The 288,358-nt window shown below is 43.3% G+C and overlaps 3 protein-coding genes, 1 non-coding gene and 1 pseudogene across 17 annotated transcripts; 3 read left to right on the top strand and 2 right to left on the bottom strand.

Moving 5' to 3' along the window:
• Positions 1–72,808: 72,808 nt before the first annotated feature.
• On the bottom strand, positions 72,809–85,812 carry KPNA2 (karyopherin subunit alpha 2). 2 transcript variants are annotated; one of them, XM_032177833.2, is made up of 11 exons: positions 85,669–85,812; positions 84,308–84,405; positions 84,021–84,158; positions 80,082–80,170; positions 78,490–78,758; positions 78,139–78,233; positions 77,777–78,040; positions 76,753–76,986; positions 76,322–76,504; positions 73,744–73,893; positions 72,809–73,155 (listed from the first exon to the last, which is right to left on the bottom strand). In XM_032177833.2, exons 2-11 carry the CDS (start codon positions 84,380–84,382, stop codon positions 73,063–73,065), a joined length of 1,590 nt encoding a protein of 529 aa, XP_032033724.1. In that variant the 5' UTR covers positions 84,383–84,405; positions 85,669–85,812; the 3' UTR covers positions 72,809–73,062. The 2 variants fall into 2 exon arrangements, with proteins under 2 accessions (XP_032033724.1, XP_058284981.1); XM_058428998.1 differs by lacking the exon at positions 85,669–85,812 and adding an exon at positions 84,950–85,546.
• Positions 85,813–100,046: 14,234 nt separating this feature from the next.
• On the top strand, positions 100,047–100,119 carry TRNAR-CCG (transfer RNA arginine (anticodon CCG)). Its single transcript has one exon. It is a non-coding gene; the product is annotated as a tRNA-Arg (tRNA).
• Positions 100,120–115,641: 15,522 nt separating this feature from the next.
• CUNH17orf58 (chromosome unknown C17orf58 homolog) lies at positions 115,642–121,855 on the top strand. The gene is made up of 4 exons (XM_032177832.2): positions 115,642–116,010; positions 118,128–118,607; positions 118,789–118,980; positions 119,929–121,855. Exons 1-4 carry the CDS (start codon positions 115,935–115,937, stop codon positions 120,114–120,116), a joined length of 936 nt encoding a protein of 311 aa, XP_032033723.2. The 5' UTR covers positions 115,642–115,934; the 3' UTR covers positions 120,117–121,855.
• A 6,972-nt stretch (positions 121,856–128,827) lies between these two features.
• BPTF (bromodomain PHD finger transcription factor) lies at positions 128,828–286,344 on the bottom strand. 13 transcript variants are annotated; one of them, XM_032177817.2, is made up of 32 exons: positions 285,696–286,340; positions 257,579–258,401; positions 245,172–245,395; positions 235,105–235,308; positions 234,397–234,585; positions 223,744–223,932; positions 217,558–217,745; positions 215,872–216,227; positions 215,436–215,567; positions 205,829–205,958; positions 204,902–205,040; positions 199,704–199,883; positions 196,054–198,358; positions 190,364–190,488; positions 188,729–188,857; positions 185,909–186,059; positions 184,313–184,355; positions 180,332–180,578; positions 179,813–179,974; positions 179,445–179,596; positions 176,899–177,007; positions 169,466–169,683; positions 165,765–165,987; positions 163,809–164,725; positions 162,301–162,383; positions 161,803–162,028; positions 152,497–152,831; positions 148,892–149,065; positions 147,997–148,189; positions 145,826–145,910; positions 136,338–136,524; positions 128,828–129,731 (listed from the first exon to the last, which is right to left on the bottom strand). In XM_032177817.2, exons 1-32 carry the CDS (start codon positions 286,303–286,305, stop codon positions 129,695–129,697), a joined length of 9,465 nt encoding a protein of 3,154 aa, XP_032033708.1. In that variant the 5' UTR covers positions 286,306–286,340; the 3' UTR covers positions 128,828–129,694. The 13 variants fall into 13 exon arrangements, with proteins under 13 accessions (XP_032033708.1, XP_058284980.1, XP_032033715.1 ...); XM_058428997.1 differs by having other exon boundaries at positions 223,744–223,929; XM_032177824.2 differs by having other exon boundaries at positions 164,238–164,725; positions 285,696–286,339.
• Positions 236,329–238,008, top strand: LOC116483623 (elongation factor 1-alpha 1-like; annotated as a pseudogene).
• Positions 286,345–288,358: the final 2,014 nt, after the last annotated feature.

The following is a 288,358-nucleotide window of genomic DNA, read 5'->3' as shown; positions in this document are numbered from 1 at the left end:
CATCCACAATCTTAACAATTACCCTCTCCTGCCCCTTGGGCCCCCTGTCCCCAGGAGCCTGGCCAGCCAAGACTCACATCGAAGCTGCTGTGTGTATTTTCTTGTTGGTTTGTATGTGGATGTGTTTTCACACCAGTTGGGTAGATGTGTAGGGGCACGGTTGCTGCATACTATGTGATGCTGCAGTTTCCTTTGCAATAACATGCCATGCTGTCTTGTGAAGTGGCTATGCCATTATGCAGCCTCCCCAGTAATGAAGGAGAGTTCCTGTTCTGTATTCTCACCAAGGATTGGTAGTGCTGGCTTTTGCTTGTTTATGTAACTGTCCTAATCGATGTATAGGCTATCTCATTGCTGTTTTAATTTGCTTTCCTCAGTGTACAGTGCATTACTTTTTTCTCCTAATTCCCTAGTGTTCACCATGTCTTTATATGCTTATTTTCCATCAGAATATCTACTATTGGGAGGTATTGCTACATATATTTGTCCATTTATTAAATGTAGTTTATTTTCTTACTTTTGAATTTCGCAAGTTCTTGGTATATTTTGCATGCAAGTTCTTCAGATATGTGTTTTGTAAATGCTTTCTTTAAAGATAAGTCTAGCAAGGATGCCCTTTCTCACTACTCCTATTTAACATAGTATTGGAAGTTCTGGCCAGGGCAATCAGGCAAAAGAAAGAAAGAAAGGGTATTCAAATAGGAAGAGAGGAAGTTAGATTGTCTCTGTTTGCAGATGACATGATTCTGTATTTAGAAAACTCCATCATCTCAGCCCCCAAACTCCTTAAGCTGATAAGCAACGTCAGCACAGTCTCGGGATACAAAATCAATGTGCAGCAATCACAGGCATTCCTATACACCAACAATAGACAAGCAGAGAGCCAAATCATGAACTCCCATTCACAATTGCTACAAAGAGAATAAAATACCCAGGAATACAACTTACAAGGGACTTGAAGGACCTTCTCAACGAGAACTACAAACCACTGCTCGAGGAAATAAGAGAAGACACAAACAAATGGAAAAACATTCCATCCTCATAGATAGGAAGAATCAATATCGTGAAACTGGTCATACATTGGACATAAATCCAAAGAGAAAAACTACTTTAAATTTCATATGGAACCAAAAAAGAGCCTGTATAGCCAAGACAATCCTAAGCAAAAAGAACAAAGCCGGAGGCATCATGCTACCTGACTTCAAACTACACTACCAGCCTACAGTAGCCAAAACGACATGATACTGGTACCAAAACAGAGATAGATACAGACCAATGGAACAGAACAGAGACCTCAAAAATAACAAGACACATCTATAACCATCTGATCTTCAACAAACCTGGCAAAAACAAGCAATGAGGAAAGGATTCCCTCTTTAATAAATGGTGCTGGGAAAACTGGCTAGCCACATGCAGGAAACCGAAACTGCACCGCTTCCTTACACCTTATAAAAAAATTAAGATGGATTAAAGACTTAAACGTAAAACCCCAAACCACAAAAACCCTAGAAGAAAACCTAGGCAATACCATTCAGGACATAGGCATGGGCAAAGACTTCATGACTAAAACACCAAAAGCAATTTCCACAAAAGCCAAAATTGACAAATGGGATCCAATTAAACTAAAGAGCTTCTGCACAGCAAAAGAAACTACCATCAGGGTGAACAGGCAACCTACAGAATGGGAGAAAATTTTTGCAATCCATTCATCTGACAAAGGTCTAATTTCCAGACTCTACAGGGAACTTAAACAAATTTACAAGACAAAACAACCCCATCAAAAAGTGGGCAAAGGATATGAACAGACACTTCTCAAAAGAAGACATTTATGTGGCCAAAAAACATATGAGAGAAAGCTCAACATCACTATGCACATCAAAACCACAGTGAGATAACATCTCACACCAGTTAGAATGACAATTACTAAAAAGTCAAGAAACAATAGATGCTGATGAGGCTGTGGAGAAATAGGAATGCTTTTACACTGTTGGTGGGAATGTAAATTAGTTCAACCATTGTGGAAGACAGTGTGGCGATTCCTCAAGGATCTAGAACCAGAAACACCATTTGACCCAGCAATCTCATTACTGGGTATATACCCAAAGGAATATAAATCATTCTACTATAGAGACACATGTACACGTATGTTTATTACAGCACTATTTACAATAGCAAAGACATAGAACCAACCCAAATGCCCAGCAATGATAGACTCACTGCAGCCTTGATTTCCCAGGCTCAAGTGATCCTACTGCCTCAGCCTCCTAAGTAGATGGGACTACAGGTGCATGCCATCACACCGGCTACTTTTTAGTTTTTGTAGAGATAGGGTCTCGCCATGTTGCCCAGGCTGATCTTGAACTCCTGGGCTCTCATGATCCTCCCACCTCGGCCTCCCAAAGTGTTGGGATTACAGGTGTGAGCCACCACGCCTGGCTGAGAAAAGTATTTTTAAGAAGAGGGAGTGATCGGCCAGGTCAAATGCTGCAGAAAGACTGAATAAAATTAAGAACTGAACATTGACCATTGGATGTGGCAGTGCAGAGGTCATTTCATGGAGTGACTGGGGCGACAGTCTGTGGGAAGGACTCAGCAGAGAACGGGAGAAGATAAATGGAGTCAGCACATAGACACAATGCTTTGAGAAGTTTTGCAGAGAATGGAAAGAAACAAATAGGATAGTAGCTGGGGAAGGAGTGAGGCTAAGTGACTTTACCACATGGGAGAAACGTCACTAAATTTATATATTGTTGGGAGTGACCCAGTGAGGGGAGGGACTGATGGTGCAAGGGAGCAGGGGAGCTGCTGGGGCCCTGCCTGAGAAGCTGCGGGTGGTGGATCCAGAGTTCCAGGGAAGGCCTGGCTTTGGCTCAGAGCTTGGACCGTCCATCCATGGTGAGAGGAGAGGACACAGAATTGGGACACAAACATAGGGAGGTGGGTGGTTTTGCCCATGTGGGGAGGCGGAGGTTCACTCTTAAATGCTTCTCCTGGTTTCTCAATGATGAGAAGTGAGGTCAGAAGCTGAGGCTAAGTATGGAGGAGGAAGGGTTGGAGGTTTGAGGAAAGAGGAGAAAGTCTGAATAGCTTTTCTGGAGAGAAAGCAAGAGAGAGAAAGAGGGAGAATGGTCAACAGCAACATAGTAGGATTTTTAGGAAGCATAAAGGGCTGCGTGATCATGAATTTTGAAGCAAGATTGTTTTTTCTACAGACACACTAAGCTGAATGGGTGCAGGCTCCAGCTTGTAAACGTTTGCTCTTTTTATTGACCTTTTGCACAGAACCAATATTTTGCTTTAGGCCAGGCGCGGTGGCGCCTGCCTGTAATCCCAGCACTTTGGGAGGCCGAGGTGGGTGGATCACCTGAGATTAGGAGTTTGAGACCAACCTAACCAATATGGTGAAACCCCGTCTCTAATAAAAATACAAAAATTAGCTGGGCCAGGTGGCACGCACCTGTATTACCAGCTACTCAGGAGGCTGAGGCAGGAGAATTGCTTGAACCCGGGAGGCAGAGGTTGCAATGAGCTGAGATCACATCACATTGCACTCCAGCCTGGGCGACAGAGCAAGACTCCATCTCAAAAAAAGAAACAACAAAAAAAATTGCTTTATTGACCAGGTCAAACATCCTCCCTTTAACTTCTGCCTTTATTATTTCTTTAAAGTCTCCCAGCTTTGAGAGTTGAACATTTGGTTTCTTTATTATCAGGGGTTTCTTTTTTTTTTTTTCTTTTTTTTGAGATGGAGTCTTGCTCTGTCGCCCAGGCTGGAGTGCAGTGGTGCGATCTCGGCTCACTGCAAGCTCTGCTGCCTGGGTTCAAGCGATTCTCCTGCTTAAGCCTCCCAAGTAGCTGGGACTACAGGCGCAGGCCACCACACCCAGCTAATTTTTTTTTTTTTTTTTGAGATGGAGTTTCACCGTGTCACCCAGGCTGTTGCCCAGGCTGGAGTGCAGTGGTGCGATCTCGGCTCACCGCAACCTCTGCCTCCCAGGTTCAAGCGATTCTCCTGCCTCAGCCTCTGAGTACCTGGGATTACAGGCGCCCACCACCAAAAATTAGCCCAGCTAATTTTTGTATTTGTAGAAGAGACGAGGTTTCACCATGTAGGCCAGGCTGGTCTTGAACCCCTGACCTCAGGTGATCCATCCGCCTCAGCCTCCCAAAGTGCTGGGATTACAGGCATGAGCCACTGTGCCTAGCCAATTTTTTGTATTTTTAGTAGAGACAGGGTTTCACCATGTTAGCCAGGATGGTCTCGATCTTCTGACCTCGTAATCCACTTGCTTCGGACTCCCAAAGTGTCGGGATTACAGGTGTGAGCCACCACACCCGGCCTCTTTCTTATTTTCAAGTAAATTGACATACAGTAATACATTTTCCTTTGAGTCACTTTTTGCCAACATCTCGAAGGGTTTGAGAGATACTTTTCATGTTGAAATTTCTTTTTTTTTTTTTTTAAATAGAGACAAGGTCTGTCTCTGTCACCCATGCTGGTCCCGAACTCCTGGGCCCAAGTGATCCTCCCACGCCTCAGCCTCCTGAAGTGCTGAGATTATAGGCATGAGCCATTGTGCCCGGCCTCATGTTGAAATTTCTATCTAGGTGGGATGCGGTGGCTCACGCCTGTAATCTGAGCACTTTGGGAGGCCGAGGCAGATGGATCCCCTGAGGTCAGGAGTTTGAGACCAGCCTGGCCAACATGGTGAAACATCATCTCTACTAAAAATATAAAAACTAGCTGGGTCTGGTGGTGGGCGCCTGTAATCCTAGCTACTTGGGAGGCTGAGGCAGGAGAATTGCTTGAATCCAGGAGACGGAGGTTGCAGTGAGCCGACACAGTCCCACTGCACTCCAGCCTTGGCGACAGAGTGAGACTCCATCTCAAAAAAAAACCACGAAATTTCTATCTAAAGAGTTTGTAATTTTTTTTTTTTTTTAAATGGAGTCTCGCTTTGTCACCCAGGCTGAAGTGCAGTGGCATGATTTTGGCTCACTGCAATCTTCGTCTCCCTGGGTTAAGCAATTCTCCTGCCTCAGCCTCCCAAGTGGCTGGATTACAGGCAAACGTCACCATGCCTGGCTATTTTTTGTATTTTTAGTGGAAACGGGGGTTCATCATATTGGCCAGGCTGGTCTCGAACTCCTGACCTTGTGATCCGCCCGCCTTGGCCTCCCAAAGTGCTGGGATTACAGGCGTGAACCACCGCCTAGACGTTGTAATTTCGGTGTTTATTTCCTCTTTCCTCTCTGTCTTGAGTACTTTATTTTGTTAAGTTGTGGTTAATTTCTAATTTTATTTTATTGGGGGTCAGTGAGTATGGTCTGTGAGATTGTTACTTTTTGGTATTTTTTTAGATTTTTTGGATTTCCTTTCTAATTTTTTGGAGATTTTTTGGTCTAATATTTGGGAATGCATATTGCATTGTAAACTTATCCTCTAAACATATAGCAATGAAATATAAAAAGAGCAAAATTCCCTGGGCACAGTGGCTCATGCCTGTAATCTCAGCACTTTGGGAGGCCGAGGTGGGCAGATCACGAGGTCAGGAGTTCGAGACCAGCCTGGCCAACATGGTGAAACCCTGTCTCTACTAAAAGATACAAAAAATTAGCTGGGCGTGGTGGTGCCTGTCTGTAATCCCAGCTACTTGGGAGGCTGAGGCAGATGAATCGCTTGAACCTAGGAGGCGGAGGTTGCAGTGAGCCAAGATGGCATCATTGCACTACAGCCTGGGTGACAGGGCAAGACTCCATCTCAAAAAAAAAAATTAAAAAATAAAAAAAATTTAAAAAGAGCAAAATTTACTTTGTAAGTAGACTCAAAGACATGAAATGTATCTCCATGGACTAAGATACAGGGACAGAAACGCAAAGTGGGGAGTTGGCCTGAAGAGGTTAAAGCTCTGGACTCCAAGTCTGGAATCAAGTAGGGAATGCTGGGAGTTTGACTATGGGTAATAGGAACTAAAACAGCCCACAGAAGACGGCAGTAGACCTGAGGCAGGATTCCTGGTTAGGCTTTTAAGGAGTGGGAGGGTGGGGAACTGAGCTAAGTATAGTGACTGAAGGGGTCCCAGAGACCTGGTGGAGAGAACGGTAGCATTGCTGGGCAGGGTGGGTCAAGGCTGCCCAGTTGAAATAAGCCTGCAAATAGAAACTCCAAATTCAACAATCCAAAGATAAGCACACTATAAGTAGGGTGACCATATCTCCTGCTTTCTCAGAAATAATCTCAGTGCACAATGCTAGTCCCAGCATCACACTACTGTCAGCCTCTTTCATTCTTACAGTATCCTGGTTTGGATGATCCATTACATGGTCACCTAACATATGAAATTAAAATAGTAGAACAAGGCTGGGCATGGTGGCTCATGCTTATAATCCTAGTACTTTTGGGAGGCTGAGGTGGGAGGATTACTTGAGGCCAGGAGTAGGAGGCCAGCCTGGGCAACATATGGAGACCCTGTCTCTACAAAAAAATTAAAATTAACCGGGCATGGTGGCATGTGCCTGTAGTCCCAGCTACTCAGGGGGCTGAGGCAGGAGGATCACTTGAGCCCAGGAGTTGGAGGCTATAGTCAGCCATGGTTGCACCACTGCACTCCAGCCTGGTCAACAAAGGGAGACTCTGTCTCTAAAAAAATTAAAAAGTGGCAGGTGCCTGTAATCCCAGCTACTCGGGAGGCTGAGGCAGGAGAATTGCTTGAACCCAGGAGATGGAGGTTGCAGTGACCTGAGATCACGCCACTGCACTCCAGCCTCCAGAAGTGACACAGCGAGACTCCATCTCAAACATAAAAATAAAATAAAATAGCCTGAAGAAAAGAATTGAAAATGGACTTCTTGTGTAGATGTGGGGCTCTTACAAATTACCCAAGAGTACCAAGAAATACAAGAAACATAAACATAAGCACTATCTTTATTAAAAACTACAGATTAAAATTCCAAGCCATGCCAGGCACGGTAGCTCACGCCTGTAATCCCAGCACTTTGGGAGGCTGAGGCAGGTGGATTACCTGAGGTCAGGAGTTCGAGACCACCCTGGCCAACATGGTGAAACCCCATCTCTACTAAAAATACAAAAATTAGCCAGGTGTGGTGGCACGTGCCTGTAATCCCAGCTACTCAGTAGGCTGAGGCAGGAGAATCGCTTGAACCTGGGAGACAGAGGTTGCAGTGAGCCGAGTTATGCCACTGCACTCCAGCCTGGGTGACAGAGCAAGACTCTGTCAAAAACAAAAAACCAAAAAAAAACTCCAAATCATAAACCAGGCGGAGGCTGACAGAGGCACTTGAGATTAAGCAGGAGAAAAACAGAGCTCTTGTGAAGAGCCAGCTGAGCTCACTAGCAAGGTGGGGGCCAACCTGGGAATAGGGTGCTTTATGCATCTTAGAAGAACACTGAAATAACATATTAGAACAAATGTTTTTAACTTAAGAAAAATCACCAGATAGAGGAATTGAGGCTGGGCATGGTGGCTCACGCCTGTAATCCCAGCACTTTGGGAGGCCAAGGCGGGCGGATCACGAGGTCAGGAGATCGAGACCATCCTGGCCAACATGGTGAAACCCATCTCTACTAAAAATAAATAAATAAATAAATAAATAAATAAATAAATAAATAAATAAAAAATAAATAAATAAATAAATAAATAAATAAATAAATAAATAAATAAATAAAAATTAGCCGGGCGTGGTGGCAAACGCCTGTAGTCCCAGCTACTCAAGAGGTTGAGGCAGGAGAATCACTTGAACCTGGGAGGTGGAGGCTGCAGTGAGCTGAGATTGTGCCACTGCACTCCAGCCTGGGTGACAGAGCAAGACTCTGTCTCAAAAAAAAAAAAAAACGAAGACAAAAAAAAAAAAGAAACAAGTAGATCTTTTCCTGTAGGCCACGGGAAATTTACCAGATGGAACGCTTTGGGCTGAAAATACCAGATGACCTAACTAACAGTGGCTAAAACAGTAGGGACCAGAGTTGTTTGGGCTGTTCAGTGATATCACAGTGTTTTGTTCATGTCAGTTTTCGTGGCTAATTAGCAACGGCTCCAAACATCATGGTCTCACTGACAATATCTGAAGGCGGAAAGGGTGGCTTTTCTTTACATGTTTCTTTTAGTTAGGGAGAAGACTCAGAAGCGTGCAGTTGACTTCCTGTAACATTTTATTGGCTGGGTCCTACCACAAGCTAATTCCTAAACCAGGCACTGGGAAAGCAAATGTAATTACTGTGATGAGCTTAGAATAATCTTTTCTTCTTTTGGAGTTGGGAGGGCTATTGGCATGATAAATATCCAAATAGACGTGTGTTCCTCCACCAAGACAGAACAGGGAATCACTATTGGGTAGGGAGACAGCAATGTTTACTGTAGGGATTCACTGGAGTGGGGAGTCACATGATTAGATTTGAGTATTAGGACATTCTGGTTATGGTATAAAGCAGGGATTGGCAAGCATCTTCTGTACAGGGCTTTTTCATGTGGTCTGTCATTCCTACTCAACCCTGCCATTGAAGTATGAAAACAGTCATAGATAAGAGGTAAGCAAATACACATGACTGAGCTCCAGTAGAACTTTATTTACAAAACCATAAGGCTGATTGGATTTGCCCCACAGTCTATAGTTTGCTTGACCCCTCATATGGAGGGTAGCTGGAAGATAACCACATAAAGAGACAGGGAAACAAAGGAAACATTTGCAGTTATCAGAGCTATAGTTTCCTTGTCCTGTCCTCACACTAGTATCAGTCTGTTGTGAGGTTTTCACCCATCCATGGTGAAATCATTAAGATTAAGGAGCGCAGTTATTCATTTAAAAATGTTGGTCTTTTTCTTGGCATGATGCCTTTTTTATTTATTTTACTTAAGCTTTTTTTTTAAGAAATAACATTAATAGTTTTTTCCCTATAAAAGCCACTACTTAAAAGCCCATGTTTAACTAGGAAATATAAACATAAAATAAATGTGTGGCAGTGGAAATATAAAGCAGATGCAGAAAAGAGGTACAGTTAATATGATTTAGTGATTGTTGAATGTAAAAACATAGGGGATAGGGAGAAATCTCAGATGATTCTCAGGTTTCTGGCTTGTGCCCTAGCATTTAACCTGGACATGAGGGAGTAGGCAGTTTTTAGGTGTATAGAGGAGAGCGCGGGTCAGCAGTCACGACTGACAGTTTTCCTGCATTGCTGAGTTTACTGGAATGTCCATGTAGGATATTTTCAGTAGGTAATTGGATAAAATTTTTATGGCTGGAGATGGAACTTGGAGGTTGGAGTTGCAAACTTGGAATAATGGAGGCAAAGTTGTAGATCTGAGTGAGCTTGTCCATGATGGGAAAGGTATAGAGTGAGCAGAGGGCCAGTGACAGAACCCTGGGAATATCAGCATTTCCCAGAGGAGTTAGGAAAGAAGCCTGAGCAGTGGCTAAAGAAAAAGGAGAGGAATCAGAAAATGATGCTGCAAAAATTTAAGAAGGTGAGAATTTCAAGGAGGGAGTATCAATTCTAACCAGTAAGATTACTAAAAAGTAAAGCGAGTTAACTTTTTAAAAGCTCTTTGGTGGCACTCTCTTCTAAAGAGCAATCATAGAGTTGTGGGGTTCGCTGTTGATGTGATCAGTACTTCTGGTGTTCCAATGTGGAAGAATACACCTACCAAGATCCTGCCTAACTTTTTGTAACTGCAGCAGCTCCCTATACAGGATCAGGGAAAATGGTCAAGACTGGTGAGTTAATGTACCGCCATTTTCCTAGAATTGTCTAAACCTAAGGTCATTTGTGAGGAAAAGTGTAGTCTTTCTTACCTGCTTTTTTGTGGAAATGCTTGTTTTGTACTCAAGTCCTTGATAAGCTCTTCTGAATGCATTCCCAAACAAACATCTGACGGCAACAACTGGAAGCCACTACCAGATGCATGTATATATCCTTCCTCTGACATGGAATCGTAATACAGCCATGTTGTGACACAGTTTCAGGTTTTGATTAGAAATAGTTTACAGGCTAGCAGTTTAGACAAACCGACATTGTAAAAATATTTTATTGCAGGAAACTAATATAATGTCCTGGAGAAAAAGATAAAGTGCAATATGCTGAATATAGCAGCTCTCAGTACTTGGAGAATACTGGTCACATTGGTAGAAAAGTCAGTGCCTGACTTTATTAGTGCAGTTCCCTTTTCATTTACCCCCTTGTCATATTTCTGCTCTTACTGCTTCCTTTTGAATTTCATCCCTAAAGAAAATACTATTAGAACACATTTCAAATGCACTTCTTTATATCTGCACCACAATGACACAATGATGATGGTCTGCCAAGATTGTAAGTGTCTTCTGGGTTGTCAAATACAAATTGTTTTATCTGACATAGTTTAAATGTGAGGTGCTTTTCTGGTATTATATTTCTTCAGAAATTGGTAATCTGTGATTTAACTAGAATATGTGGTCAATTGGATTACCACACTTTTAACCATCTATATATAAGATAAGATTCTTCTCCCTGCCAGATAAGTTAAAAGTCCTATTGACCCTTACTGATCAGTTCCACTATTTGCAGGGTTCTTTTGGACTTTTTTTTGAACAGGTGTAATTATAGCACACTGCAGCTTTAGTTCCTGGCCTCAAGCAATCCTTCTGCCTCAGCCTCCTGAGTAGGTGGAGCTACAGATGTGTGCCACTGCACGTGGCCTGCTGCACAATTATTATAAAAATGAATTAAACCTTACCGAGTGGGAGAAAACTATGATCTTTTAATTTTTTGTTCCAGAAACTTTTATACTGTAGAACATATTGTCAATCATCAAGATTTTCTGTTTTTTAATTGGGTTAAAATAGGATTGTTGATTTTTAAAATTACTTTCTGACATCATTGTTTCATGCATTTTTAATGCTGTTAGTCCAGTGGATATAGAAGTACAGGAATCTCCAAGGCAAATGTCAAAAAATAAATAATAAGCAGATTAGGGAAAGGTATTCTGTCAAATAACCTTCTGATTGTAGTCACATATAACACTTAAACAATAAAAAAACTGTGTAATGCAATTGTACCAGGGGTTCCCAAGACCACTCGAGGTTTGGTAATTCACTGAGAAGGACTCACAGGACTCAGCGGACAGTCATACTCGGGGCTTTGATTTATTACATTTAATACAGTGCAAAGACACAAAGCAAAATTCGAGAAGGGAAAAGCTGCACGTGTCAAAGCCTGGAGGAAGCCAGGCACAAGCTACAGGAGTCATCTCCTGTGTAGTTAGCAGGATGCGCTTAATTCCCCCAGCCTCAAATTTTGACGACACATGTGCAATGTTGTCTACCTTACCAGAGTTTCGTTAGAGACTCAGCACCCATGTTTTCAATGGAGGCTAGTCACATAGGCCACCTCTTCTCTCCCTCACATGTAACAAAATTCTAGACACCCAGGAGGAAATTAACTGTTCATAGTAAACCACATTTGCACAAACAGTTTAGGCACAGTGAGCCATTCCCTTCTTCTAAGTTAGGGAATGGTGGGAACCCTCTCAAATTCAAGGTCCCAAACAGCAGCCAAGGACTAGCCTTGCAAGCAAGCCTTTCTAAGGATGGATGTCTTGTCCCTGCTATATGAAATGTTTGCTGCCCAGCAGCTATGGCTCTGACTAAATTTTTGATGTTATCTTAAAATTTTATGTAATAGCAAATAATATGATAGACCATAACATGGTACTGGTTTCAGTTGCATCATTCATATTAAGTAGCAAGGCTGCTTACAGTTTTGACATTTGGTGAATACTTAACAGGTATTTATACATAAGTTACTATGGCAATATTAAGTAATTATAATCTGTCCTTCTTACCTGATTAACTTTTCAGTAAAATTGTGGGATAAAATAGGCATAATAAGTTCTGATTTAAAATTAGAATAAAAATTGTCTTTCATTTTATTTACATGGATGGGCCATTTTTGATTCATATTGTATTAAATCCCTGTTTATAATTATGAAATAAGATTAGATATTCAATCATTTTTATCAATTTTTTTGCCTAAGTATGCAATTAAAATTAATTGCTTTATGTGTTTTTATATGCTTCAATTTGGGAGATAGTACTCATATTCTGTTACCTTGATCTTTAGTGATTTGCAGTTTTCAAGGTGACTCTGTCTTTTTATAATTTAGGGTAATAGCAAGTTCAGTGAGTAATTTTTTAAAATTAATAACATTATTTTCCGAGCAGTCTTAGATTCACAGCAAAATTGAGAAGGTACAGAGATTTTTCATATTCCCCATGACCCCTGACATATGAATAGCCTCCCTCATTATCAGTACCCCCCATCAGAGTTCATCAGGGTTACAGTTGAGGAATCTACCTTGACAGGCACGTCACTCCCAAGGTCCACAGTTTACGTTAGGGTTCACTCTTGGTGTTGTATATTCTATGATGTTGGACAAATGTGTAATGGCATGTATATACCCTTGTAGTATCATAGACAAAATAGTTTCACTGCCCTAAATATCCTCTGTCCTCTGCCATTCTGTTTCTTCCTCTCCACTGGCCTCTGGCAACCATTGTTCTTTTTGGCATCTCCATAGTTTTGCTTTTTCCAGACTAGTCATATAGTTGGAATAAAACAGTGGATATCTTTTTGAATATTTAAACAATAAAGTTCCATAGTAATTGGATTCTGTCATTTTAGATGTTCTTAGTCCTTGCCTTTGTTTTCCTCGTGTTTTGTTCATCAGAATAGGATCTGACGACATGACCTGACATGCTGAGAAAGCGTGATTTCTGTAGACATTTGCCACGTAATGGGGAGGGTGGGGGAAAATGGCACCTTGCAGTACTCTCCAGCACTAACTGGACCATCGTGCTCTAGGAGATGGGTCCAGATAGACTCTAGCGATGGGACAGGATAATCTCAAGAGCTGGACTTTATAAAACTGGAATCACAAAGTCTTGCATGCTTACCTTGCACTTAAAAAGAAGATCAGGCAGGAATATTACAGGTGAATACATATGTTCCTCACTGGTTCTCTTCTTTTTAGGGATGAGCTTGAAAACAGTCTATGTTATTATAACATGGCTCATCTACAACTAGATGCTCTGTCATAAGAAATACCAGTGTTTTGCTTTACAAGAAATGAAAAATAATTCTGTTTTCACTGGAGAGAGTTAACAACTGTTGGCACATTCTGGCAGCTTGATTGAGCTGATAGTTCTGTTCATATATATTTTTCATATAAGGTAGTACACTCCCTGGCAACCTGCCACCACTGTGGCAGTGATCTTCTTAAGCTTCTCTCTGAATGAATGGTATGGCTCAGAGTGAATAAGCTCTTTATGGGAGTGACCTTTCCAGTGGTTCTTTCCATGGGAGGTAAAATGGGAGGTGAATTTGAGCCTTGTTTGTGTTAGAGAAAATAGCTAGAACTAAGTAAATATAATCAGCATCTGCCTCGGAAGAGGATTAGTGAGAGTGAGTACATTGATCTCCCTTGAGCTCTTCTCCACTGGCAGCTCAAAAGTCTTTGCAAAGATCCTTGTCCCTGGTCCCTTCTCTATGTTTTGCCATATAACATAGCATAGCACCCATAGACCTACACAACAAAATGTACCGTTTACCCCATTATCCATGGGAATATGTTCCAAGACCCCCAGTGAATGCCTGGAACTGTGGATAGTACTGAACCCTAGATACGCAGTGTCAGGATAGAAGGAAGAGGATAAGAGCAAAAGGGGAAATAAAGAATGTGGAAGGCAGAGAGTATAGGGAGTAAACGAAGGGAAAAGAAGCAGGTGGATATGATGGAGGGTGGTAAAATGAGATAATACTTCAGAAAAAGGAAGAGTGGGGTATTAGGAAGGTGGAAAGAATATAAGGTCAACATGGAGCACCAAAACTTACAAGACAAACTTTACTTGCCAACATGTGAGTTGTGCTTTAAGTCTAATTATTTCATCATAGTGTGGCTATACTGATGATTTTAAGCCAGTCAGATATTCTGGTTAGCAGATCATGTGTGTGTGTATTGCGGGGGTATCTTTGATTATCAAAAACGAGGAAAGCAATTAATCACTCCTTAATAACTATATGGTGGACACAGTCTTTTAAAACACTGATTCTGAAACTTTTTGGCCTGGGGCTCCTTTTATATGATTAAATAGTATTGCCTAGAGGTAACCGACACCCTGAATTAATCATTTATCATGCCCATTCCCTTATAAAACATTTTATTACATATACGTATGGTCATAAATAATAAGTAGAATTTGTTTTCATGTCCTTAAAGTGTATATACATTGTACACTCTACATATTTTTCAACTTTCTTTTGTCTGGACACACTACATTTTTGAGGTCAGTCCTTATTGATACAGGAAGCTCTGGTTTTCTATCAAATGACTAGATCTCAGTTAAACTCTCTTCATAATGATAAATAAATAAATAAAATAAAAATGATTGCAGATTCCAAAGAGCTTTTAAGTCGGTTGTATCTATTGATATTTACTATTTTTTTATTATACTTTAAGTTCTAGGATACATGTGCACAATGTGCAGGTTTGTTACATATGTATACATGTGCCATGTTGGTGTGCTGCACCCGTTAACTCATCATTTACATTAGGTGTATCTCCTAATGCTATCCCTCCCCCTTCCCCCACCCCACAACAGGCCCCGGTGTGTGATGTTTCCCCTTCCTGTGTTCAAGTGTTCTCATTGTTCAATTCCCACCTATGAGTGAGAACATGCAGTCAGTGTTTGATTTTTTGTCCCTGCCATAGTTTGCTGAGAATGATGGTTTCCAGCTTCATCCATGTCCCTACAAAGGACATGAACTCATCCTTTTTATGGCTGCATAGTATTCCATGGTGTATATGTGCCACATTTTCTTAATCCAGTCTATCATTGATGGACATTTGGGTTGGTTCCAAGTCTTTGCTATTGTGAATAGTGCTGCAGTAAACATACGTGTGCATGTGTCTTTATAGTAGCATGATTTATAATCCTTTGGGTATATACCCAGTAATGGGATGGCTGGGTCAAATGGTATTTCTAGTTCTAGATCCTTGAGGAATCGCCACACTTTCTTCCACCATGGTTGACCCAGTTTACAGTCCCACCAACAGTGTAAAAGTGTTCCTATCTCTCCACGTCCTTTACAGCACCTGTTGTTTCCTGACTTTTTAATGATCACCATTCTAACTGGTGTGAGATGGTATCTCACTGTGGTTTTGATTTGCATTTCTCTGATGGCCAGTGATGATGAGCATTTTTCCATGTGTCTGTTGGCTGCATAAATGTCTTCTTTGGAGAAGTGTCTGTTCATATCCTTCACCCACTTTTTGATGGGGTTGTTTGATTTTTTTCTTGTAAATTTGTTTAAGTTCTTTGTAGATTCCGGATATTAGCCCTTTGTCAGATGCAGTTTCTCTGTTTAAATAAACCAATGAGCCATGCCTCAATTCCCCCTCCCACCAGCTGCATAAAAACTCCCACGTGTAAACTGCTCACTTCTCCTTTCCTCCTTACTGAGTGAGGTGAAGTCCTTTCTCTCAGAGAATTCCTGAGATGAGTGTCAGTAAACCTTCCAAGAGCACATCCAAGTGTCCACAGCATCATCAACCCAGCCATCCCATAAACCTCTGGGCAGGTTGCCATGGAAACCCCGAGGAAAAGGGAATCTCCTTTCCATGGCTAAAGCCCCCGCTTAACCCAGTTCTCCCCTCACCTCCTCAGATCCAACTCCAGTCAAAATTGTCTCCTTTTCACCCCCAACTTATGACTCAATGACGAGACAGGAGCAGCTTTCGTATCCGTGCTGAGTGGAAGTGAAATCTTAGCCACAGGGAAACACGGATGGGAAGGCGGGAAGGGGCGACCTCGGTGTAAGTGACCCCTGGGGGGGTCACAGCGGGTGCCCAACTAAACACTTGAAAAAAATAAGAAAATGTGTTTCTTATAAGGAGTCAAATTCATTAAACCAGCAGATAAAGACATAAAGTCCCTCCCCCAGACGCGTGGAAGTGTGAGTCTTGGCAGGTCCTGCTGACGCATGTGAAAAAGACACCTATGGAGGCAGTAGCCTCTGTGCACACAACTCACAAATGTGGACGCATGCACGCACACATGTGCACATGTACAAACTCATACATCTAGTTACACATGTGCACACACCCCATGCACACAGCCCACACACACCACCATCCACACACTCATACACCTGGGCACACACACACTCACATGTGCAGACACTCCATGCACACATTCCACACATGCACCTATCCACACACACTCATATACCTGGGCACACATACACACACACTCACACATGTGCACACACCCCATGCACACCTCCCACACGTGCACCCATCCACACACTCATATACCTGGGCACACATACACACACACACGTGCACACAGCCCATGCACACCTCCCACACACACCCATCCACACACTCATACACCTGGGCACACACACGTGCACACGCCCGACACGTGCACCCATCCACACACTCATATACCTGGGCACACATGCACACACACACGCATACACCCCATGGACACATCCCACACATTTATCAACACATACACCTGGGCACACATGTGCACACATTTCATGTACACATTCCCATACACCCATCAACACATTCATACACCTGGGCACACATTCACACATGTGCACACATCCCACACGTGTACCTATCCACACATACACCTGGGCACACACACACTCACAAATGTGCACACACCCCCCACACAGCCATCCACACACTCATATACCTGCCACACATGCACACACACACACGCACACCCATGCACACATCCCACACACACCCATCCACACATACACCTGGACACACATACACACACACGTGGACACATTTCATTTACACATTCTATACGTGCACCCATCCACACGCTCATACACCTGGGCACACACACACCCCATGCACACACCCCACATGTACACCCATCCACACGCTCATACACCTAGGCACATATGCACACACATACACACACACTGACACGTGCACACACCCCATGCATACCTCCCACACACACCCATCCACACACTCATACACCTGGGCACACACACGTGCACACACCCCACATGTGCACTCATCCACACACTCATATACCTGGGCACACATACGTGCACATATCCCATGAACGCATGCCACACATTTATCCACACACACACCTGGGCACACATGCGCACACACACGTGTACACATGCACACACACGTGCACACATTTCATGTACACATTCCCATACACCCATCAACACATTCATACACCTAGGCGCACACATCCACACATGCATACATCCCACACGTGTACCTATCCACACACTCATACACCTGGGCACACACACACGTGCACACACCCCATGTACACACCCCACACACACCAATGCACACACTCATATACCTGGTCACACATGCACACACAGATGTGCACACACCCCACACACCCATCCACACACTTGTACACCTAGGCGCACACACACACACACACACGCACACATTTCACATACACATTCCATACGTGCACCCATCCACACGCTGATACACCTGGGCACACACACGTGCACACACCCCACACGTGCACCCATCCACACATTCCCACACCTGGGCACACATGCACACACACCCTCACACTCACCCCAGATTCCAAGAGCAGACCTGGGCAGTGTGCAGTCAGCTCCATCCAGGAGGAAGGGGCTGACACTCAGAGACCAGAGCCACCTCCTCTAGTCTCGAATCCCACGCTCACCAGGCAACAGCCCAGATCATCAAGTGGCCCCCTGGATGCCTTGAAACCAGGACACAGGTGCCTCAGCCAGAGGCTCCCGGCAGTACCCCCTTGAAGAAAGGAGGCTGGAAAGAGACATCAACATCTGATGGGCGCACCCCTCCCCTCCTGTGCTCCTCCAGAGCCATCTGTCATCAGAGAGCCTAGGCATCTCCAATTCTGATGAGTCAGCACCTCCAAGACCAATTCCCAGACCCTAGAGAATGACAGTCACCAGAGTGAGGTCTCTGACCCTTCTGGAGCTCTCCCACCCCATCCTGTCACCCCTGCCTCTCAGCCCGACCACCTTGTAACCCTGGGGGTGCTGAGAAGACAGGGGAAGGAGAGGGGAAGGGATGAGGGTGGCCCTGCATGTCTGGGGTCATCAGTCCTCACAAGACACCATGACTACAGACACCACAGAAATCATTTGGGCTGAACCGTGTGAGGTCCAGATGGTCCAGATCCAAACCCATCATGCCCTGGCCATGGCCTTGGAGCTGGTACTGAGCAGTTGAAGAGACCAGTGTCCAGTGTCTGTACTCACCTTACAGATCATTCTGACGGCTAAGTACTGATAAAGACCTCTGCCTGGGAGAATACATGCATGACCTCCACCTTGTCAAGGTGAGAATCAATACTTTATAGATGATGAAGCTGGGGGCGGGGGCACTGATTCACCCAAAGGAACACTGAGGGCGGCAGCACCAGGATTTCCACGCCAGGGTGGAGGCCAAGCCCGGCTGCTTCTCCCAAAGGAGACAGTGACAAGTGCTCACAGGTACCACCGTGGCCGACCACAGACACAGCCCTGGTGCAGCCTCACCACAAAACTTAGTTCTCACCATACCCCAAGACCCCCAGCTAGCCCAAAACCAGGCGAGCAATTCAACATACTCATTGTTACAGGCTCCAAAAACGCAGAGCCACAAGAAATGACAAAGGACTATTCACTCAAAACCTCAAACCCAAACTAGGAAATATCTTTCCAAGCATGAAAGAAATTGTTCTAGGACCAAGACAAGGAAAATGCACTTTCATAGGTATCCATGAGCCCATACTGATATAAATGAGTGAGTGAGTGAGTGAGTGAATGAATGAATAAACGAGGGAGAACGGACAAAACGTCCTGAGAGAAGAACTCCAAATAGTGTGTTTGGACACTTCCCCCTCCAGGAAATTGAGCTTATGTCCCCTCCTATTGATGTAAAGGGGCTGGACTTGGTGACCCTCTTCTAATGAAGGGTACAGAAAGAGAAAAACAGCAAACGGACAGTGAAGAAAACTGGCGGACACCACCTTATGCGAGTGATCAAGGTCAAGATCACCAGTGATGAACGCTGTTGACGTCACGTACCTGCTGATTTGATGCAATGAGAACACTTCACTGCTGTATTCTCCCTGAAACCCCAGTTTATTATGAGAAAACTTCAGACAAAACCAAATGGAAGAACATCCTTCAAAATACATGACTAGCATTCTCCAAAATTGTCAACGTCACTAAAAAAAATAAAAGACTGAGAGAAACATCACAGAGCAGAAAAGACTAAATACAATGTGGAATCCAAACTGGATCCTTGAACAGAAAAAGGATATTAGTGGAAAAACTAATCAACAGAGACCAACGCTATAGTTAACAGCATGGTTCCAATGTTAATTTCTTAGTATTGATAAACGCACTATGATGATGTTGACATGCTTGTTGTATGCATACAACATAGTATGAAGATGTTAATACCAAGAGAAATTGGGTGAGAGGTATGTCAGAACTCTTATTATTATTATTATTTTGAGACGGAGTCTTGCTCTGTTGTCCAGGCTGGAGTGCAGTGGCACGATCTCGGCTCACTGCAACCTCTGCCTCCTGGGTTCAAGCAATTCTCTGCCTCATTCTCCTGAGTAGCCGGGATTACAGGCATCCACCACCATGCCCGGCTAATTTTTGTATTTTTAGTAGAGACGGGGGTTTCACCATGTTGGCCAGGCTGGTCTCGAACTCCTGACCTCGTGATCCACCCACCTCGGCCTCTCAAAGTGCTGGGATTACAGGCGTGAGCCACCGCGCCCAGCCCAGGAACTCATTTTCTGTAAACATATTTTCTGTAAACTTTTCCGTAAATCCAAAAGTATTCCAGAAAGTGGATAACGTGTGGAAATCTTCAATAACGCAAGTGTCTCATACAATGGGATGATGTCACAAAGCTGTATACAGTTTCACGGGTGATAGGCAGCTGGGTCCTGCCCCTAATTTTTAGAATTAGAGCAGCTACCCGGTGCCAAGTGCTTTACTGTCGCTAATTCACAAAACGCCATGAACAGGAGCCTCCCTGTGAATGGAAAACCGGCAATGAGAGCGCTTCAGTCGCTTGACAGTCACATTCATGTGTGCACCTGATCTGGCGCTGGCTCCAAAGCCCATGTTCTTTCCCACAGTGCCCCTCAGAGACTGGAACCTTGGAGAACGACCACCTCTTCCCGTCAGGCCCCAGTGCCCTGCAAGACACAAGACCCTCCGGGAGGGGGCCTCTGTCCATGGTCCCAGATGCTGGAGTGAGAGGTTCATTTGAAAGCCGATAGGCCGGGCGCGGTGGCTCACGCTTGTAATCCCAGCACTTTGGGAGGCCGAGGCGGGCGGATCACGAGGTCAGGAGATCGAGACCACGGTGAAACCCTGCCTCTACTAAAAATACAAAAAAATTAGCCGGGCGTGGTGGCGGGCGCCTGTAGTCCCAGCTACTCGGAGAGGCTGAGGCAGGAGAATGGCGTGAACCCGGGAGGCGGAGCTTGCAGTGAGCCGAGATCGCGCCACTGCACTCCAGCCTGGGCGACAGCGCGAGACTCCCTCTCAAAAAAAAACACAAAAAAACAGACAAAACAAAAAAAACAGGATGACACCTGATCATTTCACCAGGTTGAAAGTACTATCAGATGGGATATGGGCACAAAAGCAATTGGAAAACTCCAGTTCAAAGAATCGGCCTAAGGAACGTGCTAGGTCATCAAACCTTTTCATTTAGAAAGAATACTTGTGGCAGATTCAGAGCTGGGCGCCACCCCCACCAACTCAGCTGCTCCTCACTTTCCCGGGCACTTCACTCTTCGTGAAGATGGCTTTCTTAAAGCAAAAAGCACTTCACACACATTAGGATGGCTATTCTCAAAAAAATAAATAAATAGTAATAAAAGAATAAGAAAATAAGTCTTGGCAAGAAAATGGAAACTTTGTGCACCATTGGTGGGGATGTGAAATGGTATAGATGCTATAGAAGACGGTATGGCAGGCTGGGTGCAGTGGCTCATGCCTGTAATCCCAGCACCTTGGGAGGCTGAGACAGATGGATCACCTAAGGTCAGGAGTTCCAGACCAGCCTGACCAACATGATGAAACCTCATCTCTACTAAAAATACAAAAATTAGGCCGGGAGCAGTGGCTCATGCCTATAATCCCAGCACTTTGGGAGGCCGAGGCGGGCGGATCACGAGGTCAGGAGATGGAGACCATCCTGGCTAACACAGTGAAACCCCGTCTCTACTAAAAATACAAAAAATTAGCCAAGTGTGGTGGCGGGCACCTGTAGTCCCAGCTACTCGGGAGGCTGAGGCAGGAGAATGGCGTGAACCCAGGAGGCAGAGCTTGCAGTGAGCCGAGATCGCACCACTGCACTCCAGCCTGGGTGACAAAGCGAGACTCCATCTCAAAAATAAATAAATAAATAAATATAAAAATAAAAATACAAAAATTAGCCGGGCATGGTGGCAGACACCGGTAATCCCAGCTACTCGGGAGGCTGAGGCAGGAGAATCACTTGAACCCAGGAGGTGGAGGTTGCAGTGAGCTGAGACCACGTCATTGCACTCCAGCCTGGGCAACAAGAGTGAAAGTTGATCTCAAAAAATAAAAAAAAAAAAGTTAAAATTAAAAAAAAGAGACAGTATGGTTTTTCTTCAAAATATGAAAAATAGAATTGCCATATGGTCCGACAATTCCACTTCTAGGTATATCCTTAAAAGCACTGAAAGCAGAGACCCAAACATTGCACATCCGTGTTCCTAGCAACATTATTCACAATGGCCAAAGGTAGAAGCTACCCAAGTATCCACAGACAAATGAGTGGATAAACAAAATGCAACATAAACATACAATGGGATATTACTCAGCCTTAAAAAGGAAATTCTGACACATACTATAACATGGATGAGCCTTGAAGAAAGTAGGCTAAAGAAATAAACCAGACACAAAAGGACAAATACTGTATGATCCACTTCTATCAGATACCCAGAGTAGCCAAATTCATAGAGACAGAAAGTAGAACAGTGGTTGCCAGGGGCTGGGAGAATTGGGGAATGGGGAGTTCGTGTTTAATGGGTACAGAGTTTTAGTTTGGGAAGAAAAACTTTCTGAAAATAGGTGGTGACGGTTGCACAACAATGTGAATATACTGAATACCACAGAACTGTGTACATTAAAGTGGTTAAGATGGTAAATTTTATGTTGTGTATATTTTATCACAATAAAAATGGTGGGCCAGGTGCAGTGGCTCATGCCTGTAATCCGAGCACTTTGGGAGGCTGAGGCCAGTGGATCGCTTGAGCTCAGGAGTTCAAGACCGGCCTAGGAAACATGGCGAAACTTCATCTCTACAAAAAATACAAAAATTGGCTGGACATGGTGGTGGGTGCCTGTAGTCCCAGCTACTCAGGAGGCTGAAGTGGGAGGATGGCTTAAACCCAGGAGACGGAGGTTGCAGTGAACTGAGATTGCACCACTGCACTGGGCAACCTAGCAAGACCCTATCTCAAAGAAAAAAAGAGAAAAGTAAAAATGGTTTAAAAGTGTTCAAATAGTTAAGTGAAGAAGGCATAACTGTAGAAACCATCTTGTCATTTAAAGCTCAGTAAAGGTTTTACTCACATACTGAAATTGTCCCCAAAGGCCAGTACCTCAGACACCTTCCTTTCACTTTGTAAAGCGCAACAGAACCCCCGCTTCCACACAGGCTGCTAAATCTTCGAGTCAGCTTCCTGTGGGCCCGGAAGACCACCAGAGCCCACAAGCTGAAGAACCAAAGAGGTTGCACGAATGCCTAAAAAAGCATCCGGCAGGCACTCAATATTTGTAGAATTAAGGTAAGAGGAAGTCTACAGGCAAATGACTGGAAATACATCTATCATTAGAGAAGGAATACTCCATGGCTAGCTCAAAAAGCACACCCTAAAATCCCCAATCATCAGAAGGGACTGCTGGGTGGGCGGGTGGGCATGGTCTTTCCTGGCCTGTCCTACTGGGACTTCCCAGTCCAGTAAACACCAAAAAGAAGTAAATTGCTAAAGTAAAATGACCACTTTTGAAGCAAAGGGGGTTAGTCTGTAAATCATTAAAATTGGACCCTAACAATCAGCATCTTCCAAACCTTGGGGGAGCCTCACAGACCTGGGAGTCGGAAGGTCTGGTTGATTTCTGCAGCTCCAGAACTGCAGTCCCTTGGTCACACCCCTAAACGAAGCCACATCTGTTTATCACATACAAAGGCACCTGGTTTCCAGACGTCCATGCAAAAACCTGTACCAACAGACCAAATATGGGAGGAGGTGAGGATGATTCACATTACAAAAAGAATTCTTGGGCAGAAACTTGCCACTTCTGCATTCTTCTAGATTGCACGATTCCTCCGGGCCTTTTGAATATCATGTGATCAACCAAGATTGGTTTTGTATAGATGTTTTTCCAGGCACAGACCTCGTCTGTAAAGCAGGAACACCCAGCTGACTTTGAACAGGGGGTCTTTCGCCAATGGCATAGTTGAAAAGAATTCATCCAGGATCATTCCTGTCCTCTTGTGAAGTTGAGCTGGGTGCATCAATCACGTGAACAGGGGATGCTAACTTGGTGTGGAGGACCCCAGCCAGCTCCATGATGACAGTGACATTGTCTAGAACAATGGTGGCCACAGACAGAAGCAGCAGTGGTCTGTGTGGGTACACAAACAAATGTGCCAGGATGCTGCCCGGTCAGGGACACGTTCTAAGCTCCCAAAGACCTTGCCTACCTGAGGGGAGAAAATGCCCAGAGCTGTAGTTCCTTTATCATTCACCCAAATGCAGCCACTCCTGTCTTAGCCAAGTATAAAGGGCATCTGACTTCAAGGCTCCTATGTAAAAACCTGTACCAACAAACCAAATAAGTATATGCGGGGGCCCAGACCAGTGGAGGTAAACCAGAAAGGCTTTCTGGAGGAAGAGAAAGAAAAATACACTGTGGTTGGGTAAGCTTCAGTGGGAAAAGGTTCAATTAAGGCTTTATCTGGCCAAGAAGTCAGTCAACTTCCTGTTTCTTAAAGTGCCTGTGTCAGAATGGCCTGGGTGGCTTGTTGAAAATGCAGACCCCAAAGCACTAAAGGTGAGGGGCCGGACAGGGGTGGGTGCTAAGAATATTCATTTTTAATGCATTCTGCAAGCAATTCATTCTTATGCAAACCACAATTTGAACACCAGGGGACGGGTGGGGCAGTCCCAAAGTGAACAGTCTGCACTGCACTGGAGTAGCTTCTAGAAAAGCTGCAGCGTCTGAGTAGGGAGGACCCACCAGGAGACACTGAGGACAGGGACAGGCAGGTGTAGACAGAGGTGCCTTCCAGAACTGTTTAGTCACAACACCCGCAACCCCTCTCCCCGTGAGACTTCCTGTTATGATCCCCACTGGAGCTGGCTAGTTACAGAAAACGTCTGTACCAGTTCACAAGGAGAGAGAAAGACATGAATATCCTTCAGTTTACAAGCTACAGTAGGAAGGTTGGGAGTATTTCAAAAAGGAAAAGAAAAATCAAGTCTAGGCAACCAGACCCTAACATTAACACAGAAACTCTGTCTGGACAACAGAAATCTGTTTTGTTGAGATTTAAGTAACATCCAAATTTCCTTATCCCAAACAAACATCGCCTTCGCTCAATGCGGGCAACCACTCCAAGTCAGAAAAGACACAGTGATACTCAAAGCAGACAGCCTCAATTCACGTGTGCGTTACTGGCTGACCATGCGGTCTCTTTATTATAGGGACAGGAGAAGGGCCCCTTGCCTGGGTTTCTTCAAATTCACACAAGTGGACTCTTACGCAAAGAACCTGGGCTAGCCTCCATCCATACCAGCCACCTCCAAAAATCCCTTCGGGCTAGCTCTCCTCACCCCAAAACTTCTCCTGGAAGAAAGTCCCCTAAAGAAAAGGAGAATCACTTCCTGGCCCAAAATTGCTTAACGATATCCTAAATCCATTCTGAGTTCAGAGCAGAAATCCGTGTTCCTTCCAATCTGCTCAGATAACCAGGAAATGCTGTACCTGCTGGGTCTGCACGTTTAGCTCCCGACACACCTGCTACTCCAGCCGGCATGAGTCACCCACGCAGGCATTGCACGGCGTACTTGTCAACGACGGATTCAGCGGCTCAGCAGCTTGCTCTCACGCACACCGGATGGCAAACGTCTACCCCCACAAAGATGTGTCAGGGCAGACTGGGTAATAACCCAATTTCACTCAATGACACATTTCCACCGTAGGTTTGGGGAGAGGAAAGGAGGGAGGGGGTACACAGAGATGCTTTCCCCACTTATGGGCAGGCTCCCATAGGCCCTGGAAGCCTGATACGGCTCTGCTACCATCAGTAGAGGAAGGGCAATTCACCTGGGGAGGAAAATGGAAATGATGTCCCCGTTTCAAACCTCTTCCTGAACAAAGACTGTCTTCTGTACCCCTCTAGGTTCCCACTTTTTACAAGGTCCCATTACAGGATCCCAAATTGGACCCTGGACCAGAAAAAGGACATGAGTGGGACAAATGGATAAATTTGAATGAGGCCTGTAGATTAGTTAAAAGTGTTGTGTCAATGTCAGTGTCCCAGGTCTGATCATTGCACCACGGATATAGCAGATGTTAGCATTTGGGGAAGCAGGGTAAAGGATATAGTGGAACCCTTGGCATTATTTTTGCAACTCCTGTAAATCTAGATTTATATCAAAGTCAAAAGTTAAGTTTTTAAAAAAGACAGCATGTTAAATCTAGCTGCCTGACATATCTTACTTTATGGTATTGCTAAAAAAAATTTACATCGGCTGGGTGTGGTGGCTCACGCCTGTAATCTCAGTACTTTGGGAGGATGAGGCGGGTGGATCACGAGGTCAGGAGATCGAGGCCATCCTGGCTAACACGGTGAAACCCCGTCTCTACTAAAAATACAAAAAATTAGTCGGGCGAGGTGGTGGGCGCCTGTAGTCCCAGCTACTCGGGAGGCTGAGAAAGGAGAATGGCGTGAACCCCCGGGGGCGGAGCCTGCAGTGAGCCAAGATCACACCACTGCACTCCAGCCTGGGCGACAGCGAGACTCCGTCTCAAAAAAAAAAAAAAATTTACTTCATAATCCTGATGGCAAATTTTAAGTTATTCTCATACCAATGCTGATCAACTCTTTGATACAAAAAGAAACAAAACAAAACACTTCATTCGCTCAGCAGCCATTCACTCTGTGCACCTTCTGTGTTTCTGTGTCCCGGCTCCAAGATGCAGTATTATCTGATGGGTAAGTGGTATCTTTTCCTCTAACTCCATCTCAACAATGTCCAGAAATAGAGTTATTCCTTTGCTTTAGACATAACTCTAACTTAAAGCGAATACAGCAATTTCTGGGAATTTTCCAAAGAAAACAATATAAAATGTGGACAAATCTTTAGGTACAAAGGATGCTCACTGTATTACTTCTAAGGGTAAAACTTTGGAAACAACTTAGTGTCCAACAATAGGGAAATTGCCAAGCAAATTATGAGTCAATGCAGCAGAATACAGTTACCATGCCGTCACGACATAGGGGAAACGTACAAATAAAATTACACACAAAAAAAAAGAGGAGGAGAAAAAGTTGTATATATTGCAGGATTTCACCAGTGAGGAAATATATCAAATTGCCAGCATGACTGTGTGAATTGGATGTTTTTCCTGCTTTGGGCACTTTTGTGTAGTTTTCTATAAAAGAAAGAGAAAGAGCATGGACTATTTTTTAAAATCAGACAGGGAGGAGGGGTGGTGGGGTTGGTTATCAGTTTGCCTGACGGTTTCGACCTTTCCTCTCCCGGAGTCAGTCTCAGCACAGAACTGGGGTGGGGGCAGAGGGTGGGGAAGGGCCGCAGGGAAGGTGCTGCGTCAACCTGGGCAGACCTGCATGGGACCAGAGGCACCGAGGGCCCCAGCTCCCGGGGTACAGGGTCGTGCCACTATGCACTGCCTTTTCTTCTTCCAGTGCTGCTTTACCTTCTCTTGCTCCTGGAGCAGTGCTCACTGAAGACACTGGGACCCTGAGCACTGACCAAGAGTGATCCCTGACAGCGTCTCGATTTCTATGCAGAAGGGACTGCTGGGTGGGAAATGGATCACCGACAGGTTCTAAATGAGAACCCACAGGCTGCAGGAGAGGGGTGAGGGGCGGAGGAGGGAATCCCTCCTCTGGGAAAGCATCCTCAGGAAACCTAGATAGGTCCTGGAGGTGAGGACAATTGCCAAGGAGGGAGAAGGAAAAGGAGGACCCTGGTTAATCTGCACGCCAAGGGCGGAGTCGCTCAGTCATTCATTCAACAAACATCTATTCAGTGCCTACTCAGTGACAGACATCGCGCTGCCCCCAAACCGGGCAGACACAAAAGAACAAGGGGAGGAGGAAGCTATGGATACAGAAGCGGTGTACTTTCAGTTCCGGACTCAAGAGGTAAGCCCTCTCCCCACATTGGCCAAGAAACTACTTCCATTAGCAAGTTGCGCCGGAAAGGGGAGGTGGCGGGTGGGCTCACTGGACTGAATTCCTGCCACCTCCCACCTATTCAGAAAGCCCGTCCACACCCTGGCCAAACGCATACCAGCGTCCGCCTGACGGGTGGCCCAGTCCTCGCCGGAAAGCTGCTCGCCAAACGCCCCCGCTCACCCCCCAGCCCCAACGGTGAGAGGGGCTCGGCGGCGTCGCGTTCTCCAAGCGCTGCGCCCAGCAGCGTCCCCGGTCGCCAGTGGGCGGACGCCAGGAGCTCACGGAGGCGGCACCGCTCCCGAAGTAACAGAGCCCGGAGGGCGCCCAGGCGTTAAGGCAAGTGCAAGGAGCCGAGCAGGTGCGCCGAGGACGCGGGGGCGTCTCCCCCAGCTGAGTGAGTTTCGGTCCCTCCAGGCAGCCAAGGCTTGGCAGCGCTAGAGGCTGAAGGACGACGGCCAAGAACGCCCAGGATGGGGTGGTCGCTGACCACCGTGTCCCAGGCGAATCAGCTCCGCTTGGAGGCAGGGGGATGACTAAAATGACCTCCAAGAAGACGTCAATTACAAGAACAAAAATTTCAAACCAGAATCTCGAGACCTTCTGAAAACGACGCAGAGGAAAAAAGGAAAGAAAGAAAAGAAAGTAAATCAGATCCCTTCCCCGAACCGCAGGGAAACTTACCTCCAGCTTGGCGACCCAGCTGTTAAGCAGAACGAATCAATCCACTGATGGAGAAGAGGTCGTGGATCTTCTAAGCCCAGCTGATACACACCAAGTAATCCACGTTAACGGGTCCGCAGCCCCCCATCCAATTCCCCACTTTCCATCCAAGGCCAAAGAGCAGCCAGACCCTGTCCTCTGCGCTCCAGACTGGCGGAGGTCGCGGGCGGGGGCGTCCCCAGGCGGCCGCATTCTCGTCCCCAGGAGTGGGCGCGCGACGCGGGCGGGGATCGGGCGCCCCACGGACCATGCGAGCGCATCCCGCCTCCTCGTGCTGGGACAGCACCCAGCCTGGACGCCGCTCCTCGCCTTTCTTCCCCGCGCATCGCCAGCGCGAACCAAAGATCCCCGCCAGGAAAGCCTCTCTGCCAAGCCGGAAAGCGCCGAAGGCGGATCGTCTCTCGGACTTGGGTTTGCAGGTTCACAAGACCCGGGAGGCTTACGGTGGGCGCCTGCCTAGCAGAGGGTCCTTGCGGAGAAGCGCAGAACGGCAAATGCCAGCAGCAGTGGCCGCATCCTCTGGATACCCGCGCCGCCTGCGCGCTCTGCAGTCGGCTGGGCCATTCGGCCCTTATATACCGGGCGGACCCGCGACGGGACGGGGCGGAGTCGGGTGGGCGGGAAGGTGGCGGGGGAGGCCGAACGGCTTCCTGGGAGTCGTAGTTCGGCTACGTAGTCCTGTCGTAGTCAGGACAAAAGCTAAACAAAGATGGAAATGGTTGGGGTTTGCCCATCACAGCTGTCCTCCCTTGCGCCCTTCCTTCACAGACAAAGTTGGCATTCCAGTCCTATTGTCAATGCCGCTAGGTCTATTCTGGCCTTTGTGCATAAGGTGGGTCACGCCAGCCCCGAATGCCGCCCAGGATGACAAACCTTGGTAGCCCTAGAGTCAGGTTATCCCAGCTGGGCCCCAGTTCTGGAGACTAGAGGTCCGAAATTAAGGGGTTAGCAGGGTTGCTTGCTTCTGGGGGCCGTGAGGGAGAATCTGTCCCGGGCCTCTCTGAGACCTGGTGGTCACTGGCTATGTTAGGCGTTCCCTGGCTTGCAGCTGCCTTACCTTCATCCTCCACCTTTTACACGGTCTTCTCCGTGTATCTTTTCACATAGTTTTCCCTCTGTGTGAATCTCTGTCTCTTCACACTGTGGTGTTTCCACAAGGATGCCAGTCATATCGGATAAGGGGCCCAACCTGATCCAGTATGACCTCATCTTAACCAATGACATCTGCAACGACCCTATTTCCAAATAAAGTTACATTCTTGGAGGTCCTGAAGATTAGGACTGCAATATATTAATATTTTGGAGTTGTGGGGGGAACAGTTCAACCCTAACAGGTCTTCTATGCCTTGTTGCACCTGTTAACAGCTATTGTGACTAACCAGCCCTTTTGATAAAAGCAAGCCCTGAGAAGAAAGATGAAATCACAGAATCACTGAGGCTGTGACAGGAGGGGAAGCCAAGAACACTGGAATCCCCTGGGCCAGGTTTTCCTGTGGCCACCATGAGATTGCTGGAGAGGAAATGGTCAGAAAAACAAGGCACAAGGTTGGGCGTGGTGGCTCATGCCTGTAATCCCACCACTGAGGTCAGGAGTTTGAGACCAGCCTGGCCAACATAACAAAACCCCATCTCTACTAAAAATACAAAAAAATTAGGTGGGCGTGGTGGTGCATGCCTGTAGTCCCAACTACTCAGGAGGCTGAGGCATGAGAATCGCTTGGACCCAGGAGGCGGAGGTTGCAGTGAGCCGAGATCACGTCACTGTACTCCAGCCTGGGCAACAGAGTGAGACTCTGTCTCAAAAACAAAAGAAGGCATTAGTATTGAAAGTAACAGGAGGCACCTGGGTAAATGGGGTTGGGGAGGGGAGAAGATAGGGCATTCCTAGATGCCCCTGAAGCAGAGACTTGATTTTCCACCTGCCACTGTGCCCAAGTTTCCCCCCATTCAAGTCCCAGGCTAAGGGCAAGCTCAGGTCTGGCCCTGGAATCCTGGCTCTCACCTGGCACTGACATTCCCAGAGAGTCAGTGGCTGTGCAGGGTCTGGATTGGCCACCATTTCCACTCTGAACTCAGAATCAACTCCTCTCTTGCTTCCAGGTAAGAGAAAAACTGAGGCCAAGGTGAATGTCAAAGGCAGGGATATCCGACCTCCCTAAACCCTCCCCTACAGGATATGGAGGATAAAGCAGCTTTGCTGCTAGGAGCTGCCTGACCTTCTCCCCACTTTCCAGAACACGGGCTGCATGTTCCTAGCATACGAAAGGGCATCCAGCCGTCTCAAAATGGTATCAGTGCCTGTTGCTGACTATGCATGGTTATTGTTTTCTCCTGCATTGTACTTCATTCTAGTCCTCAGTCTTCTTAAATTTCTGCACAGCAAACACTAGCCGCTTGAATAATTAGAAAAATATAGAAATTAATTTTAACTAGTCATTTATTTCTTCTCATTGCTGTGAGATTGATTTTCCCCAGGTAAAGCTGGAATCATGTCTCTTCCTTGCTCCTAAAACATCCAGAGAGGTATAAACCCATGTTTAGCATAACATAGAGATGACAGATACGAACATACATACATACATAGCTAGATGGAGGTAAAAATAAGAAATGTATATGTACATACATTAGCATACACAGATATATTTCCTTTCTCTCTCTGCTGAGAGGGTCCAGAAGCAATGGCAGCCCAGTAGCAATGAGCACTAGATCTAAGTGATCATTTAGCACCTAGGTTTGTTTATTATACTATTGTCCAACAGAAGGAACCAGAGCTCATTGGAGAAACAGCTGATTCTAGGACTGGGGCAGGAAATATGCAAGATGAGCCTGGAGCACCTTGTAGTGTCAGAAAGTAAGAAAGTGCTAAAACACTGACACGTAAGCATACACACCATACAATGGTGGGGCCACGACAGAGGGACACAGAAACCAACTGAAGGAGCTCTTAATCGCCAAAGTGGGGGAACCATTTGAACAACAACTTAAGTAAAGTGGTATTAGATTATAACCAAAGTACTAAAAAAATTCATGAGTTCATATTGATATAATTAGGTGACTGGAAAAATAAATACACAGAGGAAAAGAAATCTGTGCAGAAGAATTTCAAAAAATGTATATAAATACTCTGCCCTCCAGGAAGTGGAGTATAACTCCCCACTTCTTAAGCGTTGGCTGCAAACAGTGACTCCAATTGAGAGACGGTCCACAAAACACCTCATCAATAACACTCAAAACTGTCAAGTTCACCAAAACCCAGGAGAGTCTGAGAAACTGTCACAGCTCAGAGAAGGCTGAGGAGGCTTGATGACTGAACGTGGTCTTCTGGATGGAATCCTGGACCAGAAAAGGGACATTAGGTTAAACTAAGGAAATCTGATAAAGTGTGGACTTTAGTCAATAGTAGTGTACCAATATTGATTCATAATTGTTACAAATGTGCCATGTTAATGTAAGATGTAATAATAAGGGAAATTGAGTGTGGTTGTATCAGTTTGTTCTCATGCTGCTAATAAAGACATACCCAAGACTGGGTAATTTATAAAGAAAACGGGGGCCGGGTGCGGTGGCTCACGCTTGTAATTCCAGCACTTTGGGAGGCCGAGGCAGGCAGATCACGAGGTCAGGAGATCGAGACCACGGTTAAACCCCGTCTCTAATAAAAATACAAAAAAAATTAGCCGGGCATGGTGGCGGGTGCCTGTAGTCCCAGCTACTCGGAGAGGCTGAGGCAGGAGAATGGCGTGAACCCAGAAGGCGGAGCTTGCAGTGAGCCGAGATCACGCCACTGCACTCCAGCCTGGGTGACAGAGCGAGACTCTGTCTCAAAAAAAAAAAAAAAAAAGAAAAGAAAACGAGGTTTAATGGACTCACAGTTCCATGTGGCTAGGGAGGCCTCACAATCATGGTGGAAGGGAAAGGAGGAGCAAGGTCACATCTTACATGGCGGCAGGCAAGAAAAAATGAGAGCCCAGCAGAAGAGGAAACCCCTTACAAAACCATCAGAGACTTATTCACTACCGGGAGGACAGTATGGGGGAAACCACCCCCATGATTCAATTATCTCCCACTGGGTGTCTCCCAAAATGTGGGAATTAGGGGAGCTACAGTTCAAGATGAGATTTCGGTGGGGACACAGCCAAACCATATCAGTGGGTATATGGGAACTCTCTGTACTATTTTTGCAATGGTTCTGTAAATCTATTCTAAAATTGAGATGTTATTTTAAAAGTTACATATGTATTTAATATAAATATGCATATATATGGTGATAAAAACAATTGCAATATCAACCCTCTCTCGTGTATCAAATTTTCTCCTTTTTTGAGTAGATTTATGGCTCTCTATTCTGTTCCACTGGTCAGTTTTTCTAACTCTGTACCATTATCATGGTGTCTTAATTCTAATACTTTTTTTTTTTTAAGATAGAATCTCGCTCTGTCCCCCAGGCTGGAGTGCAGTGCCGCGATCTTGGCTCACTGAAACCTCTGCCTCCCAGGCTCAAGGGATTCTCCTGCCTCAGCCTCCCGAGTAGCTGGGACTACAGACACGTGCCACTGTGCCTGGCTAATATTTATATTTTTAGTAGAGATGGGGTTTTGCTGTGGTGGCCAGGCTGGTCTGGAACTCCTGACCTCAGGTGATCTGCCCACCTTGGCCTCCCAAAGTGCTGGGATTACAGGCGTGAGCTGCCGCACAAAGCCCATTCATTTCTTACACCTTATTTGGAACTTCTCTCACTTTGTCTTCTTCAAGAGTTTTTAACCATTCTTAGACCTCTGCATTTACAATTAAATTTAGAATGAGCATATTACATTTCAGGTGAAAATAAATGAAAATTGCGGAGGAAAAATAACTTCAGAAGCCCCTCGTTGCCCACAAATTCACATATAAACTCAACAGCCTGGCATCAATGCCTTCTACAGCCTAACCTTAATCTACTTTTTCAATCTTTTCTCCTGTGCTCCCCAACAACCCCTGTCCTGTGCTCCAGGAAAACTGGAATATTTAATATTTCCAAAAAGACCTCAACTTCTCTAGTCCTCACTGTGGCTTCTAGAGCCTCCTCTACCCAGAAGGCCCTTTGCCTCTGCTTATGGAGTTTTGTACTCTTCTTCTGCCTGCTTTTTGGGGGCAGCTCACACACCACCTCTTCCATGAAGTCTTCCCAGATCCCCAGTGGTTCAGTTGAGAGAACTCCATTAAACCACCAAGCACTCTGAGTCCCTTTCTAAACTAAGTTTCTTGAGGTCTTGCATTTTATTCCCCTTTGTCATGATCCTCCTGTCTCCGCCATTTAAAGTATTGCACATAGTTGAGGCTTATTAGGTATTTCGAAATTAACTGTGGCACTTGGATCAGAGTTCTTGGTGCCAGCATACACTTGTCTTCACGGGTAGGACCAACACCATCGTAGGTGCTGGTCTTTTCAGAGAGCTTGCTGGGTGCCAGACACTGTCCTGAACCTTTACAATGTATCCCGTCATATAATCTCCCAAGAAGCCAACAGTAGGTACTACGATTAACTCTATTTTAGAAACAAAGAAATCGAAACTGAGAGCAATGAAAAACCTTGCTTAATGTTGCAGAGAAAATAGAAAGGCCAGGGTTCAAATGCGGACTCCTCTCTCAGAAACTTCATCCTACTCCACAGTTTCAGATAACGAGTCTATAAATTTCCCAGCAGCAAGGACTGGATCTTTTTACATTGTTGTACCCGCTGCACCGAGGATCGTTCCAGGAAGAGTAAATGCTCTGCAAAAGCTGATGTAAGAATGTGGCCGAACAGGTGTAAAGAACTCAGCACACTGCCTTGCCCATTACAGGCACTAAATAAATGTCAGGGATCTTAGTGAGCCTACCTGTTCTGCTGTCCTTCCTTCTGCCCCCTCCCTACCCTGCCTGGGCTCTTCCATTGCCCATCCCACTCCCCCTTGTGTGAAAGGTGTGGCTTAGGTATTGGACAGAGCAGATAGAGAATCTTTCCACCATCACAGAACATGCTATTGGACCAGACTGCAACATCAGCATCGCCTGAGACTTCATTAAAAATGGAAGACTTCATACTGTCCACCGAGCATCAGAAACTGCACCTGCTGATGCACATTATTTTTATCCTTAATTTTGCAAGTGGATATAAATATACATAGTCAGCCTCCTGTGTCCATGGTTCTGCATCTGTGGATTCAACCAACTGCAGATCAAAAACATTCCAGAAAAAAAAATCCACAAAGTTCCAAAAAGCAAAACTTAAATTTTCTTCACACCAAGTACTACATTGAACCCACATGAATGAAGTGATGCACAGGCATTGTGTTAGGTATTATAAGTAATCTAGAGATCATTTAAAGTATATAGGAAGAGGTGAGTAGGTTATATGCAAACACTAAGCCATTTATGTCAGGGACTTGAGCATCCTTGGATTCTGGTATCCGCAGGGCATCCTGGAACCAATCCCCCATGGATACTAAGGGTCAACTGTAACTAATTTTAGAATTATTTTTAAATTAGCAAGTCAAAACCCCTTGGACAGAGTGTTTTAAACAAATCAAATGATATCCTATATCTGGTCTTGCAACACTCTTTATTTTTTTTTTCTGTGAGCTATGTGTTGTGCAGAGTTTTCATAAATCTAGCAGTTCAAGGGAGCTATAGCATTAGGGAATCATTTGACACAAAGTAAATTTTAAAGGAAGTTCACGGCTGGCCTGATGCCCCACATTGAGCGAATGCCTCAGATCACAGGATATGCATATCAGTTGGTTAAAATATGCAAATACACTTGGTATCGATATCCAAAAATATCAAAGGGAGGTTTGCACAAGGAGAGAGCCAAAGCACTGTGGCATGTTTGAGAGGTGAGAGGGCATGCCAGTGGGATCTAATTATAAATCCCAGGCTGCTGAGGTTTTCATGCTTGACACAGAGATTAAAATAACTCAAAAACAAGCAGTCACAGATTTCAGCCAAAAACATGCTGTTCTTTAGTGGAATGGTTCCTCCAGAGCTTCCAAGAAATTTCAGAAGGTGTGAGCCAGTCCATTCAATTTTCAAACAATTCAAAGAGTGAGTCCTCATACCTATAATCACATGAGGGGATCGTCAGAGCTCAGACCTTTCTTTCCATGTCACGAGATGATCCAGTTTTTTTCTCCATCCTCTTCTTCTCCCCTCAATAATCAATGATAAAAAGTATTCATTGAGCACTTACTAAATGTTCAGCTCTGTGCTAAGCACTTATAAACCTTTAATGCTCACTGAAACCCTAAGAGATAGGAAAGATGATTATTGTCGTGTTACAGATGAGACAGCAGAGGCTCAGAGTAACTTGCACAGGGTCACGCAGCCCTTTCCGCCATCTTCCTCCTTCCTTCCTCCTGGCTTCATCAAATGGACTCATCCTTCTTTGCCTCCAGGGGACATCTCATCTCTCGAGTCCCTACATTCTGACTCTTACTTACCTCTACCATGCCATTAAAAGTGTCCTCTCGGCTGGGCACAGTGGCTCACGCCTGTAATCCCAGCACTTTGGGAGGCCAGGAAGGGTGGATCACTTGAGGGCAGGAGTTCGAGACCAGCCTGGCCAACATGATGAAACCCTGTCTCTACTAAAAATACAAAAAGTAGCCAGACATGGTGGTACATGTCTGTAGTCCCAGCTACTTGGGAGGCTGAGGCAGGAGAATCGCTTAAACCTGGGAGGCGGAGGTTGCAGTGAGCCAGTGAGCCGAGATCGCACCATTGCACTCCAACCTGGGCGACAGAGTGAGCCTCCATGTCGAAAAAACAAAAACAAAAACAAAAACAAACAAACAAAAACAGTGTCTTTTCCAGGGCCCCAGGAACCTGCTAACCACTAACCACTGAATCCAGGGTGCTGGTTCTAGCCTTCTTAGTTTTGTTCTCTCTGCAGTTTCTTTTCCCCAAATCCCCTTTTCCCGTGGCTTTTGCCATCATGTGCCAGGCACGAGGTCTCTGCCCACTGACTATGCTCCCTTCCCGCCCCCTACCTGTAGGACGCATCCCAGGCTCCAGTCCTGAGTTGCCCCCTGGTCTCCTTTCTTCAGTACCTTGCTCCCTCTCATACCCAATCCTGCCAAACAAGTGGTTGGCTCGATTCCTGGTCTGCCTTCCTGCTTGCCCATTAGACGTGTCTACATCAGCTGAACCCCAGGCTGTCTAAGAATAAGCATCTATAACTACCCACTGATGATGCCCCACCCAATGGCCCCTTGCTACCAAATTGCCCTGCAGCCACAGTGGACAATTCCATCAAGTGGCCACCTCCTGCCTCAGCCACCTGTGACTCTTGTTTTTTTCTTTCTTTTATTTTTCTTGCTGTTCTTTGGGCTTGTTTAGTTCTTTGCAGAAGCATCTCAGAAGTGCCAGGGGTTTACCCTAAGGACAACCCTCAAGGAAGGGAGTCATTAGATAAATATTCCATCTTTTTCATCCTTTGATTGGGCAATTTTGTTTTTTTTGTTTTTGTTTTTGTTTTTGTTTTGAGACAGGGTCTCTGTCACCCGTCACCCAGGCTGGAGTGCAATGGTGCAATCTTAGCTCACTGAAACCTTGAATTTCTGGGCTCAAGTGATCCTCCCACCTCAGCCTCCCAAGTAGTGGGACTAGGGACTACAGGCACATGCCACCACACTTAGCTAACTTTAAAATTTGTCTTGTAGAGATGAGGTCTTGCTATGTTGCCCAGGTTGGTCTCTAACTTCTGGCTTCAGGGTATCCCCCCGGCTCAGACTCCCAAAGTGCTGAGATTACAGGTGTGAGCCACTGCACCTGGCCTGATTTGGCCCTTCTGAAGTTTATTTTATTGAGTTGCTTGGAGGGTCCCCAGTGAGATTCAGCCCTGTATGCCCACAGCATAACCTCTCATTCGCCACCCTTTATTGAGTTTTCTCCCTCCCAATTCACTCTCTTTGTGCCTCCCAAGGTAAACTCACAAATCCAGTTATACACAAACACTTTTCTGCCTCGAGAAGAATCCAAAATAAGATACCAAGCACAAATCATTTTTTTCCTGCTGGATTCTTTGCTGAGGCCTGTGATTTTTCTAAGTCTCCCAGACATCAGGGTTCCAAACTTAGACACATTCTGTATTCTTTTGCTCCGTCCCCTTCACCCCTCTGAGTGTTTGTGACTCATGGCTTTCAAATGTCTAATATTTCCATTATTCCATTCTTCCCAGCCTGGTGCAGGTCCTTACAACCTCACACTGTGATGACCCCACCACCACCACCGTTGCTCACACCATCCCATCTGCCAGAAATGCTTTTCGGACTTTGCTGGGCTTGTCCTTGCAGAGTGCCTCTTGTGTGCCCTGCCTTGTGCCAGGCAGGTACTTCTGACTCCTGGGATGACCTGCCTTCCCACCCCACCCCCACGGTGGCTGTCTTCTCAGAACTTCCCTTACATTATCAGTAACTCCATTAATCTGACATTGAGATATACTGTCTTTCACCAGTGGTTGTTAAGATGTGTACATTTCTGGCTCCTCCCATTAATTTTAAGTGTTCTGGGATCAACAAATATATCACATATGCTTTCTTGCTTGCTTTTTTTTTGTTTTTAATCCTCTCAACAGGGGCTCAGTCAACACTGGCTGGTTTAATTTGATTGATGATGTTAAATTGCCAACAAAGCAAATGCAGGTAAATAGTGCTCTTGAATGTGGACAAACGGATTCCTTCCCCAGACTGTGCTGAATCAATTTCCAGACGGCTCACCCGCAAAGCCCTAACCAAAAGCTTGGTATTACAGCAAGCCACCCAAGCCGGTGGAATTAATTAGCCTGCACCTACGTGCCAACATCATTCTACCAGTCAATACTCTTGATGGTCTGTGATATAAAAAGGATAGTGTCTGTCCTAGAGGCGCTATGAAGAATGTGAATTGGTAGCTTTCTGTCTCTAGATTGAACAGTGGTGACTACTCATTCATTTGTTCAACAAACATCTATTTAGCATCTGGTAAGCTCCAGGTACTGTGCTAGGCACTGGGGATATAATAACAAAGGTGAGAGTCAAAGTCTCTTTTTTGTGGGGAGATGGAATAAATAAGTAAACAACTAAATTAAATTATTGCAGAGTGTGGTAAGAACAAGGGAAGACATAAACCTATGCTATATTAGAGGGAAAAGAGGTTTCTTGAAGAAGGGATAACTTGTGAAACTGATCAAAACTAGATCATCCGACATTGGTACATACACACCCATCACAGCCATATAAGTGACGGAGAGGCAGGTGATGTTAAAGGAAAATCTGGCCAGATGTGGTGGCTCACACCTGTAATCCCAGCACTTTGGGAGGCTGCGGTGGGCAGATCACCAGGTCAGGAGTTTGACACCATCGTGGCCAACATGGTGAAACCTGTTTCTACTAAAAATACAAAAAATTAGCCAGGCATGGTGGTGGGTGCATGCCTGTAGTCCCAGCTACTCAGGAAGCTGAGGCAGGAGAATCCCTTGAACCCAGGAGGCGGAAGTTGCAGTGAGCCCAGATCATGCCACCGCACTCCAGCCTGGGCGAAAGAGTGAGACTCTGTCTCAAAAATAAATAAATAAATAAATAAATAAATAAATAAATAAATAAATGGCTTCATTGGGCTGAATTCACTGATACACTCACCCAGGTTTGGGCTTTGGAGTTGGCATGAATAATCCACAATGGCTAAGTCAGACTTGACTTAATAGAGACCTAAAGTTAAAGTTCCACCACCCAGAAGCAGCTGGCTTAGAAGGCGGTGAAATGGTTGCTTAAGATTCATTTACAGGGTTAGCCTGGAGACGACACTCCGCGGGCTTCAAGTGTTGGCCTACAGGATTCAGTTATGTCTTTTAAAAGCTGCTAACATTTGGAGTTGTCTCCTTCAAAACTAGAAAGTGTACATCTAGAGGCCAGCTGCAGTGGCTCACGCCTGTAATCTCAGCACTTTGGGAGGCCAAGGCAGATGGATCAGGTGGTCAGAAGTTTGAGACCAACATGGCCAAAATGGTGAAACTCCATCTCTACTAAAAATACAAAAATTAGCCAGGCAAGGTGGTGGGCGCCTGTAATCCCAGCTACTTGGGAGGCTGAGGCAGGAGAATCACCTGAACCTGAGAGGTAGAGGTTGCAGTAAGCTGAGATCATGCCACCGCACTCTAACCTGTGTGACAGAGCAAGACTCTGTCTCATAAAGAAAAAAAAAAAGAAAGTGTACATCTAGAAAACAGAGGATGAAGGAGTAGCTACTCTCACTCTTACACCTAAGAACACACTTGAAGAACTCTTGCTGCCCATCCCTATTGTGTCTGAAATTGGTGGGTTCTTGGTCTCCCTGACTTCAAGAATGAATCCATGGACCCTCGCAATGAGTGTTACAGTTCTTAAAGGCAGCGTGTCCAGAGTTTGTTCCTTCTGATGTTCAGATGCGTTTGGAGTTTCTACCTTCTGGTGGGTTCGTGGTCTCGCTGGCTCAGGAGTGAAGCTACAGACCTTTGCAGTGAGTGTTACAGCTCTTAAGGCGGGGCGTCTGGAGTTGTTTGCTCCTTACAGAGGGTTCGTGGTCTCGCTGGCTTCAGGAGTGAAGCCGCAAACCTTTGTGGTGAGCGTTACAACTCATAAAGGCACTGGGGACCCAAAGAGTGAACAGTAGCAAGATTTACTGCAAAGAACAAAAGAACAAACCTTCCACACTATGGAACACGCCCGCCGGTTCTCACTATTGGTTTGGGCAGCCCGCTTTTATTCTCTTATCTGGCCCCACCCACATGCTGCTGATTGGTCCATTTTACAGAGAGCCAATTGGTCTGTTTTACAGAGAGCTGACTGGTCCATTTTGACAGGGTTGCTGATTGGTGCATTTACAATCCCTTAGCTAGACACAAAAGTTCTCCATGTCCCCACTAGATTAGCTACATACAGAGTGTCGACTGGTGTATTTACAAACCCTGAGCTAGACACAGTGCTGATTGGTGCATTTACTAACCTTGAGCTAGATACAGAGTGCTGATTGGTGTATTCACAATCGCTTAGCTAGACATAAAGATTCTCCAAGTCCCCACCAGCCTAACTAGTTACAGAGTGCCCATTGGTGCATTCACAAACCCTGAGCTAGACACAGGGTGCTGATTGGTGTGTTTACAAGCCTTGAGCTAGATACAGAGTGCTGATTGGTGTATTTACAATCCCTTAGCTAGACATAAAGATTCTCCAAGCCCCACCAGACTCAGGAATCCAGCTGGCTTCACCCAGTGGATCCCAGATGGGAGCCACGGGTGGAGTTGCCTGCCAGTCCCGCACTGTGTGCCCGCACTCCTCAGCCCTTGGGTGGTCGATGGGACTGGGTGCAGTGGAGCAGGGGATGGTGCTCGTCAGGGAGGCTCGGGCCGCACAGAAGCCCACGGCGGTGGGGAGAGGTTCAGGCATGGCGGGTTGCAGGTCCCAAGCCCTGCCCCATGGTGAGGCAGCTAAGGCCCCGCGGGAAGTGGAGCACAGCAGCTGCTGGCCCAGGTGCTAAGCCCCTCGCTGCCCAGGGCTTGCAGGCCAGGGGCCGCTCCTAGTGCAGGGCCCTCCGAGCCTGCGCCCACCCGGAACTGGCACTGGCCCGCAAGCGCAGCGCGCAGCCCCGGTTCCCGCCCGCGCCTATCCCTCCACACCTCCGCGCAAGCTGAGGGAGCCGGCTCCGGCCTTGGCCAGCCCAGGAAGGGGCTTCCACAGTGCAGCGGTGGGATGAAGGGTTCCGCAAGCGTGGCCAGAGTGGGCGCCAAGGCCGAGGAGGCGCCGAGAGCGAGCAAGGGCTGCAAGGGCTGCTAGCACGCTTGTCATCTCTCACTATGACCTTGGATTTGGGAGTTTGAATATTCTAGTGCCTAAGGTGGGGACTGTTTCTACCAGGGAATTGTACTACCATGGTCATGGTTCTGATAAATTGGAAGCTAAGGCTTCCCTCAGGCCATCTGGGGATACTTATGTCACTGATCCAGCAGGCACAGAAGGAAAGACAAACATCTTTCCTTTTGGCCACGCAACACCTGAACCTTCTTCCTGTATCTCTAGGGTACAAGCAGATGACCTGGGCTCAGCCATATAAAAACACTCAGCCCCTTGCCAGGCATGGTGGCTCATGCCTGTAATTCCAGCACTTTGGGAGGCTGAGGCAGGAGAATCGCTTGAACCCGGGAGGCGGAGGTTGCAGTGAGCCGAGACGGCACCACTGCACTCCAGCCTGGGCAATAGAGCAAGACTCAGCCTCAAAAATGAAAAAATAAAAACTAAAAACACTCAGTCCTAATTCGAATGGAACATGAGTTGCCCCACCTCCAGTGGCATAGGATAGAGTTCCTGGAGCAGGTGCAGCAGTGCTACTGGCAGTCTGAAGGATTCAGTGCTGGAGAGGTGGGAGGAGCAGCAGTAGCACCTACAGTTCAGAGAACCAGTCTTCCCTGTAATTCAGAGAGATGCCACTCTCCTCCTCATAAATCATTTTACCGCTAGAGTTGATTCCTACGGCCGGCGACTGACAACTCTTACTGAAGCTGTTGTACTGTTCTCTATTTCTCTATTTTTGAAGTATTTCATAATAAAGAATCATTTTACTGCTAGAGTTGATTCCTATGGCCTGCGACTGACAACTCTTACTGAAGCTGTTGTACTGTTCTCTATTTCTCTGTTTTTGAAGTATTTCATAATAAAGAAAATGAATAAGGAGGAAAGATGCAGGATCATCTTAATAAAAGCAGAAAAAGCATGCAATAACATTCAACATTCATAAATAACAGTAACAGGTTGGGCGCGGTGGCTCACGCATGTAATCTCAGCACTTTGGGAGACCGAGGCGGGCGGATCACAAGGTCAGGAGTTCGAGACCAGCCTGGCCAATATGGTGAAACCCCGACTTTACTAAAAATACAAAAGGGTGGCTGGGCACGGTGTCTCATGCCTGTAATCTCAGCACTTTGGGAGGCCGAGGTGGGCAGATCACGAGGTCAGGGGTTCAAGACCAGGCTGACCAACACAGTGAAACCCCGTCTCTACTAAAATACAAAAAACTAGCCGGGCATGGTGGCAGGTGCCTTTAATCCCAGCTGCTCAGGAGGCTGAGGCAGGAGAATCGCTTGAACCCGGGATGCGGAGGTTGCAGTGAGCTGAGATTGCACCACTGCACTCCAGCCTGGGCGACAGAGGGAGGAGACTACGTCTCAAAAAAAAAACAAATAAACAAAAAACAACAGTAATAACAAATTCATAGGAAACTAGACTAGCTGCCAACTTCCTTAACATGATGAACATTTTCTATCAAAACACACAGGAGAAATAATAATGGAAATGTGGAAGCCTTCTCTTTAAGAGCAGAAACAAAGAATGAAAGCCCATTGTCACCATTTCTATTTAACATTGGAGGGCCAGGCTGGGCGCGGTGGCTCATGCCTGTAATCCCAGCATTTTGGGAGGCCAAGCTGGGTAGATCAGTTGACGTCAGGAGTTTGAGACCAGCCTGGCCAGCATGGTGAAATCCTGTCTCTACTAAAAATACAAAAATTAGCCAGGTGTGGTGGCAGGTGCCTGTAATCCCAGCTACTCAGGAGGGTGAGGCAGGAGAATCGCTTGAACCCGGGAGGCAGAGGTTGCAGTGAGCTGAGATCGCACCACTGAACTCCAGCCTGGGCAACAGAGCAAGACTCCATCTCAAACAAAAACAAAAACAAAAAATCCCATTTACAATAGCAACAAAAGTTATAAAAGGCTTAAGAATAAATCCAGCTGGGTGCAGTGGCTCACACCTGTAATCCTAGCACTTTGGGAGGCCGAGGCGGGCAAATCACTTGAGGCCAGGAGTTTGAGACCAGCCTGGCCAACATGATGAAACCTCTACTAAACCAAAAAATTAGCCAGGCGTGGTGGTGTGCACCTGTAATCCCAGCTACTTGGGAGGCTGAGGCTGAGGCTGAGGCGGAAGGATTGCTTAAGCCAGGAGGTCCATAGAGGCTGCAGTGAGCCATGATGGTGCCATTGCACTCCAGCCTGGGCAACAGAGCCAGACCCTGTGTAAAGAAAAAAAAAGTATAGTATTTGTTCAGGGAGAAACAAAGAACCCAGTGGAACAAAATATAACCAGAAAATGACCCATGCCATATGAAAATAATATATGGCAGAGAAGACATTACAGATCAGTGAAAAGAAGTTAGTGGTGCTGGCCTAATTAGGTACCCAAATGGGAGAAAATAGTTTGATCCTTTCTTCATAGCATACACAAAAATAAATTATAGGTGAATTGAAGACCTAAATGTGGAGGCAAAACTCCAAAACGGGTTTTGGAGAACTATATAGGGGAAAATTTATAGGGGATTTTCTTTATGGCAGAATAGAAAAGAGTTTCTCAAATAAGACACAAAAAGGACACACTATGAAATTATTTTAGAAACTTCTTACCAAAAGAAAGAAAGGAAACAAGAAGGAAAATTTAAAAGCCATAACAACAGTGAAAATAAAGCCACAGACTTTAAGATTCATTTTCAGAAAAATTTTTTTAAACTCCTATAAAATCAAGAAGAAAATAACAAACAACCCAAGTGGAAAACGGGCAAAGGATATTAAAAGGAAACTCACAGAATGGTCAAGGGCATGTGAGAAGAGCCTCCAAACTCATTAACAGGGAAATGAAACTTAAAACAACCCGGAAAGACCACTTTGTATCCCTCAGCTTGGCAGGAGCTTGAAGGACTGACAATGGCAAGTGTTGGCAAGGACACGCAGAAATGGGAACTCACACACACTGCTGGCCGGAGTGTAAATTACTACAGTCACTTCGAAGAACGATTTGGCCACAGCTAGTAAAATCCGTGGTGAACAAATCCTTCAGTCCACCAGTTCTGCTTCCGGATATACACCATAAGCTCACACACTTGCCCAAAACAGCGTAAACAACAATGCCCATTGTAACTCTGTGTGTAATAGCAAAAAACTGCAAACAACTCAAATATTCATCAACAGAAGGCCAGAGAAACAAGTTGCATGCAGTTGGAAAAAAAAAAAAAAGAATGAGAGCCACATATATCACTATGGATAAATTTCAAAAACAAATTTGAAAGCATGCTGAAGTTTTTGTTTTGTTTTGTTTTGTTTTGAGACTGAGTCTCGCTCTGCCGCCCAGGCTGGAGTGTAGTGGCGCGATCCCGGCTGACCGAAATCGTTGCCTCCCAGGCGCAAGCAATCCTCCCACCTCAGCCTCCTGCATAGCTGGGACTACAGGCACGCACCACCATACCTTGTTGCTACTTTTTTGGTTTTTGTTTTTTTGTTTTGTTTTGTTTTGAAATGGAATTTCACTCTTGTTGCCCAGGCTGAAGAGCAATGGCGCAATCTCGGCTCACCACAATCTCCACCTCCTGGGTTCAAGCAATTCTCCTGCCTCAGCCTTCTGAGTAGCTGGGATTACAGGCACCCACCACCATGCCCAGCTAATTTTTGTATTTTTAGTAGAGATGGGGTTTATCCAGGTTGGTCAGGCTAGTCTCGAACTCCCAACCTCAGGTGATCCACCCGCCTCGGCCTCCCAAAGTATTGGGATTACAGGCATACGCCACCATGCCTGGCCAAGTTTGTTTTTTGTTTTTTTTTTTTTTGGTGGAGACTGGGTTTCACCATGTTGATGGCTTTCTCAAAATCTTAAACACAGAGTTGCCCTATATCACCTTATGACCCAGCAATTCCACTCCTGGCTATACATCTAAGAGAACTGCAAACATACATTTACATAAAAAATTGTACACAAATGTTCATGGGAGCATTATTCATAAAAGCCAAAAAGTGGATATAACCCAAACGCTCTTCAATTGACAAATGGATAAACAGAATGTGGTATCTCCATACATTGGAATGTTGCTTGGCAATAAAAAGGAATGAAGTACTGATCCATGCTACAACAGGGATAAACCTTGAAAACACACTCAGTGAAATAAGCCAGACACAAAGGACAACAGAGTGTATGATTCCATGTACATAAAATGTGCAGAGTAGGCAAGTCCATAGACACAGAGAGTAGATGAGTGGTTGCCTAGGGCTGGGGAAGAAGGGATCAATGGGGAGTGACTGCTAATAGATGCACAGTTTCTTTTAGGGAATGAAGAAATCTTCTGAAATTAGATAGTGGTGATAGTTGCATAACTCTGTGAATACAGTAAAAGTACTGAAATGTACACTGTACAAGGGTCAATTTTATGGCACATCAATTATACCTCAATTAAAAACACACAAACACATTGAGAATCTTATGTTAAAGTGTGTGACCTGCTCTGCCCATTTCTATGTCACCTCCACCATTTGCCCCTAGGAGGAGGTTCAGGACCGCACAATGGGAGGGTGAGCTCGCCCTCCTACAAAGTTCAAATGCTCGCCCTGTTCAAATGCTCACCCTGTTCAAATGCTCGCCCTCCTACAAAGGCCCTGAGGAAATGAAGCTGGAGCCCAGTGTCAGAAATCCAGTTTTATAGGCTGCAGTGTGGTCATCAAGAATGTTTGCCCCTGTCTCCTATAGCCAAGCAAATGTTTAATTGTAGGAAACAAGTGAGCTTTGGAGTGGCATATGATGGTTTAAAATGTTATTCCATATTTTATTTTATTATTTTATTTTATTTTATTTTTTGAGACAGAGTCTTGCTCTGTCGCCCAGGCTGGAGTGCAGTGGCATGATCTCGGCTCACTGCAGCCTCTGCCTGCCGGGTTCAAGCGATTCTCATGACTCAGCCTCCGGAGTAGTTGGGACTGCAGGCATGCACCACCACGACTGGCTAATTTTTTTTTTTGCATTTTTAGTAGAGACAGGGTTTCACCATGTTGGCCAGCCTGGTCTTGAACTCCTGGCCTCAAGTGATGCACCCACCTCGGCCTCTGCAAGTGCTGGGATTACAGTTGTGAGCCAACATGCCTAGCGTAAATGTTACTCCATAGTTTAGATCTGCTTACCTACTCTGAATTTACTTATAAGACTGCTATAGTCATGTCACAAAATGATGGTAGTCTCTTGATAAGCAGTCATTTCATTCATTTTGTAAGCAGATCTGAATGCTGTAGTATTTCAAATGTCTAAAATATTTGTAAATAAAAATATGAGGCCGGGTGCAGTGGCTCATACCTGTAATCCCCGCACTTTGGGAGGCTGAAGTGGGAGGATAACTTGAGCCTGGGAAATCAAAGCTGCAGTGAGCCCTTATCATGCCAGTGCACTCCAACCTGGGCAACAGAGTAAGACCCTGAGAGAGAAAGAGAGAGAGAGAAACAGAGGGAAGGAAGGAAGGAGGGAGGGAAGGAAGGAAGGAAGGAAGGGAGGGAAAGGAAAGGAAGGAAGGGAGGGAAAGGAAAGGAAGGAAGGAAAGAAAGGGAGAGAGGGAGACAGACAGATGGGTGGCTGGGCGAGGTGGCTCACACCTGTAATCCCAGCACTTTGGGAGGCCAAGGCGGGTGGATCATCTGAGGTCAGGAGTTCAAGACCAACCTGGCCAACATGGTGAAACCCCATCTCTACTAAAAATACAAAAAGTACCTGGGTGTGGTGGCAGGTGCCTGTAATCCCAGCTACTCAGAAGGCTGAGGCAGGAGAATCACTTGAACCCAGGAGGCGAAGATTGCAGTGAGCCGACATCAGGCCATTGCACTCCAGCCTAGGCAACAAGAGTGAAACTCTGAATCAAAAAAAAAAAAAAAAAGATGGGATTATTCATTTTTATAAAATATTTAACCCAACAACTCTAAAATATCATTTCAGCATGTAAACAATACAGATGGTCCCCAATTTAACCATGGTTCCATTAAAGGATTTTTTGACTTTAATAATGGATTTATCAGAACATAACCTCATCATAAGTTGAGGAACATCTGTATAAAAATATATTAATGAGATACTCTACATTCATTATCCTTTGCATACCAAGTCTTCAACATACCATGTGGATTTTGCACTTCCCACACATCTCAATATGGACCAGTCACATCACATGCCCCCTGCCAGATGCAGCTAATGGCTTCCACATCGGACAGCTCCACACTAGAATGACAGTAAGGCACAGAACCAGACTCAGTCCCCCGGCTTCCAGCTCACAATCAGCCACTTATAGCCATGAGAGCTTTGGAGAGTGCCTTAATAGTTATGAATCTAGGCTAGGAGTCGTGGCTCATGCCTGTAATCCCAACTCTTTAGGAGGCCAAGATGGGCAATAGCTTGAGGCTTTTTTTTTCTTTTAAGACGGAGTCTCGCTCTGTTGCCAGGCTGGAGTGCAGTGGCAGGATCTCAGCTCACTGCAACCTCCACCTCCCGGGTTCAAGGGATTCTCCTGCCTCAGCCTCCCGAGTAGCTGGGACTACAGGCACGCACCACCACGCTCAGCTAATTTTTGTGTTTTTAGTAGAAACAGGGTTTCACCATGTTGGCCAGGATGGTCTCGATCTCTTGACCTCGTGATTCACCCACCTCAGCATTTCAAAGTGTTGGGATTACAGGCGTGAGCCACCACGCTCAGCCAGCTTGATGCTTGATTCCAAGAATTCAAGACCAGCCTGGGCAACATGGCCCAAACCCTGTCTCTACTGGAAAAAAAAAATTAGCCAGGCGTGGTGACATATGCCTGCAGTCCCAGCTACCCCAGAGGCTGAGGTGGGAGGATCATTGAACCCCCAAAAGTCAAGGCTGCAGTGATCCAAGATTGCATCACCGCACTCCAGTCTGGGCGACTGGATCTATAGGTTCTGAATCTATAGGTTCTAGCCCTGGGAAATTCTGGATTAAATGGAGTTAACAGTTCACTTGCCTCAGGAGAGATAATGTAAAACTAGAAAGGCCCGTGCCATTGTGATGTTTAATTGAATCTACTTATCAAAACAGTGCCCAAATGCAGTATGTTCAAAAACCTTATAGCGTTAGGTAATAATAACCATAGACAAGATAAAAAATATGGGCTGGGTATGGTGGCTCGCACCTATTATCCTAGCATTTTGAGAGGCCAAGGTAGGAGGATTACTTGAGGCCGGGAGTTTGAGACCAACCTGGGCAACATAGCAAGACCCCATCTCTATAAAAAAATATATATAAATATGATATAAAGATATATATATTATATATATACATATATTTCTACATGTTAACTTGGGGTGAGGGGTGCAGGGAGGGTGGAAAGGAGAAAGTCATAATATTAAGCATGAGTAGGCCAGGCACGGTGGCTCACGCCTGTAATCCCAACACTTTGGGAGGCCGAAGCAGGCAGATCACGAGGTCAGGAGATCGAGACCATCCTGGCTAACACGGTGAAACCCCGTCTCTACTAAAAATACAAAAAATTAGCCGGGCGTGTGGCGGGCGCCTGTGGTCCGAGCTACTCGGGAGGCCGAGGCAGGAGAACGGTGTGAACTCTGGAGGCAGAGCTTGCAGTGAGCCAACATCGTGCCACTGCACTCCAGCCTGGGCAACAGAGCAAGACTCTGTCTCAAAAAAATAACTAAATAAAATAAGCGTGGTGTGGTGGCTCACACCTGTAATCCCAGCACTTTGGGAGGCCGAGGTGGATGGATCATGAGGTCAGGAGTTCAAGACCAGCCTGGCCAGCATGGTGAAACCTCGTCTCTACTAAAAATATAAAAAGTTAGCCAGGCATAGTGGCGCGCGCCTGTAGTCCCAGCTACTCAGGAGGCCAAGGCAGGAGAATCACTTGAACCCGGGAGGCAGAGGTGGCGGAGGTTGCAGTGAGCCGAGATCACACTACTGCACTCCAGCCTGGGTGACAGAGCGAGACTCCATCTCAAAAAATAATAATAATAATAATTAAGCATCAGTAAACAACTCTAGAGCCAGGCACCGTGACTCACTCCTCTGATCCCAGCTTTTCAAGAGGCCAAGGCAAGAGGATCACTTGAGGCCAGGAGTTCAAGACCAGCCTTGGCAACATAGTGAGACTCTCCCATCTCTAAAACAACAACAACAAAAAGTTAATTAAAAATTAAAAGAAAAGAAAACTCCATAGCCATCTTCTCCAGGAAAACAAGTCCCAAAGCCACTTGCCACTGATGCAGAGGTACGCAGAACCCGAGGAACACGGAGTCATAGTAGCTCTGCAAATTGATTTTATTCCAGGCTAAAAGATGCTATTTCTCAAAGAAAGGAGCTTGGAGTGTCTCTGTTCATGAATTCATTTTTCAGGGGTGGGGTGATTTCAAGAGCCCAGGCTGTTTCCTGACCGTGCACACTGAGCCAGCCTGGAAGCCTCAGGCCCAGCCAGGCTGACCACAAGCCAGACCCGGAGTAAGCTTCATCCCACACTTCCTGTCGGTCCAGTCTGCCTGAGTTTCCTGGTGACCCTTCCCTGCACCCAGCCAATTCAAAGGCCTGGCAAGGCCTGGTGCCAGCCAAGAAAATCTGAGGCGGCCAGATTTATTATTTCAAATCCCTAAACCTTCAGACCTCTATGCTTGACTTACATATGTGAAAGTTAAAACAAGGATATATGTCGCGGTGGTGATTATAATTCAAGTAAGCAAAGATCCCTGCATGACCAGCCTTCGAATGTCAGCCCATGCTGAAGTTAACACATTTAACTCATAGAACAAAATAGTTAAAATGAGGAGTGGATGCAAAATGGTACTGCCATTCTAGAAAACAGTTTGGCAGTTTCTTATAAAGTTAAACGTATGCTTACCACAAGACCCAGGAATCACCCTCCTGGGTATTTATCCCAGAGAAATGAAAATTTATGTTCGTATAAAATATTGTACACAAATAATTATAACAGCTTTATTTGTAATAGTTCATATATCAATCAGGATTCTCCAAAGAAATAGGACCAATAGAAGAGAGATACATACATAATAAATCATATATATAAATGATATATATAAGAAGCTATATATATATATACACAAACACATACATATATTGTGATAACTTACCTTGTTTTAAACTGAGTGACTCTCCTAGCAGAGAGAGTCAGACAGACGCCATTTTAGTTTCTTCATTCACAGCCCCCTTTATTCCCCTTAAGGGAATAACTAGTGCAAGCTGACTCTAAGCACATCCAGTAATGCACCTGCTGCTAAGATATTGAGGCAGGCTGTACCAGCAGCTCCTGGGAATGTGCTTGGTGGAAGGTACCTAAAAGCCCCTGCATTTATCTCTTAGTGATAGTTTAAGCCCCTGGACCTGGAACTGTTTATCTTTTGTAACTGCTTCTATAACCAATTAATTTTTTAACTTTTTGCCTGTTCTGCTTCTGTAAAACTGCTTCAGGTAAACTCCCCCTCCGCTATTTAGACCATAGCGTAAAAGAGAATCTAGCCCCTTCTTCGGGGCCGAGAGAATTTTGAGTGCTAGCTGTCTCTCGGTTGCCGGCTAATAAAGGACTCCATAATTTGTCTCAAACTGTGGCCTTTCTCTATAACTCGCTTGGTTACAACACTATCTCTCAGGGATCTCCAAAGAAATAGAACCTATAGGATATATCTATCTATAATAAATCATTGCCAGGCATGGTGGCTCCCCCAGTACTTTGGGAGGCCAAGGCAGGAGGATCACTTGAGTCCAGGAGTTTGAGGCCGCCTGAGCAACATAGTGAGACCCTGTCTGTACAAAAAAAAAATTTTTTTTAATTAGTCAGGTTGAGCCAGGCACGGTGGCTCATGCCTGTAATCCTAGCACTTTGGGTGGCCGAGGCAGCAGATCGCTTTGAGCTCAGGAGATCAAGACTATCCTGGGCAACATGGTGAAACTCTGTCTCTACAAAAAACACAAAAATTAGCCAAGCATGGTGCCACATACCTGTGGTCTCAGCTACTCAGGAGGCTAAGGCTGGAGAATTTCTTGAACTGGGAGGTGAAGGTTGCAGTGAGCCAAGATCAAGCCACTGCACTCCAGCCTGGGTGGCAAAGTGAGACCCTAGCTCAAAAAAAAAAAAAAAAAAAAAATTGTCCAGGTGTGCCGGCGCACACCTGTGGTCCCAGCTACTCAGGAGACTGAGGTGGGAGCATTGCTTGAGCCCAGGAGGTTGAGGCTGCAGTGAGCCATGATCACACCATTGTACTCAAGCCTTGGTGACAGAGCAAGAACCTGCCTCAAAAAAAAAACAGACATAGGGATAAGAAATGATATATATTGATCTATATAGATAAATGATATGTATATAATAAATCATACATATATAAAATATATACATTTATTACAAAGAATTGGCTCACATGATTATGGAGGTTGACAAATCCTAAGATGTGCAGTCAGCCAAGCTGAAGACCAAGGGGGATCGATGGTGTTGTTCCAGTGCCAAGTCCAGCAGGCTGGATACCCAGGAAGAGCCGATGTTTCAGTTCCAGTCCAAAGGCAGGAAAAAAACTGATGTCTCAGCTCAAACGCAGTCAGGCAGGAGGAATTCTCTGTTATTCAGGAAAGATAGTCTGTTTGTTCTATTCAGGCCTTCAACTGATTGGATGAGGCCCACCCACCTTAGGGAGGGCAGTGGGCTTTATTCAGCCTATTGACTTAGATGTTAAACTCACCCAAAATCACCCTTACAGAAACATCCAGAATATTGTTTGATCAACTATCAGGGCACCCCATAGCCCAGTGAAGTTGACACATAAAATTAACCATCACAAGCCAAAAATTAGAAACAAGCCAAATGTCCCTCAACAAGTAAACAGATAAACACATGATGGTCTATCCATTCAACCAAGTAACTCAGCAATAAAAGGTAATGAACAATTGATCCAGGCAACGATGTGGCTGGGTCTCAGGGCTTTTTGCTGAGTAAAAAAAGCGAATCTCAAAAGGCCACATACCATCTGATTCCATTTATATATATAATATTCTTTTTTTTTTCTTTTTCTTTTTTTTTGAGACGGAGTCTCGCTCTGTCACCCAGGCTGGAGTGCAGTGGCATGATCTCGGCTCACTGCAACCTCCGCCTCCTGGGTTCAAGCAATTCTTATGCTTCAGCCTCCCGAGTAGCTGGGACTACAACTGCCTGCCACCACGCCCAGTTAATTTTTGTATTTTTAGTAGAGACGGGGTTTCACCGTGTTGGCCAGGATGGTCTAGATCTCTTGACCTCGTGATCTGCCCGCCTCAGCCTCCCAAAGTGCTAGTATTACAGGCATGAGCCAATGTGCACAGCCAACATTTTGTTTTGTTTTGTTTTGTTATGTTTTGAGATGGAGTCTTGCTCTGTAGCCCAGGCTGGAGTACAGCGGCACGATCTCAGCTCGCTGCAACCTCTGCCTCCCTGGTTCAATTGATTCTAGGACCCCGGCCTCCTGCGTAGCTGGTATTACAGGCATGCATCAGCATGCCTGGCTAATTTTTGTATTTTTAGTAGAGACAGGGTTTCAACACGTTAGCCAGGCTGGTCTTGAACTCTTGACCTCAAGTGATCTGCCTGCCTTGGCCTCCCAAAGTGCTGGGATTACAGGCATGAGCCACTGTACCTGGCCTTATATACATTCTTGAAGTGACAAAACTATAGAATTGGAGAATAGATCAGCGGTTCCAGGGGTTACAGTTGGAGGAAGAATGTGACTGAGGGGTAACAGGAATAAATTTCTTCTTTTTTTTTTTTTTTTTGAGACAGAGTCTTGCTCTGTCGCCCAGGCTGGAATGCAGTGGCATGATCTCAGCTCACTGAGACCTCTGTCTCCCAGGCTCGAGCAGTCCTCCCACATCAGCCGCCCTCATAGCTGGGATTGCAGGAGGAGTGTGCCACCTGAACGCTCAGCTAATTTTTGTATTTTTTGTAGAGATCTGGAGTGCAGTGGCGCAATCTCGGCTCACTGCAAGCTCCGCCTCCCGGGTTCACGCCATTCTCCTGCCTCAGCCTCTCCGAGTAGCTGGGACTACAGGCGCCCGCCACCACGCCCGGCTAATTTTTTTTTTGTATTTTTAGTAGAGACGGGGTTTCACCGTGGTCTCGATCTCCTGACCTCGTGATCCACCCGCCTCGGCCTCCCAAAGTGCTGGGATTACAAGCTTGAGCCACCGCGCCCGGCCTAATTTTTGTATTTTTTGTAGAGATGGAGTTTCATCATGTTGCCCAGGCTGGTCTCAAACTTCGGAGCTCAAGTGATCCACCTGCTTCAGCCTCCCAAAGTGCTAGGATTACAGGCATGAGGCACCATGCCCAGCCCCAGGAAGAAATTTCTTAGTGGTGATGGAATACTTCTGTATTCTTATTGTGGGGATGGTTTCTTGAATCTATGCATGTGATAAAATTTCATAAAACTTGTCCAGGCTCAGTGGCGTGTAATCCCAGCACTTTAAGAGGCCAAAGTGAAAGGATCACTTGAGACCATGAGTTTGAGGTTATAGTGAGCTATGATTGTGCCACTTCTCTCCAGCCTGTCTCAAAACAATTTTTTTCATAGAATTACATACCAAAAGAAAAAGATGAGTGTCTCTTTGGTATATATCTATTATGTTCCCAACACTGCTTTTGGGACTTTACACATATATTACACACAACATTGACAGTAACTGGCCAAGTGCGGTGGCTCACACCTATAATCCGAGCACTTTGGGAGGCCAAGGCAGGCAGATTGCTTGAGTACAGGGGTTCGAGAGCAGACTGGGCCATATTGAGACCTTGTTTCTACAGGAAAAAAAAAAAAAAGATGGTGTGTGCCTGTAGTCCCAGCTACTCGGGAAGCTGAGGTGGGAGGATTGCTTGAGCCTGGGAGGTCAAGGCTGCAGTGAGCCAGCATCGCGTCACTGCACTCCAGCCTCGGCAACAGAGTAAGATTCTGCCTCAAAAAATAAAAATAAAAACAAAAACAAACCAGTCACCTTAGGAATAAATACTATATCCCCACTTTATAATCAAGGAAACACTGAGAGAGTGTAATCACCACCCAGTCACATAGCTGGTAAGTGGCAAAACCAGGATTTAAACCAAGTCTACCTGACTCCAAGGCTTTGGCCCTTTCTCATGTTGCCTGCTAACATACACACAAGCTCCAAAGAATGGGGCCTCCATCCTGCCTGTGATAGATCTTTCCAGCCCTGATGTTGCCTCACACCACAGCGGAGTGTCCTGCACTGTGTTTTCCGCACTCCCTGGATAAACACAGAAAGTCCTGCTCTGTGAAGAGGTCATCGAAATTAGCACAGAGATGAGGCATTGGAGAGCAAACTCCAGGTCATGTCCAGAGGGAGACAGATGGCTCAGCCCAAGGACAGGGTCCTCTTTATACCTCACTTGAATTTAGACAGCAGGCCAGGCATGATGACTCACGCCTGTAATCCCAGCACTTTGGGAAACCGAGGCAGGTGGATCACCTGAGGTTAGGAATTTGAGACCAGCCTGGCCAATATGGCAAAACCCCGTCTCTACCAAAAAAACTAGCCAGGTGTGGTGGCACCCATCTGTAGTCCCAGCTACTCAGGAGACTGAGGCAGGAGAATCCCTTGAACCCGGGAGACGGAGTTTGCAGTAAGCCAAGATCGCTCCATTGCACCCCAGCCTGGGCGACAGAGAGAGTCTCTGTCTCAAGAAAAAAAAAAAAGAATTTAAATGGCAACTAACTTCCCAAGAGTATGTGTCTCTGGGATGCCTCCCCTGACTCCCTCCAGGCTGAGCTGCAGACCCATCTTCCATGCTCCCACATCAGCAAGATTTACCTTAATCAAGGACCTAGTGTATGGCTCTAGAATCACCAATGTATCATTTATTGATGCAGGAGCCTCTCACAGAACTTAGCCTGGGTAGAAGCACAGTAAGCGTTTGCTGAGTGAATGAATGAACTGCAAGAATCTCATGCAAGGGCTGTGGACTCAAACACCTTCAGCGGCCAGGCAGACACCACCAATGAATGAGGTTGGGGATGGTGATTCGTGGGGAGTGGAGAGGACAGGGGTGGAGTGGGGACATGAGCCGGAGCCACGGGGGTAGCTGCCACTCTGCTTGCCCTCATGCTGCCAGGCAGGAATGTGGGCCATCTATTACCACATCTAATTTTTCAAAAGAAGCCAAAAGCCAGTCTTTTATGATGAGCTCCTGATTTTTTCATGTTGTGGACTAATTTTAAGCTTTTTAAATTAAGTGAGGGCCAAATGAAACACATATGCTAGTTGAATATTGCATATGTGAAACTTCAGGATGTTCCAGCGTTTCTGATGCAGTGACAGTGATTTTCCTGATGACTACGAGACAAAGGTGTCCACAGCAGGCAAAGGAAAGCCAGTTTCACCAGCAGCCGTAAGCCAATTCTATGTGGACGGCCTCCTCTGCTGGCATCCCACTGGGAGGGGCTCCAAGAGCCGGTAAGAGCTCTGAAGGCGGGGTTGCAGGGAGGGCAAGGAGGAGGGTACAGATGACCTATGACTGCTGGCTGGCATAGTACGACTCTTGTATAACTTGAATTCTCATGAAACATGCATTTCTGATGGATTATTAGATTATTTTCATCTTTGCACTACTAGCACAAAGACCGGACAATCCCATGTAATGGACATAAGATAGTGCCACTTGCACCAGACAGAGGGAAGCTAAGACAAGGCTGGACAAGGTCCTGGGAAAGAGGCCATAGGTGGCAAATCCACCCCGCCTGAAGGACCTCATCTGGGTGCAGACTTCTACCTCCCACTCTTTGCTTCAATACCAGAGGTCTTTCCTTGTTTTCCTCACCAGACAGTTGTTTTTCTCAAACTAAGGAAATGAGCGCACATCCCAGAGTGGCCCCAGGTCAGATCCATCCTCTACCATTCGCTGACTGTGATGAACAGCTTTGGAAGCCTCGTTTGTCTATCTTTCCAACATGACTCATATATGTTGATATCACACATCCTGGATGTGATAGGATGAGGGCACTTCATCTCTTAGGTATTCTTCCCCAAATTCTGCAATCCCAGTCTAATCATGAGAAGACCAGAAACTCTCACCAGTCAGCGGAGACTAAGGAGACATGGACACTCAACGCAACACGGTGTCCTGGATTAGGTCCAGGAAGGGAAAGAGGCCATTAGTAAGACAACTGCTGAGACCTAAAGAAAGTGTGTAGTCCAGTTGAAAAATCATGGATCAGCCGGGCGCGGTGGCTCACGCTTGTAATCCCAGCACTTTGGGAGGCCGAGGCGGGCGGATCACGAGGTCAGGAGATCAAGACCACGATGAAACCCCGTCTCTACTAAAAATACAAAAAATTAGCCGGGCGCGGTGGCGGGCGCCTGTAGTCCCAGCTACTCAGAGAGGCTGAGGCAGGAGAATGGCGTGAACCCGGGAGGCGGAGCTTGCAGTGAGCTGAGACTGCGCCACTGCACTCCAGCCTCCAGCCTGCCCGACAACAAAAAAAAAAAAAAAAAAAAAAGAAAAATCATGGATCTAGGCCAGGCAAGGTGGGAGGTGTGTGCCTATAGTCCCAGCTACTTGGGAGGCTGAGGTGGGAGAATTGCTTCAGCCTGGGAGATGGAGGTTGCCATGAGCTGAGATTGCACCACTGCACTCCAGCCTGGGTGACAGAGTGAGACTCTGTCTCAAAAAATAAAAATAAAAGTTAAATAAAAATAAAAATAGTTAAGATGGCAAATTTTATGTTATATATATTTTACCACAATTTCTTTTCTCTCTCTCTCTTTTTTTTTTTTTTAAGACGGAGTCTCGCTCTGTTGCTCAGGCTGGAGTGCAATGGTGCAATCTTGGCTCACTGCAACCTCCATCTCCCAAGTTGAAGCGATTCTCCCGCCTCAGTCTGCCGAGCGGCTGGGATTACAGGCACCCACCATCATATCCGGCTAATTTTTGTATTTTTAGTAGAGACAGGGTTTCACCATGTTGGCCAGGCTGGTCTCGAACTCCTCACTTCAGGTGATCTGCCCAACTCGGCCTCCCAAAGTGCTGGGATTACAGCTGTGAGCCACTGCACCCAACCCACAATTTCTTAAAATAATAAAGAAATCAATACAGATGTGACTGATTATATATGTGCGTGTGCATGTGTGTGTACACATCTACATTCCCCAGCTGTATCCACTGAGAGGGACAAGGAACAGCCTCATCCTTGTGGCAGTGAGCACATGTAGCATCCAGATCTTGACTTCTAAATACCATTTTCAAAAAGGAGAACCAGGATCTTTGGAGAACAGACTGATTCCAGGGCTGAGACAAAAAAAATACAGATGCGACCAGGCACGGGGGCTCATGCCTGTAATCCCAGCACTTTGGGAGGCCGAGGCGGGTGGATCACGAGATCAGGAGATCGAGACCATCCTGGCTAACACAGTGAAACCCCGTCTCTACTAAAAATACAAAAAAAATTAGCCAGGCGAGGTGGCGGGCGCCTGTACTCCCAGCTACTCGGGAGGCTGAGGCAGGAGAATGGCGTGAACCCCGGGGGGCGGAGCCTGCAGTGAGCTGAGATCGCGCCATTGCACTCCAGCCTGGGCGACAGCGAGACTCTGTCTCAAAAAAAAAAAAAGAAATACAGATGCTTCTGTAACAGCTTGTACTAAAAAGCTCAAAGAATGATGGGTCACAGCAAAAGGGCATGGCTGCAAGCTTGAGTGGGTTCCCACTGGCCAAACTGGGAATTATTATGATTATGATTATGATTATTTTTTTTTTTTTTAGATGGAGTCTCACTCTGTCGCCCAGGCTGGAGTGCAGTGGTGCAATCTCAGCTCACTGCAACCTCTGCCTCCCAGGTTCAATCAATTCTCCTGCCTCAGCCTCCAAAGTAGCTGGGACTACAGGTGTGTGCCACCACATCTGGCTAATTTTTGTATTTTTAATAGAGATGGGGTCTCACCACGTTGGCCAGGCTGGTCTCGAACTCCTGACCTCAGGTGATCCACCCGCCTCAGCCTCCCAAAGTGCTGGAATTACATGCATGAGCCACTGTGCCTGGCCTGGGAATAACTTAATTATTACAGTGAATAGTGAGAGTCGTGGATTATAACGTATTGCATTCACAAGTCTGTGCAGACATAAAGAAATCACTTGCCCAAGATCACAATGGGATAAGATAGCACTGGGGATGAAGGATGCTCAGTCTCATTTTCCTTCAGCACTTCTTTCCCCCCAGATACTGTGAGTGGGAAGGACATGACACAGAGCAAGCTGGAGGCCCAGGAAGTTCCTAGAGAGAGTGCCCAGGACATACGGACTTTTGAGATCTGTCCAGTGTCATTTCCTGTTTCAAATCGTGCTGGGGGAAGGGAAGGTGCAGGAGGTGCAGTGAGGGAGGGGGCGTGGGGGTGAGAGAGGCCAGAGAGCAGGGAGGAGGCTGGTCCATCAGCTGCGGCTGCCAATGATGCCTGGTAGTGGGGGTACGGGCGAGGGACCTCCTGGAGAACAAGGTGCCCACATCTGGTTCACATTGAAGGGTAAAAACAACAGGTTCGTGAGCTGGAAGAAGCCCAGTGGACTGAACCAAGCTGTGCTGCTCAGACACTAGGGCACAGCATCCCCTCTTCCATGGGTCACTGGGCCTGGCCAGCTCCCAAGGGCTTGCAGAGGGGACGCAATTGGAATAAGTCTATCTTCTCTGCTTGGAACCACATTATCTGGGTCCAGCTCCTCCTAATGTACAAACCAGCTTCATCATGTGTCGGGAGAGGCTTGTTCTTTGATTTGTAGATGGCTCATTTCAGGCCCTTGAACGAGACTGAGACTGCACACGTGCCAAACGTCATCATGTCCACCCAGAGGGCTTGTTTGTGCTTCATGTAATGTCTCCCTTGGCTGGGAAGAGACAACGGCTTGCTGTAGGATCTGGAACAACTTTCTTAACTTCTATGAGCCTCAGTTTCCCCTGCCATAAAATGGAAACAACAGTTCCTCCTTAAGGGGTCATGGTTGGCCTATTAGAGTTACTGAGCATCAGGCCTAGCCACAGTGCCAAAAAGCTCTCAATCAACATCCACCATTCCTACTCGTCATTTGGACTCCAGCCTTCTCTCTTCTATTGGGTATTTAAAGTTAGCCTGTAGTCCCAGCTACTTGGGAGGCTGAGGTAGGAGGATCACTTGAACTCGGGAGGCAGAGGTTGCAGTGAGTCAAAATCGTGCCACTGCACTCCAGCCTGGGTGACAGAGCGAGACTCTGTCTCAAAAAAAAAAAAAAAAGTTTTAGGAAAAAAAGACTTTCCTCTAGGCCAGGCATTAGTGGTTCACGCCTGTAATCCCAGCACTTTGGGAGGCCGAGGCAGGTGGATCACCTGAGGTCAGGAGTTCAAGACCATCCTGGCCAACATGGTGAAACCTTGTCTGTACTAAAAACACAAAAATTAACTGGGCGTGGTGGTGTGTGCCTGTAGTCCCAGCTACTTAGGAGGCTGAGGCAGGAGGATCACTTGAACCTGGGAGGCAGAGGTTACAGTGATCCAAGATCATGCCACTGCACTCCAGCCTGGGTGACAGAGCAAGACTCTGTCTCAAACAAAACAAAACAAAAAACAAAACAAAAGTTTTAGGAAAAAAAGACTTTCCTCTAGGATTTGTATTCCAGCAATTAGTACCATCCCTGGCAATTCGAGGCAAGTGGGAGGCAGGCCACAGATGACTTTCCAGTTTTGCTATTTGGTGGCTGTGTGACACTAAAAAGCTTCCTTAACTTCTCTTAGCCTCAGCTCCTTCTTCTGTAAAGGCAGAATTCTTGCCCTACCTCTCAGGTATTTGTGAGAATTCAGAGGGGTAATACATATCAGAGAAGGGTATGGTTTGTGGTAAATACTATTTTCCTTCCCAGACCCATATTAAAGGCTCAAAGAATAGTCATTGGGTGGAGGAGAAACACATGAGGGAAGCACCTGTCAAAACCACCTGGGTAAGTCCCTTTCTCTGCTGAGCGTTAGTCCTTCCCTCTTCAATAAGTGGCACCATGGCCAGGCACAAGAGCTCACACCTGTTATCCCAGCACTTTGGGAGGCCAAGGCAGGGGGATCACTTGAGCCCAGGAGTTTGAGACCAGCCTGGACAATATAGTGAAACCCAATCTCTACAAAAAAAATTTGAAAATTAGCTGAGCATGGTGGCGCACGCCTGTAGTCTCAGCTATTTGGGAGGCTGAGGCAGGAGGATCACTTGAGCCCAGGAGGCAGAGGTTGCAGTGAGCCATGATCGCACCACTGCACTCCAGCCTGGGTGACAGAGTGAGACCCTGACTCAAAAATAAATAAATAAGTCCAGGTGCAGTGGCTCATGCCTGTAATCCCAGCACTTTGGGAGGCCGAAGCGGGCAGATCACTTGAGGTCAGGAGTTTGAGACCAGCCTGGTCAACATGGCGTGACCCTATCTCTACTAAAAATACAACAATTAGCCTGCAATGGTGGCTCATGCCCGTAATCCCAGCTACTCAGAGGCTGAGGCAGGAGAATTGCTTGAATCCGGGAAGTGGAGGTTGCAGTGAGCCAAGACTGTGCCACTGCACTCCAGCCTGGGCGACAGAGCGAGACTCTGCCTCATAAATAAATAAATCGGCAGTGGACAGCAGGGAGCTGATTGATTCTGGAGGGAGCCCCGAGGCCCGCATCCTGGCCAGCACCTTGTAGAGACCTCAGCTTCCTACCCTGAATTCACCTCTTGCTGTCCCCAAACTTACAGAAAATGATGTTGCCCCTTTGCCAGATGCAACCAGCGTGCTCTCCTCCAGCGCCCTCCGGGGTGTTATTGGGGAGTCCGCTTCCGTGGGCCCACTTGTCCACTGTCAAAAGCCCTTGGCCGGGCGGGTTTGGTGGCTCACGCCTGTAATCCCAGCACTTTGGAAGGTCAAGGTGGGCAGATCACAAGGTCAGGAGTTCAAAACCAGCCTGGCCAATATGGTGAAACCCCGTGTCTACTGAAAATACAAAAATTGGCCCCGTATGGTGGTGCATGCCTGTAGTCCCAGCTATTTGAGAGGCTGAGGCAGGAGAATTGCCTGAACCCAGGAGGTTGCAGTGAGCCGAGATCGTGCCACTGCACTCCAGCCTGGGAGACAGAGGGAGACTCTGTCTCAAAAAAAAAAAAAAAAAAAGCCCTTGTCCAGGAGCCCCTACAAAGCAAAAGTCCAGGACACCATCCGCCTTGGTCCTTCGGAGAAGGTGAAATTAGACAAACTGGTTACACCTTGGCAAATCATTTGACCTCATTGTGCCTCAGTTTTCTCATCTGTAAAAAGGACTATTTTTGTTTTTTGAGACCCAGTTTTGCTCTTGTTGCCCAGGCTGGAGTGCAGTGGCACAATCTCGGCTCACTGCAACCTCCGCCTTCCAGGTTCAAGCAATTCTGCTGCCTCAGCCTCCCTAGGAGCTGGGACTACAGGCGCCCGCCACGACGCCTGACTAATTTTTTGTATTTTTAGTAGAGATGGGGTTTTACTACGTTGGTCAGGCTGGTCTCAAACTCCCGATCTCAGGCGATCTGCCTGTCTTGGCCTCCCAAAGTGCTGGGATTACAGGCATGACCCACCACGCCCGACCCCTTCATGCAGTTTCTCTCACTCCTTTCAGAAGCGAGGAGTCTGATAGTCCATCAACATGGAATCCACTCCTATAAACCAGCCTGCAATCCCAGCTGGAGAACTACAATCCAATCAGGGATTAAATCTAAATTCCTCCCATCTGATCACTGAGATCCCTACCCATCCAACTCACCCCCTCCTCCTCCAGAAATGTTATCAATCCCCTAAATGCCTTCAATCACCTGTTTAACCACCAGCCAAGAGCTTACTATTCCCCCTCTCCCAAGCTTAGTCACTCAGTGTAATTAATGGACACGCAACATTGGGAGCTTTCACATTAAGCTCTTACTTTGAAACTTTGAATAAGAAAAAGAGCTGAAAAAAGCAGATCTCCCAATCTCAGTGAAATTGTAGGTAAAACTCCAAGTAGAATACCCAAAATAAATTGTATAAGTAATGATAATATATCATAATGTGTTTAGTATATGCATATATATTATATATATTTGGAATATATAGGTATTAAGTATTCTAAATTTCTATCACCCATCTATCTCCATCTGTCTATCTATAGTCACCCCAAAGGCTAAAAGAAAGTTTTCCACACTCAAGAGTGAAATGGGGCTGGGCTCAGTGGCTCATGCCTGTAATCCCAACACTTTGGGAGGCTGAGGCAGGAGGATTGCTTGAGGCCAGAAGTTCAAGACCAAGACCAGCCTGGGCAACAAAATGAGACACTGTCTCTACAAAAAAATATAAAAATTAGCCAGCTATGGTGGTGCACACCTGTAGTCCCAGCTGCTTGGGAGGCTGAGGTGGGAGGATTGCTGAGGACAGGAGGTGCAGGCTGTAGTAAACCATGATTGCTCCACTGCACTCCAGCCTGGGTAACAAACTGAGACCCTGTCTCAAAAAAAAAAAAAAAAAAAAATGGGTAACAAACTGAGACCCTGTCTCAAATAAAAAAAAAAAAAAAAAAGAAAGAGAGAGAGAGAGAGAAATGGAACAAATTATACATCCTTTGCATGACAAGAAAGAGCTAGAAGAATAACATCGTGGAGGGTCCTGGTTTCTCTGAAGGAGCTGTTGAAATCTGCTGTATGATCAGAAGGGAACATGATTGTAGGTGGAGGCTGGAAAAAGGCTCTTTGAGCAACTGTTTAGATTTTGGGTTAAACCATTTTGCACAGCTTGAAAAATAGTATGCTCTCAAAAAAATCTATTTATCCAACAGCTATCTATCTATCTATCTATCTATCTATCTATCTATCTATCTATCATCTATCATCTATCTATCTGAAATGAAATTAGTTGCCCCCTTAAACCCCTGCTTTGTAAACTAACACTGACTGAGAGCTTAGTTGTTGAGCCGGGTATTCAAATCACCTTTAAAGCACCTCTAGGAGTTAGATACTAGTTTTGTCTTCATTTTGCTGAGTTGAAAAGTGAGGCACAGAGCAGTTAAGCAACTTGCTGGAGGTCACACAGCTATTAGGTGTCAGAGCTGGATTGAAATTCAAATCTGATTCCAGAGCCAACGCTATTTGCCACTAAGCTCTACTGCCTCCCTGTGGCAGTTTTCCAGTCAGGAGGGAGTCTTCAGCAGCTTTCACAAATACTATACCTCCCTCGCCCACAACACACGGAAATCAGTCTCCCCCTGTTGCTTTTCATAGCAAACCCTATGCCCTGTGTTCATATTTTTGACATGCATAAAATCTTGGCTCACCATAGAAAAAAATACTCTGTTGATGTGTGTGTGTGTGTGTGTTAACCAATAACTTCCACTTTCTGTCTTTCTAAACTATTAGAAGGAAAAACATTTGTTCTCACCCTTCCCATTTTTTGTTTGTTTTTTGAGACGGAGTTTCTCTCTTGTTGCCCAGGCTGGAGTGTAATGGCATGGTCTCAGCTCACTGCAATCTTTGCCTCACAGGTTCAAGTGATTCTCCTGCCTCAGCCTCCCAAGTAGCTGGGATTACAGGCCCCTGCCACCATGTCTGGCTACTTTTTGTATTTTCAGTAGAGATAGGGTTTCGCCATGTTGATCGGGCTGGTCTCGAACTCCTGACCTCAGGTGATCTTCCCACCTTGGCCCCCCAAAGTGCTGGGATTACAGGCATGAGTCACCGCACCTGGCCCTCACCCTTCCTATGTAAAACCAAAAGCATTCACTCACTGTCCATCCACAGCACAGGTTGGAAGCCACTTAGGAGCCCTGGGGGTTGAATCTAGTGAAGAGAATCTGATGATGCTTGGTGCACTCTGGGGTGAATTCATTTTGACACCTAGCTCTGAAGTTTTAGAAATATCGTTGTTCTTAATATTGGTGTTTTAGATAAAGGAGGCACGTTAGTTTTCTTTTTCTTTTTCTTCAGAAAGAGTCTCACTGTATCACCCAGGCTGGAGTCCAGTGGTGCAACCTCAGCTCACTGCAGCCTTGACCTCCCTGGCTCAAGCAATCCTCCCACCTCAGCCTCCCAAGTAGCTGGGACTACAGGTGCACACCACCACGCCTGGCTAATTTTTGTATTTTGTAGAGACGGGGTTTTGTCATGTTGCTCAGGCTGGTCTTGAACTCCTAGACTCAAGCAATCCTCCTGCTTTGGCCTCCCAAAGTGCTGGGATTACAGGAGTGAGCCACTGCACTCGGCTGAAATGTTCCATGTCTTTATCTGGATGGTGGTTACCTGGGTAACCATGTAGGTAAAAATGCATTGAGTGGCTGGGCACAGTGGCTCACTCCTGTAATCCCAGCACTTTGGGAGACTGAGGCAGGAGGGTCACTTGAGTCCAGGAGTTTGAGACCAGCCTGAGCAATATGGCGAAACCCCATCTCTACTAAAAATACAAAAATTAGCTGGGCATTGTGACTTGGGCCTGTAATCCCACATACTCAGGAGGCTGAGGCACAATTATCACTTGAAGCCGGGAGGCAGAGGTTGCAGTGAGCCAAGATTGCACCATTGAACTCCAGCCTGGATGACAAAGTGAGACCTTGTCTGAAAAAAAAAAAAAAAAAAATTACTGAATACAAATTGCACCATAAGGCCAGGTGTGGTGTCTCACGCCTGTAATCTCAACACTGGGAAGCCGAGATGGGCGGATCACCTGAGGTCAGGAGTTCAAGTCCAGCCTGGCCAACATGGTGAAATCCCGTCTCCACTAAAAATGCAAAAATTAGTCAGGCATGGTGGCAGGCGCCTGTAGTCCCAGCTACTTGGGAGGCTGAGGCAGGAGAATCCCTTGAACCTGGGAGGGGGAGGTTGCCGCATGCTGATATCACGCCACTGCACTCCAACGTGGTCGACAGAGCGAGACTCGTCTCAAAAAAAAATTGAATTAAAAAGTTGTACCTTAATAAAATAAAGACAATAAAAAGGGAGGAATACAGGAGAATAAGATGTTGTAAGGGCAAACAAGGTTCATAAAACACACACACACACACCCTGTGGTGGTTGTGAGGACTGGCATTCGGGAATGCCTCACTGTATTCACTGCGAGAAACACAGGACCTCAAAGCTCTGGGGCCCAACCGGGAACTACACAAGTGGTTCCTTTTCCAGAAAGCCCACTCATAAGACACAGAGACGTCCAATTTCCCAGGAACATATGGCACAGTGAGAGCGTGTCTTCATCACCCAGAAGCTCAGGACAATGTCATCACTCACAGAGGCATCGATGGGAGGGCTGAGCTCAGGAACCCACGAGAGGCTCAGTGTGCTGCCATGAGCTTAGATCCTAGACTTGAGTGGACTGAAAGGCCACAAGGCTAAGATTTAAGGCTAACACAGAGGAGACAAGCCAACGCTGACTCACTTTGAAGCTTGAAATCAGGGTTTTTAATCCCCACGCTATTGACATCTTAGACCAGAAAATTATTTATTGTGGGGCTGTTCTGTGCATTACGGGGTGTTTAGCAGCATCCCTGGTCACTATCCACTAGATGACAGTAGCATCGCCCTCCCCCAGAAGTGACAACCAAAAATGTCTCCAGGCCGGGTGCAGTGGCTCACACCTGTAATCCCAGCACTTTGGGAAGCCAAGGAGTTCAAGAACAGCCTGGCCAACATGACAAAACCCCATCTCTACCAAAAATACAAAAATTATCCAGATGTGGTGGCAGGCGCCTGTAATCCCAGCTACTCAGGAGGCTGAGGCAGGAGAATCACTTGAACCCGTGAGGCAGAGGTTGCAGTGAGCTGAGACCATGCCCTTGCACTCCAGCCTGGGCGACAAGAGCGAAACTCCGTCTCAAAAAAAAAAAAAAGTCTCCAGAATTCGTCAAATGTCATCTTGGGGAGCAATATCTCCCTTGATTGAGAACCACTGCTTTAGATAAAAGCAAAATCTTAGGCCAGGCTTGGTGGCTCACGCCTGTAATCCCAGCGCTTTGGGAGGCAGAGGTGGGTGGATCATTTGGGGTCAGGAGTTCGAGACCAGCCTGACCAACATGGTGAAACCCTGACTCTACTAAAAATACAAAATTAGCTGGATGTGGTGGCACATGCCTGTAATCCCAGCTACTCGGGAGGCTGAGGCAGGAGAATAACTTGAACCTGGGAAGTGGAGGTTGCAATGAGCTGAGATGGCGCCATTGCACCCAGCCTGGGCAACAAAGGCAAAACTCCACCTCAATAAAAAAAAAAAAAAAAAAAAAAGCAAAATCTTAGACTTGTCCATTTTTGGGCCATTGCCTGAAATCTTGGACAAAGGCCTAACTGACCCAGTTAAAATGCCAGTATCTGAGCCCCACTGTTAGGCTGAAGCAAACCAAGGAGGCAATTAATTACGTGTTGCCTAACTTTCTTCTCCCTTGCAGTTTCAGCTGCGTTAGGCAGCCAGCTTCCCTTCCTCTCCACTGTTTGAATTGTTGCTGTGCCGGGGAAAAACTGCAGCTGGTCCACCTAAGAGCTGGCCTCATTTCAACAATACCCGGGAGGACTGGCATGGGGCTTTCCAAGCTTAATTAGCTCATGTTTGTAAAGTTCCTTAGGAAGCTCAGGCCAGCATGCTATGGGAAGTCCAAGTTACGAGGATTCTCGCCACACTTAAAAAAAGAACATTCCCACATAAAAAGGCTGGTAGAGGCAGAAAAGAGCGCCTCGGAGCGTGTGTGTGAATAGCAAAGGGTCCTTGTGAACCACATTTGAGACCGTAAAGAGAGTAATGCATTCCAACTTTCAGGCCCTCCTCCTGTTCTCTAGAGCAGGAAATTATTTAAAGTATTTCCTGAACAGCTGAAGTACGTTAGAAACCTACTAGCATCCTCCACAGTATCTCCAGGAAATGGACACCCAAGAATTTCTTCATAATGAGAAACTATTTGAGCTCTACTGGCCATTTCTACCTGAACAGGTTGGATACGCTCAGCCTGGGACCTGGAGAATACAATCTTCTTAGATCATTTTTGTGTCCAACTTAGCATCCTACAGCAAGAACACACACTGGAAGAGAATTCCTCTTGTGTATGCACATATATATGAAGAATTCTCTTTTATATATAGTATACATACACATATATTAGTATATATCAACAGAGACGGAGACAGAAAGAATGAAGAACTTTCTTTGTTAGGTAATTTAGCAATGTCAGTAATAGCTTGCTAGTTAGTTATTCCCGCTCAATCTTCGGGTGGGGCAAGAATGAGGTCAGACTCTTCTGTTTTAGGCAGAATTCTAGAACATGCAACAAAAGGAAAATGCTTGGCCCCATCCCACCTCTAGAGATTTGTTCTCTCCAAGGCCTGCCTATAAATCTCCCAGGGTGGGGTTCCAGAAGCATGGTGCCCCGGCAAGCCAAGTTTGAACCTCCCAAGCAAATCAGCATTGGAATGTTGGTGGGGTCACAGGAGCAAGAGCCATCTGGGAGCCAGCTGTGACTTGGGCTGATTCCCATGGTTTCCTATGAGAAGAGCAAGTATGATCACTACAGCAGAAATACCAAAGAAAAATAGCAATTGTTACCTCCAGAGCAAAGAACAAGGCCTAGAGCAGAGCCGGCTCCTAAAGAGAATGACAGATCTGATTACGCTGGTGAAGGCCAGGCCAGTTCTGTGCTTCCTAACCACAGTCAGAAGCCTTTCCTCCTGCGGCAGCGAAGCTCGGATCCAGAGCCTGGAAGTGTGGGACTTGCCTGTCTTGAGACCTGGCTGTCAGCAGGAGGATGAGGAGCCAAACACGTCCCATTGTTACCACCCACCCTCTGGGGCTTGCAGGGAAACTGAACTCCTGGCCAAACAAGAGATATAAACCTTTGCCACCTTCCCTTTCCTGGGACAAAGGCACCACAGATTTTTAGTGTGTTTCATCATGCTTTTGGAACGAATGTCAACCAAATGCCATCTTTTAGGGACAGCAGCTAAAACGCCTCTTCAACTGGAGTTCTTTAGTCAAATGGCAGTTACATTCATTGATCTGAGGTCGTAAACTTAGGCTCAGGGAGTGACATTAAAAAAAAAACAAAAGCGGCTGGGTGCAGTGGCTCATGCCTGTAATCCCAGCACTTTGGGAGGCCGCGGTGGGCGGATCACAAGGTCAGGAGTTCGAGACCAGCCTGGTCAACATGGTGAAACCCCGTCTCTAAAAATATAAAAATTAGCTGGACACGGAGGTGCATGCCTGTAATCCTAGCTACTCAGGAGGCTGAGGCAGGAGAATCACTTGAACCCGGGAGGTGGAGGTTCCAATGAGCCGAGATTGCGCCATTGCACTCCAGTCTGGACAACAAGAACGAGACTCCGTCAAAAAAGCCGGGCCCGGTGGCTCACGCCTGTAATCCTAGCACTTTGGGAGGCCTAGACGGGTGGATTGCCTGAGCTCAGGAGTTCGAGACCAGCCTGGTCAACGACGGTGAAACCCCGTCTCTACTAAAATACAAAAAATTAGCCGGGAACGGCAGCATGCGCCTGTAGTCCCAGCTACTCGGGAGACTGAGGCAGGAGAATCGCTTGAACCTGGGAGGCAGAGGTTGCAGTGAGCCGAGATCATGCCACTGCACTCCAGCCTAGGCAACAGAGCGAGACTCCATCTCCAAAAAAAAAAAAAAAAGCACATTTACAAATGTGTAGAAAATAGGCCGGGTGCATTGGCTCACATCTGTAATCCCAGCACTTTGGGAGGCCGAGGTAGGTGGATCACCTGAGGTCAGGAGTTCAAGACCAGCCTGGCCAACATGGTGAAACTCCGTCTCCTACTAAAAATACAAAAATTACCGGGCATGGTGGCTCATGCCTGTAATCCCAGCTATTCGGGAGGCTGAGGTGGGAGAGTTGCTTGAACCTGGGAGATAGAGGTTGCAGTGAGCCAAGATTTTGCCACTGCATTCCAGCCTGGGCAACAGAGTGAGACTTCGTCTCAAAAGAAACAAAAAAAAAAAGAAAAAAAAAAAAGAAAGAAAAGAAATGGAAAGGAACTACACTTGAAACTTGTAATATTTTGAAGTAGCTCTACCTTTAAGGGCCTAATTTTCCCCAGGCTATGATCCCCTTTCTTTGAAAAGCACCCACATGTATTTAACAGTAAACTGTGCATACAATTTCAGAGGTTCAGGAGCCCCATAACCTATCTTGGATCTCAGGTTACACAGGTTAAGAATTCTTATTAATGCCAAAATATACAATCCAAAGGTAGAATTTTAGGTTATTATTTTAACCTTTGTGGTATTCCGTTTTTCAAACTTTCTAAAATTAGTATTATTTCTGTAACTAGGAAAATACATTTTAAAGAGTTACCAGGAAGAAAAGGAAGAAAGAAAGAGGAAGGAAGGAAGGAAGGAGGGAGGGAGGGAGGGGAGAGAGGGAGAGAAAAAGGAAAGAGAGTGAGAGAGAGAAAGAGAAGAAGGGAAGGAAGGAAGGAAGGAAGGAAGGAAGGAAGGAAGGAAGGAAGGAAGGAAGGAAGGAAGGAAGGAAGGAAGGAAGGAAGGAAGGAAGGGAGAGAGAAAGGAAGGGAAGGGAAAGGGATGGAAAAGGGAAGGGAAAGGGAGAGAAAGTAAGGAAAACAAATTAGCTTTGTGTTCCTTAAGTTAATCTTTGCTGAGTGGCTGAGATGTTGGTTGAAAGGATGGGCAAGAACAGAGTAGGGTGACAGTCATTGGTCACCTACAACTTTAGTCTAAGCCAAAGGGTTGAAAGAGACCATCTTGGCCGAGCGTGGTGTCTCATGTCTGTAATCCCAGCACTTTGGGAGGCCCAGGCAGGCGGATCACCTGAGGTCGGGAGTTTGAGACCAGCCTGACCAACATGGAGAAACCCCGTCTCTACTAAAAATACAAAATTAGCCCGGTGTGGTGGCACATGCCTGTAATCCTGGCTACTCGGGAAGCTGAGGCAGGAGAATCTCCTAAACCTGGGAGGCGGAGGTTGCAGTGAGCCGAGATCATGCCATTGCACTCTAGCCTGGGCAACAAGAGCAAAACTCTTATCTCAAAAAAAAAAGAAAAAGACCATCTCATTCATACATGTTTTTCTACATTTGTCCTGTATTTCAACAGTTTTGCTCTTAAAATATGTATTTTTTGCAGCCACAATCAGGAGATGCCTTCTGGATATCATACTTTGACCATTAATTTTAATTTTGAATTGATTCAAAGTTTTCTTATTCATCCAATCTTTCCTCATATTCCCTTGTTTTTATGGATAAGCTTCCAATATTTCTGCCTAAACTTGTTCAAGTTCTAAACATGAGTTTCTTCATAGTAGAAAATATGGCTTTGTGGTTGCTGTCTCAACAGTCAAGTGTTTGCTCATTCAAGAAACTTCATTAACACTAGTATTACGGGCCTGTCAGGTATTGATACTGACAAGCTTCCATCACCAAGTTGGACTTTGGTGGTTCAGCCCTGTTCTCATGGCCAATGAGAAGTTAGGTGAGGAGGTGCTCCAATTATTCTGTCCAACAGAATTAAGAGAAAGGGAACCAGTGGGCACAGGAAGACAGCTAGACCTCTCACTGGGATACTGCAAAGGCTAACAGCCAGTCTAGGAACTTAGTCACAGTGGGCCCTCCTTGAGCCAGTTCCACTGTTCAGAGAGCTATGCCAAGCCCCTAAAAGACCTAAAGGCTGACACAATATCTGACTTTTCAGTAGAATCCGATCATTAAGTATATAAACAATCCAGTATGGTGATCTTATGTTGATTTGTATCTGATTGATAAGGGGAAAAAAAGAAGAGTAATAACTTAGCCTAGAAGGTAAAATATATCAAAACAAGGGTCTATGTAAGAACAGAAATCTTTGGTGTTAAAAGGTTACAGGCAGCTGGGTGCAGTGGCTCATGCCTGTAATCCCAGCACTTTGGGAAGCTGAGGCAGGAGGATAGCTTGAGGCCAGGAATTTGAGACTAGCCTGGGCAACACAGCGAGACTTTGTTTCTTCAGTTATTACAACTATTCCTGACAACAAAAAGTTTGGAATAGCCGTAATACTTATCTGGGATATTTCTATTATGTAGGAATTAGTATCTATACTTTTCTTATTCCAGGCACTTAGCTGCCCCACCAAAATGTCTTTCACTGACATAATAAAGAGGCAGGATTTGAATTCAGACAGATCTGGCTGTTAAATACTAGTCCATTTCACTGCGCCATGCTACCTCCCACAACTAGGATGGGAAGACATTTACGATTGTGAAAAGCCTGGAACGCACGAACTGATCAGTTTAAGAGGGTTCAATGCATACACCTCCTACACAGTGTTATGAAACTGTCCCAAATATTTAGGAGGAACTGAACGTTTACAGACACTAGAATTAGCTTTCAAACTATGCCAACATGTCATTTAACATACAAATGCTCAAAATTAAATTGCACTTCTGCCCTCAAAAAACCCTAGTTGATAGCTTGGGTGTTTCTTATCATCTTTATTAGCTGGGGTTATGAAACTTAAATGGGTGATGTTGCTAAAACACTTTTAACACTTTCCCATGGGGAGTTAGAGGGAGGCTGCATGATTTGGCTGGGTTTTGTTCATCACAATTAGGTCAACAGCCCAATCCCAAAAGAAAGCACCATTAGTGAAATGACATGTTTCAAGGGCTTTCCAAAATCAGTCCACCGGGTTTTGGCAAGCTCCAGCAAGGGTGGAGAGGGGTAAGGTGCAGCCAGGCCTTAATGGCCTTCTAAACTTGGGTCCTGTATCTGACAAGGTTTCCAATGGCTCGTATGAACAAAACTGACTTTGCTCTTACTGCTGTTATGCAATTAAAGAGGCCAAATGCTAAAATAAAAATCTTACTTCACAATGAGGATTTACAGTAACAAGAAAATTATCCCAAGGTTTTTCTTCAATGATGAAGTAGCTTGATTTTTAGCCAAAATGCAATATAGCAATGAAAGAATACTTTGTGAAATGTTTAACACTGATATCTTTTAATGTTACTCTTTTAAGATTATTTCAACAAGCAAAATAAGTGTTAGCAGTTTTTACTATAGTTGCCAAACGGTATTAGGAATATTAACTTTCCTCCCTTGCTTACAGCAAAAACAAATACAAAAATTAAAGTTATAGGTAAAGATATATTTACCAAGGTGGTTTTGAGACAGTCTCGCTCTTGTCACCAAGGTTGGAGTGCAGTGGTGCAATCTCGGCTTACTGCAACCTCCGCCGAGTTCAAGCGATTCTCCTGCCTCAGCTTCCTGAGTAACTGGGATTATAGGCTCCCACCACCATGCCTGTAATCCCAGCTAATTTTTTGTATTTTTAGTAGAGACAGGGTTTCACCTGGGCAACAGAGCGAGACTCCATCTCAAAAAGAGTAGTGGCTATCAACCTACACTGTACAGGAGCCCATGGGAATTATATTTTTAAAAAAGACAAGGTGGACCCTCACGCCCCTCATCAATGAAACAGAACTGGGCACTTTCCCAGATGAGGCCCATGTGCAGCCATGATTTACCTTGGAACCCCATTTGGCCTTGAAGTTTGGGAGGAATGAATTCCACTTGTAGCTCCAGGAGAGATTTATGATTAAATTTAGGTGTTTAGCCCAACTCCCTGGCCAAGGAGACAAAGAGACACTGGCTGAGGGTTTCTAAAAAATTTTATTCGTTCTTCTGTAAAAACTGCAGCCAGGACTACCTCTGGTTAATCCCATCAGTTTGGATGGGTTACCTTTCACTAGCAACATTAAAGGCCCCAAATTAGAAAGCAACACATAGGCACGGTGAAGTCAAGAAAAGGGTGGATTTTAATTTTAGTTTATTTACAGGATGCTGCAAGATATGAAATTCCACATAGAAATAAGAAACCTAGTCAGAGGACAAACTTCATACAGTATGTACAGTTGGAACTGTTCAAGTATAGTTTTGGTGTAAAAAGTGCTACAGTAACAAACCACATTTAAAAAAGTTCTTAGTAGAGAAACAATAAGACAAAATACCAAACATAGTACACAACAAATTTGTCTCAGCCACATGATCTAAAAGTTAAAGGTCCCAGGAGCCCCATCCTGAACTTGGAAGGTGTAGCCTTCAGAGGTAGTTTCTGGCACAACGTTTTGATCTTCCTCTTCCTGGAAATATATTAAAAAATAAATATAAAAATAATATAAGTATTCCAAGCAGCAGCCCACCTAGAAGTCTGTATTTAATCCCTAGGTCTTGATCTGCATATTACACCTTTAATCCTGTATGATATTCTAGTATCTGACATAGGGGAGGGAGAGTCTCAGAAACTTGGCCAATTCTTGAATGCTACTACAGTAACAGAAACAGGCTGAGATTTTTTTCTTCCCCAACTGTCACTTTTCAATAGGAAAAGACTGTATTAGGCCCAGAGCATGGTGGTGGGTTTGGCCTACTTCTCTATCACCTCCTACAATGACACCCATTAACTTACTCTCAAGATATTCTAAGATTCTCAAGGCTGTTCATTTAAAACTAATCTGGTGGCTTTTAAAATCTCAAGTTTAAAAAGATTTTATTACCATCAAGCCAAACTAGAGGGGCAAATAAGTACATTATGTCCTATGCACACTGATATTTTACTGTATTTAACAAAGATAGGAGACTTATTTTTAAAAGTATAAGGGAAAAAAAGGCTCATGGCCTTGACTTTATATGTTTCCAAGTTGTTATTAACATTAGCATCCATTACTCACCTCTACAGAGAAATACTTCTCAATTAAGCTTAATGAAGCCTTATACACAGACTCATTTTCATGGTTTTGTAGAGCTTCAATTTTGTCTAAGCCTCCACATTCTTCAATCATTATACTAAGTTTCTCAGTTTCACCTAGTTTCTCAGCAGCCTGAAAAAAAAAAAATTCCAAGTTTACTGGCATATACTCTGGTTTTATTTTAATGAAGAAAACATCGATAATTTGAATATTGATACATCAGGCAGAAATAAGCACCTAACAGTTCCTTTATCAAGCCTATCATAGTTTTATGTCCATTTTATATTTTGTTGAAACTCAATGTGATTGGATCTATATCTGCTTTTAGCACTACTTCAACTGGAGCCAAAGATCTTACAATCAGTAGCTCTCAACCTTTTCTATGTATCAAAATCATGTGGGCAACTTTTAAAACAACACTACATTCCAGTTCAACTGGTCTGCTATAGGAACAGGGGCGTATTGTCTTGTAAAGCATCCTAGGTAATCACAAGGTGTAGTCAAGGTGTCTAAGGGCAAAGATGGCCTATGGAGTGCTAAACTAAATGTACCCAAACAGAACGTGTGTTGGTATTAAGGATTTACTGGACATATGGAATAGTATGTAGGTTAGTTTTCCTTTAAATTTTCAACTTTAAAGAGATACATAAATATCTATAGATGAAAAAAACAGATTTGCTTTAAAGTAACTTAGGGGATTAGATGAGGGGAATAAATACTGGCCACATACTGACAAATTATTTATACACAGTAACAGATAGGCCAGCATCCATTATTGAAGGCTCAACTTTTTTTTTTTTTTTTTTAATTATACTTTAGGTTTTAGGGTACATGTGCACAATGTGCAGGTTTGTTACATATGTATCCATGTGCCATGTTGATTTCCTGCACCCATTAACTCGTCATTTAGCATTAGGTATATCTCCTAATGCTGTCCCTTCCCCCTCCCCCCACCCCACAACAGTCCCCGGAGTGTGATGTTCCCCTTCCTGTGTCCATGTGTTCTCATTGTTCAATTCCCACCTATGAGTGAGAACATGCGGTGTTTGGTTTTTTGTCCTTGCGATAGTTTACTGAGAATGATGTTTTCCAGTTTCATCCATGTCCCTACAAAGGACATGAACTCATTTTTTATGGCTGCATAGTATTCCATGGTGTATATGTGCCACATTTTCTTAATCCAGTCTATCGTTGTTGGACATTTGGGTTGGTAAAGGCTCAACTTTTTTAAGACAGTTTCACTCTCATTGCCCAGGCTGGAGTGCAATGACACCAACTTGGCTCACTGCAACTTCCGCTTCCTGGGTTCAAGCAGTTCTCCTGCCTCAGCCTCCTGAGCAGCTGGAATTACAGGCGCCCGCCACCATGCCCGGCTAATTTTTTGTATTGTTAGTAGAGACGGGCTTTCACTACGTTGGCCAGGCTGGTCTCAAACTCCTGACCTTGGCTGGGTGCGGTGGCTCACGCTTGTAATCCCAGCACTTTGGGAGGCCGAGGCAGGCAGATCACGAGGTCAGGAGATCGAGACCACGGTGAAACCCCGTCTCTACTAAAAATACAAAAAAAATTAGCCAGGCGTGGTGGCGGGCGCCTGTAGTCCCAGCTACTCGGAGAGGCTGAGGCAGGAGAATGGCGTGAACCCAGGAGGCGGAGCTTGCAGTGAGCCGAGATCGCGCCACTGCACTCCAGCCTGGGCGACAGAGCGAGACTCCGTCTCAAAAAAAACAAACTCCTGACCTCGTGATCTGCCCGCCTCGGCCACCCAAAGTGCTGGGATTACAGGTGTGAACTACCGCGCCCAGCCTGTAGGCTCAACTTCTATATGTAAAAATCTCTATAATCCAAACTCGATGAGTAGGACTTACCTACCACCAATCACTATGACAAAGTGCCATATGCTGGTATGCTTGAATCAATTAGGGATAGAAGCAGAAGAAAAATGAAAGTTGTTCAATTTTTCTTTTTTTTTCAGAGACAGTTTCACTCTTCCACCCAGGCTGGAGTGAAGTGACACGATCTCAGCTCACTGCAACCTCTGCCCCCCGCCCAGGGTTCAAGCGTTTCTCCTGCCTCAGCCTTCCGAGTAGCTGGGATTATAGGTGCCCACCACCACACATGGCTAATTTTTGCATTTTTAGCAGAGACAGGGTTTCACCATGTTGGCCAGGCTGGTCTCGAACTCTTGACCTCAGGTGATCCACCCACCTCGGACTTCCAAAGTGCTGTGATTACAGGAATGAGCCACAGTGCCTGGCCAAGTCATTCAAATTTAATTTCACCAAAATTCGGTATGAAATTGGGAAATCAAATCAACCCAGTAAACAGGTGTGATGAGTCCACATAAGCGCCTGACTTCGATTCAGGTCACATCATCCACTTGTCATCTCTTTTATAATGCCTGCCACATTTTTAATCAAAGGTGTGGCCCACATAAACAGGCTTTCTGATTCTGTGGCTTACTAGTGAGTAAACTTACAACAGCTGCCCTCCCCCAGGTCTAAATAGTAAACTGATTATTATCAAGTCCAAATTCAAACAAAGCCACCTTGATAGGACTTACCTGAAAGATATTTGAAATGGCATCCAGGATAACCAGAATAATCTTGGTATCTTTTGCAGTTAAGAGGTTCATCAACGGTTCTATTATGCCACAATGAACAAGGTACACAATCTGTTCAACTGTTCCACCACTGGTATAGTTGGTCACGGCCCATACAGCTTCCTTTTGAGTCTTAAAATCTGCCTATTAAACATAAGGAAATGGTTTTATTTCAGCAAATTGCAAGAATAAGATTCCAAGAGTACTTTTTCACAAAAACAATGACTGAAAGTACCAAGATTCTATCCAACCTTAAGTGAAAGGGGTTACTGGGTATTTTTCAGCAAAGGACTCCTAGTAGAACCCATGATTCCTACACATGAAGAAGCTTATCAAGCACAGCTTTCTATAAATACTAAAAATGACTTGATTAAATCCTAAGACTTCATTACCTTAGAGAGAACACTGACAAGGAATGGGACTAATCCATGATTCACAACTTGCTGTATCTGGTCCTGACGGCCAGCTGTGATGTTTGACATTGTCCATGTAGCTTCCTTCTGAATGTTAGTTTTGGGGTTGGTGAGCAGGCTGGGAAAGACAGCGAGTGCTCCTGCATCAATCACAACCTGAGTCTGTTCATCTGTACCAGTGACAATATTCCCTATGGCTCTTAGTGCAGGAGTCTGGAAAAAAAAAAAAATGTTGGTGCTGGTTATTTTTTTCCCAGCACTTCAGAAATTCTATACCCTAAAAGTTTTAACAAGAGGCCCATCATGGCCTGAAATAGGCAATATTTCAATATTACTATCAACTGATTATGCTTTTTTTTTTTTTTGAGAGACAGGAGTCTTGCTCTTGTCACCCAGGCTGGAGTGCAATGGCACGATCTCCGCTCACTGCAGCCTCTGCCTCCTGGATTCAAGCAATTTTCCTGCCTTAGCCTCCCGAGTAGTTGGCATTACAGACGCGTGCCACCACATCCAGATAATTTCTTTGTATTTTTAGTAGAGATGGGCTTTCACCATGTTGGCCAGCCTGGTCTCGAACTCCTGAACTCAAGTGATCCACCCGCCTCGGCCTCCCAAAGTGCTGGGATTATACAGGTGTGAGCCACCGCGCCCAGCCCTGATCATGCTTCTTACACTTTTTTTTTTTTTTGAGACAAGAGTCTCGCTGTCGCCCAGGCTGGAGTGCAGTGGCGCCATCTTGGCTCACTGCAGGCTCCGCCCCCCAGGTTCACGCCATTCTCCTGCCTCAGCCTCCCGAGTAGCTGGGACTACAGGTGCCCGCCATCTCGCTTGGCTAATTTTTTTGTATTTTTAGTAGAGACGGGGTTTCACTTTATTAGCCAGGATGGTCTCGATCTCCTGACCTCGTGATCCGCCCGCCTCGGCCTCCCAAAGTGCTGGGATTACAGCCGTGAGCCACTGCGCCCGGCCTACTTACGTCTTAATCTACAAGTAAATAACTTACCACAATTGGCAATTCAGAAGCTCCTAGAAGCTTCACAAGTTGGGGCACAACTCCTGTTTTCACGACCATGTCAATTCGTTCATTTGGACCATCGGTAAGGTAGGAAATAGCCCAGCAGGTATCTGCTAATACTTCTGGATCATCATGATGCAGGAGCCGAACTAAGGTAGGAAGAATCTGCTCAACAGCATCTATCGGGGGTACAGGATTCTTGTTGCGGCAAAGATTTGACAGTGTCCAGGTAAGATTACGTAAGTAGCCACACTGGGGGAAAAAATAGGCAATGAGAGGTTCTGTCTTTTGAGAAGATGGGGGAAATTAGAATGAAGAAGTGAGTAACTTTACTCATGTTAGTAACTTACTGCTAAAGATGACATATCAGGAACTGCAAGGAGAGCCAACAGTGGGTCAACTGCACCGTACTTAATAACCAAGTCTCGGAACACTGAGCCATCACCTGAAAAAAAAGGCAAGATTAATTTTATTACCTTGTCCAACACCATCAATGTTCAGTGACTGAATGCACCAGCAAAAACTCCCAAACTTACTTAGATGCCCCTCTGCTGCCTTTGTAAAGACAACACTTTCATTCCTAGTAAGGGCTTGAAAGCAAGCTCAAAACTTGACAAAGTTGCTATTACTTATAACAAGGCCTTTCTTCCAACTCATTACGCTTAGATACATTCAGTCAAAAGAACTTCAAGTCCAAGTACCTGCAATGTTTCCTAGAGCCCAGACAGCTTGTTCACTGATGTGAGCATGGGGAGATGCCAACAGAGAAATGAATGCTGGGATGGCACCTCCATCTACCACAGCCTTGGTTTGTTCTGATGTCCCAGAAGCAATGTTAGTGAGTGCCCAAGCAGATTCAAACTGAATGGGACTACAATCAGTTCTGCCCAAGAAGGACACAAATTTCGGAATCAAACCAGCCCGGATTATGTTGTCTATGGGGGGCTGTTTTTCTCTGGAAAGTAGTTTCCTAAAGAGGAACAAAAAGAGAAATAAAAGTTGACAGTGATTAACAAAAGGAGTTTGTATAAAAACCAATTTAAAATGCAATTCAAGAGTTTAGAACTTCAGACAGCCTTTTTAGTAAATGATTAAATGCTGAGACATTCTGGAACCTAAGAGAAGCTGAACAGATTACTTGTATGGTGCCACATATGCGGTATAATTAACTACCATTTTTCCAGAAATTAATGTAGATTACCCTCCTCTCCATCCCTGCAGAAATCTACTACAGACTTTGTCACTTTTTAAAAAAACTTTTCACATTCTGACAGGGTTATACTCTCACTGAATTTGTTCTCCCTGATAGTTGTGGTTAAGCACATTTTGTTTTTTTGAGATAGGATCTCACTCCACCCAGGCTAGAGTGCAGTGCCATGATCACAGCTCACTGCAGCCTCGACCTCCTGGGCTCAAGTGATCCTCCCACCTCAGCCTCCTTAGTAGCTGGGACAACAAGTGCGCACCACCACACCCAGGTAATTTTAGTATTTTTTGAGACAGAGTCTTGCTCTGTCACCATGCTGGAGTGCAGTGGCAAGATCTCAGCTCACTACAACCTCCGCCTCCTGGGTTCAAGCGATTATTGTGCCTGAGCCTCCCGAACACCTGAGATTACAGGCATGTGCCACCACATCCAGCTAATACTTTATTTTGTAGAAACTGGGTCTCACCATGTTGCCCAGGCTGATCTCAAACTCTTGGGCTCAAGTAACCGACCCCTTGGCCTCCCAAAGTGCTGGGATTATCGGCATGAGCCACAATGCCCAGCCTAGAACTTTTTAATGATAATTTACCATTGAAATTTGTTCTTCTGCACACTGTCAAGCTATAGAACTTATTAATCCTTTCTATTACATCATAAATATCCATGTATGGTGGGAGGTAAAGGTCAAATTATACTTATCTCCTAAATGGATCTATCATTCTAAATGCATATCTCAATCCCACTTACTATTTATTTCTTCCTTCCCCTGCCAGCGACTTGAAACATTACTTTGGTAAAAACTTTATGGGCAGGTGCAATGGCACACCCCTGCAATCCCAGCACTTCAGGAGGCTGAGGTCAGAGGACTGCTTGAACTCAGGCATTCAAGGCCAGCCTGGGCAAAATAGCAAGACCTCCCCTCTCAAAAAAATTAATAAATAAAAAATACTATTTGGCTTATGGCTGGCTGGCCTAATCTTTCCTTGCACTATCTGTCTGTCCCTTCCTGCCCCCACCCCACCCCCCAAAAAAAATCTAAAAACACAAATTTCTTAGGCTACCCTCGCTATCACAGACAAGACTTACCTGGCAGCTTGAGTAGCTTGGAGCTGATTTTCCACATTGCTGCTATTTATGCCTTTGACAATGTCATCAACAGACCAATTTACAGTGCCCTAGAAGAAAAGTGAAACTTTGCACATTATCATTAAGATTAAATACAAACAATAAAATCCACACTTACTTGTGAAGGCAAGTGTAAACATCGTTAGGCTTATGGCCAGCTACTAAATATTTAGCCCTACATTTAATTTTGCCTGTTAAATATTCATTATTTTATATGTAGAACAGTTTCCAAACTTGGTGTCATGACTCACTGGACTCTCAAGTTATGGAGTATCCAAGTGTTTTGTCGCTAAAAAAGGCAGCTTTGAACAATTTGAAAAAACGAACGAGAAGGACAGGCATGGTGGCTCACACCTGTAAGCCTAGCACTTTGGGAGGCTCAGGAGGGAGGATGGCTTGAGCTCAAGTGAGACCAGCGTGAGCAACACAGTCAGACCTCCCAACAAAAAATTAAAAAAAAAAAAAAAAATTATCCAGGCAAGGTGGTGTTTGCCTGTCGCCATACAAGTCCTTGTCTCAAAACTCAAGAATCAGAGCAGACTGAAGATTATTTCTACGTCAGTCTCAATCACTTGCATTCTCATATACTTTGAGGGAGAAAGACATGAAGTCATAGGCAACATTCTGAGGATTTTTTCTTTTTTTTTTTTCTGAGACAGAGTTTCACTCGATCCCCAGGCTGGAGTGCAGTGGCATGATCTTGGCTCACCACAACCTCCACCTCCTGGGTTCAAGCGATTCTCCTGCCTCAGCCTCCCAAGTACCTGAGATTATAGGCATGCGCCACCACGCCTGGCTAATTTTTTTTTTGTATTTTTAGTAGAGACGGGGTTTCTCCATGTTTGTCAGGCTGGTCTCCAACTGCCAACACCTCAGGTGATCCACCCGCCTCAGCCTCCCAAAGTGCTGGAATTACAGGCATGAGCCACCATGCCCGACTTTTTTTTTTTTTTGAGACGGAGTTTTGCTCTTCTTGCCCAGGCTGGAGTGCAGTGGTGGGATCTCGGCTCGTCACCACCTCTGCCTCCCGGGTTCAAGCGATTCTCCTGCCTCAGCCTCCTGAGTAGCTGGGATTACAGGTATGTGCCACGATGCCCAGCTAATTTTGTATTTTTAGTAGAGATGGAGTTTCTCCATGTTGGTCAGGCTGGTCTCAAACTCCCGATCACAGGTGATCCACCTGCCTCAGCCTCCCAAAGTGCTGGGATTACAGGCGTGAGCCAAAATGTCCGGCTGAGGATTTTCGTATCTAATTTTATAATCTATGTATTTCCATGGTTAAGTGTTGTTGCAAATATAAATGTTTTACGTTTGGCTGGGCAAAGTGGCTCACGCCTGTAATCTCAGCACTTTGGGAGGCCAAGGCAGGTGGATCCACTGAGGTCAGGAGTTCAAGACCAGACTGGGAAACATAGTGAATCCCCATGTCTACTAAAAATGCAAAAATTAGCTGGACGTGGTGGTGATCCCCTATGATCCCAGCTACTTGGGAGGCTGAGGCAGGAGAGTCACTTGAACCCAGGAGATGGAGGCTGCAGTCAGCCGAGATCGCACCACTGCACTCCAGCCTGGGCAACAGATCAAGATCCGTTTCCCCACCCCCGCAAAAAAAAAAAGTTTTATGTTGTGAATCATAGTAGAAAGGAGGTTTGAGAACCAATGCTACCCATAATTCAAAAAGCCAGTATCCCTCTCTCCAGGAGCTTGACACCTAACAGAGAAAATGTGACAAGTAGACGAACAGCATAAAACAAGTGGTAAATAAATGGGTTACACAGCATTTACTCCCCATTTTGGGTGCAGAATCAGGGCGCTAGAGAATCCTGAGAAAGGAGTGTCTTTCCTACTAGGCTAAGGAGTGCTATAAGGAGAAGATGAGCTTTAAGTATTAGTACCCTAGAAATAGAACATAGGTAGTATTCAATGAAAAAAAAAAAAAAAAGATAAACGTGGAGTGCTAAAGGAAGCATAACGTGGCTGGGCGCGGTGGCTCACACCTATAATCCCAGAACTTTGGAAGGCCAAGGCAGGCAGATCACCTGAGGTCAGGAGTTCAAGACCGGCCTGACCAACATGGCAAAACCCCATCTCTACTAAAAAAAAAAAAAAACAAAAATTAGCTGGGCATGGTGGCACGTGCCTGTAATCCCAACTACTCCAGAGGCTGAGGCACAAGTATCGCTTGAACGCAGGAAGCGAATGTTATGGTGAGCCAAGATGGCACCTTGCACTCCAGCCTGGGCAACAAAGCAAGGCTTTGTCTCAAAACAAAAAAAAAGGAAGCATATTGTGAGAAAAAGATGTAGGAAAGGGCCCAGATGAAAGATAAATTTGAAAATCTAAGTTAAGTCTACTTTATGGAAGGCCTTCATAGAGTAGGGATTTTTTAGAGACAGGGTCTCACTGTCACCCAGCATGGAGTGCAGTGGTGCAGTCACAGCTCACTGCAGCCTCAAAATCCTGGGCTCAAGTGATTCTTCTGTCTCAGCTCCCTGAATACCTAGGACTAAAAGCCGGCGCCACTACGTCCAGCTAACTTTACTTTTTATAGAGACAAGGTCCTGCTATGTTGCCTAGACTGGGCTCAAACTCCTGGCCTCCAGTGATCCTCCCATTTCGGCTTCCCAAAGTGTTGGAATTACAGGCATGAACCACCATGCCCAGGTGGAGTATGGATTTATTTTTATTTTTTTTTCCTGAGACGGAGTTTCCCTCTTGTTGCCCAGGCTGGAGTGCAATGGCATGATCTTGGCTCACTGCAACCTCTGCCTCCCAGGTTCAAGCAATTTGGAGTATGGATTTTAAGGAGAGAAAACACATGTCTAAAGCAGTACTTTAGGAAAAATTTCAGAAAAATAGTATATGGCACAAAGAAGGATCTGATAAATTAGGAGGCTACTGTAAATATTTCAGAAGTCCTGAACAAAGCTGGTGACAAATACAAAAAAAACAGAGAATACCAAAAAAGGCAGAAATAAACCAAAAACGGGAAAGGCCTGGTGGCTCACACCTGTAATCCCAGCACTTTTGGAGGCCAAGGCAGGCATATCACGAGGTCGTGAGTTCAAGACTAGCCTGGCCAACATGGTGAAACCCCACCACTACTAAAAATACAAAAACAGGCCGGGCAGTGGCTCACGCCTGTAATCCCAGCACTTTGGGAGGCTGAGGCGGGTGGACCACAAGGTCAGGAAATCGAGACCATCCTGGCTAACATGTTGAAACCCCGTCTCTACTAAAAATACAAAAAAATTAGCCGGACGGGGTGCGGGCGCCTGTAGTCCCAGCTACTTAGGAGGCTGAGGCAGGAGAATGGCGTGAACCCGGGAGATGGAGCTTGCAGTGAGCGGACATTGCCCCACTGCACGCTAGCCTGGGCGACAGAGCAAAACTCTGTCTCAAAAAAACAAAAACAAAAAAATACAAAAACTAGCCAAGCGTGGTGACGCGTGCCCGTAATCCCAGCTACTCAGGAGGCTGTGGCAGGAGAATTGCTTGAACCCATGAGGCGGAGGTTGCAGTGAGCTGAGATTGTGCCACTGCACTCCAGCCTGAGCAACAGAGCAAGACTCCATCTCCGGGGAAAAAAAAAAAAGAGAAGAGATAAACCAGAAACTGGTTGCCTCTGGACACACTGGTCAGGTCAAGGTACCCTGCTAGTAGCTAGAAATGCAGGGAAGTCTGAAGGAAGGTCAGAACTAAAGGAAAACCCTAAATCAGCTTCAGTGGATTACAGAAGGCAAGAAAGAAGACAATTACTAATTGGGAACAGAGAAAAAAATCTTCACAGATAGTTAAAACCGTAAGACTAGAAATGTTAAGTTTACTTGAATTTCTAAGAAAAGTCCCTACTGATTTTCTGGATTTCACGTAACTCATAAACTAAAACACATTTTTTACCTGGTTGTTGCGGTTTTCCTGCAGCGGAGAAGTAGCATCATCAGGAAATGAGCTTACATTTCTCCTCTTCAGCATCTGGTCATCCTTCTTAGCTTTCCTCAGCTCCACATTGACCTCTATTCTGCGACGCCTCATTTCCTTGAGAAAAGATAACATGCCGTTTCACCTATCACACCAGTTTTTGTTGCTAAGTGAGGGCATTTTTTAAAAAATCCCTAAGTTTTCACCCCTTTCCAAATGTCTTCCCATTTAAATACCACCACAGGAAAGCAACAGAAGGTACTCACCGTACTGTCTTTTCCCTTGTTCTTGAATCTGTGAAGACGGGCAGCTGGTGTATTAGCATTCTCATTGGTGGACATGGTTATGAGACAAAGGGAGAAAGCTAAAAGATGGGGAAGAGAAAAATATTTCCTTTATCATTTTCCTTTGTCAATAATAGTACCAAATAAGAATTGAATTATCAAGCATCTACACATCTGTACACTAGAGGGGGGATCATCATGTTTTCCGCACTATGAAATAGCTTTACCCAAAGGGGAACTGTCCCCCTTCCCTCTGAAGGGCTGAGACTTCCTGGAGAGGGCTGTCCATCAGAAATAGAATGCAAGCTATATAAATTGAAACTTCCTAGTAGCCATATTTTTAAAAAGGCGAAAAGAAACAAGTGAAACTAATTTTAATAATGTATTTTACTTAACCCAACATATCCAAATAGGATTTCAACATGTTATCAATATATAAAATAACTGACATCTTTTACATTCTTTTTCCATACTCCATCTTTGAAATCTTTTGTGTACTTTAAGCTTACAGCGTATTTCAATTTGGACTAGCCAATGTGTCCACCGTTTCTGACAGCCTGATTCAATACTCCAGAGTCCCTAATAGTTAATTTAAGACAAAGTAGGGGAACCAAGTTAACTTACAGCTAAAAATTATGTGCCAGGGCAATAAATTCAGATCCTCAGGAGGCTCTCCCTATTTTACTGTCTTTACTTGGCCAAAATAGGTGCAGACTCGAAAATTAAATAAAAATGTGCTTCATCATTACATTATGGTCAACATTAAAAATGCAGTGCCGCATCTCGCATATTTGATTTGCATTTCCAGAGACTAGGAGTGAATGCACTTAATTAGGATGACATCAGCTGTGCGTCATTCAGAAGATGACAAAAGTCAAAGCCCTCCTTACAATTTGCTATCTTTGCTTTCGTTACGCTCGCCTACGACTTGGTGGCACAGCCACCCCGGGGCCTAGTTGTCAGAGACGGTGCTCCCAACTCCCACCCCCAGCCCCTGCCCCTACGCCGGGGAAGATGCAACGAGAGAGGGGGAGGCGAGGCCAGGGCCGCCACGAGCCCTCCCGGGACGTTAGCCCTCAGGCCTGGCTCGCTCCGATTCTCCCGGCCGCGACGCGTTAAGGCCTCCGCTGCCGTTTGCAGAGCGTCGGCGCCCTAAACCCGCAGACCCCGCGAAACTCAGCCGCCTGGTTAATGAACGTCGCCCCCGAGGCCTAGTCAACGCGGGAGGCAGAGCCAGGCTCGGCGTGGACCCGGGCCTCCCTCCCCCCACCCAAAAGGCGAACGCCGCCTGCGGGCAAGCCGTTAGCGCTCGGGCCGGGCCGGGCCGCCGTCTGAGTCTGTACCTGCGAAGCGGGCCTGGGCTTCCACGGGAGGCGATGCGGGGGGAATCAGCGGCTGTTGGTCGACTGCACTCAAACCGTCCACCTCGACTCAGCTCAAAGACCGTGTGGCTCGTGCAGCCGGCCGGCGCGATTTAAATTTCCCGGTGACTCCGCATTCCGATTGGCTGGTTCGAGCCTAAGCTGTGTGCCCATTGGTGGATTTGAAAAACACGTTGGGAGGGGAGGGAGTCATAGGGCTTAGGGGCGAGTGGCGGTGGGGGGGGAAAAGGAGGATGGCATCGCGAGATGAGGGAGCGGTCGGGCGGTGAGGGAGCGGCTGGGCGGTCCCTGAGCGCCTGGCGGGGCGGAGAGGGATGACTCCAGATCCCGTCAAGCAGCGCGAAGGGGCGGTTCCCTGGACCGTTCGTGTTTCCATAGGGTTGAAGCGTGCATGGTCCCTGGGCGTTTTACTGGGCGACAGCCTTAAACGAATACCACAAAATGATTCTCAAAGTCATTATTTAAAAAAAAAACTTTGTTGTTGATCTTCATGAAAATAAAAAAATTCTAATTAGTAAATAAGTAATCTTTATAGAAAAACATTGCTTTGCATTTTTTTCCTATTATGACTCCCAAAGTACTCGGCGGGGATTTCTGGCCACTATGGGAGGGAAGATTTGTGTTACATTTTTTAGTTTAGTTTTTTTTTTTAATTGCGTCATAAAAGACTGTATAGAAGCCGCAAATATGGTAACAAAAGGTTTCTTACGCCTGTTTCTCCAAAAACTCAAGTTTTTTATTTTTAAATAATTTCAAATGCAGCGGAATTGCAAATCCTTATCCAGATTTGCCAAATCTTAATATTTTGCCACATTTGCTATTGCTTTCTCTATACATATATATGTATACATATGCACACGTGTACATATGTGTGATTTTAATGTTACTTTTTGAAACATTTAAGAGTAAGTTTCAGAATCATGTCCTTTTCCCTGTTTCACGGTGTCTGTCCTAAGAAAAGACATTCTCTTATATAACCACACTGCAATCATCAAATTCAGAAAAACTGAAATTTCATGCTGTTGTTTAGTATGTAGTCTGTGTTCAAGTTTTTTCAATTGTTCCAGTAACATGCTATGCTCATTACACATTTCTGAATTTTGCATTTTTTGCCATATGCTCAAATGAACAAACAAAACAAAGATGGTCAACAGAGCATCAGGATTATGGGCCATTTTTGTTTCTGCAATTTTTTTGTGTTCTAAAAGATTACATTTTAGAAAAGATTTCATGGTTTATTTCTTACTATAAATAAATTCAAACAGCAACTTTGTCCATTCTTGCAGGCATTAATGCCAGCCTCATTCATCGTATAGCAGCCAGAGTTCATAAAGCGTTGTACCTACTCTTAATCAGCATAATCCCATCCCCCTAAATGCAAGAATGTGGAAGGAATTCACCCCTAAACCAATCACTGTGGGGCATTCTCTCAGCTACTGAGAATGGTTCAGGGGCAGGCACATGACCTAAATTCATCCAGTTGGACAGCCAGTGCCTTTTGTTTACTGGTTGGAGGTAGGAAAGCAGCCTCTGTTCTTCTGAACTGAGGGATGTGAGTCCTAGAAATCTGAATAAGAAAACTGTATGGAAACCTTGAGAGGTCTGACCTGCTCTATCTCTGAAGGTTTGCAGTTATGAGATCCGATACACATTTCTTTTGTATTGTCAAGTTGAATTTCTTCTGTTTTTTTTTTTTTTCTTTTCTTTGAGACAGGTTCTGGCTCTGTCGCCCAGGCTGGAGTGGAGTGGCACGATCTCAGCTCACTGCGACCTCTGCCTCCTGGGCTGAAGCCATCCTCCCACCTCAGCCTCCCAAATAGCTGGGACTACAGGTACACACCACCACGTCCAGCTAATTTTTGTATTTTTTGTAAAGACAGGGTTTCACTATTTTGCCCAAGCTGGTCTCGAAGTCCTGAGCTCAAGCAATCCACCCACCTCGGCCTCCCAAAGTGCTGGAATTATAGGCCTGAGCCACCATACCAAGCCAAGTTGAGTTTCTTTTGCTTGAAAATACTGACTACTATGTGCCCAGAAGTGTTCTGAGTGTTTGCCATATATTAATACACTTGATCTTCACAACTGTGAGGTAGTACTGTTATTTGCTCTATTTCACAAAAGAGAGCACTGAATCACAAGTGTTTATGTAACTTGTCCAGGGTCACACAGCCAGTAAATGGCAAAGACAGGATTCAGCCATAAGCAGTAAGCAGTTGGTTCTAGGATCTGTGTTCTGAACCACTATTCTGTACTTGCACCTAAAAACAACCTGAAACAGAAGTATAATGCCCAAAATTGCCTTTGAAAGATATGATACAGTCGGGCACAGTGGCTCACACCTGTAATCCTAGCACTTTGGGAGGCTGAGGTGGGCAGATCACCTGAGGTCAGGAGTTCAAGACCAGCCTGGCCAACATAGGGAAACCCTGTCTCTACTAAAAAATACAAAAAATTAGCTGGGCATGGTGGCAAGCACCTGTAACCCCAGCTACTTGGGAGGCTGAGGCAGGAGAATTGCTTGAATCTGGGAGGCAGAGGTTGCAGTGAGCCGAGATCACACCATTGCACTCCAGCCTGGACAACAAGAGCGAAACTCCATTTCAAAAAAAAAAAGACTAGCCCGTCCAACATGGCAAAACCCTGTCTCTACTAAAAATACAAAAAATTAGGCAGGTGTGGTAGCACACACCTGTGGTCCCGGCTACTCAGGAGGCTAAGATACAAGCATCACTTAAACCTGGGAGGTAGAGGTTGCAGTAAGCTGAGATGGCGCCACTGCACTGCAGCCCAGGCGACAATGCAAGACGCCATCTCAAAAAAAAAAAAAAGGTCCTATCATTTACGACCAAGTTTTAGCTGATGTATTAGTCCACTAGCATAGTCTGCTTAGGTTACCATAACAAAGTACTACAGGCTGGGAGGCTTAAATAACAAACATTTATTTTTCTCACATTTCTGGATCACGAAATCTGAAATAAGGGTGCCAGAGTGGTCAGTTTCCAGGAAGGGCCCCCCTCTTTGGCATCCAGATGACCATCGCCTAATTGTGTGCTAGCATGATCTCTTCATTTTAGCACAGAGGAGGGAGAGTGAAAGCTCTCTGGTGTCTCTTCTTTTTTTTTTTTTAGATGGAGTCTTGCCCTGTTGCCCAGGCTGGAGTGCAATGGCGTGATCTCGGCTCACTGCAGCCTCCACCTCCCAGGCTCAAGCCATCCTCCCACCTCAGCCTCCCAAGTAGTGGGGACTACAGGCATACACCACCATGCTTTGGGAGGCTGGGGTAGGCAGATCTCTTGAGCTGGCTTTCTTACCCTCTGCGTCAGGCCTACTGTGGCAGGCTTGGCTAAATGAAAGCCATTGGTGCTCCCTTCCCCACAAAAACAGTAACTCAGAAGCAAAACTGCATCCTTGGGGAAACTGCAGAGATTAGTGCCACATACGGAGACTCTTCAGTAAGGAACTATCCTCGTTTTGAGAAAGAGCTCTTGATCACCTACTGAACTCCAAATAAAAATGTAACCTGCCAGGTGGGGTGGCTCATGCCTGTAATCCCAGTACTTTGGGAGGCCAAGAGGGGTGGATTGCTTGAGCCCAAGAGTTCGAGACCAGCCTGGGCAACATGGCAAAATCCCATCTCTACAAAACATAGCTGGGTGTGGTGGCATGCACCTGCAGCCCCAGCTACTCAAGAGGCTGAGACGGGACAATTGCTTGAACCCAGGAGGTGGAGGTTGCAGTGAGCAGAGATCACACCACCACACTCCAGCCTGGGTGACAGAACGAGACCCTGTCTCAAAAAAAAAAAAAAAAAAAACTAGCCAGGCTTGGTGTGTAGCCAGCCCTGGTGGTGGCACGTGTCTGTAGTCCCAGCCACTCATGAGGCTAAAGTGGGAGAATCACCTGAGCCCAGGAGGTAGAGGTTGCAGTGAACCATGTGATCATGCCACTGCGCCATAGCCTGGGTAACAGATCAAGACCCTGTCTCAAAAACAAACAAAATAAAACCAATGTAATGTGAGCTACTCATGATGAATTGGGGGTTATCTGATCCCACAAAGTTGGGTGGGCACAGCAGCACTCCATAACGAAGTAGAAGTGGGATGGGAGGGACCTGGACCAAGAGGACCCAGAAGGTAGAAGAAAACTGCATGAACAAGTGACTTATGTTCCCAGCTGCTGACTCCTGCCAGCAGATTACATCTGTGGCCTCATGGGACAATCAATGACCAGCAAGATGAAGGTCAAGCTAGGCGCTCTGCATCCTATATTGACATTAGCTGAAGTGGATTGCTCCCGACCGATGGCCTCACATGTAGGCAACCTAATATAGTTCGCCTATTTGTTTCCTCCAAATCTCACGTTGAAATTTGACTCCCAGTACTGGAGGTGGGGCCTAGTGGGAGGCGTTTGGGTCATGAGACAGATCCCTTACTAATGGCTTGGTGCCCTCCCCATGGTAACAAGGGAGTTCTGACTGTCGGTTACTGTGAGATCTGACTCTTTTTCTTTCTAAAATGGAGATGGGATCTCACTATGTTGCCCAGGCTAGTCTCAAACTCTTGGGCTCAAGCAATCTCCCCACCTCGGCCTCCCAGAGTGCTCACAGGTGTGAGCCACTGTGCCTGGCTGAAGTCTGACTGTTAAAAAGAGCCTGGGCCGGGCATAGTGATTCATGCCTGTTAATCAGCACTTTGGGAGGCCAAGGTGGGTGGATCACTTGAGATAGGGAGTTAGAGACCAGCCTGGCCAACGCGGTGAAACCCCGCCTCTACTAAAAATACAAAAATTAGCTGGGAATGGTGGCGTATGATTGTAATCCCAGCTACCCAGGAGGCTGAGGCAGGAGAATCGCTTGAACCTGGGAGGGAGAGGTTGCAGTGAGCCGAAATCATGCCATTGCACTCTAGCCTGGGTGACAGAGTGAGACTCCATCTCGAAGCTTCCTGAAGCCCTCACCAGAAACAGATACTGGCACCATACCTCTTGTACAGCCTGCAGAACCGTGAGCCACTAAACCTCCTCTTTTTAAAAAAATGTAAATTACCTAGCCTCAGGTATTCTTTTATAACAATACAAAATGGACTAACACACAGCTCTGAAGGAAAGTAAGTAGTCAAACTCCCTAGTGGGTAGAACCTTGAAGCATGCAGCTGGTACACATTTTTCTGAAAGGGCAGATATCCCGAGGTGAGATCCACACTGATTCCCAAACAGTGAAAACCAGTTTGGCTGGCTGGTTGGTATAAGGGTCATTAATTTTGTTTATGTTGCCCAGCAGATATGCACACTTCTATTAAAAGAGTAATTCCTAACTTTCCTGCAGGAACCAGAGCTCACCCACACCAGTCCATGTGGTTGGATGAGGTTGACTTCATACCCTGGGTGGACTCTAACTGGCATATGCCAAGGAGGAAACCCTTCCCCTAGGTCACAGGGATGGTTTCATGGAGAGCATATGACTCAATAGGGACCGGTAAGAATCAGGCCTGGGACTTTGACTAATAGGGGTGAGATGTACTTCCTCTACACTTGGAATTACGATAATGGATGTAGAGTCTGGAGCTGTTGTAAATATTTTACCACTGTAAGGAAAGAGCCTGGAGCCTGTCTGAAAATAGAGTGACAACAGAACACAGTAGAACAGGTTCAAGAGAGACACCAGATTCTGATTTATTTTATTTATTTATTTATTTTTGAGATGGAGTCTCACTCTGTTGCCCAGGCTGGAGTGCAGTGGCACGATCTCGGCTCACTGCAAGATCCGTCTCCCAGGTTCACGCTATTCTCCTGCCTCAGCCTCCCGAGTAGCTGGGATTACAGGCACCCGCCACCATGCCTGGCTAATTTTTTTTTTTTTTTTTTTTTGTATTTTGAGTAGAGACAGGGTTTCACTGTTAACCAGGATGGTCTTGATCTCCTGATCTTGTGATCTGCCTACCTTGGCCTCCCAAAGGGCTGGGATTACAGCCATGAGCCACCACGCCTGGCTGATTTCTTTTAAACCCCTAATCGAGACACATCTGAAAGCAGACCTATCTCTGGACTTTTTTTTTTTGAGACAGAGTTTTACTCTGTCGCCCCAGGCTGGAGTGCAGTGGCGTGATCTTGACTCATTGCAACCGCCACTTCCTGGGTTCAAGCGATTTTCCTGCCTCAGCCTCCCGAGTAGCTGGGATTACAGGCACCTGCCACCATGCCTAGCTAATTTTTGTATTTTTAGTAGAGACAGAGTTTTGCCATCTCTACTGGAGTTGGCCAGGCTGGTCTTGAACTCCTGACCTCAGGTGACCCACTGGCCTTGGCCTCCCAAAGCACTGGGATTACAGGCACGACCCACTGCGCCCAGTCTGGACTTTTGTTATTATTTTTTTTTTAGAGACAGGGTCTTGCTCAGTCACCCAGGCTGGAGTGCAGTGGCTCAATCATAGCTCACTGCAGCCCCAAACTCCTGTGTTCAAGCAATTGTCCTGCTGCAGCATCCCAAGTACCTGATACTACAGGTGCACACCACCACATCTGGATAATTTTTTTTTTTGTAGAAAAAGGGGGTCTCCCTCTGTTGGTCACACAAACCCCTGGCTTCAAGTGATCCTCCTACCTCAGCCTACCAAAGTGCAGGGATTACATGCATGAGCCACTGCACTCAGCCTTCTTATTTGAGGTGGCAAATTCCTTTACTCATAAGCCAGCTTAGGATTGGGTCTTCTGCCTCTTGCAACCAAAAGAGTCATAAACAATACAGTCAGGAATTTGTGAGAGGAAGATAGGATTGACAACAAAGGTGGTTTGGAGAAGGGGTAGATGTATGGATCTTTTGGAATGAACTTAGAAGGTGTGGATTTGAGTTATACAGATGTTCACCCAAAGGCCTCCACTGTGGAATAGGCTATTAATATTCAGGTGGCCATGATGGCCTGCTCTGTAGATGTCCATCATCCTCCTTCCCCTGCCAGGCTAGTGCTTGCTTGATGGGATCATTAACCACATGGCCAAGGCAGCAGAGACAGAGGCTATGCATACGCTCAGTATCATCCACTTCCTACTACTGAGTCTGGTCTGGCTACTATTCCTGCTGGGGGCCCAACCAGCCCTGATGTTGACTTCACACCCTGAAGGGACAATTCAATTACCTGGTGATCATGACAATAACATTGGACCCTTTCCATAATAGATCAGGAGGAAGAGACATTTTATCTGGATTGGGCCATATTTACTTTCCAATGTGTCACTCTGCTACCAGCACCACCATCCATTCACTTTCTTTTTTTTTAAGATGGAGTCTTGCCCTGTCGCCCAGGCTGGGGTACAGTGGCATGATCTCGGCTCACTGCAACCTGCACCTTCCAGGTTCAGGCGATTCTCCTGCCCCAGCCTCCCAAGTAGCCGGGATTACAGTTGCGTGCCACTACGCCCAGCTAAATTTTTGTATCTTTAGTAGAAACGGGGCCACCATGTTGACCAGCCTGGTCTTGAACTCCTGATCTCATGATCTGCCTGCCTCGGCCTCCCAAAGTGGTGGGATTACAGACATGAGCCACCGCGGCCGGCCCCTCCTTTCACTTTCTGCAAGCCTTTTTTTTTTTTTTTTTTTTGAGACGGAGTCTCACTCTGTCGCCCAGGCTGGAGTGCAGTGGCGCAATCTTGGCTCACTGCAAGCTCCGCCTCCCGGGTTCACGCCATTCTCCTGCCTCAGCCACTCCGAGTAGCTGGGACTACAGGCGCCCGCCACCACGCCCGGCTAATTTTTTTGTATTTTTAGTAGAGACGGGGTTTCACCGTGGTCTCGATCTCCTGACCTCGTGATCCGCCCGCCTCGGCCTCCCAAAGTGCTGGGATTACAAGCGTGAGCCACCGCGCCCGGCCCACTTTCTGCAAGTCTTTTATGCTGTCATGGATTCCCAGAGAGACAACACTGCTCCAACCAAGAAACTCACAGCGAAATTATGGAATTGCAAATCAAAATAATGAGATACCGCCACACATCTATTGTAATGGCTAAAATGCAAAACACTGACAACACCAAATTCTGGTGAGGATGTGGAAGAGGAACTCTCATTCATTGCTAGTGGGAATGCAAAATGGTACACCAACTTCAAAAGATAGTTTGACAGTTTCTTACAAAGGTAAACACAGTCTTACCATACCATCCAGCAATCGCAATCCATGGTATTTATCCAAGTGAGTTGAAAACGTACGTCTACACAAAAACCTCCACCTGCACACAACTGTTTATAGCAGCTTTATTCATAATTGCCAAAATTTGAACCAACCAAGATGTGCTTCCTAGGTGAATGGATAAACTGTGGTACATCCATATAACGGAATTTCTTTTTCAGACTTTTTTTCTTTTTTCTTTTTTTTTTTTTTTGAGGCAGGATCTTGCCTTGTTGCCCAGACTGGAGTGCAGTGGTGTGATCACTGCTAACAACCTCAAACTCCTGGGCTCCCAGTGATCCTCTGCCTCAATCTCCCAGGTAGCTGTGTACAGGAATGCACCATCATGCCCAGCTAATATATTTTTTTATTTTTTGTAGAGATGGGAGTCTTGTCATTTTGCCCACGCTAGTCTCGAAACTCCTGGGCTCAAGCGATCCTCCTACCTTGGTATACAAACATACAATGGAGTATTATTCAATGATAAAAAAGAAGGCTGGGCCAGGCACGATGGCTCACGCCTGTAATACCAGCACTTTGAGAGCCCAAGGCGGGCGGATCACCTGATGTCAGGAGTTTAGGACCAGCCCAGTGAAACCCCGTCTCTACAAAAAAATACAAAAATTAGCCAGACGTGGTGGTATGAACCTGCAATCCCAGCTACTAGGGAGGCTGAGGCAGGAGACTCACTTGAACTTGGGAAGCAGAAGTTGCAGTGAGCTGAGATTGAGCCACTGCACTCCTGCCTGGAAAATAGAGCAAGACTGTCTCAAAAAATAAATAAATAAATGAAAAGAAAAGAAAAGAAGGCTGGGCAGGGTGGCTCATGCCTAGAATCCCAGCAGTCTGGGAGGCTGAGGTGGGCAGATTGCTTGAGTCCAGGAGTTTGAGACCAGCCTGGGCAACATGGTGAAACCTGGCCTCTACAAAAAATATAAAAATTAGCCAGGCATGGTGGTGCACGCCTGTCATCCCAGCTACTTGGGAGGCTGAGGCAGAAGGATCATCTGAGCCTGGGAATTAGAGGCTGCAGTAAGACGTGATTGCATCACTGCACTCCAGCCTGGGAAACAGAGTGAGAACCAGTCTCAAAAAAACAAGCAGACTGGGCATGGTAGCTCACACCTGTAATCCCAGCACTTTGGGAGGCTGAGGCAGATAGATCACTTGAGGTAAGGAGTTTGAGTTTGAGACCAGCCTGGCCAAAACAGTGAAACCCTGTCTCTACTGAAAATACAAAATACAGGCCGGGTGCAGTGGCTCACACCTGTAATCCCAGCACTTTGGGAGGCCGAGGTGGGTGGATCACCTGAGGTCAGGAGTTTGAGACCAGCCTGGCCAACATGGAGAAACCCCATCTCTACTAAAAATACAAAAATTAGCCGGGTGTGGTGGCATGTGCCTGTAATCCCAGCTACTCCAGAGGTTGAGACAGGAGAATTGCTTGAACCCAGGAGTGGAGGTTGCAGTGAGCCAAGCTCATAGCCACTGCACTCCAGCTTGGGTGACAGAGTGAGACTCCATCTCAAAAAAAAAAAAAAAAAAAAATTTAGCCAGGCATGGTGGCACACACCTATAGTCCCTGCTACTCAGGAGTCTGAGGCAGGAGAGAGAATTGCTTGAACCCAGAAGGTGGAGGTTGCAGTGAGCCAAGATCGTGCCACTGCACTCCAGCCTAGATGACACAGCAAGACTCCATCTCAAAAACAAACTTACAAAGAAACAAACAAGCAAGCAAAATTTGAGCTATCAATCCATGAGAAAAACATGCAGAAACCTTAAATGCATATTGCCAAATGAAGGAAGCCAGTCTGAAAAGGCTACACATTGTATGATTCCAACTACAGTAAATGACATTCTAGAAAAGATAAAACTATGGAGACTAAAAAGAGTAGTGGTTGGGGCCGGGTGCGGTGGTTCACACCTGTAATACTAGCGCTTTGGGAGGCCAAGGCGGGCAGATCACGAGGTCAGGAGTTCGAGACCAGCCTGTCCAATATGGTAAAACCCCGTCTCTACTAAAAAAAATACAAAAATTAGCCGGCCGTAGTGGCTTGTGCCTGTAGTCCCAGCTACTTCGGAGGCTGAGGCAGGAGAATCACTTGAACCCGAAAGGCAGAGGTTGCAGTGAGCCGCGATTGCGCCACTGCACTCTAGCAAGGGTGACAGAGTGAGACTCCATTTCAAAAAAAAAAAAAAAAAAGATTAGTGGTTGGAAAGGGTTTTGGGGAGGAAGGGGAGAATGAACAGGTGGAATAAGGCATTTTAAAGGCAGTGAAACTATTATTCTGTGTGATACTGTAACAGTGGATATTTGACATTATACCTTTGTCAAAAGCCATAGAATGCACAATACAAAGAGTGAACCCTATAGTGTCAACTATGGACTTTAATAATAATGTATATTATTAAATATTAAATATTATTATATTATTAATATTAATTATTATATTTTAATAAAGTTAATTATAATGTATCAGTATTGGTTTATCAATTGTAACAAATATACCATACTAACGCAAGCTGTTAATAATGGGAAATTGGTGAGGGAAAGTGAAGAAATGTACAGGTACCCTCTGTACTTTCCACTCAATATTTCTACAAACCTAAAACTGCTAAAAAATGGCCGGGCGCAGTGGCTCACGCCTGTAATCCCAGCACTTTGGGAGGCCGAGGCGGGCGGATCACGAGGTCAGGAGATCGAGACCATCCTGGCTAACACAGTGAAACCCCGTCTCTACTAAAAATACAAAAAATTAGCCGGGCGAGGTGGCGGGCGCCTGTAGTTGCAGCTACTCGGGAGGCTGAGGCAGGAGAATGGCGTGAACCCCGCAGGGCGGAGCCTGCGGTGAGCCGAGATCGCGCCATTGCACTCCAGCCTGGGCGACAGCGAGACTCTGTCTCAAAAAAAAAAAAAAAAAAACTGCTAAAAAATAATAAAGTCAATTAATTAAGAAAACATGCTGCAATGTGAAAACTAGAGCATATCACCAAACTTTCTGTATTCTGTTACATTAAAATCCATTAGTCTGGCGGTGCGGTGGTTGCTCATTAGTCTGTACTCCACTTGGATGCATATTTTACCTTTACCCATGCAGGAATATCCAACATTATGCATTGGTCATTTGAAACATACTAGACTATGAGGTATGCAGATCTTCCAAGTGTTGACACATTGAATTGTACAACATCAAAACATTGCACTCATTAAACAGAAATGTCTTTAAGTATTTGAAAGCTATCAAGCTTACAGTGGTGGATACAAGGTTTAGGGCTTTTAAATGTTCCCTTGACAGTTTTTTGCTTTTTTTTTTTTTTGGCCGGAGTCTCACTCTGTCGCCAGGCTGGAGTGCACTGGCGCTATCTAGGCTCATTGCAACCCCCGCCTCCCGGGTTCAAGCGGTTCTCCTGCCTCAGCCTCCCGTGTAGCTGGGGCTACAGGCACGTGCCACCACGCCCAGCTAATTTTTTTGTTTTTAGTAGAGATGGGGTTTCACCATGTTGGCCAGGATGGTCTTGATCTCTTGACCTTGTGATCCGCCCTCCTCAGCCTCCCAAAGTGCTGGGATTACAGACCTGAGCCACCGCGCCCGGCCTTCCCTTTAAAGTGTAAGTTATTTCAAAAAAAAAAAAAAGTGTAAGTTATTTCATTAGCCACAAACAGTGTAAATTGTTTTCCTTGAAGCAACATGCTCACTTTGTTCATTTTCTAAAAAATATCTGCAAAATGCCCAACTCTGAATCTAGTTTGTCGGTCAGTTGTTCCTTCAATGAAAATTCGGTACGATTGAAAAGCAGCTAGTTCAGAGTGCAACTCCAACATCCCACGAGTGCTTTACTCAAGCAAAAACCTTTGCATTTTGGTATGCGTAGAGGTGATTTATTCATACTTCCCATTGTCAAAGAAAATATTAAAAAGCTGTGCACTCAAGCGTTGAAACTTAATACACTTAATTATTCTTACAGCGTCACCAAGGATATGCTTCAGTAAACCAGGCTTTTTTCCTCTGACAGTGGACGAAGGTAAAGAACATGACCCTTATTAGTTTAGTTCAAATGCCTTAAATTTGCTATTTCACCCGCTATTGCTTCTGCATCATCGGTGCAAATGTCAACGCAATAAATAACCTGTTTTCATGAAAAGCATTTCCTGAATGCCTCAGAGTTCATAGGCCAAGGGTAACAAAAGAGTTAAGTGACATATCACAGACTAGATTAGAAAGATATGCACCAAAATGTTAATACATCTTGTAGGAGGGGTTAACTCCGACTTACAGAATTTCGATTTTCTTTTTTTTTTTTTTTTTTTTCCGCCTAGACGGAGTCTTGCTCTATCGCCCAGGCTGGAGTGCAGTGGTGCAATCTCGCCTCGCTGCAACCTCTGCCTCCCAGGTTCAAGCGATTCTCCTGCCTCAGCCTCCCCAGTACCTGGGATTACAGGCACGCGCCACCACGGCCGGCTAATTTTTGTATTCTTGGTAGAGACGGGGTTTTACCATGTTGGCCGGGCTGGTCTCGAACTCTTGACCTCGTAATCCACCCGCCTCGGCTTCCCAAAGTGCTGGGATTACAGGCGTGAGTCACCGCGCACGGCCCTTTTTTTTTTTTTTTGAAACAGAGTCTTGCTCTATCACCCAGGCTGCAGTGCAGTGGCGAGATCTTGGCTCACTGAAGCCTCCGCCTCCCCGGTTCAAGCGATTCTCCGAAGCATCTGGGACTACAGGCGCTCGCCACCACGCCCTGTAATTTCTGCATTTTTAGTAGAGATTAGGTTTCACCTTGTTGGCCAGGCTGGTCTCGAACTTCTGACCTAAAGTGAACCGCCCACTTCGGCATCCCAAAATGGTGAGATTACAGGCGTGAGCCACCGAGCCCGGCCCAATTTCGATATTCTTTACTTGGCTTATCCTTTTTTTTTTTTTTGAGACCGTCTTGCTCTGTCGCCCAGGCTGGAGTGCAGTGGCACAATCTCGGTTTACAGCAACCTCCGCCTCCCGGGTTCAAGTGATTCTCCTGCCTCAGCTTCCCTGGCAGCTGGAATTACAGGCGCACGCCACCAAACGCCCGGCTAATTTTTTTGTATTTTTAGTAGAGACGGTGTTTCACCATGTTGGCCAGGCTGGTCTCTAACTCCTGACCTCAAGTGATCCGCCAGCCTCAGCCTCCCAAAGTGCTGGGATTACAGGCATAGAGCCACCACGCCCAGCTGGCTTAGCCATATTTTATACAGACTTGTGAAGAACAAGTGTTACGTGTCTAAGAAGAAAACGAAATTGTGTATTTGTAAAAATCACAAATGCAGCATCTTTACATGCAACAAGCATACAGATAGTGCGCATGGCACCAGAAAGTCTCCAAATCTTTACTCAAAACTTAACTTCAGGATGTTGGTTGGGGGAGGGGGGGAGCCAAACCCGTACTATTTTGCACTTAGGGACCTTGTTATGTTCATTTTCCCTTTACTCCAGAGGGAAAGAAGAGTCAGGGGGAGGAAAACGGCTTAAGGTGAATGGCAGTAGGGACACAGGTCAGATTTGAAGTTCTCATGGGGTGGAAAAGCCTGTTCACCCAGGAGCCCAACAGTTCCCAGCACATAACAGGTTATCACATTAATCTCTGCTGAATAAACGCGGGAAAGAAAGAGAAAACAAGGACAAGAAGGTTGGCGGGAAAGGGAAGCTGCGGGAGGATTTCGCGATCTGCAGTGGCTCCCAACGCCGCCTGCCCTGCATAGGGTCCCGGGGAACTTTGTAAAATGAAAGCGCCCAGGTCCGCCCAAGTCAACTGAACTAGAATGGGATGGGGCAGGCACTGGAACCTTGTTTAAAGTTCCCCAGATGAGCACAGTGGACAACTAGAGTTAAGAACTCTTGAAGAACCCGACAGTAAGGATAGCACCCAAACCCGGCGGAGTGGACATCATGCAGTCACCCGGCAGGAAAGCTCGGAAGGTCACGCGCAGGCGCTCCAGAGCCCTCGCGGCCGCTCCGGGCCCACGGCGCAGGCGCGCGGGAGGTCCAGGCGGCCGACAAGGACCGCGACGCAGAAAAGCGCAGGCGCGCGCCGCCGCCGCAGCGGCGGCTGCAAAATCATTTGCCGCTCTGCGCGAGACCGCGATGCGCGGGGGCGAGAGCGTGATGATGGCATCGCGTAAGGAGAGGGTGTGAGAAGCCGGAGCCTGTGGTGACCCAGTGGCCTAATGGATAAGGCATCAGCCTCCGGAGCTGGGGATTGTGGGTTCGAGTCCCATCTGGGTCGCGTGAGATTAGTTTTGGTGGAATAGAAGGCGATCATTGGAAGTAGATTAAGAGATGGTTCTTTCGGTTCTTGGCAGCTATCGTTATCACAAATGAAGACGTGCTTTTGAGAGTTTTAAAAACACTGTCAGCGAATGGGTACTAAAATACGATCAGACCTAGTGTTCGGAAGCACAGTAGGGTAATTATAGCTAACGGCAATTTACTGTATATTTCAAAGTAGCTAGAAGAAAATATTTGAAATGCTCCTAACACAAAGAAATGATCAGTGCTTGAGGTGACAGCTATCCCAGTTACCCTGATTTGATCATTACACATTATACGAATGTAACACAATATCACTTGTTATTCGGGGTGGGGTGGCTTACGCCTGTAATTCCAGCTCTTTAGGAGGCCAAGGCGAGAGAATCACTTGAGTCCGGGAGTTTGAGACCAGCCTGGGCGACATAAGGAGACGACACCACCCTCAACCCCCCCAGAAAAAAAAATTTTAAATTAGCAGTAAGTTATAATATGATTGGGCCACTGCACTCCAGCCTGGGTAACGGAGCAAGACCCTGTCTCAAAAAACAAAAACAAAAAAATTCAAAATCGATATGAAGTATCAATCTTTAAAAAGGATTTAAAAACCAGGCCATGGCTCATTTCTGTAATCCCAGCACTTCGGGAGGCCGAGGCGTCACCTGAGGTCAGGAGTTCGAGAACAGACTGACCAACTGTTGAAATACTAAATACAAAAAATTAGCCGGGCGTGGTGGCGCATGCCTGTAGTCCCAGCTACTTGAGAGGCTGAAGCAGGAGAATCGCTTGAACCTGCGAGATGGAGGTTGCAGTGAGCCGAGATTGCGCCATTGCACTCAAGGCTGGGCAACAAGAGCGAAACTCTGTCTCAAAAAGAAAAAACAAAAAAATTTAAAAACCAAAATGGCCAGGCACAGTGGCTCACGCCTGTAATCCCAACACTCTGGAAGGCCGAGGCGGGCGGATCACCTGAGGTCAGAAGTTCAAGACCAGCCTGGCCATGGTGAAACCCCGTCTCTACTAAAAATACAAAAAATTAGCCAGGCGTGGTGGTGCACGCCTGTAATCCCAGCTACTCGGGAGGCTGAGGCAAGAGAATCACTTGAACCTCGGAGGCGGAGGTTGCAGTGAGCTGAGATTGCGCCATTGTGCTCCAGCCTGGGCAACAAGAGTGAAACTCCGTCTCAAAAAAAAAAAAAAAAAAAAAAGGCCGGGCGTGGTGGCTCACGCTTGTAATCCCAGCACTTTGGGAGGCCGAGGCGGGCGGATCATGAGGTCGGGAGATCGAGACCACGGTGAAACCCCGTCTTATTACCAAAAACAAAAAATTAGCCGGGCGTGGTGGCGCGCCGCTGTGGTCCCAGCTACCTGGAGAGGCTGAGGCAGGAGAATGGCGTGAACCCGGGAGGCGGAGCTTGCAGTGAGCCGAGATTGCGCCACTGCACTCCAGCCTGGGCGATAGAGTGAGACTCCGTCTCAAAAAAAAAAAAAAAAAAAAAATTATTTTAGGCCAGCCGCGATGGCTCACAACTGCAATCCCAGCCCTTTGGCAGGCCAAGGCGGGTGGATCACCTGAGGTCAGGAGTTCAAGACCAACCTAGCCAACATGGTGAAATCCTGTCTCTACTAAAAATACAAAAATTAGCCGGGCGCACGCCTGTAATCCTAGCTACTCTGGAAGCTGAGGCAAGAGAATCGCTTGAACCCGGAAGCTGGAAGTTGCAGTGAGCCGAGAGCCGAGATGGTGCCATTGCACTCCAGCCTGGATGACAGAGCCAGACTCCCTCTTAAAAAAAATAAAGGCCGGGCGCGGTGGCTCACGCTTGTAATCCCAGCACTTTGGGAGGCCGAGGCGGGCGGATCACGAGGTCAGGAGATCGAGACCACAGTGAAACCCCGTCTCTACTAAAAATACAAAAAATTAGCCGGGCGTGGTGGCGGGCGCCTGTAGTCCCAGCTACTTGGAGAGGCTGAGGCAGGAGAATGGTGTGAACCCAGGAGGTGGAGCTTGCAGTGAGCCGAGATGGAGCCACTGCACTCCAGCCTGGGCGACAGAGCGAGACCCTGTCTCAAAAAAAAAATAATAAAATAAAATAAAAATAAAAATTTTAAAAAGTGTTTTCCCCAGCATTATTGAGATATAATGGACAAATAAAAATTGCACACATTAACGAAGGATTTATTCTTGCTTAACTTATACTGATTCTTAAAAGAAAAAGACCTTAGCAAACACAAACTGGCGACTGGACATATGGCATCATCTCTTTTTCTTTTTTTCTTTTTTTTTGGGGGGGGACGGAGTCTCACTCTGTCGCCCAGGCTGGAGTGCAGTGGTGCGATCTCGGCTCACTGCGAGCTCCGCCTCCCGGGTTCACGCCATTCTCCTGCCTCAGCCTCTCTGAGTAGCTGGGACTACAGGCGCCCGCCACCACGCCTGGCTAATTTTTTGTATTTTTAGTAGAGACAGGGTTTCACCGTGTTAGCCAGGATGGTCTCGATCTCCTGACCTCGTGATCCGCCCGCCTCAGCCTCCCAAAGTTCTGGGATTACAGGCATGAGCCACCGCGCCCGGCCTCTTTCTTTCTTTTTTTTTTGAGACAGAGTCTCACTCTGTCACCCAGGCTGGAGTGCAGTGGCGCGATCTCGGCTCACTGCAAGCTCCGCCTCCCGGGTTCACGCCATTCTCCTGCCTCAGCCTCTCCGAGTAGCTGGAACTACAGGCGCCCGCCACCACGCCCGGCTAATTTTTTGTATTTTTAGTAGAGACAGGGTTTCACCGTGGTCTCGATCTCCTGACCTCGTGATCCGCCCGCCTCGGCCTCCCAAAGTGCTGGGATTACAAGCGTGTAAAAGAGGCCCGGCCCCGGCCTCTTTCAACCTTATATTAAGAGCACTGGCAGAAGCTATCGATTTTGGTATCATGTAATTACTAGCTATATAACCTTGGCCAAATTACTCAACCTTTCTGTGCCCCAGTTACTCATCTGTAAAATAGAGTAATAAAAGTCTCAAGCTTGTAATTATGTTGTTATAAAGATTTAATACTAGGCCAGATATGGTGGCTTACGCCTGTAATCCCAGCACTTTGGGAGGCCGAGGCTGGTGGATCACCTGAGGTCAGGAGTTCAAGACCAGCCTGGCCAACATGGTAAAACCCTGTCTCTACTAAAAATACAAAAAATTAGCCAGGTGTGGTGGCATGCGCTTGTAATCCCAGTTACTCAGGAGGCTGAGGCAGGAGAATCGCTTGAAACTGGGAGGTAGAGGATGCAGTGAGCTGAGATTGTGCCGCTGCACTCCAGCCTGGGCAACAGAGCGAGACTCCGTCTCAAAAAAAAAAAAAAAAAATGACAACAGTTTGAACAAAAGAAAAAAATGATAATAAAAATAAAATTAAAAAAAGATTTAACAGTTGGGCCAGGCATGGTGGCTCATGCCTGTAATGCCAGCACTTTGGGAGGCTGAAGAGGGAGGATTACTTGAGCCCAGGAACTCCAGACCAGCCTGGGCAACATAGCAAGACTTTGTTTCTACTTTAAAAAAAAAAAAAAGGCCAGGCGCGGTGGCTCACGCCTGTAATCCCAGCACTTTGGGAGGCCGAGATGGGTGGATCATGAGGTCAGGAGATTGAGACCATCCTGGCCAACATGATGAAACCCCATCTCTACTAAAAATACAAAAAAATTTAGCCGGGCATGGTGGCAGGTGCCTGTAGTCCCAGCTACTCAGGAGGCTGAGGCCAGAAAATGGCATGAACCCAGGAGGCGGAGCTTGCAGTGAGCCGAGATCACACCATTGCACTCTAGCCTGGGCAACTGAGAGAGACTCCGTCTCCAAAAAAAAAAAAAAGTCAGGTGTGGTGGTACACACCTGTGATCCCAGCTACTTGGGAGGCTGAGACGGAGGGTCCCATGAGCCTGGGAGGTTGAGGCTGCAATAAGCCATGATCATACCACTGCATTCCAGCCTGGGCAACACAGTGAGACCCATCTCAAAAAAAAAAAATATTCCCAACATTTAGCAGCTTAAAACAAAAAAATTTATTACTATTATTATTATTATTATTATTATTTGAGATGAAGTCTTGCTCTTGTCCCCCAGGCTGGAGTGCAAATGGCACAATCTCGGCTCACTGCAACCTCCACCTCCCAGGTTCAAGTGATTCTCCTGCCTCAGCCTCCTGATTAGCTGGGATTACAGGCACCTGCCACCACGCCTGGCTAATTTTTGTATTTTTAGTAGAGACGGGGTTTCACCATGTTGGCCAGGCTGGTCTTGAACCCTTGACCTCAGGCGATCTGCCTGCCTTGGCTTCCCAAAGTGCTGGGATTACAGGCGTGAGCCACCATGCCCGGCCAAAAACCATTTATTGTATCACACTTTCTGTGGGCCAGGAATCTGGGAAGGACTTAGCTGGGTGGTTCTGCTCAGGTCTCTCGGGATGTTTCAGTCAAGCAGTGGCCTGGAGCTGCACTCTCATCTGAAGACTCAACTGGCAGAAAATATGCATGCAATTTCACTCATTGGTTGTTGGCAGGCGGCAGTTTCTTACGGAATGTTAGCTGAAGACGTCACTGGCTTGCTACGTGGACGTCTCTATAGACTGCTTGAATGTCCTCCCCACAAAGACAGAGTGAATGAGGTAAAAGAGAGACAGCGAGAACACATACACCCCAGTCTTTCTAAGTCATATGAAAAAGATACTTGGACATGCATGTTTATAGCAGCACAATTCACAATTGCAAAAATGTGGAACCAGCCCACATGCCCATCAATCAATGAGTGGATAAAGAAACTGTGGTATGTATGTGTATATATATATACACACACACACACAGAGAATGGAATACTATTCAGCCGTAAAAAGAAATGAATTAATGGCATTTGCAGCAACCTGGATGGGATTGGAGACTATCATTCCAAGTGAAGTAACTCACGAATGGAAAACCAAACATCCTACGTTCTCACTCATAAGTGGGAGCTAAGCTATGAGGATGCAAAGGCATAAGAATGACACAATGGAATTTGGGGACTCAGAGGGAAAGGGTGGGAAGGGGGTGACAGATAAAAGGCTATTAATTAGGTGCAATGTATACTGCTTGGGTGATGGGTGCACCACAATTTCACACATCACCACTAAAGAACTGACTCATGTAACCAAACACCAATTGTTCTTCAATAACCTATGGAAATAAAAAATTAAAGAACAAAGAGTTCAGTCTTTCTGTAATCTAATCTTGGAAGTGTATATTATCCTATCCTATCAGTCTCCCAGACCAACCCTGCTACAGGGTAGGTGGGGACTATATGGGATGTGAATACCAAAAAGTGGGCACACTGGGGGCTGGCTACTTAGAGGATGGTTGCTACAAACCATATTTGTAATTTTTTTTTCTCAAGATGGAGTCTCGCTCTGTCGCCCAGGCTGGAGTGCAATGGCATGATCTCGGCTCACTGCAACCTCCACCTCCCGGGTTCAAGTGATTCTCCTGCCTCAGCTTCCCTAGTAGCTGGGATTACAGGCACGCACCACCACATCCAGCTAATTTTTTGTATTTTTAGTAGAGATAGGGTTTCACCATGTTGGCCAGGCTGGTCTTGAACTCCTAACCTTGCTCGTGATCTGCCTGCCCTGGCCTCCCAAAGTGCTGGAATTACAGGCGTGAGCCACTGTACCTGGCCTTATTTATTTATTTATTTAGAGACAGAGTTTCCTGCCGGGTGTGGTGGCTCATGCCTGTAATCCCAGCACTTTGGGAGGCCGAGGTGGGCCAGTCACCTGAGGTCTCAAATCAACAACAACAACAACAACAAAAGATAGAGACAGAGTTTCCCTCTTGTTGCCCAGCCTGGAGTGCAATGGTGCGATCTCGGCTCACCACAATCTCTGCCTCCTGGGTTCAAGCAATTCTCCTGCCTCAGCCTCCAAAGCAGCTGGGATTATAGGCATACGCCAGCACGCCTGGCTAATTTTGTATTTTTAGTAGAGACAGGGTTTCTCCATGTTGGTCAGGCTGGTCTCGAACTCCTGACCTCAAGTGATCCCCCTGCCTTGGCCTCCCAAAGTGCTGGGATTACAGGCCTGAGCCACCGTGCCCGACTATGTAATTTTTTAACCACTAAAAAAAAAAAATAAAAAATAAATAAACAAGTATGGGAAAATACTAAGATCTGATAAAACTCGGTTATACTTGTGCAGCTGTTCATTACACTATTCTCTATAACTTTTTGAATTTTTTATAATAAAAACAAAAATATTTTCTCCTTAAAAATGTGCAGAGCATACCTCACATAATGTTAACAAATAATCCTAAAGACAATTATTATTATTTTTTTTTGAGACACGGTCTCACTCTGTCGCCCTGGCTGGAGTGCAGTGGCACCATCTCAGCTAACTGCAACCTCTGTCTCCCAAGTTCAAGCAATTCTCCTGCCTCAGCCTCCTGAGCAGCTGGGACTACAGGCAAGCACCATCGTGTCCGGCTAATTTTTGTATTTTCAGTAGAGATGGAGTTTCATCATGTTGCCCAGCTGGTCTCAAACTCCTGGCCGCAAGTGATCCACCCACCTTGGCCTCCCAAAGTGCTAGGATTATAGGCGTGAGCCACTGTGCCAGGCCAAATACATACATACATATATATAGATAGATAGACAGATTTTTTTTTTTTTTTGAGACAGAGTCTTGCTCTGTCGCCCAGGCTGGAGTGCAGTAGTGCAATCTCGGCTCACTGCAGCCTCTGCTTTGTGGGCTCAAGTGATTTTCATGCCTCAGCACCCGGAGTAGCTAGGACTACAGGTGCCCACCATCAGGCCCAGCTAATTTTTTTTTTTTTTTTTTTTTTTTTTTTTTGACAGAGTCTCGCTCTGTCGCCCAGGCTGGAGTGCAGTGGCGCGATCTCGGCTCACTGCAAGCTCCGCATCCCGGGTTCACGCCATTCTCCTGCCTCAGCCTCTCCGAGTAGCTGGGACTACAGGCGCCCGCCACCACGCCCGGCTAATTTTTTGTATTTTTAGTAGAGACGGGGTTTCACTGTGGTCTCGATCTCCTGACCTCGTGATCCGCCCGCCTCGGCCTCCCAAAGTGCTGGGATTACAAGCGTGAGCCACCGCGCCCGGCAGGCCCAGCTAATTTTTGTATTTTGAGTAGAGACAGATTTCACCATGTTGGCCAGGGTGGTCTCAAACTCCTGACCTCAAGTGATCCACCTGCCTCGGCCTCTCAAAGTGAAGGGATTACCGGTGTGAGCCACTGTACCTAGCCAAGACAATTTTAAGAAACAGGCACTCTTGGCTGGGCACGGTGGCTCATGCCTGTAATCCCATCACTTTAGGAGGCTGAGGAGGGTGGACCACAAGGTCAAGAGATCAAGACCATTTTGGCCAATATGGTGAAACCCCATCTCTACTAAAAATACAAAAAATTAGCTGGGTGTAGTGGCACGCACTTGTAGTCCTAGCTACTTGGGCAGCTAAGGCAAGAGAATCGCTTGAACCCAGGAGGTGGAGGTTGCAGTGAGAGATCACGCCATTGCACTCCAGCCTGGGTGACAGAGCGAGACTCCGTCTCAAAAAAAAAAAAAAAAAAAAAAAAAACAAGGACAAATAGTCCTTGTAAAGAAGGAAATTGTAAGAAGGGAATAGACTGAAATGAACAAACAACAGGATGAAAAAAAAGGAAGCTGACTAATAATTCTTGAGCTTTCAAACCCTTACTGGGGTCAGGTGCAGTGGCTTACTCCCTAATCCCTGGGCTTTGGGAGCCCCAGGTGGGCAGATAGCTTGAGCCCAGGAGTTTGAGACCAGCCTGGGCAACAGAGTGAAATCCCATCTCTATTAATAAAGAAAAAAAAAAAAAAGCGGGGGCGGGGGGAGGGGAGGGGAGAAAGGAAAGAAGATCCTTATTGGAAAGAGCAAAAGGCAGAACTGATGCTACTGAAAATGAAATCAGTGACTGATGTACAAATTCCAGAATGTCTCCTAGAATAACAAGAAAGCTGGGTGTGGTAGGTTATGCCTGTAATCCCAGCACTTTGGGAGGCCAAGGAGGTTGGATAGCTTGAGCCCAGGAGTTGGAGACCAGCCTGGCCAACATGATGAAACCCCATCTCTACAAAAAATACAAAAATTAGCTGTGTGTGGTGGTGCGTGCTTGTAGTCCCAGCTACTCTGGAGGCAAAGGTAGGAGAATCACCTGAGCCCTGAGAGGTCAAGGCCACAGTGAACCTTGATGGAGTTTTGCCACTGTACTCCAGCCTAAGCAACAGTGAGACCCTGTCTCAAAAAATAAATAAATAAATAAACAAGCAAATAAATAATAGTAGAAATACAAGATAAAATAGAAGGCCAAAAGTAGAATATCAACATTAATAACATAACAAGAAAATAGGAATATTTGTCAGATTCCTAAGGCAAAAACAACAGCCCAGGAGTGTAGATAAAAACAGCTCCATATAGGCCGGGCGCGGTGGCTCACGCCTATAATCCCAGCACTTTGGGAGGCCGAGGCAGGCGGATCATGAGGTCAGGAGATCAAGACCATCCTGGCTAACACGGCGAAACCCCGTCTCTACTAAAAAAAAAAAAAATACAAAAAAATTAACTGGGTGTGGTGGTGAGCGCCTGTAGTCCCAGCAACCCGGGAGGCTGAGGCAGGAGAATGGCGTGAACCCAGGAGGCAGAGCTGGCAGTGAGCCGAGATCGTGCCACTGCACTCCAGCCTGGGCAACAGAGCAACACTCTGTCTAAAAAAAAAAAGAAAAAAGAAAGCTCTTATTAATGCATGGCCGGGCATGGTGGCTCACGCCTGTGATCCCAGCACTTTGGGAGACCGAGGCAGGCAGATCACCTGAGGTCGGGACTTTGAGACCAGCCTGACCAACATGGAGAAACCCCGTCTCTACTAAAAATACAAAATTAGCTGGGTGTGGTGGAGGTCTGTAATCCCAGCTATTAGGGAGGCTGAGGCAAGAGAATCGCTGGAACCTGGGAGGCAGAGGTTGCGGTGAGCCGAGATCGCGCCATTGCACTCCAGCCTGAGCAACAAGAGCGAAACTCCATCTAAAAAAAAAAAAGCTCATATTAATGCAATAAAAAGGCTAAATACATATTTGAGCTGGGCGCGGTGGCTCATGCCTGTAATCTCAGCACTTTGGTAGGCCGAAGCAGGTGGATCACGAGGTCAGGAGTTTGAGACCAGCCTGGCCAATATGGGGAAACCCCCCATCTTTACAAAAAATACAAAAATTAGCCAGGTGTGGTGGCATAAGCCTGTAGTCCCAGCTACTCGGGAGGCTGAGGCAGGAGAATGGCATGAACCCGGGAGGCGGAGCTTGTGGTGAGCTGAGACCACTCTACTGCACTCCAGCCTGGGCGACAGAGCAAGACGCTGTCTCAAAAAAAAAAAAAAAAAAAAAAAGGCCAGGCGCGGTGGCTCATGCATGTGATCCGAGCACTTTGGGAGGCCGAGGCGGGCAGATCACGAGGTCAGGAGATCAAGACCATCGTGGCTAACACGGTGAAACCCCGTCTCTACTAAAAAATACAAAAAATTAGCCGGGCATGGTGGTGGGCTTCTGTAGTCCCAGCTACTCAGGAGGCTGAGGCAGGAGAATGGCGTGAACCCGGGAGGCGGAGCTTGCAGTGAGCCAAGATTGCGCCACTGCACTCCAGCCTGGGCGACAGAGCGAGACTCCGTCTCAAAAAAAAAAAAGAAAAAAGAAAAAAAATTGGTAGTTCTTCTAGACACCTACTAAAACCAGTTAGAAAATATAAAAGAAAATGCCGGGAGCAGTGGCTCACGCCTGTAATCCCAGCACTTTGGGAGGCCGAGGTGGATGGATCACGAGGTCAGGAGATCGAGATCATCCTGGCTAATATGGTGAAACCCCGTCTCTACTAAAAATACAAAATAATAGCCAGGCGTGGTGGTGGGTGCCTGTAGTCCCAGCTAGTCGGGAGACTGAGGCAGGAGAATGGCGTGAACCCGGGAGGCAGAGCTTGCAGTGAGCCGAGATCGCGCCACTGCACTCCAGCCTGGGTGACAGAGCAAGACTCTGTCTCAAAAAAAAAAAAAAAAAGAAAGAAAGAAAGAAAATATAAAAGAAAAAATATGCTATCCACATTACATCAAAAATATAAAATACCCAGGAATTAAATCTAAGAAGAAATGTTTAGAGCTTAGACGAAGAAAATGATAAAACCCTAGCCAGGCGCAGTGGCTCACACCTGTAATCCCAGCATTTTGGGAGGCCAAGGCTGGGGGATCACTTTCGACCAGGAATTTGAGACCAGCCTGTCCAACATGGCGAAACCGCGTTTCTACTAAAAATATAGAAATTAGCCAGGCATGGTGGTGTGTGCCTATGATCCCAGCTACTCAGGAGGCTGAGACAGGAGAGTCGATTGAACCTGGGAGGTGGAGGTTGCAGTGAGCCGAGGCTGCAGTGAGCTGAGATCGCACTACTGCACTCCAGCCTGGGCTACAGAGCCAGACTCCGTCTCAAAAAAAATAAATAAATAAATAAAAAATAAATACTGTCTATGTTAAAGATGATAGCTCAGATTTCAGATTTAGGAAAGGATGGATTTATTTGTCAATTGGATTAGACAACTTTCTGTTACTCAAGAAAAAAAATAAAATTAGATTCTTACATCAGACTACAATACCAAAATAAATTCCAGATGGAATCAAGATTTAACTATAAGCATTATAAAAATATAGGGAGATTTTATATATGTGTGTGTGTGTGTGTGTGTGTGTGTGTATATGTAAATTTTTTTTTTTTTTTTGAGATGGTGTCTCGCGCTGTTGCCCAGGCTGGAGTGCAGTGGCACAATCTCAGCTCACTGCAAGCTCCGCCTCCCAGGTTCACGCCATTCTCCTTCCTCAGCCTCCCGAGTAGTTGGGACTACAGGTGCCCGCCATCACACCCGGCTAATTTTTTGTATTTTTAGTAGAGACGGGGTTTCACTGTATTAGCCAGGGTGGTCTCGATCTCCTGACCTCGTGATCCACCTGCCTTGGCCTCCCAAAGCCCTGGGATTACAGGCTTGAGCCACCGCATCCGGCCATATATGTAAAATTTTGATTTCAAGAAAGTCTTTCTCGGCCAGGCGCAGTGTCTCACACCTGTAATCCCACCACTTTGGGAGGCCGAGTCGGGTGGATCACAAGGTCAGGAGTTCAAGACCAGCCTGGCCAACATGGTGAAATCCCATCTCTACTAAAAATACAAAATTAGCAGGGCATGGTGGAGCATGCCTGTAATCCCAACTACTGGGGAGGCTGAGGCAGGAGAATGGCTTGAACCCGGGAGGCGGAGGTTGCAGTGAGCCGAGATGGTGCCATTGCACTACAGCCTGGGCAACAAGAGTGAAACTCCTCCAAAAAAAAAAAAAAAAAAAAAAGAAAAAAGATTGATGGATTTTATGATACATAATTTTAAAGCTCTATGGCAAAAATCAATAAAAGGTTTTAACGAACAAAATTTTGCCAGGAAATATTTGGAACACATATAGACAAACCATATGAACAGGCAATTAACAAAAGAAGAAATGCAAATGGCCAATAAATCTATGAAAAAAATGTAAAATTTCACCTGCCATTAAAGAAATATGCATTAAAATGAAGAGATTTTTTTTTTTTTTTTGAGATGGAGTCTCGCTCTGTCACCCAGGCTGGAGTGCAGTGGCATGATCTCGGCTCACTGCAACCTCTGCCTCCCAGGTTCAAGTGAGTCTCCTGCCTCAGCCTCTTGAATAGCTGGGATTACAGGTGCATACCACCACACCCAACTAATTCTTGTATTTTCAGTAAGAGATGGGGTTTCACCATGTTGGCCAGGCTGGTCTTGGACTCCTGACCTCAAATGATCTGCCTGCCTCAGCCTCCCAAAGTGTTAGGATTACAGGCGTGAGCCACTGCACCTGGCCCCCACCCCCATCTCTATTAAAATAAGATAAAATAAACACAAAATAATGAACCAACAAAATAATAATACAACTCATTGTAAGTAAAATGCTATCCCGAGTTCTGCGAGTCATTCAAATTCTCTAGAATTACCACTTCAGCCGGCTATTTTATTTTTATTTTTTTTATTTTTTTTGTAGAGACAGAATTTCACCATGTTGCCCAGGCTGGTCTGGAATTCCTGAGCTCAAGTGATCTGCATGCCTCAGCCTTCCAAAGTGCCGGGATTACATGTGTGAGCCACTGCGCCTGGACTTCAAATTCTTTATCATACAACACAGAGTAGATGCTCAATAAATATCTGCTAAGCAGAAATACACACTCAAAATACCAGAAACAATCAAGGAAGGGAATGCCTATTGGTCTCTTGGGTTCTTCCTCCTGACAGGTATACACACCTATTGCAGCAACAAACACTTAGGCTGTGAGAAACCAATACTGTTAAACATTCGAATCAGGTGACAAACTCCTCAGGCTCTGGTTTATATTACCAAGCACCCTGAGGATAACTTGGCCTCCTCTGTGGCTTGTTTATGGAAAGAGAATGCTACCCAGGCTAACATGACTTTGCATTTCTGAGTTGATTTCTCATTGCAAATTAATAAACTGGCATTGTGGCTACATAGATCAGTCTCTTTGAACTCTTTGTACCTTCCACCATTAGTGTGATTTCTTTCTTTTTCTTTTCTTTTTTTTTGAGACGAAGTCTCGCTCTTGTCCCCCAGGCTGGAGTGCGATGGCGCAATCTCGGCTCACTGCAACCTCCGCCTCCTGGGTTCAAGTGATTCTCCTGCCTCAGCCTTCCAAGTAGCTGGGATTACAGGCGCCTGCCACCACGCCTGGCTAATTTTTGTATTTTTTGTAGAGACAGGGTTTCACCATGTTGGCCAGGCTGGTCTCGAACTCCTGACCTCAGGTGATCCGCCCACCTTGGCCTCCCAAAGTGCTGGGATTACAGGCGTGAGCCACCGCGCCCGGCCCATTAGTGTGATTTCTAAGGCTGAAGCCAGACACTCCCCAAGACCCAGGACTGGACTCTGGCAAGTTCTTCCAGCTGGTGCCACCCCAGGAGCCTCTGGGAGCCCCTGGGAGCCATCCAGCCTGCTCCCTGTCTCTACATTTCAGGGTGTGGGTTTCAGGGCATTCAAAACATTCCTGCAACAGAAGAGTTTCGGGAACACCCCCAATAGGTTCTGGGTGATTTGAATGTAATGGTAAGAAGGTATGTCAGAGATGTGGCTGTAACTGAGAAATCTTAAGCCTAGTGAATTTTATTCCACTTGACTTAAAGAAAGAGCACGTGAAAGAAGGGGATCTGAGGACATCTATAAATAGGGCTCCGAGGGCATGAATTGACTAGTGTTTATCTGGTCTTGTCTAGGGTCTGGAGACCCTGACTCTGGTGTACCCAAGCTTTGCAGTGGCTGTAGAGGTTTACTCTTTTGGATGGAGATATAATTCACTCCTCTAACACCTGAATGAGGGACTATGAGCTCATCTCCTTAGCTGCAATTTGATTTAATGCTCAACAGGCAAATTTCTTTTCTTTTTCTTCTTTTTCTTTTCTTTTTTTTGAGACAGAGTCCTGTGCTGTTGCCCAGGCTGGAGTGTAGTGGCGCAGTCTTGGCTCACTGCAACATCTGCCTCCTGGGTTCAAGCGATTCTCCTCCCTCAGCCTCCCAAGTAGCTGGGATTACAGGCGCCCACCATCATGACCGGCTAATTTTTGTATTTTTAGTAGACACGGGGTTTTACTATGTTGGCCAGGCTGGTCTCGAACTCCTGACCTTGTGATCTGCCCACCTTGGCCTCCCAAAGTGTTGGGATTACAGGTTGAGCCACCGCACCCAGCCAGCAAATTTCTTTTCTTTGATTTAATGCTCAACAGGCAAACTTCTTTCCTCCTCCTCCTCCTCTTCCTCCTCTCCCTCTTTTTTTTTTTTTTGAGACAGAGTCTCACTCTGTCACCCAGGCTGGAGGGCAGTGGCACCACACTGCAAGTTCCGCCTCCCAGGTTCACGCCATTCTCCTGCCTCAGCCTCCCGAGTAGCTGGGACTACAGGCACTCGCCACCACGCCCGGCTAATTTTTTGTATTTTCAGTAGAGATGGGGTTTCACTGTGTCAGCCAGGATGGTCTGGATCTCCTGGCCTCGTGATCGACCCACCTCGGCCTCCCAAAGTGCTGGGATTACAGGCGTGAGCCACCGTGCCCGGCTCTCCTTCTTCTTTTTCCTCCTCCTCCTCTTTCTTTTTTTTTTTTTCTTTTTGAGACAAAAGTCTCACTCTGTCGCCCAGGCTAGAGTGCAATGGCATAGTCTCGGCTCACTGCAACCTTTGCCTCCCAGGTTCAAGCGATTCTCCTGCCTCAGCCTCCTGAGTAGCTGGGACTACAGGAGTGTGCCAGCACACCCTGCTAATTTTTTTGTAATTTTAGTAGAGACAGGGTTTCACTATTTTGGCCAGGCTGGTCTTGAACTCTTGACCTCGTGATCCGCCCGCCTCGGCCTCCCAAAATGCTGGGATTACAGGCGTGAGCCACCATGCCTGGCTCCTCCTTCTTCTTCTTCTTCTTCTTCTTCCTTCTTCTTCTTCTTCTTCTTCTTCTTCTTCTTCTTCTTCTTCTTCTTCTTCTTCTTCTTCTTCTTCCTCTTCCTCTTCCTCCTCCTCCTCCTCTTCCTCCTCCTCCTCCTCCTCCTCTTCTTTTTTGGGACAGGGCCTCTCTGTCACTCAGGCTGGAGTGCAGTGGCACAGTCTCGGCTCCCTGCAACCTCCCCCTCCTAGGCTCAAGTGATCCTCCCACCTCAGCCTCCCAAGTGGCTGGGACCACAGACGTGAGCCACCATGCCTGGCTAATTTTTGTATTTTTTGTGGAGACAGGTTCTCTCCATGTTGCTCAGGCTGGTCTTGAACTCCTGAGCTCAAGAGATCTGTCTCGGGCTCCCAAAGTACTGGGATTACAGGCATGAACCACCCTGCCTGGCCTCAACAGGCAACCTTCTGATTAATAATTAGACCTCTGGGCCACGCGTGGTGGCTCACGCTGTAGTCTAGCACTTTGGGAGGCCAAGGTGGGTGGATCACTTGAGGTCAGCAGTTTGACACCAGCCTGGCCAACACGTTGAAATCCCGTCTCTGCTAAAAATACAAAAATTAGCCTGGCATGGTGGCATATGCCTGTAATCCCAGCTACTTGAGAGGCTGAGGCACGAGAATCGCTTTAGTCCGGGAGGCAGAGGTTACAATGAGCTGTGATATATAATGAAACAGTTTTACTAAACGTAGGAAGCAGTGACTTGGTTTCTCCAGAAATTGCCTAACACACACATTCCAGGATACATTCTCTGTCATCTGGAATCTCCCTTCCACAAACCCAAGCTGTCTTAAGCACTATTTTCCTATTTGTTGTTGACCTAATCTAGAAAAAAGCTCCCGTCACTCGTTCTCCCCCACCCAGTCCCTCAGTCCCGAAACACGCTTATTCCCTGCACTTGTCACCCCACCCTTTGCTGCCCCCACCCCAGTGCGCAAACGCACACAGGTTTAAAGTTTAGGCTGTGATGCTATCCTCGCCCGCAGATCACAGGACAGACATTCCCGGGGACAACTTTGCGAGGCCATGTGCTCGTCCCCCTTAGGAAGGAAGAGGGAGAAATCCCTGCGGCTCGGTTTTGTTCCAATGGTCTGCTCAGCGAGTGATTCCCGTTTCCCCAAAGGCTGCCCCTCATTAGCATGAACGGGGGTGGGGGTGTGGAGAAGGGGTTGGGGGAGAGAAAGCAAGCAAAAGCCCAGGCTCACTTTTAGAGCCTGGGAACCCTGTCTGCAAAAATGACAGCTAGAGCTTTCTGGCTCCTCTGTTTGATCGTCGGATCATCCCCCGAAGCACCGGTGGCGGAGAGAAAAAGTAAGATCGGTGTAGTGCGGGGCCCTGGGAGCGGAGCGGGGATCTGAGGGGGAGCTGGGAAGGAGGCTCAGTGAAACGCGGGACGAGGAGGGGGGTCAGAGCTCGCAAGAGAGGACACCCCGGGTCTGCGTTCGTCTCATAAAGGAGCAAAGTGTGTCCCCAAGCTTTCGTGTCTCTTGGCAGCCTTTTCGGAAAGAAGCCAATTCAGCTACTGAAATGATCCCGAGCAAGCCGGGCAGGCTGGGGAAAACTTTGCATGTTAAGTAGTTGCTCCATCACAGAGGAGGGAAAGTGTCAAAAGGGGTCGTGGCGCGCCTTTCGGGAGCCGTGCCTGGGCCGGGCTCGCAGGACGCCGCGGGGTCCGCCCCTCTAGGCTGGGTGAGCAGTGGCTGCGGGGGGCGCTGGAGAAGGCTGGGGGGAAGCCGGGCCGAAATCCGGCAGCCCCGGGCACTTTGCTCTCCCCGCAGCCCCAGCGCACAACCTTGGGACACCTGAGCCGGGGTTTAACTAACACGCACACACTCTTATACTTCATGCACGAAATGAAATTAAGTTACTCAGCCCGTGAAGAAATGAGGGGTTCTCTGGGGGATCGTATTTTTGTTTTGCTTTTATTTGGATGTTCTGTCGGCTTCGCTATCTCTGGGAAAAACAGTTTCCGTACCTCACAGGGCAATTTACTCTGGGTTATTTTTCCACATGGAAATTGAATGACTTCAGTGGCATTTAACCCAAATATCAGACAATCTTTCCCATGACAACAGATGGTGATATCAATGGGGAAGCAGTTGTGAGGTCAACAGTTGACAGTCAGGAATTGGATATCCACCAGAACTTTATTCAGCTGTGCATGGCACAACCGTTTAACAACATAATGAGTCAGAATCAACCTCTTTGCAAAAACATGAACTCTAACCAGCTATTATTGCTGGGTGAAAGCTGATTTTAAAGCAGATTATCGATTTGGCAAGACCAATCACTTTAAATGAAGTGTTGCCAGAGCTGCAAATGGGCAGATCCATCTCTTTAATGCAAGGGGAGAGAAAAATAAAGGCGAGTTCTTGCCTGTTTGGAGGGCACTGGGACCCAGGCAAGCAAGGAGATGAAATTGTGTAACTGGTATGGAAAGGCGCTCAGCTCCCAAGCTGGCTGAGGTTTACTCACCAACCTGTCTGCAGAACTAGGGAAAATCATTAATAATTTTAAAAATTTGTTTTCATGCCATACCATTTAAGAGTCTTTCCTCCACCAACTAATGGGGAAAAAAATGTAAGCGATGTGTGCTTTTATACTTAACCAGGGGCCTCTGCCTCCCAGCCAAGCTTTTAAAACCTTCCTTAGCTGTGGTTTACCAGTAAGTGGTGTCCAAGAAGCCAGATAAAAATCCACTTACAAATGCTCGATTCTGCAGAGACAGGGATGACAGTGTAAACACGGATGGGAAAACCAAATAGTTCTGTTGTCAGGGGCGCTTAAACAATTAGGAGAACCTGTAATATGAGACCTTTCCCCTGGGGTTTGCTTTTGGTACTTTCTCAACAAACCGTAAATAGCAAAGAGGCGGATGTTTATATATGTATTTTATATATATATATATATATATACACACACACACATGCACACATACACACATATACGTATATATTAAAGGAAGGACAAAAAAGTTTCTTATCTAACCAGTGTTGTCAGACATATTTAGTCTTAGAGTAAATACGGGGTTGTAATTTTAAAAGCTATAATCTTAGAGGGCAAGACCCTCGTATCCTTCTTCCTTTGGGGCCTGGGAAGCGCGTGCCCCGCTTGGCCGCGACGCTGCGTCCGGGTTCTCCCTGCTTCACTTCCAGGCCTCCGGGCCTCCCTCCCATCGCTCCTCTTGCAGGTGCCTGCGAAGCCTCCCTTGTTCCCTATCTCCTCTCCCCCACCCAGAGCCCTTCTGCAGCGCCCCTGCCCCACTAGCGGCCTCCTTCCCTTCTGGCCTCCCTTCCCCTCTCGGCCTCCCGTCTCAGCCTCCCCTTCCCTCTTCTCCCTTCTCGGCTTCCCCGGCTTTCCCCGACGTCCTCTCCTTACTGCTTCTCCTCCCCCACCGCCTTCCCGCCTCTCCTCTTCTCTCCCCACAGCCTCGCCGCCGCACAGCAGAAAGCCGGACTCCCGCGGCTGCCAGAACACGGAGGAGACACCGGGGCCCCGCGCGCAGCCGTTCCTTGAGGCCCCGCAGCGGCCGCGCGCAGCCGAGGCCGCCCCCGCCTGGCCTGACCCGCGGCGCCGGAAGCCCCCGCCGCCGGCCGACAACCAGGCCAGCTTCCGGGAGGCCGCACGCGCGCCCGCTGGCCCACCGGGCCCGCGCCTGGCGCAAGCCGAGAACCGCGCGTCAGGAGCCCGGAGGGGTCAGGCCTGGGCCCCCCGCCGCCCCCGCCGCCAGCGTGCCCACCCGGCCGGCCGCCCGTCACCCGCGCCCGCGCCCGCGCCGCCACTGCGCTTCAGCCTCAGCTTCGGCCTCAGCCCGCCGCAGAGGGACGCGGAGCCCGGCGCTGAGCCCTGCACGCGCGCCTGCCGGTCCGACCTGGACGAACGCGAGGCGTTCTGCGAGAGCGAATTCGGTGAGCCCGGCCGCCGCGCCGCCGCCCCGCGAGCCTTTCCGACCCCCGGAGAAGCCCGCCCGCGAGATCCCAGAGCGTCCGACCCGTGCGGGCCGTTTCGCGGTTGCTAAAAACCACCGCCCGGGGGACTGGGAGAGGAACTTGGGGTAATGCTCTTTTCCAAACTGTTTTTCGGAAGCAGCGGTGAACGGGATCGTGCACGATGTGGACGTGCTGGGCGCGGGCATCCGGCTGGTGACCCTGCTGGTGGATCGGGACGGGCTGTACAAGATGAACCGCCTGTACCTCACCCCCGACGGCTTCTTCTTCCGAGTCCACATGTTAGCCCTGGACTCCTCCAGCTGCAATAAGCCGTGTCCAGAGTTTAAACCTGGTATTGAAACTGACCTGAATGACGCTGCATATGTACCTTATACCATCGTTTGTAACGTGGGTGCCACAGCCCGGGCTGTAGGTCGCCCAGCCTTTTTTTGGGAGGGTTGGGGGACAGTGACATGAATGGGATTTAGACGACAGGTATTATTTCGGCCACTCTATGATTTAAGCCCTGTCAGCCCCCACCCTCAAGGGTGAGAACAGCAGGGGTTGGCACAAAGCGGGCTGTCAATAAATAGATGTTGACAAATGGGGTGGACGACCAAACACCATTGCCAGAAGGGACTGTACAGAACTGAGTTTAGAAAAGCTGCTTTTTTGGGTGTGTATGTGGGGTTGGTAGGGGGGAATACCCACACCCACATCTTTCTAGACATGTGCTCTGGGAAATCCTGATAGATTGTGATAAGGACCTTTGTTCTGTAATGTGGTCCGGTTACATACTGCTTTTTTTTTTTTTTTTTTTTTTTTTGTAGACTGAGTCTCGCCCTGTCGCCCAGGCTGGCCAGGCTGGAGTGCAGTGGTGCAATCTCGGCTCACTGCAACCTCCATCTCCCGGGTTCAAGCGATTATCCTGCCTCAGCCTCCCAAGTAGCTGGGATTACAGGCATGCACCACCACGCCCTGCCAATTTTTGTATTTTTAGTAGAGACGGGGTTTCACCATGTTGGCTAGGCTGGTCTCAAACTCCTGACCTCAAGTGAGCTGCCCGCCTCGGCCTCCCAAAGTGCTGGGATTAAAGGCGTGAGCCACCACACCAGCCTGGTTGGTTATCTTCTAAAGGTCACTAGGCTGTTTCCACCAGATGCCTGTAGACTGAATATCAGTTTCAACTTGTGCAGCAAGATAATAGATTGCAGCTTAGGCATTTCTTAAAGGCCTTACGTTTTCTGTTTCATGGCATTTAAAAGACACTATGAATTAATGTTCTGGTTATTTTGTCCAGGCAGCAGGTATATTGTGATGGGCCACATCTACCATAAGAGACGGCAGCTCCCTACAGCTCTGCTCCAGGTCCTGAGAGGCTGCCTCCGTCCAGGGGATGGACTGCTAAGGAGCAGCAGCTATGTGAAAAGGTTTAACCGAAAAAGGGAAGGGCAAATTCAAGGTGCAATTCATACCCAATGCATTTGAAACAACCATCCTGGCATTTCTGGACCACAAGAGACATCGGCAACAAGACATGAGAGGTCTATCTTCATGTAATGGGTCCTCCTTTAGAAGAGAGCCCACAGCTACTCTCTGAATGACTTGCATAGTTGCAACTGTAATCTCGAAGGTGTCACTTTGTTATTTACAAGATGCTTCTTAAATTTACAAGATGCTCCTGAGCTCAGTGTCAAGGTGATTCAACTGTAGTGCCAGACAATGATTTACACAGCTCAGATAATTGACCTATCCAGTTAACAGATCACTGCTTCATAAGTTTTTAAATTATTTTAATTTAATATTCTTTAGTAGAAATAGTCCATACAAACATTTTCTTGAATTTAAATATACAACTTTTATATCATGTATCAAACCAGATTTTATATTCAAACTATCACATTTTAAATTCTGTACATAACAGTAAGCGCACTAGTCAAAAGACATTTATGTTTGAAATGTCATTTAGATCAAACACAAGGGTCAAAGCCCAGGACAAGTATTAAAGTTTTACACTTAAAGAGTACTAAAGGGCCAGTGTGCAGATGGATGGATTAAAAAAATAAAATAAAAAATAGTACTAAAGGCAAAAATGTTCCTGATGTACCAAAAAGCAAGATATAGTTTATTTTCGTGCTTCCCTGCACCTAATAATGTATGATTTGTGCTGAACTGGCAGCTATCCCAATGTGAAATGTGTTCTGGATGTATCTGATGTCACTTTTCTATTAAGACCAAGTATAATGTTTGTTTGTAAAGCAATAAATCTTGCCTTGAAATCAGATCTTGGATGCACCTGTTTGTTTTTGTTTTAGCCTTACTGAGCCCTAAAGGTTTGAGAAAAAGGCTTTCTCAAATTCATTCCCCAAACCTTGGAACCAATATTCACCAATGACAGCTCACAAGCAAGTGAATTTTAAACATTTTTCGGTTGGTTTTAAAAAGGTTTAATTGGCCGGGTGCAGTGGCTCATGCCGGTAATCCCAGCACTTTGGGAGGCTGAGACTGCCGGATCACCTGAGGTTGGGAGTTCGAGACCAGCCTGACCAACATGGAGAAACCCTGTATCACTAAGAATACAAAATTAGCTGGTGTGGTGGTGGGCACCTGTAATCCCAGTTACTTGGGAGGCTGAGACAGGAGAATCGCTTGAACCCGGGAGGTGGAGGTTGCGGTGAGCCGAGATCACACCACTGCACGCCAGCCTGGGCAACAAGAGAGAATCTCTGTCTCAAACAACAAACAACAACAACAACAACAAAAATGGTTTAATCACTATCTAAATTAAATATTGATTTTATACCTGAGTCCACAAAAGAGTATTTTTTTGGAAGATTAGGCTGTACTTTAGTTTATATGAAGCATGGTGAACAGAGACAACCACTAACGCATAGATGAAGATGACTGCCTAAAGACAGAAAGGAATCTCACTGGAGAGAGAACAGCCTATTTGGCCTCACGGTGATGCACTCAGGAAGCTCAGGATGTGTCCTGACACTGTCCATGGCACACAGTAGTAGCACTGTGCACCTAAAGGACATCCAGGATGGGAAGCTAGGGAATCACAGGAGCCAAGAAGCAATAGCCTAACATTACAATATCTGATACTATTATTTGTTCCAATTATGGGGCATACAGGTAATAAAGGGTTGAGAGGTTCTGAGTGTTCTATGGTAAAGCACTACTCAGGGATTTTTCAAGTATTTTCCAAAAATGAGTTTTGTCCAAACATAAATTTTACTAGAATTGCTTTTTGGGAGTCAGCGGCATTATTACATGAACTATTGGTAATAGAGTATATAGCTAATGAAGACCTCCTGAGTTAGTTTTCTTTAAGATAAAAAACATTAACTCGGGCATAACTCAGGCCAGTCAAATCAAAGTTGAATTTTTAAATGTCAAAAGGCTAGGCCAGGTGCGGTGGCTCACACCTGTAATCCCAGCACTTTGGGAGGCTGAGGTGGGTGGATCTCAAGGTCAGGAGTTCGAGACCAGCCTGGACAACATGGTGAAACCCCATCTCTACTAAAAATATAAAAATTAGCCGGGCATGGTGGCGGATGCCTGTAATCCCAGCTACTAGGGAGGCTGAGGCAGGAGAATCGCTTGAATCCGGGAGGCAGAGGTAGCAGTGAGTCCAGATTGTGCCACTGCACTCCAGCCTGGGAAACAGAGCAAGACTCCATCTCAAAAACAAACAAACGAACAAAAAAAGGCTAAGTGGTTATCTCGAATAATGTGGTGGAGACAACTACAAGATGACCAAATAGATAAATTATTGGTTGGATGGTCAGATGTTAAAACAAAGAGAAAAGTTATAAATAGTTCTGGAATATTTTTTTGAGACAGAGTCTTGCTCTGTCACCCAGGCTGAAGTGCAGTGGTGTGTGATCTCAGCTCACTGCAACCTTCACCTCCCAGGTTTAAGAGATTCTTCTGCCTCAGTCTCCTTAGTAGCTGGGGATTACAGGTGCCCAGCACCATGCCTGGCTAACTTTTGTATTTTTAGTAGAGACAGCGTTTCACCATGGTGGCCAGGCTGGTCTTGAACTACTGACCTCAAGTGATCCAACTCCCTCGGCCTGCCTGTGTCGGAATTACAGGCGTGAACCACTGCGCTAGGCTGATTTTTTTTATTTTAGCCTGTATCCTGCTGAAATAACTCTAGTTTATAAGAGAAAAAAGGTCCAGGTGTAGTGGCTCATGCCTGTAATCCCAGCACTTTGGGAGGCCGAGGCAGGATCACTTGAGGCCAGGAGTTTGAGTGCAGACTGGGCAACATAGCAAGACCTCATCGCTACAAATAATAAAAAAATTAGCCAGGCGTGCTAGCGTGTGCCTTTGGTCCCAGCTACTTGGAAGGCTGAAGTAGGAGGATGGCTTGTGCCCAGGATGTCAAGGCTGCTGTGAGCTGTGCCACTGCACTCCAGCCTGGGCAACAGAGCGAGACCCAGTTTCCAAAAAAAAAAAAAAGAAAGAAAGAAAAAGAAAAAAAAATAACTTTTACATAATCCTGAAGCTTAAGTTTAGGGTTTGACTTAGATTGGTTTGATAATAGTCAGTTTCTGGGTAATTCTGGAAAGAAAAAAAGTGTCAGAGCTGTGATACCTGTGATACTTGGAGGTCACATAATTAACATACACACCTTGGCAAACACATGCAGGCCAGATTCTTAGAAACTTCCTGGCTAAACATTAAGGTCTTCACTCAAGACCAGGTCTGTGTCGGGCGCAGTGGCTCACGCCTGTAATCCCAGCACTTGGGAGGCCAAGGCGGGCAGATCACGAGGTCAGGAGATCAAGACCATCCTGGCCAACATGGTGAAACCCCGTCTCTACTAAAAACACAAAAAATTAGCCAGGCGTGGTGGCGGCCGCCTGTAGTCCCAGCTACTTGGGAGGCTGAGGCAAGAGAATGTCGTGAACCTGGGAGGCGGAGCTTGCAGCTTGCAGTGAGCCAAGATTGCGCCACTGCACTCCAGCCTGGGTGACCACGCCCAGCTAATTTTTTTTGTATTTTTAGTAGAGACAGGATTTCACTGTGTTAGCCAAGATGGTCTCAATCTCCTGACCTTGTGATCAGCCCACCTTGGCCTCCCAAAGTGCTGGGATTACAGGCGTGAGCCACTGCGCCCAGCCTCAATGCCTGGCTAACTTTTGTCCTTTTTTTTTGAGATGGAATCTCACTCTGTCACCCAGGCTGGAGTGCAGTGGCGTGATCCCGGCTCACTGCAACCTCTGCCTCGTGGGTTCAAGCGATTCTCCTGCCTCAGCCTACCGAGTAGATGGGATTACAGGCGCCCACCACCACGCCTGGTTAATTTTTGTATTTTTAGTAGAGATGGGGTTTCACCATGTTGGCCAGGCTGGTCTAGAACTCTTGATCTCAAGTGATTCACCTGCCTTGGCCTCCCAAAGTGATAGGATTACAGTTGTGAGCCACCATGCCTGGCCTTTTGTACTTTTAGTAGAGACGGGGTTTGGCCGTGTTGCCCAGGTTGGTCTTGAGCTTGTGGCCCCAAGTGAATCACTCACCTCGGCCTCCCAAAGCGCTGGGATTACAGGCATTAGCCACTGCGCCCTGCCAATTTTACGGAAAATTTTAATGAGCAAATTCACTGTAGCTTCTTATAATCTTGTCCCATTGACAGATTTTTCTTAGCAAATGGGTTTGTGCCTATGTGCACACATTAATAGTCCCTAAATGGAATACTCACTTGCCTTCAATAGCAATTCAATAGCATCCCTCCTTCAAATGAAGCTATTACTTTACAATTCAAGGGAAAAAAAGTACTTTTTTTCTTTTTTTTTTTTTTTTGAGACGGAGTCTTGCTCTGTCGCCCAGGCTGGAGTGCAGTGGCACGATCTCGGCTCACTGCAAGCTCTATCTCCCGGGTTCACGCCATTCTCCTGCCTCAGCCTCCCGAGTAGCTGGGACTACAGGCGCCCGCCACCGCGCCCGGCTAATTTTTTTTGTATTTTTAGTAGAGACGGGGTTTCACCATGTTAGCCAGGACAGTCTTGATCTCCTGACCTCATGATCTGCCCACCACAGCCTCCTGAAGTGCTGGGATTACAGGTGTGAGCCACCGCACCCAGCCAAGTACTTGTTTTTCTTTGGGTAGGAAAAGGTCTATAAAACACATACACTCTTTATTTATTTATTTGAGACTGAGTCTTGCTCTTGTCACCCAGGCTGGAGTGCAGTGGCATAATCTTGGCTCACTGCAACCTCCACCTCCTGGGTTTAGTGATTCTCCTGCCTCAGTCTCTCGAGTAGCTGGGATTACAGGCGCCCGCCACCACGCCTGGCTACTTTTCGTATTTTTAGTAGAGACAGGGTTTTGCCACATTGGCCAGGCTGCTCTCGAACTCCTGACCTTGTGATCCACCTGCCTTGGCCTCCCAAAGTGCTGGGATTACAGGCGTGAGCCACCACGCCCGACCCATAGCTTTTTACACCTTGTAAAGTATCATTTGGCACTGTTAGTATTTCTCTTGATTTTTTTTTTTTTTTAGACAGCTCTATCGGCCAGGCTGGAGTGCAGTGGCACCATCTTGGCTCACTGCAACCTCCGCCTCCTGGGCTCAAGCAATTTTCCTGTCTCAGCCTCCTGAGTAGCTGGGATTACAGGCGTGTGCCACCACAGCCTGCTAATTTTTGTATTTTTAGTGGAGACGGGGTTTTCACCATGTTGACCAGGCTGGTCTCGGACTCCTGACCTCAGCTGATCCGCCCACCTTGGCCTCCCAAAGTGCTGGGATTACAGGCATGAGCCACCGCACCCGGCCGAAATCATTTTTAAGGTTGACCATGAACATATATAAACAAACTCCTAAAAACTGACCCGCCACCTGCAATGCATCACCTCAATTTCAGGAAATATTTGAGCAAGCAATAAATAAATTAGATAAAGCAGGACATTAACATTTTAAAAATATAGCTAATTTCTTTAGTTGAAAATAATATCTAATTTCTTTAGTTGAATTTGGTTCAAACTGGATCAAGCGGTATGATCATCTGAGAAAATCTTTTAGTATCTCGCTCCAAGTATCTAGAAGTACCTCAGAATGTTTCAAATTATTAAAAATACTTCTCAGCTGGCTCTTCCCCCGACCTCCTCTTTTTTTTTTTTTTTTTGAGACCGAGTCTCGCGCTGTCACCCAGGCTGGAGTGCGGTGGCGCGATCTCGGCTCACTGCAAGCTCCGCCTCCCGGGTTCACGCCATTCTCCTGCCTCAGGCTCTCCGAGTAGCTGGGACTACAGGCGCCCGCCACCATGCCAGGCTAATTTTTTGTATTTTTAGTAGAGACGGGGTTTCACCATGGTCTCGATCTCCTGACCTCGTGATCTGCCCGCCTCGGCCTCCCAAAGTGCTGGGATTACAAGCGTGAGCCACCGCGCCCGGCCCTCAATTCTTTACTTTATCTTCCTTTATTACTTTATCTGTGAAATATCACCATTCTCACATTAAGGACAAGAAATCTGAGACCTATGGTAATAGCTTCGATCGTGAAGAGTGAAAGCTGTAATAACCATGTAGCTTTGTCTAACTAAGTGTGCAGAGATCTGAAAGGCCACCAGGTTAGCTCTTTAACATAAAGCAGCAGAGAGTTTGCCTAAAGGAATTAACAGAAATAGGGAAATAACTTTTATTTGCAGATCCTAGGAAGGTAGATTACAAACAACAGCAAATCTTAGTGTCTCTAAATAACACTCTAGGCCATTTGAAATATAAAAAGGTAATTATTTTACTTCAGAAAATATCTCCAAAAGCTCACTCTTTTTGAGACGGAGTCTCGCTGTGTCGCTCAGGCTGGAGTGCAGTGGCACAATCTTGGCTCACTGCAACCTCTGCCTCCCGGGTTCAAGCCATCCTCCCACCTCAGCCTCCTGAGTACTACCGGCGTGTGCCTCTTGTCCAGCTAAATTGTTGTATTTTTAGTAGAGACAGGGTTTCACCATGTTGGCCAGGCAGGTCTCTCCAACTCCTGACCTCAAGTGACCCACTTGCTTCAGTCTCCCGAAGTGCTGGGATTGTAGGCGTGAGCCGCCATGCCCAGCCACAATTTTATTTAAACCTCCTGCAGAATTTGGATAGGAGAAAAGCTTTACCAATAGGAAAATATTTTTCATGAAATGGTTTCAAGGATTGTGAACTTGGCAGGTAAAGTATAACAGGTATTGAAAATACTTTTAGCCAAGGAAATCTACTGATGCAAATTAAATGTATTTATAAGCCCAAGGCCTGGGGTAGAAACATCCTAAGAGTATCACAAATGTACAGTTTACTGCCTGAATTATTGGAAGCAAAATAGCTGTATTATGTAGATCTTTCTGAATAGCAGAAGCTTGTCAAAGATTTCTGCTTGTCACAGAAAAGCAGCTTTTGGAATTCATCATGTTCTGTAAGAATGCATGGTTTTCAGGCCGGGCATGGTGGCTCATGTCTATAATCCCAGCATTTTGGGAGGCCGAGGCAGGCGGATCACCTGGGGTTGGGAGTTCGAGACCAGCCTGACCAACATGGAGAAACCCCGTCTCTACTAAAAATACAAAATTAACCGGGTGCGGTGGCGCATGCCTGTAATCCCTGCTACTTGGGAGGCTGAGGCAGGAGAATTGCTTGAACCCAGGAGGCAGAGGTTGTGGTGAGCCGAGATGGCATCACTGCACTCCAGCCTGGGCAACAAGAGTGAAACTCCATCTCAAAAAAAAAAAAAGAAGTATGTTTTTCAAAAATTACTTTTGAAGGACTAAAGCTCTGTAGTTGATGAAACTATAAAATGTCTATGTATTTATGGTGATAGAAACTATAAAACACTTTATACCATTAAATACATATATGAAATTAACATCTTCCTGGTTTCAGATTTCCATAAAATTTATCCTTTTTGTACAATTTGGCAAGGCTAACAGCTACAGAAAACATATTAACCAACCAACCATTGCTTCATTAGAAACTGCAACAAATCCAATGTCAGAAACATTACTTTATTTTTCTAGGATGAAATGTCCTATTACGTACAAAAGAATTGCTGTTTAGAATTTGCCACAATTTGTTAAAAACATAGCAATCTATTGCCTACAGGTAGGAAAGTTCTTGCTGCAACAAATTTTAAATGATTAAGCCCATATATATTTATATATATATGAATAAATAGTACAGAAATACTGTGACGTGATGAGATGCAGAATAATTTTATAATTCATTAAAATGTAGAATTCTTGCATCAGCACAGTGCATACAATATGTAACATTTTTTAAAACAGTAAAAGGACAAAATAATCCATATTTAACTACTTCCATCTTAATACTTTAAGCAAAAATGTTTTCATGTTTTCATATGGAGCGATTAGTCTCTTTAGTTTGTAAGCATAGGTTTAAGTGACATCTTTATGTACAAAAAGGAATGGGCTTCATTAGATAAAATTAACCCAGAATAACCTGTACACCTGAGCCTGTAATAAGAAAGAATCGGGAACTGTAGCAACATCTTTCTTTTAAGAAACTGAGGTCTGGGAAAGGTTTTGCATAGCAGGGAAACATTAAAAGGAAAGAAACTTTTAAAAACAATAATTAGATAAATTCCAGAAGTTGGTAGGACAAAGCTAATATGAGTTAGTGCAAAATCTAGTAAAATTTTTGCAAAGCTGCATAATCCAACTATGGCAGATTTTATAGAAGCTGTTAGCACAATGCAGTGATACAACGTGTAAGAACATTGAAAGGAAAAACATGCAAAATACATCTTCCTCTGTGGTTTCCATTTTCTCGCTACTGTTTACACTACTTTTCCTTACGTGGAAGAAACAAACAAACCAAAAAACAGAAAACAAACCCAATCAACAAATAACACAGAGGATGAGGTCATCTAAAAAATGCCCTTCATAAAATATAAGTAGCTGTCTGTAATTGGTAATTTGCCTGGTATCACAGAATGTACAGATGAAGGCAATGTGTATCTTGTCACATTACCTTTTTCGTTAGTATGATCAACTGATGCAACAGGATTAGCACCCCTGAAGATTTTTCTCTGACGTGATGACAATGGACTGGGAATGATAAAACGAGAGGCCACTGCTGTCCTGGAGAAATCCAGGCACAATTAGATTCTTCTGCCTTTCATGACCTTGCAGCCCTCCCTCCCCACAAAGGCTTACAGATAATCATTAGCGCACATTCAAAGACACCTCTGTCTGTGGGAGAAAAATTATCTCCATTTATTTTGTTTCATATACATCCATAGTTGAATTTTAATACAAAAGAAAAAAATTAGAATCTGACAAATGTTTACAAACAAGATACCTTCAAATAGATTTTACTCATTTTAGCCTGGTGCGGAGTAATTGACAAATTGTACTGTTATATTCAAGGCAACAGAGTCTGTAGTCCAGGACCACTTAGCCCAACCTTTATGCAAGCTTAACTTTAATCTACCATGATCAATAAACTCATTGTTGATTCCCAGTTGTGTGTGTGTGCACATGTGTACATAGCAGCTCCTTTCATAGAAAGAAAAGACATCTAGAGGTCGTCTTGTACTTTTACCTACAGGAATCATGATAAGATACAGATGATTATATGTAACTGGGGCTGGATTTTATAAGAAAAAATAATCAGCTGACAAATGAGGGCAGCAATAAAAAAGCGTCTTTTTTGCAACAATAAATAAATACAGTCAAAAGTTTTCTGTGAGACTCTAAACCAGCTTCTTCACTGAAGAGCAGACGTGGCATTTCCATGGAGTTACACTTGACCCCATAGTATCTTTTTTTCTTGCTTTCTTTTTCTTTTTTTTTCAATAAACAAAGTTTTCTCGCTTCTGCCACAATAGTAAAACCATTTGATCTTGACAAGATAATGGTGTCGTTGACTTTGCTTTTTTCTTGTCCGTTGGACAAAATTGGCCAAGAATATAATTGGACTGTTATGACCAATAAAAACGAAGTTTAGGTCAAGTCTTGTCAGGATAGCCTGACTAAAAACATCTGGCTCCTTAATTTAAAATAGTTCAGACAACCAGATTCTTGCTGTGTTTTATGTTAGGTTAACACGCTGAACTTTAAGAAGCTGTAGACTGCAGTTTGTTGTTATGAGACCTACAGAATATAGAAAAAAGGGAACAATTAAGAACCCTTCATTTTTGAAAACAATGATGCTTTATGCGGATGCCAAGGTCAGTCAGTCTGGGAGAGGCAGCCATGTTCTTTCATTCACCCTTGGCAAGCGAATAGAAAAGAAAAATTAAGAAATTTTTAACCTATAATATTAAAACTTTTCACTGTACACTAAACATAACAGCTCACTGGAAAAAGCCAATATTTAAAAATATATATACATATAATTTGTCTAATAAAGATTACAACATTTTCAAACAACTGGACAAATAGAGGCATTCACAGAAGCATTACCATTGTGGTGAAAGGTGTGTGTGTGTGTGTGTGTGTGTGTGTGTGTGTTTATTTACATTGATGAGGGGAATATAAAGGGAATAATTATGCTAAAACAAAAGAAAAAGCAATCTTAAAATCACATTTTTCTATTAAAGTCCAGAAAGTCTCCCTTCTAGTTTCACAGTTTTATTCACAACTTTCATTAGTAAACCAAATTACTGTACAGTTACCAGGACTAAGTCAAAGGACTTTATATTGCAATAGCAGATAAATACAGTATTCCAAGAGTTTACAATTTTTAAATACATTGTTCAACATGGCTGCTAGAATAAATTTTTTACCACGATACATCTTTAACATTAAAAAATTGTATTAACTAATCTGACTTTTTGGGGGGCAATTTTGAATTAGGTAATCACGAGGTACAATAAAACAGAGAGTGACCCCAACATCCAGTTCTGATTCCAGTTAAAAATTCAGACTAAAGATATCACAATCTGTAAGAAAAGAAAGAATATGGATGGTATAAATGATGAATTATAACAAAGTGCAGTAATGAAAACAATGTGCAAACAATGATGGAGATCATAAATTAAAATGGGAAAATATGGCAAAGGAAATTCTGGAAATCCATAAATAAATCAAGTTTCAATAACTGGCTAGTTATGTTTCATTCTGCCTTAAATCTGGAAAGCAATAGAAATTCCCTAAAAAGGCAATAGCAGGTTGCCCTTATACAATTCTTTACATTGTAATTTTGTTTTGTTTTTAGACAAGGTCTCACTCTGCAGCCCAGTCTGGAGTGCAGTGGCGCAATCACAGCTCACTGCATCCTCAACCTCCAGGGCTCAGGTGATCCTCCTACCTCAGCCTTCTGGGTAGCTGGGACTACAGGCACATGCCACCACGCCCGGCTACTTTTTTGTATTTTCTGTAAAGATGCGGTTTCCCCATGTTGCCCAGGCTGGTCTCAAACTCCTGGGCTCAAGCGAACTGCCTGCTTTGGCTTCTCAAAGTGTTGGTATCACAGGCGTGCACCACTGCATACAGCCTAATTTGTTTATTTAAGCAGAATTGAGCAAACTTCTCAATTCAGCTCCCATGTGCTTTAATGAAAATTATGTCAACTTCAGTATATTAAAAAGCTACATAAAATCACCACGTGGCAAGAAGACATCCTAAGTGGCCCCTTCACTGTGCAGGCCCAGCCTAGGCCTCCATCTCTCCTTTACCAAATTCCCTTTGTCTTGCCTACAGGCCCCAGGACCTCCAGGCAATTTCCTCTCCTTCATCAGCAGTTGCCAGCAGTCATCCTCTGGGCTCTGCCGGCAAGCTGGCAGCAGGGTAGGATTCACACCCCTTGGCTTCTACCTCACAGTTACCACCAAAGGCCTTTCCAATTTAAAAAAGCAATTTTAGAAAATGAACCAGAGGAATAACCACGATGTACAAATCAAAAAGCATAGACGGGCTTACAATGAGAAGTTGTGCTCCTCTGTCCTACCTTAACTCCATCAGAAATCCAGGCTCCCTATGATCAATCCCTTTGACTTTTCAGTTCTCTGGGTAGATTTCTTTTTCTTTTTGAGACGGAGTCTCAATGTTGCCCAGGCTGGAGTGCAGTGGCGGGATCTCAGCTCACTGCAACCTCCTCCTCCTGGGTTCAAATGATTCTCCTGCCTCAGCCTCCCCAGTAGCTGGGATTACAGGTGCCTGCTCCCAGGCCCAGCTAATTTTTGTATTTTTACTAGAGACGAGGTTTTACCATGTTGGCCAGGCTGGTCTTGAATCCCTGACCTCAAGTGATTCACCCACCTCAGCCTCCCAAAGTGTTAAGATTACAGGCATAAGCCACCACACCCAGCCTGGGTAGGTTTTTTTGTTTGTTTGTTCATTTTTTTTTTTTGAGATGGAGTCTCGCTCTTGTTGCCCAGGCTGGAGTGTAGTGGTGCGATCTGCAACCTCCGCCTCCCAGTTTCAAGTGATTCTCCTGTCTCAGCCTCCCGAGTAGCTGAGACTTCCAAGCGTGCACCTAGCTAATTTTTTTATTTTAGCGTAGACAGGGTTTCACCATGTTGGCCAGGCTGGTCTTGAACTCCTGACCTTTGGTGATCCGCCTGCCTCGGCCTTCCAAAGTGCTGGGATTACAGGCATGAGCTACCATGCCTGGCCAGGGTAATTTGTTATACTGCTATTTCTTGTATCATCAACTTTTGTTTAAGCCCTGCTATGGCAAGGAGAACCAAGCTCACTTAACCATTTTCCCATCTCCCTTTTTGAGTCCAAGTTTTATTTCTCTATAATTTAAAAATTATATCATTCTATGCTTTGTCTATAGGGTGATTCTAAAAGTTGAAAATCAATGTCATTATTTTTATTATCTTTTTTTTTTTTTTTTTTTTTTGAGACGGAGACTTTCTCTGTCCCCCAGGCTGGAGTGCAGTGGCGCAATCTTGGCTCACCGCAACCTCCACCTCCCGGGTTCACGCCATTCTCCTGCCTCAGCCTCCCGAGTAGCTGGGAATACAGGCGCCCGCCAACACGCCCGGCTAATTTTTTGTGTTTTTAGTAGAGACGGGGTTTCACTGTGTTAGCCAGGATGGTCTCGATCTCCTGACCTCGTGATCCGCCCGCCTCAGCCTCCCAAAGTGCTGGGATTACAGGCTTGAGCCACCGCGCCCGACTTATTTTTATTATCTTTGAGACAGAGTTTTGCTCTTGTGGCCCAGGCTGGAGTGCAATGGCACTGCAACCTCCATCTCCCAGGTTCAAGTGATTCTGTCTCAGCCTCCTGAGTAGCTGGGATTACAGGCATGTGCCACCACACCTGGCTAATTTTTGTATTTTGGGTATAGATGGGGTTTTATCATGTTGGCCAGGCTGGTCTCGACTCCTGACCTCCGATGATCCATGCGCCTTGGCCTTCCAAAGTGTTGGGATTACATGTGTGAGCCACCGTGCCCGGCCCAGTGTCATTTATGTTACTACGGAAATGTAAATATTTTTCTCTGTAGCTCCTAGTCCTTTGCTAATAGGGCTTTTTTTTTTTTTTTTTTTTTTTTGAGACAGGGTTTTGTTGTGTCGTCCAGGCTGGAGTGCAGTGGCATAAAGATGGCTCACTGCAGCGTCTACCTCATGGGCTCAATCCTCCCACCTCAGCCTCTGTAGCTGGGACCACGGGTGTGCATCACCATGCCTGGCTAATTTTTGTGTTTTGTAAAGATGGGGTTTCGTCATGTTGCCCAGGCTGGTCTAGAATTCCTGGGCTCAAGCATCCTCCTGCCTCAGCCTCTCAATGTGTTAGGATTACAGGCATGAGCCACCGTGCCCAGCTAACAGGGCACACTTACACAACTTTCTGTTTTTAGTGGCGTTTCTAATTGCCTTTCATTTTTATTCCTGACATTCTTTGGCTTAATCATAGCCTTATGTTTTTCTGTCTTAAACAAATTATCTAATGTATGAGTCATTTTCTTGCTCTACTGAGCCTCGGAGTGCTCCATTCTCCTGCTAGGATTTGGACTGCTGACATTTTACAGCCTGCTGACATTTTACAGCCTGCTGTATAAATGTCATCCTGGGTCAGAGTAATTCTCATTGCTTTCCTGAACCTCTTGCTTTCTGAACTCAAATAAACAAAAATTTCTGGCCGGGCACGGTGGCTTCCATCTGTAATCCCAGCACTTTGGGACGCTGAGGCAGGCGGATCACGAGGTCTGCAGTTTGAGACCAGCTTGGCCCACATGGTGAAACCCGTCTCTACTAAAAATACAAAAATTAGCTGGGCATGGTGGTGGGTGCCTGTAATCCCAGCTACTTGGGAGGCTGAGGCAGAAGAATTGCTTGAACCCAGGAGGCAGAGGTTGCAGTGAGCCGAGATTGTGCCACTGAACTCCAGCCTGGGCAACAGAGTGAGACTCTGTCTCAAAAAAAAAAAAAAAAAATTTCTGGCCCAGCACAGAGGTTCATGGCTGTAATCCCAGCACTTTGGAAGGCCAAGGCTGGTGGGAGGATCACCTGAGCTCAGGAGTTCAAGACTAGCTTGGGTCATAGCAAGAACCTGTCCCTAAATAAAAAGATACATCATGGCCGGGTGCGGTGGCTCACGCCTGTAATCCCAGCACTTTGGGAGGCCAAGGCAGGTGGATCACCTGAAGTCGGGAGTTTGAGACCAGCCTCGCCAACATGGAGAAACCAGGTCGGTCTTGATCTCCTGACCTCGTAATCTGCCCTGGTTTACAGGCTGACACCACCCCTGCTTTTTTTTTTTTTTTGAGACAGTTTTGCTTTGTCCCCAGGTTTCACCTTTTACCAGGATGGTCTCGATCTCCTGACCTCTGCCTGCCGGCCTCCAAATCTGGGTTACAGGAAACACATTTTAAAAAAGAAAAAATTGTTCCTTATTTTGATACACACATTTTTTCTTCTGAGATGGATCTCACTCTGACACCGAGGCTGGAATCATGGAATACCACTCACTGCACCTGTCCTTCGATCAGCCTCCTGTGTAGCTCAAACTACAGGCATGTACCATTATGCCCGCCTACTTTTTGTATTTTAAGCAGAGATGGGGTTTTGCCATGTTGGTCAGGACGGTCTTGAACTGCTGACCTGAAGTGATCCACCCACCTTGGCCTCCCAAAGTGCTGGGATTACAGGCGTGAGCCACCGTGCCTGGCCAAGAGCACACACTTTTTAAAAATACCTGCCAAGAAGGGATGCCCTGAGTCCTCACATGACTGAAAATGTATTTATTCTGCCTCTAAACTTGACTGTTTGGCTGTACAGACTTCTAGGCTGAAAATCATTTTTTCTTAAACTTTTAGATTTATCCATAATCTTCTAGCACTAAATGTCATAGCAGAAAAATCTGACACCAATCTAATTATTGTTTTATAGACTGTAAGTTTTATCTAAGAGTTTCTTTTATTCTTAGCATTTGGAAATTTTATAGTGATGTATGTACAGGTGAGTCTTTTTCCATTTGTCTACCTGGTTTATGATGTTTATCAACTGTCCCCCTTGCTCCACCCACCCCATAGAGTGCAGGGGCCTTAATTTATTTTGTTTTGTTTTTTTTTGTTTGTTTTTTTTTGTTTGTTTTGTTTTGTTTTGTTTTTTTGAGACGGCGCCCAGGCTGGAGTGCAGTGGCACAATCTCAGCTCACTGCAAGCTCCGCCTCCCGGGTTCAAGCCATTCTCCTGCCTCAGCCTCCTGAGTAGCTGGGACTACAGGCGCCCACCACCACGCCCGGCTAATTTTTTGCATTTTTAATAGAGACGGGTTTCACTGTGTTAGCCAGGATGGTCTCCATCTCCTGACCTCGTGATCCGCCCACCTCGGCCTCTCAAAGTGCTGGGATTACAGGCGTGAGCCACCGCGCCCAGCCTGAGGGGCCTTAATTTATTTACTGCTAAATTCCCGGTATCAGGCACACATTAGGTTCTCAAAAGTCATTTGCTGAGTGAAGGAATTTATTCTGCTAGAATTTAAAGTCCTGTGACTATCAGCAGTTCAGGAAATTTTTCTTTTATTCTTGTCTTGTCTTTTTTTTTTTTTTTTTTTGAGACAGGGTCTCACTCTGTCACTCAGGCTGGAGAGCAGTGGTGTAATCACAGCTCACGGCAGCCTTGAACTCCTGGGCACAAGTGATCTTCCTGTCACAGCCTCCTGAGTAGCTAGGACTACAGGTGCATGCCACTATGCCCAGTTAATTTTTGAAATTTTTGTAGAGACACGGTCTCATTATGTTGACAAGTCTGGGATTTCCACCCCCCCAATCCCCCCCACACACCCCCCCCACCCCGCCACCCTGTGAGAGTCTCATTGTCACCCAGGCTGGAATGCAGTGGTGTGATCTTGGCTCACCGCAACCTCCGCCTCCCGAGTTCAAGTGATTCTCGTGCCTCAGCCACCCAAGTAGCTGAGATTACATGTGTGCGTCATCACACCTGGCTAATTTTTGTATTTTTGGTAGAGACGGGGTTTCCCCATGTTGGCCAGGCTGGTCTCGAACTCCTGACCTCAGGTGATTTACCTGCCTTGGCCTTCCAAAGTGTTGGGATTACAGGCGTGAGCCACTGTGCCCGGCCACTTTTTGAATTAAAAAAAAAGACTAAGTAGATCAACAACAAACCCAGCAATTTGTCCACTTCTTGGCAGCAGATCATAACCCTGGAGTATTGATTTTTTTTTTTTTAAGATATTTAAGGTTAAATTTACCATAAAGTGCACTGGTTGAATCGTTAGACAGAATAGTATAAAGAGTATGAAGAGCTGAATTAATTCAGAACACTGAACCCATTTGCTCACCTGCTAGCTTTGAAGCCTTTCAATTTCTGTACAAAGAATGATTCAAGAACTTCTGCACACTGGTAAAACGGGGAGTCACTTGGATTGTAGTAACGACAGTTATCAAAAATTTTGGTCATATCAGCCACAAATTCCGTCAGCTTTTCATAATATCGTCTTTGTACTCTTTCTTCCATGGTGGCAAGGTCTTAAAAACACAAAATGTAAAAACATTTTCAGACCTTTAAGGTTTTTCCAATGTGAATATTCTCCAAAGTCCTAACAAGTATGTATGTTTACTATGCAAGCAGTCCTGGAACCAGGCTGGTTCACTCTGGAGGTTATTTTGCAATTCATGAAGAACAAAAGAGTACTTTTCCAATTTTGTTTCTGATTGAGGTTCTAAAATATAAATCCTGGTTGCTGTTAAGAAGGTTCTTTTACTTTCAGGTAACTGCATAGAAGAGTTCTTCATTCAAATGGTTTGAGATCAAGGAAACACACCAACATGATCTATGCATATCTAAGTATAATACATTTTCACACGCAAACAATTTAGTGTATGTACAAAGGTGGGAATCCAGAATTAAGAACAAAATCTCTGTACTAGTGGCTTTATGGTCCTTGTATTAGGCTTTAATAACATCATTTTACTTTCTTTATTCATTTTTATTGTTACCTTATATTTGTGACAAAGTGATACTGTCTTGCCATTCATGACTGCAACGGTAAGTGTCCACTTAAATGTAAGGGAAAAATATCAGCTGATACAAATATTAGTATGTAATAGTACAGGCAATATGTAGAAAGGAGAAAATCATTATGGTGATAGATGGGTGTGATATTGTGAAATATATATTTGGTCTTCGTCCCCATTTCCTAACACTTAGCTCCTAACACGGTTGGAATCTCCGCAGTGATAACAGTTTCTTTTATATGTTAATGACTAGTGGCTGGAATTCCCTAGATAGCTTCAGGATGGGGGCTGGTCACCGGAAAGACCTAGTCAGGATTAGAGGGTTGGGACTTTCAGTCCCATCCCCCAACCTCCGGAAGGGGAGAGGGGCTAAAGGTTAAGCTGATCACCAATGGCCAATGATGTAATCACTCATGCCTACGTAATGAAGCTTTCCTAAAAACCCAAAAGGACTGGGTTCGGAGAGCTTCCTGATACAGCTGAACATGTGAAGGTGACTGGCAGGTGGTGTGCCCAGAGAGGGCATGGAGACTCCACGCCCCTCCCCACAGCATTGCCCTGTGCATCTTCTCCACCTGGTGTTCATCGGAATCCTTTGCAGTGTCCTTGAGAAACCGGTAAGCCTAAGCAGGTGTTTCCCTGAGTTCTGTGAGGTGCTCCTGCAAATTACTGAACCTTAGGAGAGGCTTGTGAGAACCTGATTTATAGCCAGACGGTCAGACGTGCAGGTAAAACCACCTGGGGCTGGCGACCGGCATCTGAAGAGGGGGTAATCTTGGGGACTGAGTCCCAAACCTGTGGCAACTGACCCTATCTTCAGGTAGATAGTGTCAGAATTGAATTGAATTGAATTAGAAGACACCCAGTTGGGGCCTGATGCTGGATTGGTTGCTCATGGGGAGAAATCTCCACCCACTTCTTGGTGACCCGAGGCCTGAACAGATTTCTCCCATGTTGACCATAGCGTGAGAGCACAGGAAAACAAGTTTGATTTTTTGCTGTAGAGCAGGCAACTGCTTTGGAATGTACTGACTGAAATAAATCTACCTGAAACAACATTGATCCTAGGAGAACGTTGTGTTTGAAATAAAATTCTGTATACAATTTGACATAAATATCGGAGAGAGTGAAGAAAGGCCAGTAATCTCCAATCAATCTAGGGTAGACAGACAACACATTTCACACTAAAGCTTAGTGAATATTTTAGAATTTGAAAGTGATTTGAAAGTTCATCCAATAAATAAAAGCACTAGAATACCTAAGAAACATCTGAAAAGTAATGAGAGATAATCTTATCTGTCAGACATTAAAAAATATTCTAAAGCTGTGATAATGAAAAGTGTGGCAGCATGCAGAACAACACAAACACTAATGGAGACAAGTTCAAAACAGGAAGAGATTTAACTGTATCTAGTATAAGAATTTCACATATGTTAAGGATGTCCCTTCAAGTTAGTAGGGAAAGGAGTTCGTTCATAAATGAGGTTGCGGCCGGGGTGGGCGTATCATCCGAGGTCAGGAGTTACAAGACCACCCTGGCCAACACAGCGAAACCCTGTCTCTACTAAAAATGCAAAAATAAGCTGGGCATGGTGGCGCATGTCTTTTTTTTTTTTTTTTTGAGACGGAGTCACGCTGGAGTGCAGTGGCGCAATCTCGGCTCACTGCAAGCTCCGCCTCCCGGGTTCACACCATTCTCCTGCCTCAGCCTCTCTGAGTAGCTGGGACTACAGGTGCCCGCCACCACGCCCGGCTAATTTTTTGTATTTTTTAGTAGAGATGGGGTTTCATTGTGGTCTCGATCTCCTGACCTCGTGATCCGCCCACCTCAGCCTCCCAAAGTGCTGGGATTACAAGCATAAGCCACTGCGCCCGGCGGCGCATGTCTTTAATCCCAGCTACTGGGGAGGCTGAGGGGAGAATCCCTTGAACCCAGGAGGTGGAGGCTGCAGTGAGCCAAGATCGCACCACTGCACTCACCACTGCCTGTGCAACAGAACGAGATAACGTCTCAAAAAAACAAAACAAAAAAAGGGTTTGGGGCAACTGCCTACATATCTGGAAAAAAAAAATTCTACCTTATTATATGCCAAGATAATTGTGGGTTTATTAAAATGATTAAAATGGCAAATTTTGTTATATATACATTTTATTTTATTTTTTTCTTGAGACAGAGTCTCGCTCTGTTGCCCAGGCTAGAGTGCAGTGGCAGGATCTCAGCTCACTGCAAGCTCCGCCTCCCGGGTTCAGGCCATTCTCCTGCCTCAGCCTCTCCTAGTAGCTGGGACTACAGGCGCCCGCCACCACGCCCTGCTAATTTTTTGTATTTTTAGTAGAGACGGGGTTTCACCGTGTTAGCCAGGATGGTCTCGATCTCCTGACCTCGTGATCCGCCCGCCTCGGCCTTCCAAGTGCTGGGATTACAGGCGTGAGCCACTGTGCCTGGCCTTATATATATATATATATTTTAGTACACACACAGACACACAAACACACTACTCTTTGAAAGCTCCAGTTTATGTCATTAAAGAAAAAAAATGTGTAAATGTGAAGAACTGTGAAAACACACACAGCTTGATTCCAAGACTTGGCACATTGATGCTGTAGGTGCATGTAAGGTGTTCAGGAACGAGCACACACATTGCACTAGGACATTCTTGGTTCATACTTATATTATGTTCTGGTTACTTACTGCTTGACTTAATTTTCACTTTAATAAAGTATGTGAATAATGCTTGGACATTGTATGGTTCCAAGTTAATTAGGTATCCCTTAAAGTCCTAGGAGAACACATAGGTGAGTATATATCATGGAGGAGGAAAAAGACTCCAAGCATGACACCAAAGGCTGAATTTATAATGATTAATAGATATGACTCCAAAAAATGTTAAAAAGTACCATATGCCACAAAAACTATAAAACTTTTACTTGTTTTTAGTATATAAATAGCCCCTAAATAGCCAGACACAGTGGCTCACATCTGTAATCCCAGCACTTTGGGAGGCAGAGGCGGGCGGATTACCTGAGGTCAAGAGTTCGAGACCAGCCTGGTCAACCAACATGGTGAAACCCAGTCTCTACTAAAAATACAGAAATTAGCTGGGTGTGGTGGCGGGCGCCTGTAATCCCAGCTACTCGGGAGGCTGAGGTGGAAGAATTGGTGGAAGAGGCGGCAGAGGTTGCAGTGATTCAAGATCACGACACTGCACTCCAGCCTGGGTGACAGAGTGAGATTCCTTCTCAAAAAAAAAAAAAAAAAAAAAAACTAAAATAAAAGCCCTTAAATAATACTGATAACAATATAAATATCTCAAGAGAAAAATAGAAGAAATATGTGAATAGGAAACTCTTACATAAAAACACTTTCTTTGCCAAATTAGCAGAAATAAAAAATGGTAACACTGGCCTATTAACAGAGGTTAACTATAGGGGACACTATAGGAGTAGTGGTAAATATTACATTTTACATCTCTGTAACACCTACATTTGTACACCATAAAACACACTACTTTTGAAATAAATATTCTCAAAGACAAAAAATATACCCCTCAAAAGAGTGATAATACTCAGTGTTTTCCAATAGTGCAAACAGAATGCTATAGATATACACTATTAGTGGAAGCTGGTTCAATTTGCTGACATGTAATTTTTTTCTTTTCTTTTTTTTTTTTTTGAGATGGAGTCTCGCTCTACTGCCCACGCTGAAGTGTAGTGGCACAATCTCGGATCACTGCAATGCAACGATTTTGGCTCACTGCAACCTCTGCCTCTTGGATTCAAGCAATTCTCCTGACTCAGCTTCTTGAGTAGCTGGGATTACAAGCACGCACCACCATGCCCAACTAATTTTGGTATTTTTAGTAGAGACAGCGTGTTACCATGTTGGCCAGACTGGTCTTGAACTCTTGAACTCGTGATCCGCCTGCCTCAGCCTCCCAAAGGGCTGGGATTACAGGCATGAGCCACCGTGCCCGGCCCTAAAGTGTAATTTAAAAATAACTCATTTTTTTTTGTTGTTTTTGTTTTTTAACACAGTGTCTCGCTCTGTAGCCCAGGCTGAAGTGTGGAGGTGTCACAGTGAAGAGCCATCCTGCCTGGCCTGGACATTGTTGTTTTTTAAAAAAGCCTAAAACAGACCAGGTGCGGTGGCTCATGCCTGTAATCCCAGCACTTTGGGAGGGCAAGGTGGGTGGATCCCTTGAGGTCAGGAGTTCGAGATCAGCCTGGCCAACATGGTGAAACCCTGATTCTACCAAAAATACAAAAATTAGCTGGGTGTGGTCACGCATGCCTGTAATCCCAGATACTCAGAAGGCTGAGGCAGGAGAATCGCTTGAACCCGGGAGGCAGAGTTTGCAGTGAGCCGAGATAGTGCCACTGCACTCCAGCCTGGGTGGTCCGTCTCAAAAAACAAACAAAAAAAGTATACTACATCTCCGCTACTCAGAAGGCTAAGGTGGGAGAATCACCTGAGCCTGGGAGGACGAGGATGCAGTCAGCTGGTGATGGCACCACTGCACTCCAGCCTGGGCAGAACAACAATAGCAAAGCCTAAAATGTACTTAGACCCTTTCACCTGGAGACTGTTTTCTTAGAACAAACAAGTACAGGCAGATGTATAAACAAAGATGTCCAGTGGCATGTTGTTTATACTAGCAAAAACTACACACAATAAAAAAACTATTGATGGGGGCTGTTAATTTTAATTTCATATAATTAAAAATGATGTAGGTCTATAACAGCTGATGTGAAAAAGTATTAAGTTTACAAAATACATTACCAAACATAATTCATTTAAACCTATTTCTATTTAAGAAAATAAAAGTTGCTGATTTTGTTGGTTCCCTTATATCCTCAAAGAAAATTACTCTTTTCAATTTAGTCTATATTGTTCCAGACATTTTCTATGCATTTCTAAACACATTTACGTACTCTTAGAAAATAAATGTTTACTGCTTAAAATCTGGGTACTGCTCTGTAACTTTCACTTTTCCCAACAATACGTTTTAGAGAACTATATTATTATCTTTATGTACCTACTTAGGAGATATAGGAGATTATGTTTAACTTAGTATGTATGTATATATGTATTTTATTATTATGTTTGTGGGACAAGGTCTCGCTTGTTGCCTAGGCTGGAGTACAGCAGTGCGATTATGGCTCGCTGCAGCCTCCAACTCCCAGCTGAAGCGATCCTCCTGCCTCAGTCTCTCAGGCTGGGACCACAGGCATGAGGCACCATGCCTGGCTAAAAATCTTTTTTTTTTTTTTTTTGAGACAGAGTTTCACTCTTGCTGCCCAGGCTGGAGTGCAATGGCATGATCTCAGCTCACCGCAACCTCCACCTCCCAGGTTCAAGCAATTCTCCTGTCTCAGCCTCCTAAGGAGCTGGGATTACAGGCATGTGCCACCACATCGGGTTAATTTTGTATTTTTAGTAAAGACAGGGTTTCGCCATGTTGGTCAGGCTGGTCTTGAACTCCCAACCTCAGGTCATCTGCCCGCCTCGGCCTCCCAAAGTGCTGTGATTACAGGCGTGAGCCACCGCGCCTGGCCATTTTTTGTTTTTATTTATTTGACAAGGAGTTTCGCTCTTGTCCCGCAGGCTGGAGTGCGATGGTGCGATCTTGGCTCACCACAACCTCTGCCTCCTGGGTTCAAGTGATTCTCCTGCCTCAGCCTCCTGAGCATTTTTTGTTTTTTTTGTAAAGACAGGATCTCACTATGTTGCCCAGGCTGGTATTAAAATCCTGGGCTCAAGCTATCCACCTGCCTTGGCCAAAGTGCTGGGTGAACCACCATTTGGGGCTTATCTTGGTATGAAAAAAAACAAAAACAAACAGGAAAACCAGGTCTTCAAGAAAATAATTTTGGTTAAATAAGCTAAGGTATATTCAACTAATGGATCATAAAAACCCATTAAAATCATGGGTTCTTGAAGATTTACATAGGAAAATGTATTCACTGTATGATATGAATTTTAACACCCATGCATACAAGAACACACCAAAAGTAACAGCTATCTCTTTTTTTTTTTTTTTTTGAGACAGAGTTTTTCTCTGTTGCCCAGGCTGGAGTGCAGTGGCGCAATCTTGTCTCACAGCAACCTCTGCCTCCCAGGTTCAAGTGATTTTTGTGCCTCAGCCTCCTTAGTAGCTAGGTACAGGCACCCACCACCACACCCAGCTAATTTTTGTATTTTTTTTTGTAGTAGAGATGAGGTTTCACCATGTTGGCCAGGCTGGTCTTGAACTCCTGAGCTCAAGCAATCTGCCCGCCTCAGCCTCCCGAAGTGCTGGGATTATAGGCACGAGCCATTGCGTCTGGCCCCAGCTGATTAAAAAAAAAATTTTGGGGGAGAGATAGGGTTTTGCCATGTTGTCCAGGCTGGTCTTGAACTCCGGGGCTCAAGCCATCTGCTTGTCTCGGCCTGTGAAAGTGCTGGGGTTACAGGCATGAGCCACTGTGCCTGGCCTATCTTCTTTATTTTATTTTTAATTTTTTTGAGATGGAATTTCGCTTTTGTTGCCCAGGTTGGAGTGCAATGGCACGACCTCAGCTCAATGCAACCTATGCCTTCCAGGTTCAAGCAATTCTCCTACCTCAGCCTCCCAAGCAGCTAGGATTACAGGCGTGTGCCACCACGCTGGGCTAATTTTGTATAGTATTTATTTTCTAAATTTTCTTTCTTTTTTTTTTGAGACGTGTCTCGCTCTGTCACCCAGGCTGGAGTACAGTGGCACAATCTCGGCTCACTGCAAGCTCCGCCTCCCGGGTTCATGTCATTCTCCTGCCTCAGCTTCCTGAGTAGCTGGGACTACAGGTGCCCGCCACCACGTCCGGCTAATTTTTTGTATTTTTAGTAGAGACGGGGTTTCACCGTGTTAGCCAGGATGGTCTAGATCTCCTGAACTCATGATCCACCCACCTTGGCCTCCCAAAGTGCTGGGATTACAGGCGTGAGCCACCGCGCCTGACCTTATTTTATGAATTTTCTACCATTAACTCGTATTATTACTTCTATTACCAGCATAATTAACTTATTATTTTAATAAACATCCCAGGTACTTTCTCAAAGGGGACTACCCAAATTTGAAATATGTACAATGATAAACTCCATTTTCAACATCAGGAGAACAGAGGTCATAACTATTTCATTATGTTTGTTTTTCAGAGATAGTTTTCATTTATTTCCCCTTCATGTTTCCCCCTCTTTCACGCTGCCATGAAACACAAACTCTTCTCATTTAAAAAAATGCTTAGCTGGCTTTTGGAACATAATTCTTTCATTAGCGGTAAGTGATCCTGTGGAAGCTTTTAGCTATGTTTTAACTTTTCTAATTTCTTTTGCAGATAAATTATTTTTTAATAAAATGATTTGCAGCCATTCATGTTGATACAATTACTTGTGGCTCCTATTACCATTTTTTTTCTGGGAAATGAGGGTATTCTCTCTAGTTCATAAAATTACTCTCCTTCAGAAAAAGAAGAAGGAGTGAATGGAGAAGGATGAGAGGATCAAACAGACCCCAATCCATTCATTAATTTCACTCATTCTTTTATAAAGCTGCATAATACTCCACTCAGACACCATTTGATATAGCTACTCCTCTATTGATGGCTACTTATTTAATTTCCAATCTTTTTTTTTTTTTTTTGAGGGAGTCTCGCTCTGTCGTCCAGGCTGGAATGCAGTGGCGTGATCTCAGCTCACTGCAACTTCTGCTTCCCGGGTTCAAGTGATTCTTGTGCCTCAGCCTCCTTAGCAGCTGAGATTACAAATGCCTGCCACCACAACTGGCTAATTTTTCTATTTTTGTAGAGACGTATTTCGCCATGTTGGCCAGGCTGGTCTCGAACTCCTGACCTCAGGTGATCCATCTACCTTGGCCTCCGGAAGTGCTGAGATTCCAGCGTGAGCCACCTCGCCATTTCCAATGTTTCTGTAATTATAAACACTGCCACAATGAACATACTTGTGCACATGTAAATCCTAAGAAATGAAACTGCTGGGTCAAGAGTATGCACAATTGGCCGGGTGTGGTGGCTCACGCTTGTAATCCCAGCACTTTGGAAGGCCGAGGTGGGCGGATCACGAGGTCAGGAGATCGAGACCATCCTGGCCAACATGGTGGAACCCTGTCTCTACAAAAAATATAAAAATTAGCCGGGTATGGTGGTGCGTGCCTGTAGTCCCAGCTACTCGGGAGGCTGAGGGAGGAGAATCACTTGAACCTGTGAGGCGGAAGTTGTAGTGATGTGAGATTGCGCCAGTACACTCCAGCCTGGCGACAGAGCAAGACATCATCTCATTAAAAAAAAAAAGAGTATGCACAATTAAACTTTAATTAATTAATTAATTAATTTTTTGAGACAGAGTCTCATTTTCTTGCCAGGCTAGAGTGCAGTGGCGCAATCTCCATTCACTGCAACCTCTGCCTCCCTGGTTCAAGCAATTCTCCTGCCTCAGCCTTCTGAGTAGCTGGGAATACAGGCACGCGCCATCATGCCCAGCTAATTTTTGTATTTTTAGTAGAGACGGGGTTTCACCATGTTGGCCAGGATAGTCTCGATCTCCTGACCTCATGATCTGCCCATCTCGGCCTCCCAAAGTGCTAGGATTACAGGCGTGAGCCACCGCACCCGGCCACAATTAAACTTTAATAGATACTAACAATTTACCCTCCAAAGTGACCATACCAATTTATACCCCCACCAGCCTTGCTAAAAATATTCTAAGATATTAATTTTATGGATAATAAAACATCCACTGAGACTTCTGAAAAACTTCATATTCAACTCATGTACTTACCCATAGGTTCCTTAATAACACCATAATAATCTGGTGCATCATTAGGGTCTACTGGTTCAAGGAAAGGCCAGGCCATCTTATGGGCCTATAATGAAAAAGTAGCATCATTATTGTCAGTGAAAACACTAATTCCATTTAAGTTTCCTGGTTGAGTTACTACATCAATGAACCCAAATGAGTTTTAAATTTGATACATGGAATACTTTATATTAGGTGATTTCTGCTCTAGTAATAAGTCACCTAAGATGAGCTTCCTCTACAATAATGGTACTTAAAGGCTGGTCAAAAGACTTTGTGTGGGGGGTGGAGCACAAGCTTAGAAGTCACAAAATCAGTATTCTGGGCCCTGCATGATGAGCTGTCACGGAGTGATGCTGGCATTGCAATCGCTTCTGTAAACAGGTGGGATGGGTTCAAAGTGTGGAGTCATTACCACAGCTGGTTAATGATGAGGTGGCAGAGATGTGATGTTAAATAACATTCAACCACACACTGAGAATATGATTCTCTTTTTAGTTACTTCAATTCTTGTGATTATGATAACAGGAGAAAGTTTCAATCCAGTGCATTATATCCTTTTATTTCCCCCCACTTTTTTGAGACAGGGTCTTGTTCTGTCATTCAGGCTGGAGTCAAGTGGCGTGATCATAGCTCACTGTAGCCTCCTGTGCTCAAGTGATCCTCTTACCTCAGCTTCCCGAGTAGCTGGGATTACAGGTGCATGCCAACATGTGCAGCTAATTTTTTTTTAATGTTCTGTAGAGGTGGGGTCTCACTTTGTTGCCCAGGTTAGTCTCTAACTCGTCAACTCAAGTGATCCTCCTGCCCTGGCCTCCCAAAGTGTTGGGATTATAGGTGTGAGCAACCACATTGGCTTTCTATGTCTTCAGTACATCTGTATCACTTGATAATCCTGCAAACCCTCCCTATCCTGTTATTCTTTTTGTTCTGTCACCTGGGCTGGAGTGCCGTGACTCGATCTTGGCTCACTGCAACCTCTGCCTCCCGGGTTCAAGCGATTCTTCTGCCTCAGCTTCCTTAGTAGCTGGGATTACAGGTGCGCACCACCGCATCTAGCTGATTTTTAATTTTTTATTTTATTTATTTATTTTTTTGAGACGGAGTCTCGCTGTCACCCAGGCTGGAGTGCAGTGGCGCAATCTCGGCTCACTGCAAGCTCCGCCTCCCGGGTTCACGCCATTCTCCTGCCTCAGCCTCTCCGAGAAGCTGGGACTACAGGCGCCCGCCACCACGCCCGGCTAATTTTTTTGTATTTTTAGTAGAGATGGGGTTTCACTGTGGTCTTGATCTCCCGACCTCGTGATCCGCCCGCCTTGGCCTCCCAAAGTGCTGGGATTACAAGCCTGAGCCACCGTGCCCGGCCTCCAGCTGATTTTTTAAAAAATTTTTTGTAGAGGTGGGGTCTCACTTTGTTGCCCAGGTTGGTCTCTAACTCATCGACTCCAGTGATCCTCCTGCCTTGGCCTCCCACAGTGCTGGGATTATAGGTGTGAGCAACCACACTGGCTTTCTTTTTTTTTTTTTTTTTTTTTTTGAGACGGAGTCTTGCTCTGTCACCCAGGCTGGAGTGCAATGGCGCGATCTTGGCTCACTGCAAGCTCCGCCTCCCGGGGTTCACGACATTCTCCTGCCTCAGCCTCTCCGAGTAGCTGGGACTACAGGCGCCCGCCACCACGCCCGGCTAATTTTTTTTGTATTTTTAGTAGAGACGGGGTTTCACCGTGTTAGCCAGGATGGTCTCGATCTCCTGACCTTGTGATCTCCTGACCTCTGTGATCCGCCCGCCTTGGCCTCCCAAAGTGCTGGGATTACAGGCGTGAGCCACCACACCCGGCCAAGAATAACTATAATCTAATTATACTGCTTCTCAATCCATGGGGTTGAGAGGAAGTTTCTTTAAAAATAAAATGTATAAAGAAGTGAGTCAGGTTAACACTCTTGTGAGTGTGAGATAAGCTGAGGTGGTGTGGGGATATGGTAAAGCTCATGGCACTGGTACATGAAGGACTGAAGTTTGTCAGGCACTTCACTAGACTAGCTGGGAGTCAGTAAATAATCACTCTAAGATTGGAAACTTGAAATCCTAGAAATGCTTCCAAAATTAGGCTGGCTGATTTCATTTTGAAATGCTGCACACAGAGGGGTCTCACCTGTAAGGAACGGAGCACCCTCTTCAACCCCTCATAATCCTTCTCTGTTAGTGGCGTGAGCACTGTCATGGCATCCTCTGTTGACTGGCACTGTGGACAGACATACTCATCAATGAGCTCTGCCTCACTTTGCAAGATGCCAACGCAGCGCCCATGGTACCAATTCTGACACCGATCACAGCCAATATAAAATCTGCAAGATCCGAAATGGAAATGTGAGTTCAAAACAGATAGGATGATGTTACTTGTAATAAAGCATGCACCTGAAAATTTGCTAAACCCTGGGATATAAAATAGTTTTAGTATTATGGTTTTAATACTTTCAAGATTGACATTCTGTTCATTAATTTAGTATTTTTAATGTTAAGAACAAGCAGTAAAAAAATTTATAAGAACACTGTGTAATACTGGAGAACCAATTTAAAGATAAATATGAAACATTCAATTGATTTTAAAGCTGAAAACAAAGCCAAAAATCTTTCAACTAGTACTGTACCATATGGGTGTTCAAAATCCTATAAGCTAATAAGAGTCTCAGAGCTTGTACCCAAATTAGTGTTTTTCTAACCTACAAAAAAGCACCATTTCAAACACTGATAAAGTCCGAACAAGTCAGGCTATTTTAATCTCATTAATTTCTATGTTACATATTGAAGAATCGAATCTACCATTAAACCACATTTTCCCCAATGTGTCTCAAACATTCACTACGAAGCAAGATAAATTCTGAAGGGTAGGTAAAAAGGGAAAAAGAGAAAAATGAAAAGGAATTTGTAATGTAAGTGTATAGTAAATGTAGGAAAAAATCTGCTTTTTACTTTAAAATAAATAAGTAACCAGTCAGAGCAATTTGGCTTCCTAAATTATTAAATATGATGCTCTTATCAGAACTCACTGTGACTCATCATAAGGTGTTCTGCAGATACAGTACAATTCCTCACTGCTGCCCTCTTGTGCCCGTTTACAATCATTACAGATGTACACATCCATTTTCTTAGCCTCCTTTTCTGTGATGCCAACACATTCTCCATGATACCAGTTAGTACAAAGATCACAGCCAATATAGAACCTAAAAGTATTCACAATGAAAATGACAATGTAATTGTCATTTTGAGCTGCATGGTACTTAAATCTGTCTTCCCTGCCTTGATTCACTTTTTTACAGTGTAACTTCCTGCAATGAGTCAGCTAAACATTTCTGAATCCAACCATTCTACCCCTGGCAAACTCCAGTATCTGATGCTCTATCATGTGTGGAAACATAAAGTCACTCACATCAGTTTCAACAAGTACACTGCTTAGTGAAATATGGGTCTTTAAAAACATACTGGAATTTGAAAAAAGAAACAACACATTGATGGTAATGTCTTCCTCTGAATGAATGTGTGTAAAACTGCAACAGGCACAAAAACCAAAGCCAAAGAATCAAAGACTTACATCTGTCAAACCTATTCCACAGAAGCCATTTCAATATCAGGGCTATTTCTTAGATAGGTTTGAAAATGTATCTCACAATTTAAATTTGAAAAGAAGCAAAGCGCAAACACCAAGTAGAAGTTACACTACAAGGAACATGCAGGTCAGCCAGGTGTAGAAGATAAATGGTCAAAATATGATATGAAGAAGAAAACTAAGAAAGTACATATAGCAATTCAATCTCTACCAGGTTTTCTGAATAAACATTGGAATTTAATCGAATTAAAAATAACCTCTCATAATGGAATATGGCACGGGCCAGTTTTCCTGTTAATGTAATGTTTGTGACAATGTGGGCAGTGGCCTGGCTAACTAACAGGCAGGGAATGTGGAAGGAGATGCTTCAGTTCAACACCGGGGACAAGGTGTGGAGAATGATGCAAGGATAGTTACCCAAAACCTGTGAGGGCCTACACTGCTTGGCAAGGCGGAGCTGTGTAAGTGTGTGATTGTGGAGAGCAGAGTGGCCTCTGTAACAAAAGACCTAATGACAAAAGGAAAAGTAAATGTAACAAACGCTTACACAGTGTGTCTATAAGTGTTGATAGGCACTGTGTAGGAACACCATGTCAAAGTCATAGTGAGAATTACCATGAATCACAGGGAACCAGACTGGCCTTGCTGATACCACTGGCACTCTTAGTTCTACCAAGGCATTTCTTGGTAGATTCACCTAGAGGAATGGAAGTCGTCCTCAAGCTTCAAATTGACCTGCTTCATGAATGTGAAGGAATAATATATGGTTATGTAGTTTATCCTGTTACCACTAACTTTTTTCTTTTTTTTTTTTGTCTCGCTGTATAGCCCAGGCTGCAGAGCAGCGGCAGGATCACGGCCCCCTGCAGCCTGGACCTCCCAGGCTCATGTGATCCTCCCACCTCAGCCTCCCCAGTAGCTGGGGCGACAGGCATGTGCCACCAGGCCCGGCTTTTTTTTTTTTTTTTTTGACAGAGCTTTGCTCTGTCTCCCAGGCTGGAGAACAGTGGCATGATCTCGGCTCACTGCAACCTCAGTCTCCCGGGTTCAAGCAATTCTCCTGACTTGGCCTCCCGAGTAGCTGGGATTACAGGTGTGTGCCACCACATCTGGCTAATTTTTGCATTTTTAGTAGAGACGGGGTTTCGCCATGTTGGCCAGGCTGATCTCGAACTCCTGACCTCAGCTGATCCGTCCACCTCGGCCTCCCAAAGTGCTGGGATTACAGGAGTGAGCCACCACGCCTGGCCAATTTTTTGTACAGACGGGGTCTCCCTATGTTGCCCAGACTGGTGTCAAACACCTGGGCTCAAGTGATCCTCCCACTTTGGCCTCCCCAAAGTGCTGAGATTACAGGCATGAGCCACGGTGCCCAGCACTTTTTTCTTTTGAACTATGACTCTCACATGATTTTCACTGCCACAGGTGGAGGTCCTCTGAGATAATTTGTGTGTTATCTTCACAGGGTGATAGGCTGTGTTCTGGAAGGATGTTCAGGACTTGAATTTCAGTTTTCAGTCACTCTCTCACTGGATTCCCAAACCAGCCTAGTTTGGGACAAGAGATTACGAAACACTCCTTAGAAACACTAACTCATCTCAACTAAAATAGGGAGTGAATGAACCTGGTATACTAAAGTGTTAATAATGACAAAATGAAAAATATAAAACACAAAATAATGAGGCAATCTCGATGGAATGGGCACATGTATCTGTGTACCTCATTTTATGCAATGTAGGTATTTCAAAGAACTTGTGCGTGAAATCAATTTCTGTGATCTGAATACTCTAAACAGGCCAAAGAAGCCTTGTTATTTAAAGAAATTATGTAAGCAAATCTTTTTAACTGAAAAAGTAAGGAAACTCCTGTTTCAGAAATCATTTAGTATATTTTGCTTAAAGTGAGGCACACTTGTATTAAACTAAGGTAAAAAAATTAGTGAATCACATTCTACGGTTTACATTCTGTATAATTTCCAATGAGATAAGATAATGAAGAGTGAAGATGCCTAAACTGATTTGTGTTTAATTCGGCACACAGCTCAATCTGCCAACAAGAGTTTTCATTTGGCATTTGCAAACAGATTATCATTTAGATAGACCCACCAAAGCAGCTTCAATGTTGCTACTTGAACATCATTAAAGGGACCACAATTTTATTTTAGGAATCAATTAGGTATCCACTTAAGGTAGGCATTAAGCATTTCTAATTCTAATTAATTGACTCTAAATGATCAGTTTTTAAAGCACAATCAAACCTTTTGGTCCTGTAAAAAGTATGGTGGTTAACTGTGGCTTTAAAAAGCTGGACTTCATTTTAATGTTCAAAGTAGAAGTTAAATATTTTGTAAAATGATAGTAATGACCAAAAAAAATGAAACTACATTTATGGTTTAGTGCCTCTATAATCTTGTTTATATCACCAAATACAAGTCACAACTGTCAAAAACAGCTTCCAGCTGCCAAACTGTTGGACGTTATGCTTGAGGAATGGGGGAAAGGAACACTTTTTGTATTTTTCTGGCTTTTGTCTCTGATAAGAAAGTGGAAACTCTGACAAAAATATGAGTTGCAGTATTTTAATACAAAAAAACAACTGCTTAAAATAAAACAATTAAGAAACCGAACCACTCAAATTCAAAACCTCTGACCATTCATGTTCAGATGGTTTCCAGGATTTCATGTATTCACAGGGCTTTGAACAGATCCCAGAAAGGATGCTCTCCATTTTGGGCTCCTTCTCCAGACATCAATTACTCATTGATTTGGAGTTAATTCAGAGGGAAGAGGAGAAAGCAAAGGAGCAACAGAAAGCTTGTTTTTGACAGAAAAGAATATAACAAAGGACAATCACAAACATGTGAAATAGCAAATTTTACTTTACTAGTGTCAATGGTAAGAATATCACATGCAAGACCGTGGATGAAACATTACTCTTAAATTTAATATTTTCATTTATATCACTCCCAAAATATTCATTTTCTTCAAAATTCAACTTCATAGCTAAACTTTCAAGACAAAAAACTAGAGCTCAAAAAGATCTACTCACTTAGATTCATCATAAGGCGTTTTACAGATACAGTAAAGCTTTGTGTCCTTCTTAGTTTCCTTTGAGGTAGTAGAGATCATTTTCTTTTTCTTGGACTTTGAGCTTGAGTCTTTTTCCTCTTCCCGCTTCCTCTTCTGGGAAGCAGCAGGTAAGGTGGGTGTGGACTGAAGGCCTGTGTGTTGCACAGCAGGTGGAGGGGGAGGTGAAGGTGGAGGGGCTGGAGGGGCTGGAGGAGCTGGTGTCACTGGGGGGCAGGGTGCAGCTACTGCTGTGGCCTGAGCCACCTGCATCAGGTCTTTTTCTTTCTTAATTTTCAGGTCTCTCTTCAGCTCTTCCTGTTGTCAATTAAAGACAATACAAGACTATCATTAGAGTCATGTAAATGTGTGATCTGGCCAGAAGATGGTACATTACCCACTCTTGTCAAAGTAGCTCCACAGTTCAGCCTAACGTGAGAGTTTTAGTTAGTTGCAAACAAGAGTTTTCTTATATCTTAAACCCAACTAAGACAACTAGCAACACAAAATGAAGACTATGTAAGAACAACTAGAAAGCTGCTAGTTATCTTCAAAGGAGAGCTGAATGAAAGATGAGCCAAGTGGCTAGGAAGAGCATCCCTCCCGGTTTGCCCCTGCCCCATCTGGGCTCTTTCTGTGGTTGCTCAGAAGGTGAGTTCAAGCATCCTCACTCACTGGCTGCTTTCTTCCAGTTGCTCTTGCTCTCTGTCCTTACAGTGAGACTGGACATGAACTGGCCTTGAGACTCAAAATGTGATCTGACCAGCATAAAGCAGAAAAGAGGCAGATTTGCCTTATTTATTATGATGCTCCTATGTCTAGAATTTCAGACTGCAGGGAGAGTTGGACAACATAATGCACTATTTTCTTTTTTTAAAAGATAACTTTCTTTTCATATATATATTTTTTGAGATGGAGTTTCGCTCTTGTCAATGGTGCAATCTCAGCTCACTGCAACTTACTTCTCCTGGGTTCAGGCGATTCTCCTGCCTCAGCCTCCCAAGTAGCTGGGATTACAGGCATGCACCACCACACCCAGATAATTTTTTTGTATTTTTAGTAGAAACAGGGTTTCACCATGTTGGCCAGGCTGGTCTCAAACTCCTGACCTCAGGTGATCCGCCCGCCTCGGCCTCCCAAACTGCTGAGATTACAGGCGTGAGCCACCGCACCTGGCCTCTTTTTTTTTTTTTTTTTTGAGACAGAGTTTTGCTCTCGTTGCCCAGGCTGGAGTGCAGTGGCACAATCTCAGCTCACTCCAACCTCTGCCTCCCGGGTTCAAGTGATTCTCCTGCCTCAGCCTCCCAACTAGCTAGGATTACAGGCACCCACCACCACGCCCAGCTAATTTTTTGTATTTTTAGTAGAGACAGAGTTTCATTATGTTGGCCAGGCTGGTGTTGAATTCCTGACCTCAGGCAATCCGCCCACCTTAGACTTCCAAAGTCCTGGGATTACGGGCGTGAGCCACACTCCCTGGCCCCTTTTCATATTTTTTAAAAAAAGTTTAATGAGCAGTGAGGACAACCAGAGGTCACTTTCATCACCATCTTGGTTTTGGCCGGCTTCTTTACTGTATTCTGTTTTTTCTTTTTTTTTTTTTTTTGAGACGGAGTCTCACTCTGTTGCCCAGGCTGGAGTGCAGTGGCGCAATCTCGGCTCACTGCAAGCTCCGCCTCCCGGGTTCACGCCATTTTCCTGCCTCAGCCTCTCCAAGTAGCTGGGACTACAGGCGCCCGCCACCACGCCCGGCTAATTTTTTGTATGTTTAGTAGAGACGGGGTTTCACCGTGTTAGCCAGGATGGTCTCGATCTCCTGACCTCGTGATCCGCCCGCCTCGGCCTCCCAAAGTGCTGGGATTACAAGCGTGAGCCACTGCGCCCGGCCTGTTTTTTCTTTTTTAGAGTGGGTCTCACTCTGTCACCCAGGTTACAGTGCAGTGGCACAATCTCGACTCACTGTACCCTTCACCTCCCAGGCTCAAGTGATCCTCCCACCTCAGCTTCCCAAGTACCTAGAACCACAGGCACATGCCACCAAGCTCAGCTAATTTTTGTATTTTTGGTAGAGACGGGGTTTCACCATGTTGGCCAGGCTGGTCTTGAACTCCTGACCTCAAGTGACCCACCTCGGCCTTCCAAAGTTCTGGGATTACAGGTGTGAGCCTCTGTGTCTGGCCAACATACTACTTTCTCAATATGCATTTGCCATACTTTTTAAGCACACCTCTTCTGTGATCTAGTAGTACAATTTACTCTTGGAAATGATCAAAGCAAACCTTATTACCCTAGGAACAAACCCATTGTGATTGGCATCCACAAACAAACTTGGTCTAAAGAAATCATAGCTATGACCAAGAGTATTTCTTATTTGGAGACAGTGTCTCACTTTGTCACCCTGCCTGGACTGCAGTGACATAAACCACGGCTTGCTATAGCCTTGACCTGCCAGGCTCAAGTGATCATCCCACCTCAATACCTTCAAGTAGCTACAGGTGCTCACTACCATGCCCAGCTAATTTTTTTGAGGAGATGGAGTCTTGCTGTGTTGTCCAGGTAACTTAACTCCTAAGCTCAAGTGATCTGCCTGCCTTGGCCTCCCTAAGTGCTGGGATGACAGGTATGAGCTACTTACACCCGGCCATAAGAATATCTCTTAAAATCTGACTTAAAAAAAATTTTTAAAAATTCTTTTAGAGACAGGGTTTCACCATGTAGGCTAGGCTGGTCTTGAATTCCTACCCTCAGGTGATCCGCCCACCTTGGCCTCCCGAAGTGCTTGGATTACAGGTGTGAGCCACTTTGGCCAAAATCTGACACATTTATAAATTTCTACAATAATTTAAAGTACCAAAAATATTCCCAAAACATTTCATCATGATTTAGTCTCTCAGGAAAATAAATTAGCCCACGTTTCCTTTAAAGAGCTTTTTTTTTGTTTATTTTTTGAGACGGAGTCTCGCTCTATCTCCCAGGCTGGAGTACAGTGGTGTGATCTCAGCTCACTGCAAGCTCCGCCTCCTGGGTTCATGCCATTCTCCTGCCTCAGCCTCCCAAGTAGCTGGGGCTACATGCGCCCGCCACCAAACCTGGCTAATTTTTTTGTATTTTTAGTAGAGATGGGGCTTCACCATGTTAGCCAGGATGGTTTTGATCTCGTGACCTCATGATCTGCCCGCCTCGGCCTCCCAAAGTGCTGTGATTACAGGCGTAAGCCACTGCACCTGACCAGTTTTTTTTTAAAGTAGAGCTGAGTTAATTTTATTTTTCCTTCTTTAAAAAAAATTAGTTCAGGACAGTGGCTCACACCTGTAATCCCAGCACTCTGGGAGGCTGAAGCTGGAAGATCGCTTGAGTCCAGGAGCTCAAGACCAGCCTGGCCAACGTGGCGAAACCCCATCTCTACTAAAAATACAAAAATCGGCCAGGTGTGGTGGCACATGCTCATAGTGCCAGCTACTTGGAAGGCTGAGGTGGGAGGCTCCCTTAAGCCTGGGAGGTCAAGACTTCAGTGAGCTATGATGACACCACTGTGCTCCAACGTAGGTGACAAAGTGAGACCCTGTCTTTACAGGCGTGCATCACAACACCCAGCGAATTCTTTTTTGTAGAAACAGGGTTTTGCCATGTTGCCCAGGCTGGTCTCAAAATCCTGGCCTCAACTGATCCACCCGCCTCAGCCTTCTAGAGTGCTTGGATTACAGGCCATGAGCCACACCTCTCCTGGCCTATAAATGATAATTTAAGTGAATCTCTGAAGCTACAGTTTTTTGTTTCGAGATGGAGTCTCATTTTGTCGTGCAGTGGCATCATCTCGGCTCACTGCAACCTCTGCCTTCAGGGTTCAAGTGATTCTCCTCCCTCAGCCTCCCAAGTAGCTGGGATTACATGCGCCTGCCACCATGTCTGGCTAATTTTTGCATTTTTAGTAGAGACAGGATTTTGCCCTGTTAGCTAGGCTGGTCTCGAACCCCCGAGCTCAAGTGGTCCCCCAAGCAGGCCGAGGCGGGTGGACCACAAGGTCAGGAGATTGAGACCATCCTGGCTAACATGGTGAAACCCCATCTCTACTAAAAATACAAAAAATTAGCCAGGCATGGCAGCATGCACCTGTAGTCCCAGCTACTCGGGAGGCTGAGGCAGGAGAATGGCGTGAACCCGAGAGGCGGAGCTTGCAGTAAGCCGAGATCGCACCACTGCACTCCAGCCTGGGTGACAGAGCGAGACTCTATCTCAAAAAAAAAAAAAGAAAAAAGAAAAAAAAAGAACAATTTGACAAAAACTTTATTGATATATTCAAAGACGTAATAAAGGTATAAGCTTTATTAAAAAACACATTATTTTATCAGAAAGACTAGCACAGGGGGAAGGAGGAGGAATAAGAAGGTGGCACACAGGATTGTCAAGGCAGTGTAACTATTATGAATGATACTGTCATGATGAATACGTTATATTAGGGATTTGCCAAGCCCACAGAACACAGAATGAAGCTTAATGTAAACTATGGACATTCGTTAATAATAATAATCACTATTGGCTCATTAATTCTAACAAATGTGCCATGCTAACATTAATAGGGGAAATTGTGTGTGGGTGGGGGAGGAATAATATGGGAACTGTACATTCTGCATGTAATACTGCTCTAAAAAATAAAGCCTATTGGCTGGGCGTGGTGGCTCACGCCTGTAATCCCAGCACTTTGGGAGGCCGAGGAGGGAGGATCACTTGAGGTCAGGAGTTCAAGACCAGCTTGGCTAACATGGTGAAACCCCATCTCTACTAAAAATAGAAAAAAAGCTGGGCGTGGTAGAGGTGTCTGTAATCCCAGATACTCAGGAGGCTGAGGCAGGAGAATTGCTTGAACCCAGCAGGCAGAGGTTGCAGTGAACAGAGATGGCCCTACACGCTCCAGCCTGAACAACAGAGCAAGACTCCATTTAAAAAAAAAAAATTAAGCCTATTTAAAAAAAGAGGCAGAAATAAGAACAGGCAGATATAAGGAAGCAATCACATATCTTATAAAAAGAAAATTAAAATTTATTTTTAAAATATGCCAGTACATATACATATTTGAAACTTTAGCAGAGACAGGGATTCACCATGTTGGACATGCTGGTCTCGAACTCAAAGCAAATTACCTTAGCAATAATTTTTTTTTTTTTTTTTTTTTTGAGACAGAGTCTCACTCTGTCACCCAGGCTGGAGTGCAGTGGCACGATCTCAGGTCACTGCAACCTCCGCCTTCTGGGTTCAAGCGATTCTCCTGCCTGAGCCTCCTGAGTAGGTGGAACTACAGCTGTGCGCCACCATGCCCAGCTAATTTTTGTATTTTTGTAGAGATGGGGTTTCGCCATGTCAGCCAGGCTGGTCTCGAACTCCTGGCCTCATGTGATTTACCTGCCTTGGCCTCCCAAGGTGCTGGGATTACAGGCATGAACCACTGCACCTGGCACCTCCTTTCTCAAAGTATAATTTTTCTTCCTCGTTAGATTGTTTCTGTATAAAACGTGTTTGTATATGAATACATACATTAAAGTAATATATACAAGATATATTCTAAAGTTGTTTAAAAATGATTGTCTTTGGGGGTTAGATTTACAGATTATTTTTATTTGTTGGCTTTGAAGGGCAACTGACCAACTTATTTATATATAAAGGATATAAACTACAACTATTTTCCCACTCTGTGTAGAATGTGGAACGGAAACAGTGTGTGGCACACCTTAAATGATGCTAAACTTCTACAGTGTGTAAACTGGCTTGTTCAAAAGGCCAAAGTGCTTCTGTTGAGAAACACTGATGACCAATCTCCTCTTTGTGGTCCTGTGATACTGTGAAATATATATTTGATCTTCCTCCCTATTTCCCAGCATACAATTCCTAAAACCCTCAAAATCTGCAAAATAAGATTTTTTTTTATGCTAATGATTGGCTGGAGGCTCCTAGAGAGCCTCAGGATTGGGGCTGATTCTCAGGGCTTTCAGTGCCACCTCCCAACCTCTGAGAAAAAGAGAGAGCGAGAGGCTGAAGGTTAAGCTGACCACCAACAGCCAAAGATGTAATCATTAATGACTATGTAATGAAGCTTCCATAAAAACCCAAATTGAGGCCAGGCACAGTGGCTCAGGCCTGTAATCCTAGCACTTTGGGAGACTGAGGCGGGTGGATTACTTGAGGCCAGGAGTTCGAGACCAGCCTGATCAATGTGGTGAAACACCGTGTCTACTAAAATACAAAAAATTAGCCAGGCGTGGTGGCACATGCCTGTAATCTCAGCAACTTGGGAGGCTGAGGAAGGAGAATCACTTGAACCTGGGAGGCAGGTTCAATGTTTATCTTGTAACTGACTACGTTACTGAATTTTTTTTTTTTTTTTTTTTTGAGACCTAGTCTCACTCTGTCACCCAGGTTGGAGTGTAGTGGCATGATCTTAGTTCATTGCAACCTCTGCCTCTAGGGTTCAAGCGATTCTCCTGCCTCAACCTCCCAAGTAGCTGGGACTACAGGCACCCGCTACCATGCCTGGCTAATTTTTTTTGTATTTTTAGTAGAGATGGCGTTTCACCATGTTGATCAGGATGGTCTCGAACTCCTGACCTCAAATGATCCGCCCGCCTCAGCCTCCCAAAGTGCTGGGATTACAGGTGTGGGCCACCGTGCCCAGCCTTGAATTATAAATTTAATAATTATTTTCTTGGGGTTTTGATGTAATAATCATATTATACATAAAAACAATGTTTTCTTTCCTCAATCTTTTGTCTTTTTTTTTCTTGGCTTAACACATTTGCCAGAACTTCCAGAAATGCTAAATAATAATGTTGATTGTTGGCATCACTGGGGTTTCTGATTTCTGACTTTAACTGGAAGATCTCTAATGTTTCACAATTAGGTAGTATTATTAGTCTGGTTAATATTTTCTTACTATTTCTCACCTTCTTTTTTTGGCGGTGGGGGCGGGGGGGACAGTCTCACTCTGTCGCCCAGGTTGGAGGGCAATGGCATGATTTCGGATCACTGCAGCCTTCGCCTGAGCTCAAGTGATCTGCCCGCCTCGGCCTCCCCAAAGTGCTGGGATTACAGGCATGAGCCACCGTGCCTGGTCTATTTCTCACCTTCTTAAAATGTTTAAGACATGTTATGAAATGTTTTATTTTTTTATTTTTATTTTTTTGAGACAGTCTCGTTCTGTTGCCCAGGTTGGAGTGCAGTGGATCTTGGCTCACTGCAACCTCCACCATCCTGGTTCAAGCAATTCTCCCCGCCTCAGACTTCTAACTAGCTGGGATTAGTGGCACTTGCCACCACGACCAGCTAATTTTTGTTTTTTTGTTTTTTTTTTTTGAGACGGAGTCTTGCTCTGTCACCCAGGCTGGAGTGCAGTGGCGTGATCTCGGCTCACTGCAAGCTCCGCCTCCTGGGTTCACGCCATTCTCCTGCCTCAGCCTCTCCGAGGAGCTGGGACTACAGGCGCCCGCCACCACGCCCTGCTAATTTTTTGTATTTTTAGTAGAGACGGGGTTTCGCCGTGTTAGCCAGGATGGTCTCGATCTCCTGACCTCGTGATCCGCCCACCTCGGCCTCCCAAAGTGCTGGGATTACAAGCGTGAGCCACCGCGCCCGGCCAACAATTTTTGTTTTTAGTAGAGACAGAGTTTCACCATGTTAGCCAGGCTGGTCTTGAACTGACCTCAGGTGATCCACCTGCCTCAGCCACCCAAAGTGCTGGGATTACAGGCGTAAGACACCGTGCCCGGCCTTGAAATGCTTGAGATAACCCACTTCTCTTTTAAAAAGCTGTGTAATTATGTGTAAATTATATATATATGTGTGTATATATGTGTATATATGTCTGTATATATATGTATGTATGTATATATATATGTGTGTGTGTATATATGTATAAATAGATGTCTACTTTTTTTTTTGAGACAGAGTCTCACTCTGTTGTCCAGCCTAGAGTGCAGTGGTGTGAGCTCACTGCAACCTCTGCCTCCCAGGTTCAAACGATTCTCCTGCCTCAGCATCCCAAGTAGCTGGGATTACAGGTGCCTGCCACCACGCCCAGCTAATTTTTGTATTTTTAGTAGAGACAGGGTTTCACCATGTTGGCCTGGCTGGTCTCGAACTCCTGACCTCGTGATCTGCCCGCCTCGGCTTCCCAAAGTGCTGGGATTACAGACGTGAGCCACCGTGCCCGGCCCTACGTTTTTTTTTTTGAGACAGAGTCTCACTCTGTTCCCCAGGCTGGAGTGCAGTGGTGTGATCAAGGCTCACTGCAACCTTCGCCTTCCGGGTTCAAGTGATCATCCTGCCTTAGCCTCCCAAGTAGCTGGGACTATAGGCATACTCCACCATGCTTGGCTAACTTTGTGTATTTTGTAGAGATAGGGTTTTGCCATGTTGCCTAGGCTGATCTTGAACTCCTGGGCTCAAACAATCAAACAATCTGCCTACCTTGGCTTCCCAAAGTGTTGGGATTACAGGCATGAACCACCAAAGCCAGCCTACTTTCATTTTTTAATAAATTCCTCTAGAAAGCAGGTTAGCGATACCTACAGAATCATTTACAAGTCAAGGAAGAAATTTTTTTCTTTTTTTTTTTGTTTATGAGACAGGGTTTTTGCTCTGTTGTCCAGGCTGCAGTGCAGTGGTGCCATCAGGGCTGACTGTAGCTTCAACCTGCCAGGCTCAAGTGATCCTCCTGCCTCAGCCTCTCGAGTACCTGGAACCACAGCTGTGTGCCACCGCATCTGGCTAACTTTTTCATTTTGTGTAGGATGAGGTCTCACCATGTTGGCCAGGCTGGTTTCGAACTTCTGGGCTCAAGTGATCTGCCTGTCTTGGCCTCCCCAACTGCTGGGAGTATAGGAGTGAGCCACCTCATCCTGGTGCAATTTGTCTTATTTAATGGACTCACGTTATTTTTCATTCTTTCAACGTTACTTCACTGTCTCTGTACCTTTCTCATGAAGCTCTGCTCCTAATTACTTTTGGCCAGACTATGTCATAGACATGTAAAGCTCTTCTCAGAGTTTTTCAACAATTCAATCAACAAGCTCACCTCTCAGAGTTGCTAGTCTGGAGAATACAATATAACTACACATTTAGTTATAAAAGCTCTGACTTGTTTTGTAAGACACACGCGCTGCACTGCTTTTTACTCTATGTACACAAATGTAAATTCTAGAAAACATACTGAAATTTTAAGCTTTATTAAAAAGGCAAGGGAAAAAAGCAGAACCTTAGATGCTAAACACTGGACACAGAAGAAAAGGACATGCCCTCTTACCTGCACTTCAATTTGCAGATCCTTGTCCAGGAGTGCTCTCTTCTTCAGGATCTCGGCTCTGAGCTGCTCTTTGTGCTTGAAGAGCAGAGCTGACAGCTTAGTGGCATTCTGCTTGCTACGTTTCTGCTCCACACTCTCTTCACGCTTCCGTTTTTTTGCTGCCTGTTTTTCTTCTTTATCTATCTTATCCAAAATATACTTCATCACCTGGTTACAGACAATCATTCTAGAGAAAAATACACAACCTATGTAATGCTGGGCGTTTCATTTTGAAAGGCTTAAGACATGATTCTTCTATGCCTCTACAGATGAGACAAAAACTTTCTGTGACTGGAAAACGTCAAGAGTGGTTCAAACCAGTTATGAGCAACTATTAGTGCCAAGTGTTCTCATTTAATGAACTTCAATCAAGATAAACAAGTATAAACTCAGAACTCTGTGCGTGTGCACGATAAAGAGAAGAGAAGGAGAAACAACAAGACCCTGCATATCCCCTACCTTTGATTCTCTTCTCTTTCAGCTGGAGTCATGCTCTTTTTCTGTTTTAAATGCTCTATTACAGCATTATGCTTCATCACCACCTTCAGGACAGAATAAATCCAAAAGTGCATATTTTATAATCACCACAGGTTAGTACACAGATAACAGTAGAAATTTGAGCACATATGTGTTTTTTTAAAGAAACTGTAAGAATTTTATATCGTAACATAAATAAAATTAGCAGCTACTAGATGGCCTGGGTGCTTACCACCTGCTGGGTACTGTGCTAGGCTAAGCACTTGACGTTACCTCGTTTATTCCTTATAACAACACTGAACCACAGCAATAATTTTATAAACAAGATACTGAGACATAAAGAAATTAACCACCTTGTTTGAGAAACAATAAGTAATACAGCTGAAATTTTAACCTGGCTATCCTTCTCCAAAGGCCGTATTTTTAACATTATGCTTTCTTCCCAGGAATGAATTTTAAAGAGCTGTCCCTCGTCTCCCCTATACAAAGATTAGGGGATAGACAGACAGTGTAGTAATTCTCAGTTTATAGATACACAGTAAAACTGGGTAACAATATATTTAAATATAATATATATGACCATCATTTTCATAAGAATACTACATCTTTAAAATAACTTCTCTGTTTAAAAAGTGCTTCTACATTTATGACCTCATTTAATCACTGCAGTAATCTCATGTGGCTGGAAAGAGAAGGGTTTTAATAGGCTATAGCTAAGGAGGGATAAATGAGTTTCATGGACTGTGAATGGGAGACCTAGGAACTGAATGAAGGTCTCACAACTTGGTAACACTTAAAATCCTGCCTAGTGCTGAGCGAAGCAAGCTATGGGTAGATGAAAAGATGGTTTCTGCCAGTAATGTTATTGGATGTTATATGTATGACTTCACTTTAGTAGACTAATTCTAACTCATCTAAATTGCTTTATTTCACTAATGTGCCATTGCAAGCTGTTGCTGGATGATGCCATTTTTTATTTAAGCTATGAAATAATACGCTTTTAAAAACTTTTTTACAAAGGTGTGGCTAGAAATGCAAATGAGTTTAATCTGTCTATAATTTGCATAGTCTACATGCAAACGAGTTTAATCTGTCTATAATTTGCATAGTCTACATGCAAACTAAGGAATGACAACTTTGAATAACTTTAAAGGAATTGCTATAATGTCTGAAGTGGCTTTAAAACTTAGTTAAACCCTCAAATTTTATATTAATGATTAAAGCTCATAACTCCATTCTTCCCATCTTAGTCCTCCCAAAATACAGGTCATTCCTAATAAGCACTGACTATATATTATATGTATCTAATGAAGTGTTCCACACCACAGTAGTCATTCAGTATTTTTTTTGGTCAATTCAGTGTTTCTTCTAAATTTAAACATTAATGACTTTGTCTCATTTAGGAAACCTAACACAACCAAACACTAAGTCTACTGCACAGCACAATAATTCAAGCTACTGAACATGCTGCTTTTACTTAATAACTTTACCTGTTTCTGAATGATTTCACTTTGATTAGAAGCTTGGAGGGTGTGTTCACGCTTAATTTCTATCTGTTGCTGTTTCTTCTTTTGCTGCTGATCCCTGAGTTGCTGAACCCTTTGCAACTGCTCTTGCACACTGGCTGCCTGCACTGTAACCACATTCTGAATCTGGTGAGTCTGCACAGCACTGCTTTGCTGAATTTGGATAGGTAACTGGAGTTTGATTTGCTGGGGCACACCACTTTGCTGAGCCTGTATCTGAGCCACAACCTGTGACTGGATCTGAGAGAGAACCTGGACTTGTTGTTGCAGCTGAGGCACAGCAATGACTTGGGGCTGTGGCTGCTGTATTTGTAGCTGAGGACGGGATGGGGATGAAACAGTAACTTGATTTAAAGTTTGTCCTGATGAAAGAGTTTGAGTTGAAGACTGTACCTGGGGTTGTGATTGTGGCTGGCCTTGGGAAGATATCTGAAGAGATGTATGTGGTTGAATTGGAATCGGTTGTGAGGTTGTAGTCTGAACCTGGGATTGTTGTCCAGGAGACAGTTGGGATGGAGTTGATGGACGTATTCGAGTCTGTGATGGACTTTGGACACGAACAGGAGACTGTCCTTGGACATTACTTTGAGGCTGAGACTGTGCTGCAACTTGGGGCTTGGATGACTGTGCGTGGGTGGGTTGTGCTTCAGAAGGGACATGGGATGAAACAGTTGTTTGGGTCTGAACTTCAGGCTGAGTCTGAACTTCAGGCTGAGCTGGGGACTGGGGCTGGGTTTGGGGCTGGGGCTGAGCTGAAGGCTGAGCAGTCTGTGGCTGGGCTTCTGCCGGACCCACACTTGATGACTGAGCTGGTGGCAGGGTTTTGTCTTGATGTACCTGCGTCTGGGGTGACAGTTTACTCTGCCTTTGTTCACCTGTACCTGTGAAAAGGAAAGATGAACCATTTCTATTACTCTGGAACATAAGACTGTGGTTAAAGACGAATCTGAAGGAAATTTTCTAAAGTTGAGAATTCTGGCCAGGCGTGGTGGCTCACACCTGTGCAATTTGGGAGGCTGAGGTGGGAGGATCGCTTGAGCAACATAGTGAGACCCCGTCTCTACACAGAAACAAAAAAAATAAAAACAAATTATCTGAGCATGGTGGAGCATGCCTACAGTCCAAGCTACCCGGGAGGCTGAGGTGGGAGGATTGCTTGAGTCCAGGAGGTCAAGGCTGCAGTAAGCAGTAATGGTGCTACTTCACTTCAGCCTGGGTGACAGAGCAAGACCCTGTCTCGAAAAAATAAATAAAGTAAATAAAGTTGAGGATTTTGTATTTTAGTACAGAAGGTGTATGCCTTTGAAATGCTCCATTTGGACATGCTTAGGGCAGGACGCTCTGAAATTGGGAAGCCTGGGCCCTGCTTCTTGGCTGTCCCCTGTACACTCTCCTAACTCTAGAGGGCTGGTTTCCAAAGTAAGCTGCAGCCTCTGGAAATCAGCCGGGTCATCTGGCCCAGGCTAACTGTCAAGCCTCACTTTTCTCCCACGATGCGGTGGTAGTTAGTTACAATGACTTGCAGCAGAAGGTCAACAAAGTGGTTCTGGACCCACTCTCAATCTCAGGTCATGAACTGGATTTACCCACCCTCCCTGAGATCACCTCCATGTCTCAATCAGCACCTACAAGGCTTAGCAAGGAGTAAGTGTGGGCATAGTTACCAAGATAACCATTATTTTTGCCCCCTTTGTTTCTCTCTCTTTTTTAACAGGAGGGAGAGGGTGGTGGTAACAGGGAGTCTGTAAGAACAGGGTACAAAAGCTTCGAGACGTTGTGAGGCTGACTAAGTCAACTGTTCAGCTCACTGGCTTGAGGCATATCCTTCCAAAGGTAAATACTGGTTCTCCTGTTGGCCTCTGTTAGCCCAGCAACGTGTAGTAGTAACATCCGACATTTCTGATAAACCCACAGCTCTACCTGCTGCTGTCGTGGAAACAGTGGTGGTGGTGGTGCTGGCTGTGGTGGCTGTTGTTGCCAATGGGGTAAAGAGGAATCGCTGAACAGTACCATTTGGCATTGCAGCTTGCATTAGCTGCTGGCCTGGGCCTGGGAGTACAGTCACCCCTTGAGGTATCAACTGCAACTGTCCAGTAGTTTGACCTTGTCCTTGAATTACTACTGTCAAACCTTGATTGCCACCCTGTGGAAAAAACACAACATGTAAACAGTGTTCAAAGCATCAATCTGTATGTATATCATTTTTATTAAATCATTTTTATGTGTAATGATCTTTTAATATAATGAAAATGCATATTTGAATGTCACCAGCAGGAATTTAGATAAGCTAAAGTAAGAATATTTATGTTGCTTAGTAGGAAAAACATCAACAATCCAGAGTTCCAGTTCAAGCTCCCCCAATGGTCAGCCAGTTATCTGTCCACAAGCAACATTGTTCCTCCAGATCCAAGTTTCCCAATCTATAAAATAAAGGTATTGAATAACTAAGGTCCCCACAAAATTCTGATTTTAAATAATCTTATATTCATATTTTACAATTTCAAAAGCATCTTCATAGATACTGCCTCATTTGATTCTCACAATGGACTTGTGACTTTATGGGATAGGCAGAGAAAATATTCTTCTGATTCCCAACTAAGAAACTCAGGTTAGAAAGGTCAAGTACCCTGCCCAACTTAAAGGTGAGAAAAAAAGAAGGAACCCAGATCTCCTGAATTTTGTCTTTCAATACATGCCAAATTACCTATGGGGTGTGTGTGTGCTAAAGTGTAAAAAACTTGGGGTTTTAGAAATGTAATGCAAACACCAAGTAAGGAGGATCACTAAGGTCTGAGCAGTTACCAAAATGGGGTCCAGAAATTTAAAATTCTCTAGGCGCTGTCTCTTCTGCCCAGAACTTTAATTAAACTAGAAATCTTGAATACCAGGAACATGCGGGAGAACTGGAAAGCAAAAGTAAAAACCATCCCCTAAACTCCCAGTGACCAAAACTGATGGCACAAAGTCCATGTACTAAGTAAGCTCCATATACATGTGAGTCCCTCAAAACTTATTTACTCTTGCTTTTCTAAAATAATTTTTTATGCACAAAATACACAAAACACCAAGTATAATTTAAAAATTATAAAGTAAACATCTATAAAACCGCGACTGTGGTCACCACTGCCAGTGTCCTAGAAGCCCCCACATGACTCACCTGGATCTCAATTCCCTCCCTCTCCCCTAGAGGTAAGCACTATCCTCACTTTGATGATAACACTGTGTTCCATTACTACTTCGGTATGTATCTTAGGGCCACTGAGGTTCACAAACTCAGGAGCAATATTCACGAAGAATACAATGGGAATGGTGCCCCCTCCGGGCAGGCAATGCGGCAGCCCTGTATCCCTACACAAAATAGCTTAGTTTTGCCTATTTCTGAATCTTATACAAATGAAATTATAACATGTGTTTTTTTTTTTGGCAGCTACTTGCTTCTTTAGCTTACCATTATATATTTGTGAGAATCATTTGCATAGTTCTGTGTTGTTGAAGTCTATTCATTTTTATTGCTGTAGGAATATACTACAATTTACTTATCTAGCTGATTTTGATAGACATCTGAGTTGTTCTTAGTTTTTGATTCTTATGAACAATGCTGCTATGAATATTTATGCCATGTATTCTGGTGCTCACATGAACAATAACTTCTCTAGGGATATACCTAGAAGGTATACTGGGACCTTGAGCATACACAGCTTTGACTTTACCAGACAATGTCCAGGAGGTTTCCAAAATGGCTGAACCGACTGATAGGCTCACCAGCTGTGCCTGAGAATTCTTTCTGCTCTACGTCTTTGCTAACTCTTGGTTTTGTTGGACATTTAAATTTGTACCAATCTCTTAAGCATATGGTTTTAATATGTACTTCTCTCATTATTAATAAAGTTCGGCAGTTTTTTGGAATTTGGGACATTTAGATTTCTTCTTTCCTCATAATGTTGGTTTGTCCTTTTTTTTCTTTTTTCTTTTTTTTGAGATGGAGTCTGTTGCCTAGGCTGGAGTGCAGTGTATGTATCTTGGCTCACTGCAACCTCTGCTTCCTGGGTTCAAGCAATTCTCCTGCCTCAGCCTCCCAAGCAGCTGGGATTACAGGCGTACACCACCACGCCCGACTAATTTTTGTATTTTTAGTAGAAACAGGGTTTCCCCATGTTGGCCAGGCTGGTCTGAAACTCCTGACCTCAAGTGAACCACCTGCCTTGGCCTCCCAAAACCTTGGCCTCCCAAAGTGCTGGGATTACAGGTGTGAGCCACCGCACCTGGCCTGTTTGTCTTTTTTCCTCCTGATCTATCTGAATTTTTTTCTTTCTTGATTTGTAGTAATTCTTTATTCTGGATATATAATAGTCCTTGGTTGGTTCTTTTCTCATTTTCTTCACTCTCTCTGTAGTGCGTTTGATGAACAGAGGTTCTTATCCTTATTTTTACAGTAGTTGAATTTATAAATATTTTCATTTATACTTAGCATTTTCTGTCTGTTTAGGAAAGCTATAAAGATATTCTTCTATCTTCTAAAGGTATTATAGTTTTACCTTTCACAGTTAGGACTTTCATCCTCCTGTAATTGAGTTTATGTACAGTGAGGTAATAATGGTCCAATTTCACAGTCTCCCATGTATATTCAATTGTCCTGGCACCATTTACTGAAAAGTCATCTCTTCCTTAATGATCTGCAATGTCACCTTTGTCATATAACAAGTGTCCACATACATAGGGTTCATGTTCTGCACTCTCTACTGTTCTGTTGGTCTATCTGCCTCTCCTTATGTCTGTACCTCACTATATTAATTAGTGAAGTATTACATACTAAGTTTTTTGGGTTTTTTTGAGATGAAGTCTTGCTTTGTCACCCAGGCTGGAGTGCAGTGGTGCAATCTCAGCTCACTACAATCTCCACCTCCCAGGTTCAAGCAATTCTTCTTCCTTCAGCCTCCTGAGTAGCTGGGATTACAAGCGCATGCCACCACGCCCAGCTAATTTGTTTGTACTTTTAGTAGAGACGGAGTTTCACCATGTTGGTCAGGCTGGTCTCGAACTCCTGACCTCAAGCAATCCAGCCACCCTGGCCTCCCAAAGTGCTGGGATTACAGGCGCAAGCCACCATGCCCAGCCTATACTAAGTTTTGATATCAGGTTATCATATAGGGCAAATAATCCTGTTCTTCAAAGGTATAGATATTCTTAATACTTTGTACCTCCATATAAACTTTTAGTATCAGCTTGTGAAGTTTCACTAAAAACAAAACCTCTTGGGATTTTGATGGGAGCTGCATTCAATTTATTAATCAATATTAGAAGACTTGCTAACAATATTGAGTCTTGCAAGGAAGCAGCTTAATGTACTCAAATTTTATTTGTCTCACAGAGATTAGCCAACTAACAAAATTTTGGTGGTTAAAAAGGTTATCTGTCTCACTGTTATAGCTCACTGTCTAAGGATTACTCTAGTAGTTGGGGTTTATTATATCCTGTCTAAGAGGTATTTCTGACTCCAGGAAGTAACCATTTCTTCAAGTCAGCACATTTAAAAACATATCAAAATAAGTTCATGTTTTTAAACTTACGGCAAGAATAAATAAGATCACCTCTAAATTGAAAATAAAGCTTATGTTACTTACGTGGCCCTGTGTTAACTGAGTGAGTTGAGCCATGGTGAGCTTCACTTGTCCTTGTTGCGGGCGAGGGGGTTGTGAGGCTGAAGACTGTATATTTGAAGTGGATGTTGCTGAAGTTAAGCTTTTCTGCCCAGGTGTTGAGGAAACTGTGTTAGGGGTGGAGATTGCAGTGGAGACAGGCTGTCCCCTGATGATTTGAGTCATCACTTGCTGAGGAGCACCTACACAAACAGCAAAACATTATGAATGCTTATACACCCTTGGCATTATTTTGAATTGAAATAATTCAACACCTCAGATGAACGTATTCTTTTCCATCTTCAAAAAAACACTAGGATATTCAGAGCCTAAGGATACATTCAGACATATACCCACATCCAAAGGTCCTGCCTGGTTGGCAGTGAGTCTGTTTTCACTGCCAACCGTTATCCAGTCTCTGCTGTCTGTAGGATAATGGAAAAAACCAATTAAAATTCTTCCTATAAACCTAAAACCAAAATGATAATAGGGAAGACAAAAGAGAATATGTAAAATACGCCATTTATAAGGCTGCCTTTTCTTAGTAATATAATATTAAAAATAAGATGCTAATTTAATAAAAAATTAATTCATATGAATTTTAAACAAAATATAAAGAATCTGGAATATTCTGGGCCAATTGCATTTATAATAAGCTTCTCTTACAGCTATTTGACAGACAGCTTGGGAGAACCATGAAGGTAAGGACCACTATATCCTCAATACTAAGGCAGAGTGCTCAAATAATGCTTTCTTTTTTTTTTTTTTTTTGAGACGGAGTCTCGCTCTGTCGCCCAGGCTGGAGTGCGGTGGCGTGATCTCGGCTCACTGCAACCTCTGCCTCCTGGGTTCAAGCGATTCTCCTGCCCCAGCCTCCCGAGTAGCTGGGACTACAGGCATGTCCCATCACACCCGTCTAATTTTTTGTATTTGTTTTAATAGAGACGGGGTTTCACTGTGTTAGGATTGTCTTGATCTCCTGACCTCATGATCCGACTGCCTTGACCTCCCAAAGTGCTGGGATTACAGGCGTGAGCAACCGCACCTGACCCAAATAATGCTTTCATAGTAATTGTTCAATAAATGTCTACTGAATGAATGAAGTTGAACTGGAATGGCTCTACAGTTTTCCATAAACCTCTTTTTAGTTTAACTTGCTGAAACTAGAATAGGCAAGTGGAATTTTCCCCCATGTAGAACAGTTGCTAAGAATAATTTTCTGGTAGCTAATTTGACGTTTACAGACTCATTACTAACTACTGAATAACATCAAATTTCTCAAGCTTTTAATATTTACTTGCTGCCTTTTTTCCAGATGGAAAATAGTCTTTAAAAATATGTATTAAATAAGTAGGAAAAGAAATGGGCAGAGTGTGGAGAGAGAATTCACAAATGAAGAACTTAAAACAGTTTTTAATGCCAACTTGTAGTAATTGAGGAAATTCAGCACTGTGATACATGATACTATTTGCAGTTGCCTGAATATTTTACTTTACTGGTGATATCAAGGGTTGGCAGGGTTCAGTGAAATAGGCACACAGAGGTGGCAGTAGTGTGAATTGGAATAACCTTTCAAAACTTCAACTTAGTACTATCTTCCTACTATGAACCCAGTATTATTTTTTGGAGGGTTACTTTAAAGAAATAATCATAAGCACCCAAAAATGTATAAGCAGGGATTTTACCATGGCGTTAGTTTAACAACAACAACAACAACAAAAAGGTGTAAGAGAGGTATTCTGAATGTCAAAATAAGTTTTCATTTTATACATGTGCAGTAATATGAAGTATCATTCAGCCATTAAGAGAAACACAAAGAAATTTTCCTTGGTTACTCTCATTCATTTATTCAAGATGAACTGAAAGACAGCATAACATAGTGTGGCCAAGGTCTTTAATTTGAGAACTCCTGTATCCCAGCGCTATGTTGTTGCATTGCAGTTTGAGAAACAATACATGAAAAGTTATCACTTCCAGAGATCACCTGGTACAGATACATTGCCATCATAAGCAGAGACAGATAAAAGGATTGGTACCGATTCATTTTTATAAGCCACCCAGATGATCTCCAATAGGTATATATCAATTTATTTTTAGATCAAAATGGAAATTCAAAAATTTAATAATTTCTGACCATACTCCGAGGGTCTGTAAAGTCTCGCTCTGTTGCCCAGGCTGAGGGGCAGTCTCAGCTCACTGCAACCTCTGCCTCCTGGGTTCAAGCAATTCTCCTGCCTCAGCCTCCCAAATAGCTGGGATTACAGGCTGCGCCACCATGCCTGGCTATTTTTTGTATTTTAATAGAGATGGGGTTTTGCCATGTTGGCTAGGCTGGTCTCAAACTCCTGACCACAGGTGATCCACCCGCCTTGGCCTCCCTAAGGGCTGGGATTACAGGCGTGAGCCACTGTACCCAGCCGGATCTCATCTTAGGAAAAGCTAGTGTGGTGTAGGATGAGGGATAAGTTCCAGTGTGATCTGTGCACACCTGAAGACACAACCCACACCCACCCACCCTCCACCTCTCTCTGACCACAACTCCTTTGACTCCCACTTCTTGTCCTCCTTGGGTCCCCCTGAGACCCACTGGCTATCCATCCCTTCAATGTCACCAGGTCCACTCCTGCCTCAGGGCCCTTGCATTTTTTCTTTTTCATAAAAGACTTTTTCCTCAGATATCTGCACAGCTCCACAGCTCTCTCATTTCAGGTCTTTATCCAAATTTCATCTTGTTAGTGAGTCCTTCTAAGGCCATCCTTCCTAAAAGTTCAACCCTCCCTGCAAATCATTCCCAGATCCCAACTCTAAACATTATCGTTCCTCCCCTCAGTCTTTCTAAGTACTTTTCTTTTTTTTTTGACGGAGTCCGATTCTCCTGCCTCAGCCTCCCAAGTAGCTGGGATTATGGGCACCCACCATGATGCCCAGCTAATTTTTTGTATTTTTTGTAGAGATGGGGTTTCACCATGTTGGCCAGGCTGGTCTTGAACTCCTGACCTCAGGTGATCCACCTGCCTCAGCCTCCCAAAGTGCTGGGATATTAGGCGTGAGCCATTGCGCCTGGCCAGTACTTTTCATTATTTAACATGATATATGCGTAAAATTCATATATTATTATACACAATATATATTTAAATATATGTATAATTAATTTACCTCATTATCTACCTTTTCCACTAGACTATAAGTTTCATGAGGGCATTATTTTGTCTGATTAGTTTATAACCATGGCCACTTGGGCCTGGAACAGCATCTGGCACATAGGTAGTATTGAATAATTGTTGAATGAATAAATGAATATCTGGACTTGGGAATCAGATAAATCTGGTTTGAATCCCAGATTAATAGCTTGGGAAATTATTCAACATTCTGAATTTCAATTTTCTCATTGGTAAAATGGGGATAGTGTTAGTACCTATTTTATATGAAGATTAAATGAATGCTTATGTACAAAACACATACAGCCTGGCACAGAGTAAATGATGAATATATGACAGTTGCTATTTTAGAGTATTACTACTAAGAATTAGTTCGTTTAAGGCAGACTTTCATTTAAGTACATTAAATGAGTGCTGCACAGCCAGGCGGCAGGGTTGAGTAGTTCATCATACAAACCCTATCCTCACAGGGGATTCAAGACTCCAGGGAAGAAAAGTGGCAAAACCCTGGAGATGAGAGTGGTTTGGAAACTACACATTCACTTATGCATGTCAGACAAACACATACTTGCAGCTACATAGGGCATTATGCAACAAAGTTTGTGTGTATCCATAGTAATACCAGCATTTACAGTTTATCTGGCAATTTACCACAACTATCAGTTTTCTAAGTATATAGAAAACATTCATCACCTATAAATTTCACTTTCTCCTTTATGTTAGTTCTCTTTCCTAGTAGCTACCTGTCTCACATAATAGATACTAAATCTTATCAATTGTTCCTGCAGCATTAACTGAAATAATCCATCTTCCTTTCTTTTCTCAGGTAAATGCTACTTAGGCAAGACGATTGCCTTAAAACAAAACAAAACAACAACAAAAAAACCTGCTATATTTCATATTAGAATTGGTGCTAAATTAGTAAAATGGGAAAGATTTTATCTGTCTTTCCCCTTATGCCCTGGAACCATGTTTTATAATAAGAAAATTATTTCCTACCCATTTCCAAGAACTTTACCTGTAAAACCACGAAGTCTGTAATTCCTTGCTATAGGTAACATTATGGCAACTTTTCAAATTTCTTCTGTTGATACGTCATTGAGACATTCAATTTATAAGCACAATATTTAATTATGTCTTGCTATTCAAATAGATCTACGTCCTAAGTATGGATAGTAAGACTTCTGAAAGTCTTACTACAAGGATACCTATACAAAATTCTTTTTTTCATTTTTGAGACAGTTTCACTCTGTCACCCAGTCTGGAGTGCAGTGGCGCAATCTTGGCTCACTGCAACCTCTGCCTCTAGGGTTCCAGCAATTCTCCCTGCCTCAACCTTGAGTAGCTGGGATTACACCTGCCACCATTCGCAGTTAATTTTTGCATTTTTAGTAGAGACAGGGTTTCACCATGTTGGGCAGGCTGGTCTTGAACTCCTGACCTCAGGTGATCTACAATTCCTTTTGAGTTAAAAAAGCTCACTTTATTTTTATTGTACTTTTTCATTCCTAATTCTGTGAACAAGCATATTCTTCCCTTTTCCCTAGATTAGACTTGCAAAATAATGGTCTAATTTTTTTGGTCTTTTCTGTTTTGTAATTATTATTACTTTGCTTTCATTTCCTCCCTCATTTTCTTTCCTTTTTTCTTTTTTTGAGACAGGGTTTCACTCTGTCACCCAGGCTGGAGGTGCAGTGGCAACATTGTGGCTCACTGCAGCCTTGACCTCTTGCGCCCATGTGATCCTCCTGCCTCAGCCTCCCAAGTGGCTGAAACCACAGGCATGTGCCACCACGCGTGGCTAATTTTTTAGAAATTTTTTGTAGAGATGGGGGTCTCACTACATTGCCCAGGATGTCTAGAACTAATAGGTTCAAGTGATCTGACTGCCTTGGTCTCCCAAAGTGCTGGGATAAGAGGTGTGAGCCACTGCATCAGGTCTTGTTTTCTTTCGAAACTTGTTTTATATATGTTTCTAACTTCTGATTAAGAATAGAGATATTTTTGGTTTGTTTTATTCACTGATTTATTTCAACTGCCTAGAGTAGGTGTTCAAATATGTATTGAATAAACTGAATCACCTCTAAGTTTAACTGCGGCATCAAGGCTTAAGGTTGCTATTTGAGAATTGTTTTGTAATTATGTATTTGATGTATCTTTAACTTAAAAGTTACTTAGAATGTACTTACATACTTTTTTTTTTTTTTTTTTTGAGACGGAGTTTCGCTCTTGTTGCTCAGGCTGGAGTGCAATGGCGCCATCTCGGCTCACCACAACCTCTGCCTCCTGGGTTCAAGCGATACTCCTGCCTCAGCCTCTCGAGTGGCTGGCACTGCAGGCACGCACCACCACACCCAGCTAATTTTTGTATTTTTAGTACAGGCGGGGTTTCACCATGTTGGTTAGGATGGTTTTGATCTCTTGACCTTGTGATCCACCCGCTGGCCTCCCAATGTGCTGGGATTACAGGCATGAGCCACCGCACCCATCTGTACTTACATACTTCTAAGCAAGTTAAGGTTATTAGTATAATATCTAATATCTTTTTCTTTTCTTTTTTTTTTTGAGACAGAGTTTCACTCTTGTTGCCCAGGCTGCAGTGCAGTGGTGCAATCTCGGCTCACTGCAACCCCCACCTCCCAAGGTTGCAGTGATTCTCCTGCCTCAGCCTCCCGCGTAGCTGGAATTACAAGTGCTCACCATCACACCCAGCTGATTTTTGTATTTTTAGTAGAGAAGGGATTTCACCATGTTGGCCAGGCTGGTCTCGGAACTCCTGACCTCAGGTGATCTGTCCATCTTGGCCTCCCAAAGTGCTAGGATTATAGGCATGAGCCACAGGGCCTGGTCATGTCTTTTTTTTCCTAACACATCTTGTTACAGTTTAATATAGTATTTTAATATTAATTTCTAGCTTTACTATAAAGAATGTGGCCTATACACATTTTATTTTTTGGAATTTATCAAGGTTTTATCTATGACTCAAGAACCACTTTTCCACCAAAAAGCCTATGAATATTATTTTTCTTTTTTCTTTTTTTTGAGATGGAGTTTCACTCTTCTTGCCCATGTTGGAGTGCAATGGCAGGGTCTCGGCTCACTGCAACCTCTGCCTCCTGGGTTCAAGCAATTCTCCTGCCTCAGCCTCCCGAGCAGCTGGGATTACAGGTGCCCACCACCATGCCTGGCTAATTTTTGTATTTTTAGTAGAGATGGGGTTTCGCCATGTTGGCCAGGCTGGTCTCAAACTCCTGACTTCAGGTGATCCACCCATCTCAGCCTCCCAGAGTGCTGGGATTACAGGCGCGAGCAACTGCGCCCAGCCAATCTTTACCTTTAAGCCAATAAAAAATGACTCTTTTTCATAAATTTTTTCTTTTTATTAAACATTGAATTTTATTCTGTCCAGTATCAGTAGGGCCATCTTTGTCTTTTCTTTCTTTTTATGGCCTTTATTTTGTGTGCCTGTGTCCATCTTTAATTTATTATCTTTTGTAGCTTTTGTAGTAATTTGATTTTAGCTAAATTTCTCATAAATGTATAGGGTTTAAAAAAAAATCTTTAACGTCTTCAACTTTTTTTTCTTTTCTGAGACAGGGTCTCACTCTGTCGCCCAGGCTGGAGTGTAGTGGCATGATCTTGGCTCATTGCAACCTCTGCCTCCTGGGTTCAAGCGATTCTTCCACCTCAGCCTCCCAAGTAGGTGGGATTACAGGTGCATGAGGCACCATGCCCGGCTAATTTTTTTGTATTTTTAGTAGAGATGGCATTTCGCCATGTTGGCCAGGCTGGTCCTGAACTCCTGGGCTCAAGTGATACTTCTGTCTTGGCCTTCCAAAGTGCTGGGATTACAAGGGAGAGTCACCTAGCCTAGCCAGTCTTCAATTTTTAAAATGGTAGTTTTAACGTATTCACATTAAGAGTAATAAATGAACATCTGGCACTGCATTTGTAATTTTGTTTTATATGTTTCTTTGCTGTCTCCTTGATTTTCTGTCTTTTGCTATACAGACTGTTTTCTTTACTTAATTATATATTTTATTAGTGGTTTCTGTTACATTTTTAATAAGCATACTTCAACCTATTTTACTGTCAAGGTCAAAATGAAATGAATAGAGCTCACAACGCATTAGAAATTTAGTATGCTTTGAAGTATTAATTCAAGTTGTATTTCTTGTATGTAGTGCCAAATGCAGAGAATTACATATTTCCCAGACTGGCTGTTGAGATGTAAAATAATAATGCTGGATGGATAAATACCTGGCTGTACCATCACAGGTGTTCGAATAATTGCCTTTCCTAGTGTTGACTGTTGGAGTGGTGTTCTAATCACGGTCATACCAGGGCGAATCTGAGGCCCTGTGATTACCTATAAATGACACAAAGAACAATGAATTAAAATGCTTTAAAAAGACTAAAGTATAATCGACTTAGAACACAAGATCTTTAAACATTCTATATTAATAAAAATGTTTACAGAAATGACAGGGGCTCTTGAACATTACATTTTAAATTGTATTAAACATCAGAATAAAGATGGAATTTTGAGGAAAGAAAACTAAATTCAAATGCTATCATACAAAATTCCCTGCCACTGATACTAAAATAGCCTATGGAATAAAAGGAAGGAACATATGCCAGTGAGGCTCTGCTCTGTAACTAGTGCTCACAGGAAAATGTGGAGTCCCACTTTCTGTAAGCTCCAGACCATACCTGTAACCCACAGAATATAACAGGAAGATCAGAAACCAAATATTCTTTCATAGTTTTTAAAAAATTATTTATTTATTTATTTTAAAGACAGGGTCTCACTCTGTTGCCCAAGATGGAATGCAGTGATGCAATCACAGCTCATCGTAGCCTGGCTCTCAATCTTGGGCTTAAGCAATCCTCCTGCCTCAGCCTCCCAAGAAGCTAGGACTATGGGTGAATGGCACCATGTCCAGCTAATCATTCATTCATTCATTCATTTGTTCATTCATTGACTTATTTAGAGACAGAGTCTTGCTTATTTATTTATTTAGAGACAGAGTCTCGCTCTTTCACCCAGGCTGGAGTACAGTGGCACGATCTTGGCTCACTACAACCTCCGCCTCCCGGGTTCAAGCAATTCTCCTGCCTCAGCTTCCCAAGTAGCTGGGACTACAGGTGTGTGCCACCACACCCAGCTAATTTTTGTATTTTTAGTAGAGACAGGGTTTCACCATATTGACCAGGATGGTCTCGATCTCTTGACCTCGTGATCCGCCCCCACTGGCTTCCCAAAGTGCTGAGATTACAGGCGTGAGCCACCGCATCCGGCCCAGCTAATCTTTACACTTCTTTTTTTTTTTTTTTTTAAGACAGAGTCTCACTCTGTCACTTAGACTGCAGTGCAGTGGCACCATCTCAGCTCACTGTGGCCTCTGCCTTGTGGGTTCAAGCAATTCTCATCCCTTACCCTCCCAAGTAGTTGGGAATAGCTGGGACTATAGGCACATGCCACCATGCCCAGCTAATTTTTTGTATTTTTAGTAGATATGGGGTTTTGCCATTTTGTTTAGGTTGTTCTCGAACTCCTGGCCTCAAGTGATCCTCTTGCCTCAGCCTCCCAAAGTGCTGGCATTACAGGCGTGAGCTACTGCCCCTGGTCCCTTCGTAGTTTTAAAAGGGAAACTAGAAATTATTTTATTTTCAGTTTTATAGTTAGGTTCAGAACATTTTCAAAAATTTAAAACTTTAAACCTTTTTCCATAATGCTAGTCTACAAAACTTTAAGCCTTTTCCATACTAGTAACAAAGAAATTACATATCTGGGCCAGGTGCAGTGACTCAGGCCTGTAATCCCAGCACTTCGGGAGGCCGAGGCAGGTGGATCACCCGAGGTCAGCAGTTTGAGACCAGCCTGACCAACATGGTAAAACCCGTTTCTACTGAAAATACAAAAATTAGCCAGGCGTGGTGGTGGGTGCCTATAATCCCAGCTACTTGAGAGGCTGAGGCAGGAGAATTGCTTGAACCCAGGAGGCGGAGGTTGCAGTGAGCGGAGATCATGCCATTGCATTCCAGCCTGGGCAACAAGATTGAAACTCTGTCTCAAAAAAAGAAATGATGTATCTAATATGTGTACATATCAGCTGATAACAAACTAGTTAACAGTACTGTAGATTACTTTTTAATTTTTTTTTTTTTTTTTGAGACAAGGTCTGGCTCTATTGCCCAGGCTAGAGTGTGGTGGCATAATCTCAGCTCACTGCAACCTTCCGCTCCCAGGCTCAAGCCATCCTCCCACCTCAGCCTCCTGAGGTGCTGGGACTACAGGTGAGCACCACCACGCCTGGCTAATTTCTGTATTTTTTGTAGAGACGGGGTTTTGCCATGTTGCCCAGGCTGGCCCTGTACTCCTGAGCTCAAGTGATCTGCCCGCCTTGGCCTCCCAAAGTGTTTGGATTACAGGCGTGAGCTGCCGCACCTGGCCCAGCATTTTAAATTCGATTTCTTAGTGAGCCTGCACAGCACACTTCCTTGGGTGGTCTAGTGCTGTCCACTGTTTTACATAAAGAAATTTTCTTTATAAAATCCTAGAAAGCAATTATTATTCTTCATAAACCATACTAATGTGTCATTAACTAAATGTTAAACATTAATACTTCAAGTATCATTTTCACTTATCAGAAATATAACAGATTTTTTTCCAAATCAGTACTCTGTCACAGATTCAGTATTAGGCAAAGGAAACTGAGTTGGATTAATCTTGGAAGAAGTCATTCTAAAAATAATGTGATGTGCTCGACACATCAAACCAAATAAGTCTGTAAGATTCTTACTTGTGAATTGCTTGTGGTTCCTCCAGAGCCTGAGGTATTGGGCCTAATTGTGACTGTTGCTGTCCTGGGCTGGAATGAAGTAAAGGTTTGCTGACTGGTACCTGTACTTGATGGAATGATACCCAAGACTTTCTGCTGTACTTGAACAACGCCTTAAAAAAAGATGAAGCATAATTAAAAACTGTCACTTTATTGGAAAGCATTACGTGGTGCTCGGTTGCTGAGGAGAAACTACGTGTGGCAGGGTTTTATAGTGGGCTACATAGAATGTGAGATCCGAGGACTGAAATCAGCGAAAAGGAGATGAAAAATAATGGCAACAGTATGATCTGGCAAATGTGAATTAAAACTCTTCACATTTCCCTTACCTCCTTGTGTTGCTGGCACATTTACAGCGACAATCTTGCTGTTTGCAGGAAGTGGCAGTTTGGTAATTACTTTTCCTGCCATAGTGACTGGATTGCCTGTAATTTGGAACGTCTGACCTGTGCTGGCAATGGTTGTAGCAGATGTGGCAGCTGTGCTGGTGGCTAATGGGGTATAAGACATTTAATAAGCTTTAGATTTAAAATAACCAGCAACGTAGTGACTTCTAGGAAAGGGCACCAATGCATGAAATGTGGCTCATTTTGTATTTTTAATAAAAACATTCCTCTCCACTCAAAGTGAACTATGTAAATGTTGAAAGTGAAATAATGTAAGAGAGGAGTTTGCTAATGTAATATTATGAACATTATTTGTAACAAACCAAATGTTACAGCTTGTTTGCTCAACTGGCTGCAAAAGAAAAACAATCTTCTAAAAAAATGTTTCATTTCAGTAGCTAAACGGTTGAAAATTCATTTTCCTGAACCAAAGTAATCTTTTACTTAATGATAGTTCCATACCTGAATTTGACTGGCCTTGCTTAACCCATGTAGCAAAGGTTTGATGAAAGTTCTTGTTTTGTTGGAATGTTACTGTAGCTGGAGATCCAACTTTAGTAGTTAGTACCATTTTGGTTCCAGTTGTAACGGAGCCACTTATGGGGGCCACCATAACCTTCTGTGCTGGAGAGATGGTACTGGTTGTACTGTTTGTTGGCGAAGTAGTGGCAGTTGCAATCACTGTCGGCTTCTGCTGCTCCAGTCGTTTCTAAAAAAGTGAGGGAGAGGAAACATGAATCAAAATAGTTCTAAATAAAAACAATACCATTCTACAAGAAGTCTGTCCACAATTTCTCTCACCTTAAGAAATTCCACTACATTTCTGAAATATTTTACTTCCAAAAAGAATATATGCCCATATAAATTTACCCATATTTATGGCTGGCTGTGGTGGCTCACACCTGTAATCCTAGCACTCTGGGAAGCTGAGGTGTGTGGATCACCCGAGGTCAGGAGTTCGAGACCAGCCTGGCCGATATGGTGAAACCCCACCTCTACTAAAAATACAAAAATGAGCCAAGCATTGTGGCTCATGCCTGTAATTCTAACTACTCGGGAGGCTGAGGCAGAAGAATTGCTTGAACCCGGGTGGCAGAGGTTGCAGTAAGCTGAGATCATGCCACTGCACTCCAGCCTGGGTGACAGAGTGACTCCACGTCTTAAAAAAAAAAAAAAAAAAAAAAAATTACCTGAATTTAATTTCTTGATGAAGGCCATATATATATTTTTACTTCCTCCAAGGTTCCTATCTATGAAGGCAGTATTTTCACATCTCTATATCACATATATTACATTTAAAGTACTAAGCTGTTCACAGCAGAAAATTTTATATCAAGTTTTTCTGGCTTGTACAAATATCCAAGGTTTCAGACTGAAAACAACACAGATGTGGGTAAGCTTACTGGAGACAGAAACACCATGTGCTCAGCGGTAAGATTCAGAGCTGAGAACAAATGGAGCTGTGAAAGGTTTCTGTTTCACTGTAATGTTAATTTATCCAACTATAAAAGCATGTCAATAGTTAATGATACTATTATTAAAGTTGGCAAACCTGCAATCAAGCAAGCTGAAAATTACAAAATAGTTTTCCTAGACTTCTATTATACATTCAAATATTTTTACAGAAAAATACTTTATACTATACAGAGTAATATAACATGATCTTTAAAACTAGTTATTAAAGATATTCTATATATCCTTTATTATGGATTGTTAAACTTTTCTAACAGCTTATCAACAGTGGTGTGATGAGTAACAGTATAACCATACACATGTAAAACAACAGGTGAAATTTATTGCAAACCTGGTGGCAGATGCTTTACCTTCATTATCTTATAAGCTGAGGAAACGGAGACTAGAGAGGTTGTGTAACTGGCCCAAGGCCACAGAGCTAGTTAAGGGTGACGCTGGGATGTCTGCTAAAATCAAATTCCAATCCTGCACGACAATCTTCTGCCTTTGCAAACTGCTCACCTATGACATCACGTCCAATTTTTTTAGGACTACTTTTGTACCTATCCTATATACCTGAATATAATATAAAGTACTTTACACAATTTCTCATTCCTCAGAAGAGCTTAGTTTTCAACTCTTAGAGACGTCACCTGATTAAATCAGTTAAAAAAAAGAAAGAAAGAAAAAAAAAAAAAGACGGAGGCAAAGGTGGGCGTGGTAGTGTGTCTGTAGCTCCAGCTACTCAGGAGGCTGAGGCCAGAGGATCACCTTAAGCCCGGGAATTCAAAGTTGCAATGAGCTATGATCTCACCACTATACTCTAGCCTCAGCAACAGAGCAACACCTTATCTCTGAAAAAAAAAAAAGGAGGCAAAGAAAGAACAGATATATTAGTACTTATTTATAGGAGGATATGCCTTCAAAGTTGAAGTGTTAGCTATCTTCATAAATAAGCATTTTAAATAAATTTTTTAAAGTAATATACTGGCTGGGCACGGTGGCTCACGCCTGTAATCCCAGCACTTTGGGAGGCCAAGGCAGGCGGATCACGAGGTCAGGAGATCGAGACCATCCTGGCTAACACAGTGAAACCCCGTCTCTACTAAAAATACAAAAAATTATTCAGGCGTGGTGGCAGGCGCCTGTAGTCCCAGTTACTCAGGAGGCTGAGGCAGGAGAATGGTGTGAACCCGGGAGGCGGAGCTTGCAGTGAGCCAAGATCGCACCACTGCATTCCAGCCTGGGTGACAGAGTGAGACTCCATCTCAAAAAAAAAAAAAAGTAGTACATTAGGGCCAAATGCAGTGGTGCTCCCTATCTCAGCACTTTGGGAGGCCCCAGTAGGCAGATCACTTGAGCTCAGGAGTTCAAGACTAGCCTGGGCAATATGGCAAAAGTCCTATCTCTACAAAAAAATACAAAAATCAGCCAGACACGGTGGTGCAGGCCTGTAGTCCCAGTTACTTGGGAAGCTGAGGTGGGTACACTGCTTGAACCCAGGAGATTGAGAATATGGTGAGCCATGATCGTGCCACTGCGCTCCAGCAGTCTGGGCAAGAGAGCGAGACCCTGTCTCAAAAAAAAAAGTAATATGTTAGGTTGTATTGCAGAGATGAGAAAACACACCCAATAAAATAAAAAAACAATGCAACTAGCCAGTTGTTATAGATATTTGGGTTTAGTGATTGATTTCCTGTGACAGACAGCATCATACATAGAATCCAAAAGTGCTATCATCTCAAACTTTGATGTAAGTGAAGATAAGGACCTACAGTAAACTGAAAGATACACAAGAATTTGAAAAAATGTTTTATAAAATGCAAGGGAAAACTAGTTTGAAACAAATAATTTGGTTTATATGCGATTTTTAAATAGTTATGTAACTATGTTAATAATACTGTATATAGATATATCTTTTCACTTGTATCCTCAATGTTCATATATTGAAGTTGGTAAAAACTTTTATAGTATTTTCTCAATAGGAGTAAGTGGCAATCATCTTTTATTCAGGTCCTCAATGTTTAGGCACATACGGCACATTGTATTTTTATTTTTATTTTTAAAATTTTGTTTTTTTCTTTTATTAGAGACAGGGTCTCCCTATGTTGCCCAGGCTGGTCTTGAACCCCTGGACTCAAGGGATCCTCCTGCCTTGGACTTCCAAAATGCTGGGACTACAGGCATGAGCCACTGCGCCTGGCCATGGCACATTATTTATAGTATGAAAACACTAAGAAACCGTCAGTAGCTTTATAATAATCAATTACAACAAACTCTTACGGAGCTTTAGTATACTTTGCTTTTTCATAGACTACAGAAATTTTCCAGATTGGAAATTCACAAGAAAAAATTATTTTCAGAAATTACTTTATGAAACTCTAAAGATAATAAATAATAGAAATCTTATTTCAGATGTCCTCCAAATATGTATACTTTTTACAAAACCACAGCTTGGTGTACCCACAGAGCTGTTTTCAAATAAAGACAATAAGATATACGTGAGATACACTTAAAAAAAAAAAAAAAACCTGGATGGGTGCAATGGCTCACACCTAAAATCCCAGCACTTTGGAGGCTGAGGCAGGTGGATCGCTTGAGTCCAGGAGTCTGAGACCAGCCTGGGGAATATGGTGAAGCCCTATCTCTACAAAAAATACAAATATTAGCTGGGCATGGTAGTGTGTGCCTGTAGTCTCAACTACTAGTGAGGCTGAGGACCGCTTGAACCAGGGAGGTCGAGGCTCGGTAAGCTGTGATCTACTCCAGCCTGGGTGATAGTGAGACACTGTCTCAAAAAAATAAACACCAAAACCCACAAGAATGTATCATTACTGTGCATGGGTGTGCATGAATTTGGCTAAAAAATGTATGTATGTTGTCAAATGGGACCAGCACCAACTCCCCCCGCTGATGGGAAGTCAAGTGTTTTTGTTTTGAAAGAGCCTCCATTTGGGCCTTGATGTCCTCTGCCTTCTTCTGTTCACTAACCTTAGCCTGTTGCTCAACTGCTTGTGCCTTTTCTTTCTCCACTCTGCAGAAAAAAAGGAGAAACTTATCAGAAACTATCCTATTAGGCATCTGGCATCTAATAAAAAGTGAAATCTGGTTGATTTTCACATCATACAAAGGTATGATATTATCTCAATTTAAAAATAAAACATTTGGCTGTGCGAGGTGGCTCATGCCTGTAATCCCAGCACCGTGGGAGGACGAGGCAGGCAGATCACTTGAGGTCAAGAGTTCAAGACCAGCCTGGCCAACATGGTGAAACCCCGTCTGCTAAAAATACAAAAGTTAGCCGGAGCTGGGCACAGTGGCTCAGGCCGGGTGCGGTGGCTCATGCCTGTAATCCCAGCATTTTGGGAGGCCGAGGCGGGTGGATTGCTTGAGCTCAGGAGTTCGACCCATCTCTACTAAAAATACAAAAAAATTAGCCAGGCATGGTGGTGGCCGCCTGGCTGAGGCAGGAGAACTGCTTGAACCTGGGAGGTGGAGTTTGCAATGAGCCGAGATTGTGCCACTGCACTCCAGCCTGGATGACAGAGAGAGACTCCGTCTCGAAAAAAAGAAAAAAGTCAGCCATGCGTGGTAGCACATGCCTGTAATTCCAGCTACTTGGGAGGCTGAGGCAGGAGAATCACTTGAATCTGGGAAGTGGAGGTTGCAGTAAGCCGAGATCGCGCCACTGCACTCCAGCCTGGGGGACAGAGTGAAACTCTGTCTCAAAAATAAAATAAAAAATAAAGATAAAACATTTATGGTCATTAGAAATCGATAAATGGGCAACACATTAAAAATAAGAGAGAAGGCTGGGCACGGTGGCTCACACTTGTAATCCCAGCACTTTGGGAGGCTGAGGCGGGTGGATTACCCAAGGTCAGGTGTTCGAGACCAGCCTGGCCAACATGGTGAAACCCCATCTCTACTAAAAATACAAAAATCAGCCAGGCATGGTGGCACACCCCTGTAATCCCAGCTACTCGGGAGGCTGAGGCAGGAGAATTGCTTGAGCCCAGGAGGCAGAGGTTGCAGTGAGCCAGTATCATGCCACTGCACTCCAGCCTAGCTGACAGAGTGAGACTCTGTCTCAAAAAAAAAAAAAAAAGAGAGAGGACCCTACTAAACTATTTATAGCTAGCACTTAAAATCAAAGGTGGAGTAAAGTCAAGCTAGGACTTTACCGCACTGAATAAACGATTAAAGTGATAATTCTTTCACCCCAGGCAGGGTAGCTCATGCCTGTAATCCCGGCACTTTGGGAGGCCAAGTTGGGTGGATTGCTTGAGCTCAGGAGTTCAAAATCAGCCTGAACAACATAGCAAAACTCCATCTCTGTACAAAAAATACAAACATTAGCTGGGCGTGGTGGCATACACTTGTAGTCTTAGGTACCAGGGAGGCTGAGGTGAGAGGGTCACTTGAGCCCGGGAGGCAGAGGTTGCAGTGAGCCAAGATTGTGCCACTGCACTCCAGCCTGGGTGACAGAGCAAGATCCTGTCTCCAAACAAAAAAAAAAAAGTAATTTCTTGATTCTGAAGTGATAAAATCTTCAAATAGTTGACCAGGTATTAACCATTTCCTTACCTCTCAGCAAATGCCCTGATCTCCCACAATTCCAGCTCTTCTTCTGCTACCCAGGTTTCAATAATAACAGGGCCAGTTTGCTTGGGCGTTTCTGGTCTCTTTGGCCGCAGTGCACTTGATCGAAGGCCTTTCCTCTGTGGTGTAGGTGTTTCTTTGGAAAGGAAATCAGAATATTTTATGCAATATTGCTTCTAAAATTAAAGTACTTCTGGCATCTTCTATTATGAAAAAGTGGTTGGCAAACTTCTTCTTAAATAGCCAGATGGTCTCTGCTGCAGCTACTCAGCTGTGCCTTTGTATCATGAAAGCAGCCAAAGACAATACATAAGTGAGTAAATGTGGCTGTGTTCCAATCAAATTTAATTTATAAAAGCAGGGTAGGCCAAGGCTCATGGGCTGTGGTTTGCTGACCCCTAAAATAAAAGGCTTATGAGCCTTTATATAACCTGTTTCTTCCACCTGGAGCACTATTCCAAGCCCCCACCGCTCATCTGACTAATGTCAATTCATCCTCCAGACCCCAACATGAATTCAACTTCCTACGAAAGCCTAGCATGTTCTTCTCACACTTGGGTACACAATATGTGTTTCCCTATCACTGCAGAGAGAAGGGGGATTTGAGAGTTACCAATATAAAGGGGAGACGTGAAACCTAAGAACAGATAAAATCTCCTCAGAAAAAGATTTAAAAAATAAAAAGTAGGGAGGGACAGGCATTGAACCTTCCCATATATTCAATCACGAGGAAGCAGCAGAAGGAAACGGAAATGGAAGCAGGACCTGAATTTGGATACAAGCCAAAGAAAAGTGATTTTAGGGGACTGCAGTGGTTTGCATCAAAGGCTGTGGGGTCAAGGAGACTGAAGGCCTGTCAGGTACATCTCCTATCTGTGTCTCTGCCCATCAACAGAGCTCTTTCTGTGCCAGGACGACCTTGTGATTTTTTTTTTTTTTTTGGAAACAGAGTCTTGCTCTGTTGCCCAGGCTGGAGTACAGTGGTGTGATCTCGGCTCACTGCAACACCCCCATCCTGGGTTTAGCAATTCTCGTGCCTCAGCCTCCCAAGTAGCTGGGACTACAGGTGTGTAATACCATGTCCAGCTAATTTCTGTATTTTTAGGAGAGACGGGGTTTCACCATGTTGGCCAGGCTGGTCTTGAACTCCTGACCTCAAATAACCCACCAGCCTCGGCCTCCCAAAGCGTTGGAATTACAGGCGTGAGCCACTGCGCCTGGCCGCTGTTTTAAGTAAGCTAAAATTTATCATCTACTAGGAACAGGTTGCTTCATTGGTACTCTTTTCAAAAAGGTTATTCTCCAAGAACTGCCAAGTTAATTTAATCAAGTTTCAAAAATTAACTGTATACATTTGGGGAGAACTAACTTTTATAAAAACACTATGTTTCTATCTAAGGACATTATCTTTTTATTTATTCATTTATTTAGTTGGAGATGGGAGTCTCACTCTGTTGCCCATGCTAGAATGCAGTGGCACAATCTTGGCTCACTGCAACCTCTGCCCCCTGGGTATGAGTGATTCTCCCACCTCACCCTACCAAGTAGCTGGGACTACATGTGTGTACCACCACACCCGGCTAATTTTTTGTATTTTTAGTAGAGATGGGGTTTTGCTATGTTGGCCAGGCTGGCCTCAAACTCCTGATCTCAAGTGATCTGCCCGTCTCGGCTTCCCAAAGTGCTGGGACTACAGGCTTGAGCCACATGCCCGGCCTGTATTTCTTTTCTCTTTTTTTTGACACGGAGTCTCAATCTGTTACCCAGACTGGAGTGCAGTGGTGCAATCTCAGCTCACTGCAACCTCCACTTCCCAGGCTCAAGCGATTCTCGGGCCTCAGCCTCCTGAGTAGCTGGGATTATAGGCATGCACGTTACCAATATTTTTGTAATTTTTGTATGTTTTGTAGGGATAGGGTTTCACTATATTGTCTAGGCTGGGCTCGAACTCCTGGGCTCAAGTAATCCACCTGTCTTGGCCTCCCAATGTCCTGGAATTACAGGTGTGAGCCACTGTACCTGGCCTTTTATACATTTCTTACTAGGTTTTTTCCTAAATATTTTTATTGTTTATATAAAATAAAATGGAATTTATATATTTTCAATCTGGATACAATGAACTATTAGTGCTAATACTTTCAATTCTCATGAATTTTCTAAGTAGACATTCATAATTATCTATAAATTAGTGTTAATCTTCTTTTCCAATATTCCTCTCTTAGCTTATTGCAACACATATAACACTGATATTATAATACTATAAGCTTTTCTTTGCTTCCTTGAGATTAGGGGCCAAATATCATTCTTCTATGTATTTGCCACCCAGTGCCTATTGTATTGGTGCTCTATAAACATTTCTTGAGTAACTCTTTATGCCTCTTAGATTATCTCTACCTTGAGCATTGAAGTATTTCACAATAGTTTTAATCCTTAAGAAACCTTTATTGACCCACTTACATATCAGACTCGTACTAGCTGCCAGGACTTCAATAAACCAGACAGACGAGATGACTGCTCTCTAGGAGCTGCTGGTCTGGGGTCAATCGATGTCTCATATCTTAGTTACAAGAGGTATTATTATAGCCCTTTGCTGTGCTTGGAACAAGGCTTATAGGCATCAATGTGTGTCTACCAGAATCTTGATATGTTTATTACTTTAATATCATTTTCAAAATTTGGTAGTTGTAAAAAATGTCTTTTTTAAAAGGTGAACAGGGAGAAGAAAAAATTATACCAAATTTCAATTTATAAAATACATGGTTAACAGGTTAATAATGAAAGAATAGAATTCTTTCTATTCCTTACCTTTTGGTGTTTCTGGAACTCCAATGGGACAAATGATTTTCCTGATACAATATTCAGATCGAATGCCGTAAGGACCAACGTCTCTCCTCTTAATTATTTCTGTTGTTGTGATTTCAGTTTCAGATGTTTCTATGGTGATTTAATTCAACAGTATTAATAACCAACTAAAATACTCGGAGACTAAAAAGGTACATCTGGTGCGTTCAAAAAGAGACACACGTGGAATAAACTTTTGGAAACATCTGACTTAATTAACAGGCTCACTAACATCTAGCAGGATCACTGCTAGACTGCAACAATACCGAGCTTCTTCCTCACTGCAAAATTCTAAACGAAACACAATGCTGCTGGGTATAGCTGAGCTCCTGGTGGCAATACTCAATCAAAATAATAAAAAGCCTAGGACAGAAGCAGCAAGCATAGGCCTCCAGAAGTCTTAGTTTAATTTTTTAATTAAACAATAATAAATATCTTTTAAAAAATGTAGACTGGTTCACACATAAGTGACTCACTTTATAATCTGAACCTTCCCTTCTGGCCCCTGGGATTTTATAGCATGTGCCAAACTTCAACAAAGCTGTATATGAAAAAAATTTTTTTTAAGAGACAGGGTTTTGCTGTTAAGACTGGAAGACATTAGTGGACCACAGTCACTGCAACCTTGAACTCCTGGCTCAAGCAATCCTCCTGGCCCCAGCCTCCCAAGTGGCAGGGACTACAAACACAAGGCCTAGTTGATTTTTTTCTTTTTAAATTAGAGTTTTGAAGAGACAAGGTCTCATTATGTTGTCCAGGCTGGTCACAAACTCCTGGCCTCAAGTGATCCTCCTGTCTTGGCCTCCCAAAGTGCTAGGATTACAGGTGAGAGCCATCACATGTGGCCAAAACTGTATTTTTAAAATACAAGCATTATATTTTATTATTATTATTATTTTGAGACAGAGTCTCGCTCTGTCGCGCAGACTGGAGTGCAGTGGCGCAATCTCAGCTCACTGTAAGCTCCGCCTCCCGGGTTCACACCATTCTCCTGCCTCAGCCTCCCGAGTAGCTGGCACTACAGGAGCCCACCACCACGCCCAGGTAATTTTTTGTATTTTTAGTAGAGACAGGGTGAAAGCCCGTGTTAGCCAGGATGGTCAGGATCTCCTGACCTCATGATCCACCCGCCTCAGTCTCCCAAAGTGCTGGGATTACAGGCATGAGCCACCATGCCCGGCGTATTATAGTTCAGTAAGAAAACAGAGATGCTTAAAATTAAGTGAATAGGCAAGTGATTTTAGTTGTTCTTTTTTTTTTTTTTTTTTTTTTTTTTTTGAGATGGAGTTGCCAGGCTGGAGTGCAGCAGCGCGATCTCAGCTCACTGCAACCTCCGCCTCCCCGGTTCAAGTGATTCTTCTGCCTCACCCTCCCAAGTGGCTGGGACTATAGGCGTGTGCCACCACACCCAGCTAATTTTTCTATTTTTAGTAGAGATGGGGTTTCACCATGTTGGCCAGGATGGTTTCGATCTCTTGACCTTGTGATACGCCCACCTCGGTCTCCTAAAGTGTTGGGATTACAGGCGTGAGCCACTGCGCCTGGCCTGTGATTTTAGCTTTTAAACTTAAATTAGAAAATAACTCCCCTCCCCCTTACCTGTCCGTGTAGTCCCTCCTCCTGGAGGAGCCTTGGCCGCCATGTCATCCCATCTCAAACTTGCCCACAGTAACCGTAACATCAGGCTCACTCCAGCTAAGGACTTTACTGTCTGAAGTCTATACCTGAAAGGAAAACCAAAGAAATCCATATATATATCTATATGTATATACACACACATACACATTCATATTCACTCTACTAAACTGAAGGGCTGTGTTTCTTGTCCTCATTAGGACTTCAGTATTTATAATATGGTTTTGTAAGACTTTGGTATTATATGTCCTTTAAAAGAAAAATTTCTTTGTTCATAGGCATAACACACACCTAACTTTTTTTTAAAAAGGGTCTATATTCATTTTAAATGCCATATAAATTTATAAAATGAGAAAGTTTCATTGTAAGGTTGATACGGCAAAAATTCATGAAGATCTTATAAAGTTAACCTAATTCCAAAATATCTGTTAGGAAAATTTGGGGGACCAAATATACAGAAATAGATAATTGTTATTAAATGTGATAAAAGGAGTTTTGAAGGAAAAATCCTAACTTTTGCAAAAACAAGAAACCTGAAAATGTTTAAATTTTCTAAAAGAATAAAATGAGGTCAGATGTGGTGGCGGACGCCTGTAATCCCAGCACTGTGGGAGGCTGAGGCGGGCAGATCACCTGAGGTCAGGAGTTCGACACCAGCCTGACCAGTATGGCAAAACCCCATCTCTATTAAAAATACAAAACCGGGCGTGGTGGCTCAGGCCTGTAATCCCAGCACTTTGGGAGGCTGAGGTGGGCAGATCACAAGGTCGGGAGATCGAGACCACGGTGAAACCCCATCTCTACTAAAAATACAAAAAATTAGCCAGGCCAGTGGCGGATGCCTGTAGTCCCAGCTACTCGGGAGCCTGAGGCAGGAGAATGGTGTCAACCTGGGAGGTGTAGCTTTCAGTGAGCCGAGATCTGGCCATTGCATTCCAGCCTGGGCAACAGAGCGAGACTCCGTCTCAAAAACAAAACAATACAAAACTTAGTTGGGCATGGTGGTGCACACCTGTAACCTGAGCTACTTGGGAGGCTAAGGCAGGAGAATCAATTGAACCCAGGAGACAGAGGTTGCAGTGAGCCAAGATCACCCCATTGCACTCCAGCCTGGGCGACAAGAGTGAAACTCTGTCTCAAAATAAATAAATAAGTAAATAAATAAAATTAAATTAAACCAAAAACATCTTACAAATCTAGTAATACCTTTCCAAACGGACAAAAACATTCTGCATCCAAATGGTGGTTCTTCAAAACATGAACAACTGGATGATGAATAAAGCTAATACTAATAAAACTTTAACAGCATTAGTGTAGTTTTCAAATTCTACAATGAATAATAAAATATTAGAAAAAGGACAATATCAGCTGGGTGCAGTGGCTCACACCTGTAATCCCAGCACTTTGGGAGGCCAAGGCGGGGGGATCACGAGGTCAGGAGTTTGAGACCAGCCTGGCCAACATAGTGAAACCCCATCTCTACTAAAAATAAGCTGGGCATGGTGGTGGGCGCCTGTAATCCCAGCTACTTGGGAGGCCAAGGCAGGAGAATAGCTCGAACCCGGAAGGCAGAGGCTGCAGTGAGCCGAGATCGTTCCACTGCACTCCACCTTGGGCAGCAGTGCAAGACTCTATCTCAAAAAACAGAAAAAAAAAAAAAAAAAAAAAAAGAAAGAAAAAGGACAATACCATATTAGTTACTTATCAACAGACAAATCTCTCTGTGTTCATGTTTGTTTCTAAACATTGTGTAGAGGTACTAAACGTTTTAGACATTCTTAAAAAATACTAAAAATGTATTTCAAAATAAATTTACTTAACTGCATTAAATATCATGTCTTAAAATGGAATTCACTATATATCTTTGTGTAACTGAATACTTTGTTGACATTTTCACTCTACTTAAATGAACTTAGTGGTTGATTATGGTGTAGACAAAGGCTATAAAATAAAAATAATTTCCTCCTCTAACAGAGGTGGAAGGTAAATCTCAAACAACTCTGTATGTAAAAGGCAATGCTTTCTTTTTTTTTTTTTTTGGAGACAGAGTATTGCTCTGTTGCCCAGGCTGGAGTGCAGTGGCATGATCTTGGCTCACTGAAACCTTTGCCTCCCAGGTTCAAGCGATTCTCCTGCCTCAGCCTCCCGAGTAGCCGGAATTATAGGCCCCCACCCAAACATCCAGCTAATTTTTGTATATTATTATTATTTTTTTGAGATGGAGTTTTGCTCTTGTCGCCCAGGCTGGAGTGTAATGGTGCGATCTTGGCTCACTGCAACCTCCGCCTCCCAGGTTCAAGCGATTCTCCTGCCTCAGTCTCCTGAGTAGCTGGGATTACAGGCGCCCACCACCATGCCTGGCTCATTTTTGTATATTTAGTTAAGACGGGGTTTCACCACGTTGGCCAGGCTGGTCTCCAACTCCTGACCTCAGGTGATCCACCTGCCTCGGCCTCCCAAAGTGCTGGGATTACAGGAGGTGTGAGCCACCGTGCCCACCTGAAAGGCAATGCTTTCTATTGGCAGCATTCAGTTGGAAAAATGAACACTGTGAAAGGGAAAGCTCTAGCCAAAAAGTTACTGCAGCTTCTTAACTTCCCATATCCACTTGTGACACCATTACTTTCTCAGCAGTTATCGCACTATGAATGCTCTGACCTGGACAGAGCAGGTCAAGGGGAAATCAGAGGGGAAATGTTAACTAGTGCAGGGATGTCCCAAGAGGGGGAAAGTGTCTGTTACTTTCAGACTATACCCCATAGTAATTCCTAGAGATCTTTAAGGTCATAGGAGAAGGCAAATAAATATTTATTTGCAAGGGAAAGTTCATCCTCATTCTCTGTGGTCAAACAATGACTTTAAAGTATCCTTATTTTAAAATGGAAATAACACCAGGGAGGAACACACCACATGCATGGTAAGTCTGCTCATTCAAGCATTCATTCAAAAAATACTTGAGCATCTTCCATGTGTTAGACTATGTGAAAGGAGCTGGGGACACAGAGGTGAACTAGAATCTGTCTGTGTTCTCAAGGAGCTGTAAGAGAGGAAAGGACAAAGGAGGGACATCTGAATTGGCTCGGGAATGAGGATCAGAGAGAGCTTTGCTGGAGTTTCAAAGGACAAGTTAAGGGCATGGGGGTTGCTGATCAAAGGCAAGGGGCACACATATGCTAAAGAGAACAATGTGCAGGAGTACACATTTCTTCCCAGAAACTACATCCAGTGTTTTATGACTGGAGGGAATGGGTGTGGAGGTACAGAAAGAGATGAAGGTGGCATGAGAGAAAAAGGCAGAAGCCAGAATGCGCTGTACCAAATTAAAAGATTAAAGAAGAGCATTAAAGGGTATGTATATTAAGTCCTCTGAGATTTATCCAGTACTGGATGGGTTGTAAAGGGAAGTACTTTCCATGAATGTGATCTACAGGTGACAAATGCTTTCCCCGCTCCTTGCTGCAGTAGTTACCAAGTCCTTAGCTCAGTCAGACTATTCACAGGATAGAGGGGCATTTTAGGAGAATCTTTCTGGCAGCACTGTGGAGGACAACTATCAGTTCAATGTTTGACAATGAAGCACAGAATCAGGGTCTGGGAGGATGGGCATAAGGGAATGGATGGTGTGGAGGGAAAAAGAGGCCCTATTGAGTGTATGAGACAAGTTTTCCAATATTGCTCAGCCTTAACATTAATAACAAAGATCATACATGCACCTTTGGCATTCTTAACTCCTAACCATCAGATGTATTCTATTCTAGTGTTAGTATAAAAATGCATTTCACGTGCATGGCTTTTTATAGCAATATGCTTTTTAAAAATGCATTCTAAAGTCATGATCAATTTACATATTTACCCATGCCTCCGTCAGACAGAAAGGATTATGCTTCTCTCAAATTTGTTTCAGCGAATTAAGATGTTAGCATACATTTGAAGGCTGTATCGGTTTAAAATGAATAATGTTTAATGGAAGGTATTTCCTTCCATTAAAAAATGTGAAATCAAGTAATACAAACTGTGCCATAGTGCATACTAAGACATGAAATTCAGCTCCTGAAATTCAGCTGTGCAGAACAGGGCCCCGCGCAACACTTGATTGGGACCAGTGCCTAACTCTCCTGGAGAGTTCAGAGAAGAGTGCTTCCCAGTTGAGCCTACCCTCCATTTTAGAATACAAAGAGCAGAAAGGTCGGCCTCCACAATTGCCAGATCACTTTAATTAAAGTATTTGTACATAGTAACTTTTCCAGTGGGAAAGAAGTTACCTGCAGGACAGTCAAGGATACATTTTGGGACCGCTCTCAATGAAGAAAGCAGAAAAGTGCAGAGTAATCCTATAAATCCATGAATTGTAATGAAGAGTTCCTTGATTCCCTGCAGGATTCTGCAAATCCTTCATTGCAGGCCCTGCAGAGAAATTGTACTTTTCAGCTGTCTCTATTGAATGTGTAATGGAGTGATGATATTTTATTTCAAATCAAAAGATGAGTTATAAAAAACTTGGTCAAACAAACTATGGTCGTATAAATAAATGAATTCCTTTATAGAGAGTACTTACTTTTTTTTTCTAATACTAGCTGATTGTAATATAAAGGAAACCAAAAAAGTGTCATTTTTAAAGAAATTGGAAAAATATTAAAAAACACACAAAAACGAAGCCTAAGGGGAAATGAAAATGGCTCAGTAACTCGTTGAAATAACTTGAGGGTCCTAGCAAAATCTAATTGCAACTATCGCTGGTTCTGATTTCTAAAGATGTTCCCAGAACTCTCATGTTTTCAATGTTTATGTTCCATCCTTCTCAATTACAGGGGTGAAAAGATAAAGACAAGGACATGAAAAAGGAGAAAGCAAGGACACATAAGTGAAATGTGATATAGCAGATAAAGTACTAGACTGGGATTTAGGAAAACCGGGCACTATTCCTGTGTCTCTGTAGCCACAGGCAAATTACTGCACATTTACAAAAGATAAGAATTTCTAAGATCCCTTCCCAACAAAAAACTACATGATTTTACAACTACCAACACTATCTATTTAGGACGCATCCCCTAAACCTAAAGTGCCCAGAAAATTTTAAGTTAGGACTATTTCTGGGTTTAAAAAAATTTCTAAGGAATCTTAGAGACTACCTATTCATACATAAATAACAGAGAACTCCAAAACAAATGTTTATCATGCAAATAAGCTACATTAGGAAGATTTTCACATTATGATAAGCTTTATGAAATTTACAGGCGTGTTTATGTCTTATTTTTTATGAATTATCTAATAAAAATAAAATACAAACATTCCAGAAAGTTGGTGATTACCTTGTTCCCAGAGCAGTAACTCAGAAAATCAGACCACAAAAACAATCATATCTGACATGTTCCTTTTGTCTTATGAAAGTTAAAACTGAATTTCATTTTTAAAACATTCCCTTAAATTTTAAGTCTTTAAACATTTTTCCCTACAAAAACTTTAGTACATACCAGTTGGCCAATTTTGAAGCTTTCTGTATCCCGTTTCCACTACTATCTTTGGCCTAGACAGGAAACATAAGATATATTTCCTGTCTTATCTCTATTATCTCATTTTTAAAAAATGAGATATTCTTGTGAGATAATCCTTTTTAAAATTTTCTCCCTCCCCCAAATACATTTTAAAGTACATACCTCCAAGTGATGCCAAAGGTCGGTCTAGGAGAAGGATATGGCCATATATCCAAAGCAGGTTTTGCATTGTAATTAAAATAAGGGACCTCTCGGATTCCTCCTTTTCGGGCCAACTTTTTTAAGTCATCATTAGGCAAAACAAAAATGCTCTTCTTGCTACTCTTGGTAACAAATTTTCTATAGGATGGCAGAGCTGTACCTGAACGAGTCTTCTTTGGTCTTGAAAATTTCATCAGTTTCACTTTGTCTCGTGTGGAATACTCTTTGCTCACAGTCATAGATGTAACCAGCGTGCCTCCCGTGGTGGTCAGGGAGTCTGTCACTGTTGTGGTGACCACGGTTTTGCTCTGCTCCTTTACAGAGATGATGTCCACACTGCTGCCTGTGGAGGGTGTGGAAAGCTTGGTCACCGTTGTAGTGGTGGTTGTGACAGTGGATTTCGCACAATTTTCTGTGGAAGAAACCACAGTTTGCTTATCGCCTTTTTCTACCTTGATCACAGTTTTTGATTCTGTGGCCACTGTGGAGGTCATCGTGGTGACTTCTGTGATGACGGTTTTTCTTTTAGATTCTCCATTGACATTTTCATTTTTGTTGATGGGCAGACCATTTTCATCAATAAAGTCATTACTGAGATTAGATTCCTCTCCAGAAGTAATAGGTGATGAAGTAACTTTCTTAACTTCTGAGGTTTCTATTTCCATATCTTCTACCTGATTAATTGAATTGCTTTCTGGACAAGATGCTGAAGGTATGGTCGTCTGTGTACTGTCAGACTCTTTGGTTGATGGCAGGGTCTCAAGGCTATCTCGGTAGTTACCTTCAGCATCTGAACTCAGTAAACGTGATTTTGTTTCGGAGCTGTTTCTTTCATTAAAATCTTCCATGATGACATCACCATTAATGAATGGCCTTATAGCAGATTCTTTAACAGTCAATGATTTAATATCATTCTCAGGGATTTTTTTATTTATATTATTAACCTTTGGTTCAACATTACCACTTACTACTTTACTCTCAGAAATTTCTTTCAAGCATTCACCTTTCAAATATATTTTGGGTTTATTATCTTTTCCATTTATTTGAAATGTACTTGTTCTCTGTCCTTTCTTTTCAGACTCTCGATTTTCATTATTCTTTTTGTCAGTGTTACTTTTTAGCTTTATTTGATCACTACATTTATTAACTGCTCTCTCCTCTAATTTCTTCTGCTGACTTGGTTTTTTACCATTTGCTTCAGTTACCTTACCCGGCAGCCTGTCCTCAGAGTTTCCAGTGGACTTTTCAGAAACCAATTCACATTTTAATGGCTCCAAGCCTTCAATACCTTGTTCTTGAGTTCTGAACTGTTCAGAAATACTTTCATTGCTATTCTGAACAATCATATCTTCGTCACTGCTATCCTGAATACACATGGTATCAGAACTATTTTCCAAAGTGCTATTAGATTCAGAGTCACATCCCAGTTTTCCTTCAAAGTCCATTGCTTTTGACAGAGGTGTGGTATCTCTGTCATTGGCACTTTTAGGCACTGATGAATGTAAAGCACTCTTGGAAGAAGAAACAATGGTGTCACTTTCCTCCTGCATGAGCGTTTTTTTCTTATAGATCAAAGTACCAATATCATCTGCATTGGCTAGTTTAGAGTCATCGATGAAAAAATCACTTCCTTTTGTTTTACTCTTACTGGGTTCCTGGCCTTTACTGGGAGGGCCAGAGACTTTTTCTTCTATGTCATTTTCAATGGAATTTTCTTTCTGACAGTTTGTTTCTGGGCTCCGAATGGAGACATCATCTAACACTTGATCTTTTGGATAAAGTTTGTTTGTGGTATGACTAGGATCACTCATTCTAAGAACTGAGGAATCACTTTCTGAACATCCCTGAATCAAGTCCTCAGGTTGATCATTATTTGCATTCGGGCTCTGTTCTTGTCTCATCGAGTCACTCTGACACCCTTCTTTTGCTTTTGTTATTACTGGTGATTCAGAGAGATTTTTTGAAGAATTTGTAGAAGCCTTTCCTATACCCTTAATTCCACCCTCCAACTTGATTTTTTCGAGTCGCTGTTTTTCTTCCAGTGTAAACTGTTTAATTCTCCTTTCAAGAAGTCCATCTAGTTTGGATGATTTTGTTTTCTTTTTGTAACTAGTCCTTAGATGAAAACCCTCACTAACATTGACCACATCTACTTGAGAACTCTCCTGACAATTTACATGTGACTCTGTTTTCATGTCATCGTCTATTTCCATTGGTTCTTCCTTGCAGGGTTTATCACTGTCAGAATCTAAAAGCTCCTTCACATCTGTGAAACAAAGACATTTATATAAATGTAGTTTTTACTCTGAAAGGAGGAATTTATAAATTTTTTTTTTTTGATACGGAGTCTCACTCTGTTGCCCAGGCTGGAGTGCAGTGGCGTGATCTCAGTTCACTGCAACCTCCGCCTCCTGAGTTCAAGCAATTCTCGTGCCTCAGCCTCCCGAGTAGCTGGGATTATAGGCATGTGCCACCATGCCTGGCTAATTTTTGAATTTTCAGTAGAGACAGGGTTTTGCGATGTTGGCCAGGCTGGTCTTGAACTCCTGACCTCAGGTGATCCGGCCACCTCAGCCTCCCAAAGTGCTGAGATTACAGGCATGAGCCACCACGCCCAGCCAAAAATATTTTTTTAAGTATCTATTTTTTTCATTTTCTCTCTAGAGCTTGAATATATATTTCAAAGTTCCTGGTCAGTGGATAGTGTTGAACTTTATGAGACATACATCCTCAAAATATTTAAATATTCTGATTCTTAGTATCTAAAAATGATGGAATGCCATAATGAAAAAGTACTTAGTATGTGGCAGGCTACTGCACATTCTAGTACCTTCATGTAATATTTTGTATAAACTTTTACAGTTATAAAATATCTCTAGCCACATGCATTATCTAGCTTATCTAGTTTTTTAAAAAATGACTGGTTACAAAAGACAATGTCGTTCCTCAAAAGGTTAAAGAGAGTTACCATATGATCCAGTAATTCCATTCCTAGGTATATCTCCAAGAGAAGTGAAAACGCATGGCCACAAAAAACTTCTGCATGAATGTTCATAGCAGCATTACTCATAATAGCCAAAAGAGGAAACAACCCAATGTCCATCAACTGATGAATGGACAACAAAATGTGGCATATCCATACAGAGTATTATTCAGAAACAAAAACAAAGAAAGTACTGATGCATGCTACAACATGGATGAACCTTAAAAACATGCTAAGTGGATGAAGCCAGCCACAAAGGACCACATATTGTCTGATTCCATTTCTATGGACTGTCCAAAATAGGCAAATCCAGAGAGACAGAAAGTAGACCACTAAGCTGGCAGCACTTTGGGGAGGGACTGGAAAGTAATCGCTAATGGGTATGAATGAGGCTTCTTTTCAAGGTTATGAAAATGATCTAAGATTGATGTGATAATGGTTGAACTTTGTGAATATACTAAAAGCCACTGAATTTACACTTTAATTGGGTGAATTGTATGGGATATCAATTACGTTTTGATAAAGCTATTATCAAGAAAACACAATGCAGTACCTTTCCTGTGGTGGGACCCTGATCCAGTGCATTCTTATCACCCCCAGGCTGCCCTCCACAGCTGACTCTCCTTACCTTGGTCCTTCTTCTCAGTAATCTTTGAGATATCCATTTCACTTTGGTCTGCTCCTTTTGCAGCATCTGAATCTTTTACCTCATCTTTTTCAGAATCAGGCTCTATTTTTATTTTTTTTGGACTTCGTGAACATTTTCTTTTATCTGACTCATCCATATTTTCATCCATATTATTTTTGGCTAAAAAGAACCATGTATAGGATAATTAACGTTATTTCCAGAGTATTAGCACTTTAATATGTCAAGTTTAGTGAAAATAAACAAATAATTTCCAGTAAGTTATGTCTCATTTTTTCATTTAAAAAAAAAAAAGGGACAAAGGTCTTATTGAGTATAAGGTACCATATAATCCTATATGCCTAGCCGACCTAAAACATAGAAGGAATGACTGAATTTTAGACATTTCAGAAAACTTTGTGAACATTTTTGGTGAAACGTGATTTATAAAATTTGTTTTAAAACACTGCAGGATAAAAAAAAAAAAGTGGACCTGGTGCAGTGGCTCATGCCACTGCACTCCAGCCTGGGTGACAGAGTGAGGCTCTGTGTCCAAAAAAACAAAACAAAACAAAACAAAAACTGCGATTCTGTAACACAGTCATAGTCAGCTACAAGAGAAACATTAATACTACAGGCGGCTGCAGGGGCTCAGGCCTGTAATCCCAGCACTTTGAGGGGCAGAGGCGGGTGGATCACCTGAGGTCAGGAGTTTGAGACTAGCCTGGCTAACGTGGTGAAACCCCATCTGTACTAAAAATACAAAAATTATCTGAGCGTGGTGGTGCAGACCTGTGATCTCAGCTACTCAGGAGGCTGAGGCAGGAGAATTGCTTGAACCCTGGAGGCGGAGGTTGCAGTGAGCTGAGATCACACCACTGCACTCCAGCCTGGGCGACAGAGCGAGACTCCGTGTCAAAAAAAGAAAAAAAAAAAAGTGGTCAGTGACAACTGAAACAAGAGTGATAAAATTTGGATGGGTGTGCTGGCTCATGCCTGTAATCCTAGCACTTTGGGACGCCAAGGTGGGCAGATCACTTGAGGACACTTGAGTTCAAGACCAGCTTAGCCAACATGATGAAACCCCGCCTCTATTAAAAATACAAAAATTAGCCAGGCATGGTGGTGCGCAACTGTGATCCCTACTCAGGAGGCTGAGGCAGGAGAATCGCTGGAACCTGGGAGTTGGAGGTTGCAGTGAACTGAGATCGTACCACTGCACTCCAGCCTGGGTGACAGAGTGAGACTCCATCTCAAAAAAAAAAAAAAAAAAAAAAAAAAAAAAAAAAAAAAAAAAAGTAGTCAGTGACAATTGAAACAAATGTGATAAAATTTGGGTGAGTATGGTGGCTCATGCCTGTAATCCCAGCACTTTGGGAGGCTGAGGCAGGCAGATCACTTGAGGCCAGGAGTTCAACACCAGCCCAACAAGGTGAAACCCCATCTCTACTAAAAATACAAAAATTAGCCAGTCATGGTGGTACGAGCCTGTAGTCCCAGCTACTTGGGAGGCTGAAGCAGGAGAATTGCTTCAACCTGGGAGGTGGAGTTTGCAGCGAGCTGAGATGGTGCCACTGCACTCCAGCCTGGCTGACAGAGCGAGACTGTCACACACACACACAAAAAAAAAAGAAAGAAAACTCGTGTATGAAGGATTATCACAATCTGTTTGATGATTCCAGAAAGTCCACATCAGTGGTTTCTAACATACTTTGTGTCACAGAACCCTATTAGAAATGGATAAATGCTATGATCCTCTACCAAGGAAAAAAGTACGTATATAAACTTTTGTAATCTATTTCAATAGTTCTTGGAATCCTTAAAGTTTATATAACAGAATAAAAGACTGAAGAAAAATAATCAAAGGCAATCTGTGGCCTTGTTTACTGCTCACAGTAAAAAGGTATCTCTAAGACAACTGGACAAGTGGAATATGGACTGAGAATCAGATGATTAATTTGTTAATTGTAGTTAATTTGTTGAGTGTGATAATGACATGATGGTTATGGAAAAATGTCTACGTAGAGATACGTGTTGAACTTCTGGTGAAACGTGATTTCTGGGATTTGTTTTAAAACACTACAGGATTAAAAAAGGTGGTCAGTGCCAACTGAACAAACAGTGATAAAATTTGGCCGGGAGTAGTAACTCACACCTGTAATCCCAGCACTTTGGGAGGCCGAGGCAGGCAGATCACTTGAAGTCAGGAGTTCAAGATCAGCCTGGACAACACAGCGAGACCCTGTCTCTATTAAAAATACAAAAATTAGCTGGGCGTGGTGGCGGGTACTTGTAATCCTAGCTATTTGGGAGGCTGAGGCAAAAGAATTGCTTGAACCCGGGAGGTAGAAGTTGCAGTGAGCTGAGACCATGCCACTGCACTCTAGCCTGGGTGACAGAGCAAAACTCCATGTCAAAAAAAAAAAAAAAAAGTGATAAACTTTGATAATTGTTGAAGCTGAATGAGTTCATTATTCTCTTCGTATTTGCGTAGTTTTAAATTTCCCATAGTAATTACAAAAAAATATATATATATATATATATCAAGCCTCCCAAAACAGAACTACTGTCTAGATAAATAGTCTTGGGCCTTAAAGGCTTTCTTTTTTTTTTTTTTTGGAGACAGGGTCTTGCTCTGTCACCCAGGCTGGAGCACCGTGGGTTGATCTCAGCTCACTGCAGCCTTGAACTCCTGGGCTCAAGTGATCCTCCCTCATCAGCCTCCTGAGTAACTGGGAATACAGGTGTGTACTAATATGCCTGGCTAATTTTTGCATTTTTTGTAGAGATGGGGATTTGCCATGTTGCCCAGGCTGTTTCTTGAATGCCTGGGCTCAACTGATCCTCCCCTGCCTTGGCATCCCATCACAGGTGTGAGCCACGGTACCTGGCTTTAAAGTCATTTTCCTATTCTTTACCTTCTTCTTCACTTGAACCTAAATATCCCAAGGACCTAGCAAGGTATATCTATTTTTTATTTAAATGAATGATTTCTTCCAGAAAGGTCTGGCTGAAGGAAGGGAAGAGAGTGCAAAGAAACCGTAATCCTGTCAAGAGCAGAATAGTGGTGAGGTAAGAAAAGAATCACAGAAAAGGGTTGGGTCCTGCCAGCGTTCTATCACTCTGTGTATATGTGGTCTTCACTATGTCACCTAGCACCCTTATGAAACAGTCGGCTCATTGAACATGAGTTTAAAAACACATGGTCTTTTAAAAGAGCAGTTCATCTCTATAGAGTTCGGTGATTCTAAATACTAAAGCTCATTAGCCAGTCGTAAAAACTCAATTAATAGCTTATTTACGGGCCAGGCGCAGTGGTCACACCTGTAATCTCAGTACTTCGGGAGGCCAAGGCAGGCAGATCACAAAGTCAAGAGATTGAGACCATCCTGGCCAACATGGTGAAACCCTGTCTCTATAAAAAATACAAAAATTAGCTGGGCGTGGTGGTGTGTACCTGTAGTCCCAGGTACTCGGGAGGCTGAGGCAGGAGAACTGCTTGAACCCAGGAGGCAGAGGTTGCAGTGAGCCGAGATACGCCACTGCACTCCAGCCTGGTGACAGAGCAAGACTCCACCTCAAAAAAACAAAAACAAAAACCACCTCCCTCAAAAAACCTATTTATTTATTTTTTTAAATTATACTTTAGTTCTAGGGTACATGTGCACAACGTGTAGGTTTGTGACATATGTATACATGTGCCATGTTGGTGTGTTGCACCCATTAACTCTACATTTACATTAGGTATATCTCCTAATGCTATCCCCCAACCTCTCCCCACCCCACGACAGGCCCCGGTGTGTGATGTTCCCCATCCTGTGTCCAAATGTTCTCATTGAAAAAACCTCATTTAGGCCAGGCACGGTGGCTCATGCCTGTAATCCCAGCACTTTGGGAGGCCAAGGCGGGTGGATCACTTGAGGTCGGGAGTTCAAGAACAGCCTGACCAACATGAAGAAACCCCGTCTCTACTAAAAATACAAAAATTAGCCGGGCGTGTTGGCGCATGCCTGTAATCCCAGCTACTTGGGAGGCTGAGGCAGGAAAATCACTTGAACCTAGGAGGCGGAGGTTGCGGTGAGCCAAGATCGCGCCATGGCACTCCAGCCTGGGCAACAAGAGTGAAACTCTGTCTCAAAAACAAAAACAAAAAAACAAAAACAAAAACAACAACAAAAAAGAAAAAACCTCATTTATATGACAGTGTTTTGGAAGCCTCTATCACTTCCTTTCTGGTTTTCTCTTACTTGCAAATATGCTAAGGTAACTAGATACATGACTCCTCAAGAAGTGAATTAGTACTGAATTAAGTTTTTTTTTTTTAAGAGATTGAGTCTGGCTCTGTCATCCAGGCCTGAGTGCAACAGCACAATTATAGCTCACTGCAGCCTCAAACTCCTGGCCTCAAGCAATCTTCCTGCCTCAGACCCCCAAGCAGCTGGGACCACAGCCATGTGGCACTACACCTGGCTAATTTTTAAAACTTTTTTGTAGAGATGGGGTCTTGCTATGCTGCCCAGGCTGGCCTTGAACTCCTGGCCTCAAGTGATCCTCCTGCCTCAGCCTCTCAAAGCACTGGGATTATAGGTGTAAGCCACTGTGGCTGGCCTGATTTTTTTTTTTTTTTTTTTTTGAGACAGAGTCTTGCTCTGTCACCTAAGCTGGAGTGCAGTGGTGCAATCTTGGCTCACTGCAACCTCTGCCTCCTGGGTTTAAGCCATTCTCCTGCCTCAGCCTCCTCAGCAGGTGGGATCACAGGCGTGTGCCAGCACACCCAGCAAATTTTGTATTTTTAGTAGAGATGGGGTTTCACCATGTTAGCCAGGGTAGTCTAGAACTCCTGACCTCAAGTAATCCACCTGCCTTGGCCTCCCAAAGTGCTGGGATTACAGGCGCAAACCACTGCGCCTGGCTGCCTGGCCTGAATTTAAGATTTTGAAAAATGATAATCAGGCGGCTGAGGACTCTTCTAAAAAACAAGTTCCATTCTACAATCTTACGGAAATCTGAGACATCAAATTCCTGTGAATAAAGGCAATTTTTAAAGTTTTACGGTTTTAGTAAACTAAACTAGTAATTCTGCAGTATTAATAAAAATTTCAGAAAAATGTTTTTATCTAAATTATAGTCAATATACTACAAATTTATAAGAAATATAAAGCAGAAACGATTATGCAGGACATGTCATTTTAATTACTTACTTCCTTCTAACGACTTTCTGTAATTCACATTAGTATTGCCTGGCAATTTAGGAACAAACCTATAAACATGAGTTTTACTAATCCAGCTCCAACCACCATATCCTGTCACTCTGTACTCTTCACCTTTTTGTTTCCAAACCTGGTGTAAATGAAAACATTTTGATTAAACAACAAGAATAACAATGCTTATAAACCACATGTGGTTTTACGCATTTTTACCAAACAAGTTTCAAAGTCAGGCAAATTAAATTTACTAATCATCCCCAGGTTTTTCCAAGTGAGGACAAAAAAAATTTACTAATCAATTTAGTTTTCACTGGGAATCAAAGATTAATGAAATAATACTCCTTTTTAGCATGTAAAATTTAACACATTTTTACAGTTTTATAACAATTTCAACAAATTGGCCTTGTAAGCCTCCAATATTCTAAGATAAACCGATGCTTTGTAAATTTGCCAGGAAGATGTACTTTATCCCTAACATATTAATTAAAAGACTATGTCAAAAGTAGGCCAGGAGCAGTGGCTCATGCCTGTAATCCCAGCACTTTGGGAGGCCAAGTCAGGAGGATCACCTGAGGTCAGGAGTTCAAGACTCACCTGGCTAACATGGTGAAACCCCATCTCTACTAAAAATACAAAAATTAGCCGGGCGTGGTGGTGCACGCCTATAATCCCAGCTCCTTGGGAGGCTGAGGCAGGAGAATCGTTTGAACCCAGGAGGCGGAGGCTGTAGTGAGCCGAGATTGTGCCACTGCACTCCAATCTGGGCAAGAGAGCGAGACTCTGTCTCAAAATAAATAAATAAATAAATAAAATACAAAGGCTATGTCAAAAATAAAATAAAGTTAGTTAAGTATTCAAAGTTTCAGAATAAAAGTCTCAGAAATGGCTAACACTATTTTAAAGGGTTGTTGTAAAAATTACCTGATGCTTAACTGGAAATGTGTATTTTACCCATGTCGCTTGCTGCATCGTTTCTTCTTCTTCCTGTTTTTTCTCTTTTTTTTTGACTTTCTCCTTTTCTTCTCTTTCAATTGATGTCATCCGGTGTAACCTAAGAATTCATGCATAGAAAGACAATGTTAACTTGGAAAAATAAACAGAAAAGATAAAAATGCAATACTGAAAAATTAGGAAGATAAAGCAGACTTAGTTATAATCCTACAAACCAGACAACCCCAACTGACAAAACTTAGTTGTAGTTGTACAATTCCTTAATAAGAAAAGATAGAGTACAAAAAGGCAAAAACAAGAAATGCTATCCTTTCCATGCCTCCCCATAAGAAATAATTATGATTTATTTCTAAAACATTTCATGTATATATGGTATATACCAACATTTATGTATCTCTTTACATAGTCCATTACATATTCACACATATGTACTTTTTAGTGCACACACAACCACAGTTTTTAATCAATGGATAATTACACTAGAAGATCTTTCCTTATCAAAATATACACATTTTTTAAGGAATTAAAAAATATACCATTGCATGGATACGCCATAATTTATTAAACCAGGTCACTGTTAAAGAACACTTTGTTTCCAGAGTTTTTTCCTTCCAAAAAGCAAAGACCAAAGAATACAAAAACATTTATTTTATCAATCGCTATTTCTGATTCTCACAAGCACTGGGGATTTTAAAGCATTCACAGGATCCACTAACAGAAATCAGGTTTCTTACATTCGCAGAGAAAGGGGCCCATGGGGCCCCATCTTTCCAGGGAGAAAGAGAGGAAGGATGAGGAAGGTCGGCCCATATTGACCTAAATCATGAGACACAGGCATCGGCCACAACTCCTTCTCAAGCAGGAAAGGAAATCACTGCACCTACCAGTAAAGACCAGGCCTGTGGTGAGGCTCTACATTTAGGGGATTAGACTAGATTTTCATGAATCAGAATATTTCTCACAGAGACACGAAGCAAAACCTACAAAGAAAGGAGCTTGTCTCTAAGAGCGCTAGTGGCAGAAGAACTGCTTTTATCACACCCTAACCAGATGCAGCCAATTTCTCATGCACAGCTCTGCGGGAAGACTACAGATCTTTTGTTAACTTGGGGTACTGATGCCAAAAAGATGTGGGAGGGGATTTCAGTCTTTTTATCTCCTTTCCCCCCCACCAAAAATTCCCCATCACTCTCCCTGCTTCTTCTCTCCCTCCCAACTTTTACGAAGGCTTTGTGTCCCTGTGATTGTAGGTCCCAAGAATACAGTCTCCCCCAGGCTGACAGCTCATGCCTATTAACTGCACTCAACTGGTGTAGCAAACATTCTCCGTAGGCTCTTCACAGTCTCCCATAAGCTGATGGGAGGAGGGGAAAGGGAGTGGATCCTCACTGGGAGCTAATGTACTCAAATTCCATCCCTCTGCCAATACACTTGGAACTAAGGAGAAGGACAAGCTCTGCAGGCACAATACGGCGGATAACCTGACCGTCTCAGGCTACAGGAGTAAGGCGGGGTGACTACGCCAGGAGGACTGTGTAGGATTTCTCATGGAGATGAGGGCTTGGCTTCTATACACCTCTGAAAGGCCAGGTCCAGCATGGCAACCGGGCCATTTTCACTGAGAGAGGCCAGGAATGGAGCACTGTCTGAAGGACTCTAGTGCAGTGACACCCTAGGAGCTCAAAGCTGGGCAGGGTGCTCAGTTGTGTTCTTGGTGTCCACGAGGCAAAGAGGTCCCTTTTATCACCAAATACAAAGGCTTCTCTTTGTGGAGGAAGCAAGGCCAGTTAGGCAGTCTTATGGCTAATCTCTGATGCTACCTATCCCAGAGTAGCATGCTGGTGGGTGTGCCAGTGGCAGATTTTCTTTCTACTTCTCCTTGGTCAACGAAGTCCAACCAAGAGAATGAACTGAACTTCAACTCCACTGGTGCTCAGGGTTTTGCAGTGTTTTGCTCTCACAGCCATAGCTGTAACAAACAATATTTTATGTCTTTCTTGGTAAACCTGGGGAGTACCCCTCTATATCCTCCAGTGGTGGGATGGCTGGGTCCAAAAGTTCTTGCACTGAAAATGCTGACGGATATAGGGTCAAACTGCTCTTCAGAACAGTGCAATAATAAAGCCACCCTGTGTTCCTACACCTTCACTCATGCTGAGTTAGTACTGAACTTCTAAACTGTTAGTCAAACTCAGAGGTAAAAAATACTATCCCATTGTCTTTAATTATGAGAGAAGTAATCATTTTTTACGTCTACTGGCCTTTCATATTTATTTTTCTGCAAAATGCCTATTCAAATCCTTTGTCTTGTTTGTATTAGACTACTAGTGCTTTTCATTTATAAAAGGTCTTTGTCAATTAAGAAAATTTTCCATTTGTGGTACAAATATTTTTCCTCGGTTTGTCATGTCTTTTGAGTTTGATTACAGTAACATTTTTCCACTCAGAACTTTAAATACATGTATCCACTTTTTTCCTCTATGGCATCTGGATTTTTTATCTGTTTAAAAAGAAAGTATCACAACAAAAACATAAATTAATTCATACTTTCTTATTGAAGTTTTCCTTTGTTTTTAGGGTTTTGGGTTTTTTTTTTAAACAATTCTTCATCAATCTAAATGTTTTTTGCTAAGGCAGAGATCTACGTGATATTTTCCCAAACATGCTTTCCCTTTGTGATGTGCAATGCTACTACAGCTAAATCCCCATGCTTAGGTCTATTTTTAGATTCTGTATTTTATCTACTGATTTGCTGCTTCTGTAGAACAAATATTGAAGCTTCAAAATGTGCTTTAATATCTAGTGCCTTTTTCACTAACATCTATTTTTTCCCCTTTTGGCTATTCTTACACAATAACTTTTCTTTTCTTTTCTTTTTTTTTTTCAAAGACAGGTTGTCACTCTGTTGCCCAGGATGCAGTGCAGTGGCGCAATCATAGCTCACTGCAGCCTCAAACTCCTGGGCTCAAGCAATCCTCCTCCAACTTCTGGGCTCAGTCTCCCAAGTAGCTGGCATTACAGGTATGCACCACCATGCCTGGCCAATTTTAATTTTTTTGCAGAGACAGAGTCTTGCTATGTTGCCCAGGCTGGTCTCAAACTTCTCACTTCAGGTGATCCTCTCTCCTCAGCCTCTCAAAGTGTTGGGATTATAGGTGTGAGCTACTGTGTGCAGTATTCTTGCACATTAACTTTTCTAGATCAAATATTAGTATCATTTTGGTCAAACCTCCCATGCTCCAGGGTGGAAAATCTTATTCCCAAAGTATCCTTCATGTCTTTAGTTAAGCTTTAAAGATTGCTTAACTTTTTAATTAATTAATTAATTAATTATTATTTTTGGTAGAGACAGGGTCTCCCTATGTTGCCCAGGCTGGTCTTGAACTCCTGGGCTCAAGCAATCCTCCTGCCTCACCTCCCAAAGTGCTGGGATTACAGGCGTGTGCCACCATGCCTGGCCTAAAGATTGTTTTACACAGGCCTTGAATATTTCTTGTTACGTCTGGCCGAATGCAGTGGCTCACGCCTGTAATCCCAGCACTTTGGGAGGCCGAGGAGGGTGGATCACTTGAGGACAGGAACTCGAGACCAGCCTGGCCAACATGACAAAACCCTGTCTCTACTAAAAATACAAAAATTAGCCGGGCATGGTGGCACTTGTCTGTAATCCCAGCTACTCGGGAGGCTGAGGCAGGAGAATTGCTTGAACTCAGGAGGCGAAGGTTGTAGTGAGCCGAGATGGCGCCACTGCACTCCAGCCTGCATGACAGAGCGAGACTCTGTCTCAAAACACACAGACACACACATGCACACACACACACAATTATTCCTAGGTGTTGGAGGTTTTTGTTGTTGTTGTTCCTGCAATCTTTTGCTTCATTGTAATTTTTAAAAACATGTAAACTGCAACCAGATTAAGAAACAGAACTTTATCTACAACCAATACATCAGATGCTTGTGTGTCCAATTCCCTGGCAATGAATACTTTTGTGCTAAACATTCCCTTGTTTTCCCTTATACTTTTAGAACCTATGTGTGTGCATCCCAAACAGTATAAAGTTTGCCTTTTGAAAACTCAGCATAGGCCGGGTGCGGTGGCTCACGCTTGTAATCCCAGCACTTTGGAAAGCCGAGGTGGGCAGATCATGATGAGGTTGGGAGTTGGAGACCAGCCTGGCCAACACAGTGAAACCCCGTCTCTACTAAAAATACAAAAATTAGCCAGTCGTGGTGGCACACGCCTATAATCCCAGCTATTCAGGAGGCTGAGGCAGGAGAATCACTCGAACCTGGGAGGTGGAGGTTGCAGTGAGCTGAGATTGCACCACTGCACTTCAGCCTGAGCGACAGAGCAAAGACTGTCACAAAAAAAAAAAAAAAAAAAGAAAAAGAAAACTCAGCATCAAGTATAAAACTACCTGCATAGAGCATATTGTTACTATCAAAGAAGGTTCCCAGGAAAATATAAACTTGTCTCTGGATCACAGTCTGGCTTCAGCTTTCAGGAAAGTTTACAGACCTCTTTTGGTGAAATCAGTGGGCGAGATCATCAGCAAACCCTGGAAGATACAGGGCTCACCACAATCAAGGTATCTGGCGTGACTGCAGCATAAAACAGGTCTACTATAGCCAAGCATCCAAAGCGGCTGGCTCTATACTTCTTGCTTTTGGATCTTTTGAGGACTGTTTTCCCCACTGACTTGGGATTTGGCCTTGGTGGGTAGGCTGCCATTTGTTTACCTGCATTATTGCTTCTGCAATTTTATAGGTGGTGTATTTTCTATTGTTTCCCTTGTCCCTGTGGATCTGTAATTTTAAAAAAGTTTGGCCACAGTTTTGGTGGAGTTCAGCGTGGAACAAAATCATATGTGTCAATTAATTAGCTCAACTTCATATAATAATTGTGTCTATATCTTGACAATATTTATAAGTTTTATTTCTCTTGGCAAACTGCATTTCCTGGTAGTTTTAGAAAATGTTAAAATATAACGTTGATAATTTTTTTTTTTTTTTGAGACAGGTATCACTCTGTTGACCATGCTGGAGTGCAATGGCACAGTTATGGCTCACTGCAGCCTCCAGCTCCTGGCCTCAAGCGATTCTCCTGACTTGGTTGCCCAAAGTGCTGGGACTACAGGTGGGAAAGCCACCTCACCCGGCCAATAGTGGGTAATCTTTTTTGTTCCACCTGAATGTTATTGGGAATGCTTCAAGGGTTTCACCAAAAGGCATAATAATTTGGTTTGAAATACATCTTCAAAAAAAAAAAAAAGACTTCATATATTCATATTTATCTAAGAGTTTAAAAAAAAAAAGAATAAATAGGCCAGGTGCAGCTGCTCACACCTGTAATCCCAGCACTTTGGGAGGCCAAGATGGGAGGATCACTTGAGGTCAGAGATTCAAGATCAGTCTGGGTAACATAGGGAGACCCCATCTCTACAAAAAAATTAAAAATGTAAAAAAATTAAAAAAAAATAATAATAATAATGAATTTAGACAAAATACCTTCTTGGCATCTAATGAGATGATCAAAAGGTTTCCTTTCTTCGGCTTTTTTCTTTTTGAGACAGCATCTTGCTCTGTTGCTCAGGATGGAGTGCAGTGGTGCGACCTCAGCTCATTGCAACCTCTGCCTCCCGGGTTCAAGTGATTCTCCTGCCTCAGCCTCCTAGTAGCTGGGACTAAAGGCATGCAACACCATGCCTGGCTAATTTTTAGTAGAGATGGGGTTTCACCACGTTGGCCAGGCTGGTCTTAAACTCCCGGGCTCAAGTGATCCACTCGCCTTGGCCTCCCAAAGTGCTGGGATTACAAATGTGAGCCACTGCGTCCAGCCTTTCTTTGACTTCTTAAAATAGTATGGTATTAGTAATCTCCTAGTATTGGAGATTGGTGTCTAAGGTGAAGCCAATTTAGCCATGGTTTCTTATTCTTTAAATTTACTCCTGAATATATCTGCATATCAATATTTTCAGATTTCTTATAGATACACCTATTTGATATTAATTATTAATAAATATTAATAAAGGAGACAGGGCCATAATTTTCTATTTGTCTATTTCTATTTATCAAGTTGCCTAACAGTTTCACGCTAACAGAAACAATAATCTGTAAAATTTCCTTTTTCTATTCTGGTAGAAAAGTTTAAATAGAACTGTCTGGTTCTCGAAATTTAAGAAATCTCTTATGCAATCATCTGGTCCTGCCATCACCTTAGCGACAGGTGCAGTGATAAACAACCAGAAATCCTTTTCCTGCCTAAGAGTGTGGCTTCTGCCCTACTAAGGACTGGGATCAGTGTGGCCTCCTCCCCAACCCTTCCCCCCACCCAAAAGGAGCTCAGTGGGTCCCTTTCTGTGGCAGTGGGGATGGAAGGTGGGGCACGATCAGTTGGGGACTTTTATTCTACCATCTTGGTCCACTCTTTCTAGGTGGACTCCTTTCTTTGTGGATGTAGGAAACCTGAATACTGTTTTAGTGACCCTGTGAAGGCTTTAAAATTCCAAGTTCTAGAGAATCAGAAATATTGGTTAGTATGTCTCTTTCTTTACTCTTTGAGACAGATTTCACTCTTGTTGCCCAGGCTGGATCAAGGCACGGCTCAATCACCCAACTTTGCCTCAAGGTTCAAAGATTCTCATCCCCGACCTCAGGTGACCACCCACCTTGGCCTCCCAAAGTGCTGAGATTACAGGCATGAGCCACTGTGCCCGGCCTTTTTTATTCTTGATATTGGTTATTTGTGCTGTATTATTTTCCTCCCTTGATAATCTTATCAGAGACTTGTAAAACATAATGGGATCTAAGGTATATTTGTTTTCTATTTCATCATATTTGCTCATCTTTAATATTTTCTTTCTTTAGGTTGGTTCCTTGAGATGTACCCCTAGCTAATTAATTTGCAGTTTTTCTTTTCTAATATAAGCATTAAAAGCTAGCAACTTCTCCTATGAAGTCTTTAATTGCATCTGACAAATTTCAATGTATGTAGTACTTTCATGAACATCCAGATCAAAATGTCTTCTGGTTTTCATTATGATTTATAGTTGAGCATTTATTTATTTAGAAGTGTATTTCTTACCTTTCAAGCATATAGCCCTTGCCTTTAAAATTTTACAAATGTCTATATCCCTAAACAATACTACAACATTGTATTATCACACATGCTTTTAAAATCTACACAAATGTATGTAGTATATACATTTATCCTGATGTATTTTTAGTGATGGAACTGTTTTCTCTTTTTAAAAGTTTTTATTTTAGATTCAAGGGGTATATGTGCACTGGGGGGAACAGAGTTTCTAGTTACTCATTACCTGTATAGTAAACACTGTACCCAATAGGTAATTTTTACAACCCTTGTGCCCCTCCCACCCTCTCCAAATGTTTTCATTCTATTGTAAACTTACAAGATTCAATCTCGACACTTGTTGCTCCAGTGTGTTTTTCACTGCTATGTAACAGTCCATTATGAAATAACACAATTTAAACATGCCTAATATTGGCCGGGCACAGTGGCTCAGGGGGGTCATGAAGTCAGGAAATCGAGACCATCCTGGCTAACAAAGTGAAACCCCATCTCTACTAAAAATACAAAAAATTAGCCGGGCATGGTGGTGGGCGCCTGCAGTCCCAGTTACTCGGGAGGCTGAGGCAGGAGAATGGCATAAACACGGGAGGCGGAGCTGCAGTGAGCCGAGATCGCGCCACTGCATTCCAGCCTGGGTGACAGAGCGAGACTCCATATCAAAAAAAAAAAAAAGCCTGATTATGAGCACTTAGATATTGTTTCCAAATTTCATCATTATGAAATAATATTATAAGGAACACCCTGCTACAATGTCTTCTCATGTACACAGGGTAAAAGTTTCTCTACTGTATTAGGAAGGAGTCGAATTGCATTTTTAACTTTGTTTTTGTCAAACCATTCTCTAAAATTGTTATAGCAACCATTGTACTAATTGCACTCTTATCAGAAATGTATCACAACTGTAATCCCAGCACTCGGTAGGCTAAGGCAGGCAGATCGCTTGAGCTCAGAGTTCAAGAACAGCCTGGGCAACATAATGAGACCCCATGTCTATAAAAAATACAAAACTTAGCCAGGCATAGTGGAATGTATCTGTAGTCCCAACTACTCAGGAGGCTGAGGTGAGAGGATAACCTTAGCCCAGGGAGGTCAAGGCTGCAGTGAGCTGTGATGGTGCCACTACACTCCAGCCTGGGTGACAGTGAGATCCTGTGTCAAAAAGAAAAAAAAAAATGTATGTGGTGGAAACACCAAAGAAAACTGGGAGCCATATCCTCAGCAGATGAAAACCATTTAGTAGGCATAAATTTACTTTTCTCAAAAACATATCTTATGTTCCTTTTTTTTTTTTTTAAGATGAAGTCTTGCTCTGTCACCCAGGCTGGAGTGCAGTGGTGCAATCTCGGTTCACTGTAACGTCTGCCTCCTGAGTTAAAGCGATCCTCCTGCCTCAGCCTCCCGAGTACCTGGGGACTACAGGCATGTGCTACCACACCCAGCTAATTTTTGTGTTTTTAGTACCTCAGTCTCCCTAGGTGCTGGGATTACAGAAGTTGAGCCACTGTGCCTGGCCTGTATTTATATTTTAAAAACTACAGGGCTATGCCTTTGGAGTGGACTCTGTAGAAAAGATGGGGGCAGGGAAGATAAAATGGTTCTTACTTTTTGCTTTATGCCCTTAAATATTCTATTATTTACCATAACCTTAGTTTTGTAATAATAACTTTTTAAAGACTACAGTTACAAAGCAAGTCTATCAGGGCTAAAAAGTAGATTCAAGTCACAAAATTTTCTTTCTTTTTAATTATCTGTTCAAGTAGCACAGCCCTGGGTCTACTCGGGAGCTACATGATCTTTGGTTGGACACTGAACTTTAAAAAAGGATGTAAATCAGATTTCTAGCATACTGCCTACAAGATTCTAGAATAAATACTAAAAAATGTGAGTGCTCTTTCTAGTCAATAAAAATGCTATTTACTTTAGAAAATATTTTAAATTTTCATATACCAGATCTCTTTTGATTTTCATCACAATCCTGTATGGCAAATAAGAACTAATATTCATGGCGGGTGCGGTGGCTCACACCTGTAATCCCGGCACTTTGGGAGGCCGAGGAGGGCAGATCACAAGGTCAGGAGTTCAAGACCAGCCTAGCCAACACAGTGAAACCATGTCTCTACTCAAAATACAAATAATTAGCTAGGCAAGGTGGCGGGTGCCTATAATCCTAGCTACTCGGGAGGCTGAAGCAAGAGAATCGCTTGAACATGGGAGGCAGAGGTTGCAGCAAGCTGAGACTGCACCACTACACACCAGCCTGGGAGACAGTGAAAGACTCTGTCTCAAAAAAAAAAAAAAAAAGAAAGAAAGAAAGAAAGAACTAATAATATTCATTCATGTTTACAACTTATATAGGAAGAAAATGAGGCCAAAAGTAAAGTCTTCAATATGGCCTCTTAAATATATTAACTTTCATTATTAATAGGCTAGTATTTCAAAATGGAGTCCAATATTCATCATTTACAAGGCTGAGAATTCACTTACCTGGTATGTCCTAAAGATTCTCGCCATATTGGTAGCATCACAACTGGTTTAACTGCACACTCCAAAATGGCTAAAGCCAATGCAAATTCTCTGGGTTTGCTACACATCTGAACTGCCTTGATCCAATTTGCCCTATATTTCAGAAGAAATGAAAGAAATTATTTCACTAGGTTGACCTTAAATTAAAAGCACAATAGTTGTAACTTTGGCCTCCATCTGATTCCAGGGATAAAGACTATGACTCCTAGAAATCCTCCAAATAGTGGTGTTGGTTCAGTAAGTTAGAAGTACACTCATGCCTCTAATGTCCTGTCTGCTGACCACATTGACTTCATTCAATTCATTGGTAATGACGTTTTCAAGTGCACAACTACAACAATCATTTTATAAACATTTAGTATATTTACAGCAATAAATTAAACTTAGTTTCCTTTACCTATGTGATGCCCAGTTGGGATGAAGAAAGGATGAAGGGATGTTGTTTTCTAATTGGGTGATAGTCAGTCTCAGAGTAGATATGGTAAGAACTTTGGACCCATGGACAGAACCGTTCCATTTGAACTCTCCTGCTGGAGTCAGACAGAATTTATGTGCAAGATGCCTTCTCTTATCATGATCTTCTCTGTGCTGGTGCTTATTCAAAGCAAATGAATTGGTGGAGTATTGATTGTGGTAGACGCGATACTTCCCTTCTTGACCCAATTTAAAATAATTGTTGATATTTCCTTTCATGACCACTTCCTTTTTGGTGCTCAACCGTGAAATTTCTCCTTGAGAGTTGACTACCAGTACCTGACCAAAAAAATAAAAAGACTGGATTATTTATGTCAATCAAAGATGTAAATTTCATCTAATCAACTGTCTTTCAATAATTAAAATTAATAATTCAAAGTAAGATAAATCTTATGATAGAACTTTTGAAGTCTAAAAGCTAAGTTAAAAGCTAAAGCTAATTGTTTATAATTAAACAACCAAGATATGCCTGCAGAAAGAAAACTAACACATATTAAGTACATATTACATGTCAGATACTATTATTCACTGCTTTCATGTATTAATACTTCAAATATACACATGAAACCATACATATAAATTACTCACCTACCATTTTTTTCAAGTTTATAACATATACTTAATGGAAAAAGAAGGGCATCACATGTACTATCCCCCCAAAAATATATTCCTAAAAACACCCTTTCAGGTCCTTTTATCATTCCAGCTATAGTGTAAGACCCCATGGATACTTCAAAATAGTATTTTCAAACAGTTGATCCCAACTCTTAGTGGACTATGAAATAAACAGTGGCCTTATTCAGCTTTTTAAAAAATAAAATGTAATGCAATAGGCTAGCACAGAAAATATCAGGGTGCTTCCCACATCATAAGGTAAAATAGTATTTCAGAAAGCTTTTGAATATGTGTATTGGGCTGCTATGAAAAAATGTGTATGTGACTGAGGGTCAGAGTCAAAAAGAAGTATGAAACCCACTGCTTTTAAGCAATTGCTGTGATGTTAAGAATGTCCTTTATTCTTGCATATCTATCCTGCAAATAATTCTCGAATATGGGAGACAAAGTTGGGGCCGTGTCCTGTCACCATGGCTAGCTGAAGCACAGAGATACCGAGTCCTAGCTCTGATCCCATTGTTCATGATCAGAGCTGGGATGCCATGCTGTCCTATCCACAGTACTCTGCTATCAATGGGTAAGCCTCATCCTCTAATTAGCTGCAGGTTCACCTGAAGTGATCACAGCTAGAACTGAGCAGTGAATCATCTACAGTTCTTTAATAAACCATAAAACCCAAAATAGCCTACTCATATGTGTAAAGGCGGCTTTAATTCTTTAGAATTATATGTAGAATAAAACTGATCATGTAGTAAGAAAGTGTATCAGCCATTTATAGCATTTTTATGCCTTGACTGAAATTTGGGTATACAACTATACTTATAAAGCCTAATACTTTCAATCTTGTTAATTACTACAGTTTCGGAAATAGAGAAAATATAATTCAAAAATAGATCTACAAATTTCTACAAATTTCCAGCCCCTATTTTTAAGGTGTGATAATTAAAATTACCTCACATTCCACAGATTTTTGTTTTAAACAAAAAGAACACACCTCTTTGCCCTCCTTAAATAATTTATTTGCTTCATGTGCAGCAGCTGCCACCTGCTGGCTCTTCAGCTGACTAAGTTTGCTATCTGGATTCCGCAATCTGGTGATGATTCGAGTTGAGCCAGATGCTCCTTTTCCAGCTCCAGGAGATTCGCTTAGCTCCCCGTTGGACTTCTCCGATTTGAAATCACCTATTGTCAAATGAACAGGCCACAAAGTAATTGCTGACAATAAGTAAATAATTATAACCACCTTATTTCACCAAAACTCGTATCTGGTGTATGTGTAAGATCCACAAAGTAAACGGATAAAAAAAGGCCCTTGAATGGCAAAACGAGTATCATTATTCCTTAAGATTTTTACTTAAAAGAAAATATGTTGTAACTTTACTGTGAGTTATCTATTATTCCACAAAAAATTCAAACATGCTAGGTTATCTGTTTAAAAGCTCATCTATTTGAAAACAGGAAGAGCTGCTACAAACTTACAAGTAACAAACATAATAATAACTCAAAAAGCAAACTAACAAAGTGTTGCCTTATATATTCAATATGGATTTCTGTATAAAAAGGTGTAAGTTTTTGAAAGATTTCCACCGAAATTCTGTTTAAATACCAAATAGTTTTGAGCTTATAAACATAAATGTCATGAATTTTCCACTAGGGAATTTAGATAATTATCTGTGTATGCTTATCAATATAAAAAAAAATCAACTAAATTAGTTTTTTATAACCTAATAAAGACCTCTCAACATTTTCCTAGTAAATTCTTAAGGACACACTAAACTGCACAGGAGCAATTTCTGCTTTATATACTGATCAATCTCACTTTGGCTGAATGTTTTTTTCTTTTTTTTGAGACAGGGTCTCATTCTGTTGCTCAGGCTGGAGTGCAGTGGCACAATCTCAGTTCACCTCAGCCTCAACCCCCCAGGCTCAGGTGATTCTCCCATCTCAGCCTTCCAAGTAGCTGGAACCACAGGCATGCACCACCACACTTGGCTAATTTTTTGTATTTTCTGCAGAGATGGGGTTTCGCCATATAGCCCAGGCTGAAAAAATTTGTATACATTCTAAAACTACTGCATCACTGTTAAATTTCCATTGACCAGACAGTTGAATAAGCTCTGATTTTTCCTTTTTAATTTAAAGCTTTAAAAAATGAAGACACTGTGGTATTGGCAAATGAAAAGACAGATAATTTACTATATTATATATAATAAAGATGGCATTTTAAGTAAATAGAGAAAAACTAGGATTGGGAAAACTGGCTATGCATTTTGGGGAAAATAATTAAGAGAATTTTATAAACATCTATTAATTTTACCTGTTCCATACCCCTTCTTTCCTTTGCGGAGATACTTCCCTCACCACCGCTCTCCCACACTTTAATCGTATGATTCTGCCAGGGCTGCAAATCAAGTATGTTGCCCCTTTGGAGTGAGCAGCAGGACCCAGCGTGGCCAGACAAAGCACACCACTAGTTGGCCACAGTGACTGTCCCAGGACTGGCTCTTTGGCTCAATCCTCTCAGCATCCTTTTCTAGTTTTTAAAATCCACAGATGGAGAAGGGGTCTTTGCTTTTTGTACTAACGAGCAGGAAGGGTGTAAATCAGAAGTTGGCCACTTTTATTCCCACAACATGGAGAAAACCGTTGATAACAACAAACAATAAGCCCATCACAGAGAAGAAATAAACAGAAAAATATGAAACGGCAAAATCAGAAGTAGCCTCAATAACCTCATTTGGCTCCCTAGATCCAACAATGCACCTGAGGCTGTCACCAACACTGGACTTCTCAATAGTGTATGTCAATAAAATTCCCTTTTTAAGCAAGTTTGATGTATTTCTATCAAAACCAGTAAATTCTAAATAATGCAGTAGAATATTTTAAGATTTTGACTCCAAAATATCACACTACTACAGTTTTGGAAATAAAGAAAATACAATTCAAAAGTAGGTCTAGAAATTTCTACAAATTTCCAGCTCCGATTTTTAAGGTATGGTAATTAAAATTATCTCACATTCCACAGATTTTTGTTTTAAACAGAAAGAACACACCTCTTTGCCCTCCTTAAATAATAAGTCAAAATGGAGAGAGGGTGTTGAGCATCTTGCCACCCCAGGCTGGAAAGCAAGTCACTTTGGATGTGTGGTAGCAAAGCAGTTGGTCAGACTATCAATTTTCTCTTGGGTCTCAGATCATGGAGGTTTTTTTTTTTTTTTTTTTTGAGATGGAGTTTCACTCTTGTTGCCCAGGCTGGAGTGCAGTGGTGTGATCTTGGCTCACTGCAACCTCTGCCTCCTGGGTTCAAGCGATTCTCCTGCCTCAGCCTCCCAAGTAGCTGGGATTACAGGCGCCCGCCAACATGCCCAGCTAATTTTTGTATTTTTAGTAGAGACGGGGTTTCACCATGTTGGTCAGGCTAGTCTTGAACCCCTGACCTCAGGTGATCCACCCGCCTCAGCCTCCCAAAGTGCTGGGATTACAGGCATGAGCCACTGCACCTGGCCTTCAGATCATGGAGTTTTATGCCAAGATGTTGAACTATGGTGGTTAGTTCTTGGGACCATCTATAAAGTCCTGTAATAGATACTTTTTAGACATCATTTGTTCTGGGTCAGATTTCCTGAAAAGAGAAAGAATGACACAGTGCTTTTAAAAAGCTTCCTAATTCAGAGCCAACAATCCAATACTGCTCAGAGTCAATCCTTTATCACTTGCTAAATTTAGTGCAAATAAGGGAAAGGAGGAGAAAATTACCACAGGGGTAAGACTTAAAGGAATGGAGAAAAAGAACTAAACTGAGGGTAGAGGTCTTTACTGAACACCCTCTGCCCAAAGGCCATATTCCTCCTATTATAAAGCAGTGGATCCTTGTGATGCAGCCTGGCAGCAGGCTACAGATCTACATCAGCCTCTGCAGCTCATTGTTTATGATACCAGCAGGCAGAAGCCTACACGAACTCTTCACCTGAAGGCTAGGACTATTGGCCTACTAAACAGATAAACAGATAAACTGAGGAAGTGGAGGGTGTTCACTTTCATGGATCCTAAAGCAAGTACTAGCATTAAGTACTAGCTGGGAACCTAGGAATCTACAAGTGAGTGCCACTGTCAGGAAAAACCCCAAACCTGCCAAATAGGGTTATATGATTGTTTAATCCTACAGCAGTCCCCAGCAACCCAACCCCAGTAACAGACAGCAGGAACTAGGCAGCTAAAACAGAATGGCCTCCAGAAGCGGAATCTTCTTATATGCTTCTCACCTCTCAAACACAGCCATTCTCCCAGAAAACCAATGGCATCCAGATTTATTAAAGAACACCCTCTACTATGTTTATGAGTGTCATAGGCAGTTAAATTCATAATGTGGCTCATGGATTGTGAGATCAAGATAAGCCACCTCCAGATCTACTGAAATTTAATTTTTTTTTTTTTTTTTTTTTGAGACAGAGTGTCGTTCTGTCACCCAGACTGGAGTGCAGTGGCGCGATATCAGCTCACTGCAATCTCTGCCTCCTGGGTTCACGCAATTCTCCTGCCTCAGCCTCCCGAGTAGCTGGGATTACAGGCACACACCACCATGCCCGGCTAATTTTTTTTGTATTTTTAGTAGAGACGGGGTTTCACTATGTTGGCCAGACTGGTCTCGAACTCCTGACCTTGTGATCCGCCTGCCTTGGCCTCCCAAAGTGCTGGGATTACAGGCGTGAGCCACCAAGCCCAGCCCAGATCTATTGAAATTAATGTACACACACAGAAATACTAGATTTAGGTCTAGATACAATTACAGGATGTAACTGTGGGAAAGAGGTTTTTGAAAAAGTTTTAAGTTGTGGGTGAAATCTTTGTATTGTATTAGGCAGAACCATTTTTGAATTGTATGTATGGGAACGAATGTGAGTACACACACGTGCTGAGCTACCAAAGGATGGAAGTGTAGATATTTACTATGCTATAATATTTGCAGCATCCCTCTTTCCTTAAAAACCATTCCTACCCAACTCTAGTCATACACTTTTGCTGGAGGCATCAATCGTAGTACCTTGCCTGCCCTGGCCATAGGGTTAGAAACAATATGATCCAAGATAAGCCACTCAAATTCCTTCCTCAAGGGCTTTTGATGTGGAGCAGAAGTAGGGGCCTTGCCTTTGGGTCACAGACCTTGGAAACATATAAATACAAATTGCTGGTGCCATCTTCCCTGCCACATGGGAATAGCCTGTCTGTACTGGGAGAGAATGAGGTTAACACACATAAATATATGTAGACCTAAAAGGTGAGAGAGAGAGGAAAACAAAGAGTTTGATATCTGAGGGTCCAGTTATACCTGATGATGGCTCGGACTTCCCAACTATATGAGCTAATTAAATTCCCTCTTCACTTAAGCTAGTTTAAGTTTGTTTGGTCACTTGCAATTGAAAAAGTCCTAATTAAAACAGATTTCCAACTCATATCAAACGAAAATTATTACTTTAGATAGGTTGAAAACAAAGTTATAGAAGTATTATGAAGAATTACTATAAAATGTATATTCTTGGGATATATTATATCCCAAGAATTATATATATTATAATTCTTATATAATATATATAATTCTTATATAATTATATATATATATATCCCAAGATTATATATATTATGAAGAATTACTATAAAATGTATATTCTTGGGATGGGGATAACCCTCCTTAATAGAACACAAAATTGCCGGGCGTGGTGGCTCACGCTTGTAATCCCAGCACTTTGGGAGGTCGAGGCGGGTGGTTCACGAGGTCATGAGATCGAGACCACGGTGAAACCCCATCTCTACTAAAAATACAAAAAATTAGCCGGGCATGGTGGCGGGCGCCTGTAGTCCCAGCTACTCGGAGAGACTGAGGCAGGAGAATGGTGTGAACCTGGGAGGCGGAGCTTGCAGTGAGCCGAGATCGCACCACTGCACTCCAGCCTGGGCGACAGAGCGAGACTCCGTCTCAAAATAAATAAATAAATAAATAAATAAAACACACAATCCAGAGAAACTCTAAAGAAAAAGATTGATAAATTTAACTATATAAAAATGTAAAAACTTCTGTATGACAACGAAGAGCTAAAAGTAGGCAATTACTATGCAAATATATGTAAAATTGAAGATTAATAGCCATAATACATAAAGCATTCCTAAAATTCATTAAAGAAAAATAACAAAACTCATTAGGAAAAAGTGAGAAAAAGATATGAATAAGCAACTCACAGGAAGTTCAACAAATATATGTAAGCAATTTAACCACGTTGAGTAAGAATATGTAAATTTGTATACGAAATACTTTTCACCATTGGCAAAAATGTTAAGAGGAATGATGTTGAATTTAAGTGAGAGAATAAGGAAACAGAAATGTATGAAAATTACTGGTATAAATCTCTTTTGATATACAATCAAGCAGTAGCTATCACTGTTTTTTAAATGTAGCTACCATTTGACCAGCAAGTCCACTTACTGTTTCTATACTGCCAGAAATACCTGCACAAGTACACAAAGATATATGTTAAGGATGTTCGAAAGCACCACTATTTGTAATAATGAAAAACTGTTAACAACATAAATGTCCATTAATAGAGAAATAGTAGATGAATTATGGTTCATCCATACTCTGGAGTACCATGCAGCAGTTTTAAAAAAAATGAATTCAATTCATAACACAAAAAGATTCTCTCCATGTATCACTGAGTAAAAAAAGCAGGATGCAGAACAATATATGCAGACTGATCCTGTTTATATTTTAAAAACCCCCAAAACTAAAAAATCGCCCAAAGCCTTCCAAAAACTTTGTAAACATACATACATAAATGTAACTGCAGAGAGAAAGATCTAAAATGTTACACACCAAACTGTTGATGGATGGTGGTTACCTTTGGGGAGGGGAGTATGAAAAGGATCTTTCTTTCCCGCTCTGTGTGCTTTTGTAGATTTTTAAAACAAAAACATTGAGTGCAAGTGCTATCTGTGTTTTAAAAAAAAAATGAAAAATAAAGGAAAAGAACATCTAAATTCCACCCCCCACCAAACTTTCATTTAAAAAATTAAAAACTAAAAAAAAAAAAACTAAAAAACTAAAAACAAAAACACCACACACACACATAAAAAAAAAAAAAAAGAAAGAAAAAAACCTCCCTTTAATGGAATGGATGAAGTATATTCTTACCTATCTCTTCCTGAATAGAGACAGGTGTATGAGATTCTCTTTCTCCATTTTCAGGATCATCAGCTGCCTTAGCAGATTCACTCTGGGAAGAATTTAGTTCACTGCTGCTGTTACTGTTTTCCAGATTAGGCTGGATGGAGGTAGTGGTAGCACTAATGTTACTGCTCTCACATGTCTTGTTAGGTTCTTCTAGAAAAATAGAATATCTGATTTTTAAATTGGAAATCACATGAAAAATGACGAATTGTCAGAAAAGACACTTGTTTTAGGATTTCATTACAAAGCTGTATTTTTAAAAGAAAATCTGTTCATGTATCAGTAATGCGATGTATAAAAGAAAGTGGTAGGCAACACCTTATTTTTTTAAGTCTTCCAGGCTATTAACTCACTGACTTTTTTGGGGGAGGTGAGGACCCAACTCTAACTCACTGACTCGTATCACCTTAGTCACCAGTACAAGGCAGACAATTTTTCAGATACCCCAGAGCTGGAGAATAACCAAGTGATATGACTATCTCTCAAAACTTACAGTGCACCAGATATTGCAGAGGTGGTTTGCTGAGATAATATTCAAAATCTGAAGCTTATAGTCTTACTTTTCAAAAGTACTCAAATAGTATTAGAAACAGAATTAAGCAGGATTATTTAACTCTACGGTTTTCTGCCAGAATACCATGCCCCCCAAATTAATTGAAAGGTAATGCCTAAATGCGATTGTTAACTTCTTTTTAAGATGGAGTCTCACTCTGTTGCGCAGGCTGGAGTGCAGTGGCACAATCTCGGCTGACTGTAGCATCCACCTCTCAGGTTCAAGAGATTCTCCCATCTCAGCCTCCTGAGTAGCTGGGACTACAGGTGCACGCCACCATGCCTGGATAATTGTTTTATATTTTTGGTAGAGATAGGGTTTCACCATGTTGGCCAGGCTGGTCTCGAACTCCTGACCTCAGGTGATCCACCCACCTTGGCCTCCCAAAGTGGCTGGGATTACGGGCGTGAGGCACTGCGCCCAGCTGTGATTGTTAACTTCTGAGGACAATTTAATAGTATCACTAAGAGTATAGTTCTTAAAAGCATATAAAAATTACCAGTACCATGAACAGAAAGCCTGTCTTTCCATGGTAGTTCAGAAATTAAAAGTCTCCCTCTGCATTTGTTTTTGCCACTGACAAGATACTCTTCAAATCACCTAAAGTAAAAATTGGTTGATAGTCTATTGCAGTAACTATCTTTAATGTATAACGTTGGGTTTCAGGAAAAAAAACCTGACAACCTGATAAAATATGGGAAAATATGTGAACAGTCACAAAAGAAAAGAAAATGGCCTTTAGGCAGATGGAAATATGCCCAATTCAAACTATGAGAAATGTAAAATAAAACTATATGAAGAAACTACTCTCAGTTATCAACTGGCAAAAATCCAAGTCTCACAATACACGAAGGGAAAATTACACATGCATTTACTTAACATAGCAATCCTGTGTCTAGAAAACTAGCCCAAAATACACTAAAAAAATACTAAATTACTTATCTATAGAGCTAGCTATTCATTGGAGTATTTAAAATGGCAAAAGACCCAGAAACACAAAAAATGCCTAAGAAGGCTGGGAGCAGTGGCTTACACCTGTAATCCCAGCAATTTGGGAGGTTGAGGCAGGCAGATCACTTGAGGTTAGGAGTTCGAGACCAGCCTGGGCAACATGGTGAAACTCCATCACTACGAAAAATACAAAAATCAGCCACGCATAGTAGTGCACGCCTCTAGTCCTACGTACTTGAGGGGCTGAGGCAGGAAGATCGTTTGAACCTGACAGACACAGGTTGCAGTGAGCCGTGATTGCGCCATTGCACTCCAGCCTGGGTAACAAAGTGAGACCTTGTCTGAAAAAGAAAAGGGAGGGGCCAGGTGCAGTGGCTCATGCCTGTAATGCCAACACTTTGGAAACCTGAGGTGGGCGGATCACCTGAGGTCACCTGAGGTCAGGCGTTTGAGAGCAGCCTGGCCAATATGGTGAAACCCTGTCTCTACTAAAAATGCAAAAATTAGCCAGGTGTGGTGGTGCACGCCTGTAATCCCAGCTACTCAGGAGGCTGAGGTTGCAGTGAGCCGAGATCGCACCACTGCACTACAGCCTTAGTGACAGCACAAGACTCTGTTTCAAAAAAAAAAAAAAAAAGAAAATGCCCATCAATAGGGCATTGGTTGAATAAAAGCTGGTATACACAATGAAATACCATGCACTGTAGCAAGAACTGAGGATAATCACTATGTTCACACATAAAATGATATCCAAGATTAAATGTTAAAAGCAAGATGTAGAACAATACTTATAATATGCTTACTTCTGTGTGAGAAGAGGAGGAAATACAAATTTATAAACAGATTTTACTTTTATTTATAAAAAACAAAAGGAGCCGGGTGCGGTGGTTCATGCCTGTAATCGCAGTACTTTGGGAGGCCAAGGCAGGTGGAACATGAGCTCAGGAGTTCGAGACCAGCCTGGCCAACATGGTGAAACCCCGTCTCTACTAAAAATACAAAAATTAGCTGGGTGCAGCGGCAGGTGCCTGTAATCCCAGCTACCTGGGAGGCTGAGGCAGAAGAACTGCTTGAACCCAGGGTGGGGCAGAGGTTGCTGTGAGCCAAGACCATGCCACTGCACTCCAGCCTGGGCAACAGAGTGATACTCTGTCTCAAAAAAAACAAAAACAAACAAACACACAAACAAAACAAGAAACATTCAAGAATAACCAAAAACCAATAAAAATGGCTATTTATAAGAGAAAAGAAAGACATGGTTACCTAGAGAGAGAAGGAATGAAAGTCAAAATTCTCTGAATATCTCCAGTTACGTAGTTTTGAATTTATAATAATGTAAATATTCTACATTTTCAAAAAATTAAAATTATAGAAACGAAATCCCTAAAAATTAAACTGAAACAAATGAACTCTGTATCAAGTTGTGCATAACTACACAAAGGATTATTATTATTATTATTTTAGATGGAGTCTCGCTCTGTCGCCCAGGCTGAAGTGTAGTGGCGTGATCTCAGCTCACTGCAACCTGTGCCTCCTGGGTTCATGCGACTGTCCTGCCTCAGCCTCCTGAGTAGCTGAGACTACAGGCGCCCATCATCACGGCCGGCTAATTTTGTTTGTATTTTTAGTAGAGACAGGGTTTCACTATACTGGCCAGGCTGGTCTCAAACTCCTGACCTGTGATCCGCCCACCTTGGCCTCCCAAAGTGCTGGGATTACAGGCGTGAGCCACTAAGCCCAGCCCTTTTTTTCTTTCTTTCTTTTTTTTTTTTTTTTAAGACAACGTCTGGCTCTATCACCCAGGCTGGAGTGCAGTGGCGTGACGTGATCTCAGTTCACTGAAACTTCCACCTCCTAGGCTCAAGCCATCTTCCCACCTCAGCCTCCTGAGTAGCTAGGACTACAGGCAAGCACCACCACGCCTGGCTAATTTTTATAGAAAAGGAATTTTGCCATGTTGGGCAGGCTGGTCTTGAACTTGTGAGCTCAAGCAATCTGCCCACCTTGGCCTCCCAAAGTGCTGGGATTACAGGCGTCAGCCACCACACCCAGCCCAGGGGATTATTTTAAGTGACTTTGGAATATGATACTTTGTCTGTACATCCTTACTAGAAATGTAGTATAATGAGAAATAAAGAGCAGCAAAAAGTCGTAAACGCCATTCAGTAGTCTTAGTGTGAGCAGTAATACTGGTATTATGAAAATACTACTATTTAAAATAAATCACTTCCTCTCATTATTAATGCATATTAGGATAGGAATACCCTATATTGGGATAAATTAAATATATAGCTGAATTACTGTTGCTGGAACCGAGAATTTCAGTGTAAGGGAACAGAGATACAAATGCAAACAAAGAAACTAAGTATGCTATCCGCAATCTGAATCTGAAATGTCAATGTAAACTGATGATCTTTTTCTTTTCAAAAATATGTCTTTCATAACACTACCCACCAAAAAAGCATAGGGACAGTGAGAGCCCAACAGCAAAAAGTATCCCTGAGTCTAGACTGTGGTCTCTAAATATCATTTCCCATTAAAAGGAACCAGGATTTCTTGGAGGAAAAAAAAAATGATTCCAAGTCGGGATAGGTACTGTGTAACATAAGCCTCAAACGTTTTATTCTGCTAAAAAGCAAGAAGTCCGGCCAGCACGGTAGCTCATGCCTGTAATTCTAGCACTTTGGGAGGCTGAAGTGAGCAGATCACCTGAGGTCAGGAGTTCAAGACCAGCCTGGCCAACATGGCAAAATCCCGTCTCTACTAAAAATACAAAAATTAGCCAGGTGTGGTGGTAGGCACCTGTAATCCCAGCTACTCAGGAGGCGGAGGCTGCAGTGAGCTGAGATTGTGCCACTGCACTCCAGCCTGGGTGACAGAGCAAGACCCTGTCTCAAAAAAAAAAAAATCTCCAAAACTCCATATTACAGTCTCCAAATAAATAACTGATTCAGGGCCAGGTGGGTGGCTCACACCTGCACTCTCAGCACTTTGGGAGGCCGAGGCGGGCAGATCACAAGGTCAGAAGTTCAAGACCAGCCTGACCAACATGGTGAAACCCCATCTCTACTATAAATACAAAAATTAGCCAGATTAGGTGGTGCTCGTCTATAGTCCTGGCTACTCGGGAGGCTAAGGCAGGAGAATCACTTGAACCTGGGAGGCGGAGGCTGCAGTAAGCCACAAGATGGCACCACTGCACTCCAGCCTGGGTGACACAGCAAGACTCAGTCTCTCAAAAAAAAAAAAAAAAAAAACCCTGATTCTGGAAAGATCATTAATGAGTGAGTGAGTGAGAGGTTAACAGAGAATCTTGCAATCTCACCACCTAAACTCATTGATCAATCTAGGCATCTCTGAAGGTAGAAAAACCATATACCAGGAGCCTTTTGATGTGATACAATATCAATTAACCAGCACACTGTTTATAAAGTATTCTTGCCAAAGACAGTTGAAACTGAATAGGTATTAAGAGATTAACTTTTTAACTTTTAAAAGTGATATGTAGCAATCTTTCCCCAAATATTGCCCAACTTTTTCAGTTTAATCTTTAATTTGAGCCACACAAAATGTTTCTGATCACTGATCATACTCAATATAATGGGTATCATGAAATCTGCCCAATTTTCTTATGTTCTCACTCCTATCATTTTTTATACTACAATTTTGTTATTTTTTCCTTCACATAACTTCTACCAAATTATATGAAAATGACAGTATTCTGACAAGATTTTATTTCAAAGTAAAGCCTGAAATATATATATGTAATATATATATGTAATATACATACACCCTCTTCAATTGTTCATGGAACATTTATCAACATTAATTAAATGTTGGGCCACAAAACAAGCATCAATAAAATTTAAAGGACATAAGTCATGCACAGAATGTTCTCTGATAGAGGGTTAAACTAGAAATCAACTAGGAAAAAAAAAAAAAAGATAATTAGCCTATAGTCTCAGCTAGGAAGCTGAGGTGGGATAATCACTTGAGCTCAGGAGTTCCAGGCTACAAAGAGTTATGGCCACTTTACTGCAATCCAGCCTGGGTAACAGAGCAAGACCCTGTCTTACACACACACAAAAAACCAAAAACCAAAAAACAAAAACCTACAAATGTTTGAATATTAAGCAATATACTTCATCACACACCACATTAAAACAGAAATTAGACAATATTTTAAACTAAATGATAAAGGGAACATGACATATTACATTTGTGGTTGTGTTCTGGTCATGCATTTAAAAGTAAAATAAGTTTGTGGAATGTAGCTATAGCAGGACATAGAGGAAAGCTGATAGCCTTGATAGTAGACATCATAAAAAAACAAAACTAAACTACAAACCATCAAAGCAACCATCTTCAGAAGCTAGGAAAGAAAATCCACAAAAGCACAAAGAAAATAAAAGGAAGGACAAAATACTAAGACCAGAAATTAATTTAGAGAAAAACATGCAATAAAGAAGGTCAACAAAGTTATTTTTTTTAAAAAAAAAGACTGGAGGGACAGCATTAGGAGATATACCTAATGCTAAATGACGAGTTAATGGGTGCAGCACACCAACATGGCACATGGATACATATGTAATAAACCTGCACATTGTGCACATATACCCTGAAACCTAAAGTACAATAATAAAAAATTAAGAAAATAAAAAAATAAAAAATAATAATAAAAAAAGACTAATGGAATTGCTAACAGCCTCGCAACACGATTAACGGGGGCAGGTAACGAATTTCTGGATTGGAAAAATAGAGTGAGTATAGATCCTATATATATAAAAGAGATGCGATGTTATTATGTGAATAAATTGTAAAAATTTGCTGAAATGAGCACATTCCTTAAAAAAAGGCAATTAAAGAAAATGAACCTAAGAAAACAACAGAAAATATGAATAGCCCACTGCTGTAGTTTGGATAGTTTAGATGCTTGTCCTCCCAAAAATCTCATGTTGAAATTTGATCCCAATGTTGGAGGTGGGGCCTAATGGGAGGTGTTTGGATTCTGGGGACAGATCCCTCAAGAGCAGATTAATGCTCTTGGGTTGGGTGTGGGGGGTGAGTGAGTTCTCACTCTGTTAGTTCCCACTAGAGCTGATTGTTATAAAAAGAGCCTGTCATCTGCCACCCGCGCCTCCCCTATTTGCTGTCTCACCATGAGGTATCAATATACACTGGCTCCCCTTCCCCTTCCGCCATTAGTGGAAGCATCATAAGGCCTTTGCCAGATGCAGATGTCAGTACCATGCTTCTTGTACAGTCTGCAGAACCACATGGCCAAATAAATCTCTTTTTTTAAATAAATTACCAGCCTTAGATATTCCTTTACAGCAACACAAATGGACTAAGACATCCATTATCTACTAAAGAAGTGAATGAAATCTATAATAACCTTCTCACAATGAAAACTCCAGAACCAAATCACTCTAGCAAACATTTAAGAAATAACACCAGCCCTAGTCAGCGCGGTGGCTCACGCCTCTAATCCCAGCACTTTGGGAGGCCAAGGCGGGTGAATCACGAGGTCAGGAGTTCAAGACCAGCCTGGCCAACATGGTGAAACCCCCGTCTCTACTAAAAATACAAAAATTAGCCAGCTGTGGTGGTGGGCACCTGTAATCCCAGCTATTTGGGAGGCTGAGGCAGGAGAATTGCTTGAAACTGGAAGGCAGAGGTTGTGGTGAGCCAAGATTGCACCACTGCACTCCAGCCTGGGCGAAAGAGTGAAACTCCATCGCAAAAAGAAAAAAAAAAAAAAAGAAATAATTAACAACAGCCCCACAAAAACTCTTCTAGTACCAACTCATGATACAAGGCCAACATATTCTTGATACTAAAGACTGACATCATCAGAGAAGAAAAATACAAGCCAATTTTACTCATGAAAGTAAATGCAAAAATCCTAAACAAAATATTAATAAACTGGATGCTATAATATATAACAAGGAAAATACATCACAACAAGTTATATTTACCCCAGGAACATGAGATTAGGTTAACATTCAAAATTCAATGTAGATACTTCTGCTTCTAGCCAAGGTAAAGTGGAAGAACCAGATTTACCCTCTCCCATGAAACAACTACAAAGCAAAAAACAGAACATTTATAGAAAATGAACAAAGGAGCAGACAGGTACCTCCCAAAAGAGGATATCTAAACGACTGACACACACACACACATGAACACACAAAGACACTCAACATACTTAGTCACCAGGGAGCTAGCAAGAGCAAAGAACAATAAAATATCCCTACATGCCCACCAGCATGTCCCCTCAGTCCTCCAAAAAGACAAAGAGTGATGCTGATGATACCCAGTGTTGGCAAGGATGCAGAGGAGCGAGAACTCTCATACACTGTTGAACTGAATACTTCTACAACCCCTGTGGAAAACTGTTTAGCAGTATCTACCAAAGACTAGCATAAACCAGCTCCATGACCTAGAAAATCCATAACTAGGCTTATACCTCCAGAAATGCATATATATGTGCACAAGAAACATGTAAAATATTCATAATAGTATTATTCATAATGGTCCCAAATCAAAAACCATTAAAATAACCACCAAAATGTAACAAGAATCATGACATATCTATACAATGGAATATCATACTGCAATAAAAAGAATAAGCTGCTACTACTAGCAACATCTGGATGGCTCTCATTGATGTTTTGTTGAGGTGGGAAAAAAGCTATCAGGCATCAAAGAGTATATACTGTATGGTTCCAGTAATTTTTTAACAAAAGGCAAACCAATCAGTGGTGATAGAAGTCAGAATAGTTAGTACCTTTGTTGGGCTAGGTGTAGTGGTAGCTGAAAGGGGGCATGATATGGTAACACAGATGTGTTAACTTCGTAAACATCCATCAAGTTATTCACTTAATATTTATAAACTTTACAGCAGGTTATATTTCAATTTTTTAAAGTTGCTGGGTGCAGTAGCTCATGCCTGTAATCCCAACACTTTTGAGAGGCTGAGGCGGGAGGATGGCTTGAGCTCAGGAGTTCGAGACTGGCCTGGGCAACACAGTGAGACCTTGTCTCTACTTATTTACTTACTAAATAAATAAATAAATAAGCTGGGCATGGTGGTGCACATCTGTAGTCTCAGCTACTTGGAAGGCTGAGGTGGGAAGATCACTTGAGCCTGGGAGGTCAAGCCTGCAGTGAGCCATGATCACGCCACTGCACTTCAGCCTGGGTGAAAGAGTGAGACTCTCTTTCAAAAAAAAAACTTTACCAAAAATATCTTTCCATCCAAAATGCTTTCCAATCTGACAGTTATCTTTTGTTGATAAGTTTTAATCATTAAATTAGGTGTCTAAATACATTCTGAAAGTTTAGAAACGAAAACCAAGTAAGATGTCTTCTATCACGGCTATTGTTCTTAATCTGCCTTTAATAATTCTCCCACCCCAGTTCTTCTAACAAGGCATCTCATCCACTGACCATAGGTAGTAAACAGTGGTAACAGAGTTTGGTCCAGGGACATCACAAAGTGTCCAGGCACATTGTAGACACTCAATAAATAGCTGTTGAATAAATAACTGCATAGAGAGCCACAGAAACAGAAGGAAGCAGGTAATTCTCTCTGAAGGTCAGAACTCCATTAAGTCTGTCTACTGCCCACTAGAATGTAAGTCACCAAGGGCCCAGACCTTATCTATTTTGGTCACTGATATATCCCTGTTAGTATATTCTGAAGTTAGGGACCTATTAAAATGCTTATCTACTTTACAAAAGTACCAAACTCCTCTTTAAAATCTGGTATGATATATTTAATAAAGTCTTTTAAACCGTTTTTCATGTTTGATAATTATTTTGTTTTCTACTCTACTCAAGAAGAGAACTGTGAGTTACTCAATGGGAAGGTTTTGAATTTGTAGGGACGGCATCTTCAGCTGTCCAACACTTTCACCCTGCTAGTGACCCAAAATCCCCTCTGATGCCAGCCACTGACAATTGCTATATTTGCTCCCATTTCTAGTTTCCTTGAAACTTCTTGCTTATGTTTTCATATAAATATATTTTTTCTTTTTTTACTTCTTTAAGATGAAGTCTTGCTCTGTCGCCCAGGCTGGAGTGCAGTGGCACGATCTCAGCTCACTGCAACCTCTACCTCGTGGGTTCAAGCGATCCTCCTGTCTCAGCCACCCAAGTAGCTGGGATTACAGGCGCGTGACACCATGTTCAGCTAATTTTTGCATTTTCAGTAGACACGGGGTTTCAACATGTTGGTCAGGCTGGTCTTGAACTCCTGACCTCAGGTGATCTGCCTGCCTTGGCCTCCCAAAGTGCTGGGATTACAGGCATGAACCACCGCACCTGGCCCTGTTCTTGATCTTAATGACCAATCTCTCATCAGTATAAAATATGGTGGACTTACTGCTGATTGCTGTGGTTCTTCTGGAGCTTACACTTACATCCCTATCTGTAGCGCCCTGTTAAACTGGTGTTTCCAGCAACACAACTCACTGTTGACCAGTACTCAAATGGAAGTCGTCCCCATAAGAACTGTAGGTTGTCAAAATCCTTCATGTCATGCAACAGGACATTGTTGGTGTGCTATAACTTACTTGGAGTATAACTTTAATTTTAAAAACTGAAAATGTGAATTACTGGTCAACTTACATTTTTATGTCAAAATACATCTGACAACAATGTTCTGTGATAATGATTTTCTACCATAACACTACGGTTTGAAATGCTATAAATATTACACGAGCACATGCAAACATAAAATTAATTTGTTAGTATCTACAGAACTAGAAAGGTCAGATCATTCAACATTAAGCCATTAGTACATTAGTAATTAAAACCAAAATATCTGCCACTATGGTCTGGTGATAAAATATAAAAATAAATCTATTAAAGAAAAACAGCTAAATGAAGTTTAAGAAGCATGAAAATTATGATGAGTTTCAAGCACTAACTGCGAGGACATTTATCAAACTCCAAATGTTAGGTGACAATTTAGCAAACGGGGATGGCACTGTAAGCAAGCAGCATGAATGAACACATAGTTTAAAGCTTTAGGTGACACTCGGCTTTTACTACAAAAGGGAAAGATTCCCCCCATTACAGAGGCATTGATACGCTGCCCTCTGTACCTGGCACGTCCTGGGGGAGCTCAGATGCCACCTTCTTCTCTGCCATGTTGCTGCTATCGGGGGTTTCTGAGAGACACCCCACGGGGCTCCTCCCTTCAGAGGGACTAGTCTCTTCTGAAGATGCATTTGTTGTGTTGTCGCCAAGATTTGCTGACACAGAGTTACCTTTATCCCCAACTTCTGTTGGCTCTACAGCAAAATGCACAACAAAACTTTAAAGATATTCTTTAAAATTGCTTCAGGGCAAATGGCCACATTCAGTCAACTACTAAATGATCAATCACCAAAAAACCTGTTTCCATTGGATGGCCATTTTAAAGCAAGTAGATTCTGGGATATTGCTGCAATAGGTAACAAAATATTTAATAATATATTAAGAATGTTTAAGTAATTAATATAAAAATGAACATTTTATCACATACAAAAGTGTATATTCTGGTATAATATAAAAAATAGTACTTTTTCATAGGGAAATGGCAACTTAATGGGAAGTATAGAGACATCAATATAACATTATAGCAAATTCACTAATACATAAAACTCATTAAAATTGTTACACGTTACAAGAGGAGACGGTATCCTGATCTCTTTAGAAATATTAAATTAGGTAGTTGCTTGCAATATTTCACTTTCATTTTGCAAGTAAAACTGGAGATTTCATAAATAACACTAATGAAATATTTCTTTTTAATCAAGTAATTTTTTTACCCTCAGATTTTCCTTGCTCAGGGTCATCATCTAGTGTTTTGTCGTCACTATCTTTTTCAAGGGACTGGTCTTCAAATTCTTCTCTGTTTTTCTCAGCATCTTTAGAGTCATTCTCAGTCTCATTCTTGTCTTTCTCTGTTTCTTCTGGGCTTTTAACATTATCAATGTCTCCCTTTTTGGCTCTTATGGATTCCAAAATTTCTTCTATAATGTGTAAAACAAACAAAAAAATTATTCCTATATATAACCAAATAGAACAGTACCACAAATGTCACTTATGAGTTTCAATACAAGCTATTAAAGAGGAAAAATTAAGTATTTTAAAGCATTAGACCTATGAAATAAAAATCAAGATTACAAACAAAATTGTGTTTACAGAATTCAATCAATCTGGTGTACCTTCACCTCTAGATAATACATGCTAATTATGGGCTCTACTTTTTTTTAAAAAAAAAAGTAAAATTAGTCTTTTTAAAATATAGCTTTGATATAGATATCTGTCATGGATATCTGTGACAGATGACAAAAACTGCAAGCTGACATAGACCCACAGTCTGGGCAGCACACTGTAGTGATCAAAACCTAGAAACCCAAAACCCACTGCAAATCTGACTTGGATTAGCTGTGTGACTCTGGGCAAACTACCTAACCTCTCCAGGCCATCATTTCCTCAATTGTAAAAAGAGAAAACAGAGGCCCTTTTGGAAACAACTCTTTCTGAAGTCCCTTAACTGTTCTGAAAGTCACTAAGTCTCTAAGTACACTCACCCTCTTTCAACTTAGACAGAGTGATACTATGGCATGTTATAGACCACAGGATACAGAAGGACCACAGTGTACAGAACACACGGTATATCAGTATGCACTCATGGATATTAATTATATTCTTTGGGTTATCATGCAATACTATCACTTTTAATTTTGTTGCACAAATTGTTTCAGCTTTGGCCACTGGGGACTTTTTCCGAGTCCAGCATCCTTTTGACGCATATTCCTCCATCCATCCAGCATTTTCTTACTTTCCGGTATTACAAGATGCTCCGGGCTCACCTTGTATTTTCCCTGCCCCAGCCCTACAATCCACCATCTCTCCAAGGAGCCTTTGTTCTTTTTTGAAGAACAAATTGGAGAATGATGTTAGAAGTCACAATCTAGGTGGTTGATGTGTTTGTTACTATTGGGGTGTTGCTATTCTGGAGTCTCTCAGCCAACAGAGCTAAAAAATGTAGTCATCTTTTTCGCAACGGGTTTGCCGCCAGAACACAGGTGTCGTGAAAACTATCCCTAAAAGCCAAAATGGGAAAGGAAAAGACTCATATCAACATTGTCGTCATTGGACATGTAGATACGGGCAAGTCCACCACTACTGGCCATCTGATCTATAAATGCGGTGGCATCGACAAAAGAACCATTGACAAATTTGAGAAGGAGGCTGCTGAGATGGGAAAGGGCTCCTTCAAGTATGCCTGGGTCTTGGATAAACTGAAAGCTGAGCGTGAACGTGGTATCACCATTGATACCTCCTTGTGGAAATTTGGGACCAGCAAGTACTATATGACTATCATTGATGCCCCAGGACACAGAGACTTCATCAAAAACATGATTACAGGGACATCTCAGGCTGACTGTGCTGTCCTGATTGTTGCTGCTGGTGTTGGTGAATTTGAAGCTGGTTTCTCCAAGAATGGGCAGACCCAAGAGCATGCCCTTCTGGCTTACACACTGGGTGTGAAACAACTAATTGTTGGTGTTAACAAAATGGATTTCCACTGAGCCACCCTACAGCCAGAAGAGATATGAGGCAATTGTTCAGGAAGTCAGCACTTACATTAAGAAAATTGGCTACAACCCCGACACAGTAGCATTTGTGCCAATTTCTGGTTGGAATGGTGACAACATGCTGGAGCCAAGTGCTAACATGCCTTGGTTCAAGGGCTGGAAAGTCACCCGTAAGGATGGCAATGCCAGTGGCACCACACTGCTTGAGGCTCTGGACTGCATCCTACCACCAACTCATCCAACTGACAAGCCCTTGCGCCTGCCTCTCCAGGATGTCTACAAAATTGGTGGTATTGGTACCGTTCCTGTTGGCCGAGTGGAGACTGGTGTTCTCAAACCTGGTATGGTGGTCACCTATGCTTCAGTCAATGTTACAACAGAAGTAAAATCTGTCGAAATGCACCATGAAGCTTTGAGTGAAGCTCTTCCTGGGGACAATGTGGGCTTCAATGTCAAGAATGTGTCTGTCAAGGATGTTCGTCATGGCAACGTTGCTGGTGACAGCAAAAATGACCCACCAATGGAAGCAGCTGGCTTCACTGCTCAGGTGATTATCCTGAACCATCCAGGCCAAATAAGTGCTGGCTATGCCCCTGTATTGGATTGCCACACGGCTCACATTGCATGCAAGTGTGCTGAGCTGATGGAAAAGATTGATTGCTGTTCTGGTAAAAAGCTGGAAGATGGCCCTAAATTCTTGAAGTCTGGTAATGCTGCCATTGTTGATATGGTTCCTGGCAAGCCCATGTGTGTTGAGAGCTTCTCAGACTATCCACCTTTGGGTCGCTTTGCTGTTCGTGATATGAGACAGACAGTTGCAGTGGGTGTCATCAAAGCAGTGAACAAGAAGGCTGCTGGAGCTGGCAAGGTCACCAAGTCTGCCCAGAAAGCTCAGAAGGCTAAATGAATATTATCCCTAATACCTGCCACCCCATTCTTAATCAGTGGTGGAAGAACAGTCTCAGAACTGTTTGTTTCAATTGGCCATTTAGGTTTAGTAGTAAAAGACTGGTTAATGATAACAATGCATCGTAAAACCTTCAGAAGGAAAGGAGAATGTTTTGTGGACCACTTTGGTTTTCTTTTTTGTATGTGGCAGTTTTAAGTTATTAGTTTTTAAAATCAGTACTTTTTAACGGAAACAACTTGACCAAAAATCTGTCACACAATTTTGAGACCCATTAAAAAAGTTTAATGAGAAAAAAAAAATGTAGTCATAAATATACACATCTATATTATTTCTGTATTTATTTGTGTGGGTACATATGTATATGAGTGAATGCCTATGTGTCTGTATAGGGTTCATTTACCATTGCCCACTTGCTTATCTGTAACTTCTCTGAGAGTGAGAAATCTGGCTCACATTATCAATAATATATCTAGTTATTTGTTCATTCCTAGTACACACAGTAAAATAGTTTCGGAATTGCTAAACTGTTTCCTCAAAAATAAATGTATCAACTAGAGTACACTATTTGTGAATAAGAAGAAACACGGTTTTTCTTTTTCTTTTTTTTTTTTTTTTTTTGAGACGGAGTTTTGCTCTTGTCACCCAGGCAGGAGTGCAATTGCACAATCCTGGCTCTCTGCAACCTCCATCTCCCAGGTTCAAGCGATTCTCCTGCCCCAGCCTCCCAAGTAGCTGGGATTACAGGCGCCTGCCACCACACTTGGCTAATTTTTGTATTTTTAGTAGAGATGGGGTTTCACCACGTTGGCCCGGCTGGTCTTGAACTCCTGACCTCAGGTGATCCACCCACCTCAGCCTCACAAAGTGTTGGGATTACAAGCGTGAGCCACTGCACTGGGCCAGAAGAAACACTTAACACCATGTATATCCACAGTACTCCTCTTGGATTTTTGGGTTTGCGTTTCCTTTTTTATAAGTTTATTTTTTACTTTTTTAGAGACAGAGTCTCACTCTTGCCCAGGAGTACACTGGTGTGATCATAGCTCATTGTAACCTTGAACTCCTAGACTCAAGTGATCCTCCCACCTCAGCCTCCCGAGTAGATGGAACTATAGGTCCACCACGCCTGGCTTATTTTTTAATCTTTTTTAAAACAGAGATGCAGTCTCACCATGTTGCCCAGGCTGGTCTTGAACTCCCCTGTGCCTTGGCCTACCAAAGCACTGGGATTACAGGCGTGAGCAGTGACCAGCCCTTAATTACTATATTTTAAAGAACATTTTATTTGGAAAAAGAAAATGTAGTTACCGATTATCTGTTTTTCTTAGAGGCACAGATTTCCTTTTTCTTTCTTTCTTTTTTTTTTTGAGACAGAATCTCACTCTGTTGCCCAGGCTGGAGTGCAGTGGCGTGATCTCGACTCACTGCAACCTTTGCCTCCTGGGTTCAAGCGATTCTCCCACCTCAGCCTCCCAAGTAGCTGGGACTATAGGCGCGTACCACCACACCTGGCTAATTTTTGTATTTTTAGTAAAGATGGGGTTTCACTATGTTGGCCATGCTGGTCTCAAACTCCTGACCTCAAGCGATCCACTCATTTCAAAGTGCTAGGATTACAGGTGTGAGCCACCATGCCCGGCCATCTTTCAAACATAACTACATCCTACAGTTTTCTTAACCAAATCATTGTACATCCTCCCTACTTTCCCAGTGCATTTAATGAAAATAAAACCAAAAAAATTGTTTTAATTGCCTACTAAGTTTAGACGATTTAAATTGGTTGAAAAGCAAAGGTTGCATGACCATAGTTCTCTGACTTTCTATAAAGATTCTAATTTCAAATAGTCTATATTGTTAAATACACATATACATACACACATTCATACTAGTTTTAGGTTCAAAAAACTATGGCAATCATAGCCATAAGAAAAATAGACCAAAAATAGGGCTGGGCACAGTGGCTCATACCTGTAATCCCAGCACTTCAGGAGGCTGAGGCAGGTGAATCCCTTGAGGCTACAAGTTTGAGACCAGCCTGACCAACATGGTGAAACCCCATCTCTACCTAAAATACAAAAATTAGCCAGGCGTGGTGGCACACGCCTGTAATCCCAGCTACTTGGGAGGCTGAGACATGATAATTGCTTGAATCTGGGAGACAGAGGTTGCAGTGAGCCGAGATCATGCCACTGCACTCCAGCCTGGGTGACAGAGCAAGACTGTGTCAAAAAAACAAAAACAAAACAAATAACAACAACAACAACAAAAAAAAAGAGACCCAAAGTGTTCAACAGAGAGAAAAACATTAAAGGATGAAAGAAAATTATACTGTATCTGATCTATACTAAATATGCATATTCTATCAACAAGTATATTCTATACTTTGCATGAACATTTCAAAACTAAACAAAGAATTAACCTACTAGGTTTTAGAAGCCATCTCTACTTAGAAAAAAGTCTTCTAAAAATAAACTTCCCTCAAATAAGCAAAATAAAGCATTTCATAATTACCATACAGGCACAGCATAAAGCAAATATAGTAAGCTGTATATTTAGTTACAAATATATAGTAAAGTACAGATCTAGACAATGAATATATGAGTATTTACTGTATAATTCTTTCTTTCTTTTTTTTTTTTGGAGACAAAGTCTCACTCTGTTGCTCAGGCTGGAGGGCAGTGGCACGATCTTGGCTCACTGCAACCTCCGCCTCTGGGTTCAAGCAATTCTCCTGCCTCAGCTTCCCGAGTAGCTAGGATTGCAGGCGTGCGCCACCAAGCCCAGCTAATTTTTGTATTTTTAGTAAAGACGAGGTTTTGCCATTTTGATCAGGCTGGTAACTGTATAATTCTTTCAACTTTTGTGTATATTTGAAATTTTTCGTAAAATACTGAGGAAAAATGGAGAAGAAAAATTTAACTATCAAAAATAGAATTAAACTCTCCTAAAGTAGACACGTGTGTGCGTACATAAAAACCAGAGAGTTATACATTAGAAATGAAGTATTTTCTTTGAGAGGTTAACATCAAGTCAAAGTCATCAGGACAGGCTACAATTCTGAAATTCCTGTTATGCTGTAAATTATTCTTGGCTATTATCAGAACCCCAGTAGTTTCCATTGTTTTCATCTCATAAAACCCCAAGTTAAAGAACATGATTAGATATTATTTTGGGTATTTACCTGTACTGGGTGGTCCTAAACTGACTATTACAGCCAAGATTTTAGTCACCAGAGAGAACAAATAAAGGTAACAGTGGTGGACTGGTGTTTTAATGGGGAATTCTTCTATTTGAATGTTCAATTCATTACCAATACACTCCTTAGAAAGTTGCTGAGAGGATTAAAGAATTGTAAAACACCTAGTTGAGCACCTGGCCCACAGTAGGCACCCAAAAATGTCAGTGTCCCCTTCTCTTCCCCAACAATTTTCAATTCTTGTGAATCCCTCCTCCTACAGTACCAGGTTGATGTTGCACCTTCGCCAAAAAAAAAAAAAAGGAAAGAAAGAAAAAAATATTGATGTCATTTTTGGGGTCCAATCTCACCACTAAATCCAAGGTACAACTCACCTTATTTCCATGTACTCCATGTAGTACTAAGAGGATAACTGCAGGTTGCAAGGCAATCTCACAGCACACAAATTTTAGTCATCTAACTTTCTAAGAATATATTGTGGCCTAAAGCTCAATGTTCTCTTTGTTGTTCTCCATTACTACAAAAGGTTTAACTAATTTTTTTTTTTTTTTTTTTTGAGATGGAGTCTTGCTCTGTCGCCCAGGCTGGAGTGCAGTGGCTCACTCAGCTCACTGCAAGCTCTGCCTCCTGGGTTCACACCATTCTCCTGCCTCAGGCTCCCGAGTAGCTGGGACTACAGGTGCCCGCCACCACGCCAGGCTAATTTTTTTTTTTTTTTTTTGTATTTTTAGTAGAGATGGGGTTTCACCATGTTAGCCAGGATGGTCTTGATCTCGTGACCTCGTGATCCGCCTGCCTTGGCCTCCCAAAGTGCTGGGATTACAGGCGTGAGCCACCGCGCCCTGCCGGTTTAACTAATTTTTAAAAGTACATTACATGCTGAATCATACTGAACTATAACATGCTCATTGTAGGAAATGCAAAAAATATGAAAAGGAAACCAACTACAATTCTACTATGCTAATTGGTTATTTTTTAATGATAAAACCTGATCCAGTTGGTTATTCAGAGGAAGAAGAATTTAAGTATCTCACACAGTTTTTGCATGGTGCTTTACTTAATTCTCCAATATGTAGTGTTCTATCACATGATAATTCATAATGAAATTTATCAATTCCCCTATATTAACATTTTTAGGTTTTTACATTCCCCCAAATCACACCACTTAACACTTGATTGTCCATTCCTGTTTTGACTTTGTTTTTTATTTATGATTATACTGTATATATAATTTAATACACAGAAAACTTTTTTTAGTTTTTTCTATTTTTATTTTTTATTCTGGAAAATATTTTAATTCAATGTACTTTATAAAATCCTATCTCACATTGCCTTTTAGAGGACTGAAGATGGTTCTCTGTTGTTGTACTGAAACACAGGATAGCAAAAAGGGATTTGTCTATTTTAATGCCATGATTCATAAAAGGAAATTAAGGGGGTAAGTAAGCTGGCTGAAATTAATAAAATTTCCTATGATTTGATCTATATGGAAGGGAGAGTAAGACGGAGATTGTGTTACTGCAATTACTTATCCCCCAAAGACTTCTGAACACTAAAACTTTTCTAATAAAAAAATTACACATTTTTCTAAACAGATCTAATAGAGAAATACTTCCAACTACCAAATATGAATAAATATAATTCATGGTAACTAAGAATGCTTTTTTCTGAAGACAAAGTATATTTGTGCCCAACAGTACTTATATGTGAGAGCCTATCATTCTCCAAAAATATGCATGAATTCACAGGAATATTGATGTAGAATATGTGAGAACAAGCTTAGATACAGCTATCTGGGTATCTTTATTAAATATAAACATTCTATTTTTAAGCAAATGGAGAATGGGGAAAATTAATAGGATTATATGTATAGCACATAATGTATGCAGAAGAGCAGAACTCAGAACCAGGCACTTAAAAGTGTACTTGCAGAATCTTACCTAATAATTTTATCTAAGTTAAAACTTAAAAGGCGGCCGGGCGCGGTGGCTCACGCTTGTAATCCCAGCACTCTGGGAGGCCGAGGTGGGCGGATCACGAGGTCAGGAGATCGAGACCACGGTGAAACCCTGTCTCTACTAAAAATACAAAAAATTAGCCGGGCGTGGTGGCGGGCGCCTGTAGTCCCAGCTACTTGGAGAGGCTGAGGCAGGAGAATGGCGTGAACCCAGGAGGCGGAGCTTGCAGTGAGCCGAGATAGTGCCACTGCACTCCAGCCTGGGCGACAGAGCGAGACTCCGTCTCAAAAGAAAAAAAAAAAAAAAAAAACAGCAAACAACACTTAAAAGGCACTACAGTCGGCCCTCTGTGGCCAAAGGTTCTGCATCCTTGGATTCAACCAACCTCAAATTGAAAACACAGTATTGTCAGGATGCAGAACCCTTAGATATGGAATGCCAACTTTTCATATCAGCGGTTTCCACAGGGCTGACTGCAGGACTTGGGCATCCACGAATTTTGCTATCTGCAGAGGGTTCTGGAAGCAATCCCTGAGAATACTGAGGGATGGCTATATTAGAAAACACAGGTGGTATTTATTAAACATGCACAGAATACATCTGGCAGGACAAAAAAACATATAGCAATAATGATTGCCTCCGGAGAAAGGAAGATTATGAGATTAATTATGGAGATTATGAAGGAGAGAGATTCATTTTTCACAGCATACCCTTTATACTATTTAAACTTTTGAGATATATATGTATTTATAACTTAAAAAAATAAAGAGTTGAATAACAAAATAAATAAGGTAACACTGAATTATAACCTAATAAATATCCAATTATAACCCAGTAAGTATAAAATATCCATGAATGTATACTCATAGAAATAAATGCCTGAAAAAACAAACAAATCTCCTGTGCAGAAAAATTCCAAATAATTTATGTAGATACTGCCCCTTCAAGAAGGTAGAACATAACTCCTCACCCGCTAAGTGTAGCTGTTTATAGTGACTTACTTCCAGAAAGTACAGTATTGGGGGTTTGAGAGGATGGGGGAGGATGTGGAGAAACCTGACAAACACTGCCTCACCCAGGGACCAAGGTTAACATCATTAGTGATAAGTCACGAGGACAGCATGCACTCTTGATAAGAAGATGAGAATTGCACTTCACTTCTGTGGTCTTCCTCCCCAAAATGCATAAACCTAGGCTAACCATGAGAAAAACCCATAATGAGGGCTTTCTACAAAATACCTAACCACTACTCCTCCCAACTGTCAAGGCCATCAAAAACAAGGAAAGTCTGAGAAACCGACAATCTAGAGGAAAACATGATGACTAAATATCATGTGGTACAGGATCATGAGGCAGAAAGAGGACATCAGGTAAAAACTAAGGAAATTTGAATGAAGTATGGACTTGAGTTAGTAACAGTGTATCAATACTGGTCCATTAGTTGTAACAAATATCTCACACTAATCTAAGACGTTAATAACAGGGGCAACCAAGTGCAGGATATATGAAAACCCTCTACTATCTTTGCAACTTTTGTATAAATCTAAAAATACTCTAAAATTTAAAGTTTTTTTTTTTAAAGGCAAAAAGTTCAAAAAGAATATTATTTCTTAAAATTAAAAACTGGAATGCCAAAAAAGTTTCATAGATACTTGAATTAAAGAAACAAACTAACATTTTGGGGAATATCAGTAATGACCCAAGGCAGATATAAAACACTAAAATGTATAGCATCCCTAATTGATGGTGGAATGAGCAAGGTTCTCTTGGGAAAATGAAATATGGAGAACTAAAGTAAAATATACACACAGTCATGCACTGCACAATGTTTTGGTCCACCAGGAACCACATATGTGATGGTGATCCCATGAGATTACACGTATTACCTTTTAAAATGTTTAGATATGGTTAGATACACAAATACCTGCCATTGTGCTACAACTGCTTATGGGATTCAGTACAGTCACATGATGTACAGGTTTGCAGCCTAGCAGCAATAGGCTATGCCGTATAACCTAGGTGTATGGTTTGTGTAAGTGTACTCTATGATGTTCATACAATGATGACATTGCCAAATGACACATTTTTCAGAATGTATCCCAATCATTAAGTAATGCATGACTGTACTTGAAAATTTTAACCTATTTTCGAATTTTGCAGTGATTTCATACCAACAGTTTAGCTCAGACTTAACAAAAATAAAATGAGAAAATGCCCCTCTCACCATTAGCTGCCGCCAGAAAGGATTTGTTACTGCCCCGAGCCTTATTGGTCAGGTCTTCAGTTATGTCCATGTGTCGGTGGATTTCTTCACGCATTTCTTCTAGAATTTTGCAGAGTTCTGCTTCCCAGTAATCTTTGTCTAGACAGTCAATTAATTCTGCAAGTTGGACCTTTGTGCTGTAGTACCAAATCTTCTTTTCATTTTCATTTTCTGTATCTTCTTCTCTGTTTAAAAATGGGGGGAAATACTTTATATGTTAGACATAATGCCACTTATCTGACAGTTCATCTACCCAGTGAAAACTTAAAACAAAGCTTATGCACTAAAACCCAATATAGGCGCTCACAAGAAAACCCTGCAGGTCTCACTCAAACTTGATTTACTCTGAGAAATGATACCTAAAAAACATGACACAAAGAACAATGACCTCAAAATTCAGAACTGCGTGAGAGTACTTTGTGGAAGCCAGTTTCAGCTACATCTCAATCAACTTTAAGATCATCAATGTAACAATATGATGAGAAGAATGTATTTAGAATTATTTTAGAATAAAATAAATTTATTTTAGAGACAGGGTCTCACTCTGTTGCCCAGGCTAGAGTGCAGTGGCACCATCGTGGCTCACTGCATACTCAGACTCCTAGGCTCAAGCCATTCTCCTGCCTCAGCCTCCCAAGTAGTTAGGACTACAGACATGTGCCACGATACCCAGCTAACTTTATAATATAGTTTAGAAATATTTCTAACAAAATGGTGTAAATGCTTTGCTAAGTTCCAGTTTTTGAAGGAGTTATCTCAAATACTATCTCATCCCTCTTCTTTACTTCTGGACAATCGAAGCCCAAACTGGAGAGAAGAGGAGCTTCCTCTCCTGCCTAAAACCCTCCTAAGGTTCCATTCACTTTTAATGGAGTTAAAGACTTCAACAGAGATGGTCACTAACTTAAACAGGCAAATTAATGTCTAGGACTAGACATAGAGGAACACATATAATGGTATTTCTGTCCCCACTCAAAAGGAATTCAAGAGTATGTGTGAGGCACTCGATGAGAGTGAGCCTGATTTTCCTGTTTACTCAATGGCAAACTGAGGGAACTGAAAGAACTGGGCTTTAGGAGAGATCTGGCTTTAAATACACTCATTTGCTTATAAGATATGTGGACATGGACAAGACACAACCTCTCTGAGTCTCTAAGCCATTCTATTTACCTCACTTGTAAAATGAAGATATAATAAAACCTGCCTGCAGGCCACTATAAGACTTAAAGGTATAATGACAAGGCATCTACCACAGTGCCTGGGCACATCAGTGATCAATAAATGTTAAATATTATTATTAAGGTAATAAATGAATAAAAATTTAGCAGCATTCCAGGAATAAGTCATTCAGTATTCTGAAGAAAGAAGGCCTATATTAAATCATAGATAAATAAAAGGATACAGGTGGAGTACCCTTAATCTGAAAATCTGAAATCCAAAATGCTCCAAGATCCAAAAGTTTTTGAGTGCCAACATGCCATACAAAGGAAATGCTCATTGGAGCGTTTCAGATTTTCAGATTAGGAATGATCAACTGGCCGGGCGCAGTGGCTCACACCTGTAATCCCAGCACTTTGGGAGGCCGAGGCGGGCGGATCACGAGGTCAGGAGATCGAGACCATCCTGGTTAACACGGTGAAACCCGGTCTCTACTAAAAATACAAAAAAAAAATTAGCTGGGCATGGTGGCAGGCACCTGTAGTCCCAGCTACTCCGGAGGCTGAGGCAGGAGAATGGTGTGAACCTGGGAGGCGGAGCCTACAGTGAGCCGAGTTCGCGCCACTTCACTCTCCAGCCTGGGCGACAGAGCGAGACTCTGTCTCAAAAACAAACAAAAAAATAAATAAACAAGGAATGATCAACTGGTAAGTATAATGCAAATATTCCAAAGCCCATAATACTTCTGATCCAAAGCATTTTAGATAAGGGATACTCAACCTATACAGTATTCACTGACCTAACATTTTTCTTCTTGAAGCCACATAAAGATAAATTCATTAAAGCATAAAGTAGCAAAACAGTGAATACCTGCTAATCCATTCAAAGAAAAGTTGGAGGTTTTTTTGGTCTGTTTTATTTAACTTTTTTCTTTTCCTTTTTTTTTTTTTGTGACGGAGTCTCACTCTGTTGCCCAGGCTGGAATGCAGTGGCGCAATCTTGGCTCACCACAACCTCCACCTCCCGGGCTCAAGCGATTCTCCTGCCTCAGCTTCCTGAGTAGCTGGGACTACAGGCGCATGCCACCATGCCCGGCTAATTTTTGTATTTTTAGTAGAGACGGGGTTTCACTATATTGGCCAGGCTGGTCTCGAACTCCTGACCTCGCGATCCACCTGCCGCCTCACCCTCCGAAAGTGCTAGGATTAGAAGCGTGAGCCACCACAGCCAGCCTTTTTTTTGGAGACAGAGTCTCGCTCTGTCATCCAGGCTGGAGTGCAGTGGCACAATCTTGGCTCACTGCAACCTCTGCCTCCTGGGTTCAAGCACTTCTCATGCCTCAGCCTCTGAAGAAGCTGGGATTTACAGGCACACACCACCACGCCCACCAAATTTTTTTATTTTTAGTAGAGAAAGGGTTTCGCCATGTTGGCCAGGCTAGTCTTGAACGTCTGGCCTCAAGCAGTCCGCCCGCCTCGGCCTCGGCCTCCCAAAGTGCTGGGATTACAGGCATGAGCCACCGCACTGGGCTTAAAAGTTGTTTTTTTATACTTAGTTACTGGCCTATATACAGTTCATATAATCGAAATTATTTGTCCTCATTGTAAAAGTGACAACAGCTTTGCGTATAAATATACATTATGTATGTATATTTGGTTTTGGAGTTATAATGTGGTTCTGTAGAAGCTCTGGTTCTTACAAGGCCTACCATGTTCCTCAGGCTCACCCAAACTGGCCAGGCTTCCTTGAAGTCACCACTCGGCACACATTCTCAAGGACTCATAGGGTGGCAAAGAGAAGACAGACTGGCAAGAAAAGGTTTGCTAAAAATATAATTAAGAGCAAACATATATATTATATGTCTACATTTTAAAGCTTCTTTGACTTTTACCTAGGCTAGCTAAGTAGAAGGTTAATGACTCACAGTAAGTTTCAAGTTTCGTTTCTAAACAAACCCATAGAAATGAAGAGTAAAGAACACTAGTGAAATGAGTTGAATAATGTCCCCAAAGTTCATGTCCACCTGCAACCTCAGGATGTGATCTTATTTGGAAATAGGGTCTTTGCAGATGTAATTAGTTAAGGATCTTGAGATAAAAATCATCCTGGATTTAGGGTGGCCCCTAAGTCAAATGACTGGTATCCTTAGAAAAAGAGAGGACCCAAGGTGACACATAGAAAAGAAGGTAATGGGCCGGGCGTGGTGGCTCACGCCTGTAATCCCAGAACTTTGGGAGGCCAAGGCGGGCAGATCAGAAGGTCAGGAGATGGAGACCATCCTGGTTAACACAGTGAAACCGTCTCTACTAAAAATACAAAAAATTGGCCGGGAATGGTGGCATGCACCTGTAGTCCCAGCTACTTGGGAGGCTGAGGCAGGAAAATCGCTTGAACCTGGGAGGTGGAGGTTGCAGTGAGCCGAGATCGTGCCACTGCACTCCAGCCTGGGTGACAGAGACTCCGTGTCTCAAAAAAAAGAAAAGAAGGTAGCATAGAGGCAGAAACTGGAGTGATGTGTCTGTTTGTAAACCAAGAAATGCTAAGGACTGCCAGAAGCTAGGAGACAGGCATGGAACAGATTGTCTTTTAGAGTCTCCAGAAAAACCAACCCTGCTGACTCATGATTTCAGACTTCTGGCCTCCAGGACTGTGAGACAATAAATTCATATTTTTTCAAGCCACCCCATTTGTACTACTTTGTTATGGTGGCCCTAGGAAACTCCCAACTTTTGGTATGGGAAGTGGGGTGCTGTTGTTAACATACTCAAAAATGTGAAAGTGGTTTTGGAATTGGGTAATGGGAAGAGGCTGGAAGAACTGTTAGGTGCTTGATAGAAAAACCTAGGCTGTCTTGAGAAGATGGTGACAGGGAGATTGGAATTATGCTGCCAGCAAGCCAAGGACACTTGGGGTGCTAGAAGCTAGAAAAGGCCAAAAAAAAAAAAGCAAGGATTTTTTTGCTAGAGCCTCCAGTTTTATAGTACTTTTTTTTTTGTATACTACTTTGTTACAGCAGCCGTAGGAAACTGATACAACTAGCAATTCAGCAATTAAAGACAAAACCTAGGTCCTAAGCTCTTGGTCAAGCAGCCCAAGTGGCGCTTAGGAGCACACATTCTGGAGCCAGAATGCCTGGGTTCAAATCCCGATTCCACCACTTAGTAGCTGTGTGATCTTGGATAAATTACTTAAAACTCTATGCCTCAGTCTCTCCATCTGAAAAATAGGGTGACGGTACGTAACCTGGAAGATGCTGTTGTTAGAATTAATTAAAATATATAAAGTATTTAGAGTAGTACCAGCACTTCATGGGTATAATATACCTAGTTGTCATCATTTTCCTCACCTTATGAAGTGTATAATATTTACCTTAAAACAAGTAACTAGGCCGGGCGCGGTGGCTCACACCTGTAATCCCAGCACTTTCAGAGGCCGAGGCAGGTGGATCACCTGAGGTCGGTAGTCCAAGACCAGCCTGGCCAACATGGTGAAACCCCATCTCTACTAAAAATACAAAAATTAGCCGGGTGTGGTGGCAGGCACCTGTAATCCCAGCTACTTGGGAGGCTGAGGCAGAAGAATCACTTGAACCTGGGAGGCGGAGGTTGCAGTGAACTGAGGTTGTGCCACTGCACTCCAGCCTGAGTGACAGAGTGAGACTTGTATCAAAAAACATAACAAAACAAAAAAACTATTGGTAGGATGGGTGTTTTAAAAAGTAGTATTTCAGGATGCAAGAGAAAAAGGGGTTCAGGGAAAGAAAGGGGTGCAGGCAAAGAAAGCCCTAGGAAGTAGCATAAATAGGCTGAGACCTCAAGAATGAGCTAGTTAGCCAAGAGGTTTTTAGGTGCTTTGGTTTGCTTTTTATTTATGTTGTCTTCAGTGTTAGAAAGCAAGATAATTAAATGTACAAAGTTAGGGATCTGTGCTAAAGAGTCTGAAGTTTTGGTTAAGGGCAAAAGGAAGTAATTGTAATTAAAAGGTTTTTCAACTTAGGGAAAAGGAGACTTGATCAAAATGGCTGTTTTAAAAATCATCCAGCTGTGGCTGGGCATGGTGGCTCACATCTGTAATCCCAGCACGTTTGGAGGCCGAGGTGGGCTGATCACCTGAGGTCAGGAGTTCAATATCAGCCTGGCCAACATGGTGAAACTCTGTCTCTACTAAAAATACAAAATTAGCCAGGTGTGGTGGCAGGCGCCTGCAATCCCACCTACTGGGGAGGCTAAGGTACGACAATCGCTTGAATCCAAGAGGCAGGGGGTTGCAGTGAGCCGAGACTGGGCCACTGCACTCTAGCCTGAGAGACTCCATCTCAAAAAAAAAAAGAAAATCTTGGAAGGTTGGGGTAGGGGGTTACATACAGACCACTTTAGGGGTGACTGACTAGTCTAATGAAGATGACACTGGCTTGTATCATGGAGGGACAGTGGGAATGGAGAGAAACTGACTCAATATTTATTTTAAAGGCATAACAAACAATAAAGGAAAAAGTTTATTCCCATATTTCTAGCTTGAGCAGCTGGTGGGACAGTAATCCCATTTACTAAGATGAGAACACTGGATGAAGAGTAGCTAATGGGGGGAAATGATGAGTTCGGTTTTAAACACGTTCAAGGTGCCTGCTTTGCGGACACATCCAGGAGTCTGCTGGACATACAGAACTGAACGTGGACAGAAGGAATTCAGGCACAGGAAGTCAGTAAGTTAATATGTGGTCTGTACCTAGAATGGGGAGTAGAAAGCTGTATAGATTTAAAAGCATAGTTTAGTTCATTCGGAAAATGAATACAGATTTTTAAAATGCTGTTTAAAGGTGTGTGGTGGTCCATGCCTGTAGTAATCCTAGCGCTTTGGGAGGCCAAGGCTTGAGGATCGCTTGAGCCCAGGAATTCGAGACCAGCCTGGCAACATAGTGAGACTCTGTCTCTACAAAAAAATAAAATACAATGCTGTGTTCACGTAATTTTATTTAGAATGGAGAGTGACAGAAAAACATGCGAATCTAATCTGGTAATTTCTATTTTGGTAGGTCCTAATTTCAGAGCAAAGGATTGACAGGATAAAAGCAATAGTTAAGAAAGATTGGCCCACTTACATAATGAATGAAAACTGGCCTCTAAGTTATATGCTGAATATGTCTTGGCTTCTCGGATGGACTATAAATTCATGTATAAGAACCTTTTTTTATTACATGCTTCACTAATCTATATAAATAACATATTTTTAAGCACTTATTAAATAAAAGCAATCACGGAAAACTTAATTTCTATAAATTGGTAACATTACAATTAAAACCTCTGCATACTATAAACTGCGTGAAAATTCTAACTTGGCTTTAAAACTATCACGAGGAGTCCACATATAATCTACCACAAAGGTACAGTTAAACTGAAATTATTTTAATCTCATTTTCATAAAAGATGTAAAATCTTTCAGATTTGTCAAAATTGTTGACACATATCACTATGTTTAAAGTTTCCTACTTGATTTTACATAGAAAAATACTCCAGATATCACAGCATGGAAAAAGACATCCTATTTGCCTGAAATCATCTTTAAAATCTGTGCACTTTATTATGCATCAAAAAAGGCAATTTGAATGACAACTATAGCTTTTAAAGCAAATAAACTTAAATGAACAGTTTTATTGACAAACATAACAAGTATCTTACTGTTCCACTAAGAAAAATAAAATACTTGATTTCCTCAACAATGTATCAAAAATTCACCCACAGGTATTTAAAAAGTCATCTGAGTCACGTGATTTCAAAGGTTTGCATTTATGTAACTATCAAATAGTACATATTTTGCTTCCCCGAATGTTGTTTCGTAGACTGATAGTGATATATTAGGAAACAGAACTTTTCTGAAATTGCCACTTAGTTTAGATTTTCTAAAAACGCCTTTATTTCAAATCTTTAAAGATTTCATAAATACTCACTGCAGATATAACAGAAACCATTACAGTATCTTTCTCCCCAAGTTATAAGCACTGGTTTTAACAGCTAAAACAATGCAAGTTGCAGATTTCTCAAGAAGATGGTTTGAAAACTAGACTACAGTATAAAATAAGGTATTGAAAATACTCTTATAAAACACATTCTGAAAAAAATTCCAGGTTCTACCTCCTAAGAGCCACAGGGCCTTGGGCAAATCAAGGGCAAATTATTTAACCTCTTTGAGATTTAGTCTCTTCATCTATAAGATGCAGACAAAAATAGTGCCTGCAAGGCAGGGCGTGGTGGCTCAGGCCTGTAACCCTATGATTTTGGGAGGCTGAAGTGGAAGGATTGCCTGAACCCAGGAGTTTGAGACCAGCCTGGCCAACACAGTGAGACTTCTTCAAAATAAAAAATAAAAAAATTAGCTGGGCATGGTGGCACATGCCTGTAGTCCCAGCTCCTAGGGGGGCTGAGGTGAGAGGATGGCCCAAGCCTAGGAGATTGAGGCTGCAGTGAGCCATGATCATGCCACTGCACTCTAGCCTGGGCGACAGTGAGACCCTGTCTCCAAAAGTAATTAATTAATTAAAAATAAAATTAAAATTAAAAATATAGTACCTGCATTACTGGGCTGTTGGGAGGATTAATTTTAAAATACATAAAATGCTTAGGACACTGTGAGGCACACATGGAAGTGCTCAATAAATGTTGCTTTTGGCTGTTACTAACTTATCACAACTACTTCTTTTTACAGGTCTCTGAAACTAAGACCTATACCACTGATTACTGTGTAATGAGCCTTAAAGATGTCAAGGTTTTTCTGTATGTGGACAAGACACCTTTAGTCTCTATCTGGCCAAAAAGGGCAGCACAGGGAAAGAAAGAGGCAGTGAGAGTGAATATCCAAAGGGTGAGGACAAGCAGCACAGGAAGGAAGGCACGGGAATGGGAGAATTGGAGCATGGACTAAATTTCACTTACTTTCTAACTTGTTCCCAGCCATCCTGATGACTATGAGCTCCTTTCAGGAGGGCACTTGAGATTGTGTGAACGTGACCTACTAACTGCTGAATGTCTATACAGAGTACAAGCACCGGGCTCCCTGACAGGCAGCATGACTGAATTTCCACTTACAATGACAACACAGCAGTAAACTTTTTTTTTTTTTTTTTGGAGACAGAGTCTCACTCCATCACCCAGGCTGGAGTACAGTGGCACCATCTCAGCTCATTGCAACCTCCACCTCCTAGGTTCAAGCGATTCCTGTGCCTCAGCTTCCTGAGAGCAGTAAACTTTAAACTTTAAAAATGTGGTTACAGTTATTTCACCATTTGGAATGACCTTGCTGACAAAGGTTTCTGTGTTAACCACCTCAACAGCAAAATGTCAAAACAAAGACAAAAACAAAAAACGGCACAATGAATACCACGACTAGATGTTTGGGAGGTAAGGGAGCAAGAAAAGAAAAAAGTTACACATATTTTACACATATTTCTTAAAATATCTGATCCAAACCAAAAGATACAGAATATACATTTAAAGCCTTATGTATTGTTTCTCACAGCAGTTTCTGGGTTAAGGTGACAGATTTCATTTTGTTCCCTCCTGAAACCTTCTTAAAACCATGCTAAAGAAATATTGTTAGGCTGGATGCAGTGGCTCACGCCTATAATCCCAGCACTTTGAGAGGCCGAGGAGGGCAGATGGCTTGAGCTCACAAGTTCGAGACCAACCTGAGTAACATGGTGAAACCCTGTCTCTACAAAATATGCAAAAATTAGCCAGGCATGGTGGCACACACCTGTAGTCCCAGCTACTTGGTAGGCTGAAGCAGGAGGACTGCTTGAGCCCAGGAGGTCGAGACTGCAGTTAGCCGAGATAGTGCCACTGCACTCCAGAGCCTGGATGACAAAGGGAGATCTTGTCTTCAAAAAAAAAAAAAAAAAAAATTGCTGGCCAGGCACAGTGGCTCACACCTGTAATCCCAGCACTTTGGGAGGCCGAGGCAGGCAGATCACAAGGTCAGGAGATCAAGACCATCCTGGCTAACACGGTGAAACCCCGTCTCTACTAAAAATACAAAAAATTAGCCAGGCACGGTGTCGGGCACCTGTAGTCCCAGCGACTCGGAGGCTGAGGCAGGAGAATGGTGTGAACCCGGGAGGCAGAGCCTGCACTGAGCCGAGATTGCGCCATTGCACTCCAGCCTGGGCAACAGAGCAAGACGTCTCAAAAAAAAAAAAAAAAAATTGTTAAAGACAAACTCATAAGGATAAAGTAGGGGAGACATGATAACAAAAAAAAAAAATTCTGAAAGTAGATGAACAAGTGAGTACTGCCTCAGCAGACCCAAGAAAGCCTGATCTCAAACTAAAAAGAAAGGTGAAGTTGAGAACACAATCCTCAGGCTGGGCGCGGTGGCTCACGCCTGTAATCCCAGCACTTTGGGAGGCCGAGGTGGGCGGATCACAAGGTCAGGAGATCGAGACCATCCTGGCTAACACGGTGAAACCCTGTCTCTACTAAAAATACAAAAAAACTTAGCTGGGCGCGGTGGCGGGTGCCTGTAGTCTCAGCTACTCGGGAGGCTGAGACAGGAGAGTGGCCTGAACCCGGGAGGCGGAGCTTGCAGTGAACCCAGATAGCACCACTGCACTCCAGCCTGGGTGAAAGAGCAACACTCCGCCTCAAAAAAAAAAAAAAAAAAAAAGAGAACACAATCCTCAAAAAGCAATGATAACGAAGAGGGGTGTCTCTAGAATAGGGGACTGGCTGGAAGCTGTTTATGGAGCAGATTCCTAAACCATCTCTCTCCCCCCTTCAAGCTGCCAAAGGTCTAGTCTCTAGAGGAGGTAAACTGAGGCTCCCTGGACTGGGAGAAACCACGCTCAGTTGTGAACAAACGTACTGTACAGAAAACTGAGGATTTAAGTGACAATACACATAGTAAATGCTGTGTGCACAATAAATGAAGCTTTCTTCCACCACTCAGCCACCAGAATACCACCAGCAAGACCTTCATGCTTCAAGCAGGACACAGGAAAAGGCCCTTTCCTGCCATCGCTCCTCTAGAGCTTACTCTCGAGGACAGACCTCAAGATACTGACAAGAGGGATTTCCCCCAATAAAAGAGACAATGAAAATCATCCAATGGTTAAGTCAAAATTGATAAGGCCCACCCACTTGCTCAGAGCTTCCAACTGGCTACATAGTACCACAATGTTAATGAGGAGCAGAAAATTAAGAATTAATAAACATCTGAATATGAAATAGAAAAACCAAAACAAAGAATAGGAAGAAGCAACTTAGAAGAAACAGACCATGCACAGAGGAGAGAAAAAAACCTGTCATCAATAGCCTCAGATGCCGGGCGCAGTGGCTCACGCTTGTAATCCCAGCACTTTGGGAGGCTGAGGCGGGCGGATCACGAGGTCAGGAGATCGAGACCACGGTGAAACCCTGTCTCTACTAAAAATACAAAAAAAAAATTAGCCGGGTGTGGTGGCGGGCGCCTGTAGTCCCAGCTACTCGGAGAGGCTGAGGCAGGAGAATGGCGTGAACCCGGGAGGCGGAGCTTGCAGTGAGCCGAGATTGCGCCACTGCACTCCAGCCTGGGCGACAGAGCGAGACTCCGTCTCAAAAAAAAAAAAAAAAAAAATAGCCTCAGAAAGTTAAGACAAAATACTATATCCGAGACACAGAAACAGGATTTTACTATTTTTTTAAAGGAAGATTCTAAAAACAAAAGAGCTCTTAGATAGTAAAAATATGGTAGCAGAAAGGAAAAACTGGATAGTAGGGTTGGACGACCAAGATAAGGAAATCTTAAAAACTGAACACATACACACAACCCAAAGAGAAAAAGAGACAAAGAGGAAAACTGGAGAGAAATGATAAGAAAGTCAGAAGACCAAAATAGGAAGTCCAACATTCAATAAAATCATAGCTCAAGATAAATACAAGACGGAAAAGAGGAAGTTGTCAAGAGAAGTTCTCAGAATCAAAGAAGACAATTGCCAGATTGAAAATGCCCACCAAAAATACCTCGTGGATGAAAGCAGCCCACACAAGGGCGTATCACTGTAAAACTGTAGAACACCATAGACAGTGAAGATTCTATAAGCTTCCAGCCACAAAGAATCAAGAATCATCGTGGATTCACACTTCTCGACAGTACACTGATAAAGTTTCTACTCTTCTTTCCATGCCCTGCTTTGACAGTCATTTCATCCTACCAGATTTTTTCATTTGACCTAATTCTAAGAACTGGAAGACGGCTTTGAAGACTTCAGAAGCTGAAGACACAAAGTAGTCCATCCCTCTGACCATATATCTACAGGATGTCAGATACTCAGTCCACACTATAACCCTGCCTGATGCCCTGACTGAGGTAAACCCTGAGACTGTCTCCTGACCTTGCCCACAGGCTTCCCAGAAGAGCTTCTCGAAAACCCTCGGGAACACTGAGGCCAGACTATGACCCTGAGTCTGTTGGGATCATCTTCTCCTGGGGGATTCCAACCAATGATGGCAGAGCTGACCTTTCCTTAGACAACTAGGTATTTTCTTGCTGTTCCATTTTACATACAGATACGGTAAAACCAAAAGAGAAGTAAAACAACCCTAACACCAAAGTTAGGGGTGGATGAGCTGAGCTAGGCTATAGGGGAACATAACCAAAAACAGGCCCACAGTGGTATTCCACCTAGAAACTTTTTTTTTTTTTTTTTGAGACAGAATCTGTCTCTGTCACCCAGGCTGGAATGCAGTGGTGTGATCTCAGCTCACTGCAGCCTCCACCTCCCAGGTTCAAGCAATTCTCCTGTCTCAGCCTCCTGAGTAGCTGGGATTACAGGTGTGCGCCACCACACTTGGCTAAGTTTTGTATTTTCAGTAGAGGTGGGGTTTCACCATATTGGCCAGGCTGGTCTCAAACTCCCGACCTCAGGTGATCCACCCACCTTGGCCTCCCAAAGTGCTGGGATTACAGGCATTAGCTGCTGTGCCCAGTCCCAACTAGAAATATTCTATTTCCTATCCTAGGCATCAAAAACAACGGAATTTTGCTTCTTTCATATGTTTCCTTTACCTTCTTAAAAGCTGTTTTAATGCACGTATTCCTTCAATTAAGAAATTATTTAACTGTATAACCATTAAGTTACAAAGGTTTATACCACATCAACAGCATAGCTCTGCTACATCAATCATGAAGGAAACTGGTTTAATTTTAAATGCATACAAAAAATTAAGACCAGATTTACTTACATTATGAGTCTTCGGTTCAAGAACCAGTATTTCCTCCGACTTCTATCGTATCCGATAGGTTCATGTCGAATATATGGTTTATTTTTTTGGATTTCAGCAACACAGTCAGTCACACCAGGCACCTTGTGTGCTACACAGACTTCACACTGCCACTCGTCCTCTGGCACCTCCTCAAGAGGGGGCTTCACACATTCCAAATGGTATACTGCTGAACATGTCTCACAACAAAGCAAATCCCCAAGTTTGTGACAAACCCTACAATGGTCATCATATTGTATCACCCCTTCAGACATCAATTCCTCTCGAGCAATATTTGTTGTAAGAAACTGATCGACTAAAAACTGTAGAACTTTGATCTTGTTCTCTACTGGTCCATATGGGTAGTCCTCTGCCTCTTGGTAAGGAAGAACGTGATGGTACTCCTTATCACTCTCGCAGTACACCCGCAGCACCTCTGGCCACGTCATCCCATCTATGAAATACAGTGTGGAATTAACACTATCTTTCAGATCAGCAGGTCCAAAGGTAGTATTGGAAGTGTCTTCTTCACGCAGAACTGCTTTCAAAAGCACAACGTGCATCTCTGCCATGAGTGTGCACTGCTCTTGGCTCACCAGAGCTGCACAAAAGTCCTCAAAGCGAAAAGGAGATAATCTCAAAACAGTGCCAAAGTTCCGCAGTACCTCGTAAATGGCAATGACATTCATTATATGCTCATTAGGCACCATTAAATCCTCAGAGGACTTGGGAAATTCAAGGGGTGGGATGTCTTTTTCTTCCAATATCGGAGAACGGGGCCGATGTACTCTTGGTTTTCGCCTACCTGTAAATAAAGACATGACATCATTACAAATCAATACATTACATCATTTCTACAAATTTCCTATTTGAATATATACCCCCTAAAATACATAAGTACATTTCTTTAATAATTGTCAAGTTAAAATAATACGAAGAAGCAATGATTCAGCTCTAATTTTTAAGTCTATAGAAAAGCCAAATGCAAAGTTTTCCCATTAGATTATAAACCAGAAGTAAAAAAATTATAAACTATAATCAGTTCTCAATTACCTAGAGGGATTAACAGGCTCACAGGTAATCATGATTAAAAAATAACGGTGTCAGAACAAGGATCTCTAAGGAAATAATAATAATAATAATAAATAACTGCATTTGTGAATGATTTGACAAGAATATAAATGAGAAAAAACATTTACACATAAGATACACAGCACAAAGTAGGGGCAACAGATCTCACACTGTCAGCTGCAATACAGAAATGCCTGTCAACAACCAGACAGGAAGTTCCCAGTGTAGACCTCTCTTTCTGTCAGAAGTACCTCCTAAGCGGAGTTCCACAGTGAAGCATGGGCTCAAGGTGAAGACAGAAAGGAAGGAAGTGCAGAGGAGGAGAGAAGAGAAGAATTCCAATGCTGGGGGAAAAGAAAAGTGGCTTACCTAGGAAACAGACAACAGACTACATTTCTTAACAGTTAGTTAAACAACTTTTTAGATAACTGTTCCCCAATTATGAGATGTGATGTCCAGATATACATATGTAAGTATATAAATGTATCAATATAAATGAGAGTTTTGTTTTTAACAAACGTATCTATCTCATTTAATCACCTACAGCCATCACCTAGGCTAGAGTGCAGTGGCGTGACCTCGGCTCACTGCAACTTCCGCCTCCCAAGTTCAAGCGAGTCTTCTGCCTCAGCCTCCTGAGTAGCTGGGACTACAGGCAGGCACCACCACCCCCTAATCTTTGTATTTTTTAGTAGAGATGGTGTTTCACCATATTGGCTAGGCTGGTCTCAAACTCCTTACCTCAGGTGGTCCACCCACCTTGGCCTCCGAAAGTGCTAGGATTACAGGCGTGAGCCACTGCAACCAGCCCATTCTGATCTATTTTTGGGAGAGTATAAATTGGTTGAATTTTTAGAAGGCAATTTGGCAAAAATCTATCTGAATGTGTATCTCTTTGATCCTGCAATTCTACCTCCTGGAATTTATCCTACATACTCCCACATTCATTTAAGTACGAAATATTTAATTCAATATAGTTTACAAAAGCTGAAATTTTTGTGTGAGTTTTCTTTTTAATCTAAATATACATAAATAGTTAAATGAATTATGATGCATCTACAGAATGGAATCAAATTCAGTAGTGGTAAAATTCCTATTTGTTAAAATGAAACAATCTTTGAGATACAGTGTTAAGCAGGAGGAATAAACAGCTACAGAACAATGAATAGAATGTCATTTGAATAAATAAACTAAAAATAAAAAGAGGGCAAGGGGATAGTGATAAAGTATATATATATCTAAGAGGTCATTTAAGAATCTTTTTAGAGTAGTTGCTTCTGGGGAGAGTTGGGGAACGGGAAAAGAAGACTAATTTCTTTTTACGTTTTTATACTTTAAAAAATAATTAATGCATGTATTTTCATTTTAAAATTTTAAAAGAAAAAATTGGACAGGTATCTATACAAACATATTAATACTCAAATCAATAAAATGATGCTGCCACTAATGACTACTCAGTCTTGTATAAATACAAAGTCGTTATACTAAATTCAAAGATTCAAGTTTATAGAATTGAACAGACTACAGTGTTTAAAGAGAGAACACATTAAATTAAACCACTTATGCCCCTCAACTGTCAATCATCAGTATTAGCAAATCAAGTCATTTCACTTATTCACAGAAGTGTATTTAGAATATGCCACTGAGCATTACACTCATTATCATTTTCAACACTAATCTGGTATCTCTCTACTAGGTGAATTATATTAATTTTCCTGCATTAAAAAAAAAGGACCCCAATCTCACTAGTTAGCAAGGAAAGGCAAAGTAAAACCACAATGAGATAACTGTTCTCATACTCAATGGAAAAAAATTTAACAGTTTTACCAAACAAACTATTGGGAAGGATGCAAAACAATGGAAACACCAGTATACCACCATTGGGACTGAAAACTGGTATCACAACTTCAGAGAGAAATTCAGTAATGGTCAAGTTTAAGGTTCTGCATATAACTGAACAGCCTGCATACCGGTTTGCCCACAACCAAAGTAAGAAGTGTATTTTACGTCTTATCCAGTACACATACCCCTGAAAACAAAAGCTCTATAAAACACTATTTTCACTACATGCCTTATACTAATATCTTCTCACCTACCAATATTTTCTATTCTATTCTCTTTCTACTTTTAAAACATGCCGCTTGCAGCTCACTATTAGAAAAACACTTCTCTAGAGAAACTATCCTTATGCATATGCATGTGGAGGAAAAGTTAAATATTAAATCTGAACTCAATTGAACGTGCACACAAACAATGGTCACCAAGTCTTGGAAAAGGTCGTGTGAGCCCCTTGAGGCGTTCATCCAGCGCTGTTTCGGAGAAATCTATTTCAATCTATTCCTATATGGTGGTTATTAAAAAAAAAAAAAAAAAGCAGAAAATCACAAAAACAAGTTGACCTTTTCGTGTTCCTTGACCCTTGTGACTGGACCTCATGCCAAACAACTTGTTACAAAAAGAGCTAGGGTCTTAGACTCTGCCAAAGCTTCATGAGACCTCTCCTTGTCTGTGCACAGGTAAGTGGCTGACTCTGGAGCGCAGGCTGTTGCTTCCCAGTCTGGTGGTGAATCCTCCATAGTCTGGTGAGTGTAAATATATATACCTCTTTGCCTATTCTCCCCTTTCCATTACAATTTGCTTATTGTATCAATTTGCTTATTATATCATTTGCTTATTATATCTGCACTGCCATTTACGTGGGATAAAGCTTGTTTACCCTTAAAGGTATTGGGTGTGTGTCTTTTCTTCTTCTCTAGCATGTTTCCCACACAGAACAATGCAGAGCATTTAATATTGATTATAAAAGCAAAGAAACAATCAACCAAGCTAAAAACAACCAAAATGTCCATCAACAGGAAAACAGTCAAATTGTGGCTTATTCATTGGATAGAATTCTATAGATCAATTTTGAGTAATTTAGGGCTATGCATATCAACATGGATCAATCTTAAAAACACATGGCCGGGTATAGTGACTCACGCCTGTAATCCCAGCAGTTTGGGAGGCCGAGGTGGGCAGATCACGAGGTCAGGAGTTCTGGACTAGCCTGGCCAATATGGTGAAACCCCGTCTCTATGAAAAATACAAAAATTAGCTGGGCGTGGTGGCATACACCTGTACTCCCAGCTACTCAGGAGGCTGAGGCAGAAGAATCGCTTGAACCCAGGAGATGGAGGTTGCAGTGAGCCAAGATCATGCTACTGCCAGCCTAGGCAACAGAGCGAGACTCTGTCTCAAAAAACAAACAAACAAACAAAAACACCGTGAAGCAAAAGAAAAGTTAAGTTTTAAAATGTAAAACCATGGAAATATAGTTTATATATTACTTATGGATGAATACATATATGAACTAGTAGTTAATATCACAACTAGAATATAATCTCTTTAAGGGCAGGGATTTTTTAAGTTTGCCAATGTTAAGTAGTGGCTAGCATATAATAAGCTATTAAATAAACATTTATTACAAGAATTAGTAGTTTTGAAAGTGCTAGCCCAGGCACTTACACAAGAAAATGATATCCTTGCATTGTCTGACAACATTAGAAATGTGTTTTGATTTCTATGTAAGTAAATACAGGACTACGGTGAGAAGCCTTAAAACAGTGGTTCTCAAATTTCAGAGTGCATATGTCACGGATTCAATAGGTCTAGAATAGAGTCTGAGAACCTGCATTTCTTTTTTTTCTGAGATGGAGTCTTGCTCTGTTGCCCAGGTTGGAGTGCAGTGGCACGATCTCAGCTCACTGCAACGTCTGTCACCCAGGTTCAAGTGATTCTCCTGCCTCAGCCTCCCAAGTAGCTGGGATTACAGGTGCCCACCACCACGCCCGGCTAATTTTTTTTGTATTTTTAGTACAGATGGGGTTTCCCCATGTTGGCCAGGCTGGTCTCAAACCCCTCACCTCAAGTGATCCACCGGCCTTAGCCTCCCAAAGTTGTGGGATTACAGGCGTGAGCCATCACGCCTGGCCGAGAACTTGCATTTCTAACAATTCCCAGGCTGTGCTGTTCTGGTGAACCATACTCTGAGAAACACCTCCCTATAACCTGATAGGTTATTTCCCCTAAGATCCAGATGAGTAAAAATTAATACACATTAGATGAAATTCCAGAAGTTACCTTCAGACCTTGCTATTCATTGAATGTCATGAAACTATTGGAAAAACAAACAAAAAATAAAAAACAAACTTGCTACTCGACAAGTGACTGGCATTATCATGTTTGAGCGAAATTCAGAATCTCAGGCCCAAGCCCAGGTCTACTAAATTAGGATCTGCAGTTTCTCACAATCTTCAGGTGATCTATATGGTCATTGAAGTTTGAAAAGCTGCCCTGAAACGGAGGTGCAGCAAAAATCATCCGGTAAATTGTTAAAAGTAATCTCAAATGCAACCCAAATTCACAGAACTCCAGGTGAAGTTCAGTAATCTATATTTTTATCCTTCTCCCCAAATAATTCTGATGTGCAGGCAAGTTTGAAAACCACTACTTTAAAGAAAATGGATACTCCCCTTACCAAGCAGAAAGGGTTTTGGAAACTCATGCAAGGGAAGCAAAAAGATGCCTCAGGAGGCCCCTTTTACAACAGGATTGATGCAAAGGGAAGCTGAAGCTTAACCAAAGACATTAATATACGCCCACAAAAGAAAATGCTAAGGAATTCAAGTGGTCTGCATGAATTCTGAAGAAAAATGGAGAATCAAAGAACAAAATTTGTCAATGAATTTCCAGCACAGTCTAGGTTAAGGGAGTGCATTTCCTGACTGAATGGCAAACTCTAGACCACCTGATTGGTTATTACCTCAATGGAGGAATTATGTTACAATGTATAGGTATTCTAATTAGAATGACCTGGCAGTTACTGAGGCAAAATTTTCTGCTCCTTTGTATTCTGTAATACAAGAGGGATCTACATGGATGTTCTCTTCTCTGAACTGTTCAGATGAACTGGTCAACAGCACTCATCATGCCTTGGTTTTTAAATATGCATTGTAGTCAAAATCTGTTATTTAATTAATTTCTCATATTGTTAATTTTAAAAGTTTGCCTATATATTTTAGACAGAAATTGCCTTACTTTGTTGAAATTCTGAGAAATCCTAGACAGTTTTCAAGGCCGGGCTCAAATGTCACCTCTACTACCCTTTGCTGTGCCTCCAGGCGCTGTGCTTCTGACACTTTGTATGGTCCTCCATGACAGCATGAGCACAATTATATTACAGGCAATTACTCATACCCCCTGGCTCATTTGTTGACTCCTTTAGAGGACAGATCATGTTTTAGTTATTGTAGCAACTAAAAAAATATTTGTTCAACCAATGACACCCATAAACAAAACTACCAGCCGAGGGCAGAGATGCAGGGGTAAAGTCATGTAAAGATTAAAGCCCAGAAAACACTGTCGATTTTTTAGAATTGACCCCTACATTTATTGTATTAATTCAAAAAACAAAAAAGAATTTACAGTGTTTTCAGACTTCTAGACCTCAAAAGACAACTCTCTATATAATGTGTGTTTCTAGAAGGAAAAAATGTAACATTGTCCCCTTATTTCTAATTGGTATCTGAGAGAAAGTGGCCTCACTCGGTATTGGTATAGAGAAAGGGGAAGTTCATTTCCAGCCAAAGTTAATACTCCAGAACTAATAAAATCTAATTATTTAATCTACTGTTACATATATATAAACCATGAATGGCATATCAAGAAGAAATAATCTGTGATGCACTGAAATCTTTTAAAAATTATGAAACTTATTTGTTAAATGTAACAAGGATTCACCTTTTGATGTGGAATAGCGTCCCAATCTAGTATTAACATTATTACTGAACAAGGTTATGCTCTTCGAGTACATTCCATTTGCCCCCAGTCCCTATCTTCTGTGTCAGTAATAATATAAAAATCAGCAGCTAGCTTTTATAGAGTGCCTTTTTTTTTTTTTTTTTTTGAGACGGAGTCTGGCTCTGTCGCCCAGGCTGGAGTGCAGTGGCGCAATCTAGGCTCACTACAAGCTCTGCCTCCCAGGTTCAAGCCATTCTCCTGCCTCACGCCCAACAAACTGGGATTACAGGTGCCCACCATCACACCCGGCTAATTTTTTTTTTTTTTTTGAGACAGAGTCTCGCTCTGTCACCCACGCTGGAGTGCAGTGGCACGATCTCTGCTCACTGCAAGCTCCGCCTCCCGGGTTCACACTATTCTTCTGCCTCAGCCTCCCGAGTAGCTGGAATTACAGGCATGTGCCACCACGACTGGCTAATTTATTATTTTTAGTAGAGATGGGGTTTCACCATGTTGGCCAGGCTGGTCTCGAACTCCTGACCTCAGGTGATCCACCCACCTCGGCCTCCCAAAGTGCTGGAATTACAGGTGTGAGCTAACACGCCTGGCCAATAGAGTGCTTTCTATTTGCCAGACATTATGCTAAGCAAGCATTTTAAAGTGCATTGTTTTATTTTTATCCTCAGATCAACTCCATTAAATAGATACCATTATTACCTCCTTTCAAAGATGTTTATAGAGAGGCTAAATGACTTGTCCAAGGACACAGCCAGAACCACTAAGAGTTACAACCAACACAGGTCCCAAATAAAACAAAAAACAACAACAAACCCACAAGTCCAGCTGGGCTTGGTAGCTCATCCTGTAATTCCAGCACTTTGGGAGGCCAAGGCGGGTGGATCACTTGAGGTCCGGAGTTCAGGACCAGCCTGGCCAACATGGCGAAACCCTGTCTCTACTAAAATAACAAAAATTAGCTGGGTGTGGTGACGTGTGCCTGTAATCCCAGCTACTCCAGAAGCTGAGGCACTAAAATTGCTTGAACCCAAAGGGCAGAAGTTGCAGTGAGCCCAGACTGTACCACTGCACTCCACCCTAGGCAACAGGGACTCTGTCTCCAAACAAACAAACAAACCCACAAAAGTCCTAAGCAATGGTCTTTACTACTATATTAGACTTCCTCCCATATTGTTAAAAACCACCTGACTTGACCTCTCAGTGAAAGGGAATTTGAGAAATAACAAGTACCTATTGTGCAGGTGGGAGAAATGACAGATAAAGGAGACAAATCAGTGAAGTGACAATGTTATAAAGTATGAGACCTGAACAAAAATTTCAGGTGCTTACTTGATAGCCATGTGTCTCGTGGCTACCATACAGGACAGTACACATACAGAATATTTTCATCATCACAAAAAGTTCTATTGGACAGCCCTGGTCTAGAGATATATCTAGGGACTACCACACAATAACTGAAGTTCAAATAACCCACTGGGTTATCAACACAAAGCTAAAATACATTCAGTATCCTCTATGTTGCCCAGGCTGCTCTAAAACTGCTGGGTTCAAGTGATCCTCCTACCTCAGCCTCCCAAAGTGTAGGAATTACAGGTGTGAGCCACCATGCCCAGCCTCTAGTTTTAAAACTTTTCTGAATGTTTGGACTATTTTATAACTATTATTATTTTTTTTTTTTTTTTTGAGACGGAGTCTCACTCTGTCACCCAGGCTGGAGTGCAGTGGCGCGAATCTCGGCTCACTGCAAGCTCCGCCTCCCAGGTTCACGCCATTCTCCTGCCTCAGCCTCTCCGAGTAGCTGGGACTACAGGCGCCCGCCACCACGCCTGGGTAATTTTTTTTTTTTTTTTTGTATTTTTAGTACAGACGGGGTTTCACCGTGGTCTCGATCTCCTGACCTCGTGATGCGCCTGCCTCGGCCTCCCAAAGTGCTGGGATTACAAGCGTGAGCCACCGCGCCCGGCCTATTTTATAATTATTTTAATGGAAGAACTTCTTTTATATTTGAAAGATTTATTTACAGAAGATTGCCACCAAATACAATGGTTCATCAACCACTAGTGAATGTTATATATTCAAGAAAAAAATTTGCTTCAATAGAAAAACAGGACAAAAAAAAATTTTGGCTTCGAAAAAGTTTAAGAACTCATTTAATGTCTTTTAGCCTTTGAAAGATAAAAATAGCTTTCATATACCTCTTTAGTTTTTTCCCCAAGTAAGTATGGCTCTAGGATAGTTTGGTAAACATTCCTAAAATGTGGCTCAAAAACTGTAACATAAAGATCCCGTTTTTCTTTTTTATTATATACATTTATATATAGTTATACATATATATAAAATAAAAAATATATTTTTAAAGACAGAATCTTGCTGTCGCTCAGGCTAGAGTGCAGTGGTGCTATCATAGCTCACTGCAGCCTCAGCCTCCTGGGCTCAAGAGATCCTCCCACCTCAGCCTCCTGAATAGCTGGGACAAAAGACATGGACCACCGTGCCCAACAGATTTTTAAATTTTCTGTCAAGATGGGGTCTCCCTATATTGCCCAGGCTAGTCTTGAACTCCTGGGCTCACACAGTCCTCCCACCTCGGGCCTCCCAAAGTGCTAGGATTACAAGCGTGAACCACCATGCCTGGCCTCTTGTTTTTCACAATGAATAAAAAAAGAACTCGAGCCCACTCTTCAGTAAGACTCCAAAGGGAGAGAAGAAGAAAGGGAGATGTCTTCAAATGCCAGATAATGAACGAATAAATGATAGAAATAGAGAAGTCACCATTTGCAATCACCAGTGTAACTGATTCAAGCAAGAACCATCAACAGATCCTAAAACTATTGGGTGAAAACTTGTTGGGCAATAGGATATTCTCAAAGAATCACCTTACAGATAAATACTACTTTCAAAGGTGAAAGATACCCTTACAGGGATAATTCTAGCACGTCACCTTTACCATTGATCAAACTTATCAATAATGGAACAAATTGATGGTATACCTCCTGAGATGTCCTGAGGAGGAGATGTGCACTTATACAGCATTCCTACCGCAAGTATCTAAACTCAATCTATGCATGTAAAAAACAATCAGATAGGCTGGGCGCAGTGGCTTATGCCTCACTTTGGGAGGCTGAGGCGGGCAGATTACTTGAGGTTGGAAGATCGTGACCAGCCTGACCAACATGAACAAACGCTGTCTCTACTAAAAATACAAAATTAGCCAGATGCGGTGGCACATGCCTGTAATCCCAGTTCCTAGGGAGGCTAAGGCAGGAGAATTGCTTGAACCTGGGAGGCAGAGGTTGCGGTAAGCCGAGATCGTGCCATTGCACTCCAGCCTGGGCAACAAGAGTGAAACTCTGTCTCAAAAATAAATAAATAAAAATTTAAAAATCAGATAAATCCAAATGGTGAGACATACTGTAAGGCAACAGACTGGACACAGTGGTTCACGCCTGCAATCCTAGTACTTTGGGAGGCCGAGACGGGCAGATTGCCTGAGCTCAGGAGTTTGAGCCCAGCCTGGGCAACATGGTGAAACTCCGTCTCTAGTAAAAATACAAAAAAAAAAAAAAGAAAAAAAAATTAGCCAGACATGATGGTGCATGCCTGCAGAGGCTGAGGCACGAGACTCGCTTGAACCTGGGAGGCGGAGGTTGCAGTGAGCTGAGATCATGCCACTGCACTCCAGCCTGGGTAATAGAGCGAAACTCCATCTTCAAAAAAAAAAAAAAAAAAAGACAACTGCTCTAGACAATTTAAAAATTTCATTATCACAAAAGACCACCCTCACCCCCAAAGGTGATAGAACTGCTCTATAGTAAAGGCACTACAGAGACATTAACTAAGCTTTTCTGTACATGTATCTAGATATATACAGATATTTATACATATATATATCTAGATATATATCTACATACATTCAAAGTCTCACATAAGGCTGAGTACGCCTATAATCCCAGCACTTTGAGAGGCTGAGGCGGGCAGATCACTTGAGGTCAGGAGCTCGAGACCAGTGTGACCAAAATGGTGAAACTCCAGCTCTATTAAAAATACAAAAGTTAGCCGACATCACACCACCGCACTCCAGCCTGGGCTGGAGTAGATATATATCTCATGTAGATATATATCTATATGTATCTATGTCTACATATCTATATGTATCTATCTATATATAGGTATATATCTACATCCATCTACATGTATATAGATGTATGTATCTACATATATATCTACATACATCTACATGTATATAGATGTATGTATCTACATATATATCTACATACATTGAAAGTCTCACCAGTGTTACAACTTTTGCTTTCAACCACTATACATATTTTAAAGAGCTTAAGAAACAACTGTTTGTGTTTTTACATTTTCCCAGATACCATTTCTGTTGCTCTTTCTTTATCTCTGAAGTTCTAGTATTTCCTTTGGCCTAAAGACCTTCTTTTACATTTATTTTAGAGCAGAACTTGTGGTAACACATTATCTTAGATTTTCTTCATCTGAAATGTCTTTTTTTTTTTTTTTTTTTTTTTTGGCCTTAATTGTCGAAGGGTATTTTTGCTGGATACAGAATTCTGGATTGACATTTCTCTCAGTACTTTAAAGATGCTCTGCAGTTACATGAATCGCTGAAAGGCTTAAAGTTGGGGACTGGCTCTATCACATATATGTTTTATAGAAACATGTTTTATATTTTCATTGTGGACCACAGCCCTTGTCATCACAAAATCTTTGTCTCATTTGTGAGTTTCTAAATTTTGCTTTGAATCTAAACTTTTATAACTCCTTTCTTTTTATTTCCTACAATGTGGAGTTTATCTGGGACAGCATAGGAAGTTGGAAATACATAACTGGAGTTTAGAAGAGAGGTCTGAGAAGAAAAATGGATCTAGAAGTCATTGATATTTTGGTGGTAATGAGTCAACTGATAATCAGGGGAAAGTTGGGGAAATTAAATGCTGAGGACTATCACACGTAAGAGGGATGTCTGAAGGAGGAGCAACTGGTCAAGGAAATTGAGTCATGAGTTGCAACAGGAAATTTAAGAAGGATGTAGTGGCCAAAGGTATCATGCATACATTTATATGTATGTAGATATATATCTTTCAATGTATGTAGATATGTCTATGTATATATATAATGTATGCATATAGATATATACACTGAAAGTGTATGTAGATACATATCTATATATATCTACATATATTGAAAGTGTATAAAGATATATACACACACATACATACACACATGTACAATTATAACTTAAGGGAGGGGCGCTAGAATAAAGAAACCTGTATGGTTGCAATACTTTTAAGTCTTATTTTACATTTTATTTAGAGGTAAAAGGCTAACTCTAAGTAGATAGTTTAGGTATATATTTTGTAATTGCTACAGCAAAAACATAGCACAGATATAACCAAAAGCCAATTAATAAAACACTAAATAATATTCAATTAATCCAAAAGTAGGCAGACAAAACAGAGGAAACCCCCCCAAAAAAAGAGATAATCGGAAAACAAATAATAGGAAACCTAAATCCAATCATTATCAATCATATTAAATGTAAATGGCCCAAAACACATTAATTAAAAGAGGCTGTCAGATTAAAAGAAAAACAAACAAGAAACCATTTCAAATTATAATGATATGGCCAGGTATGGTGGCTCACACCTGTAATCTCAGCATTTTGGGAGGCTGAGGTGGGCGGACTGCTTGAGCCCAGGAATTCAAGACCAGCCTGGGCAACACGGCAAAACCCCATCTTTATTTTCACAAATTAAAAAATAGATGAATATCATGATATACAGATTAAAAGCAAAAGGGTAGAAAAAGATATGTCATTCTATCACTAATCAAAAAAAGTATTCTATTACTGCTCATATAAAATACTAATTTTATATTAGTATTAAATAGTGGTATTTATTTTTTATTTATTTATTTATTTTGGGATGGGTTTTCGCTCTTGCTGCCCAGGCTGGAGTGCAATGGCGTGATCTCGACTCACGGCAACCTCCGCCTCCTGGGTTCAAGCCATTCTCCTGCCTCAGCCTCCCGAGTAGCTGGGATTACAGGCATGTGCCACCACGACCGGCTAATTTTTTGTATTTTTAGTAGAGACGGGGTTTCACCATGTTGGTCAGGCTAGTCTCGAACTCCCAACCTCAGGTGATCCGCCTGCCTTGGCCTCCCGAAGTGCTGAGATTACAGGCATGAGCCACCGTGCCTGGCCGTACTATCTGACCTTTTACAAAAAAAGTCTGGCAAGCTCTGGATTAGGCAGAGTTGTTAGACGAACCCCAAATGTGTAAAAGAAAAAAAGTGGTAAATTAGACTTCATCAAAATTTAAAACTTATGCTCTGGGAAAAAGACATTGTTAAGAGAATGAAACACAAGGCACAGATGGGGAGAAAATATATGTACCTCACACAGCCTAACAAAGCACTTATATCTAAAATATATAAAGAACTCTTACTACTCAATAATAAGAAATTGGCCGGGCATGGTGGCTCATGCCTGTAATTCCAACACTTTGGGAGGCCGAGACAGGCGGATTGCTTGAGCTCAGGAGTTCAAGACCAGCCTGGGCAACATAGTGAAACCCCAACTCTACTAAAAATACAAAAATTAGCCAGGCGTGGTGGCATGTGCCTGTGGTCCCAACTACTTGGGAGGCTGAAGTGGAAGGATCACCTTGAGCCTTGGGTAGGCAGGGAATGACAGGCTCCAGTGAGCCAAGATCATGCCACTGCACTCCAGCATGGGTGAAAGAACGAGATTCTGTCTAAAAAAATAGAAAGGAGGAGAAGGAGGAGGAGGAGAAGGAGAGGGGAAAGAGGGGGAAGAGGGGGAAGAGGGGGAAAAGGGGGAGAAGGGGAAGAAGGGGAAAGGGGGAGAAGAGGAAGGAGGAGGCGGAGCAGCAGCAACAACAACAACAACAACAACAACAACAACAAGAGGAGCAGCAGCAACCCAATTAAACATCTTAAATAAAGATTTCGGTATCTTGGCCAGGCATGGCAGCTCATGCCTGTAATCTCAGCACCTTGAGAGGCTGAGGCAGGTGGACTGCTTGAGCCCAGGAGTTTGAAATCAGTCTGGGCAACATAACGAGACCCTATCTCTACAAAAAATAAAAATAAAAAATTAGCCAGCTGTGAAGGTGCACACTTGAAATCCCAGCTACTGGGGAAGCTGAGAGGTGGGAGGATGGATTGATGCTAGGAGGTGGAGGCTGCAGTGAGTGGTGACTGCACCACTGCTCTCCAGCCTGGGCAACAGAGCAAGACCCTATCTCAAAAAAAAAAAATTCAGTATTTTTCCATAAAAAATGGTATACAGATGGCAAATAAAAAGATGAACATAAAAGGAGGCTCAGAACCATTAGTCATTAGGGACAAGCAAATTAAAACCAGAAGGAGATATCACTATATACCTATTAAGGTGTTTAAAAAAAAACAACAACAACAAAAACTGACAATATCAAGTGCTAGGGAGGATACAGGGCAACCGGAACTCTTCATACATTTGCAGGTAAGAATAAAAATGGTACAGCTACTTTGGAAAACAGTTTTGGCAGTTTCTCATAAACGTACAACCCAGAAATCATACTCCTAGGTATTTACTCAAGAGAAACAAGTACTGTGTTCATACAAAACCATTATGGAAACGTTTAGGACAGCTTTATTCATAGTCGCCAAAAACTAGAGATAACTGAAATATCCAACTATTGAACGGATAAATGCACTGTGATACACTCATATAAGGGACTGCTACTCAGCAATAAAGAAACTACTGATACACACAACAACATAGATGAATCTCAAATACATTATGCACTGTACATGTATAAACTATTTAAAAATTAAAATACCTTTTTAAAAGTCAAACAGTACATGAAAAAATAGGATCAAGAGAGGTTTGCTGCAGGAACGTAAGGGTGGATCAATATTATAAGATCTAATATAATTCTATGAACATACACCACTGTAATTAATATGTAGCATGCAGGAGAAAAACTATATGATCATCTTAAAAGATGCTAAGATGATGTGACAAAATACAATAGCCATAGCTGATTTTAAAAAAAAAAAAAAACTTAAACAGGAAAAAAAAGAGAAACAGGTGAATACATTCAACATATTGAAGGTCTCAAACCAACAGTTAGCCATGAAATATTCGCATCAGTTCCATGAAATTCGGAAAGCATACTAAGATGCCTATCGTTATAACTAACATTTAACATTGTTTTGGAGGTGGTACGCAATGCCATTTGTTTCTTTTTTTTTTTTTTTTTTTTTTTTTTTATTACCCAGGTTCCCATCAATGGTAGAGGGCAATGCAATTTGAAGAGAAAAAGGAGATATAAATATAAGAAAATCAGATGTGTACATATGATTATTTTCGCAGATGACACAACTTTATTCCTAGAATAAAATTATTTCAATCAAAGCAAAAGCTACAAGAAACAATTAGAAAAAAGAATAGGTGGCTAAATACAAAATTAATTTTTAAAATTCATTAGTTTTCAACTAGAAGCCCCAGCAGAGCAGGTATTTTTATACACAAAGATAAAATAAGATTTCATGGCATAAGTGAAAATATTTAGCAAATGAATTATACTTCATCCAATTTTGTAAAAAGTATGTATGCACACATGTGCTGGGCGTAGTGGCTCACGCCTGTAATCCCAACAGTTTGGGAAGCCAAGGCAGGAGGACTGACTGAGCTCAGGAGTTCAACACCAGCCTGGGCTGGTGAAACCTCGTCTCTACTAAAAAAATACAAAAAATTAGCCAGGCATGGCGGTGAGCGCCTGTAGTCCCAGCTACTCGGGAGGCTGAGGCAAGAGAATCACCTGAACCTAAGAGGTGGAGGTTGCAGTGAGCCAAGATTGCGCCACTGCACTCCAGCTTGGGCGACAGAGCGATACTCCAGCTCAAAGAAAAAAAAAGTATGTACGTACACATGTTCACACAAAGACGGTTACCTAATGAGAGGAACCAAAATACTAATGTTCTGGGTTTTCTAAATGTTCTACATTACTTTCCTGATAAGGGGGAAAAGCAAAAATAAAATTTAAAGGTTTTACTAGATTTTCAGAAGCATTATTCGTAAAACTCAAAGCTTTTTTCCTAAACTAATTATCGAAATCACAGACTAATGAATGTCAAGAGCTCAAAAATGGGGTGAACAAACTATGGCCAGCCACAGCCTGTTTTTGTAAATAAAGTTTTATTAGAAAGCAGCCATGCTCATTTGTTTACTTATTGTCTATGGCTGCTTTCCTGCTATGAGGGCAGAGCTGAGCAGCTGTGACAGAGCCAGGTGGCCTGCAAAACCTGAAATATTTACTAATTGGCAACCTAAGAACAAGTTTGCCAATCCCCTGACCATTAGATCATCTAGTCCATCCTATACTGTACAGGTGAGTAAACTGAAGTCCACACAATAATGACTTCTCTATGGTCCAAACTCAAGTTAAGTAAGAAGCAATGAAGAACTCCATTTCCATGGTACTTTCCACCACTTGGCCAGGAAACTCTCAAAACAGACATCCTGCCGTTTGGGAGGTAAAACTCAGGGTCTCATATCATATTGCAAGTGAGTGTATTTGCCAATAAATTGATGAGAAGAGGACTCTGGGCCTAGTAGGTATCCAAGAACATCTGCTAAAGGTCTGAGTAAACCTTAGTAGATTCTAGAAAAAGTTAATTTAAAACCACATAGGCCGGGCACGGTGGCTCACGCCTGTAATCCCAGCACTTTGGGAGGCCAAGGTGGGCAGATTGCCTGAGGTCAGGAGTTCCAGATGAGTCTGGCCAACGTGGTGAAACCCTGTCTCTACTAAAAATACAAAAAAATTAGCCAGGCGTGGTGGCGTGCGCCTTTAATCACAGCTACTCAGGAGGCTGAGGCGGGGGAACTGCTTGGACCAGGGAGGTGGAGGTTGCAGTGAGCTGAGATCATGCCACTGCACTCCGGCCTGGGCGACAGAGCGAGACTCCATCCCCCAAAAAAACAAACAAACAAACAAACAAAAACACATAAGCACAGACTAGGGAAGGTTTACAAACAGATGTTGAGAGTATGGTCCAGACTTTTAAATGGCACACACTACAATGCAACAATCCAATCCCACTCCTAGGAATCTACCCTACAGAAACACCAGCTTAAGTGACTAAAGGTACATGTCTAACACATTCAGGACAGCACTGTCTGTAAAAGCAAAAAGAGCCTGAATTCTCAATAGGACTAGTTTTTTAAGGCAAATCAATATTATCAGCAAATGCAGTTATGTATTAATAAAGAGGGGAGCACTTCATGTCTTTACCTTACAGAGGGTCCTAACTTGAGCATGTAAATTTGTGACCCTTGCTATAAACAATCTCCACTGTTAGGTTTCTTCTGAGACACAGAGAAGATTCACAACTCATGCTATTAAGGCAATTAAGGAAAACCAATACACCTGGAACAAGGTACTCTTCCAAGTTTACAGAGGATCAGAAATCCAATGCATTTCACCTGGATAATTCAGACTCAAAAGTTCAAATATGTATCTGAAATTACAGTAAAACCACTTTAAAACTTTTTATTCTTTGCACAGCACTTTGAAAGCACAGTACAGTCGTAAGGTGGAGAAATGAGTAACTTACTGAATAAGACTTTAAGAAGTGTGTGAAATAATTTTGCTGTCTACAAAAACAGGGAAAACTGCACTTTCGATTTGTTCTCTTGATTACTGTGAGAAGAAGTTGAAGTCTAAGATACTGTTAAGGATTTGTCTGTTTCTCCTTGGAGTTTTATCAGTCCTCATGTATTTTGAGGCTCTGTTAATAAGTTCATAAACCTTTAGAAACGATTCTTTTAGGATGGCTAAGATGTCATTCACTATTTTAAATGTTGGACCATCTCTTGAGACAAGTATCTATGCAAGAATTAGAAAGGAAAAAGGACAAGAGAAATTCCACACAGATTAATACATGCATTTCTGAAATACTTCTTAACTTCCATAAATAGAATATACTACATACTATACACAGACCTCAAAAGAGGCACTATGAACATACTGAAATCGAGCAAGAAGCCATAATTCTAGTAAAATATACAAACTGCACCTACTGAACACTGCCATTTGGTATGAATCACATGGCCATGCCGTTTCCCAAGTGTGTGAATTACAGAACATATCCATGAGTAAAAAGAAGTCTAAGTATAACTTTCTTAGTAAATCTCAGGGGGTTCCATAGATAAATAATTTGGCCAGTGACTCTTGAGAAAGAGGTTTTATACAGGAGAACCCAGACACACTAGGACATACTAACATCTCACAATTCAGTTTGCATATCAGCTTTTACACTTTTATAACACTGAAATTCTCTGAATTATCAAATTTAATTTCTCAACCAAAAGTCTCTGAATCCTAATCCTTCCTTCTCTTCTGGCCTATGCATATAACTTTTAGCTTAATTTTACCAGGACTGGGCCGGGCACGGTGGCTCATGCCTGTAATCCCAGCACTTCGGGAAGCTGAGGTGGGCGGATCACAAGGTCAGGAGATCAAGACCATCCTGGCTAACATGGTGAAACCCCGTCTCTACTAAAATTACAAAAAATCAGCCAGGCATGGTGGCAGGTGCCTGTAGTCCCGGCTACTTGGGAAGCTGAGGCAGGAGAATGGCGTGAACCCGGGAGGCAGGGCTTGCAGTGAGCCGAGATCGCGCCACTGCACTCCAGCCTGGGCGACAGAGACTCCATCTCAAAAAAAAAAAGGGGGGGGGGGGAGGGACAGCATTAAGAGATATACCTAATGCTAAATTTAATGGGTGCAGCACACCAACATGGCACATAGATACATATGTAACAAACCTGCACATTGTGCACATGTACCCTAAAACTTAAAGTATAATAATAAAAAAAAAAATTTACCAGGACTGTGGCAGATTTTCTAATCACCCTACCACCAAGAACAACAAATAATGGAAAGTCATCTCACACATGACCCCAAATCTTATTGCAGAAATGCAATACCATCACATACACAAATAATGCTGGGCCCAGAGTCTCCACAAAGGGGGACCTCACTCAGCCAGAGTGCTGGGGCTACCCAAGCTGTGCAGGATTTAGGGCAAATAAAAGGCTAGAGAAAAAGAGATGTTAGGTAAATTCCCTCTGGTCTAACAGAGGCAGACTGACTACAATTGAGTCCAGGAGAACTTTCTGCAATGATATGAAATGCCCCAAATGCTCTACATTTGTGTGGTGCAATACACGTGGCTACAGAGCACTTGAAATGAACGTGTAACAGCTAGTGCCACAGGAGAAACTAAGTTTTCATTTTACTTATATTTTTTTTTTAAGAGATGGGTTCTCACTCTGTCACCCAGGCTGGAGTGTGGTGGCATGGTCCATAGCTGACTAGGGCCTCAAACTCCTGGGCTCAAACAATCCTCCCACCTCAGCCTCCCAATTAGGTAGGACTACAGGCACGCCATCCTATGCCCAACTATTTTAATTCTTTTGTAAAGACAGTGTCTTACTATGTTGCTCAGGCTAGTCTTCAACTGCTGCCTTAAGTGATCTTCCCACTCAGCCTCCCAAAGTATTGGGACTACAGGTATGAGCCACCACGCCTGGCCTACCTAGTTGTAATTAATTTAACTCTCCACATGTGGCTAGTGGCTACCATACTGGACAGTATAGAGCGTGAAAAGAATCCACAGGCTTTCTTTGACTCATCATTCAGTTCCACAATTACTTGTGCTGCCTACTGCATTCAAGAGATTGAACCAAGCACTACAGAGTCCGAATGAGACTGTCCCTGCCCAAAGTAGGTTGTAATTAAAGAAGGGCCAGATATTAAAAGCCCATTTCAGTTCCATGTCTTAACAGATAAAGATATAGATAAAGGGGTTAAATAATTAAGAGGATAAAATAATCCTTCCTAAAGGTTTATGGACTTTAGGAAGGAGCCTCAAAATACATGAATACAAAGCCTCAAAATACATGAAGATTGCTAGAACTTCAAGGAGAAACAAACAAATCCTTCACAATAGCTGTAGACTTCAAGACTTCTCTCAGTAATCAACAGAACAAGTAGAAAGTCAGACAGATCTTAATAACACTACCAACAAATGTGACCTAATTGACATTTATGCAATACTCCACCCAACAAGAGCAGAATACAAAATTCTTTTCAAGTACATATGGAACATTCACTTAGACTGACAAAATTTTGGGGTGCAAAACAAGCCTCTAAAAATGTTTTATAAAATTAAAGTCATACAAAGTATACTCTCTGAACAAAATGAAATTAAATTAGAAATCACTAACAGAAAGATACCCAAAAAATTCCCAAATATTTGGAAACTAAAACAATTAATGCACATGGTCCTGGAGGTTACACGGGTGGGAAACAAAGGAACTCAGCCCCACCTGGGGGTAAAGGAAATGGTGATCAGAAAAGGCAGGCTGGAGAAGGTGATGGATGGGTGACTAGGAGTTAGGTGTGTGAGAACTACAAAGAAATCAGTGTTACTAGATCCATTTGAAATGAAGAGAAGAAATAAGGAGTGAATAAGGAAAAGAGAAATAAGAGAGATTCAGAAGTCAGTTCATCCTTGAATCCTTTTCTCCCACTCACCACATCCCAGCCTAACCAATCTATCACTAAGGATTCATTCTAACTCCTGAATTACTTTCTTCCAGGCACGGTGGCTCACACCTGTAATCCCAGCACTTTGGGAGGCCAAGGCGGGTGGATCACTTGAGGTCAGAAGTTCAAGACAAGCAAGGCCAACATGGTGAAACCCTCTTCTACTAAAAATACAAAAATTAGCCAGGCATGGTGGCGCACACCTGTAGTACCAGCTACTCAGGAGGCTGAGACAGGAGAATCGCTTGAACCCAGAAGGCAGAGGTTGCAGTGAGCCAAGATCATGCCACTGCACTTCAGCCTGGGCGACAGGAGACTCTGTCTCAAAAAAAAAAAGAAAGAAATTAAAACTGAATTTGCAATAATCCAGCAAATAATCCTAGTTATATACTCAAGAGAAATGAAAACATACGTATAGATAAAAACATGTACACGAATGTGCTCAGCAGCATTATTCCTAATGGCCAAAAAGTGGAAACAGTTCAAATGTCCATGAACTTAAGAAATGGATAAGCAAAACATGGTCTCTGGACACAGAGGTGTGTGCCTGTAATCCTAGCTACTCTGGAGGTTGGAAGGCTGAGGCAGGAAGATTGCCTGAGCCCAGGAGTTTGAGGTCAGCCTGGGCAACATTGCAAGACCCTGTCTCCAAAAAAAAAAAAAAAAAAAAAAAAAAAGTGGTAAAGCCATACAACGAGGTGTTATTCAAATATAGTACTGATACATGTTAAGATATGCATAAACCTTGAAAACATTAGGCTAAATGGCAGAAGCCATATATTATATTATATGATTCCACTTTATAAGAAATGTCCATAAGAGGCAAATCAGGCCAGGCACAGTGGCTCACGCCTGTAATCCCAGCACTTTGGGAGGCTGAGGCCAGTGGATCACAAGGTCAGGAGTTCGAGACCGGCCTGGCCAACATAGTAAAACCCTGTCTCTACTAAAAAAAAAAAAAATACAAAAAATTAGCCAGGCACAGTGGCGGGTGCCTGTAATCCCAGCTACTTGGGAGGCTGAGGCAGGAGAATCGCTTGAACCCGGGAGGTGGAGGTTGCAGTGAGCTGAGATCCCGCCACTCCACTCCAGCCCAGGCAACAGAGCGAGACTCTGCCTCAAAAAAAAAAAAAAAGAGGCAAATCAACAGAGAATGAAAGTAGATTAGAGGCTGCCAGGGATGAGCAGGAGGGAGGTGAAGAACAGGGAGTGATGCTATAGGTACGGGCTTCTTTTGTGGGGGCATAAAAACGTGCTGGAATTAGGTAGTGTTAATGGTTGCACAACTCTGTCAATATACTAAAAAAAACCACTAAATTGTATACTTTACAAGGGTACATTTTACAGTATGTTAATTATATCTCCATAAAGCTGTTACCTCTTAAAAACTGAATTTTCATAAATATTGCTTGAAAATCATTCAGCAATTCAGAAGATATCCAATAAATGTTAGCTATTAGTCGCTATTTTTAAAATGTGACAATCACAAAATAATATTTGAATATAACTTACTATCTAGAAAAACATAAAAATTTTAGATATATACCAGCAGACAAAACAATTAAAACATTATAATTATATTTAACTATGAGCATTTTAATTATTTCTATATGGTCACCTTCGATCTTTTAAAGTGCATTTTGATGTGTAAGTGTTTTTTGTTTTTTTTTTTTTAATTAAGAAACATGCTGCCTCCTGAGGCTTATCATTTTAAAAAACCAAAAGCATGAAAAAAATTAGAGGCCGGGTACGGCAGCTCACACCTGTAATCCCAGCACTTTGGGAGGCTGAGGCGGGCAGATCACAAGGTCAGGAGTTTGAGACCAGCCTGGCCAATATGGTGAAACCCTGTCTCTACTAAAAATACAAAAATTAGACGAGCGTGGTGGCAGGCGCCTGCAGTCCCAGCTACTCGGGAGGCTGAGGCAGGAGAATCGCTTGAAGCCGGGAGGTGAAGGGTGCAGTGAACCGAGATTATGCCACTGCACTCCAGCCTGGGTGACAGAGTGAGACTCTGTCTCATAAATAAATAAAATTAGAATAATCAGTGTCAGCATTAAGCCAGTGCTGACATCATAACTACTGTAAGCCTGTAAGCAGGCACTCAAAGAGAAGGAAGACCAAGGTACAAAACAGGACTCAGGGAAGATCTCCCAGGAAGAGGGATTCCAGCCTGGCGAAGGAGCAGGAAGGGAAAAGGGCATCAGCTAGGATTTGCTCCTGTGTCACCCAGATTACTACTTGCCCACCATGACTACCACTCTCTCACCCCCATGTCTCCACCATTAAGGGTCTTTAGTCAAAGGGAAGACACAGGGTCTTGAGGAGAGAGGAAAGGAGGACCTAACAGAAGAGACCAGAGCTCCTGGTCTTAACATCCCCAGTCCTGTGATATGCATGTTTCAATACAAACTTCCAAACACGCCCATGGGTGAGCAGAATAGAAAAGCACGAACTGTGTGCAAGACTATTTATTAATGCATACTTAGGACACGCCTCTCTACTACTCACAAATCATATTGCCCAACTTTTTCATAACGCTTTTGGCTCTCATTTTGTTTAATTCTCATGTTTAACCTCTTGAGGTGCTGATACCTGAAAACAGGTATCATTAATTTCCCTTATAATCTTGACCTCCCCACTGTTACTGAAAGTGCTACCATTCTTAGGGAGGCATATGTAATGCATTCCTCTCTTTACACATCCATGTGTCAAGGCCTGAAGAACTCTAAAGTACCTCCTGGACTGATCTTCCATCCAGGGCTACAAAACCCACCAGCTATCTTGTCCTTGTCAATCCATCCTGCAGAAGAGAATCTAAGCTATACTTCGTGGCATCCCTCTGAAATCATACCCCACTCTTTCAAGATCTTCCGATCATCCCAATACCCAAAATTAAACAGATTTGAAATAGATTTGAAAGACAGACAACTTTAGGCCATTTCCCCAGTAATTCTCTCAATTTGGGAGAAAGAACTACACCAGTTGGTTCAACAGCATCTCTGTGATTTGATGTGGTTCTGTTTCATGTTTGTGCATGGTGCTGCTGGGAATACAGTATAACTCCTCCGGGTGTTCAGGAGTGAAAAAGGGCTGCGGATCACGATCCAGCCGAATCCCTATTCTACAGAAGAGGGGGAAAGTACAGTTGCTATAGCCTGATCCTCTAGGTACTGCCCGACACGGCATACAAAGGAGCTTTGGTTTATTTCCTATTCACACACTCAGGCTTTTGCTAAACTGAGTTACTTCAGACTGCCCACACTTTACTATCAGTGCCTGCTGCTCCCTCCCGCTCCCTCTCCCTCCCTCCCTCAATCTGCCTGTCCTTACTCTCCACATGCCCATCCAGGAAGTGTATGCCCACACCAATCCCCTTAAATGGGGTATATTATCTCGTCCTCCTTAAAATGCCCACTGCACTTCGTACCTCGCATGCAGCAATCAGAAATTATACTGAAAAGATATTAAGTTGACACTGGTAGGAATAATATTGTCAAACCAGTGACAAATTCTGCTTGAATTTGAATCTATGATTCATTCATGGCATCTCTGCCACTGATCTCCAATGTGACAATCCTTAGAGGACATAAATCACTAACTCTCCCAGGGTAACACCAGAGTTTTTGTTTTATGAAGTTATCAGAGGTTCCAAGTTTTAAAATTCCAGGTAAGTCTTCTCAGAAGTCTCACACAAGACTGAGACTGCAACACAAGAACCATTCTGTTTTAAACATAATTTCTTAAAATTAGCAAATGCTTAATTTCAAAGTTGTGTCAGAACCTTACCAAATGCCTACTGAAAACACTTCCTATACAATCCTTCTCAGTATATTGGCAATGTCATAAAACCTATAGGGTGAAGTAATTCTAAATTTAAAAAGTAAAAATGAATTAAAGCATTATTCAGCCATATGCCTTTAGCTTAAGCAAAACTAGGTGATTTTAATTTTATACTAAAAAGTTGCCATCCTTACATTTTTTCCATAAAAGGAAAACAATCTTCAATGAATAAACCTTTCATGACTTTGGTAATGTCAACTAATGTCTTTGCATTAAGTTACATTACCTACAAAATACTGAGTTATTTCTTGTATTTGGAGTGAGCTATTTCTTATGTTAGGAGTGTCGCATGTCAGTACTTAAACCAACCCTGTAAACTATAAAAATTAATCAAATTACTATAAATTACCAATAAAGTAAATTCCTCTTTCAGCCTTCACAGTACAACAGGATTCAAACTCATCAATCATACTTCTTTATGTGTTATTCGGATATCTTAAACCAGTTCTAAAACTTTTTTCTTCTACCTACACATTTACCTGACAGCCTTCCTCCAGGAAGTACAGACTATAAAACCAATGAAACTGGTACTTAGCCTAATCGACTCACTGTCATGCGTTGTTACTCATTCGAGGCAAGTGGGCACGTTCTAAAAGTTTAGAACTCAAAATGTCACTTGGGGGCTAGGGGGCGAGGGGAGGGAACTTAGAGGGCCGGTTGGTAAGTGCAGCAAGCCACCATGGCACACGTATACCTATACAACAAACCTGCACGTTCTGCACATGTATCCCGTTTTTTTTTTAGAAGAGATAAGGAAAAAAAAGTCACATCCATTTTACCATAATCTTAAGAAAAAATGTGTTGCAAAAGGTAAAACATCCAAATTAACATCACAGCCAATAAACGAAAATGCGTGGCAAGCAATATGAAATAGCAACTCAAAAACAAAGTAACTCTTGCAATGAAACACGTCCACTGAAAAAAAAAACATTCACTGATCAAATCGTCCATCAAAACCCAATTAGAAAAAAAAAAAACAACAATTAGACCAATTTTTAGTTTCCTAAATCCAAAGTATTTAGGGGTTATGACACCCACTGTAGAATTATCAAAACTTCATCTATTACAAGTTCTCATCTACTAACAATAATTTATCCAACCAATCTTTGATGAGCGCCTGCTATGTGCAAAACACTATTACAGGAGCTGCAAGGGGAATAAGCTCAATACTTATCTCTAAGGAGTTAATAATTTCATATAAGGATAAGACAAGTAGACACATGGTAGGCTACAAGTGTCATTAAGAAAAACAAAATGTCAGTCCAGGCACCGTAGCTCATGCCTGTAATCCCAGCACTTTGGGAGGCCGAGGCAGGCGGATCAACTGAGGTCAGGAGTTCAAGACCAGCCTGACCAACACGGAGAAATCCCGTCTTTACTAAAAATACAAAATTAGCTGGATGTGGTGGTGCATGCCTGTAATCCCAGCTACTCGGGAGGCTGAGGCAGGAGAACTGCTTGAACCCAAGAGGAGGAGACTGCAGTGAGCCAAGATTGTGCCATTGCACTCCAGCCTGGGCAGCAAGAGCAAAACTCCTTCTCAAAAAAAGAAAAACAAGATGTCACAAAAGTAAACACATTTTTCCTAAAGGACACCTAGCTACAAATTGTAATTTAAGTCAGCATATGCACACCCATCAATCTTAAATATTATTTGCTATGCCTTCAAATAGGACTTAAAGTTAGCTGAACTGCCCTGCCAAAATGTCTCAGCTCTTTTTAACCAGAAAAAACTTCCTCCAGGGGTGTATGCAATTCAGTCTCCATGTTTCAATTACCGGCTCTGGGTACAAAGAAGACCAACATGTGATTTCTTAAGGTAAAAATTATTACTATAAAAGACATACTAGGCTGGACGCGGTGGCTCACACCTGCAGTCCCAGCACTTTGGGAGGCCGAGGTGGGCGGATCACAAGGTCAGGAGTTCGAGACCAGCCTGGCCAACATGGTGAAACCCCCATCTCTACTAAAAATACAAAAATTAGCCAGGTGTGCTGGTGGGCACCTGTAATCCCAGCTGCTCGGGAGGCTGAGGCAGGAGAATCGCTTGAGTCTGGAAGACGGAGGTTGCAGTGGGCCGAGATCAGGACACTGCACTCCAGCCTGGGCGACAGAGCAAGACTCCCTCTCAAAAAAAAAAAAAAAAAAAGTACTAAACTTAAGTTGGCAAAGATTTGCATGTAGTCCTTTCTACATATAAGACACAAATACCTGACACTTGATTCATTCCCTTCATTCACCAGACAGCCTGCCCCGGACAAGACTGGCAACGATTCTGACCATTGGGCAAAAGAAATTACCTGTTTTCAGTTATGTTAGGACATGTATGTGGGTTTACATTTGGCTTAATACTACCCTACTTCTCCAATAAGTATTTAAGCATTTATTAAAATCAGAAACTTTTCAAGTTAACCACTTCTACTACCCTAGTCTCTCTGAGAAAGACATGACACACCTTACTTCAAGGAAAAAAAAGGTCTTTTTTCCTCACAAATATTTTCTCATAAACTTTATTTTTTAAAGGCTTTTAAAACCAGATTCTAATTTAATTAATCTAGATTTGCAAAATTATAAAGGAAAAGTCTTGCCGGTTGTTGCTTTATGTTAATTTCACAATTTAGTAAATTGCAACTGTGTACGAAGCAGCCTTTTGCGAGGGGCCAGGGGTGTTTAACAAAATGCATCTCAGCACCAGCCTAGAGAAACTTTCTGTGAGAAAACAGAAGAGGGGTTACCATGGAGAAATTCATTACGGATTTCGGGAGGGCTTCCTCCTCAGAAACAGAGTGAAAAGAAAAAGTCGTTGTGTAATAAATCTGATACTGATGCTGCGTGTCTTAGAAGTTGTTCCAAAAGTTCATCTTCGGAATTATGTCTAGATGATCAACTACATATCTTCTGCAACAGGTGACACGAAACTGCATTTCCCAAGCAAGGCAAAGCGATCAAATGAGTTAAGACGCGCGTTCCTGCGGTTTTGTACTTTTATTTTTGATTTAACCAAAATAATTCTGAATCGGATGAATAACCAAATTTGGTTGGGTCTTGTTTGGCTTTCTGCTTTGCTTTTTAATCAGCCATTTAACAGCAACTGTTGCACGGGCCCATTAGCACTCCAAGAATAAAAACAAACACACAAGACCAGATAAGGTTCCCCTACTAACCCAAATGATCCGTTTCCTTAACACAATTTTAAAACCACAGCTAGGGGTGTGAAAATGCATTTTTTTGTGTGTGTTTGTGTGCCACAATCTGTCCAAATCCTTAATTCCCTTTTAAGTAACAGATATATAATAAAAATCCGAAAGAAACCACATTAGAAATGCAAAGAGGTTTGCAAAACAAGAGGCTTCTTTCATTTCAGAAAACCACACCAAAACAAGGGGAGAAAAATGAATGCAATGGATATGTGTTTGCCAAAGTTTCAATCCTGCCCGGTGGAGACACTGCACTGGCACAAATTTTGAAGAGGAAAAAGAGGGGGCTGGGGGGGGGGGGAGAGTGAGCGAGTGTGGCCTGCAAACTGCAACAATGCAATCTCCATTTTGAACAATGCGCCTCTTTCCTCTTGTAAATCTAGTTTTTTGCCACTTGATGTGCCGTCGCATTTCCCCTCTGTTTGGGGGGGAAGCGGGGTTGGGGGGAGATCGGAGCAGGATGCACAGCACACGAGTGAGCAAGGGGGGAGGGCAGAGGAGGTGGGGAAGGAGTCTGCAGCAACTGGGCTGGGTGGGTACCTGGAGTGCTGCTGTAGGTACTATGGCTCCTGAAGCTGCTTTCTGTGCAGTAACTGGCGTCGTCGTCGTCGTCGTCTTCCATCTCCTCCGGATAATCGGAGTCATCGTCGTCCTCCTCCATCTCATCCTCCTCGTTGTCCTCAGAATCCTGGGTCTCCTCGGCGTCGCCGTCCTCCTCCTCCTCCTCCTCGGAGACCATGTCCTCCTCTTCCTCCTCCTCCTCGCTCTCGTGGTCATCGTACACCACTTTGTTGACGGCCCTCCGGGCCGCGGTGGTCCGGGCCAGGTGGCCGCCGCCGCCCCCGCCCCCCGTCCTGCCGCCCCCGCCTCCTCGCCCCCCCCGGCCCGGGGCGCTGGTGCTGGGGGGGGCCGGCGGCGGCTTCCTCCGGCTACTGCTGCCCCCCCTGGGCGAGCTCAGCCGCGTCTTGGGCGCCACCTCAGCCTGGGCGGCGGCCCACCTGCCCCGGCTGCTGCCGCGGTGCCGCGAGCGGAGCCCCCCGATGGGTCCGGACGTGGGCGGCGGCGGCGGCGGCGGCGGCGGGGCCGGGGCGCAGCGCTCCGCAGCGGGAGCCGCGGGCTGCTTGGGCGGCCTGCCCCGCCGGCCCCTCATGTCGGAGCCGAGGCGGGGGGAGAAGGAAAGCGAAGGGGGAGGGGCGGGCGCAGGGGGGGCGGTGGGGAGCGCCGGGGCCGGGTGGGGAGGCCCGCGGGGCCGGGCGGGAGGGGCCCGGCCGACGGAAGCGGGTGGAGGGAGAAGGCTCAATCCGAATTGCTGGGGCCCCACTCCGGATCGCCTTCAGCCGCCATCTTGTTTCTTCCCTCTCGCTCGGTGACTGGGGGAACCGACAGCGGCCGCAGGCCCAGAGCGCGGTCACGTGAGCTGCGCCGCCGACGAGCCTGGGACGGAGCGAGGCGGCGCGGCGGCCGCTAGGGGGAGCGCGGGAGCGTCGAGTCGGGGGCAGGGAGCTCTGGGCGCCTGGGCTCCGCACAGCGCTGTGCGGCTGTACTCCGGGCGCAGGTGGCGCGGCTGAGAGGGGCGCGCAGCTCGCGAAATGCTCGGCGTCAAACGCCTTCGGCGACCAAAGTCTCCGCGGACCCCTGGCTGGAGCCCAAGGCCGGCTGGACCTCCTCCCCGCGTCTCCCCTTCCGCGGCTCGGAGAGGAAGGCAAGGGAGCCCCAAATATCATTCCCCTCCCGCCCCCTATGGAAACTGATGCTGAAAGAGCCAGCGAGAGAAAGAAAAAAAAAAAAGTCGCGGAGGGGGGCGGCCCAAGCGACCGAGGGCACCGGGCAGCGCCAGCGATCGAGGGAAATTAGTTGAGGGGACAGAGCGACAAGCCCCCCAAACTTAGGAAACTCCGAAGCTTGGAGCTGGAGTCCAGAAAATGACTCCAATGACAACTGCTCCGGATCTGTGCCAGGAGCCACGCCCCGGGCTGCCACGCCCGGAGGGAGGAGCGCCCTAAGACCTGTTGGGTGGAATCCCCACTGGGAAAGCTTCAGTAAACTCCAGAACGCAACTACTGCACGTTCCAATCTCCCGCCACCTTCCCAGTGCCCCAGCTAGGACCTCGATCACCTCAGCAAGAACTTACCTCTCCTTTGCAGTAGAAAAGTGGGAATCCTGCCTAAAACCTACTTCACGGTGTTAAATGTTTGTGTTATCGGGAAATAACCTTAATTTATTGACCTGACAAGTCACTAGGTTTCAGCTTAGCCCAAAGGACGAATCATGATGACATTTCAGGCACCCTCAAACCTTATCACAGCGACTCAACCCTGAGTAGTTGAGGTCAGGTCTTCAGATAAGAGAAAGGTTTTATAAACATATTAATATTTATTGAGATAAGTGACAACCAAAAAGTAATTTAAAGAAAAATAGTTGGCCGGGCGTGGTAGCTCACACCTGCAATCCCAGTCCTTTGAGAGGCCAAGGCCGGATGATAGCTTGAGGTCAGGAGTTCAAGACCAGCCTGGGCAACATAGCAGGACATCGTCTTTAGAAAAAATTTGAAAAATTAGCCCGGCATGGTGGTGTGCACCTGTGGTCCCAGCTAGCGAGAGGCTGAGGTGGGAGGATTGCTTGAGCCTGGGAGGTGGATGTTGCGGTGAGCCGTGATTGCACCACTGCACTCCAGCTTGGGTGACAGAGCAAGACCCTGTCTCAAAATTTTTTCAAAAAGATGCTGGGCGCGGTGGCTCATGCCTGTAATCCCAGCACTTTGGGAGGCTGAGGAGGGCAGATCACGAGGTCAGGAGTTCGAGACCAGCCTGGCCAATGTGGTGAAACCCCATCTCTACTAAAAATACAAAAGTTTTGTACTAAAAATACAAAAGTTAGCCAGGCGTGGTGGTGCATGCCTGCAGTCCCAACTACTCCAGAAGCTGAGGCAGAAGAACCGCTTGAGCCTGGGAGGTGGAGGTTGCAGAGAGCCAAGATCGCACCACTGCACTCCAGCCTGGCGACAGAGCAAGACTCCGTCTCAAAAAAATAAATAAATAAAAATAAAAATAAATAAAAATATCTAACGGGATTCTGTATACCGAATGGCTTATTTCAATCTTGTTAGGAAAATGGAACACATATGTGAAATGAAAATTAAAATACCAGCACTAATTGCCAAAGAAATACATTCAATACAATTTGGTTGAACTCGAAGGATGAC

The sequence above is a fragment of the Hylobates moloch genome, unplaced genomic scaffold, assembly GCF_009828535.3.
Source record: "Hylobates moloch isolate HMO894 unplaced genomic scaffold, HMol_V3 SCAFFOLD_15, whole genome shotgun sequence".
NCBI classification, from domain to species: domain Eukaryota; kingdom Metazoa; phylum Chordata; class Mammalia; order Primates; family Hylobatidae; genus Hylobates; species Hylobates moloch.
This window is presented reverse-complemented; position numbering and strand designations above follow the sequence as displayed.

Excerpts from the sequence above, each read along its gene's own strand:
- KPNA2 (XM_032177833.2), bottom strand. The coding sequence starts at position 84,382 with ATGTCCACCAATGAGAATGCTAATACACCAGCTGCCCGTCTTCACAGA. Across the intron at positions 84,159-84,307 it reads ACAAGGGAAAAGACAGTACG|GAAATGAGGCGTCGCAGAAT; the intron begins GTGAGTACCTTC and ends TCTTTTCTCAAG. Across the intron at positions 76,505-76,752 it reads TTGTCAGTGTTCTCTCTAAG|GCAGATTTTAAGACTCAAAA; the intron begins GTAATGAAGTCT and ends TATGTTTAATAG.
- BPTF (XM_032177817.2), bottom strand. The coding sequence starts at position 286,305 with ATGAGGGGCCGGCGGGGCAGGCCGCCCAAGCAGCCCGCGGCTCCCGCT. Across the intron at positions 217,746-223,743 it reads CTCTATTCAGGAAGAGATAG|GTGATTTCAAATCGGAGAAG; the intron begins GTAAGAATATAC and ends ATTTGACAATAG. Across the intron at positions 164,726-165,764 it reads TGTTTCCACGACAGCAGCAG|GTACAGGTGAACAAAGGCAG; the intron begins GTAGAGCTGTGG and ends TCCTTTTCACAG.
- CUNH17orf58 (XM_032177832.2), top strand. The coding sequence starts at position 115,935 with ATGACAGCTAGAGCTTTCTGGCTCCTCTGTTTGATCGTCGGATCATCC. Across the intron at positions 116,011-118,127 it reads ACCGGTGGCGGAGAGAAAAA|CCTCGCCGCCGCACAGCAGA; the intron begins GTAAGATCGGTG and ends CTCTCCCCACAG. Across the intron at positions 118,981-119,928 it reads GTGTCCAGAGTTTAAACCTG|GCAGCAGGTATATTGTGATG; the intron begins GTATTGAAACTG and ends TATTTTGTCCAG.